At 40.1% G+C, this 236,062-nt stretch overlaps 4 protein-coding genes, 2 non-coding genes and 1 pseudogene across 22 annotated transcripts; 4 read left to right on the forward strand and 3 right to left on the reverse strand.

The window, feature by feature from the left end:
* Positions 1-17,382: 17,382 nt before the first annotated feature.
* On the reverse strand, positions 17,383-53,042 carry NDUFS1 (NADH:ubiquinone oxidoreductase core subunit S1). Of its 4 annotated transcripts, XM_067026654.1 has the most exons (20): positions 52,755-52,989; positions 48,905-48,969; positions 48,287-48,378; positions 46,117-46,224; positions 45,337-45,413; positions 44,606-44,687; positions 44,395-44,525; positions 43,755-43,940; positions 41,269-41,403; positions 40,496-40,610; positions 39,217-39,362; positions 38,712-38,840; positions 35,054-35,183; positions 31,904-32,064; positions 26,749-26,903; positions 25,200-25,375; positions 24,382-24,516; positions 24,205-24,277; positions 20,857-20,949; positions 17,383-18,423 (listed from the first exon to the last, which is right to left on the reverse strand). In XM_067026654.1, the coding sequence occupies exons 2-20, from the start codon at positions 48,963-48,965 to the stop codon at positions 18,311-18,313; spliced, it is 2,298 nt and encodes a 765-aa protein (XP_066882755.1). In that variant the 5' UTR covers positions 48,966-48,969; positions 52,755-52,989; the 3' UTR covers positions 17,383-18,310. The 4 variants fall into 4 exon arrangements, with proteins under 4 accessions (XP_066882755.1, XP_066882756.1, XP_058910032.1 ...); XM_067026655.1 differs by lacking the exon at positions 48,287-48,378 and having other exon boundaries at positions 52,755-52,987; XM_059054049.2 differs by lacking the exon at positions 17,383-18,423 and having other exon boundaries at positions 20,680-22,674; positions 52,755-53,042.
* EEF1B2 (eukaryotic translation elongation factor 1 beta 2) lies at positions 52,039-56,983 on the forward strand. Its single transcript, XM_059054053.2, has 6 exons — positions 52,039-53,496; positions 53,967-54,089; positions 55,674-55,800; positions 56,057-56,123; positions 56,543-56,668; positions 56,785-56,983. The coding sequence occupies exons 1-6, from the start codon at positions 53,417-53,419 to the stop codon at positions 56,937-56,939; spliced, it is 678 nt and encodes a 225-aa protein (XP_058910036.1). The 5' UTR covers positions 52,039-53,416; the 3' UTR covers positions 56,940-56,983.
* LOC131751701 (small nucleolar RNA SNORD51) lies at positions 55,918-55,996 on the forward strand. Its single transcript, XR_009334268.1, has one exon. It is a non-coding gene; the product is annotated as a small nucleolar RNA SNORD51 (small nucleolar RNA).
* Positions 56,279-56,411, forward strand: LOC131751707 (small nucleolar RNA SNORA41). Its single transcript, XR_009334273.1, has one exon. It is a non-coding gene; the product is annotated as a small nucleolar RNA SNORA41 (small nucleolar RNA).
* A 1,768-nt stretch (positions 56,984-58,751) lies between the features above and the next one.
* On the reverse strand, positions 58,752-143,961 carry CMKLR2 (chemerin chemokine-like receptor 2). Of its 14 annotated transcripts, XM_067026665.1 has the most exons (6): positions 115,957-116,147; positions 113,814-113,869; positions 110,288-110,439; positions 79,332-79,394; positions 71,369-71,526; positions 65,223-67,936 (listed from the first exon to the last, which is right to left on the reverse strand). In XM_067026665.1, exon 6 carries the CDS (start codon positions 67,904-67,906, stop codon positions 66,839-66,841), a length of 1,068 nt encoding a protein of 355 aa, XP_066882766.1. In that variant the 5' UTR covers positions 67,907-67,936; positions 71,369-71,526; positions 79,332-79,394; positions 110,288-110,439; positions 113,814-113,869; positions 115,957-116,147; the 3' UTR covers positions 65,223-66,838. The 14 variants fall into 14 exon arrangements, 12 of the variants coding, with proteins under 12 accessions (XP_066882766.1, XP_066882765.1, XP_066882763.1 ...); XR_010839182.1 differs by lacking the exons at positions 65,223-67,936; positions 71,369-71,526; positions 79,332-79,394; positions 113,814-113,869 and adding exons at positions 58,752-59,205; positions 137,845-138,301; positions 143,651-143,937; XM_067026664.1 differs by lacking the exons at positions 71,369-71,526; positions 110,288-110,439; positions 113,814-113,869 and adding exons at positions 137,845-138,301; positions 143,651-143,926.
* Positions 143,962-144,028: 67 nt separating this feature from the next.
* Positions 144,029-170,734, forward strand: ZDBF2 (zinc finger DBF-type containing 2). Its single transcript, XM_059054024.2, has 6 exons — positions 144,029-144,150; positions 149,430-149,483; positions 150,187-150,265; positions 151,823-151,927; positions 156,930-157,057; positions 163,507-170,734. The coding sequence occupies exons 4-6, from the start codon at positions 151,868-151,870 to the stop codon at positions 170,636-170,638; spliced, it is 7,320 nt and encodes a 2,439-aa protein (XP_058910007.1). The 5' UTR covers positions 144,029-144,150; positions 149,430-149,483; positions 150,187-150,265; positions 151,823-151,867; the 3' UTR covers positions 170,639-170,734.
* Positions 170,735-208,733: 37,999 nt separating this feature from the next.
* LOC131750430 (large ribosomal subunit protein eL6 pseudogene) lies at positions 208,734-209,430 on the reverse strand (annotated as a pseudogene).
* Positions 209,431-236,062: the final 26,632 nt, after the last annotated feature.

The following is a 236,062-nucleotide window of genomic DNA, read 5'->3' on the forward strand; positions in this document are numbered from 1 at the left end:
AATAAATCCCCATAAGGGGCAAGATATATCCTCCAAAAACCAGATGGTCACTGGAGGCAGCAGGGGCAAGACATGTCCCTGGTGCCATTTCCCTGCCTTCTCGTCACGCTGCAGGCAGAGGATGTGCCGTTGCCTTGGCCATTGCATTCTTGGGCCATTTTATTGACTCCTTGGCCTTACACTGAGGAAAACACCTCTCCAACTGAAGTCGTTTTTTAAGTAATGGTTAGTAAAAACACCCCAAAGCAGTATTAAAGATTGGATCTGGGCAGAATTATAAGTGTTAGTAAACTTTTTCTATAATTCATAATGAGAAAACTGTGTCCCAGAGGTGGTGGTTAGCTAAAACATTGTAGTAAGAAGGGAAATCCATAGAGTCCTCGGAATAATAGGCAGAGATCAACACAAAGGTGACAGTGTTCATTTCTGCTACGTTCCTGGTTAAGCAAGCTTTGTAGACCCGCTGGGAACTTAACCACTATTTCCATGGGAAAATAAATCCCAGGTTCCAAATAACTAATTCACAGTGATATTCTGGAACACAGCCCATTAATAAGTTTGGACTTCCTGTACTATAATAACTTTGCCATATATTTTTTACAGGCTGCCAGAATTCAATAGTAAGGGTGAGGAAAAGGGGGAAATCCTCTCATTCAGTTAAGGTAAGGAATAACTATTTAACACAATTTAAACAGCTTGATTTAAATTCAGGTAAGGAAGATCATCAAAGATATAATATGGTGAGGCCAGTTGTAGTACACCAGGAAGAGGAAAAGACCTCAGTCAAAAATAAAAATTGTACTGTTTACCTTAACTGTATACACTGGTGTTTCTGTTTTATACATACCTGGGTGCTGTATGGTCTTACAGTAGGTATTTGCATTTTGTTTTATTCTTAAGGAAAACCAGAAAGAGAAAGAAATGAGGGCACAGAAGTAGATAAGATTCTACTAGAAATTACCCAACCTAGCCTCCTCCTATTAGGCTAATGCTGTTTTTGCCCCACAGAGCAAGCAAGCCACGGCCATTCTTGTCCTGATGCCTCTGTTCTCAGCTCTGCCAGGTAAATCCCACTCTGCCCTGAGGACTTGTTCAAAATCTTGTTCCTAAAGCTTTCTGGTGCCAACCTTTGAGTACAGTGACCTTATTCTTACTTTAATGCCTTGAGTTGTTTTCTAGGATTTTTTTTCTTCCCCCCGCATGCGTTCCTTTTGTGCAGGAGGAGCTGTAATGGTTTTAAGAGCTTAATCTCCAGTCCAGGCCATCTGGTTTAGAAACTTGGCTCCACCATTTTCCTTGGTAGTGTGACCCTGGGCAAGCTACTTAACCTCTAAGGAATAAGAACAGTACCTACCTCATTGCATTGTTTGAAGATTACAGGGCATAGTGCATGTGAGGCACAAGGCGGGTCTTAATGCCCTGTAAAGGTCAGCTGCTCTCTCTGGTTGCTCGCCCGTAAACACCTTACAGGCAGCACAACCCAAGGTCAGGGGGTACTGCTTTGTTTGTGTTGTGTTTTGTTTTTAAACACTACCAAGACAGTGAACTTAGCAGCGCTAGTCACAAGTTGAATTAATTCAATACAGAAAAAGATAGAAGACTATGATTATGCCATACCAAATACCTACAAAAACAATCCATTTTTTTTCCCAGATATTTTTGAATACCCAGATAGTTGACAGTAGCAAAGATTTTTAAGTATAGCTGAGATTTGGGTGTCCTTCAGACTCAATCAAGGTCTTAAAGGATATAAAATGAGGACTTCCCTAGTGGCGCAGTGGTTAAGAATCCGCCTGCGAATGCAGGGGACACGGATTCGAACCCTGGTCCAGGAAGATACCACGTGCCAAGGAGCAACTAAGCCCATGTGCCCCAACTACTGAGCTTGCGCTCAAAAGCCTGCAAGGCACAACTACTGAGCCATGTGCCACAACTACAGGAGCCCACGCGCCTAGAGCCCGTGCTCTGCAACGAGAAGCCACCGCAATGAGAAGCCCACGCACTGCAACAAAGAGTAGCCCCTGCTCACAGCAACTAGAGAAAAGCCTGTGTGCAACAACGAAGACCCAACGCAGCCAAAAATAAAATGTAAATAAATAAATTTTTAAAAATATATATATATAAAATGAGATACAGGAAGAGTACATACAGAACATATAGCAAGAGAAATGTGACCAATGCCTTTTCATTAGCCGTTCTAAAGAGAGATGCACTTAAATTTCAATATGAGATATTGGAGAAGACTTCTGACAAGGCATAAAAAGGTTTATGAACTGTCTTCAAAGCAAGTCATCCTGGGACTTCTCTGGTGGTGCAGTGGTTAAGAATCCGCCTGCCAATGCAGGGGACACAGGTTCGAGCCCTGGTCCCACATGCCGTGGAGCAGCTAAGCCTATGTGCCACAACTACTGAGCCCGTGCTCTAGAGCCCGTGAACCACAACTGCTGAGCCCGTGTGCCACAACTACTGAAGCCCATACACCTAGAGCTGTGCGCCGCAACAAAGAAATGCCACCGCAAGGAGAAGCCCACACACCACAACAAAGAGTAGCCCCTGCTCACCACAACTAGAGAAAGCCCATGTGGAAGACCCAATGCAGCCATAAATAAATAAATAAAAATTTTAAGAGTCATCCCACAAAGGGAATAGTAGGTGTTTGACACATTTAATGTTTCCAATGAACTGTTTGGTAGGGCAGGTACTAGTTTATTGTTTTAAAATGCAGTGTTAAGTAGTAGACAAAGTGTGGGGTTTAGATCAGAAAACCATGTGTGAATTCTAGAGCTAATATTTATTTACTAACTGTACAAACTAAGGCAGTTTCCCTAGACCCTCAAACCTCAGTGCCCTCGTTCTCAACACAATTGCTTGAATAAGATGATTTATAGAACCATATGTAGTATACTATATGACGTATAACAGCCACTCCACAACTGTCCATTTCCATTTTTTGTTGCTGAATTCATAGAAAGTGCTTAGAATTAAGGCAGGACTTTAATTAGAAAACTATAAAAAGGGGCCATGCTCTAGAAGCAATTTCTCAAGTACTGAAGAACAAATGTCAAATTAATTAGAGCCCTATTTACATATTTACTACTTTATTGCCTGATTTGTGTGAGATTTCTCTTTTTGGTTAGTTACTAGTGCTCTTGAGAAAATGATTAATTATTTTTTAAAAATATGATCAAACTCTATATTTTCACAGTAAGAACAGGCTCAGCCAACACAAAACCACAAGCATTTATTCACTCAGCCATGTGCCAGACAGCTATGCATTTCCCTGGCGCTTGGCTCTAACAGAAAATGATTATGGGGTCTTCTTATTCAGGGTGCTGGGTGATACAGTGGTGAGAGACCTCATCTCAACTCTGTGGCATAGAGTCTTTACAAAAGGGAACTTAAATCAGTTTGGCAGCTTATGACCTACTAAAAAGAATAGAGTGATACAGAATAGAAAATATCAAAAGTCATCGCAGTCGAAGTATTATTTCACAAAAAATTTCAGTTATAGATAAATATATGTATATTTTTATGGTGGGTTAAGGACAGAAAGTTGAAGAGATACTGCTATATCTTATGAGGCTGACGTTCGCAGCGTCCTGCAGTGGTTAAGTAGTGAGCAAGAGAGGCAGTCCCTGTCCTCATTGGCTTTATAGTCTAGGTACAGGATAAGGGTCTGAATTGCCCTGGTTGAACACTATAAGGAAGGTGAGGCCTGAGAGGAACTTGGAGACCACTGTGCTTAAAAATATTTTAAGTTGGGCTTCCCTGGTGGCACAGTGGTTGAGAGTCCGCCTGCCGATGCAGGGGACACGGGTTCGTGCCCCGGTCCGGGAAGATCCCACATGCCGCGGAGCGGCTGGGCCCGTGAGCCATGGCCGCTGAGCCTGCGTATCCGGAGCCTGTGCTCTGCAACGGGAGAGGCCACAACAGTGAGAGGCCTGCGTACCGCAAAAAATATATATATATTGTTTTTTTTAAGTTTTTTTTCCCAACTCCCGGCCAAGCTGGACGTATCTGCGGTAAATCTGCTGGCTGATGAGAACATTTGACCCTGGATAGGTTATCTCATCAAAATACAGCTTGTTCGTGCAGTTTAGCTTGCTGTACCTCAGAGACACGAAGGAGTGGTTGTATGGTCAGAAGAATGAAAGAGAACCTGGAAACACTAGGTCTTCTTTGCTGGTAAAAATAAACTGAACAGGCTTGTGATTCAAGTCAATGAAGGAAGTAGATCAGCTGAACATTAAATTGTTTACCTACAAGTCAAAGATAACTTGCAGTATTTATGACTAAAAGGAAGTATTTTTTCACACAGCAGGTTCTGACCATATAATTCTTTTTTTTTTTTTTCCTTTGGCACGCAGGCCTCTCACCGTTGTGGCCTCTCCCATTGCGGAGCACAGGCTCCAGACGCGCAGGCTCAGCGGCCATGGCTCACGGGCCCAGCCGCTCCGCGGCATGTGGGATCCTCCCGGACCCGGGCACGAACCCGCGTCCCCTGCATCGGCAGGCGGACTCTCAACCACTGCGCCACCAGGAAAGCCTAGGTTCTGACCCTATAGAACTTCATTCAAAAGATAGAATTTGTTGCAAAGGTTAACCTTCTAACAGTTGAAAGTAGGACACTCAGCCCGAGTTGGTTAACCTTCTCAGTTAGCAGGGTATTTGTTGAGTGCTCAGTGGGCATAGTACTCAGTTAGGCTCTGCAAGGAAGTAAAAGAAAATATAATACACAGTTGTGCACAGGGAGTTTACGATCTACTTGCAAGGTAAATGACGTCTGGGAAGCCCATGGAGAACAATCAAGGGCTCCGTAGGGAAGAAAAGGGGCGGAGTAAGAGAAGTCTGCCTTGGGTTATTGTGGGAGATCCGGCCCTGACTCAGTAGCCGAGGGACCCCTGGCTGCTCTCAGAACTGTGAGCCTCTCCCACTCTTAAAACCAATGAGAGTACGTGAATAGATTCAAGAAGATCTGTGGACGTCTCTAGCATAGTCCTGGCACATAGGAGATACTAGATCAGTGTCTGTTGAATTTAAGTGGAGAGAATTTTTATTTACCTGGACAGAGAAAATGGCATTTGGTAAAGCAGGAGTGAGCATGTCTCAGCAGAAGGTGTGTGTGGAAAAATGGAGGAAAAGACAGCAGTAGGGTAGAGCCCAGTTAAGAGGACTTCGAGAGCCAAGCTGAAAAGTTCAAACAGATGTAACAGGCAAGATCTTCTGGACTTCCCTGGTGGTCCAGTAGTTAAGAATCCACGCTCCCAATGCAGGGGGCCCGCGTTTGATCCCTGGTCAGGGAACTAGATCCCACATGCTGCAACTAATTTCCTGCATGCCGCAACTAAAGATCCCACATGCTGCAACTAAAAAAGATCCCGTGAACCACCACTAAGACCCAGCACAGCCAAACAAACAAATAAATAAATAAATAAATGTTTTTTAAAAAAAAGATCTGCTATTTAATTATTCAAGGAGTACCTGTGAATCATTTATAGTGTGCTAGGCACTGTGGTTAGGATATTAGGGAAACAGCAGTCCCTGCCCTCAAGTGTCTTACGTTTGGCAAGAAAAGAAAGAATTATTGTTTGGGGGATGCTTTCTTTTTTTTTTTTTTTAATTTTACTTATTTATTTATTTATGGCTCTGTTGGGTCTTTGTTTCTGTGTGAGGGCTTTCTCTAGTTGTGGCAAGCGGGGGCCACTCCTCATCGCGGTGCGTTGGCCTCTCACCACCGCGGCCTCTCTTGTTGCGGAGCACAGGCTCCAGACGCGCAGGCTCAGTAAGTGTGGCTCACGGGCCCAGTTGCTCCGTGGCATGTGGGATCTTCCCAGACCAGGGCTCGAACCCGTGTCCCCTGCATCGGCAGGCAGATTCTCAACCACTGTGCCACCAGGGAAGTCCCCAATGCTTTCTTTTTATACAGATCCTACTTTTAAAAATATAAACTGTGAAGGCTAGGGGTTTTTTTGTTTTGTTTTTATTTATTTATTTGGCTGTGTGGGTCTTAGTTGTGGCAGGCGATATCTAGTCCCTTGACCAGGGATCGAACCGAGGCCCCCTGCATTGGGAGCGTGGAATCTTAACCACTGGACAGCCAGGAAAGTCCCAAGGCTAGGGGTTCTGTCATTATTTATTTATTTATTTTTTCCTCTTGAGCTATTTTGTTGACTTAGCATCTAGAAAAGTGCCTAGCACAAACTATGCACCATAAATATTTGAATTAATGAATATTTGAGATTTTGAATTTTTAAGCAGTACAATCTCTTTGAGACTATTAGATAATTAAGATATGGCTTCTGGAGAGGTTAAATGAGAAAGGTTCTAAGGAAGCAATTATGGACTTTCTGTTGTCAATCTCAATACAGGTCCAAGATGATTAGTAAACTATCTGTACAATTTTAATTATGTCAATAACCTTTGAGCATTATATTCCATCTGACCATGTTATAGTCCAGCTAAAAATATCTGGGATTGGTGTTAAGTATTCTTGGCATATTTCCATTATACATTCTTTTTTTTTTTTTTTTGACCACACTGTGCGGCTTGCGGGATCTTAGTTCCCTGACCAGGGATCGAACCCGTGCCCTTGGCAGTGAAAGCTCAGAGTCCTAACCACTGGACCACCAGGGAATTCCCCAGTTGTTGTACACTCTTCATTGGTAAAAACACTTAAAATGTATGCTCTATTTTTGTTTATGTATTTATCTTCTGTATACTCTACTTTTAAATGACTAATGTCACTTAATATTGAAACTTGACAGGTTGATAAATACAATATAAGAGAATCACCCGAAGTAAAAGGCAAACATACAAGAGGGAAAAAGTATGGCTTTCATTAAAGCCTTTTGTGTGGGCTTCCCTGGTGGCGCAGTGGTTGAGGGCCCGCCTGCCGATGCAGGGGACGCGGGTTCGTGCCCCCGTCCGGGAAGATCCCACATGCCGCGGAGCGGCTGGGCCCGTGAGCCGTGGCCGCTGAGCCTGCGCGTCCGGAGCCTGTGCTCCGCAACGGGAGAGGCCCAAGTACCGCAAAAAAAAAAAAAAAGCCTGGGGCTTCCCTGGTGGCGCAGTGGTTGAGAGTCCGCCTGCCGATGCAGGAGACACGGGTTCGTGCCCTGGTCCGGGAAGATCCCACATGCCGCGGAGCAACTAAGCCCGTGAGCCATGGCCGCTGAGCCTGTGCGTCCGGAGCCTGTGCCCCGCAACGGGAGAGGCCACAACAGTGAGAGGTCCGCATACCGCAAAAAAAAAAAAAAAAAAAAGCCTTTTGTGTGGAAACGCTCAAGCATATTTGAGCAAATGTCTTGGAGTAGTCCCTTCCCCCATTTTGTAAGACGTGATCAATTATACCATCTGCTCCTCCAGGTAACTTGGCAGCTGTTAATTAACTAACATTGTTCCCTGAGTTTTGCTGTCACCATAGATGGTTCCAGAACATAAGAACCAAAGATTTGTCAGAATAGCTTTTTTTAAAAAAATAAATTTATTTATTTATTGGCTGTGTTGGGTCTTCATTTCTGTGCGAGGGCTTTCTCTAGTTGCGGCGAGTGGGGGCCACTCTTCATCGCGGTGCGCAAGCCTCTCACTGTCACGGCCTATTGTTGCGGAGCACAGGCTCCAGACACGCAGGCTCAGTAGCTGTGGCTCACGGGCCCAGTTGCTCTGCGGCATGTGAAATCTTCCCAGACCAGGGCTCGAACCCGTGTCCCCTGCATCGGCAGGCAGATTCTCAACCACTGCGCCACCAGGGAAGTCCCCAGAATAGCTTTCATACTACAAGTTTCCTTTAAATTGTAGATGGGAAAAAAAAAATCAATATTGACCAACTGGGACGAATTAAATAAATATTTACATAGTCATAAATCATTTCAGTTTTCTCAGAGCTTATTACCATGATGTTTTATATATCTAAATGTTTTAGGTGTGCACAGCAAAAGCAGTTAAGTAATTTAATACCAGCAGAATTTATACTTCAAATGGGGAAAGAGTGGATCATCTCGGTTTGTGGTAAGATACACAGATGCTTCCTGTTGCTCCGTCCAGAATGATGTTAACATTAACCTCAGAGGAGGCCGTTAAGCCGGCCTTGAGCTAGATGGTAGCCACTATGTTTCTCTCTATGGAGGAAGGAGGGAAGAATTACGTTACCTAAAATATATGAGCAGCAAAGTCAGAATACTTCATGTAATAATCACTGATGCAGTGATAAATTATCACTCAATCTCTATAGCATGTGTCCAGTTCTCTGAAATGAAGCTAAGAAAAAGATTATAGGGAGAGGAGACACATGATACCATTCTTAGAAAACTGATGTAAATACTCCATGCAGTTCATTTGCCCTTTTTTTTCTCTCTACTGGAAGGGCATTTCTATCTTGTCTGAATCAAACTGTTCAAACGTGTTTTTTGCTTCCCTCCCTCTGTCTTGACTTGAATTCAGGAAACTTCTGAAATGTTCATTTTTTTAAGCTGTTGAAAGGATTTTGTGTATTTATAGTTTTACATGCCAACTCCTTAATTTGAAATAATAGTAAAAAAAAAGCAAACATCAAAGCAACAACCACAAAAGCCTCCACAATATACTAAGTTGTCTAATTTTTCATTTTTGGATTGCATCCATTAATAGTATTTGTTTTCATTAATCTATACTGTTGCATCAAAGCCATTACAATGTTGAAGCATACTCAGTCTTCCAAAACACAATAACTCTTCCAAAATTTAGCCATCTTAAAGGAAAATAGAAAAGACAAACAGTAAGCAATACAACTGTTACTATTTACACAAAGAATCTTAAAGCACACTACAAATGCTTTTCGTGTTACCTAATAACTGGAAAAACATTCTAGAAGTGAGTTGCTTAAGATTACATAGAGTTGCCTGATTCTACAGAGGAATAACTTTGGGTATGTTCTGTTGTAATTTTTGTTGTTGTTAACTAAATTACAGACTTTATTCTGATTTTGCAGGTCTACCACTAATGTCCTTTTTCTGCTTCAGATACTCAGTCTGTTCTTGTCTTTCATGACCTCCACCCTTTTGAAGAGTACCAGTCAGTTATTATTTTTTAAAAAACATCTTTCTTAGAGTATAACTGCTTTACAATGGTGTGGCAGTCAATTATTTTGTAGAATGTCTCTCAGTCTGGGTTTCTCTGATATTTCCTCATGATTAGATGAGGGAATGTATTTTTGGCAAGAAAATCTCAGACATCATATGTCCTTTTCAGAGCATGCTATCAGGGAGCACATGATGTTGACCTGTGTTACGACTGATTGTATAGTTTTGTGCTGCTGCTGTGACACGTCCCCACAGACCTGGCACCACAGAACAACATCCAGCTTCTTATCTCACAGTTTCTGCAGCTGAGTGTGGCTGGACTTGCCGCTCAGGGTCTCCCAAGGCCAACATTGAGGTGTCAGCTGGGCTGTGCTCTCAGCTGGAGCTTGTGGTCCTCTTCCAGCTCATTCATGTTGTTGGCAGAATTCAGGATGGACTGTTTTCTTGCGGGTTGGCAGCAGGAATCACTCTCAGTTCCTAGAAGCCATTCTTAAATTCTCACTGGTGGCTTCTCCATTTACAAGGGCAGCAGGAGAATTTCCCTCCCCTACAGTCCCTCTCATGCTTTGAATCTCTGACTTCTAGACCCAGATTTAAAAGGCTCATATGATTAGGTCAGGCCCAAACCCATACTCCCTTTTTTAAAGTCAACTCTGTCACATAATATAACCTAGTCACGGATTAAAATCCATCGCAGTGGGACTTCCCTGGTGGCGCAGTGGTTGAGAGTCCGCCTGCCGATGCAGGGGACACGGGTTCGTGCCCCGGTCCGGGAAGATCCCACATGCCGCGGAGCGGCTGGGCCCGTGAGCCATGGCCGCTGGGCCTGCGCGTCTGGAGCCTGCGCTCCGCAACGGGAGAGGCCACAACAGTGAGAGGCCCGCATACTGAAAAAAAAAACCAAAAAAAAATCCATCGTATTCACACGCCTGGATGGTTATGAAAGGCATGTCGAAGGTGGGGAGGAAAGGGAGGGAGTGGACATCTTAGAATTATGCCTACCACGCTAGTGCTATAGCCCGATTACATGGTTTGGCTAGTGTCCTCTGGTTTCTCCGCTGTAACGTTACTATTTTGCCATTTGTAATTAAAAGATACCTTGGGGGAGATACTTTGAACTATGCAAATATTTTATTTCTCCTCACACCTTCCTACACTAATTTTATCATTCATCAGTGGAAGTGTCCATTCTCCTCCATTTATTTATTTATTTATTTCACTGTGGATGTGTGGATATATATTTTATTTGGGGAATTAGAATCCAACACTATCATTATTTTATTGTTCTAACTGTTCCAGCTTTGGCCATTGGGAGCTCTTTCAGGTTAGCTCCTGTGCCCTTTCCACATGCTTTCATCCTTTTTCAGTACTTCTTTACTTTCTAACACCATAAGACACTCTAGATTCACCTTGTATTTTTTCCTGCTCCAGCCCCAGAATAAATCACTTTTCCACGGATAACTCCAATTTTAATCCAAGAGAACTAGAAGTACATTTCAGTTTGCACTGGCTACAGATTGGTGTCTCCACAGGTTAGGTGCAGATTAATGAATGTATTCGTTTCGACTTGCTGTCCTAACAAAGTACCACAAACTTAGTGGCTTAAAACAACACAGGTTTATTATCTTACAGGCCTGCAGGTCAGAAATCCGAAATGGTTTTACTGGGCTAATATCAAGGTGTCAGCAGGGCAATGTTCCTTCTGGAGGCTCTAGGGCAGAATCTGTTTCCTTGCCTTTTCCAGCTTCTAGAAGCCACCTGCTTTCGTTGACTCCTGATTCCTTCTTATGTCTTTACTTATTTATTTTTTGGCTGCATCTCGCGGCCTGTGGGATTTTAGCTCCCCGATCAGGGACTGAGCCCAGGCCCTAGGCAGCAAGAGTGTAGAGACCTAACCACTGGAGAGCCAGGGAATTCCCCTTCCTATGTCTAAAGCCAGCAACACAGTGTCTTTCAACCCTCCTCTGACTCTGTCCTGCCTTGCTCTTATTAGGATCTTTCTGCTTACATTGTGTCCACCCAGATAATCCAGAATAATCTCCCTATCTCAAGACCCTTAATTCAGTCACATCTACAAAATCCCTTTTGCGTGTAAGGCAACATTCACAGCTTAGGGGATTAGAACACGGACGTATTTGGGGGTCATTATTCTGCCAACCACATGAATATATTTGGACTAATGGGACCATCAGTCCACGTAAATCAGGCAAAAGGAAAATATCCCTTTAATAACAGGTCCCTTTTTACTTTTTCTTCTTAGCCCAGTAGGTCACTTTTTAAAAAATTGCGATATATTTGCACATTTGTCTAAATCCTTTGTAAAAGTAATGTCATTAATCCTCCACTGATAGGACATTGGGTTTGATTTGTCCTCCAGAAGCAGTGAAGAACTCCTGTTCATCCGTCTGTCTCTCCTCCTCCTTCACTGTTTGTCACCAACAGCACAGATTTTACAGGATCACACCCAGTTGTAAAAGCAATTATTATTGTTTACCATGATACATTGCTGTCCAAAGAGCTCGGTTTCTATAACCTGTGTGCACATTATTGGTTGGAAATTACATTGCCAGAGATAAATTGAAAAAAAAATTACATGTTCTCTTCATACTCCTGCCTATAACTCTGCATTTACTTTTTATTCATTTCTGACTGTTCAAGACACTAGATAGATATTAGTGATGACCAGTAAGATGTAATAAATCATGGTTCAAGATATGGGGATATTGCTTTTAGAAGCTTAACCTCAGGGAATAATTCAAATATCTAATTCTTATATACTTATTTTGTGTCTGGGAGTTCGTTTCTAAAACCAAGGTTTTCCCATTCTTACCTCTTTCAACAAACTAGAAATACAATTTTTGATGTCAAGTATTATGTGTGAAAAGTCATTTAGGGGCTTCCCTGGTGGCACAGTGGTTAAGAATCCGCCTGCCAATGCAAGGGGCACGAGTTCGAGCCCTGGCCCGGGAAGATCCCACATACCGTGGAGCAACTAAACCCATGCGCCACAACTACTGAAGCCCGCGCGCCTAGAGTCCGTGCTCCGCAACGAGAAGCCACCGCAGTGAGAAGCCCGCGCACCGCAACAAAGAGTAGTCCCCGCTCGCCGCAACTAGAGAAAGCCCGCGCAGCAACAAAGACCCAGCACAGCCAAAAATAAAAACAATTAATTTTTTAAAAACCAACAAAAAAAGGAAAGCCATTTAATAGTACTAAACTATAGATTGGTTGCATACTAAATCACAGGCTTCTAGGTATACTTTTCCATTCTTTCTTTTTAAGGGATGAAATATCAACAACTTATTAAGCACTTATTCCTGCCCAGTGCTTTACACGTAATACGTTATTTAGTCAACTCTATGAGGCAGGTGTTACTATCATCATCACCCCCATATCAATAGGTAACAGTAATGGAGATGACATGGCTGCTAAGCAGTAGAACCAAGACTTAAATCTAGGGAACCGATTCCAGAGCTTTCTCCTCTAACACACAAATCAGTGTGTACAGTATCACGTAGTGTTGCCACCCAGTTAAAAAAAAAATTTGGATATAATGATTGTTCCAAATCCTGCTTGTAACTGGATCATTTTCCCCAACTTTGGCATATAGCTGAAAAACTCTCTGTATAGAGTATATATATATTATAGAGGACTGTCATGAAGGTGCCTTCTCTACTGTTCCCAGAGCACCTTGTTCTTGTTCTGTCACAGCACTTGCACATAGATGCAATCCTCAGTGACTTGTCTGTCTTTGCCACTAATGACCAGGTCTATCTCCAGCACCTGTACAGTCCTCAACCCATAATAGTTGCTCAATTAACATACAGGAACTGGGGATGGATATTATCCCTAGTTATCACTCTTCTTGAGTTTTTTTTTTTTTTGAAGTATAGTTGATTTACAATATCGTGTTAGTTTCAGGTGTACAACACAGTGACTAGTTTCAGGTATACAACAAAGTGATTTGGTTATACATATATATTATGTATATATCTATATTCTTAATTCTTTTCCATTATAGTTTATTACAAGATATTGAATATAGTTCCCTGTGCTATACAGTAAGTCTTTGCTATTTATCTGTTGTATATATGGCAGTGTGCATCTGTTAATCTCCTACTCCCAATTTATCCGTTCCCTCCCCACTCTCCTTTGGTAACTATAAGTTTTTCTTTGTCTGTGAGTCTGTTTCTGTTTTGTAAATAAGGTCATTTGTACTATTTTTTAGATTCCACATATCAGTGATATCATATATTTGTCTTTCTCTGTCTCACTTACTTCACTTAGTATGATAATCTCTAGGTACATCCATGTTGCTGCAAATGACCAGCTAACACTTTTGATGTATTAGTTTGGTGGGTGGGTTCAGGGGAGAAAAGGGACCAGGGAAAGAATTACGGGCTCCATAGGAAACTGAGATCTGATGGTCTTTTGGGCCATTAAATGCATACATATGTTCTACTGCAACAAGAACTCTAGCAGAGACAATAATTTCGCAACCGTTTATTGTGTGGTAAGCATGCTAAGTCAGAAGTGAGTCAACCCTGCTCTCTGGGAGGGAGGTGCTTGCCAGGGAAAAGGAATGACTTCCTGGGCTGCAGGGCCAATTTAGGAAAATTCCTTGCCCAGCGCCCCAATCAGGATCTTGGTGCCTGGGAAAAATTAACTTATTCCCAGGGGTGAGCAGTTGACTTGCTCCACTCAAGCTTGAGGATTAGGCATTATAATTCGAGTTAACATCACAATGTTCAAACTTAAAAACTGAGCAGGCACAGTCCTTGCCTAGTAGCCTTAGCTGTAAAGCTATTAAAGATAATAGCAGGTTGGTGTATTAGGAGCATAGAAGCTCCGAATAATCTCTTTGGTAGTTTGCCTAGCAGAAACGTCTCTGCCCCCTTTTAGGGTGGCTTTTGTTTTCCTTCTGAAATCTGCTTTTCTTGCACAGGGACTTAATGAATTAACCCACAAAACATGAAATGGGGGCTTCCCTGGTGGCGCAGTGGTTGAGAATCTGCCTGCCGATGCAGGGGACGCAGGTTCGTGCCCTGGTCTGGGAAGATCCCACATGCCGCGGAGCGGCTGGGCCCGTGAGCCATGGCCGCTGAGCCTGCGCGTCCGGAGCCTGCGCTCCGCAATGGGAGAGGCCACAACGGTGAGAGGCCCGCATACCACAAAAAAAAACATGAAATGGAAGAACCAATTCCAATCAAAAAGATCTTAGTGGAATAAGACGTGGACTCTCAAAGAATCAAACAAGTTATTTAAAAAGATTAGGTATCTCTTTTCTGGCAATCAATAGATTTATACAGGGTACCACACTTTCCTGAAACCACTCCCTTACAAAGTATTTATCCTAATATTCCAGTTTTGGATGAGAATCGTTCTGGTTTAACCAAAGGGCAATATATTTTGTATGCTCAGTCGCAATGAAGGAAGGGTACAGATTACATGAGATGACAATGACAAATGTGAACCTGTAGAAAATGAGCCTCCTATATGACCGGGAACGACGTGATAGGAAAGTATTAGGTAAGAACATTAGAGACAAACCACCAGAGATAGAAAGAGTGAAAGGAGTGAGGAGCAAATCCCCCCTCTTATGGAACAAAAGGTTTCAAGAGAGATGGACACATGCATTTGACTAGAAAGTGAAGGGTAAACAAGGGGAGGGCACCGGTCACAGGGTAAAGACGTACACAAGTTACTGAGGAACCCACCCCAAATTCCCAAGGGAATGCTGCTGCCCCTCACTCATTCCCTCTGGGTTTGTAGATACAAAACAAGCTCCATCCCACGAAGGGGTGCAGCTGTTTAGTTCCGGCTACTAAGCAAACCATAAATTTCCGCTTTATGCTTTATGGGGATTGTAGTTTGGGGTTTGAGGAGTTATCTGAAGGCTCTATTATGATTTAACTTTATCCACATAACAACACCTCTCAGATAAAGACAGGTTACTTTCAGTCTTAAAAGAAAAAAAGCAGAAACAAGCAAAAAAAAATTTTGGCCTTTATTTTTCTTGGCAGGGGAAATTGAGATTAATGAAATTTAGTCATGCTTGACTGCTCCTTTTAGATTTCCAACATTATCCCAGGGCTTTCCAGCAGCAAAGTAGATGCTTCTGTTCTAGAACAATGGGACAAGGTCACCCTAACCTTAGGAACATAAGGAAAATCCCCAAGTCTTGGAAGAGTTTAAAGACCTCAACAGACTCAGTTCCGGTCCTAGTTGGCCCATGACTTGCCACCTTTTTTTAATTTAGAAAATAATTTACATTAATAACATACAGTACATTGTCTGGCAGGGGGCTTGCTTACCCTGCTGAAGAATATAGTAAATCCTGTTTAGTGGAAATGGAATAGAAGATACTGAAAAAGTACACTTTGGGTTCCACTACTGTACTCAAACTGTGATACTAAATATATTACTTGAGGAACATTACTCCATTTGGCCTAGTACTTACCCAATCTGTAGTAACCCAGGCTGGACAATCTGTAGGCAACCTAACAAAGGCTCATTTCCTCCTCTAAATAGCCTTAATCCCCCAAAAAGCATTTCAGTTATAGGTGCCAAGGTTCTCGAGTTATATTTAAAAGCTTAAAGAATTAGAGCCAAAGAGAAGGGCCTTAACTCTATCCTATATATGAGAGGGGACTTACCAACTCTATACTGAATACAAAAGCAGTCGAGTTGTGGTAAGTAATGAGAAAATAGCTATAGATTAATTGGTATATTATAGAAACTTCACTTTATAGCTTATTATAGTCATTTTTTTCCTGTGTATCTCCCTCTTCATTACTGCAGTATGTATCACAGGGCTGATGGCAGGAACTAATTGTCCCTCAGTATCTATTCTCCCTTTGTGGTGGTTTTAATTATTTGACCCTCCTCCCATCAATAGGTGGGATGGGGCTTCCCTGGTGGTGCAGTGGTTAAGAATCCACCTGCCAATGCAGGGGGCACGGGTTCGAGCCCTGGTCCGGGAAGATCCCACATGCCGTGGAGCAACTAAGCCCATGAGCCACAACTACTGAGCCTGCGCTCTAGAGCCCATGAGCCACAACTACTGAGCCCGTGTGCCACAGCTATTGAGGCCCTCATGCCTAGAACCCATGCTCCACAACAAAGAGTAGCTCCCGCTCGCCACAACTAGAGAAAGCCCGCGCCTAGCAACAAAGACCCAACTCAGCCAAAAATAAATAAATTTTTTTTTAAAAAAGGTAGGATGTATGCTTCCTCTCCTTGAATCTGGGTGGGCTCTGAGACTGGCTTGACCAATAAAGTACAGTGAAGTGATACTATGTAACTTCTGAAGTTGTCATAAAAAGCCTTGCAGCTTCCTCCTTGGTCTCTAGGAACTCTCTTGCTCTTGGAGCCCTGAACCACCCTGTGAGTACAACTGTCCTGAGACTGTCATGCTGAATAGGCCACAGGTAGATGCTCTGTAAGGCAATCCCACCTGAATCTGTCCTTCCACCATTCCCACCCAGGAGCCAAACATGTAAGTGAAGATGCCACCTGGGGACTGAAGGTCCTCCATCCACAGCTGCTCCAGTCCCCAGCTGTTTGTCATCCTCAAATACTCTAGTCATCCAGCTGTGACCCCACCTCCCTGTGCCCTTTCTATATTTTGGATCCACGGAATCTCATGAGCATAATAAAATGGTTGTTGTTTTACACCACTGTTTTGGGGTGGTTTGTTACATAGCAAAAGATCAACTAGAACACCTCTTAGAATTTCTGTTTTAGTTGAGTAGATGGCTGTCCAGCTGGAGGCTGCATTTCCCAGCATCCTCTCATGCAGGTGAGTGTGGCTATAAGTCTTGCCTATGGTATGTGAATGGAAGTGATGCAATTTCCAAGTCATGTCAATAAAACATCAGTGCTTGTCTTCCACTTCTTCTCCCTCACTCTTCTTGTTGGCTGAGACATAGTGATAATTGGAGCAGCTATGTAGGATCCATAGATATTCTAGATGGCTGTCACGGTTTGGATTCCCCAGGTAGCATACTCTGAGCAGCATTCAATGTGCAAAATATTTATTAAGGAGTTCCATATTTATTAAGGAGCCAACACCTGTAAGGGAGGGAAGAAGGCAGGAGCGGGGAAAAGTCGAGCTGCAATGGAGGTCCAATGACAGCCTCAGCCAGCCCCACAGGACGCTTGAGAGCTAAACAGCTTCTGAGAAGTGCCCTCCATTGGGTCTAGATAGCCAGGCCTTTATACTCCCACATGAGTCAGTCATTGGATGTGGGTACCCTGGTATATGCCTTTGCCTGGTTGTAATCATAGTGTATTATCTATTACTGCATAACAAAATAACCCAAAATTTCGTGGTTAAAAACAACAAATATTTATTAGCTCACAATTTCTGTGTATTAGGAATCCAGAAATGTATGGGGCTGCAATTAGGCTGTTGGCTGGGGCTACAGTCACCTCCACTCAATTGGCAGTCAGGATTCAGCTCACTGATAGGGTTACTGGAAGGCCTCTTCCTTACCACATTAGGCCTCTCCATAGGCTGCCTAAGTATCCTCACAACACGGCAGGCAGTGATCTGAGAGGGAGAGAATCAGAGAGCCCAAGACAGAAACCACAGATTGTTTAAAACTTCATCTCAGCAGAGACATCCCTATTCATTAGAAGTGAATCAGGAAGTCCAGCCCACACACAAGGAGCGAAGATGACAAAAGGGTGTGAATCCCAGGAGGCAGGGATCATTGGGGCCATGTTAGAGGCTGCCAACCACATGTAGTATGCATACAATTTTGCATCCTGCTATTTTTAGTTTTCATCAACTTAAATGTTTTGTTCTATTTTTCATTTAAACAATGTTTTTAAAAAATATAGAAGCAATATATATTCTTATTGTAAAAGCCTTCAAATGCTCAAATGATAGAGGCATACAATCCTTTTCTTTATGCTATTCCTCAGACTAGTTGAACTACCTAGAGGTAAACACAATTAAGTTTTTTTTTTTGCATCCGCTGAGATACTTTTCATGTATGTATTTCTCTTCGTAGTCCTAATACTTAATATTGTACTTCACACACAGCAGATACTCTGCAAATCTTTAATAAATGTTGGAGCTGAGTTTCAGGCTTTGAGATGTCACTGAACCGGGAGTCAGAAGAGCTGGTTCAAATCACAGGATTTGTCCCTCATTTACTCCTTATTCTCCTTGGCCTCCATTTCCATAATTACCAAATGTACGTGTGATACTAGATTTTTTTCTACAGTCCTTTTTAGAACCGAAATTATATGCATCTAAGAAGGAAATTAGGGACTTCCCTGGTGGTCCAGTGGTTAAGACTCCACGCTTCCACTGTAGGGGGCATGGGTTTCCATCCCTGGTCAGGGAACTGACATCCTGCAGGCCGTGCAGCATGGCCAAAAAGAAATAAGAAGGAAGTTGTTATTCATCTTATGATCTCTTTATACACCAATTCAAATTCACTATTGTAAACTAATTACTAGTCCTAGACTGTGCATTTTACCTTATTTTTCAATATCAACATATGCTTTTTAGTGTAAGTTATTTAACAAATATTAAGATGTCAATGATGTTGAATATCAATCAGTTTGAATATCAGTCATAGGTAAGTCTTTAATCTTTAAAATTTTTCAGTAATAAAAACCATGAAACACTTTAAGCAAAAGGGTATTTGCCTCTGAGATCCTTGTTCTCTTACAATCCAGATCTGAGGTCTAATCAAATTTCTCCTTAACATTCTTGTCTCTTGGGCGAAATGAAATAAGCAACATCCTGTGCAACTGTTAAGACATTTAAAAATACTGGTTATTAGAAAATTATTTGGGGATAATCAGTTTTATCTTTTTATAAAAGGTGGCCATGTATGTATACACACACACTTTTTTGGTTCCAAAATGTCTTTATCAAGGTTCATTTTTTTCACGTGTACTTGTTTCCAAAAGTTGGGTCAATCACAAACCTAAGGTCTAGCTATGCTAAGGTAGGATTAACCTTACAAAATGTCTAAAAAATTGTCATACTCACGCGTGTCATTTATTTCTGCTTGAACTATTCCCCAGCCACACTGGGCTTTTGGTAACAGGGGTTTGTAATCACTTTGCTAGCGACATTTTAACAGTGGTCATGAATGACATTGTTAACATTAAAAAAAACCACCTCTACCACTGCTTTTGTTGCTAAACTGCTTTAGCGCCTCTCCCTGTGGGAGCTTAAATCGTGGTGGTGTAATTTGTTTCGGCAACAATAAAGCTGACAGTTTATATTAGCCAAAGGTTCATGTTGGCAAAAGAATTCACCTGTCCCCTTTTGTGCACATCGATAGCTCTTACCCTCCTTCAGTACCCTATCACCAGCATATAGTTTTCCCTCTTCTGATTGCACTGCTTTTTGTTTTTGCTTTCAGAAGTAGTCTCTTTTAAGGGTTTGAATCCAACAGACTCAGTAAATCTGTGACTAGTAAAAATTCCAACAAAATATGCAGAGCTGTGCATAATAAATTAATCTTCACAACCCTGGTGGAGAGTTTGTAGTAGCAGTGTTCTGTTACTTGGGTTGACCTTGGACAAGTCTTTTAATTCTCGAGTCTTAGGAAAGAAATACATTTCTTTAGGAAAACAGAAGCTAGAGGTTATATTAGGCATGACTTTCCCTCACAATCAATGGAATTGAGTTTTTTACTCAATTCACTTAGAAGGGGGACTTCAAGGGCTCCCATGGATGGTTAGTTGCAACCTCCTGAAACATCCAGCAAAGTTCTGAACACACATTTTCCTATAATGATGGTTCTCAATCCCTAAGCACATTGAGCATTCACTATGTGTCAGGAAACAGGCCAAGAAAGTTTTAGAGGCTTTCTGACTTGCTCCTCATAACAACCCTGTAAGGTTGGAGGTAGGTACAATTATTAGAACATTTATCCTCATTTTACAGATGAATAGTTAAATTTTTCCAAGTAATATTTCCAAAGTTGAACAAGATCTGTCTGACCTGGCAAGAAACAGTGTTTAAACAACTCAGCATAAAACAATAATAAATTATTGTATACTGAGTATTGTTAATAAGGTATAATACTTTTTATTGATGTATCCATTATAATACAATTCACAATAAATTTGGAGGGCATTCTGTATGAAGTTTAGGCTTTAAAATTTTTCCTGTATATCTATTCAATTCTTATAGTGGTCCACAAGGTTTTTTGAGGCAAAATGGGACAGTAAAAAATATCTCTAATTAAACATTCTTGCCTGTAATCTTTAACTGGGTAACAATGGGCAAGTTATTTGATATTTCTTGGGTCTTAATACCGATTGTTAGCAGGGTTTTGTGAAAATTAGACTCAATGTACTTAAAGCTTTAATGGCACATATTAGAATGTCTTTTCTAAATGGTATTATTCATTATTCCAGGGTCTTTCCAGACTGCCGTCTTCACCTAAAAGGACTTGGCCTTGATCCTTTGTAGATTTCTCATTGTTGACTCCCTCCTTGCTTAGAATCAAACTTCTCATCTATATGTATTTTTCTTCTATCTGGGTCTCTTCTTCAGAAAGTCTTGCAACCATCTTCAATGTTTATGGTCACAATAACCTTAATATTTAGCATTAAGTGACTAATAGGTGCCCATGGGACAGACTTTCATGTTTACTTTATGTAAAAACCAACAAATTTTATTGAGTACTACTTAGCCCATACAAGGTATTCTTTACAGAATTCCCAGTTCAACACATGCTGCCTAGATGGCAGTCTTAGGATCCTGGACCATCTTAGTTATATATCACCTTTTCTCCATTTGAATGCAATATTCCCTCACCAAGAATCCTATGAAGTCTACACTCATTCATTGAAGAGTACTGCGCAAAACACAAAACTGAAAGTGTTTGCCCCCTTGAGGTCAGCAACAGTGCTAAGGGATAAAGAAGGTAGAGAGAGATAAGAAGTTTGTATTAAATTCAAAGACTTTCAGCAAGAATTTATACAATTTCAGGCAACTGAGAATTTTAAGCAAAGTATACAACTTCATGACTGAAGTGAATAAAATAATTCTGAAAAAACTGTTACAGGTGACAAATTTTGTACAATTTTTGAAGATAAAGTACTGGTGACATACTATAGTCTAAAATTTTCATCCTCTGTTATATCAGTAAAATCACAACCTACAGTTGGGCTAAGTCTTTGATGAAAGCAAAAAGGAATAAGGATTACAAAACAAAGGATTCTGAACATAGATTCTGAAAACAAATTAATATAGCATTAGATTATCTCCTAGATTAATTGTAAATTTTTAACTTTTTTGACAATTGAAAATTATGAGAGCTGTTAGTTTTGTCTTTTCTTACTGGAATAATTTAGTTGATTTAATACTACAGATGGTGTTAATATAATAAATATGGAACACCAATGAGGACCTAAATTATATCTCTTGAAACCTCCCTCATTCCAAGGGTGTATGTGTGTGCAATCTATTATACAAAGAAAAATATCCCATAAATCACCATGACATTATATAAACAGATTCAAGAGAAAACAGAAAAATGTGTTATCCATTAAGCTTCTCAATACTGATTCTTTTTTTTTTTTTTTTTTTTTTGCGGTACACGGGCCCTCTCACCGTTGTGGCCTCTCCCGTTGCGGAGCACAGGCTCCGGACGCACAGGCCCAGTGGCCATGGCTCACGGGCCCAGCCGCTCCGCGGCATGTGGGATCCTCCCGGACCGGGGCACGAACCCGTGTCCCCTGCATCCGCAGGCGGATTCTCAACCACTGCGCCACCAGGGAAGCCCAATACTGATTCTTAAATGTAACAACCTATGGAATCTGTACTAATGGGAGGAAATTATGTGCAGCAGTTAAGAACAATAATGGGCTTTGAAGTCAGAGAACCAGGCTTGATTTTAGGACTTTTTTGCTGTGGCCTTGGGCAAGTTACCCAATATCCCAGGGCTTTAGTTTCTTCACCTGTAAAATGAGATAATACTGTCTGACAGGGATGTAAAAGGACAAAACAAGATAATGTATGTAAAACCAGAGTGCTTAGTATGTAGAAAATCCTGAATAATCATTAGCCATCATGATTATGATTATTAGCGCTGTCCAGGATACACATCTGATGTATGATTATATTATATATATTTTCTATTTACCCAGCTTCACAGAATACTTAAAACTTTTCTTTAGCACTAGAAAAAAATAGGTCCTAATGGAAGCTATTATTTCATCCATTTTACAAACATAAGTGATCAATGAAGATAAACAAAAATTCATATTTTAAGGATTTTCTTTTTTATGTCACAAAGATTATCGGTGCTTTTACATGAAAGGGCATCTATACATGTTTATTAAACTATTTAACATTTACACACAATACATAAAAATGTTTGGAAACTTCAAAGTTCTTTGATAATTGCAATATCATCTTCAAATAAAGCATAGTAGAACCTTAAATATTACATCATTTAGATTATTTTTTAGAGAGATACACCTCTAAGAGATCATGCCAACGTAACTGTCCTTTAACTAACTGGGTGCTAGTAGATGTTTCAGCATATGGTTGGTTCCTCTACTGCATGGGCACCCTCTGTGACAGCTTTGACACATTTAGCCATTGTCTGTGAGGCTCTGCTAATTGAATCTGAAAGATATCAAGAAAATGTGCGTTTTGATAATACAACTTTAAAAGAAGCACACAGTAAAACTTTCCTGTTGCACATATTCAGGAACAACAACAACAAAAAAGACTGGAAGAGTCTATGTAACTATACATAAACACTATAAAATCAATAAGTTCAGAAGATAAGCCCCTTAATAGCTAAATGCTTTTAATAAGTACTCCTAGGAATGATTAAATAATTATATACAGCCATACAAAGGGCCAGTATGCAACCATTAAAAATATTACAGAAAAGTATTAAAGATAGGAAAAGAATGTGCAATATACCATTATTGAAAAAAGGTTATTTACAGAACAGTGTACTAAAATCCATAAATTCACTTTATGAGTGAATTTTATGTATGTGAATATTTCAATAAAGCTGTCCAAACCCTCTCTCTCAGAGTAAATAAGTAATCTCATTTTTAGTTTAAATAAATTAATATATGTGTATATCCCTGGATGACTGGCCAAAATGTTAAACAGTTATTTCTGGGGAGCGGGATCATAGTAATTTTTCCTTGCTCTTGTGGGCTTAGGTATGTATTCTACAATGAACATAACTTTTATAATACAACTGAAAAAAACGTATTAAAAATAATCTTAGGGCTTCTCTGGTGGCACAGTGGTTAAGAATCCACCTGCCAATGCAGGGCACACGGGGTCGAGCCCTGGTCCGGGAAGATCCCACATGCCGCGGAGCAACTAAGCCCGTGCGCCACAACTACTGAGCCTGTGCTCTAGAGCCCACGAGCTGCAAATACTGAGCCTGCGTGACACAACTGCTGAAGCCTGTGCACCTTTTAAAGTCCACGCTTTGCAACAAGAAAAGCCACCACAATGAGAAGCCCGCACACCTCAAAGAAGAGTAGCCCCTGCTCGCCGCAACTAGAGGAAGCCTGCATGCAGCAACAAAGACCCAATAGTCAAAAATAAATAAATAAAAATTAAAAAAATAATAATAATCTTAAATACAAACTGCACCAAGAACTTGAAAAATATACTCCTATCTGCTTTTAGACAGAAAATTATTTTAAATTATCTACTACCTCATAACCTAGACGTTATATCAAGTGTTGTAAAATCTGTAGTAAATAAGTTTGTTAGTCTGCATCCCTTAAGCACATTCTTAACAATTTACATCAGAAGCACCATTTAGCATGTTTCACATTTTAGTGTTTTGATTCTTCTACTGTAATTCTCAGAAAAACCTTCACAGATGTTTGTCACTTAGAAAATTCTCCTTAAATTGCTACACAGTAATTCTTCATAAAGTAGTAAAATTTTAAATTTAAAATCTGTTAATTTTCAAACTCTACTTAAATTTCAGAAAGAAAAGAGAGTAAAATCAGAAAATATAAAGTTACATTAGTTCTGATATTTGAAAAATCTTCTGAGATTAAAAACATCAAATACTACCACTAGCACGTTGGAATCATAATGCTAAATAAATTAGGTGATTTTACTCCTTTCTACCTTTCATGTTTGGCAGTCATGCTGACAACTGCGTACCTGTCATGTAGAAGTCTTTTATTGTTAGCTGAGGTGGAACAAGTGGATCAGCAAGAAGCTGTTGGTTCACTAGCTGCAAAAAAAGGAGTAAGAGATCAATAATAATAGTATTGAAAATTAGTACTGTTACACCAGAGGATACATTATTATGAAAATTGCATATAGGAGTGTTTTTACCTTGGAAAGCTCATTTGCTTGGTGGAAGTAATTAGCTTCTTCGACATCATCATATCGAACAAGATTAGGAGAGACTTCTTCCAATCTGTTCCTTACTTGATCCAGAGTATCATATGGAAGAGTCATACCTGTAATCTATAACATAACAGGTTCCAAAAATTGACATAAAGCATTAATACTTAAAAATTTCAAATAATACATCACTGCAACTATGGTAAAATAATGCAGTACTACTATGAAAAATATATTGGTGTCCATTTGTATGTATATTAAGCAGGTGGTTAAGTGGGGAATACTACTGTCAATAATTATTCTAATTCATAAACAGCTGTCAACACATTAGTTAATTTGTTTTTAGAAAATACATTGATTATGAAATAAAGAATGCTTTGCTAAATTTGAATGCTTTGGCTAACCTGCTATTGCTCACATATAAAGCTGATAGACAACTGTATATTATTATTTTAAATCTCATGATGCTTCTTTTTATAGTCAAAGAGTTAAAAAGACAAGTCAAAAATAAAAACACCTATTTCAAATCCCCATTTTTATTTTTTTTTGGCCACACCACGTGGCCTGTGGGATCATAGTTCCTCAACCAGGGATCAAACCCGTACCCTCAACAATGAAAGTGTGGCATCCTAACCACTGGACTGCCAGGGAATTCCCCAAATCCCCATTTTCTGAACACGTTTTTCCTACAGAGATTGTTCAAATCATCTCTGCATTTCAGACGTGCATCTTCCTTGACTTCGAAAATCACTCTGACAAGCTAACATGTCAAACATTCCATTAGCAGCATCACTAAGGACAAATACCTCAGAAAGGGCTCTTATAATTTTCCAGTCTTCTCTTGCCAAGCCAGGAGGTGTCACTGCTACTTTAGTCTGCTGAGCTCGGCCCTCAGTATTGACATAAGTAGCAGACTTCTCTGTGTAAGCAGCGCCGGGGAGAATAACATCCGCTATAGGAGCTCCAACATCACCATGATGTCCTGTGAAAAGATGGAAAACGGCAAACCACATTTTAGCACTAAGCTGATTAGGCATTATACATGAACACAGTATATATCATTTTAAAATTAATAAAATTTTTATAATTGTAAGTTTTAAAAATTAAAACAATATAGTATTGAAGTATTTGGAATAAAAATTAAAGCCCACTTTGCCCACAGTTAAACTCCCTTCCCAAAGAAAACTAATGTGAAAGCATTTGATATGTGTCTTCCCAGATTAATTTTTGCAAATACACAAATACGTATAATAGCATAAACACACATATTATGGGCAACTAGGTGTATCATTTCTCTGATCATTACAAAGTAGAAACGCTCAGATGTATGTTAGTGAAATTTGGTAAAGTAAACTGAAATGGTGGAGGAACAGAAAGTGTCAGGAGTATGACACAGGAGTATGATTAAGAGCATAAACAGAAGATTACAGAAAATAGTATGCTGAAAGACTATCACTCATTAAAAGTTTAACAGAAGTGTTAGAAGAAAAAAGAAACTAGTTAATTGAAAGAAAGTTATATTTAAAGTTTGATCTCATTTATGTACATGTTTGCATATGCATAGAAGTACATATGAACTGTGCATATCTAAACCATCATCAATGATTATCTCTGGATAGAACTAGGACAGGATTTTAGTTTATTCATTTTGGTTTAACTTGATTAAACTAAAGATACAAAATATTACATAATGCTTTTTATGTGGCATGGCAATAAAAAGCCTAGTATAAGTGTATGGTGTTTGTGTTAAATGAAGTGAAAAGTTATATAATACTTTTCTACATAAAATATCCAGGAATACTCAACTCCATTTATTCCAAAGAAGCTTGATTACATTTGCAATGAGTTGGAGTTCAAGAAAATGAGTCAAACACAAAAAACCAAAGGAGTGCTATTAAATATAATTAAGTGTCTTATGACACAGGACTCGTGATTTTCTTTTACACTGTTTATATATATATAAAAAAGCTTCCCCTTAATTATATAATAACACTAAATATTCTTTGAAAAACTGAATTTAATGTTATATAATATTTTGTAATTTACATTACTACTGGGGGCATTTAGGTTTCTTCTAATTCTTTGTTATTAAAAAACATGAGGTGATAATTCTTAATAGCAATAGCAACTATGTAACTAATAAACCTATTTTTTTATAAACCTATTTTTAATATAAAATCTAAAACATTTAAATATCTATAAAATACATATTAACAAATTTTTTTTTAAATTGGTGTGTGTGTAGGGAAATTCTCAAATGGAAAATATTCAATCCACTAAATATATTGCCATACAGTTTCTAATATACACAATGTACTATTCTCTTCTGTTTCTAGTGCCATAGATGCTACTAACCTTGATAAATAATGAAACAATCCTTTGGCAAATCCTGTCGAGTAATACAACCTCCATCTGCTCCCAGGAGAAATAGCACTTTGGGAGGGTACTTCCGAATTGCTTCCACCCCAGGTTTATAGCCAAGGTCCAAAGCAGCTACTTGGCTTGCAATCCTGTAAAACAATTACGAGTTTTTAGCATACTTGTTGTGTTTTCATTATAAAAATTTAAATGTGATTCTTGAAATGATACCTAGTCTCTTTTCTATTCAATGCTGTCAAAGATCTTCCCTCACCTTTTTTTTCTTTATTAAATTAATTAATTAATTTATTAATTTATTTATTTTTGGCTGTGTTGGGTCTTCGTTTCTGTGCAAGGGCTTTCTCTAGTTGCACCAAGTGGGGGCCACTCTTCATCGCGGTGCGCGGGCCTCTCACTGTCGCGGCCTCTCTTGTTGTGGAGAACAGGCTCCAGACGCGCAGGCTCAGTAGTTGTGGCTCATGGGCCTTGTTGCTCTATGGCATGTGGGATCTTCCCAGACCAGGGCTCGAACCCGTGTCCCCTGCACTGGCAGGCAGATTCTCAACCACTGTGCCATCAGGGAAGCCCTTCCCTCATCTTTTTTACCCATTTGCTTCAAAACCAGAAGCAGCTGTCTTTTACTGTTTTAAGAATGGCAAAAAAGTAAATAAGATGCTTAGGACACTTTCTTCATGAAATAATACTTAATGGACTAATTCTGGAAACTTTATGCCAACTGCAATTGTCTTAAGTTGGTTTTTATTCAGTACAGTAAGACTTGATAAGTCAAGCACAGTCATTAGAGAAAAATTAGATGATTTTGAAAACCAAAAGGGAAAAATGTAAACACCACTCATAAAACTAATTCAGAGAAAACTATAATTAGTACACTGGTGTATGTCCTTATGGAAGTTTTTCAATGAACATATATTACTATTACAAGCAGATAATAATCTTTTAAAGAAAAGGTTTCAAAGAACTATACTTTGAACATTTGGTTGTCTTTGGTCTAGTTTGCTATTGTTAATTTTCTTTAAAGAGACAGTAGCCATTTTGAGGACCTACTGTGAATAAAGCTAGTTGGGTTTTACCTATTTGGTAAGGGAGGAGGGCAGGTCAAACGAACTCCCACTAGATGCTGTTGCTCTGTCAAACTCTCTAATGGGACATCAAGAGAATAAAATACTTTGAAAAATTTAACAAAAGAAGTGCAAGATTTGTATAATGAAAATTACAAAACAACTCCAAAGGAAATTAAAGACCATAACAAATGGAAAGACATCCTATGTTCATGGATTGGAAGACTTAATATTGTTAAGATGGCAATACTTCCCAAATTGATCTATAGATTTAATGCAATCCCTATCAAAAAATCACAGCTGAAATCCCTTGCAAAAACTGACAAGTTGATCCTAAAATTCACGTGGAATGCAAAGGACCAAAAATAACAAAATCTTTTTATTTTGGTCACTCTGCATGGCTGGCAGGATCCTAGTTCCCTGACCAGGGATTGAACCTGGGCCCACGTCAGTGAATGTGTGAAGTCCCAACCACTGGACTGTCAGGGAGTTCCCAATCAAATCTATCTTAAAAACAAACAACGTTATAGAACTCACACTTCCCAAGTTCAATTTCAAAACTTAGCTCCCCCTGCTGCCCCACCTACACAATATTTTAATGTCTCTCATTCTAAGCCTTGATGTCTCTCAAATATCTGAGCAGAGACTCACACAACTAACTTATGACAGAGCCCATCTCATCTTGGAAAACAAACTAAGTAACCTAAGTTTGCCTCTGTGAGAATGATCAGTAAAAAAAAAAAAAAAAAGATTAAAAAGATTCTCCAAGAATTACAAAATATGCTTTACTCTGAAATAAACTTACTATAAGACATAAAGACAAGGGACTTCCCCGGTGGTCTAGTGGCTAAGACTCCGAGCTCCCAATGCAGTGGGCCTGGATTCGATCCTTGGTCAGGGAACTAGATCCCACATGTCACAACTAAGAGTTCACATGTTGCAACTAAAGATCCCACATGCCGCAACTAGAAGACCCCACATGCCACAACTAAAAGACCCTGCATGCCGCAACGAAGATACTGCGTGCTGCAACTAAGACCCAGCACAGCCAAAATAAATAAATAGACAGATAAATAAATAAATATCAAAAAAAAAGTTAAGAAAGAAAAGGTTTTAAAATATCTCTTTCATGTTCTCAACAAGCATTAAAAGGTATGTCCTCATATATACATTACCAAATGTAAAACAGATAGCTAGTGGGAAGCAGCCGCATAGCACAGGGAGATCAGCTCTGTGCTTTGTGACCACCTAGAGGGGTGGGATAGGGAGGGTAGGAGGGAGAGACACAAGAGGGAAGAGATATGGGAACATATGTATATGTATAACTGATTCACTTTGTTGTACAGCAGAAACACACCATTGTAAAACAGTTATACACCAATAAAGATGTTTAAATAAAATAAAATAAAATAAAAGGTATGTCCTAATAAACTACATTGAATTTTCATGACAAGGAAAACTTAGGTAAGAATGAAATGAAATAAAAAAACAAGGTTAATCAATTAAAAATTACAATGATGTCAGTGAGCTCCATAATGAAGACTCACAAATGAGAGTATAAGAAATTCTACCTAAACATAGAAAAAAAGTGAGAAAAGATAAGAGATAAAAGTCTGAAGGGCCAACCAATGCATAATAAATAGAAGCTTCTGCATGAGACCAAATAACAATGTAAAAGTAAGCCAACTGGCTTTTTCTGAACTTAAAAGGAAAAACCATACCAAAAATTTCAATTTGAAAATGGAGAGTTCTATGATATTCCCAGGCAAAGGTAATGTCAAATGAATGTCACTCAGTTAAATATTCTAGTAGAAAGTTTTAACATCAAAAATAAGGAATCCAGGGGCTTCCCTGGTGGCGCAGTGGTTGAGAGTCCACCTGCTGATGCAGGGGACACAGGTTCGTGCCCCGGTCTGGGAAGATCCCACATACCGCGGAACGGCTGGGCCCGTGAGCCGTGGCCGCTGAGCCTGCGCGTCCGGAGCCTGTGCTCCGCAACGGGAGAGGCTGCAACAGTGAGAGGCCCACGTGTCACATAAAAAAATAAATAAATAAGGAATCCAAAGGGTGAGTAGGTGGACAAAAACACATACATATATAAAATCAGGTTATAATCAGAGACAAAACTCAGATTAGATGAGATCGTCTCTAAAATGTGAAAGAAAGGTGAAAAAAATACTGAGTATTAAAGGAAACAACTTGTGATCTTTGTATCTAGCCAAGTGGTCATCTGTGAGAAGGAATCAGAAAGACATTGTGAGACACAGAAATTTTTCTTGAAAAGTTATTAAGTATCCATTCAGTAAAAACAAACAACAAAAAATATAAATAAAGATATGGATTCAAAAGTGAATTAAAAATAAGAAAATAACTAGTCTCTTTTCTATTCTAAAAATTCTATAATGCTAAAAATTGTGGCTAGAAAGGATCTAGAGGTGGTCAATGCAAATAAACTATTTTAAAAAAATAAAGTTTTTGGGACTTCCCTGGTGGCGCAGTGGTAAGGAGTCCGTCTGCCAATGCAGGGGACACGGGTTCAATCCCCGGTCCGGGAGGATCCCACATGCCTCAGAGCAGCTGAGCCTGTGCGCCACAACTACTGAGCCTGTGCTCTAGAGTCCACGTGCCACAACTACTGAAGCCCACACGGCTAGAGCCCGTGCTCTGCACCAAGAGAAGCTACCACGATGAGATGCCTGTGCACCTCAATGAAAGAGTAGCCTCCGCTCGTCACAACTAGAGAAAGCCCGGGCACAGCAGCAAAGAACCAACACAGCCAAAAATTAAAAAAAAAAAAAAGTTTAAAAAAATATTTACGTGGTGAACTACAATGCTAAACTAAACCAATAAGTGGGGAAATAGAACACTGAAATTAATGTTTAAGAATGCATTTGAACACTTTTAAATTTAAAAAAGTTTGCCTAGCAAACTTAAAAATGTTTAGCCTCAATCCTTAAACAAATTTGAAGATTTGAAAAATAATACTTAAGGTAGAAAGGATTATGGGAAATTGGAAATTCATTCACTAATGCAAAATGAATTACATGTTAAGAAGAAGGAAAGGCTAAAAAAATTATATATATTCATATTATATAGCCATTAATGTTTATGTTTATAAAGAATTTCTAATCATGAGGAAATTCTTGTTTGGTAATGAAAGTCAATCAAAATCAGGATACAAAATTGCATACACAGTATGACTTCAACTATATAACTAAAAAAATATTTATACACACACACAAAGAAACCCAGAACAAGTGCACAAAAATTGCAACAGTAATTATCTATAGATTGTGAACTATGGATAAGTTCCATTTTTGTATTCTTTCTTCTTTTTCCAACTTTTCTAAAATAAACCTGCACTATTAATATTGTCAGAGAAAAACCTCACTTTATTTGAATTCTCACATTAGCTTACATTAAAAAAAAATAAATAAATTATTTATTTATTTATTTTTGGCTGCATTGGGTCCCCCGGTGCTGCGCGCAGGCTCCCTCCAGCTGCAGTGAGCGGGGGCCACTCCCTGCCGTGGCGCGCAGGCCTCCCACTGCGGTGCCCCCCTCCCCACCCAGTTGCGGACCACATGCTCCAGGTGTGTAGGCTCTAGTAGCTGTGGCACGTGGGCCCAGCAGCCACAGCTCATGGGCTCCAGAGCACAGACTCAGCAGTTGTGGCGCACAGGCTCAGCTGCTGCGCAGCACATGGGATCTTCCCAGGCCAGGGCCTGAACCCCTGTCCCCTGCACTGGCAGGCAGACTCTCAACCACTGCGCCACCAAGGAAGCCCAGCTTACATATTTATCACTTAAAAGTCAGAGGACTTATTGCAATTTTTGAACCACAGTATATTAATATGATACAGATTTTTAAGATTTTCTTAGCACTTACTGCAATTTGGATATTTTTAATATTATTTATTATCTTGGCTTCTTCTCACACAAAATAAAGGTTTCTATTTTACATCTGCTACTGAGATAATGTCGCTAAATATTAAGTTGTTTGTAAATCTAAATGTGACAGTGTACACAAAATATACACAAAATTATAGATTATAAAACAACTACTCAACTTACCTATGAAGGATATTCATAACTTTCCAATCACCAGTAACACCACTACTCATCCGAATCTTTTGAGCAATGTTGGAAGCAGCTGCAAGAATTGCTGCCCCATCATTTCTTTGGAGTGCAGAACTGCCTAAAACCACCATTGGTTTTTTAGCTTCCTTTAGGACCTTTTAGAAAAAAGAACTTTCACTTAAAAAAACATTAGAAGTGGGAAGGAAATCTACAAGAGAGGGAATAAATGTATAAGTGATTCACTTTGCTGTACAGCGGAAACTAACATAACATTTTAAAGCAACTAAACTCCAATAAAAATTAATTAGAAAATAAACAAACATTAGGAGTAACTAAATCTATCCAAATTTGCATCTATAATATGCTGTCCCAAGTTTTAGTTCTGACATGAATGTCTTAATTTTCTAGTAGACATATGGCTATACATACAACCAGATTTACTCAAAAATCTCTTGCCAATGCTACTGTGAAATAGCTAAACTAGTATCAAATAAAACAGATTTTCAAAAAGGAAGCATTGGGAATGAAAACACTAGCCAAACATCCTTTGGTCAGAATGACTATGGATAGGTCCCAGAAAAAATTGAGGAATGTCCATACAGAGGTTCAGGTGATACTTTGTAACAGGAGAAACCATGCTGAAGTACCACATCTACTTTATTCCCTCTACCCTCTATGCCCCAGACAGGGAGGAGAAGGTAGGGAAAACAATGATCACTATATCACAATGCAGAATACCTTAAAGTAAAGGGCTTTGCTTTAAACCACAGTAACTACCTGAATACCAAAAACTGAGAGGAAATGCATCCCAAGTGCAAAAGAAACTACACATACAGTGGAGGATGGAAAAATTAGAAGTAAACCTGTAGACTATAACAGTTCACTCTCCTGCCCATCTTCTGTGTCATTCTTCAATAAATAGATGGACCCAATCAATGAATCAGCATGAGAATTATGCCTAGATACTACAAAAAAGAGGACATTCACAAGAGGAATTTCCCAAGGAAATATGAAGAGCTTTCAGTAGCCTCAAAAAAATAAGAAAGTTTTCAATAGCCTCAAAGAAAATGAAAAACAAAACAATTCCTCACTTAAAAAAAGAGCTCAGAGAAGTTACATCATAGAGAGTATTATGGAAGATTATCATCAAAGAATTCAAGAAAGAACTAGAAGAGAAACAAAGTAGAGATGAAAATCATTCCAGAAACAATAAAAAACAGAATTAAACATGACTGTAAATACTGGGACATGAAAGACAGTTTATATGAAATTATATAAAATAAACTGAAAAAGAACAAAAGCATAAAGAAAAAAATGACAGAAAAGATAGAAGAGGAGATCCAATATCTGCATTGTTAAGAGTTCTTAACAAAAAGAACTAATTAATGGAAAATACATTTAAATATATTAGAGAAGAAAACTTTCTTGACGAACACTCATCACCTTCTGGGGCATGGGGATGCAAACTAGAGAGAAGAGGATTCTTCTCAATACATTTAAAAAAATATTTTTGATCACAGTAACAATAATGATGTTATTCAAAACCGACAAACAAAGAAGTTGGGTTTGGCTGCTTTGTCCCCTCACACTTGACTTTCTTCTTGCCTACACCTGAAGCTGTCAGTAAAGCAACCATCTTGGAACCATGAGGAGAGGCTAACACACAAATACACGTAACTGAGTAAATGCACTGAGGATAGCAAAGCAGGAAGGTAGGCTCCTGCCTTGATGACATCCTTGGACAACTGCACCATCTGTCAAACTGCTTACCTTCAGAACCACTGTTACGTGAGAAATAGAAACCTTTTACATTTTTTTAACAATCACCATCCCACACATCTCACACACACACACACACAGACACACACACACACACACAGACACACACACACACACAGACACACACACACACTACTCCTAAAATAAAGAGAATCTTGAATCTTAAGACTGAAAGGTGCATGTCCCATTAAAAAAAAAAAGGTAGAGAACCACCATCAGTAAGACATATTCTGCTGAAGTAACTAAACTTCAAAGATAAAAAATCAAGCATGAAATATCAATAAAAAAGTATCTAGACAACAACAAAAAATAGGACAGGGTTGGAAGAGAATATGGCTGACACTGGGCTTCTTCTCCACAGTTACAAAAGGCAGTATCTATAAAGTTCAGAGGGAAAAAAAAGTATAACCCTAGATCTTTATATCCTGCCAAGGCTCTCTTCAGGAATAAAATAAACATTCTCAAGCAAGAAAGAACTCAAGGAATGGTGCACCTACATCTCCTCTTGAAAACAAAAACCAACAAACAAAACCAAACCCAAAAGCTCTAAACTCCAGATGGCAATTAAATGAATGTAAATAAAGAACTTAGTAATGAAAAAGTCATGTAAAAAAAACTGGTGAGGGACCTCCCTGGTGGCCCAGTGGTTAAGACCCCACACTTCCACTGTAAGGGGCACAGGTTTGATCCCTGGTCCAGGAATTAAGATCCCACACATGCCACGTGGTGTGGACAAAAACAAACAAACAAAAACTGGTGAAATTTCTTTTAGGAATAATAACCCTTGCTGTAAAGAAAGATTTCACTGAAGTTTAAAGTTTAATTCTTTCAGTTTTACTTAATTTTTTAATGATAACTTCGAGTAAAATTAAACTCTGATAAATGAAAATGTACAGTATGATTTCATTTTTGTTTACCTATCCATCTTGCTCTATATATGAATAGAGAAATGACTGTATGATGTTTCATCAATGCTTGTTTGGGGTAGTGGGATTTTGGATAATGTTTCCTTTCTTATATATTATTTTCTATGTTGCTATATATATGTAGTTTTGTTTTTGTTTTTTTTGTTTGCAGTACACGGGCCTCACTGTTGTGGCCTCTCCCGTTGCAGAGCACAGGCTCCGGACGCGTAGGCTCAGCGGCCATGGCTCATAGGCCCAGCCACTCCGCGGCATGCGGGATCTTCCCGGACCGGGACACGAACCTGTGTCCCCTGCATCGGCAGGCGGATTCTCAACCACTGTGCCACCAAGGAAGCCCTATATGTAGTTTTTAACAGCAATCGTATTATTCCAAAAATAATAAATTTTAAAAATAATACTTAAAAATCAACAAGAGTAGATACTTATAACTCAAGAGCACCTGGCTGAAAGGATGGCTGCCTGAAGCAATGTCTTGAAGAATTTTGGGAGAATCTCCCAGATGGTCGTAGCTGTAAGTGAGATCAACAGGGCTGCCTATAAGGGCCACTTTTAAGTCGTTATGAAGCCAGCTGAAATAAAAACAAGAGTTTTTAGAGCTAAATCACTAAGTTAGCAGTTACTGGTCTCTTCAATGCTATGTGCTACATCTATTTAAATTAGAAAATGTTAAAAGCACTAAAGCCCTCCCACAACTTTTAACTTTAACAGATATTATTGCGTACCTTTCAAAAATAAAGTATTGTAAAAATACAGGAATACCTTGGAGATATTGTGGGTTCAGTCCCAGACCACAAAATAAAGCGAGTATCACAATAAGGCAAGTCACACAAATCTTTTGGTTTCCTGGTGCATATAAAAGTTATATTTACACTACACTGCAGTCTATTAAGTGTACAAAATCACTGTCAGAAAAACAATATACACATCTTAATTAAAAAATACTTTATTGCTAAAAACATGCTAAACAGCGTATGAACCTTGAGTGAATGGAAATCTTTTTGCTGGTGGAGAATCTTGCCTCGTGCTGATGGCTGCTGACTTTGATCAGGGTGGTGGTTGCTGAAGGCTGGGCTGGCTGTGGCAGTTTCTTAGAATAAGGCAGTAATGAAGTGTGCCGCATTGATGATCTCTTCCTTTCATGAACAATTTCTCTATAGTGTGCAGTGCTGTTTGATGGCATTTTACCCACAGTAGAAATTCTTTCACAATTGGGAGTCAATCCTCTCAAATCTGGCTGCTGCTTTGTCAACTTAAATTTATGTAATATTCTAAATCCACTGTTGTCATTTCAACAATTTCTTCACAGAATTCACCAGGAATAGATCCTATATCAAGAAATAACTTTTTTTGCTCATCCATAAGAAGCAACTCTTCCTCCATTAAAGTTTCATCATGAGATTGCAGCAATGCAGTCACATCCTCAGACTCTACTTCTAATTCTAGTTCTCTATTTCCACGACATCTGCAGTTACTTCCTCAGCTGAAGTCCTGAGCCCCTCAAAGTCATCCAGGAGGTTTGGAATCAATTTCTTCCAAACTTCTTTTTAACACTGATATCTTGACCTCTTCCCACGACTCAAGAATGTTCTTAATGGCGTATAGAATGGTGAATCCTTTCTAGGTTTTCAATTTACTTTCCATCAGTAGAATGACTAGCTATGGCAGCTACAGCCTTATGAGTGTATTTCTCAATAATAAGACCCAAAAATCTTGCTCCTTGATCCATGAGCTGCAGAATGGAAGTTATGTTAGCAGGCACAAAACAACATTAATCTCATTGTATATCTCCATCAGAGCTTTTGGATGATCAGGTACAATTATCAATCAGCAGTAATATTTTGAAAGGAATCTTTTTTTCTGAGCAGTAGGTCTCAACAATGGGCTTAAAATATTCAGTAAACCATGTTGCAAACAGATGTGCTGTTATCCAGGCTTTGCTGTTCCATTTACTGCATACAGGCAGAATAGATTTAGCAAAATTCTTAAGGGCCGTAGGATTTTTGGAATGGTAAGTTGAGCACTGGCTTCAACTTCAAGTCACCAGGTCCATTAGCCCCTAACAGAGTCTGTCCTTTGAAGCTCTGAAGCCAAGCATTGACTTTTCTTCTCTAGCTATGAAAGTCCTTCTCCAGCAATGGCATCTTTTTCCAATATAAGTCTTCATCTACACTGAAAAATCTGTGGTTTAGTGCAGCCACCTTCATTAATTACCGTAGCGAGATGTCCTGGATAACTTGCTGCAGCCTCTACATCAGCACTTGCTGCTTCACCTTGCACTTTTATGTTATGGAGATAGCTTCTTTCCATAAATCTCATGAAACAACCTCTGCTAGCTTCAACTTTTCTTCTGCAGCTTCCTCACCTCTTTCAGCCTTCAGAATTGAAGAGAGTTAGGGCCTTGCTCTGGATTAGGCTTTGGCTTAAGGGAATGTCATGGCTGGTTTGCTCCTCTATCCAGACCACTCAAACTTTATCCATTATCAGCAATAAGGCTATTTTGCTTTCTTATCATCCATGTGTTCATTGGAGTAGCACTTTTAATTTCCTTCAAGAACTTTTCCTTTGCATTCACAACTTGGCTAACTGGCACAAGAGGTCTATCTTTTGGCCTGTCTTGGCTTTCAACATGCCTTCTTCAGTAAGTTTAATCATTTCTAGCTTTAGATTTAAAGCAAGAGATGTGCAACTCTTTCTTTCACTTTGACCCTTGGAAGCCATTGTAGGTTATTAAAACACACCAACACTTATTAAGTTCACCATATTATATGAGTATGGTTTGTGGTGTCCCAAAACAATTACAATACTAACATCAAAGAACACTGATCACAGATCACCATGATAAAATGTAATAATAATGAAAAAGTTAGAAATATTGTGAAAATTATCAAAATATGACACAGAGACACAAAGTGAGCAAATGCTGTTGGAAAATGGCACCAAAAGACTAACTTGAATGAAGGCTGCCATAAACTTTAAATTTGCAAAAAACACCATATCTGCAAGTACAATACAGCAAAGTGCAACAAAATGAGGTAAGCCTGTACACACCAAGGAAATTCAATGAATTAATTTGCTGTGTTAGAATGCTAACTCTAAGCTAGCTATAAACAAAGACTTTAATTTTAGAATAAATGATCTGTAGTTTTTATTTTGTCATATTTACACAGCAGAGTCAGTTACCTCCTAATTATCTGTTAAGGCCATTTAAATAAATTTCATAAAAAACAAACTTACATCATTCATATTTATTTTCTATGACAAGCAAGTATGGATCCAGCTCCTCCAAAAATAGTTATAAATGTGGTGACCATATACTCTGGTTTGTCAGAGACAGTGGTGGTTTTAATCTGTCACCCTGGAGTAAATAACAACTCCCCTTTCTACTCTCAACAGTGTCCCAGTTTAGACAATCAATTATATGGTCGATCTATTAAGTCTCTAAGATATAAAAAGATGGAGAGTCATTCTACAAAACAACTGGCCTGTACTCTTCAAAAAAAATGTCAAAAAAGGAGACTGAAGAGTCATGACACTAACTGCAATGTGTAACTCCAGACTGGATCCTGGGCAGGAAAAAAAAAAATTATGAAAGAAATTATGGAAGAGTCAGTGAAATCTGAACACAAACTACAGATTAGATAAAAATACTGTATCAAGAGTAAATTCTTGATTAAATTCTTAAATGGAGAATATCCCTTGTTCTTAGGAAATCCACACAGAACTATTCAGTGTGGGATGAAAAGGCTATCATGTCTACAGCCTACTTTCAGATGATGATATTCACACAAATATATACATGGAGAGAGAATAAAAATATATATACAACATGAACATTGACTAACCGGGTGAACATTACACAAAAATGGGTATACAAAGAACATTTCAAGTACCTTGAATTATTTCCAACTAAAAAGATAAAATCAAAAGATCAACAGGGGGAGAAGCGGGGAATGGATCTGTTAGAAACTGCCCTCCAATTATCTTTTGGAGTCTCACTCCCACTAACACTATTAAGAATCAGCTAAAATAGTCATTTTTTCATATATGAAACAAATTATCATATAAATGTCTTTAAAACCCTGAATATTATTACTAACCTCTTCCGAATTCTAGCATTAAATAGTGGTGCCTCAAAACGTGGATTTGTACCAACCAGGAGGATAACATCTGTCTCTTCCACACCGGCAATTGTAGTATTAAGAAGATAATTGGAACGTAGATCTGTGCTAGAAACACGAAATATAAAATGCAAGTTTTACTTTAAAACTAATACACACTGACAATCTGTGAAATACTCTCCTGTCATCAAACCCATGGCATTCCCAGACCAAAAAAAAAAAATCTATGAAGCATTCTTAAATTACATCAAAGGTTCAGATACTTATTAATAACTGGATTCTCTAATAGCTCCTGGTTTGACTTTGGTCTATATGTGATAATAAGCTGGTAGGTATGTTGGAGTATCCAAGCTGTCACATACAAGTCATTGATGCCATAGATGTGTTGATTTAAACACAACTTGTAACCAGGAAAAAAAAAAAAAAAAAAAAAAAGAAAAAAGAAAAGAAAAAAAAGCCTAGATTCTAGCTTCAAACTTCTCACCCAGCTCCTGTGGTAGGGAAGACCTCTTCAGTGCATAGGGTGTCAGAGTCCACTCTATTAAGTAAATCTTTGAGAGCTACTAGGGCTTCAGCATCCACCAAGCCACCTGCAATTGCTGCGACATCGTTGCCTTGAAAACTCTGCAACTAAAAATGGATGAAAAGGCTATCACCAAGAAACCTTCATTCAGCAAAAGATCACAATGAAATGTTCAGAAAACAAAACAATGTCACTTTCAAGTACAATAAAAGGAACAAACTTCTAACTAAAAAGTTCTCACACTAATTATTAATCTGAAAGTGAGAAGCAGAAGCGTATGTAGGGCCAAGGTTAATAACATCAGCCTGGAATAAAGATGTATGTACGTATGTATGTATGTATGCATTTATTTATTTATTCATTTTTTTTTAGTACGCAGGCCTCTCACTGTTGTGGCCTCTCCCGTTGCAGAGTACAGGCTCCGGATGCGCAGGCTCAGCGGCCATGGCCCACGGGCCCAGCTGCTCTGCGGCATGTAGGATCTTCCCGGACTGAGGCATGAACCCGTGTCCCCTGCATCTGCAGGCGGACTCTCAACCACTGCGCCACCAGGGAAGCCCTGCATGTATTTATTTATTTATGGCCATGCTGCGTGGCACGTGGGATCTGATTCCCTGACCAGGGATCGAACCTGTGCTCCCCGCAGTGGAGGCGTGGAGTCTTAACCACTGGACAGCCAGGGAAGTTCCTGTTTGTTTTTAAATTAGGAACAAAGGGTCTCAAAATGAGGTCTGAAAGATGAAGACTGTGGAATTATATTTAAATACAACTTCATCTAAAGGATCTGTCGTTCCTTCAAGCCCTTTATGTATGTTGCTTTTCTCTGACCAGAAGGCCATTCCCCATTTTTGCTCTGGCAAGCTTGTATTCATGCTTAGACTTTGCCTAAGGAGTAACCTTACCTATGTGACACGATACCTGGTTAGGCATCCCTCCAATGTGCTCTCTCATATATCATTTTCTGCACAATTACCCAAAGCAGCATATGATAATTGCCTAATTACACATCTTTTCCTAAGACTGTGGGAGGTTAAGAACTATGTGCTAGTGGTCTTTATATCCCTACATCTAGCATGACATGTTGTATAGTTCTCAATAAATGTTTTCTTTTTTTTCTCAATAAATGTTTGTTAAATGGAAGATAATCTTGGCAAGATGAAAGAAGTGAAGAGAAACATATCCCCTCTTCATTAGAAAGATGTGCCTTGAAAATCACAAATTCTATACTTCAATTTTTTACCATTCCAGCTACACGAGAGAGTGCGTCCTCCCAGGTGGTGCATGTTAAAAGCCCCTTTTCATTTCTGATCATCGGCTCGGTAAGTCTTTGACGTTTTAGCCCATCATAGGCAAATCTAGATAACAGAAATTATACCATTTGTGGAATCTTGCTAAAAAGGCAACTCTAATTTTCAAGTTTAAAATCCAAAAGAAATGTTATTAAAATACAGTACTGGTTAAAGGTCAAATAGAATAGTAAACACGTGGATAAAATAATTATTCCAGGTTTCTTTGGAGATGAACTAATATTCTACAAACACCATATAAAACTAAAATACCACCTAAAATGTCTGAGTCCTTATAATTTATTTTCAGTTACCTGAATAATCTTAATATTACAGTACACAAAAAATCTGGTAGCTGAAAAAGCCAAACCATTTATAAAACTTGAGTATCTTTAGATATTTCATCAAAATTATATTGTGCAAATTTAACTTATATTTAGCTTCTATTCTCCAATGAAACAGAGGCAAACTGAATTAGATTAAGTATCTTAATTTACTTCAATTTCTCTATCTGGGAGGAAAAAACATATTTCTCAATATGGAAGCCAGTGATGTACCTAGGACTATTAAAGTCAGTTTTGTCCAATTCTCTATATAAACAGTCCAGATTTCAATAGTCTATATACATTAATTTGCAAATATAAAAGACTGTTCCTTAAAATCAAAATTATTATAAAATTTCCTTTAAATCAAGTCCAAAAGTTAAAAGAAACAATATAGCACATACCTGGTTTTATCAGAGATCCACTCTTCATTGATGTCCTCATGAATCCTTGGCAAAATCCTCATTACCTCTCCAGTTCTTGTGCTGACCACAATATTACTTCCAACTGCATCCATTACATCAATGGATTCTGTCTTTCTAAGAAAATAAACACATATATTTACTAGTTGATTTTGAAAATAAGGAAAAAGTTTCTGTTACCGGGTTTACCAAAACCAAAAAATTTTACAAATTTCCTTTCTGAATTTCTAAAACTAATGGAACTCAGAGGAACTGTGATTTTAAAAATTAAATAAATAAATATAAATATACCCTCATATTTGAACAGACCATAATGCAAAAATGAAACCTTTAAAACTGTTATCTAAAACAGAAACCAACTGGAATAGCTGCAAATAGCCAAATGTGGACAATTAGGGTATCAAAATAAATAAGAAGAGGGGCAAGATTTTGGGGTATGGCTGATTAAGGAGCTTGACAAATCCTCCCCCCCAAAACAAAAATAAAGCAAGACAAAAACCGACAAAAGCAACCAATTCAGCTCTTTGGAGAGCTAACAAAAGCACACAATATCATGAGAAGCTTTCATGTGTGGGAAAAACTCCTGAACTTCAAGTAAGAACAGTGGAAATCAGTGGTGTTCTGGCTTGGGACTATTCTTATCCCCTTTCCTACCACCTTGAACTGGAGGTTCTGCCAAGATGGGGTAAGCTATGAAGACAGGAGCTTCTTTCTTTCCTACAGACAAGGCTCACTCGTTTTGGAGAAATGGCAAACACTGTCTTTGGAAGTGGTATCTTGGAGGTCACTGAGCCGAGGAAAGCTAAGAGTGCCAGCCTGAGGCTGTAGTCACAGTCAGCGCAAGCATTCCTAGTGGAGGCTGCACATATGTGCAGCTGAGACCAGAGAGAGCCCAGGCTATTCATACTCTCCTGGACAACACAGAGACCCAAAAGACCTGGTGTAAAGTACAAGCTGGGTAGACTTGAAAACAGCCTTATCTCTGAATATGCTCTTCTATCCACACACAGATCCAATGGCAGAGGATGAAAGCTTTATTGGCTCAAAGAATTTAAGCACAGTCATTATCTGACTACTAAGCTATGTAGACACAGGAGCAACTCCTAAGAAGCCTTGCTTAAAAATAAAAACAAGAATATTAAAATATGTTCAAAGAAATAAGGAAAATCATGTTTAAAGATTAAAGGGAAGTATGAAACATTGAATCAACAAAGATTCCCAGTAAGGATATAGAAATTACAAAAAAGAACGAAACAGAAATTCCGGAGTTGGAAAGTACAACTGTAATAAAACAAATCACTATAGGGGTTGAACAGGAGATTTGAGATGACAAAAGAATGAATGAATGAACTTGACAGTAGATCAAGAGAATTCATCCAATCTGAATAAAGAAAAAAAAAGTGTTAAGAAAAATGAATAGTGTCTCAAAGACCTGTGACACAACATTAAGTATAGCATTTACATGTATTATGTAGAGGAGAAAACACTCTCTATTTAAACATTTCAATTATGTACTGTCTCCTCCCTGCCCCCAACTCCCTAAACCTTTTGTATACACAAATACATGGTTTAAAGCCTGGAATTTTAAGATACTCCCATATACTCTGGTAGGAGTTTAAAATTAGAAGGCAATTTGATGATATATTTCTAGAATCTTATAAATATTCAAATTTATTGCAATGGTCTATTTCATTTCTTAATTTAATCAGAAGAACCAGAGATATATAAGAAAAGTTATAAATATGTTTATTTTAGATTTGTAGGACTTCCCTGGTGGTGCAGTGGTTAAGAATCCACCTGCCAATGAAAGGGACACAGGTTCGAGCCCTGGTCCAAGAAGATCCCACATGCTACGGAGCAACTAAGCCCATGCGCCATGACTACTGAGCCTGCATGCCACAGCTACCGAAGCCCGCACGCCTAGAGCCTGTGCTCTGCAACAAGAAAAAGCCACTGCAATGAGAAGTTCGCGCACCCCATTGAAGAGTAGACCCTGCTCGCAGCAACTGGAGAAAGCCCATGCACAGCAACGAAGACCCAACACAGCCGTAAATAAATAGATTTTTAAAAATAGATTTGTAATTATAAAGAAATAGAAATAAACTAAATGTCTAATAAGAACTAATTAAATAAAGTATAAAATGTATACATGGTTGAAAAATTTAATGTACAATGAGAGGAAACTATAAATTTTTAAAAATCAAGACAATCTTATTCCTTGGAAGAACAAGTGAATAAAATAGTTTTGTGATTAAGTACTTTGGAATTAATTTTCAAGAAAACTACAATTAATTTGCACAGGTTCATCCTATCCTTCAATTTAACAACTTATCTTCTATTAAAAGGGTTTTACTTAAAGCAAATAAATAAAAACTTGGACCAGAACAATTAGAACTCATGAAGAAAATGAATCTTAAATCTTTCTGAATAGTACTGAATTAAAGGACAAAAAATACCATGATGAATACCTTGTTTCCCAAGGCCGAGCAGTAAAGGCATAGGGTTTAGAGGTCAGGGCACCTACAGGGCAGATGTCAATGATATTCCCAGAAAGTTCAGACATGAACATCTTTTCAATGTATGTGCCAACTTGCATATCATTTCCTCTGCCTGTTGTTCCCAGATCATCTACTCCTGCAATCTCACTTGCAAACCTGCAAGATAAAAATGTACCATCAAATGGTCAAACGCAGCAAACGTACCTCCTTTCCTATTCATTATCACAAAGGTAATGATTTTCAAAACACTAAAAAGATAGATTTTCAATGGAAAATGTAGTCCCTGAATAAAAATAATAAATGTTTCCATTTAATTTGAGGTGTAACACATGTACAGAAAACTGCACAAATCATGTGCACAGCTTAGCAAGTTATCACAAAGTTAATGATTTTAGATATTGATTTTTAAATCCAAGTGAAGTTGATATTAACTAAAAGTAAAAACTTATTAATTTTACTGGCTTATGAAAAAAACACTGAGTACAACATCCCTCTTCTTTCACCAAATAAAAGTTGATATCCATTCCAGTGGTGTTATTCTACCAAATTTTGTGAATATTAAATAAGTATACAAATGATATTGCAGAAGAGAGAAGGAGAAAAAGATTACCTGATGCACCGAGTACACTGTATACATCTAGTCATAATGGTTTTTATCAATGGCCCAATGTTCTTGTCCTCCACAGCACGTTTCCCCTCTAAAAACCGGCTCCTATCACTTCCAAACATCATGGACTGGTCCTTAAGTAGATTATGAAAGAGTTAACCTAATTTTGCTAACAAAATTAAAACAAAAAGATTTAAGGCATTAGACTACATACCTGCAGATCACATTCACCTCCCTGGTCACAAATAGGACAATCCAGTGGGTGATTTGCTAGTAAGAACTCCATCACACCTTCCCTGTAAAGAAAATTGTAATATATAAAATTACATAAATTGCTGACATTCAAAATAGTTTACATATAGGCTATTTAAATAACTGTCACAGATGTATACTCCCATGTAGTTAACATGGATTTTACATTTACTATCAGAAACGCCAATGTAACTAAGCATAGTATTATATACATAATCTAAAAAATGTTTATAAGAGTCCAGAATAAAATATCATTAGAGAACCTAGAAAACTGAGTTTTAACAATACAGAAATACCAAAAGTTGCTGAATGGTCTTCAGAAAACACTGGCATTAATTCAAAAAAACATGAATGCAAAGCAAAAACAAACACAATCAGTGCCGGTACAGTACAGTACAATTATCACTGCAATAATCTCAGTTCAAAAAGCCCCAAACAAACTCACTGTTACCACAAGATGAGCAAGGTTCTAAACAAGAGATTTTAATGCTGATTCTGCTGTAGGCCCCAAACCATAAACACTTGACTTCACCTCCTCTATGTGTACTCACTTCCAACTGCTCCTAGAAGCCAAGCACGCCAACTTCTTCACAGTTTGATACTGAATTTCTCATCTATGGGAAGGTCTACATAATGAAAAGTGCAATTTTCTGCTCTAATAAAAGTCATTATGCCGAGTTAACAATAAAGTACCTGGCTTTCTTAGTTTTCTCTGAGTTTGTCAGGATATTCCAACCTTTCATTACTGGCATGGCACAAGCAGCTACAACCTGGAATTTCAACGCAAAAATCTCTAAGTATTTGTATCTATTTATAATTATAAGTTAACCCAATATATAAAAATATTAAATTATACATTTGAAAACAAGGAAAGAACAGAGTATTTTTGAAGACTGAGTTTTTTAGTTTTCATATTTATAATATGATAATCTGGCATGATACATTTCTCTTAGAAACTAGACATCTTCTTAATTTTATTCTAATAATTAATGAGGTTTTTTTATAAGAGGCTCTGAAATAGAACATCAAATAACTGTGTTTTGATTAGCAGGCAGTACTGAATTAAAATTGCACAAGCCAAAACAAAATTAAACTGAAAGTGAACCTCTTCACTGCAACCCTTTTCTCTAGTGAAAATGGCAGAGCATAAGCACTTCTAATGTGCTGCCTGGCAGCTCTACATCCTAGTTGTGTGTCACACAGCCATTTGCAAATAGTGACTGCTCTAAAAAGACCCATTTAATTTCTAAATGTCACCATTATATGCCACTTGCATTTATATAAAGCACTTTCTTCAATGTGTTTCCAGTTTTGAAATGAAGAGAATCAATCACACAAAAAATAAATTTATATATAGAAGTAAACAGGACCAGATTCTCCACTACAACAATATCGATTCTAAATAAAGTCTGCTGCAAGATTTAAAGTTTTCTACCTTCCACAGCATGGTGTGGAATTTTAGGTATCAAGTACCTTAGGAGCTTTCTCAATTTCAACAAGGCACATCCTGCAGTTTCCAGCAACAGACAACCTTTCATGATAACAGAATCGAGGGATCTGCATGCCAACCTTCTCACAAGCCTAGAAAACAAAGTAAAAAATGTTTGCACTAGAATAACCTGACCTCATCCTTGTCTTGTCTAAAACACAGTAAAAACAAACAAAAAACAAACAAAAAAACAAGAGGCCATCGCCTACCTATCTTATTACTCCTACCTACAAATATCTGTAACTTGATCCTCAAAGAGATTTCCCTCCTTTTCTTTGCTCTTGATTCCAACCCCCGTCTGCTCTGAAGCTACCTCTTTAAAGATCCTCACCGTGCCTATACCTTACGTGGAAGAAACTGGATAAAGAAGCATATTCAGACTGTGCTAAAGGCTTGACTCCCCATTTCTACTCTGAACCACTGTCTACAAAGACTCCTCCTTCAAACTCTGTCCCAGTGGTTTCATACCTGGACTTCCTCATTGACTAGCCCTCCTCCTTTAGATTAGACTCCACTTTACACCATCCAGCTGACTATAATTTGGTTCTATCTTTGGCTCCAAATACCCCACCCAGGACTCTCACTCCCTTCCCAGTTCCCATTTGCTTAGTGAAGGATATTAGTTCCCTCTACCAATTATCCCTGCTCCTTCTCTGAGCCTACAAATGTACTCAAATTTCCTCTAGTATTAGTTCTTCCATCCTTAGCCCTCACTCTAAAGCAATCTCATTGATTTTCAATATTTTAACTACTTAGCAAAAATGTATGGAGTCTTCCTGTGTGCTAGATGCAGTGGGTCAACTGTCCCAGCCTTCACACTAGCTCATTTACATATGATTACATTCAAAACTTCATCTGTAGCCCTGATGGTCTGTAGCCCTGATAGTCCTCCACTTATTTAGATGCAAGTAGGCATTCACATGTGTATACTCTATAGACAGTTAAAATTCAATCTATTTCTGTCCCCTACTATACACCGCCAAATAAGCTAACAAAGGCAGAAATCACAAAAACTCCTCTGCTCTTCATCATTCCTAAAGGCCTGTCTATCTACATCTCACTCTCCCTTGAATATACCCTCTTGTTTTCATTCCCACTGCCACTATTTTAGGCCTTTTCACTTCCTGCTCCACTAATGCAAGATATACTCTTTCCGTGTCTCATTCCAGTCTTATTATTCTCCAAACCACCATCATCTACAGTCACTGTCATACTGCTTAGTAGCCATGAATATTTTTGATGGTCCAAACTATAAGCTCTTCAACATTGCATAGATTGTCTTTAATGACCAGACCTCCTCTACCAGAATAATCTGATTTCCTATTATCTCCTCTTCTACACATACCTTATGTTCCATCAATACCAAACTATCTGAAGCTTCCTTGTCCACATATAAACACCTACTCATCCTTTAAAATCTTCTCAGAGATCACCTGAGATATTCCTGACATCTCTTTCTACCACCTCCTCCTATACATGCCAAAATACTCTCCACTGTACACTGATCATAATTTTGTTATATATTTATGTTTACATGCGTATGCCTGACAGACAGTCTAGAAATTACTGTTAAAATGAACAAAGAGCATTTAGCTCTGCAATAATTTATGACAGAATGAAGCACTTCTTCTCCATGACCAACTTTGTTAGTTCTGGAGGAATCTGGAGAAATTAAATATTTAGGGCATAAATTCGAGAACCTACTACCCTCCATTTATCTGCTTTGTAGGACACATTCCTAGAAATATTATTAAAAATAGAAAGCTTCCATAAAAGTGAAAAGCATCCAGCAGGCTCACAACAAAGGTTACCTTTTCCCCAAACTTACCTATATTAACTAATAATTTATTTTAGTAACTTAAAACTTCTAAATGGGAATTTATTTGAAGGCAGAAGTGAAACAAAAGAACTGCCACATGCCACAGTTCACTTAGAAAGTCAGAAACTGATAAATGATAGTTTACTCACTCTGAAATGCCAAGATTTCAAATCAAACTTATTTTCATATAATTTTACTATCTATATATAGTTCTTTAATAAGCATTTGTCAAGGAATCTTGAAAATTTTAGAAGTAAATGAACAATATAAAAAATTATTTTTGTTTTTTAAAATCAGAACATACACAAAAATAAAGAATTAAAATGAATGCCTACTTGGAGGATGGTAGTTCCTGGTTCCACCATGACAGACTGACCATCAACAAATACTTCAACCAAGTTGCTTGCTGCTGTGGCAGTTGTTCGAACTGACCATCAAAAATATTGAGGTGAAAATGAAATTAACAGAGTTCAAGTTATTACAGCAGAGGATAATGGATTAACTTACCTTCACATCTAAATTTTTTCCTCACTTTATACTATTCCCTTCTATTTCTCTAGATGCAAACTTCTAAATTATTGACTTAGAGGAAAGCTTTTCCAGTCCTGAATACCAAACAGAATACGGTTGTCTACTTTTAACAGCAGTTTAAGTTGTAACTTTTAATACCACTGAAAATATGCTCCTGGGAAGACCACGTCTCAAAAACAGAATGACTGCTTTTTCCATTTTGGCACTGATGGGCAATTCCTACTACTTTCTATTCCATGATGATTTCTATAAAATGTTTTAAGTGTATTTTGAAAATTATTCTATTCAACTTGGGTCACTGTTTCCATTTTTATTTAAAATATATTATGGGTCTTTCAAGAAACATTCCATAAACCTATGAATTTACAAAGACAAGAAAGTCTAGTACCCACAAATGCAAATTCAAAAAAAAAGACACTCACCACATCCTTTAGGAGCCTTAGAAAGGCTCACTAAGGCCCTTCTTACAGGTATCCTTAACATATTGCTAAGAATAAAACAAAGAAGAGTTATATTATTATAGGAAAAACAATGCCAATCACAAACTTTTTGGTAATATTTTATGGTTTTAAAGCATTTCATATACAGACATTATTTCATTGAACATTTCACAAGTCCTGATATTTTTCCTGAAATTCTAGAGATGAGAATACTCCATCTCAGATAGATTAACTGACTTGTACATCATTAAGAAGCTAAGAAGGAGCAGCTAGCATATAAATTTGAATCTTCTAATTCTATATAAACAGCAGTTTTGTTTTTAATTATAAACAAATGATCAAACTTAATATACTACTATATAGTAAAATAAATTTCAAGAATTAACAGTGAGTTTCGCATTAATTGCTATGTAAAATAAAGCCCACCTTTCTGCCTTCATTTCCTGCTAAAATGCATTCTAACATTCTACGTTCTGAGCAGTTATCTACTAAATGCTCTGAGATATTCTGAGCTGGCTCACAAGTCCAAGCCTTTAAAAACTCTGGAGTGCTATTTTCTGTGTCCAGTAGTACATTTATCTTACAGATTTGCAATTATCTGTTTATGTGCCTGTTCTACCTCCACTGTATTATGAACTTCTTTAGTCTTTCTATCCTCAGTACCTACCCCCAAGGCTGCCACACAGTAAGCTCTAAAACAGTGGTTCTCTATAAGAGTTAATTTTGCTTCCCAGGGAACATTTAGCAATGTCTGGACAAACTGTCTGTTGTCACGACTAGGGGAAAGCTATTGGCATCTAGTGGGTTGAGGTCAGCATGCTACTAAAGATCCTACAAGGCTCAGGACAATCTCCCATAATAAAGAATTATCTAAAGTGTCAACAAATCTGCAGTTGAGAAGCCCTCTCTAAAGGATTTGCTGAATTACTGAAATAAATGGAAGTGGATTATATAAATTAACACCAATTAAAGGTATACATAAGCAAACAGAGAGAAAAGTTATCTGATCTTTTAGAGTTTTTTGTCCATCCACTTGATCATATCGGCGAAGCACTGAACTTTCTGTCTACTCACTTGATTATATGGGCTAAGCATCTAATTTTTCATTTGGAACTCTTAAAAATGCAACAAATTATGTGATCAGAATGTATCACATAAAGAATTTCAAAGTTTATAGTAGAAAACAGTATATATACATAAGTTATAAGTTTCAAATAAAGAATTTCACATAAAGAATTTCAAAGTTTATAGTAGAAAACAGTATATATACATAAGTTTTAAGTATAAGTTTCACAGAAATTTCATTAATTCAGACGTCAATAACTCAAACAATTCATTAATGCAGAATTTGTGATACTGAATCTGCAGACATCTGTCACCTACTAGTGAGTGACTTTTTGGTAAATCACAGTTTCAGTTTCTTTATCTATAGAAGAAAACAATACCTCTTAGGCTATGTGTTACTAGCAGGAGCTCAATAAATATCAGTTATATCTGAATTCAATTTAGACGGTACTAGCCACTGAAAATCAGTTTTAAAGGGCTCTTCCGTTATGCTCCTTCTCTTTACTACCAGCACACACTGTGTATGTATATATATCTTTATTATTCCACCTACTAAACTATAAGTTAGCTATCAATTTCAGTATCTCTACTCTGTAAACTCCTTTACAAGGAATGGTGCACTTTGGTCATTTCCCTTTTCTGAAGACCTAGCACAGTGCCCCTAAGACAATGAACCATCAAACAGAGTTGACCCTTAAACACTATGGGTTTAAACTGCACAGGTCCACTTACAGGCGAATTTTTTTCAATAGTAAATACTACAGTACTACAAGATGTGAGATTGGTTGAATCCTCAGATGCAGAACCATGGATATAGAAGGCCAACTGTAAGTTATATACAGATTTTCGACTGCACAAAGGGTTGGAACCCTTAATCCTCTCATTGCTCAAGGGTCAATTGTAGTCTTACCACCAAGTTCCAGAATGAGTGGCATCTGTCCTATTAAAATCTATTCATAAAAAGGTAAAACTGAATTTGCTAAATTAAAGACAGATCAAAATCAACAATATTTCATGTAACAATGTAAAAACTTTAATATTACATTTGTCTCCAATACAATATGAAAGGGGTGCCCACTTTAGCTAGGAAATCTACCAGGACTAGGCTGTCTGTTGAAAACCCAGCATCAAGTGGAAGACTGCATAGCCCCAACATAAGAAATACAGATTTGCAAAAAAAAAAAAAAAAGAAATACAGATTTGCAAAACTTTGATAAGCACTTTACACTTATTTGGCTACCATGTAAGAACAGAAATAATCATCTCTAAGATGGGAAAATGCTAATGAATAATCATTTCTAAAACTAGACTGGACACTTTTTGGTGCAGGGACAATACTACTCCACATTCTCCACCAGGTGTCCCGCACCCATCCACTTCTCTCCCTCCAAGGTACTGTCCTACTCCAAGCCACCATCATCTCCTGCTGGGACTGTTACAGTAGCCCCCCAACAGGTCTCCTGGCTTCCACACTGCTCCCACAGCCTTTCCCATCTTCCCAGGGGCCGTGACCTCACACGGAAATGCTCTTCCCTCAGATCTTTCTGGCCCCTCTTCATCCTTCAAATTTTGGCTTAAAAGGCATTTCTCGGGGAGATTTTCCTTGACCAGCCTAACTAAAATATCCTAACTACTCCCCAGTCACATCACCCATTTAATTTTTCCTTGTGGACTCACTTCTAGCTTATAAAAGGCATTCAACAACTATTTGTTAAATGAATTCTATCTCTACTCTCTGGCCATCACTTCCACTTTTCTGGTATTAAAGAGTGCAGGTGCTCTGGCAGCCTTACAACACCCTGCTTCAAGATGCACACACGGTTCAGGGGAAAAACAGGACGTTCCGCAAAAAACCAACTTGATGTTTATTCATCAGAAACAGTTCACGTTACATTTTCTATACCCTCAATTCGTTTTTGAGCAGAGCTGTGTCTGATCCACGTTTTTACAGTACATGTACATGCATTAGAGTCCCAAAACTTTTTTTTTGTCTCTCACTGCTGTGGCCTCTCCCGTTGTGAAGCACAGGATCCGGACGCGCAGGCCCAGCAGCCATGGCTCACGGGCCCAGCCGCTCCGCGGCATGTGGGATCCTCCCGGACCGGGGCACGAACCCGTGTCCCCTGCATCGGCAGGCGAACTCTCAACCACTGCGCCACCAGGGAAGCCCCCCAAAACGTTTAAACAACGTAGCTTTGTTGTTTGCAGTGCGACCTTGGGCCAACTTTTTTAATGTCTTTTTTCTTCAGTTTCCCCACCAGTGAAAAGGATAAGAAGTATTAGCCAACGCAGTCTATGGACAAAACCAAAAAAACAAAACAACAGAGGCATGGACGGTTGCTAAAATAACAGCAGCCAAACAAAGATGCACTATACCAGGTATGTAGTAACTGGGGGGAAAAGCTCAGTTTTTTAGGCCTAAGTCACTTGACAGTTCCTCTCCCGGGAAACAAAACGGCCTCCTCTCCAAGGGGACTGTCCTGCATTCCCCTGCAGAGGGAAGGTCACCACCCACAAGGCTGCACTCGGGCCAGCGCTCCCCAGGGCCTCCTGATTTCCTCCTCCTCTCTGCTCCGTCAGACCAGAGACGTTGGCTAACAATCCTCACCTGCCAGCTCTCGGGGGTTCCCGAGGAGGCGGGGTGGGACGCGGCGCCTATTCAAGGACAAGAGGAGAATGAGTCGGTTGGGCCAAAGAAAACAGTCTCGTCAATAACACACTCCGGGGACCAAGGCACCTCAGCCTTCTCACGCAAACACAACCTCACCTTCTCCCTGGAGCCGCCGAGGCTGCCCTGCAGAATTGTCTACACGTCGCCGATCCCTTCAGAGGCCGGGTTTCTTATTCAATATGGCGGCCTCGGGTATCTCAGTCAGTCGGGCCTGGAAGAACGGAAAGCCGGGAGGGACGAGAACCCCAATTCGACAATTTCGCGTTTAGATTGAGCTCGGCAACTTCCGTCAGCTTGACCGAGGGCCGGGTGGAGGGCGTAGCAGCCGGGAGGAAGCGGGGGCGGGATAAGGCGCCGGCTCGGACCCTAAGTTCCGCCGGAAGTAACCTGGCGGCCGACCCCGAGCGTCTTCCGTCATTTCCGGCGCTTCAAGGGTGGTTCCGGTAGTCTTCGTAAACCTTGGAAGTAGTAATTTAAGCAATGCCCATTTAATTAATTGATTTGCGAACACGAAGAAAGCTCGGCGGATAATTTGTGAGCCATAAATTAAAAGCCCTTGATTTTTACGTTGAGAAATCTTAATGTACTTTACTTTTAACCTTTAACCTGAGGCTGGGGGCATCGGAGAGAAACGCCTCCGTCTCTATATAAGGCATTTCCGTCCTCGTTGCGGGCCTTTTTCCCTCCTGGCGCTCGGCAGCGACTGTCTGCGCTTCTCTTTTACTCCGCTGCCGCCTAGTTCCCTGTGAGTCGTCGCCATGGGTTTTGGAGACCTGAAAAGCCCCGCAGGCCTCCAGGTGCTCAACGACTACTTGGCGGACAAGAGCTACATCGAAGGGTGAGCTGACGGGCTCGGGTCTGGGCAGGGCCGGGAGCAGTGGTGCCACGTGGCGTGGCCTCGGCTGCGGCTGGAGGAAAGGAAGCCCAACCCCAGGGCTTTCCCGCGGGAGGGGACTGCGAGGGGAGAAGTGCTAAAAATATGCTTTGTTTCGGCCTACTTGACTCCACCAGGTTTTTCCGCGTCTTTGCTTAGTTAACAAATGTAAACCTGTAGGTCCACGTTAGTGATTGCAATTTCTGAGGTCTAAGTGGTAGTTGTGTCTCAGGATAGCTCGGAGAACCAAATAAATGATCCCTGCTCCTAAGGAACTTATTTTTTACAGGAAACTAAAGCTGTTTAGGTAGCCCGGTAACAAGAGGGCGAATTTCCACTAATTAATTTGACGGTCGTAGCGTTTGTCGTTCGTTGGCTGGTGTTTGTGGTTTTTCTTTTAAAGGCGTGTGTGATTACTTTTGCATCGTTGGCAGGTATGTGCCGTCACAAGCAGATGTGGCAGTATTTGAAGCAGTCTCCGGCCCACCACCTGCTGACTTGTGTCATGCCCTACGTTGGTATAATCACATCAAATCTTACGAAAAGGAAAAGGCCAGGTAAAAGTATCTTTGTGTTTATCTGAAGAGTAGAATGCTTTCTAAGCTTAAACTCAGGGTTTTCACGAGACAAATTAGGGTTCAGGCTACTTTAGTTTTGTGGGGTGTAAGCTAAATTTTTCTGTGACTTTAGAAGGCCAAGAGGCTGAAATCCTCCATTTTTTCATGTAATAGGTAGAACATGACAATTTTGAAGAAAAAATTAGTCAATCTAAGAAATAGAAAACTTTATTCAAGCAACACTGAGAATTATAATCTGTGAAAAGCCCATCAGAAACCTCTGAAAACTGTTCTGTGCATATAAGTGTTTTTTTAAAAAAATTAATTTATTTGTGGCTGTGTTGGGGTCTTTGTTGTGGTGCACAGCCTTCTCATCGTTGGGCTCTAGGCGCGTGGGCTTCAGTAGTTGTGGCCCGTGGGCTCAGTAGTTGTGGCCCATGGGCTTAGTTGCTTCGCGGCATGTGGGATCTTCCCAGACCCTGGCTCGAACCCATGTCCCCTGCATTTACAGGCAGATTCTTATCCACTGCGCCACCAGGGAAGTCTCGGTCCATATAAGTTTTTGTTTTTTGGGGGGGGGAGTTTGGGGGTTGTGTTTTTTTTGGGGGGGGTATGTTTTTTTTTAACATCTTTATTGGAGTATAATTGCTTTACAATGGTGTGTTTCTGCCGTACAACAAAGTGAATCAGTTATACATATACATATGTTCCCATATCTCTTCCCTTTTGTGTCTCTCCCTCCTACCCTCCCTATCCCACCCCTCTAGGTGGTCACAAAGCACCGAGCTGATCTCCCTGTGCTATGCAAGCTGCTTCCCACTAGCTATCTGTTTTACATTTGGTAGGGTATACATGTCCATGCCACTCTCACTTCGAATATAAGGTTTTGAGACAAGGTTGTACATTAAATAATGTATTATTGATAGTTTATACAATCCAGATCTATAGGTGCAAAAAGAGTAGTGGGTCATGGTTCATCATGGCCCAAGATTCAGAAGGAATGTTATCTCCTCAGGAGGGCTGGTTAATGCAGATGCATGATACACAGTATAGAGGAGGGAGGTGGCCCAAACAGGCAAAGAAAATTTTTATGTTTAAATTTTTCTTGTCTTGCCACAAAATATGAATTTTAGTTCATCAACAACAGCAATTCAGCTTTTCCCCACACTGGCCTGCCAGTGTGCCTGACCCTGGCCTGGGGGACCCATCTCTGGGGTGAGGGGTGGCTCGTCCTTTCAGTCCTTTGCCATTCTTCTGAAACTGCTAACAAGGATGGAAGTTTGGTCAGGTAGACTCCAGTTCACTAAGAATGGAACTGAGCATACTTAATGAAATCTCTAACAGAAATACTCATTCTGAAAGTAAATCTTTGTGCAAATTGAATATAGTGTTTCACATGCTACTAATGTTTGTTGGGTGAGGAGCTAAACATATAAAAGCATTTACCTGGGAATGTTGAAGGATAAATTCTTGGTACAAAAGGGGTCTATTGATAGGTTGTAATGAAAACAAGTTCTCATGTATTGTTTGAAAAGGGACATCATACCGACCATATAGTAGCTAGCTGATTAAATTTTTTTCAAGCCTGCCAGGAGTGAAGAAAGCTTTGGGCAAGTATGGCCCTGCTAATGTGGAGGACACCACAGAAAGTGGAGCTACAGATAGTAAAGATGATGATGACATTGATCTCTTTGGATCTGATGATGAGGAGGTATGGCATAAGTTGACATTTGTGCATATCATTGTGCTTAAGCACAGGCTCTGTAGCCAAAGTGCCTGGGTTTGAATCCTGGCTTCACTTTATTTACCTGCCTTTTAAAAATTCTCACTGGCTACATGATGAATAAAATCAAATCACCATCTTTCGCCTGAGCTCATGATGGATTTGCTTTTTTCTGATAAAGCTGGTCTGCTTTAAGCTGAAGAACAACCAGCTTTGTGAAGTATATTAAATTTTTCCTTTACAGGAAAGTGAAGAAGCCAGGAGGCTAAGAGAAGAACGCCTTGCACAGTATGAGTCAAAGAAAGCCAAAAGTAGGTCATTTTATAATTTGTGTTTAACTTAATTGTTTTCATAGTAATGTGAATAATCTTTTTCAAAGACTGATCCCCAAAGTAATTTCCTTTCCTCCCCATTCGTTGAATACGTCAGTATTTCAAAACCTTCTGTTGAAGTGGAGCTTCAAAACTTCCACAGCTACTGGTCTGCAGCTGGTTTTATGGTAGCAGCTGTGGCATTCCTCTGTGGGAAAGAAACTGTTACACAACTAAACACCTCTTTCTCAGCAAAATAGAAAGTGGGCATATGTGTGACTAACACAAGGTGTATTTTCTATAGTTTTATATGGCTAAGGAGATAATCCATTTAGAAACAAATTAAGATTTGTTAAGTGTCTTGAAGTAGGGCAAAAATAATTATTTGAATAATTTTGTTTCTTGTACCCTTTTTTTAGAACCAGCACTTGTTGCCAAGTCTTCCATCTTATTAGATGTGAAACCTTGGGATGATGAGACAGATATGGCAAAACTAGAGGAGTGCGTCAGAAGCATTCAAGCAGATGGCTTAGTCTGGGGCTCTTGTGAGTTTAGTCTTTCTTTGCCTTTTGACACTGGCATCTGGAGTTTGCATACAGTTTCAACCTTTATCAGTCAACAGGACTTTTCTAACTAAGATTTTTCTTGATGCTCTTTTCAGCTAAACTAGTTCCGGTGGGGTATGGAATTAAAAAACTTCAAATACAGTGTGTAGTTGAAGACGATAAAGTTGGAACGGATATGCTGGAGGAGCAGATCACTGCTTTTGACGAGTATGTGCAATCTATGGACGTGGCTGCATTCAACAAGATCTAAAATCCATCGTGGATCAGTGATCTTAAATAAAAGCTTGAAAGACAGACACCCTTGGCTCTTGACTCCTAAATAAGAGGATGGTATTTATATTCCTTCCATTTTGAAGGAAGAAATTTAATGGATAGATAATTCATAAATAATATAAATTTGGGTCCGCATTGTCATTCGACATTTAGCCCAAAAAAGGAGGGAACTACCTGTTATAAATACTGTAACTATGCATAGATGTAGAGTAGACTTTATAAACAAATTAACAGAAGTGGACTCAGTACAACTTCTTTACCCATTAGTGATGTGCTCAGTGTGCGATGATACAACTTTTACTGCAGTATTTCAAGTGTTTATATTCGACTTGTTTTTTAAAAGAAATCGGGGAGGTAAACTTGACTGAAAATTTTGTAGTAAGAGGTTTTTTTGTTTGTTTGTTTGTTTTTGACCACGTCACGCGGCTTGCGGGACCTTAGTTCCCTGACCAGTGATCAAACCTGGGCCCAAGGCAGTGAAAGCAGCCAGTCCTAACCACTGGACCACCAGGGAACTCCCAAGAGGTTTTTTTGTTTGTTTGTTTTTAATTAATTTATTTTTGGCTGTGTTAGGTCTTCGTTGCTGCGCGAGGGCTTTTTCCAGTTGCGGCGAGTGGGGGCCACTCTTCATCGCGGTGCGCGGGCTCCTCACTATCACGGCCTCTCTTGTTGAGGAGCACGGGCTCTGGACGCGCAGGCTCAGTAGCTGTTGCTCACGGGCTTAGTTGCTCCGCGGCATGTGGGATCTTCCCGGACCAGGGCTCGAACCCGTGCCCCCTGCATTGGCAGGCAGATTCCCAACCACTGCGCCATCAGGGAAGCCCATCCCAAGAGTTTTGATTTTAGATAATTAGTCCCATATATAATGGTTCAAGACCTTGCCCTTTGCAAGGGGTTACAAAGTTACTTAATACCTGAGCTGGCTTTTCTCCATGTGAATGTTGGGAGTACCTTAAAGAATCGTGAGAGAGAGTCAAAAACAGGAAAGTGCTCAGGTTAATACACATAGCAAATAATGTCATTTGCCAGGTCATGAAACATTTGGAGATAAAAATTAAATTCCAGGGCTTCCCTGGTGGCGCAGTGGTTGAGAATCCGCCTGCTGATGCAGGAGACACGGGTTCGTGCCCTGGTCCGGGAAGATCCCACATGCCGCGGAGCAACTAAGCCCGTGAGCCATGGCCGCTGGGCCTGCGTGTCCGGAGCCTGTGCTCCGCAACGGGAGAGGCCACAACAGTGAGAGGCCCGCATACCGCAAAAAAAAAAAAAAAAAAAAAAAAAATTAAATTCCAGGACTAATTTATAGTTAGTAACCAGTGACTTACAGTGGCTGACAAAGTAATTTGTTGTGACCTAGCATCTTCAAGTTAGGGGTTACTTGTGACTAAAACAAAAAATCACATATTTACAAATCCCACCTAAAATTAATGTTAAGTTATGAGTTGGCATGTGCGATTTACTAAAGGACACCTAACCCAGGGGAGGGGAGGATTCCCAGAGTTTGTCGAGGCAGATGTTGCAAATTTAAGGGATGCCTACTGTACTGTTCAGGGAGAAGTTGTGTTGAGCATGTGATTTTGAGTAGTGTGTCCTGGGAGGGAGGCTCTATGGGTGACTGATCCCTTGGCTGCAGTTCATAAGCCTGGCTTGGGTGTGGAGGTGGGACATCTTAACCTGGGTTTTGTAAGTCTGATTGAGCCTGTTGGGGTGTGGAGACTTCAGTACTAAGGTGGCGCTGCAGCTCAGTGTACTCAGGATGGTGTGACTGTAGTCAGGTGAGAGTCCAGTATTGGAAACCGCTGCATCTTAACAGTTAATTTGGGATGTATCGAACAATTGAGTATATATTTTTTACAGTAGTAGTGTTCACAAAAGTAGAGCTTGGGAATTGTAGACCTCTAAAAAAATCTTCATTTTGTAGTCTCTCTGTAGGCCAAGGAGATCGAATGTTTGAGGTCCAGGTTTTCCTAGCTGAACCAGACGATGCTGTTTTCTTCCCTCTCGATCTGATTTTGTTTGTATGTCGCCAACCAACTTGAATGTGGGAAATTGTTTAAATTCTAAAGAAAATGTACTCAATTGGACATATATGTACTGATGAGTAAAATCACCTTCAACATATAGTCCAACAGACCCAGTCTAAAATCACTGGGGAAATTTTCAGATCGTCAGTATCGTTAGAGCCAGCAGAGGGCAGCACTTCATTTTCTGGAGAACAGGAGAGCCCGGGGATTCTGGAAATGCTGTGGAAAAGTAGAGGTGTAGTGAATAGCCAAAAATAATTCACAATCACTGACATGAGTAACAGCTTGATTGAGTACCAAATAGCTTGGCCAAAACATTAAGTATTAAAAATTATTAATGATAAAAATAACTGATTAAAAATGTGGTTAAAAGTTAAAAAATTTAAATAGTCAACAAACCACAGCTGTCTTGTGAATCTTAAAATAATGAATGATGAAGTATGTGACTTTAAGATCTTGACTTCATGGCCTTGAATAAAAAATGTTTAATGGTATCTTTTAATGTCTTTTTTAAAAAATTTTTTATTTTATTTTATTTTTTATTTTTGGCTGTGTTGGGTCTCTGTTGCTGTGCACGGGCTTTCTCTAGTTGCGGTGAGCTGGGGCTTCTCTTCGTTGCAGTGTGCGGACTTCTCATTGTCGCAGCTTCTCTTGTTGCAGAGCACGGGCTCTAGGCACGCAGGCTTCAGTAGTTGTGGCACGTGGGCTCAGTAGTTGTGGCTTGCAGGCTCTAGAGCTCAGGCTCAGTAGTTGTGGCGCATGGGCTTAGTTGTTCTACTGCATGTGGGATCTTCCCAGGCCAGGGCTTGAACCCATGTCCCTTGCATTGGCAGGTGGATTCTTAACCACTGTGCCACCAGGGAAGCCCCTTTTAATGTCATTTTAAAAGATAGATGATATATTAACATTCAAAATTCTAGAGGTTACACAGTGACGTCTCCCTTGTCCCCCGGGTCTCCCATTCACTTCCATAAAAGCAACCAATGTCACCAGTTTTTTAGGTCTTTCCAGAGCTAGTCTAAGCATATGTATAGGCTAATTGTAGCATATGACACAAACTTCTGCATCTTAAGTTTTGTCCCTAGAAATAGACTTGGATATCTTGGAGATTATATCTTGGATATTTTGTATCGGTACATAAAAGATTTCCTCATTTTTTTAACAGTTACAGAATCCATTGTCTCATATCTTACTGAACCAGTCTAGTTATTGGATCTTTAGTTTGCTTTCAGTTTTTTGCTATTATGAGCAATGCTCACATATTCATGTGAGCCAATATACTGAATGAACTGTTTTTGAACCAGTGGGTTCAGAAGGCACAGGTATACATAAAGAGATTTTTTTTTTTTTTTCTGTTTCTGGCTTTGGGATAAGAACCCACCTTTTTTTTGCATGCTCCATAAGTGATTACATGACCCTGAAACCTTGTTTCTTTTTCACATTCAGCCAATCTGCTAGTACAAGGACTGGGCACTGTGGGAATTCAAAACTGATTCATTTAATGTCACTATGTTCGATGCTATAAAAATACAAAAGGATTAAGAAAATAACCATAAGGGAGGTGGTTCAAACATACTTAAAACTGTTAAGAATAAAATAATTTTGTGATTAAACAAGTACAGTCATCCCTCAGTATCCGAGGGGGGATTGGTTCCAGGAACCACCCCCCAACCCTCAGGTACCAAAATCCCCAGATGCTCAAGCTCCTTATATAAAATGGTGTAGTATTTGCATATAACCTACTAATATCCTCCTGCATTAAATCATCTCTAGACTACTCATAATACCTAATACAATGTAAATGCTATGTAAATAGTTGCCAGCAGGCGACAAATTCAAGTTTTGCTTTTTTGCAACTTCGTGGACTTTTTTCAGATATTTTTAATTCGTGATTGGTTGAATCTGTGGGTGTACAACCTGCAGATAAGGAGGGCTGACAATAATCCAAAAGTCCAGAGGGTCAGGGAAGGCTAGAATTAAATAAAAGGTTTTTTTTAGAGGAGTTAGGACTTGAGCTGGAGGGACCTTAATCAGTAATTCGTTTAAGAAAAAAAAAATCCAGGATGGTGTAAAAGGCAGAATGATAAAGGCAAGAATGAGAACAGAAGTTTGGGAGGCAATTAGACCAGTCAGGCTGGATTTTGCAGTGTCAGTTTGGGATTAGATAGGGCCAGGTTGTAGAGGCATCTGGATTGTAGGCTGGCTCATTCTGTGAGGACAATGGGAAGCCTGGTTTCCAAGCCAGAGGATGACAAAAGCAGAGCAGAGGTGGAGGTGGGAGTGGGTGGGAGGCGTGGAGGGTGGTGAAATAGAGGAATTAAGAGGGACAAACTTCTGGTTATAAAATAAGTCACGGGGATATAATGTACAGCATAGGGAATATTGTCAGTAAAATTGTAATAACTGTGGTGACAAGTGATTACGAGACTCAACTGTAGTGATCAATTTTAGTCTTTATAGATGTCAAACCACTATGTTGTACGCCTGAAACTAATATAATATTGTATGTCAACTATATTTCAGTAAAAAAAAAAGAAAAAGGAAGAGCTCCAATCTGGAGATGATGTGGATAGAATCAGGGAAATAAGAGGACTGTTGTAATAAACAGAAAGGGCTAAATTATGGCATATGTGAAACATTTTATAAATTTAATATATTTACTTTAGAAAGTAATGGAGACTATAGCAGCATTGAAAAATGCTTGATTTTTCATTGACTGTTAACTATGAAAAGATCAACTTATGGACAAAGACACAGATACCAAAAGAGTTGCATTAGTGTTTTGGGATGTATGTATAATTTTTTTCCAAACAAATAGATTTGGCAATGGCAGTTATTGTCCTTACAACAAAAAAGGAAAAAAATGCATGCCTCACATACATCGTCTAATATGAACCCCATTATAAACCTGTGAGATAAAGGCAAACACTGTCATCAGCACTTACAGGTGAGGAGACAACTCTGAAAGATGCTTCCCCAGTTATCCACCTAGTAAGTGAGAGAGGAGGATCTCAAAACCAGGTTTTCATGGGCCAGATAATGAATTGGCAATAACGGGGAAAGTTCTTCATCCCTGCTTTCAGAAATTTGATTTTGTTTCATGTAACCCTTTCTTCATACCCTCAGTTAGGAAAAGTAAGAACATTAAAATCACATAAGTGTAAACCTAAAATGAAAATTGAGACAGTTAAACAGATATTCTCTCAATACATGCCCTGTATATTTTTTTTTTTTTTTTTTTTTGCAGTATGCGGGCCTCTCACTGTTGTGGCCTCTCCCGTTGCGGAGCACAGGCTCCGGACGCGCAGGCCTAGCGGCCATGGCTCATGGGCTTAGTTGCTCCACAGCATGTGGGATCTTCCCGGACCAGGGCACGAACCCGTGTCTCCTGCATCGGCAGGCGGATTCTCAACCACTGCGCCACCAGGGAAGCCCCATGCCCTGTATGGATGATACTAGTTGCATTTAGAAAATGTCCCAAATGGAAGTCTGTCATTTGAAATGTCATTGGCCTGACTAGCTTTTAGTAAAGTAAAAATCAAAGGAAACTGTCTGTAGACTTCTAAGTACGCATCGCCTAAAGAACTACTGCTTATATGTGAGAATATTGAAGAACTATGAATTACTATTCAAGCCTGATTCCAACCTGGGAATCTTCTGTCCTCACTTTGTCCCTATAAAATGGCATTAGTCTCTCTTTTCTTTTTTTTTTTTATTTTTTTTATTTTTTTTATTTTTATTTTTTATTTTTTTTGCAGTACGCGGGCCTCTCACTGCTGCGGCCTCTCCCGTTGCGGAGCACAGGCTCCGGACGCGCAGGCTCAGCGGCCATGGCTCACGGGCCCAGCCGCTCCGCGGCACGTGGGATCCTCCCGGACCGGGGCACGAACCTGTGTCCCCTGCATCGGCAGGCAGACTCCCAACCACTGCGCCACCAGGGAGGCCCTAGTCTCTCTTTTCTGAGCACAGCCTGTTTTCCAGCCTCTGAACATTTGCTCTTGCTATGCCACCTACCTGAAAGAGCCTTATTTCATCACCTGCCCTTGTTAAAATTATAGTCAGTCTTCAAGATGCACTTAAGTTACCTCTTTCAAGAAGTCTTTCAGTCTACTTTTTCCTGCCCCTTGCAGCCTCTCAGCCCATATCCTTTTATAGTATTTATAAACTGTAAATTTAAAAAAAAAAAGATTTAGAAAACATTTTATATATTTATTTGGTCATACCTCACGGCTTGTGGGATCTTAGTTCCCTGACCAGGGATTGAACCCAGGCCCTAGGCAGTGAGAGCACGGAGTCTTAACCACTGGACCACCAGGGAATTCCCAATAAACTTTATGAATTTTTAAATAAAATTTATAAATTTTGAAGTTCTTTATGTAAGTTCCCTTATTCCTCCTATGAGATTTTTACATTCATTCAAGAGGAAGAAGGAATCTAACATTTACTAGGTAATTACTATGTCAGAAGGTGCCAAGAGTTTCACCGAATAAGTATAATACCAGGTGATATTATATTAATAATAGGTATTTATAGGGCTAAGCACCACTTTTAGTGCTTTACCCGTGTCAATTCATTTCATTTTCATAATAACCCTATGTGGCGGTTACTACTATTGTGATCCCATTTTGCAGATGGGGGAAACTGAGGTCTAGAAATTTAGATTAATTTAGCCAAGGTCATAGAGCTAGGATATATTGGAGCCATAATGCAAAGCCAGATATCCTGCCTCTGGAGTCCCTGAAACTTGCCCACTGTTTCGAAGAGCTTCCTTCCATTGAGAGGGAGCCAAGTCTGTCTTGTTGGGTTTATGCCCCAGTCCCTGGGAGCCCTGAGATTCTTTATCCTCCTCTCTACTAGGCATTGAGCTTCCTTGCTTCCTCCTCAGATTGCCCCAGTGCCCTCCTCTCCTCCAGCCCTTCTGTCCTTTCAGTCACTCATCCTGCTATTAGGGGTCATTAGACCCCTGGAGAGCCCCACTATCCAGATTCCAGCTGCCAGGGGAGGAAGCTGGCTGGGGCGTCTCCAATGCTGGGTCCAAGCTTGGGTCCTATGCTACACTTTAGACCTTCCCTCAAGCTGAGAATAAAAAATTAACTCCTGTTTCTGCTGGAAAGTTCCTGCCCTGGTTGCTACTTTCTACTAGTAGATTCCTGTACGTCACATCCCCACTATCAACTATTTAAAAAGCCACTAAAACTGGAGTTCTTAGCCTAGGGTACAAGGATCCCCTGAAATTTTATTTAAAAGCATTTTTCTGGGGAAAGGACACATAACTTTCAATCGATTTTCAAATGAATTCAGAGTATTTATTAATTCTGACTTTTCACGTTATTATTTATTTATTTATTGGCCATGCTGCAAGCCTTGCGGTATCTTAGTTCCCCGACCAGGGATCGAACCCAGGCCCCTGGCACGGAAAGCTCAGAGTCCTAACCACTGGACCACCAGGGGATTCCCTCAAGTTTTCTTTTTCTATTCTAGAGCCAATGATACTTTTCAGGATCTCAAATATTTTCATAGGCCTCTGGAAAGCTCACAGGCCCTAGATACTGTGCCCGTAGCCCGGAGCGTGGGAAAAACGAACAGCTCTGTACGGATTCCTAACTCACAAAGCTTAGGAAGCACCGCCCTGAAATGTAACTTCCAGACCACCACCAGCTCTGTAATGTACTTTTGCCCCTGGTTGCTTAATCCCCTTCCTTCCTGCTCCTCAGCCTTCCTCTTTCTCCCCCAGCCTTGAGAGTCAGTGTCTCCCTTTGCCCAAACTAGGGATGAACCTACAGAATTCTCTTTTCTTTCTTGGATCCTCCAGCTTTTCTCCTGATCCTGGGAGCCTGTCCATTGAGGGTTGAGGGGGACACCAGAGAGGAATATCGCAAGCCCTGGTGGTGCAGGGGCGGGGTTCAAGGGTGCACAAAGGGCTGGAAACTCACAATGAGCCTTTCTCTCCTTGTCCCTTAACCCATACTGAGTATGGCCGAATCTTGGGAATGACAGAAATTTGGGATATGCTGAGCTATGCCACACATTTTTTTTCTTGGAATAATTTCCAAACGAGATCTGATTGTTGCATGGGGCTAACAGTAAAGAACAGAGCCAATAAATGATCTGATATTAGCATTTCTAAAAACTATGAGATGAAATAAAAAAGGATACCGATTCAAGGAATAACATAGCTCCCCTCACGACTTTCAAAATCAAACCGAGAAATTATAGAAAATTAAACGTTTTAAAAATTGCAGTAAATAGCAGAGTTTATATTCATAAAAGACAGGGTACAAACAGAGACGTGGAAAAGGAGCAGGATCTTTAGGAAACCCCAATGGCAAGGACATAGATTTCCAGTGTTTCTTGACCTGCACACTGGAGGCCATCTCTTTCCTCTGAACAGTCCACATTTGTCGTGGCTCTCTTACGGCACTTACTACTGTCTACCTTGTTTTAGGATTGTTTTTATGCAAGTTTAATCTCACCCCCTATAAGTACCTTATGCATCTTGGCATCCCTCACAGTATCTGTCTACCATGGTTCTGTATAACTCTTATTCATCTATTTGCTAAAGGCATAAATGAATAGAAGTCAAAATACTATTAGTCTTAAATGTAACAGATTTGCACCATGAAGAAGTCACTGACTTAAAGGTATACTTTATTGATCTTATAAATATAGGAATAGAAGGTAGAAATATATCAATACGTCATACATGCTTTATTTTCCTGAAATCATTCTGATATTGAGCTGGCCTATCTACTATCTGGATGTCAGTGTTTCATGTTTATAGCAATCTTATTTGCATATATACATACTCAGAATTTTCCCAAAACATTAACGTTTATAATGATATCATGGGGGGTTAAAGATGGGCATATATCCCCATTGAGAGGTAGGGTGTATGTCCCCTCCCTTTGAATCTGAGCTGGCCAGTGACTGCTTTGGTCAATAGAGTACAGTGGAAGTGATACTGTGCCCGTGTCGGGCATAGCCTTTAAGAGGAGTAGAAATTTCTACCCTGGTCTCTTAGAGCCCTACATTGCCATATAAGTCTGGCTAACCCTGAGGTGCCATGCTGGAATACCTGTGTGAAGAAAGGAGAGGAGAAGATAGAGGAGAAGAAGGGAGGAGGGAAGGGGAGGAGAGAGAGGGGAAGGAGAAGGAAGGGAAGGGGATGGGGAGAAGGGAGGAGAGCTGCTCAGCCAGTCCCCAGCTGTTTTAAACCTCAGCCAGTTGGGTCATCCTGGTCCAGCAGAGGCTCTGGATATTGCGAAGCAGAGAGGTGAACCTCCCTTCTGTGCCTTGTTTAAATTGCTGACCCTCACAATTGTGAGATGTAATAATAATAATAATAATAGTAAATTGTTATTTTAAGCGACTAGATTTTGGGACAGTTTTAACCTACTATAACCAACTATTACTTTAATTCATAAATGCAATATACAGATTACATGAAATAAAGAAATTAAGTACATATGTTGTATTTGAAGACTAGGTCTAATAGGTTACTTGTGCAAAATTAAAGTGAGCTTAAGCACACATTTTTATATTTTTGAAATTAGTCATATATTTAATATTAAGATTGAGAACTTTTAAAAAGTTATTAAAATTGAAAAAATAGTGTTAATTAATCCACTATAGTATAATTAGCAAGAATAACACAGAAAATTTAAGTTGCTGAAAAAAAAACCCCGAAGATCTTTCTTATGTTTTATATCAATAGAAAAATATGATGCCAGTAAAATGATGAAAAACAATAAAAAGATGCAGTCAGCTCTATGTCTTGGACCCAAATAATCCGAACGCATCTGTCAGGGGACCCACACAAAAGCCATATACTGATTTGTGGAAGAGCAAGAATTCACTGGGCTGTTTCCAGGAGACACAGATTCTTGGTTTCAGAGTTCCCGAGCTGTTCGCTCACTGTGCCAGAACAGCTCACTTCCCACAGCGTATATTTTAGTATCTCAGCAACTGAGGCCCGAAAGCGTGCTTGGAACTTCTTACTAATTAGGACATAAAGGATGGGGTTCAAGCAACTGTTGAGGAATGCCAAGCCAGTGGAGAGGGGGATTCCGGCCTGCAGCACCTGGTGGAAATAGCTATTGTGGTGAATCGTGAGCTCCCAAATGCTAAACAGGTGATAAGGAGTCCAGCACATCAAAAAGGCAATGACCACAGCCAGGATGGTCCAGAAGTGCTTACTGGAGATCAGGATGCTTCGCTTTTTCACCTTGAAGATGAGGCACAAGTAGCAAATGCTCATTGTTAGAAGAGGGAAGAGGTACCCAACAATAACTTTCACCCAGGTCAGAATATGATGCCTCACCAATGTGAGGTCAGGATCACGCTCGTGGAAGTTGTTATAGCAAAGAGTGTGGTTATTGAGCTCCAGAGTGTCCCGGAAAAACAGGGCTGGACCACCCATTAGTGAAGCCAAAAGCCAAACAACTATAATAACAATCAGAGAGTTCCTTAGGGTCCGGTACCGATGAGATAAGACAGGGTGGATCAAGTAGATATAGCGGTCCAGGCTTATCACCGTCAGGAAGAAAACACTGGCAAACATGTTCAACTGGGCAATGAAGGAATTGGCCTTGCACAACCAGATGCCAAAGGGCCAGTGGAAATTCATGGCCACGTAGGAGATGTACAGGGGCAAGAAGAGAAGAAAAATGAAATCTGCGATGGCTAGATTGAGGAACCAGAGAGTGGTGACTGTCTTCTTCCACTTGAATCCCGTAAACCAAATGACAAGGGCATTTCCTGGAATGCCCAGAACAAATGCCAAACAGTATAACAGGAGGGAGACCCAGTGAACGACTCCTAGGTGTGCTTTCTCTTCCAAATCAGTCTCTGGGGAGTAATATTCCAGGGCATAGGAGTAGTTCTCAAAGTCTTCAAATAGTGTTTCCTCTAGATCTTCCATAACCTTGCTAAATGCAGAATGAAGAAATCTCTGGAAGCAATTTAAAAAGAAAGAAAACAATTTTTAAAAGGACACATGTTTAGTGAATGATACGGAACATAAGGATACAAATATTTTCTCTTAATAGACACTAATAACAATTTAGGACCAAAGGGGGATGTAACCACAGAAGTAGAGATTTTTTAAATGAGAGGAAGCTGTGAAAAAAATACTTATTTGAAATATTTGGCAAAATGTTTCCTAGAAAAAAGTACTCTTCCAAAATGGACACAAGCAGAACCAAAACCTGAACAGACTTACAACCATTAAAGAAATACATAGTTAAAAAAATGTTTTTCATCTTATGAACTAGAAATAGTATATTTCTTGGTAGGACTTGTGATTAACACTCCAGGTGTCCAAGTCTCAGTGGACCTAAGTTTTGCTATAGTTATTCTCAAAGCTGTGAGAGTTTATTTTTGTAAAGTATTCAGTAAGTGCTAAATTGAAATGATTGACTGTATAGGTACAATTCCTATGTTCATAATGCTTGTAGGGCTGACTAGAGAGAATCTAACATTCAACAAATATTTATTAAGTTCTTACCAGGCATTATTATTTTATGGAAGATGCAAAAGAAAACAGATGAATACTTATGTGGTGATGACTTCAAAATCCTTATTTGTACCCTGACTTCTTAAGATCTAGACAGAGTTCCAGTTGCTTCTTTGGCTCATGTCACAGGCAAAGCACTGGAGATTTTTTTTTTTTTTTTTTTTTTTTTTTTTGTGGTACGCGGGCCTCTCACTGCTGCTGCCTCTCCCGTTGCGGAGCACAGGCTCCGGACGCGCAGGCTCAGCGGCCATGGCTCACGGGCCCAGCCGCTCCGCGGCATGTGGGATCCTCCCGGACCAGGGCACGAACCCACGTGCCCTGCATCGGCAGGCGGACTCCCAACCACTGCGCCACCAGGGAAGCCCAGCACTGGAGATTTTGACCCACTGTTTTGCACCCATGGATGTTTTGATTCTAGGTTTATAAATTCAAATATGTTCATCAGAATTATATCAATATGGAAGGCTTTTCAACTACAAGATACATTTTGGAATGAACTTGACTGTGACCACTTAATTTCTATATTAATTTCCTATAGAGTGCAGTTAAGCTTTATTTAAATTTTTTATTTTCCTGAAATTTCTTTGTTTTGAATTAATTCAAAGTAATTCTTCTTTTCTACATTACAACAAAAATATGATTTATAAATCAGTTTTATTTTGTTTATTTTTATTTTTTAACATCTTTATTGGAGTATAATTGCTTTACAATGGTGTGTTAGTTGCTGCTGTATAACAAAGTGAAGCAGCTATATGTATACATATATCCCCATATCCCCTCCGTCTTGCATCTTCCCCCCACACTCCCTATCTCACCCCATTTTGTTTATTTTTATCCATACCAAATGTTATCTATTATTATTTCATGCAAAGTATGTTTTCTTTTGTGGCCTCCCCCCCCCTCCATCAAGTCCGGTTTCCTGCGTTAAGAAGACTTGAATGTCAATTTTTCAACCAAATAAGTTTACTGGGTGTAAATATAGCTTCATCAATTTATTCTGTGTTATTTCTATCTGTAGTATTCAAAATCAAGTAGAAAAAAGACTAATAGTTATGTTCATTTCATGGAGCTATAATCATTAATGGGGCAAATATGTAAGATTTGAGATTATAGTAGGGTTCGAACCAAGCGGTCAAAACATCTTGTGTTGCTCACAGCCAGCTCAGACTCAATCTGACTAACACTAAATTCATCATCCTACCTAAAATCATTTGAGAAATCTAGCAGAGCATAGTTAAAAACAAAAGCACTTGGGCTTCCCTGGTGGCGCAGTGGTTGGGAGTCCGCCTGCCGATGCAGGGGACACGGGTTCGTGCCCCGGTCCGGGAAGAGCCCACATGCCGCAGAGCGGCTGGGCCCGTGAGCCATGGCCGCTGAGCCTGCGCGTCCGGAGCCTGTGCTCCGCAACGGAAGAGGCCACAACAGTGAGAGGCCCACGTACAGGAAAAAAAAAAAAAAAAAAAGCACTTCATTAGCATCCTCCCAACCCCAGACCCAGCTAACTTCTCTTTATTTTTCAACATTCAGCTCAAATGCCACCTTTTCTTGGAAACATTTTCTGACATTACCTTCCCCCAGATAATTGTAATACATAATAACAACAATTATTACACACAATAGTCAATGCTATTGGGATTTTACTAGATATCAGGCATGTATGATCTAATTTGACCACTGAAAGAATCATATAACGTGGATAAGTACTATTATTATTTCCATCTCCAAGAAAAAATACTGAAGCTTCAAGAAGCTTAGTGACTTTCCCAGTTTCACGCAACCTATAATTGGAGAGTCAAGATCTAAATTCAAATCTGTTGAACCTAGATCCTGGGCTCTTAACCACTATGACATTCCCCTCTTCTGCCATACTTCTCTTATTGTACTTAATACACTATACTGTCATTGATGTCTCTTTAATTCCTGCCCTACCAAACTGTGAACTCCTTGAGAATGACTGTCATCTCTATAACCCACAGTGCCTAGTACAGGTCTTAACATCTCACAGGTGCTAAACATGTGCTCAGTAAATAATTGGCTCTGCTATAAAGCCTGTTCAGAACCAAATGTAATTTTTTTTTTTTTTTTTGCAATATGCGGGCCTCTCACTGTTGTGGCCTCTCCTGTTGCGGAGCACAGGCTCCGGACGCGCAGGCTCAGCGGCCATGGCTCACGGGCCCAGCTGCTCCGCGGCACGTGGGATCTTCCTGGACCGGGGCACGAACCTGTGTCCCCTGCATCGGCAGGCAGACTCTTAACCACTGCGCCACCAGGGAAGCCCCCAAATGTAATTTTATAGCCTCAGGTGAGAGTTTGTGAGTTCACCCCTAAGTCACTCTCATTGCCAGAATCTCTCTGGCCTTGACCCACAGTTCTATCCTCAAGATCTAGACTTGATCCTTGTCACTGAGTCCTTTCCTTCATGTGTCCAAGACTGGCTTCTTTCTGACTGCCCTTTTGTTTCAGGTCTGGGACCTTACTCTGCCCTCTTCACTCCTTCTGGTAGCTGAACCCCCTCTGTGTCAAATCCTTTCCAGCCTAACCTCCAACTTCCTTTCTTGGTTTTCTGCCTGTATACTAAGACATCCTTACCTTCCTGGTGCCTATGACCTATTCTTTTAGGCTATGAGCAATTCTGAAGTCAAATGGCCCTAAATCACCTTACAAAACCCTAAGCAGTGAGTGGATGGAACTTGATTCCCCAAACATAGAAAAGCCAGTGGAGGATTTCTGATTACACAAAACCACTATCCTCAGCAAGTCAGGAGCTTTTGCAAAGTCATTGCTGACTGTGCTGGGCCAGAATCGCAGGGCCTGCTGAAGGATACCAACCACCCCTCATCCCATTTCTCTTGGGGCAGGGGGAGGTACCTTGAAGATGAGTGATTTTTCCGAACAGAATCCCTTCAAACAGAGACCCTTATTCCAGAAAGCAGATGAGTAGGTTAGATGCCATGACCAGTTCAGGCTTGGAGAAAGATCTTCAAGAGGAGCTGAATACTGTGTGGAGAAAAGGGAACCCTCTTGCACTGTTGGTGGGAGTGTAAATTGATACAGTCACTATGGAGAACAGCAAGGAGGTTCCTTAAAAAACTAAAAATAGAACTGGCATATGACCCAGCAATCCCACTACTGGGCATATACCCAGAGAAAACCATAATTCAAAAAGACACATGCACCCCAGTGTTCACTGCAGCACTATTTACAATAGCCAGGTCATGGAAGCAACCTAAATGCCCATCAACAGAAGAATGGATAAAGAAGATGTGGTACATATGTACAATGGAATATTACTCAGCCATAAAAAGGAACAAAGTTGGGTCATTCGTAGAGACATGGATGGACTTAGAGACTGTCATACAGAGTGAAGTAAGTCAGAAAGAGAAAAACAAATATCGTGTATTAACACATATATGTGGAATCTAGAAAAATGGTACAGATGAACTGGTTTGCAGGGCAGAAATAGAGACACAAGTAGAGAACAAACATATGGACGCCAAGGGGTCATGGGGGTGGGGGTGGTGGGATGAACTGGGAGATTGGGATTGACATGTACACACTAATGTGTATAAAATGGATAACTAATGAGAACTGGTGTCTAATAAAATAAAATAAAATTCAAAAAAAAATTACAATAAATGCAGCTTTTTACAGCATTATACAAAAAAAAAAAAAAAAAGAGCTGAATACTGCCCAGCTGAATCCTTCGCAACAGATATAAGCTAGGAATTCCCCTCGAACTTGAGTAGATGTTTTTGTGTGCTGGTGATGGGGAGGGGAGGGGTGGGATGGAGAAAAGTGAGAAGTAAGGCAGAATTCAGCAACTATCCTACCAAGTCCTTGGCTAGACACAGTTAACCCTTGAGGGCATATTCTTGCTTAATTATTGTACCCTGTTTGTATATTGTTTTATAGTTTATAGGCACCTCCATATAGAATTTCCAAACCTTACTTAGACCTACCCGAATATCTAGAGACTAACTAACTGTATTAGTTTCCCAGCACTACTGTAACAAAGTACTCTAAACTGGATAGCTTAAAATAACAAAGTTATTGTTTCAAAGTCTGGAGAAAACTGAAATCAGAGTGTAGGCAGGGTTGTTTCCTTCTGAGGGCTATCAGTGAGAATTTGTTCCATGCTTCTTGTCTAGATTCCAGTGGTTTGTTGGCCAACTTTGGCAGTTCTTGGCTTGTACATGCAACAAGATGTTTTGACCTCTTCGTTCTATGCCAGAGTCTCAGGCCTTCCCCTACCCTCTTTCTCTTCTTCTCATTGGCTGAATGAGGATGCAGTGATGACCCATCATGTAGCAGGTGGATAAGGAAAACATGATTGTTCACAAGCTAGAAGCTTGGGTCCCTGGATGACCTCATGGAGCAGAGCTGTCCTACTTCTCTGAACCACCTCCCTCTGGATTACTAAGTGAGAAAATATTTCCCCCACTATTCTTTTAAAGCAGCTGAACCTGTATCCTAACTAATAGAGCTTCTCTAGGCCTTGACTTTAAGCACTGTGGTAGAGACTTGTCAGTGCTCACCTCCTGTGAAAGATGTTATAAGAAACCCTTGAGGTGGGAACTATTCCTAACAATTGTCATGGCTTCTGGAAGAAAGAGAGGGGAGCTTCCCTTAGGGAGAGCAGAAAGAGGAAAAAGCTGGCTTTGTAAGGAGGATCTCTTTTACCCCAGCAATGGTCAGGGAGCCATTTAACGATCATCCTTTTTAGCCATCAAAAGAGAATGTGAGAGAGTTTTTGCAATTGATTCAATTGATTATGGTGGGCTGGTAAGACTCCTGCTTTGTAAGGAAATGAGGGACAGATCTAGAGTTGTAATAGACCTATGTTATTTGGGCAGAGTTAAACAACCTCTGCCCTTTATTTCATAATTTAAATGTCCCAAGGGCGGGTAACTTTAATGGATGCAACAGTCCAAGTTGGGGAGACAATGGGATTTGGGTAAACCAAAGAGCAGTGGACTTGCTTTCAGTGGAGAGCAGCTACTCAGTTCCAGCCAACTGCTTCCATGTGGGAAATGAGGGCTTAGTGTTGCCAGAGTTTTTTTTTGTTTGTTTGTTTGTTTGTTTGTTTTTTCAGAGTTTTTGACAAATGGTTGAATATCTGTATTTTTAATGTGAAAAGTTTCCAACTCCTAAACTACTGTTTTAAAACAAAATAGTTGTGGGCTGCATCCAGCCCAGCTATAAATTTGTGACCTCTGGGGAAGGCAAACTCTTTGAAGACTCTGAGCTTTTCAAAGGTATAGGAGGAGGCTATACATTAAATAAGACAGGAACAAAAGGACAAACGTGTGATTGTTCTTGTATGCATAACTATTCGGGTTCATAGAGACAAAAAGTAGAATGGTTGTTGCTAGGGACTAGAGGAAGAATGGAAATGGGGATTTATTGGTTTTTTTTTTTTATTTTTTGCGGTACGCGGGCCTCATTGTTGTGGCCTCTCCCGTTGTGGAGCACAGGCTCCGGACGCGCAGGCTCAGCGGCCATGGCTCACGGGCCCAGCCGTTCCGCGGCATGTGGGATCTTCCCAGACCGGGCACGAACCCATGTCCCCTGCATCGGCAGGCGGACTCCCAACCACTGCGCCACCAGGGAAGCCCCGGGATTTATTGTTTAATGGGTACAGAGTTTCAGTTGGAGAAGGTGAAAAAGTTCTGGAGATGGATAATGGTGATGGTTGTACAATGATGTGAACGTATTTAATGCTACAGAAGTGTACACTTAAAATGGTTAACATGTAAATTTTGTGTTACATATATTTTCCCACAGTAAAAAAAGAAAAGAAAAAAAGAAGAAATTCAGAGAAGGCTTTCTGGAAGAAGTGATCTCTGTCTTGTCTTATAATTAAAGAACTGGATAAACAACACACACATATATTAGTTTTTATCTTCTGTGTATCAACATAGTAAATGTTCATTGTAGAGAAGTTAGAAAAGTATAAAGTATAGAAGGAGAAAATAAAAATTGACTTCCATAATCTCAAAAAACAAATAAATAAATAAAAATAAAAATAAAGTGGAAATAGAAACTCTTGAGTTGGCCTCTGAGAATGACTTGCCTCTTTGTCCCAGCAAGGCAACCATAAGATTTAATGCTACTCGGGGCCTCTCCGTAGATCCTCATTTTAACCTTCTCCAAATTGATATAAGAGATTGACTATAAGAGTTGAGGCAACCCTTTTTTTCTCCAGGAAAAAAAGATGCTATGTACAAGTTCCTAACCTTACTGGGTTTCTGTTAGAGTTACTAAGGAGGACCATGGTAAGAAAGGCAAAGAAATGGATCAGAACCTAGAACCAGAGCTATTCCTTGGAGCTGTAACAAAGCTGGTTCTCGAGAGCAATGGTGAGTAAACTCCCTGATAAATGATCCTCATCCTGTTTTCTGCCACCTCTCGTTAGATCCCTATGTCCCCGCCTCATCATTGCTCTAAGTCCCACAACTTGAGCCTTTCAACTCCTACCTGTAAGCTCTGCTGTGCCCCAAACTTGAACTCAAATATGTTCCTTGTTCAAAGTGTAACTTGGCAGTCATCCTGATCCATGGTTCTCTTTCTACTTCATTCTCTGATTTGGGTGACTGGGTTATTGCCTTGTTCCTAGTCCTTGCTCCCAGGTTCCAGTTTTGGATTGCTATACCTTAGGTCCTCTGGAGAACACTGACCTCTGTTACCACATTTCCGCGACTCTGCTCCTTTGCTGTCTGGGAGGATCCATGCTTCTCTTCTACATTGGTTAGACTACTGACTTACCGCCCCGGGGAGGCCTTGCTCTGCCACTAATTCTCATCCCTTATTACCACCAACATCTGTACCAGCGGTACTCAACCAGGGACAATTTTGTCTGCCAGGGGATATTTGACAATGTCTAGAGACATTGTTGATTGTCACAGCAGGGGATGGAGGATGAGGGGGGAAATGCTACTGGTATCTAGTGAGTAGGGGCCAGGGATGCTGCTAAGCACCCTGTAATAGACGGCTCCCCACAACAAAGAATTATCTTGCCCCAAAAGGCAAGGACGCCAAAGTTAAGAAACCCTGATCTACACACACTGAGCTCACTCTGAACTCCTTTCTTCTATCTCTTGCTGCTGAATCTGCTCTTTTCACGTGGGCACCTTCATCTTGGAGTCCTGGCTTGGCCTGGTCTGCTCTATCCCACTACCAACCAACTGTGTTTTATAGAGGTTGCAAACTGTTAGTGTGTGTGTCTGTGTGAAAAAGTGTTAAAGATGTTTGGTGTAGATGCTAATATTAAACATTAATAGACTTCACAAAAATATTGCAGTTTTTAGCTTCTTTTGATAATTTGTATCATCTGGTAATAATGGGCCTGTATCTTCTGTAGCAGCATTTGCATTCCTCTCCAGACAAGGTATGTACTCTGACTCGTCATGGTCACCACCACTTCCAAATCACTCATTTATGACACTTTCCAGGAGACTGTCAGTACTTGAATTTGAAGTCTTTGCTAACACTCTACCTTGTATATAGTAAGAAATAAAATTATTGGGCTTCCCTGGTGGCGCAGTGGTTAAGAATCCACCTGCCAATGCAGGGGACGCGGGTTCAAGCCCTGGTCTGGGAAGATCCCACGTGCTGCGGAGTAACTAAGCCCATGCGCCACAACTACTGAGCCTGTGCTCTAGAGCCCACAAGCCACAACTACTGAAGCCCGCATGCCTAGAGCCTGTGCTCTGCAACAAGAGAAGCCACTGCAATGAGAGGCCTGCACACTGCAAAGAAGAGTAGCCCCCGCTCGCCACAACTAGAGAAAGCCCACGCAGCAATGAAGACCCAACGCAGCCAAAAATAAATAAAATAAATAAATTTATTTTAAAAAGAAATAAAATTATTGAAAACTATACACATATGAGGGTGCAAATGAAGTGTGTGATAATGCAATCTCAAGATAATATCTGCAATCTCAAAGTAAAAATGTGGTCTGCAAAGAAAGGTTACTGCCTTGGGCATTTCTGCCAATTTAAATTTAAGGGCCTACATTTAAGAACATGTATTTTTAAACTTTTAAAAACTGATGTTCTGCTGTATCATCCATCATGATGTGTTACACTGATCTGTTTATTCTTAATGAGATAAGAGAGAAAGAGCAAAAAGAGGTGCAGAAAGAAAATATGGGGAAATTTGCCCTCAGTTTCACCATGTGGCTATATATATACATACACAGGTACATACATATGCATATATGTACATATATATATATATATATATATATATATATATACTCTACTTTTTTCATATTTTATTTTTTGATTTGTTTTTTTATACAGCAGGTTCTTATTAGTTATCCATTTTATACATATTAGTATATAAATGTCAATCCCAATCTCCCAGAGACGCAGAGGTGAAACTAGAGGGATGTCTGGGCGATAGAAAAAAGCCTTGCTAGGCAGTAACCAGACATGAAGACAGGTAGCAGGCGGACTTAGGTCTTTAAATCCAGGTTTAAAGGAAACACTGTCATGTATTAAATAGGAAGAGTCAAACTGTCTTGGCTGGCAGTGACTTTCCATTGAGATGTCATATATTTTTCTCAGTTTAGAAGAGCACAGTAGCAATGCCAGGATGAGGCTTTAGACTTGACTGAAAAGAGGAAATAGCTACTGTATTTGTCTTAAACCATATGTGTTGCTGAAAGGCAAATAAATACTTCTGACTGAAATAAAGACTAATAAAGATCTACATGATCTTAAATCTTTTGAGTAGCCACTGAAGTGAGTGCCAAGCTGCATTGTGGACATGAATATAAACAGGTCCACCCAAGCCCATTAGAAATCTGTGAAAAATGCTTGGTGTGGAGCAAAGTTCAGAGAAGCATCCCTCAAGTTTGTGGTTTGGTTTCCACAGAATTTGAAGAGGCATATTTACTACAGGGATTCAGCTACTGTGAGGAACCACGTTATCACATTCCTGGGTTACATTTACTTCGATACTCAAGTGACAAATATCTAGTTCTGGAGCACAGAACTGTTTATTGAATTAAACAAACTGGTTTCTTATCTATGCAGATTTAATAGATGGTAAAGCTGAAACTCTTTTCTGAATAAATAGATTTCACTACAAAGAGTTCTGGCAGAAAGAATAGTGATAAACAGTCTATAAAATCCAGATGATTTGGGGAAAGGACGTCTGGTAGAAATGTGTATCATTAAACTTTTAAATGTGGTTTTAAATGAGGCTTGGCTGTACAGGGAAACATTTTGTTTATCCACCTTGACAAAACACAAAGATTCTTTCTGGCAGAACATTTGGTGAATGCAGAGGGGTTCAATTTACTTCCATATCGTTGAGTTAGATGGGTTTTCATGGACCATTGCAGAAATGTATACCTAACAGAACCTTAAGAAAATTTAGGCTCTAATCTGCTTTGATCAGAGAGAAGGATTTGATGTTGCTGACAATTGTCTACATGGATTGCCTTTGTAGAGTTCCCCATACACCCTGATAAAAAAGAACTCAAGAATGTATCTCCTGTAAAATGCATCTCCCGTGAAAAGAAAAGGGGCGCTTGAGGGAACCTGTACTCTGCTTCTGATTGAATGACAGGAATGAGTAGAAAGAATCGATGGACATGAGAGAGAAACTCTTTGGTGAAAACCGAAGATCCGTTACCGGGCAAACATACATGGTCAGCAAACTTTATTTTTCAAGAGCCATCTACTTAGGGAAGAGAGATTTTGTTGAAAAGCGTGTGTGTGTGAGTGTGTGTGTGTGTGAGGGTGGGGGGAGTTATTTGAGGTCATTGCTCAATATTTTCCACTAACTATCAAATATAAACTGTATACCACACCCCAGTTTGTGCTCAAGATGTTTGGCACCAGCAGAATATTTTGCTGCCCTTTGGAAAAACGATCTCTGCCTGGAAGGTGTTGGGGCACAGTAGTATTTTATAAAGATTCCCTGTTTATTCATCCAAGAGAAACAAGGGAGTTTTAAATGGAAATTGAAGGTTGAGTGTGATATTGATGGTTCCTGGGGTTGTGAGGTGGTAGAAAGGTAATTGTTGGATTGTACCTTTCCACCCCAAGGCCTGCCATAGCCTAACCTTGAATAAGAGAAGCATCTTGCCTATCTGTAGCTCCCATGTCATTTATTGCTTAATGCCGTACTTTAAGACAAATGACAATATTCTTTGGCATACTAGGATAAATGTCAGTGTTTTGGTTTGGCTGGAAAAGACACAACAAAAAAAGGGAGTGTTTTGGTAATGAAGGCCTTTGAAAGTCATACTTAAGCATTTGGGTTTTATTCCATTGTCAGCTGGGAGCAAATAAAAATGTTTGTAGCAGGGAGTGGTATCGCTGAATTTTTGTTTTTGTAAAGATCATCTGGTAGCAGTTTGGGAGTTATTGCCACAACTGAAGTCAAAGATGGAAGGGCCTTAGGCAGTGAGAGTTAGAATGGAGATGAGGCAGACTTATTTGAAAGACATTCATTTAGGAGATTAATAGAAGCTTTCAGGAAGCTTAGCTAAGCTAGGATAACCTTCTCAATAACTTTTTTTATTGAGTTGTCATTGAAAATCAACCCTGGATAGAAAAACTATAGCTAATTTCAGGCATACAGATGTTTCATTCCATTTTAAAGGCAATGGGGTGGGGGAAGAGAAAATTTTTTCTTTATGAAAAAAATACCGTTGAATCAAGTGCACATGAAATGATACCTATTTTCACTCTGCTGGGATCAAGGTCTTTTCATAAAAGGCACTTGCAGGCTGATTTGCATGTCCTACCCTCAGGCTTCACTAGGACAGTTTAAGAGAACACAGCACATATTTGAAAGGTCAACGCCTACTTACATAACAGTTGACTTAATGCTCCACCCAGAAGTTTGTGTCCCGATTTGTACAATCTGTATGGCTCTGTTGATTGTGGGGAGGAAAACAGAGTGAATGATTAACCTTGGGTCAGGGAGAAGCTCTCAGGCTTAGTTTCTTTGCAAGACTTTAAGATAATGAACACATGGGTAAAATTTAAATATCAGGCCATAAAGTGGTCTATTGCCTCTGGAATCAGAATGCCTGCCTTCAAATCCCAGTCTATTTCTTCCTGGCTGTGGAATCTTAGCCAAATCACCTACTACCTTGAAGCCACAGTTTCCTCATTTCTAAAATGAGAGTAGTAATAGTTCTAACTCATAGGGTTGCTAATGATGACCACAAAAGGAAATCCTCAGAAAGTGGCTAGGTCAGTGCCGGACTCGGAAAGCATGCTCAATAATTATAGCTATTGATTACTACCAGTTTAAGACTAAAAGCAGTACACAATGGAGGGGGGTAGAGGGAAAGTAGAAAGATAATGAGATTTCTTTGTATCACTTCAGGAGAAAAATGAGAAGATTTAAGTACAGATTTTAAAACTTGTGTGTTTTATATTTTGAAAAATATTGATCTGTATTGAGATCACACCTTGTTAGATGCCTGCCTTCTGAAGGCAGTTGGGGGACCCCTATGTCGAGCCCCCAAAGGCCACTATTATCCCCATATCTGACCAAGAGTGGTGAGAAAATAGATACTGTAAAGCATTATATTTCTCTTACTTTTTAAAAAGCTGTTTTCATCTTTTGTTAAAGGTCTAGGTCTTTACCTCACTTTTCTCCAAATATTATCTAGAGTCTGGGAAAGAATCACCACCATTAGCAATGTAATGTTTCAAAGCCTTGGTCAGAGCAGAAATCCCTAAATTTCCTTAAAAAGTGATTTCTCTGTATGCAAATAATTTTTTAGCAAGAAGAAGTAGGCACTTAATTTGGAAACCTTGATGCCATAGGACTTCTGTAACTATTTTTGTAGGGCGTATGACTAGATAGCTACTGGAGATCTGAATTGTTCAATTTATGTTGTGGATATTTTCATCCACATAAGCAGTCAAAACTAGAGCTTTAATCCTTTTTAGGGTCTTCTGGGCAATGTTATGTCTACTGAAGAACTGATCTTGGAAGCAGCAGCCACAACAGAATACTTACCAGATTATTAAACTGCTCAAAAATAGATACCACCCATGGTTTAGACAGTAAAAAAAAAGGTTGTATGTGACTATGTTGGTCTGCGTCTAAAATCGTTAACCATGACCTGAAATCTCTGCAGACAAAGATATGCTTCAGAAAACTCAGGGACACCGAGTGGAAGTTTGTGCTGCTACCGTAGTATACCTCTGTTTTCTGTTTCATCATTACTTGGCACTAAAAATGTTTTGGCCTTAATCACATATTGTCAATAACATTGACAGAAATCTAGAAAGAATACCCAGTTTAGGATAGAAACTGAATTAGCAGCTATTATATGCTTATTTCAATTTGTATCCAGATATTTCTAAAAAAAAAGAAGGAACAACACTCAAGTAATTTGCAAAATGTATTGAAGTTGCAGACACTTCACAAAACTATTCATCATCCAGAGAGGTACTTATTGAACTTGGTAAAGCGGGTGGAAGGGAAACTTGTTTTGGTAGCAACGGTAATGTTTTTTCAAGACAGAAGCACAAAAGTGGGGGGAGGTGAGAGGGGCAACAATTCTAAAACTTCCTCCCAGTCGTACAAGATTACGCCTGAAAAATTTCTGCCGTTTTTCACTTAGAAGGAGATATAGGAGGGAGTATAGGATCAAATGTAGTAGTGGAAGATAAAATAAAGCAACAGTTGAAAGATTTGCCCATTGACAGTAAACAGTTGAGTTCCAGAATCATTATTGCGATGGTTTAGAGACATCCTTCATGAACACTTAATTATTTGACAGTAGTGAAAGTAAAGCTAGCAGGCTCAGCATTCAACTTTATCGTGGTCAATCTATCTATATTAGGTGCAGTTTGTTGAGGTCTGCAAAGACAGATGTTGAAGAGACCATTGGGAAAAGAAGCAGTGCAGAAGAAAGGACTCCAGAGACTGAATTATATCTGTTGGAATGGTTGAAGCAATCAGTGAGAAAGGAAGACTAAAGGAGTCTGAGATTGCAGCGCTGTTTATAGTAGCCAAGACATGGAAGCAACTTAAATGTCCATTGACACATGAATGGATAAAAAAAAGATGTGGTACATATATGCAATGGAATAGTACTCAGCCATTAAAAAGAATGAAATAATGCCATTTGTAGTAACATGGATGGACCTGGAGATTATCATACTAAGTGAAGTACGTCAGACAGAGAAAGACAAATATATGATATCACTTATATGCTGAATCTTTTAAAAAATGATAAAATGAACTTATTTACAAAACAGAAACAGACTCAAAGACTTAGAGGATGAAATTATGGTTATGGCGGGGGAAGGGTGGGGGAGGAGGGATAGATTGGGAGTTTGGGATTGACATGTACACACTGCTATATTTAAAATGGGTAACCAGCAAGGACCTACTGTATAGCACAGGGAATACTGCTCAATATTCTGCAATAACCTAAATGGGAAAAGAATTTGAAAAAGAATAGATACATGTATATGTATAATTGAATCACTTTACTGTACACCTCAAACACAACATTGTTAATCAACTATGTTCCAATATAAAATAAAATAAAAATAAATAAATAAACGAATTAATTAGAAAATAAAGGAGTCTGAGAGCTGTTTTCAGATACTTGAAGATGAAGAAAAAGTAAGACATTTATGCTGTCTTAAGGTCATAAATAGTAAGACATTTATGTTGATTCCAAAGTTGGAGCTAGGGCAAAAAATTAGTTGGCATAATAGCTAGGAAAAGTTTGGCTTAATGGATGGGATTTCCCTGGTGGTCCAGTGGTAAAGAATCTGCCTTCCAATGCAGGGGACACAGGTTCGATCCCTGGTCAGGGAACTAAGATCCCACGTGCCACGGGGCAACTAAGCCCACGCGCCACAACTACTGAGCTCGCGCGCCTCAACGAGAAAGCCTGCGTGCCACAAACTACAGAACCCACGCACTCTGGAGCCCATGCACCACAACTAGAGAGAGAAAACCTGCATGCCACAACTAGAGAGAAGCCTGCGTGCCGCAAAAGAGCCTGCGCTGAAGCGAAAGATCCCGCCTGCCTCAACGAAGATCCCAAGTGCTACAGCTAAGACCCAACGCAGCCAAAAAAAAAAAAAGAAAAGAAATAAATAAAATAAATATTTTTTAAAAGTTTGGCTTAGTGGAACCAAGAACTTATAGCTGTTCAAAACCTACCAACTGGAATTCCCTGGATGTCCAGTGGTTAGGGCTCCATGCTTCCACTGCAGGGGGCCTGGGTTTGATCTCTGATCAGGGAACTAAGATCCCGCATGCCGCGAGACAAGGTCAAAAAAAAAGAGAAAACCAACCAACAAACCAAACAAAGAAATATTTATACATTGCACTTGAATGGCTGCTGGTGGGGACACTGTAGAATGCATTGACACCTGCACTCAGGGGTTCTTTAACATCATCCATTAAGGACAAGAGTCTATGATAACAGACATTACTTTTGAGCCCTTATTCTCTATTTACTGCTTAGGAAACTGAAGGTGAGGAAACTTAAGGAAATTGCAAAAACCATTCAGTTGGCAAGTTGGCATGGTTAGATTCTTATCGAAATGTGTTAAGTGCCCAAGTTCTTACCCTCTGGGCACCCAAGGTACAAGAATCCTTTCTCAAGGGTGTTTAAGGAAATAGTTTCTGAGAATGACGCGGAGTTTAGAGAATAATTCTACTTTCCTTTTCTAGAACTGTACCTGTGGCTGAATAAAAAAGCAAAACAAAAATAAACCACTCTTCCCTGCAAATGAGGAAGACTATGTAGGAGGAAGCTCAGAATGATATAAGATAAAGAAAGCCTCTTTGTTTTTTAATTAGACCCTTTCTCACCACTCCTCACTCCCCTCCCCCAAGGCCCAGTGGATCCAGCTTGTGAGAACGTGTTTTTTTTTTTGTTTTGTTTTTTTTTTTTGTGAGAACGGTTTTTATCTTTGAGCTTCTGTTGTGGCTAGACAGCAGTGCTGTGCCAGAGGCCCATATTTACCCAGAATCTGTTCTATACCTGGGCCTGGTTCTAACTCTGCTGTTAAAGTTACTGCAAATGTGGAAAAGTGAAGAACCAAATTACCAGACCAGGAACCAAATTACCAGACCATGGCTGGACTCCTACCAGCCATGGCAGCTGGATTCTGAGGACATTAGGCAAACGCATATTCTTTACTGCTCCATAGCAGGTTAAGTCTCAAGTCCCCTCGTGGTCTCTCGTGGTGACCTGGGCCATACGTGGACTGCATTTGCCCAAGAGCCTCTTCTTTCTGCTGGGACCCCACTGTGATTTCTTCTTGTCCTACAAAGGGCAAGGGTACTTTCAAATGGTGCATATCCACGTCTTGGCTTAACACTTCAGGCACAAGACATAGGTGAGAGAGAAGAAAATCAGAAAGAGGAAGAAAATTTAACCCAGTTTCTAGTTTTTTTTAAATTAATTTATTCTTTCTTTATTTTTTTATTTGTGGCTGCATTGGGTCTTCGTTGCTGCGCACGGGCTTTCTCTAGTTGCAGAGAGCGGGGGCTACTCTTCGTTGTGGTGCGCGGGCTTCTCATTGCAGTGGCTTCGCTTGCTGCAGAGCAAGGGCTCTAGGTGCACGGGCTTCAGTAGTTGTGGCTTGCAGGCTCTAGAGCACAGGCTCAGTAGTTGCGGCGCATGGACTTAGGGGCTCCGCGGCATGTGGGATCTTCCCGGACCAGAGCTCGAACCCGTGTCCCTGCATTGGCAGGCGGATTCTTAACCACTGTGCCACCAGGGAAGCCCCCCAGTTTCTAGTTCCAATCAAAGCCCTCCAACCAAACCCCACTGTGAGGCTCTGAGGACTCCATTTTGTCCTCACCTATCAGAGCCCTCAACGGGAACCAGGTTCTTCATGGGATCAGTGCCCCCTAGAGGTTAGCATGACCCATCGTCACATCTCGAGATTTTCCTCTTATCTTAGATATGTTTCTTATTAAAGCAAACGAGAGCTATTTTATCTCAGTACACTACTGTGGATCACTTGTGACCCATCTCTGAACATCTGGACATCTTACTCTATCTATTCCAGGATTCCTTCACAATTATCCCTGGTGTCCCAGCTCCAGAATAGTTTCTTGTTGGTTTTCCCCATTGGTCCACCCACAAATTCAGATTGCATGACATAGGGCCAAGATTAGGGTGAGGCACGTGAGGTTGGGTCATGCAAGTACAGAGCCAGATCCTGACTTCACTTAAAATTTTGATATTTTGTTCAGCATGGATCTTTTGCATTCATTTTGTTTACTGAGATTTTTGGTGCCTGTTAAATTTTGCCTTAATTACCTCACCCTAGTTCCAGCCCTGCCATGACACCTGAGCCCATTGACATTCACGGTACTAGGTAGCCTATCATGTTGAAAGAGCACTGGAACTCAGGAGAGATGGTTCTAAAGTTTTGTTCTACATGTCATTAGCTGCATGACTTTGGATGAGTCACCTTCCCACTTAGGATCCCAGGGGCCAAATCTGAAAAATACAGGTGACATTTAGTTTAAACTTGTATGAGAAGGTCAGAGATGGCAGGACAATGTATTCTAGCTCTTCTACTGTCTATGCCTCCAAGTAGAAGCAAATCCAGTGCTTTGCACAGAATGGGTATTCAAAAAATGTCTTCTAGGGACTTCCCTAGCGGTCCAGTGATTAGGGCTCCGTGCTTCCACTGCAGGGGGCTACAGCTGAATGGTTGTAAGTGTACTGGTTTTTTACCCTCGTGATCACGAGGCTGCCTGTGAGTTGTGTCTGCTGCTGCTTCCCAGCATCAGGAGACAGTGTATCGCTATAGCATATACTGCATATTGCTAGCTGGGAAAAGGTCAAAATCCAAAATTCCAAGTACAGTTTCTACTGAATGTGCTTTGCTTTTGCACAATCATAAAGTCAAAAAATAAGTTGAATCATCATAAGTCGGGGACGGTCTGTACTTTGGATAATTCAAAAGCCAAGTATTTCTCCAAGTACTCAAGCCTAAGAAAGCAGTCAGAAAATATCCTGGCACCTATACAAGTAACACACTATATCGTCACTAAAACATAATGCAAGCAGTTTATTTCCTGACAAGGAACTTGGAAGCAACTGAGTAGCAAATCACTTGATACAATAAAATTTCTTTTTAAAAATTCTACTTTTAGAACACTTTCCTCTATCTTTTCTGTCCATCACAGATTTTCTCTAATAAGACAAAGTCAGACAAACCACTTCAAGCCTAAAGTCTGATTCCCTGAAACTATGTTTAATAACTCATGTGACTAGTTATTAAAAGAAAAATCTTGGCAATTCTAAGCTCAACTTTAAAGCCACCTAAGAATAGTCATGTTAATAGTAACCATAGATACCTTGAGTCAAAAACACTTCAGTTTTGCTTGCATTCAGATAAAGTTTTGAAGGTTCTGGAAAGAGATATTCAGAATGGTCATTCTATTACTTCTAAAAAAGTCTAATTCCACCATACTGACCTGGAAAATTGACTGAAAGGCAGTGTCCAGAATGTTCTTTAGAATTTACCTGTTTTTCACTTCGGAACTAGCTTGTTAAGCAACACCTGCGTTGAACTTTATGCCAGTTACAGTGCAAAGCAAATCATCTTCTCAAGCAGGTTTTTCCAGCTGTAATGTGCTTAGGCAGCAGTTACAGGCCCTGAATTATTACCCTAAAATGGATTTGGTAAGCCTACATTAAAGAGATAGATAATATGAACTAATGGTTTATTCAGTGCCTTTTCAACAACCATGAGAAGGGAGTCGATGTGATGTACCCAGAAGGTATCCCAATCAACCACTTTCACCTGCATTTCCACGGGATGGGCACCGTTCACCCAGGTACTGAGATTGGTGCCCTTTGATGACCTCTTTTGACCTTTGGGCATGCTAAATTTCTGCTCAGCACAAGCTTTCTCCTTGACCATGAGCTCAAGTGAGTCAAGAAAGGGATGTGGCAGCCTAAAATAAAAAGAGGGGGAGTGAATTTGCCCTTGGCTGTTTTAATAGAATTGTGGGAGTATTTGTCCAACTCTGCTTGAGCTGGTCAGAATGCACCCGGGGGTACTGTGTTCTTTCCTTGGAATTAAATTTATGAAGAACAAGGATAAACTGGAGCATGCCCAGAAGAGAGGGGACAGGTTGAAGAGAAAGCTTAAAATGACATCAGGGGAGGAGTGTTGAATGAACTGGTGGAAGCTATTTATCCTGGAAGAGAAAGAGCAGGATAACTTTTTTCATGCAGAGAAGGGAATTGTTTTATCTGGCCAGAGAGTAAAGCTAAGAATATGAGGGAAAGAGAAATTTTAGCTCAATATAAAGCAAAACTTTCTAGAGATTATAGTTGTTAAAAATTGGCATTTATTCATTTAATACATATTTCCTGAGCATCTCCTATGTGTTCTGGGCCCCAGTGAAACAGAGGTGAATAGCAATGAACTGAAGCCATGGAGCTTTCAGCCTAGCACAAAGCTTTGTCAGATGATGGCACATTTCTCATACTTAGAGATGTTTAATGAGACAACCATAAATTGAAGGTTTTTCTGGCATCGAATGTGACTGGACTTAATGTCTAAAGTTCTGCCAACCCTGAAACTCTCTGTTTTGGTTACTCTAATGTTACACTTGATGCAGTTTGATGGCTCTCCCTGCCATGAGTCAGGATGTACAGTTCTGATTCTGTGGCTTAGCCATGGTCTTCTATCAGTCAATGCATATATGCAGTGCTGCCTCTGCTAAGTGTAGTTTCATTTCATTTTATTTTATTTTATTTTATTTATTTTCTGCTAAGAGGGATGGGGTGGCATGGAGAGAAAACACTATAAAAGATCTTTCATTTGTGATATACAGTGAAGGGAAATAATTTTCTTATGTCCCATATTCACCCCCAAAGATCTGGTTGTCATTTCTATTACTTTTATTCTTTTTCAACTTGCCATTATTGCTTGGGGAATGGGAGCTCTTCCTTTACAGACCAGTTTCAATTCTTTAATCTCTTTGAAGGAGGATGAAGTCAGGTGGCTAAAAACCACAGAATCATAGTCCTTAAAGTAAGATGAGATAGTAGAGATAATCTACTCTAGTCCTTTCATTTTATACACAAGAAAACAGAAATTTAGCAGAACACTTTAAAAGACCTGAATAGAAAGACAGAAGCACCAATAACCACTAGAATTTTAGGAAGAATATTGACTTTGGGCAAAGAAAGTTTTATGAAGAATCAAATAGAGGGACTTCCCTGGTGGTCCAGTGGTTAAGACTCTGCCCTCCCACTGGAGGGGGCACGGGTTCAATCCCTGGCTGGTGAACTAAGATCCTACATACCGCATGGCATGGCCAAAAAAGAATCAAATAGAACTTCTAGAAATTACAAAGTTAATCTTGAAATTTAATGTATGCATAAAATTGTAGCTTAGACCCAGCTGAAGGGAGAATGTAAACTAGAAGACATATCTGAAGAAGTTATCCAAAATGTAACACAGAGAGACAATGATATGAAAGGTATGAAAGGAAGGCTAAAAAATGAGGAGCAAAGAGTAAGAAGATCTAACATATATCAACTCAGAGTTTCAGAAGGGGATAAAGCCTTGTGTTAACCAGGTGGTTAAAAGTGGATGCACAGGGACTTCCCTGGTGGGCCAGTGGGTAAGACTCCGTGCTCCCCACGGAGGGGCCCTGGGTTCAATCCCTGGTCGGGGAACTAGATCCCACATGCATGCTGCAACTAAGATTCCGCATCCGCAAGGAAGATCTCACGTGCTGCAACTAAGGCATGGCGCAACCTAAATCAATAAATAAAAAAGAAAGAAAGTAAAAGCCAAGGATCCTTAAAAAAATAAAGACAAAAGAAAAAGTGTATCCACAATCAGAATCTAGTTTATATTCAGATGTTTTGATCATTTAATAATAAAGGATTATAAAATAATGTCCATAATAGTCCTAATCAGGACACAGGATGACTGATTTGGGTACCACTCAATCTGGTGGTTCTCAGGGGTGCCAGATATTCTCTGGAGAGGAGAGGGTCCCCCACTGTCTTGATAGCATCCACAAACCCTTACATCTGTGGTTTAGGAGGAAGGGTTCCTGTGGTCTTCATCTAACTATAGAACAACTCTTTAAGAGAATAAAATTGGAAGACAAAAATCATCCTAAAAGGAAATCAGAACCATGATTTGTAAAATTATGAAATGCCTGTAAATTTCTCATATTGATCATGTTTTTGCTATTTAATTATTCTCCTCTAGTGAGTAATAGTAAAGTCCTTATGACAAATATAAATTTTTGCGGAGCAAAGAATATGGAAGTTGGAGAGATTTGTGACAAGAGAAGCAGGTAGAGTCAGCTACTGAGAGAGAGGGAAGTGCTGAGTTTCTGGGGCCCCTCAAGGATAAGAAGAGAAAACCGGCAGCTGGTTCAAGCCTGGCTCTGAGGTTAAACAGTAGAAAAAGACAAGCAGGATTCCCCAACAATGCATCACTGCAGTCAACATAATAACTTTTTCCTCCTTACTATAGTCAGATAAGAAATGACAGTGTAGGTAGAACCTGCCTAAGGACAACAATAATATCTCAAAATCTAGGTAGAGTTGTGTTTCTGGCAATACGGCATTATAGATATTCTTTTAAATCTTTTCACTACAAAATCTCTAAAAGCCACTGTACTAAGTGTAAAAATCATCTTTTTAAATGTATGGCTGAGCTGGCAAGAAAGTAAGGAAAATCCTTAGTGGCCTGAACTGAAATGGGAACAGGAATCTAGAGAGACATCAAAGTTTTTGGCTGTCTTATCGCCCATGTGATCTTTCCTTTGTTCTTACCTCCATGCAAAGCTCAGAAGGTATAAGGCAGGATCTGGAAATTTCCTTAAATGCCTAGAACCAATAAGTAATCCAGTTTTTGGTGAGAGGCTCTGTGTGCATATTGGGGTGCATTTTCAACTCTCCCTTAGCTTCCACTTCCCTTGCACGGAATCTCAAGGTCATCTAGAGGTGAGAGCTTAGGGCCTTTTCAGGTCTTTCTTGTCAATGCACAGAGCCCTAGGCATGAGCACAACCCTATACATGCGTGTGGCCTTCTTGATTCAGCTTCCCAAAACCCCTCTGTATGTCTCATTCTGTTTTAAATTTTTTGTTAGTCTAATGTTTTCCCCCAACTGGTATCCATCACCTCAGGCAGCTGCAAAGTTAAGTAATTGCCTGTAATTGTTTTCGACAAATGTTTATGGGGAAAAAGTTTTTCACACTTAATGAGCTCTGAGTTAAGTCAAATAGACGGTCCTGCAAGTGGGATTTTCCAGGGAACAAACAGGTCATATAATAAGTCTCTGGGGATGAAGTTTTGAAGGAGCTCCAGCCCCTTTCTGTTCCTTCCAGTGGCTGTCAGGCTGCTGGTCTTCACCATGAATGCAGGCTGTTGGTTTTCAAGAATATCACAAAGCAGGAGAGTCTGAGCTGGGACTAGGGCAAGTTAAAAATGCCACAAAGCTCATTTCTTTTACTGAGATTGAACAGTTTTTTCCCCTCCTTCTCCTCCTCCTTCTTCTTCTTCTTTTTTTTTTTTTCTCCTTCTTCTTCTTAAACACTCCCCAGATTGTTGTAAGCCTTTGGGAAATTTCCAGAGTTCTGAAACATTTGATTCTGACCATTTGCCGTTTCTTATTGCTTCTGTGGAAGAGAGAATTTTCTGAGGTCCTTACTCCACTATTTTTGCTGATGTCACCTGGATAGGGAGTTTGAACTGGCATACTCTGTGTGTCTGGAAACCACCTGGCCCAAATAGCATGGTGTTCTTTTAAAAATTAGGCTTATGAAATCTAGGAGGAATGTAGACTACTTAATAGTTAAATTCCTGTGGAAAAATGTATAGTTTCCCACCATTTCCTTCTCCTTCCTAAGCTTGATTTAGCCCTAGAGACTATAAAAGTGAGTGAATAAATAAATGAATTAATCAGTTAAATTCGTGACTCATCAAAGGGTCCAGTACAGGGACTTAAACATAACGGACACTCAAGGAATAGTGCTGAGCCAAAACAGATTGGCTCAAAATAGGCAAAATTGACCTGTTCTCTATTATATCTTATCCTATTCATAACATTAAATATTTGGTTTTATATTTATCCCACATAAAATTGTATACTTTTTATATTGAAGATTTCCCACTTCCTTTAGTTTTTACGGGATATATCTTAGTTTGGGTAAAAAATAAGTCCTATAATATAGTTTTAACAGTAAATTCTTTCCATTAAAAAAAAGGAGAAAGGAGGAAGGAGACAGGAAGATATTCTTGTCAGTCATCAAGGTGGTGGCCACTGACAAATTTTGCAAGTATTTTGACAAACACCTAGCAGAAATAGGCTTATTTTCCATCAGAAAACTCATAACTAACTCAATTGAAGGATATTAGGTAAAGAAGCCTGTTTGGAAATAATCTGAAAAGATTCTTGTGTCTCATGTCTTTCTTAATTTGTTATAATGAATGAGTCATAATATTTTAAGAGGATTAGAGCTGCTTATAATGAGAGTGCTACATTTAAAGGACTAACAATATAATATAATATGATTATGATATAACATAATATGATGGGATAAGATAATATGATTCTTTCATTTCCTGTTCTTACTAACACATTACAAAAAAAACTAAGTGGCTTTTTATTTTGCTTTATTTTGTTAGAGAAGATGTGAATGTTAAGTAGAATCTGGCTATGTTTTCACACACAAACACATACGTGCACAAATAATGACAACTCAATTTTACAAAAATGTAATGAAAATGGTATAAAAACAATTTTACAAAAAAAAAAGCTTTATCTCTTTACTTTTCTTTGACTCTCCTTAATTAATAATGGATATAAAAGCAGGCCTGTAATTATTATTCTAACAAAGATAGTCCACATCTTTAAAAATTATTTCATCTGTATTAATACTTATAATCATCTAAGAAAAAGCAAATGGTATTTTCCTCAGTTCTTGTGACATTATGTCTTATGACTTTCAAATTTGAAGCTTCTTCAAGACAACCAGTCTCCTTAGAAAGTCTTTGATATGGAAAAACAGAGGGATTGTTCCAGTTTAAAAGAGAAAAGACCAAAAAAAAAAAAGGAATTTAACATGACCATTGATTAGATACTGATTTAAAACTCTATAAAAGATATTTTGAGGATAATAGGGAGAATTTGAATATGAATTGAATATCATTAAGATATTTTTTCATTTTCTTAGGTATGTTAATGATATTGTTTTGTAGGAGAATCTTCTTTATTTTAGGTGCATGCTGAAGTTTTTAGGGCTGAAGTCTACAACTTAACTTTCAAAAGATTCAGAAAGATATATATATATATATATATATATATATATATATATATATATATATAGTCCTGGGATAAACCATAATGGAAAATAATGTAAAAAAAAGAATGTATATATATGTACAATTGAGTCTCTTTGCTGTACAGCAGAAATTAACACAGCATTGTAAATCAACATTGTAAATCAAAAGACAAGACAAGAAATATATATATGTACACACACATAGTAGTTGCCCAGCTGGGAATGTAAAATCTGATTTCATCATGAAATGTGGTAAATGGAAGTGCATTGTCCAGATCCCCCTTCAAGGACAAACTAACTCCTGGGAGAGCTGTCAAAAGGGCACATCCAACTAATAGCCCTTCAGGGACTGCTGCTACTACACAGAGCCCCTTTGCCCAAGGTCATGCCCTGCTAGGATAGCCAACTGTCAGCGATGATTGAGGTGGAAGTAGAAAGGCCTGGTCACTTTGGACCAATGGGGGATAATCCTGATGTGTCCTTTGTAGCTTCAGAGGTCCATTTGGAGTCGGCTCTGGCTGTCAGTCCCATCTTACAGCTCAACTTCTCCCTCTGTCCGGTTGTGCTGTTCCCCCAACGCCCCCACCCCCCATTCCACATGCAGGTATCGATCCTAAGGGCACAACCTAGTAAATATCTGACCCTTCAATTCTGTCTCAAAGTCTTCTAGGAGAACTGAATCTGCGACACAAGATGGATATCAGACAACCTCTCAATGAAGAACCTCTAAAAGAACATTTTTTTTTTTAAGTTCTGTTTTCTTAAAAAATGCCAGTGTCATCAAAAACAAAGAAAAGCTGTGGAAATGTTCTGAATTAAAAGAGGCTAGAGGGCTTCCCTGGTGACGCAGTGGTTAGGAATCCGCCTGCCGGTCGCGGGGGACAGGGGTGCGATCCCTAGTCCGGGAGCATCCCACATGCTGCGGAGCAGCTAAGTCCGTGCACCAACAACTACTGTGCCTGTGCTCTAGAGCCCTCGAACCACAACTACTGAAGCCCATGCGCTTAGAGCCCGTGCTCTGCGACAAGAGAAGCCACCGCAATGAGAAGCCCGCGCACCGCAACGAAGAGCAGCCCCCGCTCACGCCAACCAGAGAAAGCCCAAGCCCGCGCGCAGCAATGAAGACCCAATGCAGCCAAAAATAAATAAATATATAAAATAAAATAAAAGGGACTAGGGAAACGCGTGACAACTAACTGAGATATGTGACGTTGGACTGCATCCTGTACTAGAGGAAAATAAAAGGCCAAAAAGAACACTGCTGGATCAATTGACAAACTAGAATGAGATTTTAAAAAGTATTGCATCAAAACTATTACATATAGAATGGATAAACAGCAAGTTCCTACTGTAGAGCACAGGGAACTATATTCAATATCCTGTGATAAACCATGGAAAAGAATATTTTTAAAAAAGAATGTATAGGGACTTCCCTGGTGGCACAGTGGTTATTAAGACTCTATGCTCCCAATGCAGGGGGCCTGGTTTCGATCCCTGGCCAGGGAACTAGATCCCACATGTATGCCGCAACTAAGAGTTCACATGCCACAACTAAGGAGCCTGCCTGCCTCAACTAAGACCCAGCACAACCAAATAAATAAATAAATATTTTTTAAAATGTGTATATATGTATAACTGAATCACTTTGCTATACAGCAGAAATTAACACAACCTTGTAAATCAACTATACTTCAATTAAGAAAAAGTACAGCGTCAATTTAAAATTTCCTGTAATTGGTAAATATACAGTGGTTATGTAGGAAAATGTCCTTGTTCTTAGGAAATAGACACTGAAAAATATAGGGGAAAGGGGGCACATTGTATGCAACTTCCTCTCGAATGGTTCAGAAAATGTACATACACACATACATAGAATATAGTAAAAGAAAATGGGGCAGGGAATTCCCTGGTGGTCCAGTGATTAGGACTCTGCACTCTCACTGCTGAGGGCCCGGGTTCAGTTGCAGGTTGGCCAAAAAAAAAAAAAAAAAGCAAATGGGGCAAGAGTTTAAAAATTGGTGAATCTAGGTAAAGGGGATGTGAGAGGATTCTTCTTATTTTTCTTGCAACTTTTCTGTAGGCCTGAAATTATTTTCAAATAAAAAATTAAATATATGTACATATATATGTATATATAAATATAAATAATTACAGATCAACCAGCTGTAGCAAAATGTTAACAATTGATTTATGTTATAAGTATATAGTTGTTCAGTGTCCTATTCTTTGAACTTCTCTAAATGTTAAAAATTTTTCATAATGAAAATTGGGAAAGAAAATACAGGCCAGGATGTTTGCTGTGGCTTACCTCTTTAAGGCTTGCAAGATTATGCCTTTAGGGCTTCCCTGGTGCAGTGGTTAAGAATCCGCCTGCCAATGCAGGGGACAGGGATTCAAGCCCTTGTCCGTGAAGATCCCACATGTCGCGCGGAGCAACTAAGCCTGTGCACCACAACTACTGAGCCTGCGCTCTGCAACTACTGAAGCCCAAGTGCCTAGAGCCCGTGCTCTGCAACAAAAGAAGCCACCGCAGTGAGAAGCCCGTGCACCGCAACAAAGAGTAGCCCCCGCTCGACGCAACTAGAGAAAGCCTGTGGGCAACAACGAAACCCAACACAGCCAAAAATTAAAAAAAAAAAAAAAAAAAAAAAAAAAAAAGATTATGCCTTTATTTCAGGTTGCTGCCACAAGTTTTTGGTCACTCTATTTGTGATTAACTTAGAGAACACAGATTAGCGTACCAATTAGACTCTTAAAATTTCCCCCTCTATAAAGTAGAACTCTGTAAATCATTAATTATTTACCTCCTCACTCTAAGAAACCCTGTTAGATATACAGTATAAACTCTGAGTACCAAAACTTTGTCTTTTTAAATTCTCTACTATGTCCTTAGTTGCTAGATAAATTCCTAGAACATGGAATATGCTCTGTAAATACCTGTTAAAGGAACAAGTGAGGAAGATCTAATATAACTATGATTTTGGTATAGATGAATAATTTTACCTACCAAACTCCTATCAAATCAACTCTTTTACCTACCAGATCAACTCCTATCATTATGGCCAAAATTAAATTTGGTTTTACTGTTTTTGCTTACTTTCTCTTTCTTACTACAAGTTGGGAGAATCAGAATTTTGTAATTATTTCAGCAAACAAGTAGTTAATCAGGCTGAAGCTGAGCCGGGAAGTAGTTTGAAGTAGTGCTTCTGGATTCCTGGAGGGGGCAGCAGAGAGCCTTTTGAATGCAAACCCATTAGGGTGCTCAGGTGCAGGGTGACCTTGAGGAAAGAGGTGCAGTGGTAGCTAAGGGCTTAGGAGGGGAGGACCCACCACACAGGATTGAGCTGACTTGAAACAGGAGAACCAATGCTCCACTACATGTGGAGGAATTAAGTCAAGAGGCTCTATGAAGCCACACGTCAGAGAATATAGCTCATTTATTAGCAAATTGTCAATACTCACTCAGTGAGACTGGAAATGAATAAAGCTGCAGGAGACAGAGTAGCCAGGAATCAGAAAGCAGAAATTAGGACTGGAGCAGGAACCAAGAGGAAACTAAACAGATGTGGAAATAGGGCACAGCAGCTGGAGGCATCAGTTTTGTCCTGTTTGGATGTTTCCCCACATGGGCCTGGGCAGAAGCGTTAACCATGAAATAAGAGCCTTCCCATGATCATGACCTCCTGACAAACCACTGGGGCTGATGGTACTTGTGGCTTAACTGGGGCTAAAGTGTCCCTCTGAGGCACACGCTGCTGTTGTTTCAGGGCACCCTTTATATTCTGCTTTCCTATCCTTACTGTTTCTACTTCCAGCTCAGAATCAGAGAAAGTAGAGCAAAGTATCACCAAGAGCTTGCCATTTTTCATCTTTATCCTCCCATCCAGAGCCCACCTTCTCATTTGCAAATCTAGAAAGCTGTTTTCTCCCTAGGCAACTTTTATTCAAAATAGTTTGTCTAAATTTATAACTATTTTGCATTGAATAATTTAAAATTAGCTTTTAAACTAACAGATCAGCAAATTATCTGAAATGTTTTCAGAGTGACGTCTTATCATACTGCTTAAAAAGGACCACACTCCTCCATTTCTTTTTTTTTTTTTTTTTTTTTTTGCGGTATGCGGGCCTCTCACTGTTGTGGCCTCTCCCATTGCGGAGCACAGGCTCCGGACACGCAGGCCCAGCGGCCATGGCTCACGGGCCCAGTTGCCCCGCGGCATGTGGGATCTTCCCGGACCAGGACACGAACCCGTGTCTCCTGCATCGGCAGGCGGATTCTCAACCACTGCGCCACCAGGGAAGCCCACTCCTCCATTTCTTGACACATTGAGGTGGAACATTGGAATTAAAATCAGTACAGTGGTCTTAATACAGAGGTGCACTGTCAGACATGACTTATGATATTTAGGCATCCTGAAAAATATGATTTATGGCTGGGTTTTATTTCAGGTTCTCTCTGCTTGTCATTGTCTTCGTCTATTTTACAATCGTGCAATAATCTCATCCAGAGAAATAGAAATGAACTGTGTCTAATGGAATGCAATCAGTTATTGCCCTGTAAATATTGACCAGTTTTGCCAGTTTTGTAACTGTTTATAAATCCATTTCAACATTCCTGATGGTCTACACATTTGTGAGACTGTGAACTCTCCTTTTTACCCATTGTGACATCTTAACTGATTCTATCAGTAATAGAGTTAAATAAAACCTTTGAAACAGGTTAACTTTATATTTGTATGTGAGTCATGATTTACCTGTTTTTTAAAAAATGGTCTTTTAATAGGCCTTTAGTCCAAAAGTATTGGTCTGACCTTGGGGGGACAAATAAGAGTAGGGAGAGGTGGCTAGGGATGTGGTAAGGTTTTTTATTTTTTTTTTTTATTTTTTTTGCGGTACGCGGGCGTCTCACTGTTGTGGCCTCTCCCGTTGCGGAGCACAGGCTCCGGACGCGCAGGCTCGGCGGCCATGGCTCATGGGCCCAGCCGCTCCGCGGCATGTGGGATCTTCCTGAACCGGGGCACGAACCCGTATCCCCTGCATCAGCAGGCGGACTCTCAACCGCTGCGCCACCAGGGAAGCCCATAAGGTTTTTTAAAAAGTGTACATGAAGTTTCTTTCTGGCCCACTCAATTTCCAAAACCTAAATTTACCTTCCACTCCTAGGATGATGATGGAACTGAGCATCAGGACAGGGGGAAGCACTCATTTAGGGGAAAGGGGTGGGGAAGGGCTGGGGGCTTGGTTTAAGTGCAATACCAGGCAAGCAGGGAAGGGCTGAAGGGGAGAGAATTCTGATACCACCACACATTTGTATTGCTGAAGCAAATTCTTTCTTTAGGGATCCCAGCCTCTTTTCCCTGCAAACTTCATTCCTATCTGCTCTCTTTAAGGACAGTATGTGAAAGCCAGGCCCTTGATATGACTGCTGGAAGATTAATACCATTGTTCCACACAGCCAGGATATTAGCACAGCATTCAAATATGTGCAGCTTTCCTTTTATCTCTCTCTCTTATTTTTTTTGCGGTCAGACTGAGGCTTCTTAATCCCTTCAGCTGCTACTCAGAGGAAGGGAATCAAGCCAGTGTTCTAGCCACACCAAACTCCAAAATAATTGGTTAGATATGGCACTTTGCCTGATCAGCGCTGTAGCTGGAGAACACAGAGTGCCCTCCTCGACCTGAGGATGGATACACTGTCTGCCTCACCGAAGAGGGATGAAGAGAAGTCCCGGTACTATCTGATCGGCTCCTGCCCTTGCCTCAGCTCTCCCTTGGGATAACTAAACCCATCGGGGTGTGTATGCAGAGTGGACTTTTATTTCTACATTCCCTTCTCCAGCCCTCCCGGTCTGTCTTCTTTCTCTTCTGTTCCCTTGGTTAAACTTCCCTTTTCCCTACCAGTCCCCTCCTCACCACGTGCTTCGATGTAATCCAGAAACAATTACCGTCCTTTCTGGGCAATATTTTATGGTGGTTAAGAATGAGAGCCCTGGGCTTCCCTGGTGGCGCAGTGGTTGAGAGTCTGCCTGCCAATGCAGGGGGTACGGGTTCGTGCCCCGGTCCGGGAAGATCCCACATGCTGCGGAGCGGCTGGGCCCCTGAGCCATGGCCGCTGAGCCTGCGTGTCCGGAGCCTGTGCTCCGCAACGGGAGAGGCCACGACAGTAAGAGGCCCGTGTACCGAAAAAAAAAAAAAAAGAATGAGAGCCCTGGGGTCAGACAGGCCTTGGTTTCTAACTGCAGTGACACTTATCACCTACCTGTGTGGCCTTGGGAAGTCAGTCAAAAGCTCTAACCATCAGTTTTTCCATCTGTAAAAATGATACAGGGACAATAACATCTACTTTATCGGGCAGCTGTGAAAAGGAAATGAGGCGATGGAGTGAAGCTCAGTGTCGGACACAATCATCTACTATGACTGTAACCTTCTTCTCAGTTTCCAGTCTCCTATTTCCTATTTTCCCTCTGTTTCTAGTGTACTTCTATTTCCTATTTTCTTATTTGTAGGTACTACTTCACATTTTTCCTCTCAGTCCAACATACATACTGATGAGGTTCAAGACATGCTAGCCTCAAATATGACACCTTGGCATATGGAATCGTTTTTTAAAAAAAATTATTTATTTTATTTTATTTATTTTTGGCTGCACTGTGTTTTCGTTGCTGTGCGTGCTCTAGTTGTGGCGAGCGGGGGCTACTCTTCTTTGCGGCGCGTGGGCCTCTCATTGTGGTGACTTCTCTTGTTGCGGAGCACGGGCTCTAGGTGTGTGGGCTTCAGTAGTTGTGGCTCGTGGGCTCAGTAGTTGTGGCGCACAGGCTTAGTTGCACTGAGGCATGTGGGATCTTCCAGGACAAGGGCTCGAACCCGTGACCCCTGTATTGACAGGCGAATTCTTAAACACTGTGCCACCAGGGAAGCCCTGGAATAGTTTAAACTGAAGAAATATGAGAAACAACAGGTACAGGAAGGATTTCTGACCTTCCCCTGAGTCAGGACATGAGATCCTCATGTGACAGGTGCCCTCTTCATACCCTTAGGAAAGGAGCATCTTTATCTCCAAAGAAGGAGCGATGCTGAGAGGAATCTGAATGAACAGGCCTTGCTAAGTTTCCCCCGATTTACCACCCTTAGCACATACCCCTTTTGTCCTATCACATTTCTCGATGATTCTCCACTTTTTTTTTTTTTTTTTTTTTTTTGCGGTATGCGGGCCTCTCACTGTTGTGGCCTCTCCCGTTGCGGAGCACAGGCTCCGGACGCGCAGGCTCAGCGGCCATGGCTCATGGGCCCAGCCGCTCCACGGCATGTGGGATCTTCCCGGACCGGGGCACGAACCCGTGTCTCCTGCATCGGCAGGCGGATTCTCAACCACTGCGCCACCAGGGAAGCCCGATTCTCCACTTTTCATGCAACCTAGTACACATAAAAATACTCAGGTTTAACTATTTCCTCGGGTCTTCATTTTCTTATGAAAGCTCCCATGTCATGTAAAACTTTTATTTAAAAATGTGTATGCCTTCCCCCTGTTAACCTGTCTTTTGTTATAAGTGCCCCAGCTGAGACTTTAGAAGAGCAAGAAATGATATTTTTTTCCTCCCCTACATTAGCAAATCAATGACAGTGGTCACATGTACCATATTTTTTGATTACAAGCAATTTCAGTTTCTTCATCTGTGATCTGGGGAGAAACACCATCAGTAAACCATTGTAAGGCTGTTGTAAGAATTAAACAAGATAATGTATATAAGTGCCTAGCACAGTGCCTGGCTCCTAGTAAAAGCTCAGGAATTGGGCTTCCCTGGTGGCGCAGTGGTTGGGAGTACGCCTGCCGATGCAGGGGACACGGGTTTGTGCCCCGGTCCGGGAAGATCCCACATGCCGCGGAGCGGCTGGGCCCGTGAGCCATGGCCGCTGGGCCTGCGCGTCCGGAGCCTGTGCTCCGCAACGGGAGAGGCCACAGCAGTGAGAGGCCCGCATACTACCAAAAAAAAAAAAAAAAAAGCTCAGGAATTGTGTTATATCTTACTTTATTAATCTTTTCATTAGGGTGTATTATGAAATAATTCACATAACTAACATATCCCTTTGTTGAAAAGTAGGGAATTATTGGGCTTCCAGCTAGTTTAATGATCACTGGCTCTAATCAGAGAGCTCGTTTGATGATATTATTTGTAATTAGTTTAGATATCATTTTGGACTTATGTTTCATCCTTAAAGAAAACATTAGCTGAAAGATACCACTGTGAGCAACAAAATAATGGTTTCCTACTGTTACAGAAAAGCTACATTATGCTCATTCCTTCCTTTCCAAAGGGGGACGTTTTGACCCTGTGATAATGTTTTACTTAAAGGAGTTTATTTTATTTTACATCAAATGATTCATGTAGATGAGTTCATTTCTTGTGATGAAGATGGAAACGAAGTAGCTGAGCTTCTTGCTGTAACCTCACTGACTTGCTGTTATCCAACTGGCTAGAAAATACAATTGTCTGGCTCAGAAAAAAAATAAACAAAAAACACAAAAAACAAAAAAAGAGCTTTGCCAAAGAAATTCTGTTTGGGCATTCTCTTAAGTTTGATGAATGAGTTGTTTACTGAGCTTGAGAAAAGTGTAAAAAGGAAGAAATGGCCATTTAAAAAAAATTTTATTTACTTATTCATTTTTGGCTGCTTTGGGTCTTCATTGCTGCACGTGGGCTTTTTCTAGCTGCGGTGAGCGGGGGTTACTCTTTGTTGTGGTGCACAGGTTTCTCATTGCAGTGGCTTCTCTTGTTCTGGAGCACGGGCTCTAGGCACGCGGGCTTCAGTAGTTGTGGCTTGCAGGCTCTAGAGTGCAGGCTCAGTAGTTGTGGCACATGGGCTTAGCTGCTCTGCAGCATGTGGGATCTTCCTGGACCACGGCTTGAACCTATGTCCCCTGCACTGGCAGGTGGATTCTTAACCACTGTGCCACCAGGGAAGTCCTGAGATGGTCATTTTCAAGAAAATTATTATTTATTTATTAATTATTATTATTATTTTTTTGTGGTACACGGGCCTCTCACTGTTGTGGCCTCTCCCATTGTGGAGCACAGGCTCCGGACGCGCAGGCTTAGTGGCCACGGCTCACGGGCCCAGCTGCTCTGCGGCACGTGGGATCCTCCTGGACCGGGGCACGAACCCGTGTCCCCTGCATTGGCAGGCGGACTCTCAACCACTGCGCCACCAGGGAAGCCCCAAGAAAATTACTGAAGTGCACTCAGTGAATTTGAGCAGATTGCATTTGACATGGCTTGAAAATAGATGTAGTTTTTTAACAAATCAAGCTTTTGTTTAATTAAGACTGAAATAAAATGAGTGAATATTCTTATAAATAATCTAATACAAGTTTAAAATGAAGAGACACTCTCCACAATCATCTCCACGCCTGCCCGTGTTCTGGGGGATAGAATACATTTCTGAGGAAATCTGAGAATACCACTTTTATATCATATTTGATACATTATAATTCCTCTTAAGAGATAAACAGTTTCAGGTGTGTGCTGAAGTTCCCCCTTCCTTATTCAATCTCTCAAAAACCAAAAAGCAAACCAAGGAGAAACGCTATGCTTATCCATGAAATATCATTCCAGAGCAAGGCATCTCTCCCAGACAAGGAAGGAAGAATTTAGTCATTTTACTATCTTCTAAGTTTTTCCATCTTCTTGGTTGGTGCATGTAAAGAACTGAATTAAATGCATTGTGTGTGTGAGTGTGTTGATAATGATAAAATCACCCCAGAGGTGAACAGTTTTATTTTGAATAGAGTTAATGAAATGAAAGCCCATATGGGGCAGAACGACAAACAGAAGAGTCATGTTTAGTCTTATCTATACAGTTGGGTAATAGAATAAACAATTTATATAAACTTAGTACTTCCCATAAAGTAACCAAACAATTGATTTGACTAAGCTCTTATTTCCTGAACTTGCTGATGGTTTGGTATTAAGGAGAAAACCACCATTTCTTCTAAAGGGTAAACTGTGTTTTTAGATACTACTTTCCTAAATGAATTCTTGCCTGATCTCTACAAGCCTATCCCCCAACTTATTTCAGTGTCTCTGCTCTACACTCTTCACCCAGAATTTTTTTTTGCGATACGCGGGCCTCTGACTGTTGTGGCCTCTCCCGTTGCGGAGCACAGGCTCCGGACGCGCAGGCTCAGCGGCCATGGCTCACGGGCTTAGTTGCTCCGCGGCATGTGGGATCTTCCCGGACCGGGGCACGAACCCGTGTCCCCTGCATTGACAGGTGGACTCTCAACCACTGCGCCACCAGGGAAGCCCAGAATTTTTAGTTATATATTTGAATGCTTATTTGATCAATGTCTCTCCTCCACCAGAATGTAGTTTTGCTTACCTTATACTCCCAGAACCTAGCACAGTGCCAGGCAGAGAATAGAGCTCAATAATATTTATTGACTAGAAGAACAGCTATTCAGTGGGTTTTGATAAAAGGCATTCATGCTCACGGGCATCGCAGCAACTAACATTTATTTATATTTGTCTGAGAAGGCAGAGGTGAGTTTGAGAAGGAAATTTAAGCTCTTAATTACCATCAAATCCATTAGGTCTTGTTCTCAGTTCCTCATCTTATTAAAGGTGTTAAAAGAATGTTGAATCTCACTCCTTAGAGATGTATTAAATCTGTCTGGGCACTTAATTAGACCAGGACTTTTGAATGACAACAGGTCCCACTTACAGGGAAAGATGATGAGGTTTTTCTCTAAACTATTATCAGGAACAAATTACTCCACTATAAACCAGTTGTCTAATAATGCATTGCTTATAATTAAGACCAGTTTACCTAATAGATTCAAAATGAGGAAGCAAATACCAAGCACACCTAAGTATATAATACCTTTTAACACATTACAGTAATATGGTAACATCTCCTGAGTACTTGTGAAGTATGCTACAATGCTAAGCAACTTTACATGCATTTTCACATTTCATTTTCACAACAACCCTGTGAGGTACTATTATTATTTCTATAAGACTAAGAGAGGTTGGGCAATTAGCAAAAGTGGTAAAGCCCAGGCAAGACTTCTGGGTCTGTCTGACTTCAGGGACTTCCTTCTTAATCCTTGTACACAACGTCTCTGTAGTAATCATCTGTTAATGTGTTCATCTCCCTTGCTTAACAGTGAGAGCCTCAAGGGCAAGGTCTAAGTTTTACTCATCCTTGTATCTCAAGTACAGAACAGAGTGCAGGAAACATAATAGGTGCTCAATAAAAGTTTAGTGAATGAAAGAGGAAGTACTTTCTCATCCTCAAAACTATAGTATGTTTAGTATAGTTTCAGTGTTAAACATAGTTAACTATATAATGTGCATAAAGAAAATATACAAATCAAACAAATACTTATGTAATAAAACAAATAATATATGAATATATCTTACTGTTTTTATTAAATTAGTAACCCATATTTTATGTTGAAGCATACAACATTGTCAAGGTCAAATAACAGCACTTTTATATGGTATAACTTCATTAAAAAAAAAATCTATGTCAACTCTTAGCTACATAATTAAGCAGAATGCCCCATTACCAGATGTTTTCCACTGAAACAGAGGTTTATCATTATAAACTGCCAAAGAGAAAGTTTTATGAAAAATTAAGGTTGTCATATCTATAAGCACTTTCTTCTAGGTCTAATGATCTAATTTCATATAGAAATTATTTTTCATGCCCTTAGGTCCTAACGAAAATTAACCCAGCACATATTATTACACTTGGCTTTGATTCTCTCTTTTCTAAGCTGCCAGGTTGCATACCTCCTTGTAAAAGTCCTTCTTCATGAAGTTCTCCCTTTTTAGTATTAACTCTGCCTTTATCCCAAGCCCTGATGCACCCCCTAGTGTTCCTCAAACACTTCTATAATTATTATATCTGTTTATAATGATCACTTTTTGTTGAATGCTGGGGTCTGTTATATGCGATTGTGTAAAGCATTTATAATGGAGGAACTATACTGAAAGGGAGCAGAATATGCCACCCCCAAATATTAATATTTTGAATTAAAATTACTTGAGAAACAGTTGGTACAGGAAGGACACTCTGACCCTCCTCTGTCCCCCTGAAAGCAGAAAATAAATCTCCTATGTGAAAGGTACCCTCCCTGTATCAGGAGGGTAGAAGATATCCTTATCACCAGAAATAGGGAATTTTGGGCCAAGAAAACTGTATAAACAAAACTTTCTTCACTAATATACTACCCCAAACCCAAACTTCTTTGTACTGTCAATTCTTCACAAATTTATTGTTTCTTTGTCTAAAAGGTATAAAATCTGCCTGCCTTGGTTACTTCTTTGAATCTCTTATTATATGGACTCCCTGTACACATGACATTAAATTTTTCTCCTGTTAATCAGTTTTATGCTAATTTAATTATTACACCAGCCAAAGAACTTAGAAGGGAAGAAGGGACAATTTTCCACCCCTACCATACCCAACTGATTTGGTTATTATACTAAGTGACTGGCTGGTTGACCATGGACTGTTCTTAAATAACTTTTTTGTTTCTTGCATAAAAAGAAACACAAAATTAGAACTTCAGAGAGTAACCCTTGAGGGCTTCCAAAGCACCCAGAATAAGCTTTGCTTCTGCATGATTCCTGAGTGAAGACTATGACCTCTCCTTATTGAATTCTTTACATGCTAAATTTTATGAAATAAATTACTTTCTTGGTTTCACCATGCTTTGAACTTTGCCATCTAGTGATTGCATTTTTGTCAGCAGTACCAACAAGGTCTCATGTTTTTGATGTTCTAACTTAGTCCATCTAACCCCCTGGTGGACCTGAATTCTTTTTCTACTCTACTTCAGTCTTCAATTTAAAAGCTACACCCTGGGATTTACCTGGCGGCACAGTGGTTAAGAATCCACCTGACAATGTAGGGGACACTGGTTCGAGCCCTGGTTTGGGAAGATCCCACATGCCATGGAGCAACTAAGCCCGTGCACCACAACTACGGAGACTGTGCTCTAGAGCCTGCGAGCCACAACTGCTGAGCCCGTGTGCCACAACTACTGAAGCCTGTGCACCTAGAGCCTGTGCTCCGCAGCAAGAGGAGCCACCACAATGAGAAGCCTGCACACCACAATGAAGAGTAGCCCCGGCTCGCCGCAACTAGAGAAAGCCCGTGCGCAGCAACAAAGACCCAACGCAGCCAAAGATAAATAAATTTTAAAAATAAAAAATAAAATAAAAAATAATAAAAGACTCCGAGCTCCGAATGTGGGGCCCCCAGTGAGGGGGGCCCAGGTTCAATCCCTGGTCAGGGAACTAGATCCCGCATGCTTCAACAAAGATCCCGTGTGCCGCAACAAAAGACCTGGCGCAGCCAAATAAATAAATATTTTTTTAAATTGAAAAACACAATTAAAAAAATAAAAACTACACCCCAAGCAAAGTCCACTTGAGAATTTCTTGGTCCTAGTTGGGTTAGCCTGGCTTTGAGTGCACCTATATTATCTGGCTTGGTTAAATTCTGAAATACTGTATGTATATCAACAACATTGGTATTACAGGTTTTCAGGACATAATGAGAACCTTCAATGCAGAATTTAATTAGGCATGGATTTCCTAGAGAACAGAAATAGCACAGTGCGGGCCTCTCACTGTTGTGGCCTCTCAGGTTGTGGAGCACAGGCTCCGGAAGCGCAGGCTCAGCGGCCATGGCTCACGGGCCTAGCTGCTCCATGGCATGTGGGATCTTCCCGGACCGGGGCATGAACCTGTGTCCCCTGCATCGGCAGGTGGACTCTCAACCACTGCGCCACCAGGGAAACCCTGTAAATATATTTTTATTGTAACCTGAAAATTTCCCCAGTTGACAGTGGGCACAAATGGGGTAGTATTTAGAATTTTAATTCAGGATTTATTAAGGTGTCCCCATTGGCTGATGTAATATCCACTATGTTTGCCCAATAAAGAGATCATACTTGAGAAGAGTTCACTGAAAAGTATTTCCAGGGCCTCCAGAAGATGCATTACATGTGTCTGCAGACACGTTTGCTCCTCTTGGGTACCACGACTCCATCAGGTGTGCTAGCAGAGTGCTGGCTACTCGCCTTGTCAAAGCTGGCTAGAGACTGGGGATGAAGTGAGGTCAGTGGGCTCAATTCGCTTCCATTATATAGATCTTTTTTTTTGTTAGAGGAGACCCAAAATAGGCCTGCTTGTGCCCTGATGTTTTAGTGGAAACAACTCTGCATTTTTAATTGCATGCTGCTCTTACACCGCCTCTCCTCTCAGAGGTCAAAGGCTGTTCTGGGCTCCCCCTCCTAGCAAGTTCTTCCACAAGCCTCCTCAGGCCAAGAAGGACTTCTGGTGGGTACACTCCATCAGTTGCTCAGTCAATACCAAATCTTGTCATCTCACTTTGACTCATGATGGGACACCAGTACCCACCTCTCTCACTGTGTCACCTCTTCCATAAACTGTTAACTTGCCTACTCGCATCCACCTCCATCCCTCCCTTTTCTAAACTCCATATCCTGTAAGTATTACATAGTTTTAAAACTTTTTAGTTTAATAACTTAATTATGTCTCCCAGGCAGCACAAATCTAAGCTTACTGAGGACAAGAACTTTCCATTAAAATCCTTGTGTCCTCTCCTAGCAAATCAGCTGATGGTTCAATATTTGCTTGACTGAATGTGATATGTAAGATGGCTTCTCTTAGTTAATGATAAACAAACAACCTCCTTCACCACCCCCAAAATGGAAAATAGCAAACTTCCAAATAAGTAACCAAACTTTCCAACTCCCATCTTCCTTTGCTTGAAACTGAGAGTAAAACAAAACAAAACAAAATTTAAATCATTCAGAAAGCCCTAACATACCTTCCTTATTTGATGTGATAAATTCCTTTATCACAAGCCAAGTCTTTATTTGCACTCATCCTGCAAAGACTTGCTGTATGCAGTGTTTCACACACTCGAGTTCACATGGGCTGGTTGACTGTGTTTGCTGAACAAGGGGCCAATGAGACTAAGGTTGGATGGTTGGCTCTTGCCTGGGTCACTATGCTTCACACAGAGAGAAACTCTTCCACAGGCAAAGCCAGGGCCTATTTAACCCCTGCCCTTCTACTTTCTAATTAATCATCTTGCGGGGTGACAGACAAAAGCAAAATAGCAAATATAAAGATATTGTGGAACCACAGATTTGGGGCATGTTTGGAAATTGTCCAATTTAAGGTAACGCTGTGTTATTAACCTTCATTTAGCTAGTTATGTTTTTTCTATCTTTAAAATTTTTATACTATCAGTTTTTATTGTGGTCTTGGCTTTTACTACTTTCATTAGAAGTTTGAGGCAGTGGGGGTGGGGGAGGGATGGATTGGGAGTTTGGGATTAGCAGATGCAAACTATTACATGTAGGATGGATAAACAACAAGGTCCCACTGTAGAGCACAGGGAACTATATTCAATAGCTTGTGATAAACCGTAATGGAAAAGAATATATACATGTATAACTGAGTCACTTTGCTGTACAGTAGAAATTAAACACGAGGGGACTTCCCTGGTGGTGCAGTGGTTGAGAATCTGCCTGCCAATGCAGGGGACATGGGTTCGATCCCTTGTCTGGGAAGATCCCACATGCCGTGGAGCAGCTAAGCCTGTGAACCACCGACTACTGAGCCTGCACTCTAGAGCCCGCGAGCCACAACTACTGAGCCCGCATGCCTCAACTACTGAAGCCTGTGCACCTAGAGCACGTGCTCTGCAACAAGAGAAGCCACTGCAATGAGAAGCCCACGCACCATAACAAAGAGTAGCCCCTGCTCGCCACAACTAGAGAAAGCCCGCATGCAGCAACGCAGCCAAAAATAAATAAATGAATTTTTTAAAAAATTAAAAAAAAATAAACACAACATTGTAAGACGGCTATACTTCAATAATTTTTTTTTTTTAAATAGAAGTTTTATGAGGCAGGAACCTTTACTAAAGTTAATGCCACCAAAGAAACCAGGTGAATTAGAACTGAAGACCCCCCATCAGATTGAGGGTTTAACTTTTTGTGGTTTATATGAAAATTGAGACCTGAAGAAAAAAAGAGATGGGACTTTTCAAAATTTTAAAGTTTAAAAATTATACAAGTAATGGACTATTAGAGAAAATTTGGGGAAAAAAGAAGAGCTATATCATCTGAAGGGGTCCAGCACATGCTACTGTGGCATAAAAATTATTTTAAGCACAAGGCATTTGAGGTCCCCAAAGGACTCAATTGTCATAAATCCCCTCCCCAGGAGCAACAAGGAAAGGTTGACTCCCCATAGACAAGAAGTCTCCACATCAGATCTAAACAGACAATGGCACAAAAACTATCGCATCGCCTATCTATTATCTTAAAGCCCATTTATATTTCTAAACAGTCATTTGCTTTCCCATAAGTCCCCTTTCTCCCCCTCCCCTTCCCTTATTAAGAAGTCACTTGTCTTCCTGTAAGCATCCTTCTCTCTCTTCACTTCTTCCTCTTAAGATGGTATATAAGCTCCAAATTCTAGTCTTCCCTTTGTGTCACATTTTTCTGTGAACTCTCCTATGTATGTTAATAAAAATGCATGATTAAATTTTGTGTTATCTCTTGCTAATCTGTCATTCGTTAGTTTAATTCACAGGCCTTCAGAAACAGAACTTAAGAGGACAGAGGAAAAGTTTTTCCACTCTGATATACCATCAGTTCACTATCAGCTTAACACAACCATTTTGAATTTTGCACATTTTTCTTCAATTTTTTCAACTCCATTTACTTTTTAACATAATTATAATTATTGTTAGTATTATGAGTACTCATCCATGATGCTACATATCCCTCCAAATTATGATAACTTAATGACTACTAAATATTTCCATTGAGATAATATAGAAGATGTTTCTTAACTAGCTTTCTAGTGCAACCATAGATTTGGGTTGCACTAGAAAGCTATTTGTTGCATACTTGTTGGATATTTAGATTGCTTCTGACTTTTTAAAATTATAAGCAATTTGGAAAAAAGTCTTTTAGCATAAAACTTTTTCTTCTTTTGAAATTACTTCCGGGCTTCCCTGGTGGCGCAGTGGTTGAGAGTCCGCCTGCCGATGCAGGGGATACGGGTTCGTGCCCCGGTCCGGGAAGATCCCACATGTCGCGGAGCGGCTGGGCCCGTGAGCCATGGCCGCTGAGCCTGTGCGTCCGGAGCCTGTGCTCTGCAACGGGAGAGGCCACAACAGTGAGAGGCCCAAGTACCACAAAAAAAAAAAAAAAAATTACTTCCATGAGTTAGCTTCAACTGCTGTAGCCTTTGAAAGGGGAATGTTGGGTTAAATAGCTATCTCTCAGGGAGATGACAGTGGTAGAGTAACACAGAAAATGTATGACATTCTTTTATAAACTAAAGGGACTTAAGTCTTGGGTAAAATCATAAATAAACGCCGTGAAAAAACTTAAAAATCATTTAGTCTTTGGAAGAAGTGCAAACATGATCAGAATTATTTAGAAAGAGGAATTACTTGAACTAGGTAATTTGAGATTCAAGAGCAGTCCCTTGACTTTTTCACGAGACAAAACAAAACATACTAGTGGATTACTTTAGCAACAAGTTTGTGGAAGCTTGGGCAAACGAGTTTTTTTTTAAGTGAGAAGGGCCAATTTAAGAGAATAATTGCTGGTGAAAGTTCTGTTATCAAATTTTCATTTGGTTTCACTAGCTTTCATTTGGAGGGAAGGATAAACTATCAGACAAAAAACAATCGGTACTCACAGTTATCTGACTACCAAAAGAACAGTCAAGTTAGCTGAACCTTTTCTTCCAAGTACTTGCCTTCAATTAGCCATTTGTCCTTCATTAGATGAGCCCAGATACCAACTATTCTAACAGGTAATTGATTATGAGATTTCAAAAAACGCAGCAACAACAAAGAAATGTTTGTTTTGAAGGGCCACAAGCTATTCATTTTAAAAAGAGAGGAGAAAAGCAAGCCACATTACAACTCAATTTAGAACTTTTTTCCTGCCTTGTAATTGAAGAAGGGCAAAGTCAATTTTCATCCTGAGTACCATTTCCTCCTACTCGATTTCACTACAGTGGGCTTTCCATTAATGATGTTTGACATTTCTGAGTCAAGACTACATTTCTGAGCTGTAATTTGCTAGGTAAAAGCTGAGGAAATGACTGAAAGTTCATTGTGCCCTCCCAATCCCTACGCTAGCAACCTCCTCCTGTTCTCTTAGTGTTTTAGATTTAATCACAGCTGTTGTAAACCATGTTACACTCTTCCTAAACACTTTTGACAGGACCAAAAATATGAATCTGCACAGAGAGATTTTCATAAACTATCAGGAGTCTTTTTCCTTTTTTTGCCAGCTGGTAGTTAGTCCAAATACTGCGTTATAAATAAATCATCTGCAGGCATCCTCATCAGGTCAGTTCCAAACAGCGGCAGTTCAAGGAAAACAAGAAAGCACTTACCAGTTAATTTTCTGTGAGGAGAGAAGCTTTTGTGATGTGTGGTGTAACCTCCCTGCTCCAGAATGAAATGGACGGTGGTTTTCAGAACAGCTACTTTGGACACTCTTCTCCCAGCCTCCTCATTTGGCTTTTATCTGGCTTTTGAAATGATACTGCAGAGGGGAATGATGTTGGGTTTCACTTGAATGTGGTTCTTCCCTTCCTATCGTACCCTCCATAAAAATTCATCATGTATTCCGGGAGAAAAGTAAGCAATGAACACACTGCACAAATTCTTTTACTCAGCGTGTACACGTGTGTAACTGAGGTTTGTTTTCTGAATGGAAATCATTACTGTTGGCTGCAGTGCCGCAGGCTGAAAACCAGTGATGGGGGAGGCACCGATCCCTCCTTTGTTTGGGTGGGCTTTTGCTTATGAAAAGTCAATTTAAATTTCATTCCAGACTTCCCTGGTGGCAGAGTGGTTATGAATCTGCCTGCCAATGCAGAGGACACAGGTTCAAGCCCTGGTCTGGGAAGATCCCACATGCTGCGGAGCAACTAAGCCCGTGCACCACAACTACTGAGCCTGCGTTCCAGAGCCCAAGAGCCACAACTACTGAGCCCATGTGCCACAACTACTGAAGCCCATGCGCCTAGAGCCCGTGCTCCGCAACAAGAGAAGCCACCGCAATGAGAAGCCCGCGCACCGCAAAGAAGGGTAGCCCCCGCTCGCCGCAACTAGAGGAAGCCCGTGTGCAGCAACGAAGACCCAATGCAGCCAAAAATAAATAAATTAATTTATTTTAAAAAATTTCATTCCAACGATGGGATGAAAAGAACCTTAGAATGTCAAAGGAGAGCTCTTCAAATGTGCCAGGGCTCACTAGGAGAGATATTTTATTTCCTGGGTTTCAGTGTATTTCTGATGGGGAAGAATCAGAATCACACCTTAGTTAGGTATGTATTTATTTTTGAATTTTTATTTTATTTTTTTATACAGCAGGTTCTTATTAGTTATCTATTTTACACATATTAGTGTATATATGTTAATCCCAATCACCCAATTCATCGCGGTTAAATATGTATTTTTATTTTTATTTCTTTTTCTTCTTTTAAAAAGATTTATTTATTTATTTTGGCTGCATTGGGTCTTTGTTGCCGCGCATGGGCTTTCTCTAGTTGCGGTGAGCGGGGGCTACTCTTCGTTGTGGTGCGCTGGCTTCTCGTTGCGGTGGCTTCTCTTGCTGTGGAGCACGGGCTCTAGGCGCACGGGCTTCAGTAGTTGCGGCATGTGGGCTCAGTAGTTGTGGCTCGTGGGCTCTAGAGCGCAGGCTCAGTAGTTGTGGCTCACGGGCTTAGTTGCTCTGCGGCATGTGGGATCTTCCCGGACCAGGACTTGAACCCGTGTCCCCTGTGTTGGCAGGCGGATTCTTAACCACCGCGCCACCAGGGAAGCCCCTAATTTTTATTTCTTTTCTTAGGTGGGTTGAGAATTTTCCAGGCTTTGAGGAAATTAAAGGTCTGGTTCTTATCTCTCATCTTATCTGTGTCCCTGGCAGATGAGGGCATGTCTGTGTATCTGAAGCAGGACTCAGAATTCAGAAATTCACGGGGTGAGATGTGTGGAGGCTGACAGGAAGCCAGCCTTGATGCGGCTGACTTGTCCGTCTGCAGAGCTAATGTGATTTTCATAACGTTTAACATCAGCTTGAGAAACTGAACATTATTAGGTCATAAAACGTTGTTAGGCAAGCTAATTGAACACTGTTAGCTGAGCAGCCAGAAGAACGTACAATTGGTATGTGACTGCTGTGAATGCTGAGGACTTAGCAGAATGTGCCACTGCAAAATATGCCTCTTCGGAGAGTAAGAATTATTTTGAGCTGTTTATTTTAGAGAACTGCAGGCACAGAAGAAGCTCTGAAAACAGAGTATAAGTTACCCATTTGTAAGGGCAATCTTACATTTGTAAAGAAAATTTACATGAGAAAAGGGGTCTGTATCAGGAAGACAGCTATTACACTTCTTCATCTGAGAGACTTATCTGCTTGACCCAGCCGCCTTTGTTTACCAAACATTTCCTCTTTTCACCTTCCGGTGAGTTGCCTTCCCCGGCCTTTAAGCCCCAGACCCCATCCCTTTCCTTAGCTCAGGATGGAATATAATCCTCAATCTTCTGGCCACCTTTTAAGTGGGGCTCCTGTACGTACATAATTAAAAAATTTTTTCCTCTAGGGCTTTCCTGGTGGCTCAGTGGTTAGGAGTCCACCTGCCAACGCAGGGGACACGGGTTCCAGCCCTGGTCTGGGAAGATCCCACATGCTGCGGAGCAACTAAGCCCGTGTGCCACAACTACTGAGCCTGCGCTCTAGAGCCCGTGAGCCACAACTACTGAGCCACGTGCCACAATTACTGAAGCCCACGCACCACAACTACTGAAGCCCACATGCCACAGCTACTGAAGCCTGCATGCCTAGAGCCCGTGCTCCGCAACAAGAGAAGCCACTGCAATGAGAAGCCTGTGCAACAAAACGAAGAGTAGCCCTCACTCGCCACAACTAGAGAAAGCCCCCGTGCAGCAACGAAGACCCAACACAGCCAGAAATAAATTAATTAATTAAAAAAAATTTTTTTTTCCTCTATTAATCTGTCTTTTTTACGGGGTGGTGGTGGGGTACTTAACGAGGAACAATGAAAGATAGAAGGAACATTATTTTTCCTCCTCTAAAAGACAAAGTCTAGAAAATCGAAAGCAGCAATCCCCACTGAGGGTGGGGTGGGAGCAGATCGGAATAACCCTGGCGGAGGGAGTGGGTACGCTTTTTCAAACTACAAATTTCCCTCGGCACCATAAGGATGTACATTTCTCCCACATTTGCCCCATGTCCCTTGATTCCACAGAAATAATCACTATTAATGAACAGGGCATATTTCTTGTCAGTGTTATCTGAGTTGGTGAAGGAGGTCACAGTAAACCATCTGCTGGAGGTGATAGCCAGTCCTCAGTTCCCAGCCCTTGGCATCAGCCACATGAGTATGTACTAAGAGTTATATGCTGTCTTCTGTAATCACACAAAAGCACAATTTCATCCATAAAAGACATTTTTGAGGAGAATGTCAGGAAGTTTTGGTTACTTTATATGGTTTGGGGTTTATTTTCTGGTAGTGGAGTGCGAAGCATTGAGTAGCAAAGGACAGAGAAAGAAGACAAAAGAAATGACATTTCACAGGCATTTACTGTGTGCCAAGCATAGTTTAAGCACAGCCCACACTGAAACCCAGGAAACTATGTCAGCCTTTTTATTTTTACGTTTTAGCTACCACCTAAAACAACAGAGTTGTAACAGAAGTTTACTTAGCTTTGAAATTGGTCCCCCCAAATCAAGGACATTAAATAAAATCTCTCTCCTAATCAGCCCTATAGTCTATACTCTGCTATGTGTCTGAGGACTTCTCTCTGACCTCCTAAGGCCTGCTTTACAGTTGATCCTTTATTCAAAAGTAGTTAAAGCTGAAGTGCTCAGGTGTGCTAGACATAACTTACTTTCATTGGTTAAGCTGGTGAGTCCGTTCCTTGGAGGTCTGTTAAGAGAACCTCTCCTGTAAATTGCAGAGTTGGAGTTCAGTCCTAAGCATTCTGACTCCAAACACCATGCTCTTAAGACACTTAACTATTAGACTATCCAGCCCTCTATGAGAGGGAATGTTTCCAGAATTGAGAGACTAGGAGGAGGGGGCAGGAATGACTTCTGCCAAGTGAAAGGCTTTCAGGATGGTTCCAGCACATTCTAAATCACTGCAAGTTCTCTGAAGCCTTGTGTGGTCAGGGTTTCAAGGGGTCTTTCCAGAGGGGCGCATGTGTATAAGAAGGTCTATAGGGCCAGCTGGGCTCAGAGTGGAAGATACACAGTGCCTCTATCATAGTGTTTTGGGGAATGGGATCTTTCTCTAAAAATAGCTTTTCTCCACCAATGCTAGAAATTTCACTGTTAGAAAATTGTTCTTTTGAAGAAATTCCATTTTATTTTATTTTATGTTATTATTCATTTAATTTTTGGCTGAGTTGAGTCTTTGTTGCTGCATGCAGGCTTTCTCTAGTTGTGGCAAGCGGGGGCTACTCTTTGCTGCGGTGCATGGGATTCTCATGGCGGTGGCTTCTCTTGTTGCAGAGAACAGGCTCCAGGCGCGCAGGCTTCAGTAATTGTGGCTCGCAGGCTTAGTTTCTCTGCAGCATGTGGGATCTTCCCGGACCAGGGATCAAACCCACGTCCCCTGCATTGGCAGGTGGATTCTTAACCACTGCACCACCAGGGAAGTCTCGAGATTCCATTTTAAAAGACAAGCTTTCTATTAATCAAGTGAAGCTCTAGTAGTTAGAATGGATCGGGTAATTTAAAGATGATCATCCCCTCTCCCTACCGCAACCCCTCCAGAAAAAATTGGGGTCAGCAACTTGGCCTCCTATCTTTTGATATGATCAAGCATATCTTTATTCTTTTCTTTTCTTGTTTGATGTTAAAATAGCACACTTGCCCCAAACACTTGAAATACTGTGATGATAGAAATTTCAGAAACAGACATTTGGGAGAATATAATCAGGTCATATTGGTTTTTGTTAATGGTCATTTCTAATCTTTTTGTTGTTGTTTGCAAAAAAAAGAAAATAAGGAAAAAAAATTGACCCAGAACATAACCACTAGAAAAGAGATAATATGATACAGATGGACATTTTCTTTTAAAAGAAACTAATTTGTGAAAAAGGGAAAGACTTCACTTCTTTTGAGTTTTTTTCCTCTTATACATGACTGTCTTCATGTGTAAATGCGCTTCTTAGGCCTGTTTATTTTTTTTTTAATTTTTTAATTTTTTATTTTTTAACATCTTTATTTGAGTATAACTGTTTTACAACAGTGTGTTAGTTTCTCCTTTACAACAAAGTGAATCAGTTATACATATACATATGTTCCCATAACTCCTCCCTCTTGCGTCACCCTCCCTCCCACCCTCCCTATCCCACCCCTCTAGGTGGTCACAAAGCACAGAGGTGAACTCCCTGTGCTATGCTGCAGCTTCCCACTAGCTATCCAATTTACATTTGGTAGTGTATATATGTCCCTGCCACTCTCTCACATCGTCACAGCTTACCCTTCCCCCTCCCCTTTTGTGGTAGACAGAGTCAGAGATTAGACCTTGGGGTCTTTACTGGGTTAACAGTAAGGCTTGGGACCATGAAAAGCTTTTCCCTGGGACTCTCACAGTTGCAGACTCCGTGTCTCTGGGAGGTCACATAGAGGAGCCATGCCCACCTGGCCATACAGGGCAGCTTCCATGCAATTTAAACCAGAGAATTCTTAATGGGCACAGAGGACAAAGCCTTCTTCAAATTCTTGCTTTAAATTCTGCTTGGCCCCTGCGGGAACCCAACCTTGAGGATACTTAGAAATTCTGTTAAAGGATTTAGCAAATAGCTTTATAATTAAGATACACAAAGCTTTAATTCCCTGTGGAAATGCGGGGCGGGGAACAGCTTCTATTGTGTCTTTTATTTGAAAAAAACCTTCTCTTTTAATATGCCAAATGCCAAATCAAATGAAATCTACATACAGGGATTTAGAATGATGTTCTTAACTATCAATCACAGATTCTGCTCAGGGCCTGAAATTTTTGGAGGCTAATAAAACACTCACCTCTCAGACGGTGCCCATGCAGTGCAGCAGCAGGGAGGCTGGTGGGCAAAGGCTTCCCGGCTCTGTGCTCTGAATCTTTGTGGTAAAATAATTTCTCCAGGAGAACTGGCCGCACAGCTACCCTGAGTCTTGGAAGAAGTATTTCCTCTTTTTGTAACCAAGGGAGGTAAATAATCCTTTAACTTATTGCCCTAGGGAAAAAAAAAAATGCAATTTGCCAGTGGTTAAATAAATCTGGTGTATGTCACTTAGTTAACAGGCATCTGGGTGACACCATCCTTGGCTCTGACTCAAGAGAAAGGAGGGCTCTGGGCGTTCAGGCCACTCCCAACTATTTACTCTAATTATGCTGCTTTTCTTGTTAAACTGCAGATTATGGATATGATGTAAGTGTATCTGGATTTTTCCGAAATGTCACATTTGGGGAAAGGAAAAGGATCGAAGAATAAAGCATGTTTTTTTGGCTTCTGTAACTGGTTCAATCACTGCTTGCATTTTTCATTAGGAAACTGGTAGCCTGCGGGCGTACTGCAGCTGCAGATGTGTTTTGTTTGTAGTGCACAGTGTTTTCTAGAGTTTGAATTAATTTCCATCATTTAAAAATCAAGGGATCTTACACAGACATCAGATTGTTGGCTCCTCATGAAAAAATTGCCAGATCAGGGTAACCATGGGCCTGCATCCCACAAGGATACATTTGGATGAGGCTGAGTAGGGGCAGCGCCTCACGCCACTTGGCCACTTCCCGCAGGGCATTTCTTTCCATTTCGACACTTTTCTCCCCTGCCTCACTCAGTCACTCATGGACCACATTCATCGGGATCTTCTGGGAGTTTGCACTTGCAACCCTCCTGTCCCTTTCTGATTCTTTTCCTCTTGAGTTTCTTCAGTTTAGGACAATTGCATACACAGAAAGGCCATCATTTTTATTGCATAAGGAATTTTAGGTTTGGTCATTTAAAAAATATGAATTCCCAGTGCTTCCCTTCTAAAACCTGAGTGCATTATAAAATATGATTAAATCAACAAAACTGGCGTTAACTAGTTTAACTATGGAACAGTGGTGGGTGAAAAGGAAGAGCAGTGGAAGAGATCTGCCCTGTGCAGACAATAATTGAGAGCTCTGTCTTTAGTGAATTTTAAACCAGTAATAAAACCAACGAAAGCCCTTCTGCTTTTTGTGATCACTGTGTGCCAGCAATTCTAAACAAGTGAAAAAAAAAATCTTTAAGTTCTTTAAAATCTTTAAGTTCTAAAAAATATTACTGTGATTACGTTAGGGGAACCACTGACTGAAACTGCCTGCCGTGGCCAGGTGTGATAGTAACCACCTGAATGAGTTATCTTACAACAGGAGTGCCTGGTAAGGAACGAGGAACTAGCAAGCTACCACCCACCAGAAGAATTCGGGAAAGGTCAAAAGGAGAGAGGAGATGCCAGTCCGTATGTCCTACCAACCTCCTAGAATCCTTCTTGCTGGAATGCATCCTGGCTGAGCAATGCATGTGCCATCACGATGGACCCTGAGTCAGAATGACTGGCCAGAGACAACCTGGAAACTAACCCCATTACCATACAACTTGAGACTGCAGCCCACGCGGCAGAGCAGTTTTCCTGGGTTCCCTTACCCTCCTGCTCTCCGCCCGGGTGCCCCTTCCCAATAAAGTCTCTTGCTTTGTCACCAAGTGTGTTTCCTTGTACAATCTATTTCCAAGTGTTAGACAAGAGCCCAATCTCAGGCCCTGGAATTGGTCCCCCTTCCTGCAACAATTATTCTGATTTTTTAATTACATATACATAATTAAGTAAATTTTATTTTTGGGGACTTCCCTGGTGGCACAGCGATTAAGAATCTGACTGCCAAGGCAGGGGACACAGGTTCGAGCCCTGGTCTGGGAAGATCCCACATGCTGTGGAAGCAACTAAGCCCGTGTGCCACAACTACTGAGCCTGCGCTCTAGAGCCCACAAGCCACAACTACTGAAGCCCGTGTGCCACAGCTACTGAAGCCTGCGCACCTAGAGCCCGTGCTCCGCAACGAGAAGCCACCGTGATGAGAAGCCCGTGCACCACAACGAAGAGTAGTCCCCGCTTGCCGTAACTAGAGAAAACCCACGCACAGCAACGAAGACCCAGTGCAGCCAAAAATAAATAAATAAATATATTTTTTTTAAAAAAGGAATATCTCTACATACTGATGTAGTGTTCAGCAAGATAATTTCAGTAAAAAAAAAAAAAAAGATGGGTCCAGAACCATATTACAGTATGCTACTTTTTGAGTAAGTATTGGGCTATACCCTTGCAGGCCTACAAGGCCTGCACTTGCTCAGCTTCAAGACCAAAGAAAGAGCCTGGAGTCAGCAACAGAGACATCAATGGTTTAATGAATGGGGGATCTTACACGTCTGAAGCAAGGTCCTGGAGTGACATCCCACTGTGTGCTGCAGACTGTGGGTAGCACATGGTGGAGGTCTTCACACCCAGGGGAAGGGAAGATGGCCAGTTATGGGGGGAATTGACATTAGGTTGGTTTATCAGTTACCAGGGAAACCAGCAGAGGGGCATGCCCCTCACTGCCCCTTTGGTAAGAACAGTCTCTATGTAAAACAACTGCACCCCAATTAAAACAACAAAAACAACAATCTCTAGCTGGGGCCTGGGGCAAGTGCACAGGAATGTCAGTCATGTGAGTAAGGTATAGATGAAGCAGACACTGGTAGGGCAGAGGATGTACAGAGAGCAAGAGAATGGCCATCTTGAGTGGTCTGACCATACAGTAAGATAGGGTGTATGTGTATGTATGTATCTACATGTGTGTATGTGTGTATCTATATATATTGACAAAGATTCTTTGCTTGACCAAACTTTACTCCATCTCCCCTGAACCCTCTCTTCCACAAGGATTCTTTCTTGCAAAATCTAGTTTTAGCAAGAATCCGGCTAAGTCAGTTTAGGGGAACTCCCCACAGCATGCCTGATACATATGCTAAATTAGCAGCCTCTTTCTCAACCACCCCCCAAATTTAAGTAGTTTCCAAGCTTCTGGAATATGTCCCTAGGTCTCATTTTGAGGCTCTAGACCTTTGGTGGGATTTTTGCCCTCCCCTGAGGAAGAAAACTTCTTTCACATTTTTTTAAAATTGAAGTATAGTTGACTAACAATGTTGTGTTAATCTCTGCTATACAGCAAAGTGATTCAGTTATACATATATATACATCCTTTTTTAAAATACTTTTTTCCATTATGGTTTATCATAGGATACTGATATAGTTCTTTGTGCTATACAATAGGACATTTTTGTTTATCAGTTCCATATATAATAGCTTACATCTGCTAACCCCAACTTCCCACTCCATCCCTCCCCCAGCCCCCTCCCCCTTGGCAACCACAAGTTTGTTCTCTATGTCCTTGAGTCTATTTCTCTTTCGTAGATAGGTTCATTTGTGTCATATTTTAGATTCCACATATAAGTGATATCATATGGTATTTGTCTCTTTCTGACTTACTTCACTTAGTATGATAATCTCTAGTTGCATCCATGTTGCTTCAAATGGCATTATTTTATCCTTTTTTATGGCTGAGTAGTATTCCATTGTATATATGTACCACATGAGGAAGAGTATTTCTTTAGGATGACTCCTAAGGAAATCATAAAAGAGAGCTACATGGCTCAAAAAGCAACTTCAGACTCAGAAAGAACTGGATGGGAGATAGCTGGATGTTTGATCCACTTAGATGGACTTCGGAAACACCAAGATGGTTGTTTGGTTGCTCCTAAGTCTATCTCTTGACTCACTGTATATGGTTTACATACACATGACTCAACGTGGAAAGGACAAATTGTGGGATGTATTAGACAAACACATTTTTTCTGTGTTTACAGAGAAAGTTTTTACATATCTTGTCACAGGAATGGAAGCAATTGAAGGATGAGACATTCCAAACTTTAGGAAATGTATAGAGGACTTGGTAAGCATTCAAAGAACATGTTTAAGGGAATTCCCTGGAGGTCCAGTGGTTAGGACTCTGCACTTCCACTGCAGGGGGCATAAGTTTGATCCCTGGTTGGGGAACTAAGATCCTGCATCCCGCATGCCATGTGGTGCGGCCAAAAAATAAATTAATTAATTTGAAAAACAAAAACAAGAAACAAAGAACATTTTAAAATATATTATTTATTTATGTTTTTGGCTGCGTCTGGTCTTTAGTTGTGGTATGCAAGATCTTCATTGCTGTGCACGGGCTCAGCAGTTGCAGTCTGCAGGCTTAGTAGCCCCAAGGCAGGTGGGATCTTAGTTCCCTGACCAGGGATTGAACCCGCATCCCCTGCATTGGAAGGCAGATTCTTAACCACTGGACCACCAGGGAAGTCCCAAAGAACATGTTTAAGGCAAATAAAATGGTTGGGAAATTTGACGCAGTCCAGGCCTGGGAACTCTGAACCAATCATAATGGAATATTAGGAATTCCTTCCCCATCTTCATACAGGATCTGGAATTTGTTATCTGACGTAATCTTGATGTCATAATTCAGGAACTGCGGTGGTAAAGTACTGGCTCTCCCAGTTTTCCCTCTGCGGAGCCCCACTGTGCAAGAATGCCATTAATTTGCCCATGGCATAAAATCCTAGCTAATGCTTCAGAGGACCAGGCTTTGTCTTAGAAATATTTTCCAGTGGATAGAAAAACAGCTCTTCCTGTTTTATAGCTCACTGCAGGCTCTGTCCCTGAGAGTGTCCCTGGAACTGCTGATGCAGAGGTTTATTTCAGTGAGGTGGTATTAGGCAGCTGCTATGAGGGTGAGATGACTCCCCCTGTTGAGTCTATGACTAATCACTTTATCCAAAACTTTGTTCCCTTTCTTGTCCCACCCATGTATTCCCCTCAGGATTGAGGAGTATCAAAGAAATGGCGGGGGGGGGGGGGGTGTTTTAAAACCAAGCAGAACTGTGCGGGGCCTTCTCAGGTACAAAAGGCCCTCCACATCTCCCATGTCTTGTTTATAGAAAAAAGGCGTTAGTCTCTTAGGCCTTTCCCCAGTTCCAAAAAGCAGACTCAAGCAGTTACTAATTTGAGAAATGAGGGAATGCAGAAACAAAGGAAAAGCAGTTAAACAAGAAAAGTAATGACAGTTGAAACAATGTTCAGCGATAAAACAGAGTGCTAGTTCCTCAAGGGATTTACATAACAATCTGATGTATATCTTTGAGTCATTCTGCAGGAACTAAGACCCCCACCGAGGTGCAGGATGGTGACTACATGCTGACCACAGCATGTAGAACCCAGACTGGTTGGAACCTGATGATTAAAATTCCCTAAACATCACCCTGTTACCTCACCACCAACCAATCAGAAGAAATTCCACGAGCTGAAACCCTCACCCCAAATGATGCCCTGAAAGCTATTGAGGAATTTGGGTCTTTTGAGAAAGAGCTGCCCTTTCTCCTTGTTTGGCCTTACAATGAACCTGTATTTTCCCTTGCCGCAGTCTGGTGTAGGTAGGTTGGCTTTGCTGAGCGGCACGCAAGAGGACCCAAGTTCAGTTCCAAAAAAATTTTGGTGGTTACTAAGGGACAGCTATCCTGAGTGAGTATCTTACCCTTGGCACATAGGCTCCTGGCTGGTGGTGTCACTCGGATCCTCTCCAGCACTGCTGCAACAACTTTGCCTCACAGATAGTCCTCAGCACTTGCTGCACACCACCATTGTGCTTGCCGCAGACCATCACTGGCCCCGTGGCACTTTGGATTCCATGATGAAGGAAACATTTCTAATGCGTGGTGGAAGCTCATGTGGGATGACACCAACTTATTTTTCCCTACTGGGTGGCCTTGATTGGATTTTCCTTTTTGGGGGGTGGGAGGGTGGGAAGAAAGGCAAAAGACTTGGTCATCTGATTTTGAGTGGAGTGCCGCTGTTGCAGGAAGGGGGGACCAAGAGTGGGCTCTTGCCTAACGCTTGGAAATAAATTGTCCGAGGAGACACACATGGTGACAAAGCAAGAGACTCGATTAAGAAGGGGCACCTGGGCAGAGGGCAGGAAGGTAAGGGAACTCAGGAGAACTGCTCTGCCACGTGGCTTGCAGTCTTGAGTTGTATGGTAATGGGGTTAGTTTCCAGGTGGTCTCTGGCTAATCACTCTGACTCAGGGTCCTTCCTGGTGGCATGTACATCTCTCAGCCAAGATGGATTCCAGCGAGAAGGATTCTGAGAGGTTGGTAGGACATACGGACTGGCATCTCCTCTCTCCTTTTGACTTTTCCCCAATTCTTCCGGTTGGTGGTTGCTTGTTAGTTCCTCGTTCCTTACCAAGACCTCCTGTTTTAAGATAACTCATGCAAGTGGTTACTGTTGTGCCTGGCCAGGCAAGTAGTAACAGTCAGCGGCTCCCCTAACAATTCCCCCCTGAGAGACTTCATTCTCAAGATACTTGTTGGGAATTGGGGCGGAGGTCTCTTTCTTCTGTTACTTCTGAAACAGGAGGGAAGTGGGCAGGGCACAATCTTTAAAAGAATGACATAGCCCAAGAACATGACATAAACTGATTAGAACCATATAGGTCCAAGATGGCGGACCAGTCGACTTCCACTAGACCTTGAGCCTCAGTATACGCTCATTGCAACACATCAGCAAGCTAAATGACACACCCACAGGTGCCATGACAGTTCCAAGGCCAACCATAAGGGTCAAAAAGTGGGCAGGGGCCCAGTTCCTGGAAATCTCCACCCCTTCCCCAAAGTAGCTGGAATACCCCTCCCACTCATTAGCCTAGGAAATTACCCACCCCTATTGAAAAATGACAACCCCACAACCTGGGGCCACCCTCGCCTTCTGAGATGGTCCACACTCTGTCTGTGGAGTGTGTTTCTCTCTAAATAAATCCACTTCTTACCTATCACTTCGTTTCTCACTGAATCCTTACTGTGAGAAGACATCAAGAACCTGAGCTTCATTAAGTCCTGAGACCAGGTGTGTCATCTCAGTTAAAAGACCGTGGGTTCAACTCCCAGTCTGAGTTGCATGGTTTCACCACTTTAACTGGATTTTCCCTTCCGGGTTGAGTAGGCCATTGGCCATCTGGCACCACTTGAGTGGTAACTGGGAAACTCCCTGTTAGACCAAGGCTTATTTGCACTTCTGTCTGGAATGGCAGGTAGGAAACTTTCCATTCCGGTGCTAGGAAACTTGCCACCCTGAGAAGCTGCTGGGTACGGATCTGCCAGTTTTTCTGCCTCTAGTAGTATCGGCCATGAATCGAAACAATTGTTCTATTCCATCCTGTAGTCCCCTAGCATGTATTTTGCAAAGCTGGGAGATCTTCAGTTATGTTCCCATGAAATAAAAAAAATGGGATTTTATCATAACACTGCTTAGCTTCAGTACTCCTTGGGATGTGGAGAACAACAGGCCCTAATGGCTCTCTAAATTATAACAGCATCTTTCAACTAGAACTGTCTTGTAAAAGGGAAAGAAAATGGGACGAGATTCCTTATGCCTAGGATTTTTATGCTATAATATCAAAGTGAGCCTTTTGGAATTGGTTTGGCTTTTACCTTGGGTGTGTGTGTGAGTATCTCTGTACATGAGTCTGAATCCTGTTTTCTCTTCCTGGTTTTGACCCTCATTAGGGGGTCCTGGTTTGGGGGGAGAACCCACTGGTGAGAGAGAAAAGAACTGAAAGGATTAATCACTCTCAGAGACACTCCTAGTACTGACCCTCATTAGAGGGCCATGGTGTTGACCTTCATTAAAGGATCCTGATAACTTTCATCAGGCTGTTGAATGTTCTCCTAGGCTCATCTGTGCACTTCTTTGGAAAGTCCAGTTTTAGCAAGAATCCTGCTAAGTAATTTCACCAAATCCTCCCGCCCTCCATATTTGACCACCCTGGATATCTGATCAGAACCCTCATTCTGAATTCACCCTCAGGTGATTCATCACCCTGGCCTGTCTTCAGCAAATCGTGTTAGGTGGGCTTTGCCATAACCTTCCTTATTCCTGATGTTTCTTCTTAGTAATTTTTCCTTCACTGTCCCCGCTCCTGCTCCATAGCTGTAAATGTCCCCTTGGCCATGCTGTGTTGAGAGTTAAGTGCAGTCTCTCCTTCACTGTGAAGTCCCAGCTGGAGAGGTTCTCATACCTTTGCTACGGCCCTGAATAATGCTTGTCTTCCCATTTTAACAAGCTGTCAATGACAAATTAATCAGTCACTCTAAGAAAGAAGTGGTAAATTTTTTTTTTTTTTTTTTTTTTTTTTGCGTTACGTGGGCCTCTCACTGTCGTGGCCTCTCCCGTTGCGGAGCACAGGCTCCGGACGCGCAGGCTCAGCGGCTGCTCCGCGGCATGTGGGATCTTCCCGGACCGGGGCACGAACCCGTGTCCCCTGCATTGGCAGGTGGACTCTCAACCACTGCGCCACCAGGGAAGCCCAGAAGTGGTAAATTTTATTAAAGCCAAATTTGAGGATTATAACCCGGGAAGAGCATATCAAAAAGCTCTGAGAACTATTCCGTCCATTAGAAGTCAAGGCACAGTTACATACGTTTTTGAGACAGAGGGCTGTACGTCAAATGATGTTTATCGACAGTTTATATGATCCAGATCTAAGCGTCATCAATGGTGGGTCATGTGACCCCTTACAAGATCAAGGAGAAATGTTATCTTTGGAGGAGTTGTCTTGATGCTAGGAGAAGGTTGCTCTTTTTGTTTGAGCAGGTTTGGTCGATGCATGATGTCTATACAGTGGACAGTGCGGAGAGAGGAGACCAAAGGGCAAAGAATAATAATTTTTTTTTTTTTTTTTTTTTTTTTTGCCACTCCCCGCAACATGCGGGATCTCAGTTCCCTGACCTGAGGGATTGAACCCGGGCTCACGGCAGTGAAAGCACTGAGTCCTAACCCCTGGACCACCAGGGAACTCCCAAGAATTCTTTTGTTTAAATTTTTCTGGTCTTGCCATAAAATATGAATTTTATTTCACAAAGCATCACTGAATATTCTTCTTCACGGCAGCACCGTAAGGGACACCGCGACACCTTGCGGCCAAACTGCAGTGTCGCACGGACCTCAGCACCTTGAGCGAGTGCAGATCTCGGAGTCTCATGGAACTCCTCACCTTGGCTCCCTAAGTGGTACTTCCTATCGCTTCTCCCTGCTGAATGCTTCCTCCCTACTGGATCGTCCTGTACCTCCGCTCGGTACAAGGCGCCTTCCCCAGGCACTCTTTGGTGAGTCTTTGCTTTGCCTTATTTTAGTCGGATCCCTGAAACTTCTCGACTCATCTGTGCAATTCCCCTAGGATCCTGTTCTGGCAAGAACCCTGCTAATCAGTTTCACTAGAACTTTCCACCCTCCATAACTGATCACATTAGATATCTGATCAGGTTTGTCATTCTCCAGCCCCCAGGATGAGTTTGACCAGCCTGTTGAGTGTTTAGAAGAATTCGGTTGGATTGGTTTAGTCGGAACACGCCTTTTCATGATGTTTCCTGCTCATAATTTTACATCCACTGCCCCCGACCCTGCTCTTGGCTGGCAGTTCCCACTTGCCCATGCTGTATCTGGAGCTGACTGCACTGTACTCCCAATCGCAGAGGTCCCTATCCCTAGGGCTACAGTCCTGAATGAAGCCGGTTTTACCGCCTTAACAACTGTCATTGAACTCTTTTTTTTTAGAGGGACACTGTATTCCACACGGTAAACTGCATTGCTGGCAACAGGCATCTGTGGCATCGCACGTGTCTCATACTTGGCCCGTCCGTAGGTACCGCAAGCCGCTCCTTTCGTGGCACTGTGCACGGCTCTCTCTGGAAGAGCGAGAGGATGGAGCTCAACTTTCCTTTCGAGCTCCCTAAATTTTTTTGGGGGGGGGTAAAAACAATGTTTTCCTTTTTACGGACACCTTTTCCTCTCTTGGCTGCTACTTTGGTAATAATTAGGTCCCCACCTCTCAAGAACACTGCATCTGAACAGGCTGAATATTGCATGTAAACACTGCATGTGAACACAGTCTCCAAACCAGGGCTTTCGGAATAACGAGAACAACAAAACTAGGAATAAATAACAAGAACAGCAAAACCAGCCTTTCTCTTAACTTACAAAGGAGTCACTCAGAGGGGCTTCCCTGGTGGTGCAGTGGTTAAGAATCCACCTGCCAATGCAGGGGACACAGGTTCGAGCCCTGGTCCGGGAAGATCCCACATGCTGTGGAGCAACTAAGCCCGTGCTCTTGCAACAAGAGGAGCCACCGCAATGAGAAGTCCACGCACCGCAGCGAAGGGTAGCCCTCGCTCGCCACAACTAGAGAAAGTCCGTGCGCAGCAATGAAGGCCCAATGCAGCCAAAAAAAAATAAATAAATTTATTTTTTTTAAAAGGAGTCACTCAGAGGGTCCAAAGCTCTGCTTTCCAAACGTAGAAAATCTGGAGCTCAATGTAAAACTGGAAACCAAAATGTATCAGAAATGAAGCATAGTACAATACTTCCTCAAACACTCAAGGTCTGATCATCCTGCCTCTTCTACAAGGAATGGCCCCACTCCAGCATTGTTAAAGGAAATGCTATTTCTCTTTCTATTTCGTTTTCTAGCTGGGTATAAGATCTACTAAAAATGATACAATGAATCAGAAGAAATCAGCTCAGTCACAAGAGATCCTCCCACATAATGATTTTTGGTTGCTGAGATTATTCAGCACATTATTTCAAAGTGGCAAAATTCAGGACAAAGAGAGAATTCAAAAGTGGCAGCTATACCCGCTGATAGGTTCACGCGAGACACAGGTACATACAACCCCATTTTACAGTGTATATGTCAAGGGGTCCAGACCCCTGATCAGCACCACAAGTTATTTTGTACGTTACAGTGCACGGGATAACAGAGGGAAAGACACCTTCTTGGAGAGGTTCTTATCACTCTAAAGGCGGCTAGAGTCCAGCGCCCCGGGTGGTAAGACGAAATACCAATAGTTCAAAAACCTACCCTGGACTTATTTTGAGCCGAGATAGAAAGACACACAGATATGAAAATGATTGCCATGAAGGAAGAATATATTTATGACACCATAGTCTCCCACAGCTGGTCATGCAGGGCCACCTGGGGAGGTAGCAGGCACGGTCAGCAGGCAGGGACGGGGTGCAGAGGCAGGGGGACATTGAGCTGGTCGGAGCCTTTATGGAGGTTTTCTTGGGAAAAAATGGGCAAAGCAAGGTGTGAAGCTTCGACCCGCAGTCCCGCAATACTTGCAACTTCCCAGTCTTGAGATCGATTTATCTGACAGGGAATCTTACAAGTCAGAGGCAAAGGTCCTGGAGGGACGCTCCACCGAGTTCGGCAGGTAGGAAAGTGCAGCAGGCTTTGCTACACATGGGAGGAGGAGGTGATCACTTACGGGGGGCATGACATCAGAGGGGCTCCTCGGTTGCGAGGGGACTGATGGAACGCATTCCCCCCACAGCATTTTGGGTTAGCAACTGTTGAGAGGGCCGCTGTTTCCTGTTGGTGACCGAACAGACCGGAGCCATTCTGGTCTGAGGGCTAGAATGATCGTTAGCTGGGGATTGGGCCAATCACGTAGGCAGTTATTGACGAAATTTTCAGCTTAGCTAACACAACATTGTAAATCAGTTACACTTCAATTAAAAAAATTTAACACAGTAAAACAAACAAACAAACTCCCCACAGATAATGCAAAGGAACAAATTCAGTTAGTCCTTGTTACCGACTGAATTGAATCCTCCAAATTCATATGTTGAAGTCCCTGACCCCATTACGTCAGAACGTGACTGCATTTGGAGACAGGACCTTTAAAGGGGTAATTAGGTTAAAACGAAGGCATAATGGGTGGGCCTTAACCCAATATGATTGGTGTCCTTATAAAAAGAGGAAACAGGGAAACAGTCAACATAAACAGAGCGAAGACCACGTGAGGACACGGTGAGAAGGCTTCTGTCTCCGAACCAAGGAAAGAGGACTCAGAAGAAACAACACTCTCAGTACCTTCATTTGGGACTTCTAGCCTCCAGAACTGTGAGGGTATAAAGTTCTGCTGATTAAGGCAAAAAAACCCAAACAACCTTTTAGCTTAGAGAGGTGCCTGGAGGCTGTGAAGCGCACCTACAGGGTGTCCCTTGAGGAGAGGGAGGGAGGGTGTGCGGAGTCCACAGCCTGGGGCACTTTAGCTCCTTACCTGGAGGCACCTAATGTCCCAGCAGAGCCAGACAAGCATCCTACTCAGAACCCCTTCGCACACCCAGCACACCCAGAACTGCCGGTCGCCTCCATTGTTTGACCATAACAAGGGCTGGATTCTCACCCAGATCTGCAAATCAAGAGACACATCTCTCTGGAAGATAAGAGATCCATCCTCAAGATTAAAAAAAGAGACTGGAGGAATACCTGTGTAGGGAATCCTCACAAGGAAGGACTGCCGTACCTGGACCCAAGGAACTTGCTTCCTGTGGGGGGGACTCCTGTCTGATGTGCAACAGACAGAATGTCATAGGTACTCAGCAAGGGGGGGGCTCCAGGGGACCGAGACCATCATGCAGTATCTCACCCTCTGCTACACCGTGTAGCAGTCTTTTTACAAGTGAGAAGTACGACATTATTCTGCAAGAGGAAAATTCTAGAGGCTTAATAACGCAAAGGTTTGCACCTTGGGAGTCCCTTGGAATGCTGACAGCTCAGGATCTAAAAGAAAGTTCTTTTAGAACTTTGTTAATGTTAATGCATTACACAGTTCACGTGGAAGGAAATGTCAGTTTATAATCAATAATAATACTAGCGGTCCAGTGGGTAGGACTCCCCGCTTCCACTGCAGGGGGCATGGGTTCGATCCCTGGTCAGGAACTAATATTCCGAAAGCCGCGCAGTGCGGCCAAAAATAATAGTAATAATAAGAATAAGAATACTAAGAATAGGAATAATACTGAGTGAGGTTATAACGAAAACCTCAAAGTATAAAGGAGATGTAAAAGGAGCATATAACTTAGTGGGTGAGCCATGAAACTAGAGATGGGATTTGGGGGTAAATTCGCTACTATCTGAATTTTAATCCAGACATCTCTGTTAACAAGCCATCGGGAAGTCATTTCCCACACATTTCCTCCTTTTCACAAAGAGGGGGCTGGCTCAGTTATTTGATAAAGCCCCATTCGGGCCTGAATTCGTTGACTAAGATTTACTGTAGTGTCTTAATGCTTTTTCATGCCACAGTAGTGTGGAACATTAGAGGAAAATCTAGACTTTTAGTTGATAGAGAGCCAGTTGGAATATCAATGATAGGATTTTAGTTTTAGGAAAAATTCGTTTGATTTCTAGCTTGATTACTTTAGCTTTAATATTATTAGGTAAGCTTGAGCAAATCATTTAATCTTTGAGCCTCGTTTTCTCACTTACAAAATGAGGCTAATAGGCTAAATGATTTTCGAGTTTCCAGCTAGTCCTAGAGTTCTATTTCCACATAGTTGAATTATTTTATCATGCTGTTGCTTAACTATCATGCTGTGACTAACACTTTTGAAGCTACTAATTTTACGTCAAGCTTTAAAGTCTATAGTTTTTTTAAGGAAATAAATTTATTTATTTATTTTTGGCTGTGTTGGGTCTTCACTGCCATGCGGAGGCTTTCTCCAGTTGCAGCAAGCAGGGGTTACTCTTCCCTGCGGTGCGCGGGCTTCTCATTGTCGTGGCTTCTCTTGTTGCAGGGCATGGGCTCTAGGTGCCCAGGTTTCAGTAGTTGTGGATCGCAGGCTCTAGAGTGCAGGCTCAGCAGTTGTGGCACACTGGCTTAGCTGCTCCGCGGCATGTGGGATCTTCCCGGGCCAGGGCTTGAATCCGTGGCCCGCTGCACTGGCAGGCAGATTCTTAACCACTGCGCCACCAGGGAAGCCCCTAAAGTCTATAGTTTTTATTTTCGGAAAATATTATTTGATCTTCAGTATGTCCAAATCAATTTAATAAAATCACCTTAAAACAGGGGAAAAAAAACTTTCAGCTTAGGATGGGGAGGCAATCATACACCTAGGTAAGGGTGAGGCAGGGCCAGGTCCAGCAGGGGATGTACAGAGAGCAAGAGAGCAGCCATCTTATGAGGCCTGATCATACACAATGTAAGCAAGGGTAACATGTTGCAAAAAAAAAAAAAACAAAAAAACCCCCAAAAACCCAATAAAAGCTGGGACCTAAACTCCCCCTGCGCTCCTGTCTTCTATTTTCTGATGAGGTCAGCGATTTTCCACATGGCCCCGTGCGTCGCGCCGGCTGGCTGTGCCTCCGGTCTTTAGGACCTGGAAAGATTCACTGAATAAAGTGTATATATATTTTATATATATTCTACTGTAATCCTTGGTGTCAGAGGACGGCAACATCAAACTGAGCATTGAAAACACCAATTTCAGAAGTAAAGAAAAGATACACTGGAAAATGTAAAAACAAATGGAGACGATATTAGTCAAACTAAAGTGAATGACTGGAGGATGACAGCTCTCTTACAAAAACGGCAACAACAACAAACAACCTATCACTGGAGAGTCTGAATATCTCTTTAGCTTTAGGGTTGTTTCCCAGCTGTGTAAAACCTGATCGTGGAGGGTCTGAGGATCTTAGTACCTCCTGAACCTTAGGATGCGGGCCGCGCCGGCTTCTCCCAGGCAGTGAGCCGTAGCTCGGAGACCATGTTAGAGACCCCTTGACATTAGTCGCTCTTATTACTTTCTTTTACTTTAAAAAATTTTTTATTGGGGACCTCCCTGGTGGTCCAGTGGTAAAGAATCCGCCTTCCAATGCAGGGGATCGGGTTTGCTCCCTGGTCGGGGAACTAAGATCCCACATGCCGCGGGGCAACTAAGCCTATGCGCCACAACTAGAGAGAAGCCCGCGCGCCGCAAGGAAGATCCCACATGCGGCAAGGAAAGATCTCACGTGACAAAGATCCTGCGTGCCCCAACGAAGATCCCGTGTGACAGAAATCCCGCGTGCTGCAACTAAGACCTGACACAGCCAAATAAATAAATAAATAAAATTAAAAAAATTTTTTTTATTGGACTATAACTGATTTACAATGTTGTGTTACTTTCTGCTGTACAGCAAAGTGAATGTTATACATATACATATATCCACTATTTTTTAGATTCTTTTCCCATATAGGTCATTACAGAGTATTGAGTAGAGTTGCTATACAGTAGGTCCTTATTAGTTATCTGTTTTATATATAGTAGTGTGTAAATATCAATCCCAGTCTCCCAATTTATCCCTCCCTTCCTTTCCCCTCTGGTAACCATAAGATTGTTTTCTGCATCTATTTCTGTTTTGTAAATAAGTTCGTTTGTACCATTTTTTTTTAGATTCCACATATAAGCGATATCCTTATTCTTATCCTTCTCTGTCTGACTTACTTCACTCAGTATGACAATCTCTAGGTCCATCCATGTTGCTGCAAATGGCATTTGCCACCCCCTTATTTTGTCTTTGATATAAAATCCTTAATGATAGTTTGAATTCTCTCTAATCTAGTAAAGTTCCTCGGTCTCTAACCCCTCCTCTTCCCCAACATTTTCCTCCACTGGGTGTTCACCACGCACACCGTCAGTGAGTCTCTTTGCCTGCTCTGAGCAGCAGCCTTGCAGGGACTGAACCTGGGTCATGGTAGTGAAAGCCCAGAATCCTAACCACTAGGTCACCAGGGGACTCCCCTAGGAGCATCAGTTTTATCTTTCCAGTTCGTTTGCATGCTAAATAAATGGCAGCACTGGCAATTCCCTGGCGGTGCAGTGACTAGGTCTCAGCGCTTTCACTGCTGTGGGCCGGGTTCGATCTCTGGTCGGGGAACGGAGATCCTGCAAGCCTCGCAGCACAGCCAAATAAAGAAAGAAAGAAAAAAAAGCGTCAGCACTTGCTAGCCCACATACATTGATTAGGCGCTGTGTAATCTCTCTCTCTTTTTTTTTTGGTTCATAACAGATTAGTTTTGACAGAAGGTCAATTGATGACTGCAAAGAACGTGAACTGATAGAGTGTAATATTCAATTTTATGCACATATTTTTCTTTTTGCCAAAAAGTGGTATCCTGTTTCTCTTGAATACCATGTATCACCTCAGTATTTAACATTTGGTTCAACTGAATACAGATGGTTACTGTTTAATGGTATTTAAAAAAATTGAAGTAGAGTGGAGTTACAATATTATTGTATGTTAGTTTCATGTGTATCCAATAGTGATTTAGTATTTTTACAGATTATACTCCTTTTTTTCATGTAATCTTTTATGAATTGGTCCACCTCTTGGGGACTTTTAGGGATAACTGGAACCAATTGCTCCTTCCTCCCTTTTCATTAACCATTGAGCTGTTGGTCTCCAATGATGTGAGCCCTAAATCCCACTGGTTTGGGGGACAAATCACGATAGTAGCAAGGCAGACAACAGTGGCGATCTACTCTATTCTATTCTATTCTATTCTATTCTATTCTATTCTATTCTATTCTATTCTATTCTTCTGTTGGCCAAGTCTTGCGGCACATGGGATCTTAGGTCCCCGACCAGGGATCGAACCCATGCCCCCTGCAGTGGAAGCGTGGAAACCTAGCCACTGGACCTTCAGGGAATTCCCACAGTGGTGATGTTTTAGACCTGAACAGCCATGTTCAGTGGGCCATGATTTCCTGAGAAGGAGACCAACACCTGGACCCCAGGAATGGTCTGAGACCCTTGAGATGGCGTCTGGTGGTGCACTCTCCCCGTACTCCGTGAAACAGGCCGGATGTGGACACAGCAAAGCACAGAGAAAAATGGGACATGGTTTACTGGGTGCCCCAGAAGCACAGAACGTTCTGGACACAGGCACTTTCATCTAAATGACTCAGATGGCCCCACTGCCTATCAGACTCAACTCTCACTAGGACGGTAGTCACTCCTCATCCCCTCAGACGACTTTTTCCAGAAACTGATGAGTTCAATTCCCTATATACCCCCAGGTGCTCTATCCTGAACCCTGGGTGCTCGCCAAACAGGACACATATGTAGAGTTCCCCCGGGCAATGAGTCCCAGACACTTACCCCTGACCCCAGCTTTCTACAGTTATCACTGACAAATAGAAATTGAGTATGCTTAAAGTGTACAGCTCTATAATTTGATATACACATACATTGTGAAGTAATTACCCATCCAAGCTAATTAACACAATTATTCCCTCGCATAGTTACTTGTGTTTGTGTATGTGTGCTGACAACACAATCTACTCTTTTAGTAAATTTCAAGAACAAACTACAGGGACTTCCCTGGTGGCACAGTGGTTAAGAATCCACCTGCCAATGCAGGGGACACGGTTCAATCCCTGGTCTGGGAAGATCCCACATGCCACGGAGCAAAAAAGCCCGTGAGGGGCTTCCCTGGTGGCGCAGTGGTTGAGAATCCGCCTGCCGATGCAGGGGACACGGGTTCATGCCCCGGTCCGGGAAGATCCCACACGCCGCGGAGCGGCTGGGCCCGTGAGCCATGGCCGCTGAGCCTGCGCATCCGGAGCCTGTGCTCCGCAACGGGAGAGGCCACAACAGTGAGAGGCCCGTGTACCATTAAAAAAAAAAAAAAAAAAAAAAAAGCCCGTGCGCCACAACTACGAGCCCGCGTACCACAACTACACGCACCTAGAGTCTGTGCTCCACAACAAGAGAAGCCACCGCAATGAGAAGCCTGTGCACCGCAACGAAGAGCAGCCCCCATTCGCCGCAACTAGAGAAAGCCTGCACGCAGCAACGAAGACCCAATGCAGCCAAAAATAAACAAATAAAATAAATAAAATTTTAAAAAGAACAAAATACAGTATTAACTATAGTCACCATGTTGTACTTTAGACCCTCAGAACATACTAATATATATATCTTTTTTGACCTGACAATGGTTCATTGCAGGGTGAAGCAAAGAGACAGGCAGCTCGTGATCAAAAGACCCGAACTCTCCAATGGTTTTCAGGGAAGAGTTTTTAAGGGCAAAATTTGGGGTGATGGCTGCAGGGTGCATGACTGACTGGTTGGTGGTGAGGTAACAGGAATCTCAATCACCAGCCTTCTGGTTCCAACCAGTCTGGGGTCTCAGCATACAGTAACCATCCTCCACCTGGGTGGGGGGCTTAGTTCATGCAGAACAACTCAAAGATAAGTGTCAGATTGTTATGTCTATCCCTTGAGGAGGAATTAGGACTCTGTTTTATTGCTAGACTTGTTTCTTGACTGCTTTTCCTTTGTTTTTGCATTCCTTCACTTCCCTAATTAGTAACTTCTTGAATCTACACTTTGAAAATCACGGAGAGTCTAGGAGACTATAGCCTTGTTCTACAAACGGGGAACGGGGGACATTGAAAGGCTTTTGTACTCTGGAGGGCCTACAGGGTCCTGCTCAGTTTCAGAATGCCTTAGTGTCACTCCAAAAGTCTGTGGCTCCCACCGTGTGGGTCCTCATCAGAGAGGTAGTAGAATGAACACCTGTGTGCCTGCATGCGCGCGCGCACCCCCCCACCCCCCCCCCCCGCTGCCCTCCACTGCTCCCAGGCTGAACTCGGTGTTTCAAACTTAAACTGCCCTTTAAGCCTGGCTGGAGATCTTCTGCCCCTTTAAGAGAAGACCCACGGGGTAGGAAAAGACCAAAGAGCCGAAAGAATTACCATATTCCCTTTTTACGGTACTGCCCTCCTGCTACTTCGTAATGGCTCTGTCTACCAGAGGCCAGAGCACTGGCGTGGGTGGACATAGCACCCCAAAGAATGGGAATGGACTCACTCCTTGGTCAAAGAGAGCACAACTCTCCTTTTTTCAGCCCTGGAGGCTACAGAATTAAGCTTTGGGATTCCTGATAAAGTTGGGCCCCTGCAGGGTTCCCCCAAGATTGCCAAGAGCCCTGAGCCCAAGTACAGGATTGGGCTGCTGGTGGCTAGGAAGTGAAGAGGAATTTTATGCTGCTGGCTCTAAACAGGGATTGCAAAATTTGCTGGACTGTGAGAGGTAACTTCCTTTGGGCGGTGGTTCGCCAGTAGCCCGCGGTCAGGCAGCACCCAGCACCTCAATCTTGCTCAGATGCTGATGTTATCTGAAGTTCCTCTGGCCTCCCTGCCCTACCCCTGCCAGACCATGATATGTGATCGCATTTCACCATGATTTCCCAGGTTTCACAGCATTTGCTCAGATCTCTGATGCTTGAAGTGGCGTGTGACTACTCTCCGGGTCTCAGGGATCTAAAGGTCTGGATACGCTCTTCATTTCCCACATGGAGCAAAGGGGCAAGAGTAGTAACAACTGCAAAGCCTCTCCAAGATGGCCTTGGTAAATTTCATCCCTAGGGCAGCTCCTTAAAGCCTGTTGGGGACACCGTGTTTCTTTAAGAAGAAAAAAACTCAAAAGCCAACTGAATTCCAAAGGAGGCTCAAATGCCCCTTACTGTTTTGCAAATGGCTCTCTTAGCCTGAGGTGGATCTGCCTGTGAGACTGGCTGCATCCTTCTTCTCTTTGAGTCCTGGGGGTCTAAGAAATTGAGTTTGGGGTCTCTGTGTGTGTGGGGGTCTGGCACCTGCAGATTCACCCAAAAATCATCAGCTACCCCTTTGGGCAAAAAGAGCACAGCCTGCTGTTGAACTATGGTGTGCCAGTTGCCCGAGTACTGCTAATTCCCCATGGTTCGCCAGGCGCCCGCGGTCCGCCAGGTGCCCGCGGTCCGCCAGGTGCCCGCGGTCCGCCAGGTGTCTGCGATCCACCAGATGCCCATGGTTCATGAGGTGCTCTGCCCACGGTCCACCAATTGCTTAAGGTCTGCTGAACTGTCATCCTTCAGCGTTGTAACTGCCGCACTGAATCTGCCCTCATCCCCTTAGCTTCCCAGCCCTTCTTTGCTTCTCTACACACACCTCCCCGTGACTATTAGTGAAAGTTCGTGTGACGGATGCACAGTGAGGCCAAACAAACCAAAATGTCAGAGTTTGGAGCAGAGAAAGGTTTATTCCAGGGCCATGCAAGGAGACAGAGCTGTACCCTTTGACCAACATCTCCCTATTTCTCCCACCCTCAGTCTCTGGCAACCACTGTTCTGTTCTCTGCTCCTATGAACTAGACTTTTTAGATTCCACGGAAAAGTAAGATCACACAGTGTTTGTCTTTCTGTGTCTGGCTTATTTCCGTAGCATAATGTCCTTCAGGTTCATCCACGTTGTAGCAAATAACAGTACTTACTTTTTTTTTTTTTTTTTTTTTTGCGGTACGCGGGCCTCTCACTGCTGTGGCCTCTCCCGTTGCGGAGCACAGGCTCCGGACGCGCAGGCTCAGCGGCCATGGCTCACGGGCCCAGCCGCTTCGCGGCATGTGGGATCCTCCCAGACCGGGGCACGAACCCGTGTCCCCTGCATTGGCAGGCGGACTCTCAACCACTGCGCCACCTGGAAAGCCCCTGGTACTTACTTTTAAAAAAACCCTGAATAATATTCTATTGTATATATCTATATACCACGTTTTGCTTATCCATTCATCCATCGATGGACACTTAAGTTGTTTCCATATCTTGGGTACTGTAAATAATGCTGCCATGAACACTGGAGTGCAGATCTGACTTTGTGAGATACCATTTCCTCTGGATATACACCCAGAAGTGGGATTGCTGGATCATATGGTAGTTCTGTTTTTTATTTTTTATGGAAACTCCATTGGGTTTTCTAGAATGGTTGTACCTACTCACACTCAATTATTTTTGATGGGTTTAAGGACTTCTCCACTTCCCACTAGAGAAGTCCCCGTACTACTGCTATGTTCCTGAATAAGACACGTCTTGCCACTTAAACAATTTTAGGCTGAGAAATCACACTACTAACACCCGACAGAAAACAACGCAATGCAGAAGCCATCAAGCAGCAAGCTAGCCAGGCACCAGCGGTGCCCTTTAGGCAGTGTGGTTGCTGCCGTTGGGTCCCACGGATGCGCCAAGCAGTCCAAGGACCTACCACCTCCGTTTGGTGAAACCACTCTGCCATGCAGTGCCAGTTGTTCTAAAAACCTACCCTGGATTTGTTTTGAGCATAAATAGTAAGACACACACGCAGCGAAAATAATTGTGATGAGGAAGAAGTCCTGTACTAATTTCACAGTCCCCTAGAAACAGGAGGGCCACCAGGGGAGACAGTCTGCAGGATCAGCAGGAAGAGAGAGGTGAACTGGGGGCAGGGTCCTTTCTGGAGGTTTTCTCCAGAGGGAATGGGCAAGATAAACAAGAGCAGGAAGTATGATTGGAGAGTTTGAACAGTTACTAGGAACCCTGGACCATAAGGCTGGTCTCCAGTAGTCTCACACCTGGCCCTGCAGTGATTAGGGCAGGGGATAGAGTCCTGGATTGCAGAGGTCTGATAAAAGGATCCGCCTGGGTAGGGGGTATGGACTCTGAATTGGTTTGCTTGCATATCAAAGTTTTGCTGGCAGGCAAGTTGCTTGTTATCTCTTGGATGTAGTTAATCCTGGAGAGTGGGTTCCCAGTGTCCACAGGCTCCAAATGCCAGAGAATTAGGAGTACATTAAATGAGATAGTACAGTTAATACAACTGACCCTGTGGCACTCGAGCATTTCTTAGAGGCTTTGGTGGTAAGGATGATACCTTAGTCATAGTAGATACGAAAAATGAACAAGTTCTAGAAACCTGCTGTGCAACACTGTGCGTACAGATAAAAATGCAGTATTGTATACCTGACTATCGGTTAAGAGGGTAGATCTCATTAAATGTTCTTACCACAATAAAATGAAGTATAATAAAATAAATATAACAGTAGGGAACTGCATTATTACAGTATTTTACGAGGCAAACGAGCAGGAAATGGATCACTAACACACCTATTAGTAAAATTAGCAAAAGTTTGAAAGGTTTGTTACTTACAGTTTACCAGGCAGGGTAGAATATAGCAGGATCCCGGGGGAAGAAAGCTGCTAGCTCTGGAAGGCAGACACCCCGTGGGTGATATTGCTGTAAATGATCCCGGAGACGTTTAGGGGAGGAGTAGGGGAGGCTGCTGTAAGTGTGGAGCGACACAGCTGGGTTGGGTTCCAAGGGGGTCATTCTGCATAAGAGCTTGAGGAGGAGGCTAAGTCCTCTTCAGCAGTGAACGCGTGGGCTGGGGTGATGCTATCTGCGGCAAGGTCCTTTCCAACAGTGAGCCAAAATCCTTTTTGAAAGGTGGTAAATCCTCTGTAGCCTGGTTCATCTATTTTGATGCTGGAAAGCCGCACGCAGGGCTGCCAGGCAGCAGATATTCTCTCTGCTCTCAGGTCCCTGGTGGTCTGGACAAGTTGTTCTGGCAGGCTCAGGTTCAGGTGGGGAAGCAGCCCCTCAGTTTCTGAAAAACAACAGCAATGACAACAATGACCACCACCACCAACAACAACAACAAAATGACTCCCGTTTGTTATTCACTGTATGGTCATGTACAAGAGATTCTGAGGTCCATTTAGGAGCAAATACCCATAAATGGTGTTTCCAAGGATGCCAAAGTTTTCAACCTTACAGCCTCTTCTCCAAAAGCCTCTTGAGTCAGGCTCCTGCTCCAGAGTCCATCATCAGAACTCTACTTCTCTAATTTTCTCTACTGTCTAATTTATTTTAGATTAAATTTTAATTTAGCTAATACTTTAAATAGAAAAAAATGCAGATAACTCATAAACCATAACATAATAAGCACCAGTGAAAAATTTCACTCTCTTTACCATCATCTTTCCCATTTCTCACAACCTCAGCTCTGCCATAAATGATTTTATTAATTTCCTGAGTTTCATTTGAGTTTCTTTGTGAAAATACAATTACTATATATATTTATATTCCTAGTTCTCCTTCTCTAACACAAAATTATTATACTTTGCTTTTTTCTCTTAATATATTCTGGAGCTCTTTGCAAAATAATATTCAAATGTCACCAGTGAACTTTTAAAAAGGGGTCTATGGAATTCACATCAGCCTCTAAATTCTTCCTTATAGCAACTTCTAATATTGTTGCAAGTCAACCAGTGAAAACATCTGGGAGCTTAAATAGAGGAAAAGGCTCAAGAATATAGTTCTCATATTGATGACTTCATCATACAGAAAGGCAATAGGAATTATTGTTTTTTCTTAAGTTAAAACTCCAGAGAACATAAGTTTTGCAATGATGTTTGAGTTAAAGAAAGGAACAAGGGGACTTCCCTGATGGTGCAGTAGTTAAGAATCTGCCTGGCAGTGCAGGGGACACGAGTTTGAACCCTGGTCTGGGAAGATCCCACACGCCACGGAGCAGCTAAGCCCATGCGTCACAACTATTAAGCCCGCGTTCTACAGCCGTCGAGCCACAACTACTGAGCCCAAGTGCCACAACTACTGAAGCCCGCATGCCTAGAACCGGTGTTCCGCAACAAGAGAGGCCACCGCAAAGAGAAGCCCATGCACCACAGCAAAGAGTAGCCCCCGCGTGCCACAACTAGAGAAAGCCCTCATGCAGCAATGAATACCCAGCACAGCCAAAATAAATAAATAAATAAATAAATAAATAAATAAATTTTTTTTTAAAAAGAAAGGAACAAATGTTAGGTTAATAACATTTTTGGTCCTGATCATTACCAGAAGTTGAAAGCACTGTTTTTGAAGGCTACAACCTACGTTTCTGCTAGCAAGAAAAAAGGAAGAAGGAAAAGAAAAAATGTGCAAGTGGAAGCAAACGATGGGAAGGAGAGAAAGAAAAAAGAGAAAGGGGTAGAATATGGTAAAAACTGGTCAAGAATTATTGCGAACTATGCCAAACATGTCCCAGCTTTGTCTTTGTATGAAGGTGTATTACAGGTGTTTCCACAGACTATAAAAGTGGAATAGAGTTGATCTGATTAGACTGAAGGAAGAATAGGGTGAGAAGACTAGAACAGAGATGTTAAGTCTCACTGTGCATAATTTTAAATTGATCTGGGGGAAAATGTTATGATATTAGAAGTGTGGCTGCTTGCCCTGGTGCCATGCCTTTGCCTACATCCACTCCTGACAAAAGCAGAAGCAACCAGTAAAAATGTTTTTGATCTTTAGTTCTGGTGGATCGTCTGTACTTTTAGTTAGAAATAGGCTTATATTGCTATTTAGTGATTTGCCAACTTTTCTTTTTCTTTTTTCTTTTTTTTTTGCGGTACGCGGGCCTCTCACTGTTGTGGCCTCTCCCGTTGCGGAGCACAGGCTCCGGACGCGCAGGCTCAGCGGCCATGGCTCACCGGCCTAGCCACTCCCCGGCATGTGGGATCTTCGCGGACCGGGGCACGAATCCGTGTCCCCTGCATCGGAAAGCGGACTCTCAACCACTGTGCCACCAGGGAAGCCCGATTTGCCAACTTTAGACGTTATGCAGTTGACTCGAACAAGGCTAGGGTGGGGGCACTGTCTCCCCCTGCGCTCTCCTCCCCGTATTTACACGGCCATTCGCCTAGGTCCGCCATATACCTCTAAAACTTTAAGCTATAAACTTTAACTTTCATTCCCTTTCACGAACCTCTTGTTCCAACAACCAGAAAGATGAAGACATTAGCACTACTATCCTTTCCTCATCCTTCCTTCTTTTAGATGAAATTTTTGTCAAGGATGAGAAATATCTTACAGGAAAGAATCAAGAACAAGATAAAATGAATGGAGGTATTTTGTGACCATACTCATTAATTTTTAAATTGTGACCATTCTCATTAATTTTTAAATTGTGACTTGAGGGCTTCCCTGGTGGTGCAGTGGTTGAGAATCTGCCTGCCGATGCAGGGGACACGGGTTCGTGCCCCGGTCCGGGAAGATCCCACATGGGCCCGTGAGCCATGGCCACTGAGACTGTGCGTCCGGAGCCTGCGCTCCGCAATGGGAGAGGCCACAACAGTGAGAGGCCCGCGTCCCACAAAAAAAAAAAAAAAAAAAATTGTGACTTGAATGGGGCATGTGAGTGAATTCTTTTCCCTTAAAGATGACATTATACCCTTTAAAGAGGTAAAATGCCAAGCTAATGGATAAAAGCTTCATAATGATCTGACTTGTGAATAGGTAGATAGGCACAATAACAGAACTTGGGGGAAATATAATCCAAACTCTAAACCTATGGAATCTAAATTCTTTTATGACTCAGGAATGAGATCTAGGTTTTCCCTATAGCTTTCCCCCTTAAGACATTAGCCTAATGTTAGCTTACACAGCTCACAAAATACAGGTATTATTGGAATGATTTCTGGACATAAAAGAGAAGCTTTTATTCTTCCTTTGAAGAAAGAAGAATATGAAATAACATATACATAGGATCATTTTTCTCCCTGAGGAGGGAATGGGATACATATAATCCCAACCTTATTCCTAGGGTCCTTTAAATAAATATTTGCTGAATGTATGGGTTTAGATCTGTAGTGGATTAATAAAGGATTGGGGGGAAATTACAACTTTTAGTGCTTCATCGTAAAGATAATTAAACTCTGTCTAAAATGCACCCATTGCCACTTGACAGAAATCTGGTCTGGAAGGACTGCTAATCTGATGCAGGATGGCACTTCCTCTAATTTTACATGATAGTATCATGTTGGAAAAAAATGCAGCCAACCAAACTAAAATGCAATGGTTTCCTGTAACTTAGTATTTCATACTTAGTGAAAGAACACTTTCAGACTCAGATACAGACGATTATGTATCAATCTTGTGCATGCATAAAAAAGGGAAATATAAGTAAAATTGGTTATGGTGTTTTCCAAACTTCTTCACTTTCCAACTTTTCTAAAACACTTTTTGAATCAGTTGTTGATGGCTGTGATTTTCCATACAGTACTGTCTTTTGTGCCACCAAAAGTGTTGGTGGTGCACCAAGCCTTCAAAAAGTGCTCCACTATCAAATCCAGGATTTTTTCCAAGCTGCAGATCCTATTCCTCAAGTTTTGATCCCAGCACTTTCTTGATCTATCCTGAAGAGTTCAATGGACGGTTTTCAGGTAACATCCAGGACTCATTTTCCTTCTTCAATGATTTTTTTGGACTAAAACTTAAGAGCAGTTGTAACTGACTAACCGTACCATCAAGAATAATAACTAAGTAATTTCACTTTTTTTGGGGGGGGGATGTTAGGCTTACTATTTAACTGTTCAGGTATAGGTTTCCAAAGTGCATTAAGAACTAATGTACTTGGTGAGTAATTCAGGGCTGCCACGGTTTAATAGCTTGTAGCCAGTGCCATATCTCTCTTTTGTAAGTGCTGGAGAAATCTCTTTTTGGTCTTGGGAAAATCTTCCCTCTTTTTCTAAGAAAAACTCCCTTTAAGTCTGAGAGACTCCTATGTCTCTCCCTCCTCTTAATTCCTCCTCCTGTTAATTCCCTCCTCTGAGGGTTGTGGGCTTTATTATATTAAAAAATGCACTTAACTCAGTTGAAATAAGGACAATGTGAACAGCTACATTCAAGTTTCTATGTGTGGAGGGAAGGACAACTAGGTTAATATAATAGCCAACTGGCCAATAATATTGAGACCAGTTTGTAAAATGCACCCCGATTTCAGAGATGTTAAAGAGTGAAAAATGTGTGTCTTAGCATCTGTGAAATACATCATGTCATGGTGGCTGGGTTAACGGGTGATGGGTTTTCTTTGATCCGTTCCAAGGCTGGGATTTGGAAAGGGCTTGCCTTAAAAGAAATTAGTACTTTTTGGTGTGTCTAAAAAATCTAAAGGGGTTGACGAACGAACAGTTGCAATAGCCCTCGTTTAAAGCGGGGGAGAAAGTTGTAACAGGGGAAAAGATGTAGTGGGGGAGGCAGGAGCTGAGAATTACGTAAAGAATGGAAACTACGGATGCCAAAGCAATGGATAGGTTTAAAAAAGGGGAGGGGGACAATGTCACAAGCTCACCAAAAAAACATAATTATAGTTACGGCAAGAGCGGAAGAGCAAAGTAGCTCATGTTGAGATTATTTTTACGTAAGGCATAAGCTCTCCAACTGGAGGCCCTTTCCATTTTAGGTATGATAATTTTCCTTATCACAGATTATTATGATCTGTTCAGTACTGTGATTGATTTAGGTTTATATCCATTATACACAAAACTGTTTTTGCACACCACTATACTTGTAGAGAGTGGTACAGAATATAGTTAAATGACTGAGTAGATTCTGGTCAATATTCGGAACCCTTTCATATGCAATGCAGGTCTCTGAATACCTAATTTCTTTAAACATCACTTTTCTCATTTGTCCAAGGGGGGTCATAATAGCATTCGTCCTAAGATCCTATAAAGGGTTGCCCTGAGTATGAATTGCAAGAATACACACGTAAACTTTAAACACAGTGCCTAGCACAAAGTAAGCGCTCATTAAATGGCAGCTTTTGTTAGGTTCACCTCATGCGGGAAACACACGAAAACAGCGCGAACGACCAGCTCTCTTAGCTCCATTTTCTACAGTTCCTATGTGGCCTTTAATTGGCAAGCAATTTCTATTTGGTCCCTCAAATGCTAAAACCTTGATGTCTATCCTGCGCTATGAGCCTAGTCATTTGGGTTGGAAGACGTTTGATTTCACAAGCTCCGGACTGGGGCCCTGACCCTGGAGGAAGTGTTCCCTTTCAAGATGTGGGGAGGGGACAGCGCGGCGGGAGGAAGGGTACTCCAACCACCAGGGGCGGGGGTGGGCAGGGGGCGGTCCCGTGGCTCCTGCGTCAGAGGGGCCCCTGTTTTCGCACCTTTGTTGACGTCAAACCTTAATGAGGGCTGCAACGCTACATTCCCCGTGGATGTCTACGTGGGCTGAGTCGTGACTCGGGACCCGGGTCCTGCGAGTGACGCTCTCGCTCTGCTTATCCTCCCGCACTGGCGGGAGAGACGGTGGCTCCAATTTCTGGCTTCGCGGACGGCGGGCGGCGGGCGGCTCTCTGGACAGCCCGGGGGTCTGGGCGTCGTGGTGGATCCGGAATAGGAAGGGAGCGTACTCCCTGGGTCCTTGGCCTCCACCCAGGCCGGGAAGGAATCAGGGCGGCCTCCACCGAGGTGAGAACGGCCGCAGGGCGGAGTGGGGGCGGGGCGAGCGCGGGAGGGGCGGGGCCGGGCGGCGCGCAGCAGTGAGACGACCGCGGGCTCCGAGCGCGCGGCCGGGGGTGGGGCCTGCTCGCCTAGTTCGCGGGGTGACTTCTTCCTCCAGACGGACGCGTAGACCGTTCGCCCGGCTCCAGCGGCCGCCTCGCAGGTCCTTGGCTTCCCCTCACCCTGAGTCCCTTTCTGCCCCTCCTGCGTGAGCGGGGCTGGCGTCTCCGGGCCGGGATCGAGGTGGCTGGGGCGTGGGTGGAGGTGGCGCGCAGGCTGCCGTTCTCCCCTGTCGGGGGCCCCAGGTCGGAGGGGCTTGCGGACTAGGCCTTGGGCTGGGGCTGGGGAGGAGGCGGCCTGCGGAGGTCGGATTTAGGGCTTTGTACCCGCGGGAAGTGCAGGGGCACCTATGGGGCCGAGATCCGGAGCCACCTGTCCACAAATCCCTTTCCCCCAGTGCCCTGCGTTGTGTCCAGCTGTCCCCCAAATCTAGCCTTTACCGGCCTCTGGCGATCAGAATTTATTTTGGAAACGTTAGATTTTTGTGTTAACAATCATTTTACTATTGTCGTGCAACAGTTGTGTAAATCTGGTCAGATTACGCCGTTGTTATCACGTGCTCCTAAGGCCCTTTCCAGTTCCTAACATTTTCCGGCGCGATGAATCTGGCAGCGCGTGGAAGAGATACCGACTCTCACGGAACTAAAACGTTTTTTACCCCTCCAAATTGAATTTTGTTTACCTTTGTTTTTGTTTTTTACAGCAATTATGTATTATCGGGGGGGGGGAAATCGCTGAAAAAGCTATAGCAATCTCATCCTCAAGAGAGAGTCACTATTAGCAATTTGGGATACATAAACAGATATTCGTGTTACATAAATGGGGTGTTAATGTGATCTACTGTTTAATACATGAAGGACTTTTTCTATCAATTTATAAACATCTTTCCACTGCCTTCTCAACTTGCACTGATTTGGACCCAAAACCTGTAAAGCAAGAATTTTCTTCTCCCTGAACCTTGACCAGTGGCCAACATTAGCAAAGAAACTCATAAAAGATTTAATAAAATATCACTGCAGTGGCCAAGATGTTGGATAGAAATAAGCTGAATTCAGGGTAACAATCATTTTCTATGAAGTATTGTTTGCTCTGCTTAATAATTTGAGGCAATGTTTTTTTTTAAATTGCAGTTTTCAAACGATTAGTGAATTGTGAAATTAATGTAGTGGATCATAACGACTAGTTTCATAAGCCGAAATAAGATAACATAGAAAATACCAGAATGCATTACCTGTGATGAAAATATTGTTTTGTGAAACTTTTAAAGTGTGCATGTGTGTGTGGTGTGTGCATTGTGTGTCTACATATGCTGGGTTGTGATATAAAATGTACTGCTTCCCGTGTGCCATGCTAATCAAATTTGAAAGTCACTAACCCAAGGTACTGTCAGCACTCATCTCAGAAAGGGAGGGAAAAAAAAAGAATGGGAGCGATGATGCAATTAAGTTTAACAATAGCTCTACTTTTTTCTTTGGAATATGTGACAGTGTTTATTGTAGCGAATTAGATCTTAATTATTTGTTTTCACCTAATGTTAAAACAATCAATTAGCATTCCTGAAAATACAGAGAGAAAGCCTTTTAAAGAAGTTCAGAGGTTAAGAGCATAAACTGCTCAGATAGACCTAGGGTCAAATCCTAGCTACACTGGTTATTTGTGTGTGACCTGGAACAAGATAGTGTTTCTCTCTGAACTTCAGTTTCCTGATTTGTAAAGTGGGAGTTACCGGAACATCAACCTTATAAGGCTGTTTGATATTCAGATGAGATAATGCCTGTGAAACTGTTGATTTAGTGCCTGCACAGATTAAGTACTCACTACAAGTTAGCTATTAAGACTGAATGGAGGTATCCAGGATAATTCTTGTTGCCAGAGGTAAACCCATAGAAGGTGGATAATCCAAAAGAGTGGGAAATTGAAAATTAGTTAATAATGTTATAAGGAAAGGGACACTGAATTAAGATGGTCTTTTTATATCATTTAGCCATTGTTTTGTGACTGCTCCCCAATTGTTTTTCTATTGCTAGAAAAGTAATTTAGATTATCTTATTCGGTAGACCAAATGCCCTTCTATTGTCTTTACTTATTTATTATTGAGCTGATGTCTCTGTTGTCAAGCAATTGAAAAATATTTCCCACAGGGATTCTGGGTTTTGTTAGCTCTTATTTAATACCACTGTCAGCTTGAGAAACTCACACACTTATAATTCAAGGCACTTCAAAAATGTGTTTATTTATCTATGCTGTAGGTACAGATCTCAGGTATGCAAGAAATAGTCCTAAAAAAAAAGCACTTTATTTCTATTTTGAGACAGTTCTGCTGAAGTTATCTCAGGAATTTCAAAGATCTCTCTTCACTGCCCCAGATTGGTTTTGCAGTTTTAAATGTTACATAAACCAATGAAATAAGAGTGTAAGCATTGTCATTTTTTATAGCACTTTATTTTTATGAAAAATAAATCAAATGCTTTGGCCTCAAAAAAAGGCTGTTGCAAAAGCACTTAACTGGGTATCACAACTGTAAAAGGTTGGGGGAAATCTTAAACATTAATTGTAATACTTCTCTCAGTTTTGAAAATGTCTTTAAGTTCTTATTCTGTTTTAGAGGAACCAAAATGGAAATGTTACCGAACCGAACTTGGGTCTGCTCGCCCGCTGCACAGCAAAGCCAATCTACTGACACCGGGTTGTGGTGAAGGAAAGTACAGCGTTTATTTGCAGGGTGCCAAGCAAGGAAAACAGGCAGCTCGTGTTCAAAAGACCCGAACTCCCCGATGGCTTTCAGGGAAGGGTTTTTTAAGGCCAACATTTGGGGCGAGGGTTGCAGCTCGTGGACTTTCTTCTGATTGGTTGGTGGTGAGGTAACAGGGTGATTTTTTGGGATTCTTAATCATTAACCTTCTGGTTCCAACCAGTCTGGGGTCTGCCTTCTTGTTAGCATGTAGTCACCATCCTCCACTGGGTGGGGGGGTGTCTTAGTTTCTGCAGAAAAACTCAAAGGTATGCTTCAGATTGTTATGTATACCCCTTAAGGAGAAACTAGGACTCTGTTTTACCGCTGAAATATTGTTTAAGCTATCATTACTTTTCTTGCCTAACTGCTTTTCCTTTGTTTCTGCATTCCCTCACTTCCCTAATTCGTAACTGTTTGAGTCTGCTGTTTGGAACCAGGGAAGGCCTAGGAGACTAAAGCCTTTTTCTACAAACAAGAAATGGGGGACATGGAGGGGCTTTTGTACCTGGGAGGGCCCCACGGGGTCCTGCTTGGTCTCAATCCCCCCTTTTCTTTGATACTTCTGAATCCTAAAGGGAGCAGGGGTGGGACCAGAAAGGGAATAAAGTTTTGGATAGAGAGGTTAATCATAAACTCGTCAGGGGAACTTGGTCTTAGGGGGACTTGGTTTCAGAAACTCCTTGAAGGTAAATCATGATGTGTTTATGAAAATATGAAAAAAATGAGACTTGGAACTCTAGCTGTCCTATCCACAAAAAGCCCTCAATGAAACAAAAAAGTCTATCTTGACCTTAAATCAAACATGTATTCATTTGTATGTTTTAAGTTAGATAAAATATTAAGGTTATGTGTGTATGTATTTTAAAAATCATCGTATTGACCAATTTTTAAAAAGTTAACTCACCAACTACTGGGTCTTATCAGATAAGAGGGCTTTTATCTTACACTGATCAAATGAAATAGTATGCAATCTTTAAACATTCTGTTTGGAATTATATATAATCTCATATAGAGGTGCTCATCATATATGGTTAAATGAGAGAGGAGACTATAGAATAGAATGGGTAGTACCATTCCATTTTTGTAAAAACATGTTTAGAACAAAGAAGAATATATGGCAAATGTAAACGGTGGGTAGTGGAATTACGGCTGGTTTTATGCTCTTTATTTCTTAATTTTTATAATTGTACTATAATTTTGTTTTACTTTCATAATAAAAATTAATAAATTAATAAATATCATAATAAAATTAATAAAAGTCATTTCTTAAAGAAAAAATTAATGTGTGTTTTCCTAATTTATAAGTATAAATGAGACTAAGTCTTTGCTCTAAGGGATACTGACTCTTTGAACTTGGATGTTTTGGGTATTAACTAATTCTCCAATATTCTAGGAAATAGTGCTGAATAGTTTAACAGTTATATTCTTTATCCTGTGAAAAGCATCTTTGAATAGGAAAGAACTGTTGTTCCAGAATTTTCTTAAAGCACTCCTTGAGTACATTGCTTTCCAAAAAATTTATCCACTGCCTGAAGATATGGTCTAAATCTTTAGTCTGCTTTAAAATGCTATCATGTCAAAACTCAGTCTACTTTTCTTGCTTTGGTGCCCCTTAAATTCTTAAATGAAAACTTAGCTCCAGATGAATTTGTCAACTCACTATCTCCAAAAGTATCTTGTGCTTTCTTGCTTTTATACTTTGCTTCTTTGTTACTTGGAATAGCTTCTCCTGACAGTTGTGTAAACAAATTCTACCCAGTTTCCAATGTCCAGTTAAAAAAAACCATATCCACTGTGACACCCCTGGTTCCTCCAGCTAAAACTGAATTTTGCAGCTAAACCTATTTGCACTTATTATTTGTGCCTAGGCATTTCTCAGATACCACCTGATATTTTTGCATTTATTTCCCAATTCCATCTAAACTTCTTGAGAGCAAGAAAGCTTGTCTTATATTTCTCTCTATCCCTTGACGCTCCTAGCTTAGAACCCTGCACAGGGTAGGTGCTAAATGTTTATTCCTTGATCATACAGTGGTGTCAAGTGTTGAGTCCAAGTGCTGGAATTTCTTGTTAACCAGTGATCCTGGGTAGGGGGGTTAACACTTTGCCCACAACAATGTGGAGGAATAAAAAATGGATAATTTGGCTTAATTGTCAATTGATATAGATAGGTGATAAAGGAATTGACAGTATTTTTTATTAAAACTAACACTAAAGCTAAGAGTTGTGTAGTTAGTTCAGGACCCAAACTTAAGTTTCACATAAATATTTCTTTGAAAAGTTTCTCATGAAGCTCATTTTGGGTTTGATGGCCTCTTTGTTCTTAACCCTACCAGAGGCACAGCTGTGCCTTGCGTTCTTACAGCTACTGTTCCCAGAACCCAGAGATCTGAAGTATTTGACGGTGGGTTATATGCACCATCAGAGTTACTCAGTTCCAGAACATCTTAAGAGGTCATGTGGGATTCAGTGTGTCATAGTATGTAAAGTGCTTTGTGTTCAAAAGTTAGTAGTTTTTCTCCTATTACTGGAAACATAATCGTGTCAGTCTTCAAACTTAAATTGTGACGAGGGTATTTAATTTGGTTAATGGTAGACACTCATAGGGCTTATCATTTTTTGTTAAACAGTTTTATTTTAATTTATAGATGTTTGCCAGGACTAAATATAGCTGATGAAATATCTGACCTTTTCTTCTCAAGGTAAATGATTTGTTACTTTATAAAAATACCAGGTACCAATAGAATTCAGAGTTTGTATAAAAAGACTCATTTGGTCATGTAAAGTAATGTAATCCCGGGCCCCAAAGAAATGATCCCGTTAAGAATTTTGTTAGTACATGAAAAATGACGTATTATTGGTTCAACCTATATCAGAATCACCTTGGAACATTTTAAATATGTGTAATATGCATGTGCCTGGCTTCCCACCAGGGGATTTTGATTCCATAAGTTTCTGGGGTTTTAGCATGTGAATTTTTCCAATGCCAACTGGTGCTTTTGGTTTATTGTAGCTCTGTTTCATTGTGGCATGGCACTAGAGATGATGAAATGGCAGGTAATAATGCCATGGGAGTTAAATTCCATAAGTGTTAAAGATCAAAAAATATTTAAAGTATTTAAATTTTGTGTGTGTGTGTGTGTGATGTTAGACTCATACTTTTATTTTGCCTTTTATTCAATGAATGTTTTAATTATATTTTAAATAAAGCGCTAAAAAGTTTATTTAATGATTTTCAGAGTTCAGGTTTAAACTCTAGATTTCTCTCAGCCTGAAAATTGCCACATCTATGAATACAACTTAAACCTTCTTTCATTTTGTTGCTTCAGGTTAATAAGTGACGTAAATTAATGGAAAAAAGACCAAATTTTAAGTAAATAATTTCTTATATATTCTTTATTTCAGAAGCTGGTTTAATTGATTTATTTTCCCTATAAGTGAGAAGTCAGAAACTATCAAAGTTTCCCATAATAAAAAGTAATGGGTAAGTGAATGTTATGATAGCATTTTGATTTCATGAAGCTTTTCTATTCTTATTGGTTTCAAGGCTGTGGTTTCAATTTTTGAACGTTGATTTTAATGAATAAACTTTCTGTTGCAGGATAATCTTATCAGAAACACTCATAACATTATAGGATCATTCTCTTTATTTTTTTTTGACAGATAAGTGTTTTTAAAATAATTAGAATTAAAACCTTGATGAAATTATCTCTTAAAATCCTATTTTCACTTTCACAAAACAGCAAAAAAACTCATTGTATTTAATTTATTACTTAAATTTGTTATATTTTGTTGTAAGTAAATAAATTGTGTGTGCATCATAATTACTCGGGAAATTTAAAAAATTCTGAATTCTAGGCTCTATTCTCAGATTTACTAAATCAGAATTTTGGGGTATGATTTTTATATTCAGCTTGGTTTGGAAACCAGCATGTAACACAGTATGTAAAGATTAAGGGTTATAGTTTGGGGGAGGAGGGTAGAAACTTGGAAACTATTCTTTATTTGTAGAGAAATCTTATTGCACTAGTTGGAAAAAATTCTTCATATTCGTTTGGTTTATGTAATTGTCAGAAGAGAAATGTCTTTTGTTTCAGAGGCTATATTAGTTGCTATTTTGTTTTTTAGCAACTTTTTTGGATAAATTACTTTAAAATCTGCCTCTGTGGATTAAGCAGAAAATAAATGTAGTATCTTTACTCTCATGCTAGAGAATAAGATGTTATATATGACACTGCGAGTTCACATAATCTGGGATTTTGTGTAGAAACATAATGGGAAAATTAATAAGCTTTGTTAAAGTATAGTAAATACACTATAGTAACAACTTAGAAATAGTAATTTGTCTTTATAAATTGATTACTGTATTCAATACTGAATCACTTTCTGATAACTCTGAACAACTTAGAAAATCAATAAAAAATGTAGTCGTCTAGGCTTCAAATACTGGCAACACACTACTCTTTTAGAAGATGCATAGGTCTCAGAGAAAGACAAATACTGTGTGATATCATATGTATCCACGTATATGTGGAATCTAAATAATAAACTAGTGAATATAACAAAAGAGAAACAGACTCATAGATAAAGAGAACAAACTAGTGGTTACCAGGGGGGAGAGGGAAGAGAAGAGGGGCAAGATAAGGGTAGGGAATTAAGAGGTACAAACTACTATGTATAAAATAGATAAGCTACATGGATATATGGTACAACACAGGGAATATGGCCAATATTTTATAATAACTATAAATGGAATATACCCTTTAAAAATTGTGAATTGTACTATGTTGTACACCTGAAACTTACATTGTGCCTCAACTATTCCTCAATTAAAAAAGAAAAGAAGATTCAGAGGTCTCATTTTATTCCAGGCTCATTGATTGGTTCAGTAGCTCATGGTAGCCTTGTCTGTTTTCACAATTATTAGAACTATGAGTAGGTAGGACCCAAGAATGAATTTCTGGTCTCTGATATTATCATAGCTATTTTCCTCATGGTAGTAAGGAATTACTGTGCTTTTGCCATTTTTGTTTTTTTCCAGTTTGAGTATTCAAGGACAATAGCCATCTGACTTTGGTTATTCAATATGCAGAACAGACAAGGATATTGCAGCTATTGCTGTGTGCACTATAATAACCTGGAACAGGTGAGAAGATCCTATTACTATGGTTATACCACAAAGGACCTAGTCATAACCTTCCCTTCTTTTACGTTTGATTAAATTCATTTATTCCTTCATTGAACAGACCATATTGAGAATCTACTAATGGGCAGATGCTGTTTAAGTTTCTAGGGATATGGCCATGAACAAGATCAGTTTCCTTTATTCATGAAGCTTATACTTTAGTGCAGTAAGAAAGAAAGAAAGTAGTCATGTAAATTTAGTACATGGTATGTCAGATTGTGATAAGTGTTATGAGGAAAATAAAATAGGGAAGAGTGTGCGATTTTAGGTAGAGTGGCCAGGTAAGGTTAAGGAAGTGACATTTGACTTGAGATTTGAATGAAATGCGGGCGGCCAGACTTGCTTATATCTGGGGGAAGAATTTCTGGGTAGAGGGACAGGAGAGCAAGGATAGAGACCCTGAGGCAGAAGAGTGGTTAGCATGCTAACTAAAAGCCAGGAGGCCAATGTGGCTGCAGTGGAGGTCAGGTGGGGGGTGGATGTTAAGTGACAGGTGAAGAATTCAGAGCATTAGATTTTGTAAGTCATTGTAAGACAAGGTAAGGACTTTGAATTTTATGCTTTGATGCACAAAAGTTTAAAATTTTGCTATAGTTGAATTTGTCTTATCTTCTTTTGTTACTTGTGTTTTTGGTGTCATAAAAATTGCCTAATCCAAGTTCATGAAGATTGATGCCTGTGTTTTCCTCTAAGAGTTTTATAGTTTAGCTCTTACTTTTAAGTCTTTGATTCACTTTGAGTTAATATTTTTGTGTGGTATGATTTAATCATATCCTAAAAGCCCTGTCTTTTAAAAATACAACCACATTAGTGGTTAGAACTTCAACATAAGAATTTGGCGGAGGTGGGAGGGGTGGACGCAGTTCAGTCTATAGCATTTACACTGATTGAGTTTTGGATGTTAAACCAATTTTTCATTCCTGGGATAAATTCCACTTGGTCATGGTGTATAATTCTTTTTATATGTTGCTGTATTTGGCTTGCTAGTATTTTGTTGCAGATTTTTGCATATATATTGTCTGTAGCTTTTTTTTTTTTGGCTGTTTTGGGTCTTCATTGCTGCGCGTGGGCTTTCTCTAGTTGCGGCGAGCGGGAGCTACTCTTCATTATGGTGCGCGGGCTTCTTATTGTGGTGGCTTCTCTTGTTGCAGAGCACGGGCTCTAGGTGCTTGGGCTTCAGTAGTTGTGACATGCGGGCTCAGTAGTTGTGGCACACGGGCTCAGTAGCTATGGCGTGAGGGCTTAGTTCCTCTGCAGCATGTGGGATCTTCCTGGACCAGGGATTGAACCCGTGCCACCTGCATTGGCAGGTGTATTCTTAACCACTGTGCTGCCAGGGAAGTCCTCATCTGTAGCTTTTTTTCCTTGTGATGTGTTTGGTTTTGGTATCAGGGTAGTACTGGCTTCATAGAATGAGTTGAGTAGTGTTCCTTTCTCTTCTTTTTGTTGGAAGAGTTTGTGAAACATCAAGTATGGAGATTTTGAAATAAGTATTCATGGTAAGAGTAGCTGCAGCTTTCTGACCAGGATTGTTAACTTAGAAGATTCTCAGGTTTTTCTTCAGCTGTGGAATTGTCTCATAGGTGAATCAATCATATAATGAAGCTTCTGCTAATGCTAAACTGTTTGATCTTTGATGATATCTAAGACAAGTTTATAATATATAAGAATTCTGCTATTTAGTAGCATTTGTTTTGTTTAATGATCTAATAGTAAACACTTAAATTCATACTAGGAAGAGTTTTTATTATTGTGATTTCTACATCTCTGCCTTTTTAAAAAAGAAATAATTTTTAATGCTGGTTATAAACATGAGGAGGCAGATAATAAATCTCAAGTTCTCTTACTATTTCTCATGATTGAGAAATTATATCATCACTTGAATGGAAGATTATTTGTTGAACTTTTGATAGTGATAAAACATGTTTATGATTTAACTACAAGTTCTAGTCAATAAGCATTCAGTATAATTTTTTTGCTTAAGGTTTAGAATGATAATTTTTAGACATTTGGATACTCCTGTACTAAATTGACATTTAAAAAGATTCTGTTGATGATAGCTGAGGTAATTTGTACTAACTATAAAAGCTTGAAAAAATTATACACACACACATATATATATGTATATATATGATTCAGAGCTTTGGTGAACTACTAAGGCAGTGAAGACATATGGGGCCCAGATCTAGCTGAATATTGAACAGAATATTCAACAGAAATACTGGAAGCCAAAGGAAAGAAAACAACTGCCAACTTAGAATTCTATACTCAGTAAATAAGGTGAAATAAAATATTTTCAAGAAACAAAAATTAAGGGAATTTATCACCAGCAGACACTTACTAAAGGAAATACTAAAAAGAGTTTTTCAGGTAGAGGGAAAATGATTCCAGTTGGAAGCTCAGAGATACAGGAAGGAATGAAGAGCAATGGAAAGGTAAATAGGTGGGCAATGTAAATGAATAATATCTTGTGAGATTAACAACAGTGGCATATAGATTGGAAGGGGAGTAAATTGAGCTAATACCTAAGGACCTTGCATTGTTCAAGAAGAGAGTGGGGACTTGCCTGGTGGTCCAGTGGTTAAGACTCGGCCCTTCCAGTGCTTCCAAGGCAGGGAGTGCGGGTTTGATCCCTGGTCAGTAGAACAAAGATCCAAGATCCCACATGCCGTGCGGCATGGCCAAATTAAAAAAAGAGAGAGAGAGAGAGTAAAAGTAACAAGTACTTTTGATCAGTCAGGGTTGCATGTTATAATCTGTTACCACTAATAGACTAGGGAAAAGTCTATATAAAATTAGAATAATAAGTTGTCCACAAGAAAATAAGAAAGAGAAATAGGGACACTGTGTAGGCAAGAATAGAATAATAAAACAGATTTTTAAATAAAAACAAGAATTAACTACAAATATATCAGTAATAAATTAAGTGAAAATAGACTTGATGCTTGAATTAAACTATATTCAATGTTTTATCAGAGGTCCTAGTCAGGGAAATAAAGAAAGAAAAAGAAAATGATAAAGATTAGAGAAGAAGAAATAAAACTGTTACTGTTTGTATACAGTGTGATTGTGCACAAAGAAAATCCTAAGGATATTTAGATGAACTATTAGAATTGATAAGTGATTTTTAAAAATGTTTGGGCCAACATAAAAATAAATTGTCTTTTTCGAGTAAATATATATATGTATAACAATCACTTTGCTGTACACATAAAACTGACATAACATTGTAAGTTAACTATACTTCAATAAAAAATAGTTAGAAAAAAAGAATTAAAAAATTGTCTTTCTATATATAAACACCACATAGAAGATGAGATTTGAAGAAGATATTTACAACAGCCTCAAAAATCATCAACTTTTAAGAAATACATATAAAAAATACGTATAAGATTTTTATACAGAAAACTATAAACATTGAGAGAAATTTAAGAAAAATTTAAAAATTAAATAATTGGTATGATATACCATGTTCATGGATTGGAAAAATCAATGTTCTGAACATGTCAGTTCTTCCCAAACCCATATATTGAGTCAATGAAATTCTATTAAAAATTTCCAGCAGTTTTTTTTTTAAATAAAAAGTAAACCAATTCTAAAAATATATATGGACATGCAAAAGACCAAGAAGAATCAGGGTAATCTTAAAGAAGAACAAAGTCAGAGGGCTTACTGTCCCCGATATAAAAACTTATTATTATGTCATAATCATTAAGACAATGGTGCAAAGTTAGAAACACCATGGAAATAAACCAGAAAGTCCAGAAACAGATGTATATGTGGATATTTGATTTGTGACAAAGATGGCACTAAAGAGCAGTGAGGACTAGGCTTTCTTCAATAAATGATACTGGATCAATTGTTTATCCATAGGGCAAAAAAAAAAGTGCAATTTTATTGCTAATTCATCCTGGATACAAAAATCAATTCCACATAGATTGTAGATGTGAGTATTGTAGGTAAAACAATAAAGTTTCTAGAAACAGATATGAGAAAATCTTCATGACTTCGAGGTGAGGAGAGATTTCTTAAACTGGTCACCAAAAGTACTGACAAAGAAAAAAATTTGTAAATTGGACTGCTATGAAGTTAATAAACAATAGAAAATGATTAAGAAAATGAAAAGGTACCCTGGGAAAGATGCCGGCTTTACTTTGTGTGTGTGTGTGTGTGGGGGGGGCACCAATAAGACTTTATTTATGAGTGAACACACACACACACGTACACACACATACATGAAAGAAAGTGAAGAGGCAAGCCACAGAGAGGAAGATGATACAGATCTTCCTCAACTTATGATGGGATTACATCCTGATTGTAATTTGAAAATATCTTAGGTTGAAAATGTATTTAACACACCTAACCTATTGAATATCATAGCTTACCTAGCCTACCCTAAAAGTACTCAGAACACTTCATCAGCCTACAATTGGGCAAAATCATTTATGCAAAGCCTATTTTATAATAATTGAGTAGCTCATGTTATTTATTGAATACTGTACAGAAAGTGGAAAACAGAATGGTTTTAAGTGTATGGGTTGTTTACCCTCCTGATAGTGTGACTGATCTTCCTCTTCCTCTGAGTCCCCTCCCATGGGCACAGGTCCAACCTAATCGCTTGCTTTTCTTCCCTTCCTACCCATCCTATGTGTGTATCTTTCTTCCAGCCTTGGTTGTACAGGAGTCCTTTTACCCATTTCCAGTTAGTTTTCAGTGAGAATTGTTCCACATGTAGGTGTATTTTTGATATGTTTATGAGGAGAAGTGAGCTCCACATCCTCTAATATTCTGCATTGATTTGGGCTCCCCTTATGGTTTTCAGATGCATATTTTAGAATTGCTTTATAGAAAGGGTATATTAATTTATACTTCTACTAGGTGTATAATGAATTTATATTGTGACACTCTCACTACTAATGAGTATTACCCATTTTAAAATATTCATTTTCTTTTTACTTTATAGCATATATCCAGTGATCAGCACAGATACTTGACCACACAGAGTAGACAATGGATGGGTACAACTAGTTTGATGGAACGTTTCTTGCAGGATGTACTGAGGCACCACCCATATCATTATCAAGAAAGCAGGTAAAGTAACTGAGTGGAATAATATTAGCACAAAGTTAGTTATATGTTACAGTAAATATTTGTGTTAATTGTTCTAATACTTCCTAAAGTGAACCTTTGAATCAAGGAATGTAACGTGAAATTTTATCTAGTAACTTACCTTTGCAATTATTTAAAAATTTTTCCTAGCTTAGGTAAGAAATTTCACTCTAAAAGTTATGGACTACACTATGCTTTTTCTAAAGGAAAGTCTTAGGCCAATAAATAATTATATATCATTAAGGTGTTTTGTAAGGATGTCACAGAACTAAACAGGGTAAAAAGGTGGGAGCAAACAACTTTTACAAGATTAGTAACCAAAACGTTGGTGACAGTAGCCAAGTAAGGGTGGTTAAGGTAAAAACTAAGTTAATTCCACATTAATGGAACTATTTGCTATTTTGTCAAATAGAATTGGTTCTTTTTATAATTTGTCAGTATCTTGATAGCTTACTCTTGTATTAATTTATATTGGTTTTAATAAAAATAAATACTTTGATAACATTTTAAAAAGTTAATGTCTATGTTAAAGAAGAACTTTGGTAGAAAATCACATTATGTACTGCGGTGAGTTTGCAGCTACAGCTATATAAGATAAGCCAAAATAGATCATTAGCACATCTGTGCAGAATTAGTTGAGTTCAGTACTAGCAGCAGAAAAAAGGATAAACTTCTTGAACGCTTTGCAAGTCACCAACCTAGAACTTAGTAAATGGCGAAAAAGTTTTAATGGGGAAAAGTCAGGAAAAAAATATGTGGTTTTCGTAGAGAATGAACTTGAGGACATGGGGAGGGGGAAGGGTAAGCTGGGACGAAGTGAGAGAGTGGCATAGACATATATACACTACCAACTGTAAACTAGATAGCTAGTGGGAAGCAGCCACATGGCACAGGGAGATCAGCTCAGTGCTTTGTGACCACCTAGAGGGGTGGGATAAGGAGAGTGGGAGGGAGACCCAAGAGGGAAGGGATATGGGGATATATGTATACATATAGCTGATTCACTTCATTATACAGCAGAAACTAACACAACATTGTAAAGCAATTATACTCCAATAAAGATGTTAAAAAAATTATGTGGTTTCTTAGCTGGTGGAAAGATGGAATTAGCTTATCTTGGGATCAGTATAAATTACCAGTTTATAGTGTATATAAACAATCCTTTAACAAACATATTTGTACATGCAACTTTTTCTGTGGAGTAGATTCCTAGAATTTGAACTTTTGGGCTAAAGTTTATGGACATTAAAAAATATTTTTTATTTTTTAATTTTTCATTTTGGAATAATTTCAGGCTTACAAAAATTTAGCTGCAAAACTGGTACAAGGAATTCTTGTGTAACTTTTACCTAGCTTCCCCAGATGTTAAATCTAAAATAACCACAGTACAGTGATCAAATCCATGAAATTACATTGATACCATACTATTTACAGACCTGATTCAGATTTTGTCAGTAGTGTTACTAATGTCCTTTTTTTGGACCAAGATTCTGTCCAGGACCACACAGTGCATTGAGTTGTCACATTTCCTTACTTTCCCTTAATCTCGAGTAGTTCCTCAGTCTGTCTTTTGCTTTCAAGACCTTGACACTTTTTAAAAGAGTACTGGCCAGTTATTTTGTAGGATATTCCTAAATTTGGGTATGCCTGATGCCTTTTCGTTTTGTTGATGGTCTCCTTTCTTGTTCAAAAGCTTTTAAGTTTAATTAGGTCCCATTTGTTAATTTTTGCTTTTGCTTCTATTGCTCTAGGAGATGGATCCAAAAAAATATTGCTGAGGTTTATGTCAAAGAGTGTTCTACCTATGTTTTCCTCTAGGAGTTTTATATTATCTGGTCTTACATTTAGGTTTTTAATCCATTTTGAGTTTATCTTTGTATATGGTTTTAGAGAGTGTTCTAAGTTCATTCTTTTACCTGTAGCTGTTCAGTTTTCCCAGCACCACTTACTGAAGAGACTATCTTTTCTCCATATTATATTCTTTCCTCCTTTGTCATAGATTAATTGACCATTAATGCGTGGGTTTATTTCTTTTTATTTATTTATTTATTTGGCTGTGACGGGTTGTAGTTTCAGCACGTGGGATCTTTCGTTGTAGTGCATGGGCTTCTCTCTTGTTGTGGCACGTGGGCTCCAGAGCACACGGGCTCAGTAGTTGTGGTGTGTAGGCTTAGTTGCCCCATGGCACGTGGGATCTTAGTTCCCCAACCAGGGATCAAACCCACGTCCCTTTCATTGGAAGGCAGGTTCTTAACCACTGGACCACAAGGGAAGTCTGTGTGGGTTTATTTCTGATCCCTCTGAACTGTTCCATTGATCTATGTGTCTGTTTTTGTGCCAGTATCATCCTGCTTTGATTACTGTAGCTTGGCAGTATAGTCTGAAGTCAGGGAGTGTGATTCCTCTAGCTCTGTTCTTCTTTCTCAAGATTATTTTGGCTATTCAGGGTCTTTTCCGTTTCCCTACAACTTTTTTTTTTTTTTTTTTTTTTTTCAGTATGCAGGCCTCTCACTGTTGTGGCCTCTCCCATTGCGGAGCACAGGCTCCGGACGTGCAGGCCTAGCGGCCATGGCTCACAGGCTTAGTTGCTCCGCGGCATGTGGGATCTTCCCGGACCAGGGCACGAACCCGTGTCTCCTGCATTGGCAGGCGGATTCTCAACCACTGCGCCACCAGGGAAGCCCCGTTTCCCTACAACTTTTAAAATTATTTGTTTTGGTTCTATGAAGAATGCCATTGGTATTTAGATAGGGATTGCAGTGAATCTGTAGATTGTCTTGGGTAGTATGGTCATTTTAACAATATTGATTCCTCCAGGAACACTGTATCTTTCCATCTGTTTGTGCCATCTTCAGTTTCTTTCATCAGTGTCTTATAGTTCTCTGAGTACAGGTCTTTTGCCTTCTTAGGTAGGTGTATTCCTCGGTATTTCATTCTTTTTGATGTGATAGTAAATGGGATTGTTTCCTTAATTTCTCTTTCTGATAGTTCATTGTTAGTGTATAGAAATGCAACAGATTTCTGTATATTAAGTTTGTATCCTGAAACTTTATCAAATTCTTTGATGAGCTTTTGTAGTTTTTTTTTGGTGGCATCTTTAGTATTTTCTATGAATAGTATCATGTCATCTGCAAACAGTGACAGTTTGACTTCTTCCTTTCCATTTTGGATTTCTTTTATTTCTTTTTCTTCTCTTGTTGCTGTGGCCAAGACTTCTAAAACTATGTTGAATAAAAATGGTGACAGTGGGCATCCCTGTCTTGTTCCTGATCTTGGAGGAAATGCTTTCAACTTTTCCCTGTTAAGCATGTTGTTAGCTTTGGTTTGTCACATATAGCCTTTATTAAGTTGAGGTATGTTCCCTTTATGCCCACTTTCTGGAGAGATTTTATCATAAATGGATGTTGACTTTTGTCAAAAGCTTTTTCTGCATCTATTGAGATGATCATATGGTTTTTATTCTTCAATTTGTTAATATGGTGTATAACATTGATTTATTTGAGTATATTGAAGAATCCTTGCATCCCTGGGATAAATCCCACTTGTCCATGGTGTATGATCGTTTTAATGTGTTGCTGGATTCTGTTTGCTGGTATTTTGTTGAGGATTTTTGCATCTATATTCATCAGTGATATTGGTCTGTAATTTTCTTTTTTTGTAGTATCTTTGTCTGGTTTTGGTATCAGGGTGATGGTGGCCTCATAGATTAATTCAGAAATTTTCCATCCTAACCTTACACCTAAAGGAACTAGAAAAATAAGAAGAAGCAAAACCCAAAATTAGTAGAAGGAAAGAAATTATACAGATCAGAGCAGAAATAAATGAAATAGGGACTTCCCTGGTGGCGCAGTGGTTAATAATCTGCCTGCCAGTACAGGGGACATGGGTTTGATCCCTGGTCCGGGAAGATCCCACGTGCCGTAGAGCAACTAAGCCCGTGTGCCACAACTACTGAGTGCACACACCACAACTATTGAAGCCCTGTGCCATAGAGCCTGCGTGCTGCATCTACTGAGCCCACGCACTGCAATTACTGAAGCCCGCATGCTCTAGGGCCTGTGTGCCACAACTACTGAGCCCGCGTGCTGCAACTACTGAAGCCCGTGCACCTAGAGCCTGTGCTCTGCAACAAGAGAAGCCACCGCAATGAGAAGCCCGTGCACTGCAGCGAAGAGTAACCTCCACTTGCCGTAACTAGTGAAAGCCCGTGTGCAGCAATGAAGACCCAATGCAGCCCCCCCAAAAAAAATTAAGAAAATGATATAATTAAAAAAACTAAATAGAGACTTAGAAAAAAAAGAAAAGATCAATGAAACTAAAACTGGTTCTTTGAAAAGATAAATGAAATTGATAAGCCTTTAGCCAGACTCATCAAGAAAAAAAGGGAAAGGGCCCAAATCAATAAAATCAGAAATGAAAAAGGAGAAGTTACAACTAACACTACAGAAATACAAAGGATCATAAGAGACTACTGTGAACAGCTATATGCCTATAAAATGGACAACCTAGAAGAAATGGTCAAATTCTAGAAATGTATCAATACAACCTCCCAAGGCTAAACCAGGAAGAAATAGAAAATATGAACAGACCAATTACCAGTAATGAAATTGAATCAGTCATTTAAAAACTCTCAACAGACAAAAGTCCAGGACCAGACAGCTTCACAGGTGAATTCTACCAAACATTTAGAGAAAAAAATTTTAATTCTTGATAGACATTTCCTGGAAGACTATACCAATTTATATATGATTTATTGCATAAATTGTATATATATGTATATACACCAGTAGTATATGACAGTGCTCATTTCCTGTCACTCTTGCCAACATTGCGATCATCAACCTCTTTCTTTCTCCCTAAAATAATAGGCCAAAAAGCGTCTCTTAATTAACCTTTATTTATTTATGAGTAAAGTAGAATTTCTCTTGCTATATAGTTATTAGAAATATATTTATCCTATGGATTGTTTTTTCATATACTTGGCTTATTTTTCCATTGAATTGTTTGTATATTTTGGGTTTGTATGCAATATTTATGAATAATAGTTCTTTGTATTTTAACTGTTATTTGTATTTTAAATATCAGAATCTGTCATGTGTTTATCAACTGTGTTATCATGTGTTTATCAACTATATGTTATTTTTTACCATATAGAAAGAAACATTTTGACACAATCTAAGGAGAATTTTTGTTTATGGCTTCTTTCATGTCTTTTTCTTAATTCTTCTTCATTTTTCTCTACTTTTAAATATTTTTAATCTTCTTGGAATTTATTTTTATAAGTGGTATGTAGCAGTACTTGTTTTTTAAATAAATATATACTAATTATCTCCACTGATATAAAACATCACCTGTAACATAAAATTCCTGTATTTGTGTGTGTGTATTTACATCTACTTCTATATCTATATATTGGATTTTGAATACCATTTTCTTTCCTTGAATGTTTTTAATCCCATGTCAATACCACATTATTAAATTATGTTTATAAGCTTTCTAAATTATACAGTTCATCTTTAAAAATTTTCATCTCTCTTCCCCCACTTGTCTAGACATTGTTGGTTTTTCTATTATTTTAAACTTCTTGAAAATCAGGTTTTGCTTTATTTTTGTTTCCTATTTATTGGTCTTTCTGTTTCTTAATTTATATCTTCAAGTTTCCTGAGGTAGGGGGATTTGGTTATTTTTCTGTCTTTTTGAATTAGGTGCTCATTTAGTTAATTTCTGTTTAATTCTTATTTTAATGGGAAATTTAAAAGTGTGAAGTTTTCATTTTTATCACATCTCATAGATTTAATATATAGTTATTTAATTTGTTTGTAGATAGTTTAAAATTTTTTCCTTTTAGCATAAGAGTTACATAAAAGAGTGGTTTTTAACCTTTAATGGTCACATTTTTGGAGGGCTTTTTTGTTGTAAAATTAGTTTAAAATGAGTAGAAATATGGATTGTGATTAAGTTGTTAATTTTATTTATTTATTTATTTATTTATTTTTTGTGATACGCGGGCCTCTCACTGTTGTGGCCTCTCCCGTTGCGGAGCACAGGCTCCGGACGCGCAGGCTCAGCGGCCATGGCTCACGGGACTAGCTGCTCCGCGGAATGTGGGATCTTCCCAGACCAGGGCACGAACCCGTGTCCCCTGCATCGGCAGGCGGATTCTCAACCACTGCGCCACCAGGGAAGCCCAAGTTGTTAATTTTAAACACACATAAATACAGATGAAAATTTTGGGGGATTTCCAACTTGTTTGATTTTATGATTCTGCTTTCCTTTCTTAGCCAAATGTTACAAAATTAATTTTATTTTGAGACTCTGTTTCTAGGAATCTTGCCCAGGGTAGGAAGAAAATAACATTTATTATGCATTTAATAAAAATCTTAAACAAATGTTAGAGTATTTTTATGGATTTTTTTCCCCTTGCTTTTTAGATCAGTGCAAAATGAGAGACTTCATATGACTACTGTGTCACCTTCTGGAGTGGTTCCGAATGACGATTTTGTTCCTGAAGTAATGACTGAGGATGCTACTGGAGTCAGAGAAGAGATGTCTTCCAAGGCTTTTGAACCTATTGAAGAGCTGTATTCTAGACCTAGTAAATCTCAGGAATATATACAGAGTGTTTCAATTCGACCATCAGTTATTCAAAAACTGGAGAAAGGACAGCAGCAGCCCTTGGAGTTCATTAATAAAATTGGGAGCCGTATGAAAGAATTTAATCCAGTTGGTATTGGTCATGCTACAAATAATAGACAAAACGTAATATATTCATCAGTGGTTTCTAATGCTCCTGTTAGTTGTTTACCTGAAAGTTCTCATGAAAGACCAGTTACAACTAATGCTACTACTGGGTTACCACTAGCATCCCATTTGGATTCAGTTAACAAGTGTGACCCAAACAAAGTTGACAAATACTTTAAACAGCTAGACAGGGGCTCTAGAAACCCTATGCTACCACCCCATCCAGAAACTTCTTCAGTAACTTATCAGAAACCTAAAGAATCAAACAACAAATCTTTAAGTATAGATTCAGATAAATTGGTTATACAGGAAGGTGTAAAATCTCAGGGTAAAACTTTGTCAACTGGCTCTAAAGTCCATGAATTTGTGGGTGCTGAAGGCTCCTTAAAATTGGAATCTCTTTCCAGATTTACAGTAAACCCAGCAGTCAACCTGAATAAAACTGACATGCCTTCTAATAAAGGAATCTTTGAAGATGGCATTCCAAAGCACCCTGAGAAATTCTTTCCTAATATGGATCATACCCAAGAAGGAAAGCATTTGGTCTTTAACAAGTCAGCCTCTTTGGAACAGAAGATCTCAGTGAGTTCTGAAATGAAGTTTGCTGGTGGCTATCTTCAGTCAGCATCTGATCACCATGAAGAGGCTGTGCCAGACCTTTGGAAGGAGGAGCAAATTGACCAAGAAGATAAGAACTGTGAATCAAGAGGTTCTGAAATGAGTTTTGATGGCAGTTCCTCTTTTTATTCACTGACGGACCAATCTAAAGTGACTGCCAAAGAAATAAACCTCTTAAAGGAAGTACATGCTGATTTGCAGTATAAGAACAATAAATCTTGTGTTTCTGAAATAAGCTCTGATTGTGATGGCTCCCTTCAGTTGACTTCCAACCAAACTCAAGTAATTGTTAAAGATGTAAGTGTTCAGAAGGCAATGCATATTAGGCTGGTTGATGAAAGCTATGAATCTAGTGATTCTGAGATGAATTTTGATTGTGATGCCTCACTTCAGTCAACTGATAACTACCCCCAACAGCCTGAAAAAGAAGTAAACCTTCCCAAGGGGGGACACGTTGGCTTGGTTGATATGAACTATGGATCTAGTAGCTCTGAAATAAGTGCTGATTCTGTTTTCTCACTTCAGTCAGTGGTTGGCCAATTCCCAGTGGCTGTCACAGAAACAAAACTTTGGAAGAAGGTTCACATTAGCTTGGTTGATAAGAACTATGGATCGAGTTGTTCTGAAACAAGTTTCGATTGTGATGTTTCTCTTCAGTCAGTAGTTGACCACCCTCAACTGGCTGTCAAAGAAAGAAACCTGGAGGATAGGCTTGTCTATCTGAAAGATAAGAATTGTAAGCCTAGTAGTGCTAAAGCACATCTTGATTGTGATGTCTCTCTTCAGACCATGACTGATGAACCTCAGAGGGCTGTTGAAGAAATCTATCTTCTGAAAGAGAAGAATGACGTTGTGGATATGAACTGTGGGTCTCATGGTCCTGAGATGAATTTTCATCTGATGAAAACAGATGCTAAGTTAGTGCCTGACCAATCCCAAGTGGCAGTTAAAGAAGTAAACGCTCAGGAAGTAGCTCTTGACCCGGAGAATAAGAGTGTTAAATCTAGCATTTCTGATCTAAGTTTTGATTCTCATGCTTCTCTTTATCGATCAGCTAATGATCAACCTCAAGGGGCTTGTGGTGAAATAAATCTGAAAGCGTTAAATGTTGATATGGAAGTTAAGAGCTATGGGTGCTCCAGTTCTGAGTTGAGTTTTGATTCCGATCCTCCTCTTATGTCAGTTACTGAGTATACTGAGCTGGATGTTGAAGAAATAAGAAAGAAGCACATTAACCTGGAAGATGAGAGCTTTGAGTCAATTAGCTCCAAAATAACTTTTGATTCTGATATTCCTCTTCACTCAGTAGCTGACCAATCTCAAATAGCCATTTATGAGGAAGAGTCTATTGATCTGGGAAATAAGAGTAATGAATCTTGTGTTTCTGAAATAACTTTTGATTCTGATATACCTCTTCATTCAGGGATTTATCAACCTGAAGTAGCTGCTAAAGAAACATTCATTCAGAAAGAAGAGTATATACACTTAGGAGGGAAGGATGATGAACCCACCAGTTCTGAAATAAGTTTGGATTCTTATATCCCTTTTCACTCAGTGGTTAACCATCCAGAAGAAGCTGTTAAAAAGCTAAATCCTCAAAAAGAAGAGTGGGCACCCTTAGAAAATAAGGAAAATGAACCTTGTGGTTCTGAATTAAGTTTTGATTATGATGTTTTTCGTTCAATGACTGGATGTTCTGAAGATGCCATTAAAGAAAGAAACCTTCTGAAAGAGGAGATTATATACTTAGAAAGTAAGGGTAATGTACCTGTTGTTTCTGAAAGCAGTATGAAGTCTGATATTTCTTTTCATTTAGTGACTGATCATCCTGACATAGCTATTAAAGAAATAAACCAAAAAGAAGAACATGTAAATTTAGCAGATAAGCGTAATGAGTTAAGTGCTTTTGAAACAAGTTTGGATTCCGATATCCCTCTTCAGTCAGTGATTCACAAACCTGAAGTAGTTGTTAAAGAACTATGGCTTCAAAAAGAAAAGCATGCTAAGTTAAAAGGTAAAAGTGCTAAATTTAGTGGTTCTGAAATAAATTTAGATTCTGATTATTCAATGACTGAACCTCAAATAGCTGTTAGAGAAATAGATGTTCAGAAAGAAGAACATGTTGTTCTAGAGAACAGGAGTAATAAATATAGTGGTTCTGAAATAATTTTGGACTCTGATGTCCCTCTTCAGTCAATGAATGAAAAACCTCAAATAAGCATTTTAAAGGAGGACAATGTTGACCCAGAAGATGAAAGTACTGGACCTAGAGGTTTTGAAAAAAATTTGGGTACTGATACCCCTCTTCATTCAGTCATTGACCAACCTCGACTAGCCCTTTTGAAGGAAAAACATGTGGAACTGGAAGATACAAACAATGAATCTAGTGATGGTAAAATAGCTTTTCATTCTGATGACCCTCTTCAGCCATTGACTGAACAATTTCAGGAAGTGGTTGAAAAAACGAACCTGTGGAAAGAAGAGGATATGGGCCAGAAGAATAAGGTTGATGAACCTAATGCTTCTAAATTAATACATAATTCTGATGTTTCTCTTCTGTCTGTGTCTGATCAACCTGAAGTAGCTATTAAACAAATAAACCTCAAGAATGAAGGTCATGTGTACTTGGAAGATATGAACAGCCAATATAGTGGTTCTGAAATGAGTTTGAATTCTGATCTCTTGGTTCAGTCAATAGTTGATCATCCTCAGATAACTATTTTGGAGCAGGAGCATACTGAGCTAGAGGATAAGCACAATCAATCTTGTGGTTCTGAAATAAGTTTTGATTCTGCTGAACCCCTTCAGTCAGTGGCCAACCAGCTTAGAGAAACTGTTAAAGAAGTAAGCCTTTGGAAGGATGAAGTTGACATGGAAGATAAGAGAGATGAATCTAAGTGTTTTGAAATTGTGTATGATTCTGATGTCCTTTTTCAGCCAGTGGCTGGCCAAACTAAAGCTGTTAAGGAGATCAACCTTTGGGAAGAGGATGTTGACTTGGAAGATAAGGTTGTCAAACCTAGTGATTCAAAAATAAATTTTGTTTCTGATGAACCTCTTCAGTCTGTGGCTAATGAAATTCAAGAGGATATTACAGAAATAAATCTTCTGAGGGAGGGACATGTTTGTCTGGGTACTAAGAGCTATGAACCCAATGATTCTGAAGTCATTTATGTTTCAAATGCCCATCTCCAATCAGTGGTTGAGCAACCACACATATTGGAAGAGCAACAAGCCAGTTTGGAAGATAAGAGCAGTGATCCTTGTGGTCCTGAAATAAGTTTTGTTTCTGATGATCCCCTTCAGTTAGTGACTGGACAGCTTCAGAAAGCTGTTGAAGAAATAGGTATTTGGGAGGAAGACCATGTTTACCTGGAAGATAAGAGATATAAACTAGGTGATTTTGAAGTAAGTTATGATTCTGATGTTGACTTCATAGCTGGGCATTCTCCTGTGGCTGTCAAAGAAATAAACTTGCAAGAGAAGGATCATGACCTTCATGAGAACTGTGAACTTAGTGTTTCTGAAATAAAATGTGATTCTGGTGTTCATCTTCACTTAGCAGTTGACCAACCTCAAGTGGTTTGCAAAGAAGTAAACCTTCAGATGGAAAAGCATCTTGGCATGGAAGAAAGAGTCAGTGAACCTAGTGATTCTGAAATAATGTGTGATTCTGATGTTCCTCTTCAAATAGTGATAAACGAACTTCAAGTGTCAGACAAAGAAACAAATCTTCAGAAGATGCTATTTGTGGACCTGATGACAAGTGATAATGATTGTGAAATGGTTTCAGATTCTGATGTCCCTTTTCAGCCAGTGATTGACTCACCTCAGATGACTGTCAATGAAATCAGCTGTATAAATGCAGAAAGTTTTGTTCCAGAGGATGAGAACTGTGACTCTTGTGATTCTGAACTAGGATATGTTTGTGAAGCCTCTCCTGAATCAGTGACAAACCATTCCAAAAAGACCTTTAAAGTAGTAAACCAGAAGCAAGACTATATTATTCTGGAAGAGACAAGCTGTGAGCCTTATATTTCTGAACTAAATATTCAAATTGATGCCTCTCATCAGTCCATGACTTCCCAGTCACAAGAGCCTGGGAAAAAAAAAGCCAAATATGTTGACCATGAAGATAAGAGCTGTCAATCTAATCATCCTAAAATAAATTTTGAACAGGAGGCAACTTCTCAGCCAGTGACTCAGCAACGCCAGAAGGCTAACAAAGGAGTCAACCTTTGGAAAGATGTAGAAAATATTGGCCTAAAAGATAACTGTGAATCTAGTGTTTCTGCAATTTATTGTAATGAGTCTCCTGAGTTGGTGATTCATCAAATGACTGATAAAGAAAACCTTTTGAAGTTAAAACATACCGATCTAGAAAGTATGAGCTGTGAACCTTGTGGTTCTGGGATGAATTTTCAATGTGATCCCTCTTTTCAGTCTGACAATGACCAGCCTCAAGAAGCTGTTAATAAAATAGACCTATTTGAGAAGATGTCTTTTGACCTGAAAGAAACAAACCATAATTCCCATTCAGGCTCTGTTCCCATGGTTGATTCTATACGGAACCTGGAAAAAGCAAAGGAAGTCATAGAAGATGATCCTGATGAACCTGTTCTTGAAGGCTTGCCTCATGTTCCTCCTTCATTTGTGGGGAAAACATGGTCTCAGATAATGAGAGGAGGTGATGTGAAAATTAATGCTCTAGTGAAGGAATTTAAGAAAGGTCATTTCCACTGTTACTTTGATGATGACTGTGAGACCAGGAAAATTAAAAAAAAAAAATCGAATGAAGGAAAAAAGATTACCTGGACTGACCTCAATCAGGACACTACATCAATTCAAGTTCTTTCGGATTGTGATGATAATGCAGGTGGTATTTCAGATATTGATGACTTTTCAGTGGCCTTAGATAAACCTAGCCATTATCCTTCAGCAAAGAAGCATTTTGAACAAACATGCCAAGTGGCTTCTCCATGCCAGGCTATAAAAGTCAGCCATGGAACTCAAACCAATCTCGCAAGTCACCCAGGGACAAAAAGAAGAACTGGACAAGAGAAAGACTCTCCAGTAAGGAAACGTTTACTTTTACAGAATGACAGAAAAACAAGAAAGAAAGTAAAAATTGGAAAAGTTGAATTTCCTGAATCATGTATTACAGTTTTGAAGCCTTTGCAACCAAATGCCTTAATTTATGTTCTTTCTTCAAATATTAAGCTGAAGAAAGGTGAATCCAACAACTTCTCTAAAAGGAGGCACAGTAGTAGAAATAATTGGGATCTTAGCATACAGTACAAATTTAACCAGAGTTCCTTTAATTGTTATGACCCACTGAATAAGCAGCTTGTAACTGATCCTTCTTTGAACGTAGAAGTACCAGGGCCTGACAGGAATAACTGTGTGGAAATTCATTTTAGCCACCTAAATTCTAATGCAGGAGATGATGATACTTATGTACAAAGCTCTGCTTCAGCACCTTTTATGACAGTGTCAGTAGGACATGAATTAATGTCACATCAGGAGGCCAGTGAATCTGTGTTTCTGGAAAAATCCAAGATTTTGAATTCTAGTGAAGTTTCAAAAGAAAGTAATTTCCAGTCAACTCTTTTAAATCATGATGTTGCCAAAATTTCTCTGAAATCAATTAGAAATAGGTTTTTGGAAAGTAAAAGGAAAATTCAGAGACGGAAGGTGACAACTAATAATAAGCCAGGTTTTCCCAAAGAAGGTTGTAGACCAGTTATTCCCCAACAAAAAACCAGAATTGCTTCAGAAAAACGGTCGATTTGGATTCAGACCAAACTAAGTGATATAATTAAAAAGTATATTCCAAAATACTCTGTTTTTTTGCGTCACAAATATCGGTCCAGGAGCACTTTTGTTAGGATGCGTCTTATGAAGAAAAAATCTGATGTCAGTAGGTTAAAGCAGGCAAAGAGACCAGCTAAAATTCTTTCAAATGCCTCGTTTCCATCAGCTGGAGCTGAAGAGCAGTCAAGAGCTATAGCAAGCTCTTCTCCCAAGCAACCTGTGCGGGGCTCTTCTGCCATTGCAGGAAGTAAAAAGAATGGTAATAAAAAACGCCCTAGAAGACAACGAAGAAAGCCTTCTAGACCTGTTAGAACATATGCTTTGAGAAGTTCGTATTCTGGTATACCATATTCTGATAGAATGAGGACTCGGCTCTCTAACAAATTGTGAGGTAATGAGGTAAACTAGAGGTGTTTCTATTAAGGGCTAGTTGAGGATTCAGTACTTCAATTGAAAATATATTTGGTACCTAGTGTACATAGCTTTCCTAACTTTGGTGAAAAAAATGCACCTTCAACTATTTTGCTATAGACTTATTTTTCAGAACTTTTATATTAATTTAAAGTTAGCGTTTAGTGTCCTTTTTTTTAAAATTAAAAAACTTCCTTTGTCCATTTGCTGTGGAAGAGCTTCATCTAAATTTATATCACAAAATTTAGTGCAGTATATACAACTTTCTCCCTCAAATCATTTCCCTCTTATTTACTTTTTATGATTGTGTCTCTCATGTCAGCAGGTTATATTATTGCAAGAATGGATGTGGCAAACATAAAATGCTTTTACTTTTAAAAAATTGGAACAAGTGAATAGTAGTTATTTTCTGTGTGTTTCAGAGTGGCATTGTCAATATCGTATTCTAACTGGATAATTAAAAAGAAGAAACTCTAATAGATTATCTCAGCTTTTGAGTGGGATTAACCTAAATAATCACACACAAAATATAATTTATCTTTCTTTTAAAAGCATTCCAGAGAATGAGATTTCATAAACTTTAATCCAGTTTAAAAAACTGGTGATTTTACATAAATAACACAAACTCTTCCTTCTTCATTTAAACTGGATCTGCAGGTATCTAACTTTCCTCATTTGTACACATGCGTACATGCAATCTCTGTAGGTTTTTCTTTAGCATTATTAGACCTTAAGGGGAAAATGATCTTGCCAGTGTGATTATGCTTTTCTACCACCTTTTTTCCCCTCCACCTGAAGGGTCGGTGGTTTAATGTGAAAATCCAGTTATCTTATGGCCTTATTTCTTAAAAATATTTTAGATATTTCCATATCCTTTTAAAAAATTATTATTATTATTTTTAAATGTATCACATTTAAAAATTTTATTTATTTATTTATTTATTTTTGGCTGTGTTGGGTCTTCGTTTCTGCGTGAGGGCTTTCTCTAGTTGTGGCAAGCGGGGGCCACTCTTCATCTCCGTGCGCGGGCCTCTCACTGTCGCGGCCTCTCTTGTTGCGGAGCACAGGCTCCAGACGCGCAGGCTTAGTAGTTGTGGCTCTCGCGCCTGGTTGCTCCGTGGCATGTGGGATCCTCCCAGACCAGGGCTCGAACCCGTGTCCCCTGCATTGGCAGGCAGATTCTCAACCACTGCACCACCAGGGAAGCCCCCATATCCTTTTTTAATAGCTTGAACTGAAATGACTGGTTTGGTAATTTGGGCAGACCATTAATTGTTGTTATTAATAAGTTATAATCTTAATAATTCAAAAGATCTAATAAAACTGATAAGTGGTGGCCCATTTTGCAAGTGAAAAACTGTATTTGTGCATTGGTTTGGCTTTCCTTCAATTTGCTAACTGATTTTGGTAGTTCACATAAAAATGTCAAGATACGCAGTTTAGGTCTGAGGTACTCAGAAAATCTTTAGATCCTTTATTCAGGGATACTGGTTGAGCTGGTACAGATAATTATCCTGTTAAGCCAAGGATCCTGGATCCTTTTCTCTCACTGATGTTAAAGGGAAACATGAATTTCAACTACTACATTGTATAAACCATATTTTATTGAAACTAGATCAGTGTACCATGATTTCAGAGATAAAAATTTGTTATCTTAGAATTAAGTATAGTGTAACAGTTGGTTTCTAAATGTAGTTTTATTTCAGGGGCCATTATTTAACCTGTGGGTATGTTATGGTGTTATGTTGTAATTTCTTTACTTCTAAATTTAAAACAGTAATTATATTGAAAAAAATGGATAAATGTTTATATTTTTAGTTGCAAAGCAACTTCAACTTTGCCTCATATACAAATATTTTAATTTCCTTTCTTAAAATATCTGTAAACCACTAGTTTAAAATAATCCTCCAATTTGAATTTAGAAAGAAAACTGTCCTACTGATTAGGAAGTAAACAAGCAGCTAATTCATAAAAATATTCTATTTGTGGGTATTGGTGTCTTTTTTCCTTGTGAAGTAGACACATAATTCCCTTGAGTATTGTTGGTAGGCATTCTGCCATCGTTTAGTGTCAGTTTAAAAGCAAGAGATCATACGGAAAAAATGTACCATGTAATTATGATGTATCATATCTATTGTGATTACATCGTGCACAGAGAATAGTTCTTATAATTCAAGTGATAAAAACTTGAAGTTGAAAAAAATTACTACCATTTTCACATTGGAAACTTCTAAGAACCATTGTTTTTAGAGGAAAAGGTCTATATCTGAATTATATTAAAGTATAAAATAGTCCTGATGATTTTTTAAAAACGTTTTGGAAATGTTTACTAAGTTCCTATAATCATTATTATTTTAGACAGGCTTGAAAACTTGAAATTGTAAAAGTTATAATTGAAATTAAATAAATAGTGAATAACTTTCAAAATTTGGTAGGATACAAGAGTGCCCCTTTGTCAAAATTTGTTTTGGCTTAATTTGCATATTAGGTAAAAATTAGATGTTTTTTGTGTATTCAAGTATGCATTAAATTATTTTAATAGTAAAAAATCGAATTATAACCATAGTGAATATTTTGATTAATCTTGTCCTTGTTCAGTGTCTTGCATAGATGTTTACTATAATTGTTCCAAATTGTGCAGTATGTAGATGACGTTGTGTGAAGTGTGTTTTGGATTTGTGCATTTAACTTTTTTGTGTAACTAGGGCTCTGAGTGACAATTTTTTTGCAAAAGAGAAACTATATTTAAATATTCAAATAATTATATATTTCCATGTAAAACTAATGTGAAGAGTAATGTATTTTTTATAATGCAATTTAAAGAGTAAGTTTGTTTTCAAATTTATCAAATAATTGAAATTTGCCTCTACTTTCTCTTCATGTTAGGAACTTTATCTGGGAATACTTAAGGAATCATAGATTAATGAAAACAGAAGTTCATTTTATAAATGGCCCTAGAGATAATAAATAGGGGAATATAAATGTTGATGCCGGTGAGAAAATAGTTTAACCAAAGATATGCAGGTTGTGTTCAATGAAGTAGTTCTTTCAAAGGATTAAAATTAAACAACTGTTTCTTTGGTGGAGTGGTGGTTAGCAACTTTTCACTTTGTATACCTGTATTGGAAGAGTCAGTGAACAGGACCGAGTTCAGGAGGCAGTATCTATATCATTATTTGACACCTACTGGAAGAGAGAACTTTGGCGCCTCCAATACCATAGCGTATGTTTTAAAGAACGAGAAAACATGGAAGAGTGTATCTATGTCAGTGAGGTCAGTCCTTTGGCCTCAGCAGTATTGACTTCTAGAGTTTTTGGTCCAGGATTATATTGTTAAGATAAACAACAGACTTCTCTTTATATAAAAAAGGTAATAGAGTAAAAATGTAAGATGGAAGCTCATTTTCAATAAAGGACTTTTATGTATAGAAAAAAAAAAGTGGAAAAATGTGAAAAATCATGTAATTAGGAAATTACACATCAAAATGTCAATGTAAGAAGATTACAGGCTGAGGAAGAGTCTCAACATTTCCTTATACCTCATTGAGACCATAAATATTAGGGAAATAACAGTATATTTAATGTTTCCTTTGTTCTTCTTATACTTGATTGTACAATACATATTTTAAAAGTTCTCCCAAAGTATTTTATTTTATTATTTATTTTTTTATTTATTTTTGAGGTACGCGGGCCTCCCACTGTTGTGGTCTCTCGCGTTGCGGAGCACAGGCTCCGAACGCGCAGGCTCAGTGGCCATGGCTCACGGGCCCAGCCACTCCGCGGCATGTGGGATCTTCCCGGACCAGGGCGTGAACCCGTGTCCCCTGCATCGTCAGGCGGACTCTCAACCACTGCGCCACCAGGGAAGCCCCCAGGGAAGCCCCCAAAGTATTTTAAATTATTTACCTTGACTAAGGAGTTGTCTAGGGTGAACTATAGTTTGTTGCTGAATCCTTGAAGTATGAACTTTTACTTTTCTCTATGTTTATAATTTATTGCATGCATGTTGCTTTTTTCATGCATTTTATTTTCTGAATTTTTAAGCTGGACATGTATGTGTACATGTTGAGCCCTCACTAAATACCAGGCATTGTTCTAGACTTTTAACCTGTATTATCCCATTTGATTTTCAAAGAGCCCTTTTGAGTTAGGTACTGTAGTTGTGACTAAATAGCAGATGAGAAAATTAAGGCATAGAGCCTCAATTTGAGGATTACAAATGAATGTTGACTGTAATCAAATGGAGATTACAGATAATCCCCATTCCTGTCCCCAGTCCCAGGCCACCCCTAATCTACTGTCTGTCTTTATAGTTTAGCTTTTTCTGGACATTTCATATAAATCGCATCATACAATATGTTGTCTTTTGTGTCTGACTTTTTTCATTTCCCAAAATGTTTTAGAGGGTCATTCATGTAGCATGTATCAGTATTTTGTTCTTTTTAAAATTGCTGAATAGTACTTATAATTAGTTTTTAATGAAGCTGGTAACAGGACACTGGTCTCCTGATGACAAATATGATAAAAACTGTTAGGTTTGAGGCTAGATGTTCCTTTATGCCTCTCATACCTGTTATCCTCGATTACTACCCCACATCCAAGACCAACTGGATATCTGCCTTTGTGAGTGCTCTTATTGCATACTTGAATGCTTTATGCTTCTTCTCTCTTTGACTCATTTCCTTTACTGACCATCTTGGCATTCTTTTCACTGTGCTTTGTGAATTCTTGTTTTCAGTGTCAACACATTACTCTGTGTTCCTAATCCTTTCATTATGAATTGCTTGCAAGTGACCAAACTGAGATTCATATTCAATTTGCCCATTATTCTAACCTACATGAGCCGTAAAGCCAGGAATTGTTGATGATGTACAGGTCATAGTGAAAGTTCAGGTTTAAAATTACTGTACTACATAACCATCATCAAAATCAGGAAATCGATATTGATATAATATAACGCTCTACTCCACAGACTTTGTTTGGATTTTACAAATTGTTCCAAAATATTCTCTATAGGTCCAGGATTAAATTCAGGATCACATACTGTGCATTTCCTTCAGTATGGAGCAGTTCCTCAGCCTTTATTTTTTATAACTTGACATTTTGAAGTGTACAAACAAGTTTCTTGTGTAATGTCCCTCAGTTTGAGTTTGTGTGATGTTTCTTCATAATGCTTTTCTTTGCGGGGGCAGGGCAGAAATTCTGTGGACTTCTCATTGTATCATAACAGAAGCCATGTGATGTCAATTTGAATAAATGTGGTGATTGAAGATATCCAGTTTTTGTTCATACTTTAGAGTAAAAGCTTTTAATAATTTGAAATGGGGGCTCTTATAGAGGGTAAGATGAGTTATCAACAAACAGTTACATTTTTTCACAACTGAGCTTTGAGGCAATTGTATCTGAATATTTTATCTGTTATGTTTATCATCTAACTGATCATAGATAAGACAGTTACTTATTCATACATTTAACAAATATTACTTAGACCCCTACTATGTGCCTTGCCCTGTGGTGGGTGCCAAGTGTCCAAACATCAATCAAACAGGTCTCTAGTTGCTAACTTTCATTACTGATATGAGTGAAAGACAATTTCAATAGTGGTAAGTCTGGGATTACAACATAATTCTTAGGCTTTCAAAAGATCATTAAAAAACCTGTATAGATAACACAAGGTACTGCTGTTTGGCATTGAAAAATTCCTCAGCTTTCTACATTGAAGCCCATTGCAAGGCATTTCTCATGATTATCTGGAAAGATTGTTTTCCTGTGTTTGCATTATTAGGAACAGTCTGTCCTGTGTTGGTTTGATGCGCCAGGATGAAGTGTTATATAGACTTAGTTACCCATCTTAATCAGCACAAAAATGACTTCCTAAGGAAAAGTTGATATCTTCATCAGATGTTTATTTTTAAAAGTTTTTTAAAAGTTAATTGAAGTATAGCTGGTTTATAATATTATGTTAGTATACAGTATAGTGATTCAGTATTTTTGCAGATTACATTCCATTATAGGTCATACAAGATAATGAGTATAATTCCCTGTGTTATATAGTACATCACTGTGGCCTGTCTATTTTATATATAGCAGTTTGTATTTGTTAATCCCATACCCCTAATTTATCCCTCCCCACTTCCCTCTCCCCTTTGGTAACCACAAGCTTGTTTTTTATATCTGTGAGTCTGTTTCTGTTTGGATACATATATCTGTATTATTTTTTAGATTCCACATATGTGATATCATACAGTATTTGTCTTTGTCTGACTTATTTCACTAAACATAATGTTCTCGAGGTTCATCTGTGTTGCTGCAAATGACAGTATTTCATTCTTTTTAATGGTTGAGTAATATTCCATTGTATATATATACCATTAAAAAAAACCTTTTTGGCTGCATTGGGTCTTCATTGCTGCGCATGGTCTTTCTCTAGTTGTGGCAAGTGGGGGCTACTCTTCGTTGCAGTATGCAGTACTCTTCTCATTGTGGTGGCTTCTCTTGTTGCGGAGCATGGGCTCTAGGTGCGCGGGCTCAAGAGTTGTGGTGCATGGGCTTAGTTGCTCCATGGTGTGTGGGATCTTCCCAGACCAGGGCTGGAACCCATGGCCCCTGCATTGGCAGGTGGATTCTTAACTGCTGTGCCACCAGGGAAGCCCTATACCACATCTTATTTATCCATTCATCTGTTGATGGACGTTTAGGTTGCTTCTCTGTCTTGGCTGTTGTAAATAGTGCTTCTATGAAGATTGAGGTGCACATACCTCTTCGAATTAGTGTTTTCATTTTCTTCAGATATATACCCAGGATTGGAATTGCTATATCATATGATAATTCTGTTTTTAGTTTTCTGAGGGACCTCTGTACTGTTTTCGATAGTGGCTGCACCAATTTATATTCCCACCAACAGTATACAAGGGTTCCCTTTTCTCCACATCTTCTCCAACATTTATTACCTGTAGATGTTTTGCTGATAGCCATTTTGACAGGTGTGAGGTAATTCTCATTGTGGTTTTGATTTGCACATCTCTAATAATTAGTGATGTTGAGCATCTTTTCATGTGCATTATATGTCTTCTTTGGAGAAATATCTATTCATGCCATCTGCCCATTTTCTGATTGAGTTGCTTGCTTTTTTGATATTAGTTGTATGAGCTATTTATATATTTTGGGTATCAACCCCTTATTGGTCACATTTACAAATATTTTCTCCCATTCAGGAGGTTGTCTTTTCATTTTGTTAATGGTTTCCTTTGCTGTGCAAAAGCTATTTTTTAAAAATGTATTCATTTATTTATTTTTTGCCTGCATTGGGTCTTTGTTGCTGCACATGGGCTTTCTCTAGTTGTGGAGAGTGGGGGCTACTCTTCGTTGCGGTGCGCAGGCTTCTCATTATGGTGGCTTCTCTTGTTGCGGACCATGGGCTCTAGGTGCGCGGGTTTCAGTAGCTGTGGCACGTGGGCTTAGTAGTTGTGGTGCATGGGCTTAGTTGCTCCACAGCAAGTGGGATCTTCCCAGACCAGGGATCGAACCCGTGTCCCCTACATTGGCAGGTGGATTCCTAATCACTGAGCCACCAGGGAAGTCCCAACTTTTAAGTTTAATTAGGTCCCATTTGTTTAATTTTGCTTTTTTTTTTTTTTTTTTTTTTTGCCTTAGGAGACAGAATCAAGAAAATATTGCTACGATTTATGTCACAGAGTGTCCTGCCTGTGTTCTCTTCTAGGAATTTTATGTTTTCAAGTCATATATTTAGGTCTTTAAACCATTTTGAGTTTATTTTTATATATGGTGTGAGAGAGTGTTCTAATCTCACTGTTTTACATGTGGCTGCCCAGTTTTCCCAGCACCACTTGTTGAAGAGACCCTCTTTTCTCCATTGTGTATTCTTGCTTCCTTTGTTGTAGATTGATTGGCCATAGGTACGTGGGGTTATTTCTGGCTCCCTATTCTGTTTCATTCATCTACTGCATCTGTTTTTGTGCCAATACCATGCTTTTTTTTTTTTTTTTTTTTTTTTTTTTTTTTTTTTTTTTTTTTTTTTTTTGTGGTATGCGGGCCTCACTGTTGTGGCCTCTCCCGTTGTGGAGCACAGGCTCCGGACGCTCAGGCTCAGCGGCCATGGCTCACGGGCCCAGCCGCTCCGCGGCATGTGGCATCTTCCCGGACCGGGGCACGAACCCGTGTCCCCTGCATCGGCAGGCGGATTCTCAACCACTGCGCCACCAGGGAAGCCCTACCATGCTGTTTTGATTACTGTAGCTTTGTAGAATAGTGAAATCTGGGAAGGTTATACCTCCAGCTCTGTTCTTCTTTCTCAAGATTGTTCTGGCTATTTGGGGTCTTTTGTGTTTCTATACAAATGTTATTTGTTCTAGTTCTGTGAGAATGCCATTGGTATTTGGATATGGATTGCATTGAATATGTAGATTGCCTTGGGTGTTATGATCATTTTTATAACATTATCTCTTCCAATCCAAGAACACAGTATATTTTTCCATCTGTTTTTTTTCAGAATAGAGGTCTTTTACGTCCTTTGGTAGGTTTATTCCTAGGTATTTTATTCTTTTCGATGCAGTTGTAAATGGGGTTGTTTCCTTAATTTCTCTTTCTGATAGTTTGTTGTTAGTGTATAGAACTGCAACAGATTTCTGTATGTTAATCTTGTATCCTGCAACTTTACTAAATTCATAGATGAGCTTCAGTAGTTTTTTGATTGCATCTTTAGAATTTTCTTTGTATAGTATCATGTCATCTGCAAACAGTGACAGTTTTACTTTTTCCTTTCCATTTTGGATTCCTTTTATTTCTTTTTCTTCTCTGATTGCTGTGGCTAGGACTTTCTCTACTATGTTGAATAAAAGTGGTGAGAGTTGGCATCCTTATCTGTTCCTAATCTTAGAGGAAATGCTTTCAGCTTTTCACCATTTAGTATGATATTAGCTGTGGGCTTGTCACATATGGCCTTTAATATGTTGAGGTATATTCTTGCTATACCCATGTTGTGGAGAGTGTTTATCATAAATGAATGTTGAATTTTGTCAAAAGCTTTTTCTGCATCTATTGAGATGATCATATGGTTTTTATTCTTCAGTTTGTTAATGTGGTGTATCACACTGATTGATTTGAGAATATTGAAGCATCCTTGCATCCCTGGGATAAACCCACTTTATCATGGTGTATGATCCTTTTAATGTATTGTTGGATTCGATTTGCTAATATTTTGTTGAGGATTTTTGTGTCTATGTTCATCAGTGATATTGGCCTGTCATTTTCTTTTTTTTGGTAATATCTTTGTTTGGCTTTGGTATTGGGGTGATACTGGTCTCATAGAATGTGTTTGGAAATATTCCTTCCTCTGCAATTTTTTGGAGTAGTGTGAGAAGGATAGGTGTTAACTGTTCTCTAAATGTTTGGTAGAATTTACCAGTGAAGCTGTCTAGTTTGGACTTTTGTTTCTTGGGAGTTTTAAAATTACTGATTCAATTTCATTACTGGTAATTGGTCTATTCATATTTTCTATTTCTTTCTGGTTCAGTCTTGGGAGATTGTACATTTCTAGGAATTTGTCCATTTCTTCTTGGTTGTCAATTTTATGGGCATATAGTTGTTTGTAGTAATCTCTTATGATCTTTTGTATTTATGTGGTGTCAGTTGTAACTTCTCTTTTTATTATTTCTGATTTTATTTTATTTATTTATTTGCGGTACGTGGGCCTCTCACTGTTGTGGCCTCTTCCGTTGAGGAGCACAGACTCCGGACACGCAGGCCCAGCGGTCATGGCTCACGGGCCCAGCCGCTCTGTGGCATGTGGGATCTTCCTGGACTGGAGCACGAACCCGTGTCCCCTGCATCAGCAGGTGGACTCTCAACCACCGTGCCACCAGGGAAGCCCTATTTCTGATTTTATTGATTTGGGCCTTCTCTCTTCTCTCTCTTTCTTGATGAGGCTGGCTAAAGGTTTATCAATTTTGTTTATCTTTTTTGTTTGTTTGTTTGTTTGTTTGTTTTCTGTACGTGGGCCTCTCACTGTTGTGGCCTCTCCCATTGTGGGGCACAGGCTCCGGACGCGCAGGCTCAGCAGCCATGGCCGCTGCATGTGGGATCTTCCCGGACCGGGGCACGAACCCATATCCCCTGCATCGGCAGGCGGACTCTCAACCACTGCACCACCAGGGAAGCCCCTTGTTTATCTTTTCAAAGAACTAACTCTTAGTTTCATTGATCTTTTCTAATGTTGTTTTAGGCTCTATTTCACTTATTTCTCCTCTGATATTTATGATTTCTTTCCTTCTACTAACTTTGAGTTTTGTTTGTTCTTCTTTTTCTAGTTCTTTTAGGTGTAAATGTAAGTTGTTTATTTGAGATTCTTCTTGTTTCCTGAGGTAGGATTTATTGCTCTAAACCTCCCTCTTAGAACTACTTGTTTTTGTTATTTTTTTTGTCCTGACTTTGAGTTTAATCTGTGGAAAAGCCCCATACTCAGGGCATTTGTCAAAAACAACCAGTACAATTGTGTAACATCACAAAGCTATGGTACCAGTTGGGGGCTAACAAGAGCCTGGTCAAAACTTAAAAGGCAGATCTGGGAAATGAGGTGTCCACAGGGGTTTTGAAAAACTCTGATATATTCTTGGGGATCTAAAAGTCTCTACAAATGTGAAAGGCTGTGTGCATGCCTGGGAAAGACTCAAGAGGCCCCCAGTCTCTCACCTCTGGCTGATTAGAGACCCTGTGCAAGCAGGAAGTGACAGCTAAGACAGAGATGTAAACTGCCTGTGTGTCAAGGGCATGTACCAACATACCTACACACAGAGCTTCTCAGCAAAGGCTGGAATGCTTATTGGTTCAAGGCATTTAAGGACATATATGACCAATCTTTAGCTGACCACTAAGCTAACCAATCAGAGAACTCAGTGGCTACACAACTATAGAGAATACAGAATTTATAAAATTAGTCCAGGAAGGCCACTAAACTAACAAACAGTTGCAGCAATAACAATAAAAGAGCAATAACAACAGACCCTTGGGGGTGGGGGAAATCTGATTTCCAGAGTTGTCACAGTATATTATCTAAAATGTCCAGTTTTCAAATTGAGAGGTTAGTATAAATGGGCTGAATTGTGTTCCCCCAATATCCATATGTTAAAACCCTACCCCCCAATGTGACTTTGTTTGGAGATAGGGCTGTTAAGGATATAATTAAGGCTACATAAGGTCATAACAGTGTAGCCCTAATCCAATAAGATGGATGTTGTTATCAAAAGCAGAAGAGAGACCTGGAATGTGTTCTCACAAAGGAAGGTCATGGGAGGACACAGAAAGCAGGTGTCTGCGAGCCAGGGAGAGTGATCTCACCAGAAGCCATTCCTGCCAGCACCTTCGTCTTGTCTCTCCAGCCTCCAGATCCATGAGAAAATAAATTTCTATGGCTTAAGTAATAAGAAAAAATGTTCAGTTTTCAATAAAATAAAAACAAAAAATTTTTTTAAACAGGAAAGTATGACCCATACCCAGGAAAAAAAAAGTGTATAGAAACTGTCCCTGAGAGGACCCAAACGTTGCACTTACTAGAGACTTTAAGTCAATCATTATATATAATATAGATATGCAATATATAATATAAGTATAGAAATTAGTATTTATAAATACATAAATATAAAGAACCAAAGAAAACCATGTCTAAAGGATTAAAGTATGAAAACAATGTTTTACCAGATAGACAATATTAATAAAGAGAAATTGGAAAAAAGAACCAAAGAGAAATTCTGGAGTTGAAAAGTTTTTCACACATTTTTCTTTAAAAGCTTATTGATCTTGTCCTCCTTAGTAGGTTATGTAGGCTCCTTAAGGATGTAATAGTTATATAAATTACATTTTTGTGTCTTTCAATGTATCTAGTGTAATACATAGTTTTCCTGTTTAACACATAGCATACATAATTTGTGAATGTATATTTATTGTGTGCCTGTCTTCCTCACTAGCTTGGAGACTTCAAGAGAATTGAGTCTTGTCTACTTTATTCAGCAATATCTATCTAGCATCTGACTTAATATCTGGCTGATAGTAACTTTTTAAAAAGTATATGTTGAATGAATAAATTATGAACAAATTAATGAATGAAAGGAACAATCATTTGATGAGCATCTGCTCTATATCATGCACTGTACTATATTTATATATATTATCTTAATTAGTCTAGGATGCCTATCATTACCCCTATAATCCAGTCACTAATTTCCTTATCTTTGAGGTAGGAAAGACCATTAGAAAAATTAGTTTGGTTAGGATACTATGCAGGTTAACAATCAGATGATCTCTAGCCCAGGAAATTCTGGGCCTCCCTGGTTCACCCTACTGAGTATGGTTGGTTAAGTGATTGGTTTCTTCCTGTCTTATACAAATGAGTATTCACAGAGCTCCAAAAGTTTATTTGAGTCTTTACATAAAATTCACCATGATAGAACTTATGTGGAGATTGTAGGGGAACAACTCCACATGACATCCTAGCAACCTTACACGTATCTACATAGGTCATGCAGGCAAAGACCTGAACCACAGCTAATCTGAGTCTTGGCTGAACACCTTATTATTCTCCCAGAACACGAGTGGAAGGAAGGTCTGTGATGAGCTGGTCCAAGGCCATCACTCTTTTGAGTTTTTCATTGCCTCGGGGTACTAACGATGTATAAAGTGTTCTGCCTTGCCACTTCGGAATAGAGCTGCAGACTCTAAAACCACTCAGCTGCAGTTTATTTTATCATCTATCTATCTATCTCTCATCTATCTATTTATCTATCTATCTATCTATCTATCTATCTATCTATCTATCTATCTGTCTATCTATCTACAGCCGCCCCGTGTGGCATGCGGGATCTTAGTTCTCTGACCAGGGAATGAATCTGCACCCCCTGCAGTGGAAGTGCAGAGTCTTAACCACTGGACCACCAGAGAATTCCCTCAGCTGCAGTTCAGAATTGGGTCCGCACCAATGGAATGTCTCACAGCTTGTGTCACAATCTTCTGGCCTCTGTTTTTGTAGTGGGTCATCCTTTTTGTTGTGTGGAACAAGGATGACAAGGAGCTGGAGTTTTGGCTACTCTTTTGCTTCCAGTGTACACAATAAACTGTCTAAATCTAAAAAGAGCTAATGTCTTTAGCAGTTGAATCTGGTAGCCAGCGTTGGCCTTTCTTGCTGCTGTGTCCTTTAGAGGGCCCTGATCCCAGAGTGGGAGTCCTCTCAACCCAAATGTGTGACGTGCTTCTCCCTCACGAGGCCATGCCTCCCCTCCTCTGCAGGACTCAGCCCATATGCTTTGAAGTCCAGATCTTGGTTATTTCTTGTAGATACCTTTTAATTTTTGAAACTTTGGTGTGGTGTATGAATTTTTTTTTTATTTCCAATTTTGAAAGTTGAGGAGAAGATCCTGAGGATGGAGAGGGGAAAATTCACTGAGGGGTGTGCACTTGGAGTGGCAGCACACTTTTTTTTCTTTATGATTGGCCTTGGAAAAAATTATACATATAAAAAATATGTAAATTATATATTAAAATTCAAACATTGGGATTCTGGAAGAGTTAATCTCTTGTCGATTGCCATGCAATTTTTGACTTGTTATTATGCAGAAGAGGGTTTTTTTCTTCCTTCCTTGAATTTCATTACAAAGTCCTTTCTAATGACTTGCTATTGCAGGATCCTGTATGTTTGTGTGTGCATGTGTATGTGTTCGCATGTGTGTTTTTTCTTAACTAGGAGAGGTAAGGGAGAGGGAAAGACCTCTTATATGGGAGAAAATTGTGACATAGAGAGGTTAGACCTATTATAACCAATCAGTGATCAATAAATGTTGAAGGAGCATTGTATTCCTCAGCAGCTAACTGAGTGCTTGTTCTGCATCCTTATCAGAGACTTGGGGACACTGGTGTTTGGGTAGTAGTTTTCCTTTAGGCTAGTTACTAGGGGGCACAGGACACTTTCACCCCTTCCCGCCAGAATGCTATGAGGGAAAGAGCTGTGGCCATCAAAATATTTACCTCTGGAATATCAACTAACTATCTGGAAGTCATGTGACAAATTTACTTATTGATGTTCATGTCAGAGATGTTGAGTGACTTTTCTTTACCAAAAACAAAAATGAAAGCACAACTTTAATAAATTTAAGGTAGCAGATAAAATAAATTTCCCTGTTTGTTGTAGAAAAATTTGAAGCTATGGACAAGCAAACTGAAAAAATTAAAATTATCCATAATCTCATCATCCAGAAATAACACAGTTTTGGTATTTTTGTTTATATTCTTCCAGATTCATTTTAATGGGATGACCCTGTAAATAGTGTATGGAGTATTATTTTGTGACTAGTTTTCCCTCCATTAAATATATTGTGATCATCTTTTCTTGCCATATTTTTGAATAACATACTTTTTAATGGCCGTGCACTATCCCGTTGCATGGATGGCCAAATGTTTATTTAAATAATTCTAGATTGTCATATACTAGATGGTTTTCAGTTTATTTTTTGCAAGTATAAAAACTCTGCAACTACTATTCCTGTGGATAAAGCTTTTTGAATATTCATGATTATTTTCTTGGGATAAATTCCTAGAAATAAAATTGTTGCAACACAGCCTATATGCATTTATAATAAGTGCTTTTTCTAATGTAGACTAAACTGGTTTTATAATTAGTTGCTCTACCAAAAAAGTACAGCAGAGATTTAACATATGGCTCTTTCTTAAATTGGTCCATAATATAAAGCTGAGGCTAATTTTTGTGCTGTCATATTGTGAAAGGAAATTCCATTGAGGAAAATAAGCAATATAATACAGATAGGCATACTTCTGGTAGTCTGTCTTTTGTATTGTTTCTCTGCCCCCATAGAATGTAAGTTCCATGAGGAGAAGGACTTTTTTCTGGTTTGTTTAACACTGTATTTCCAATGCCATGGAGTAGGTACTCAATACATAATTTTTGAATAAATAAATTAATGACTCTGGACTTTTTATAGGTGCTGTAGCTAACAATACATATTGAAGTCATTAACAAATGCTTGAATTGCATGGTGTTAAGTAGAGGCCCATTGGTAGGGTAGTGGTGAGGCAGGAAATGGAAGTTAATTTAGCTTTATTGATTGATAAGACAAATTTAATTATTGCATGTGTTCCAGGAAGAAACACTGGGATAGAGTTAGAAATGTGACTAGAGACTTGTTGTGAAACATGCTTGTCAAATAGAAATGTCTGTGAAATATAAAGAGGGAGGGAGCAAGAGTAGGCAGAGAAAGTCTTCAAATGTAGTGTATGTCTGACACCTAGGAAAGGAGCGTGAGAAAGAAAGAGGGTTTGGTGGGAAGAGGCACTGTGGTACAGTCTGATAAAGTCTTAGCCAGTCCAAAATGGAGGTCCAAGGTAAAGATGACCCAGAGAAGAGTTCCACATTGGGTAGCAATGGCTCAATCATTGGCTGAGGGCTGTCCAGGAGGCTTATGGGCTCGGCTCAAACACTCAGTGGATCCTGAAGATGCTGCAGCTAGAGGCTGTCAGTTAACTGCATTCCTGGTTGCTGACCAGTGAGTTCCCCTTAAATGGAGATCTGAGAGGTGCATCTCCATGGTTACCATAGTCCTCACCTTGAGCCGTGCAAATCCTCCACTCCAATCACATTTGGAGGAACAGCTTCATCAGGGTTTATTACAGAGTACTGCCTTTAAACTTATACTTTAACAAGCCATGTCACTGCTCTTTCAGACTGGTTGCTCTTCAGATGGTATTGTGTGAAATATGACCAGTGAATCCCATGGTCATGAGCTCATTACTGTACCTCCTTTGCTGTGAGGTAGGTTGGATGCTAATGCTGTGATTTTTTTAAAATATATTTATTTATTTTTGTTTTATTTATTTTTGGTTGCGTTGGGTCTTCGTGGCTGCGCGGGCTTTCTCTAGTTGCGGCAAGCGGGGGCTACTCTGTTGCGGTGCGCAGGCTTCTCATTGCGGTGGCTTCTCGTTGCGAAGCACAGGTTGTAGGCACGCAGGCTTCAGTATTGCAGTGCGTGGGCTCAGTAGTTGTGGCTTGTGGGCTCTAGAGCACAAGCTCATTAGTTGTGGCACACAGGCTTAGTTGCCCCACGGCATGTGGGATCTTCCCGGACCAGGGATTGAATCCGTGTCCTCTGCATTGGCAGGCGAATTCTTAACCACTGTGCCACCAGCGAAGTCCCTGTATGTGATATTATGGTTGCAGACTGGTCACTCTAAGCCCCCAGATCATGGATGTTGGCAGGAAAGGTGGAGGCAGAAAAGATATACCCTTTACTTGAAATAAGTATTCTTGAGAGAATGAATCACTGGCTTTTCTAGAACACAAGGGGTCCAAAGTAGTCAACTTGCCACCAAGTGGCTAGTTGGTTTCCTCAAGAAATAGTGCCAAATCATGGGTTCAACATTGGTCTCTGTTGTTGGTGGGTTAGACATTCAGGGATAGCAGTACCTCGATGGACCTCAGTAAGTAAAAGTCCATGCTGTTGGGCCCATGTGCAGCCTCCATCTCTGACATGGTGATTACTCTATTTGCATGTCCATCTTTCCAGTTCTCAAGTGATTGATGATGAAGGCTGGCTAATGTCAACTGGCTGAACCATATTATCTACTCGGTTGTTTATTGATTGATGATGAAGGCTGGCTAATGTCAACTGGCTGAACCATATTATCTACTTGGTTGTTTATTGATTGATGATGAAGGCTGGCTAATGTCAACTGGCTGAACCATTTAATCTACTCGGTTGTTTATTGCTTCCACTGTGGTGGATGTTTTCTGGTAGAGGTTAGCATTTGATATAAAAATTTTAATACTTTGTACCCATTCCCGTCTGCCCATCCACTTGCCTCTACTCTAGAACTCTTTTCTCCAGTCACTCAGAATTTTCCTCCTCACCTCTTGACCAGCCTATCAGGCCATTCTTTACTGTCCATGATTTTGTATATATTTTCACCTTGGACCATTTCTCCTTCCACACAGGTGAATGATCAGGTGTGCCAGGTGAGGCTCCTGCCATTGTAAAGATTTTCTCTCACCACTGTCTTTCAGAGTCAACCCTGAATGGGACTGTAATGAAGTCTCCATCTATTTTCAGCTTTCCCACACATTCAGAGCCAATCCATTTGTGAACCAAGCTCAGGTTTTTTCCTCTTGGTTCAGCTGTTCATGTGGGACCCTCCATATGACCATGAGGTGTCAGCTAAAGGAGGAACATTGGTGCAACCAAGGAAGGCAAATAGGAGTCTGAACTACTTCCCCATGCAACTTACACATGCTCTCTTGTCTTGCATGAGCTTGATCCCAGGCGTATCTTTTCCATCTTATAAGGGGCTTCTGCTCGGCAGTTATGTGCCTGATCTCTACTATTTCAGGGACCCATTATCACAATTGCTATTTCTGAGCCACTCTCTGTGACTGCCTCTCCAACGATCAGCCCTAATCTGCAGAGGAGGACCACACTGAATTTCTTAGTGACATGGGTGCCCCTCTCCCCACTGCATTTCTAATGGCCTTTGTGAATGGTGTGTCCTCTAGGTTTTCCTGTGGAATATTATTTTCTGATTGATCTTCTGGTCCCACATATATCTATGCATCCCAACCTATCCAGTTCCCTGAGGCTTTAAATGATTTTTTCCACTGCCTGCCAGGGCAACTCATACATTTCAAATTCACTTAGCATGGGTCATTGCTTTCTCCAGGTTTTGAAAGCCACCCTACCAGTGAGTTTCTCTCATCCCTTTGGGTCCTTGCCAGGGTGTTAAATCGTGTATTCTGATATAGTGTCCCTAAGTCAGTAAACCCTTGTACAGGAGTTGATCAAGCACTCTCAAAAATCCAGTCCTTTGGCTTCTACTAGTATATCCTAGCTAATCCTTGCAGGTCCTTTAGGGTATGATCTCTTCTTCCCTTATTATTTCCAACATGTGTCCAGTTGTAATAGGTTGGGATTTCACCCTAGTTATTGATCAGCCAAGTGAGGAGATGGGGACAGATTCTGAGGTGGAGCACTGGTCGGCTTGCAGGGGAGAGGTCTCTGCAGTGTCTTTCTCATAGGGGAAGTGCTAACTCAGAATAGAGCCTCATGCAGGAAATGCTAAGTCTTCATAGGGAGGAGTAGGTAGCCTCTGCAGTCTCTGAGGGTTCAGGGCAGTCAACAGAGCCAAAGTCTTTTGGGGAAATCCATTCTTATCCCATATTTTAGTGTCCTGTATTTTCTAGCCAGAGCCCTGGTCTTAGCACAACAGACTTGCCTTGGCTGTGTGTTCAATAGTCTTTGAAATTTGGCTGTGCTGAATTTGCTCCATAGCTGTGTCTGTTCTCTAACTGCAGGAGATAACATCTCTTTATAAGCTGTCAAAGATGTCCTTTGATTCATACACTTAGTTTTTAAGTGTTAATTGCCTTCAGTTTCTCATTATCCCTTTTGTATCCCTTTTGTATCCCTTAATAACCAGCCAATTCCATTGTCCCTGTATGCATTGTTCACTCTCAAACACTTGAATTACTGCACTGGCCAGAGAAGTCTTCTCCATCAGAACACTCTCCTGTGTCAGCACTGGTAAAATTTTAGTGAATAAGCTGTCACTTTATGCCAGGGACTATCCATGCCACTGGGGCATGGGGGTCTTCATTTGCAGCCGGGCAATGAGTAACCTAGTCCTGAAAGTCCATTTTGCTATCTGCTGTCATGGATGGACCACTCTCAGGATCAACTGACTGAGTTTGGATCCTCCGGGGAGAAGATGTCAAGTCCAAGTTGGCAATGAAAGAGATTCTTGAGAGTGACTCTGTGAATTATAAAGGGAGAGGCAACAGGAAGAGGCAGATAAAAAGAGGGAGAAGAGAGATGAATTAAATAGGAAGGGCTAAATCTCACTCAGCTCAATGGAAGTCTCTGGCATAAGGACTGCTGGTAGAGGGGTCCCATGCTGGGAGATGACCAGCCCCTTGCACACATGCCATGCTCAGTCATTGGCTTGGAGCTACCAAGCAGCGTGTGGCAAATCCTGAAGATGTTGTAGCTGGAGGCTGTCCGCTAACTTCACTCCTTGTGCTGATTGGCAGATCCAAGTGGCACACCTCTACGGCTACCATACTACTACACCAGTTAGTTATATATAAACTAAGGTGTGGTAGGTTGATAATGTCTTGCAATGATATGTCGACCTCCTAATCCCAGGAACTTGTGAATATTTCCTGATTTGGAAAAAAAAGAGTCTGCAGATATGGTTAAGTTAAGGATCTTGAGATGAGATTATCCAGGTGGATCCTAAATGCCATCACAAGTGTCCTTGTTAGAGATAGGAATATCACACACACACACACACACACACACACACACACACACACACACGGGAAGGTGATGTGAAGACAGGCAGAGATTGGAGTAATGTGGCCAAGGAATGCCAGCAGCCATCAAAGCTGGAAGAGACAAGGAAAGAATTCTCCCCCAGAACTCCCAGAGGGACTACAACACTACAGACACCTTGACCTTGATTTCAGACTTTGGGGCCCTAGAATTGTGAGAGAATAAATTTCTGATGTTTTAAGCCACAAGTTTGTGGTTGTCTGTTACAGCAGCCTCAGGAAACTAATGCATCAGGTTTATAATTTTTTTAATGTAATTTTTTATTGAGATATAATTCACATACCATAAAATTTCCCCTTTAGAAATGTATAATTGAGTGATTTATAGTATAGTCACAAAGTTGTACAACTTTTACCACTATCTAATTTCAGAACATTTTCATCACCCCCAAAAGAAACCCATACCTGTTAGCAGCAACTCCCCAGTTCCCTTAACCCCAGTCCTTAGCAATCACTTATCTACTTTATGTCTCTTAATAGTTTGCCTGCTCTGAACCCTTCATATAAATTGAATCTTACAACGTGTGGCCTTTAGATCTGGCTTCTTTCACTTAGCATAATGTTTTCAAGGTTCATCCCTGTTGTAGCAAGCATCAGTACTTCATTTCTTTTTATGGCCAAATAACATTCCACTGTATGGATATACCACATTTTGCTTATCCATTCACCAGTGATGGGCATTTGGGTACAAATTCTTGAAACCAAATTTCTATAGGAGAAAATTTTCTATTAGAAACTTACATGAGCTGATGTCAGTTTGAATCATCCTTCCTCTCAGTATTTTGAATAAATTTGAAATATATATTGAGGATAATATTTGAAATAAATATTGAGGATACTCAGACAATTCCAAGTCCAAGTATCCTCAATATTTCTCCAGATCCTTAAGTAGGGGGTGTGAAGAAGGCTTGAATTTTCAGTCATCTGCCTCCTATATTCTACATTGGATGAATTTTTGTTCTTTGTTCTAAATATTGAAGCTGATTCTTTATCTCTGCATTGATGTGATGCCAAACTTGAAACTTAACTTCTTTCCTTTTCCTCTATATCAATTCTGACTTTAGTTGCAAATGACAAAAAAACTGAACTCAAAGGACTGGGTTTTACATTTTGTAACATTAAAATCCATTGGTCTATTTTGCATTTTGAATGAATCTTTTACCCATGCTTGATTTTGTAACATACCATGCATTGGTCATTTGGAAAATGCCATTTCACTGAGATATGCAGATATTTCAAATGTTGACATGTTTCATTATATAATATCAAAAAATTATTCATGTTACTACCAATTTCATCAGAAAGGTCTTTAAGTATTGGTAAACTTTAAAGTTCACAGTGTTGGATACAGTTTTCTAAAATCCTAATTTTCACTTGAAAGCTTTTGTTTTATTATTGGCAACAATATTGTCAGCTGTTTTCCTTGAAGTTGAAGGTTCATTTTGTTTATTCTCAGTAAAACGTCTGCCAAATATCCAAATCTGAATAAGCATACCTTGCCCATTTGTTGTTTTTTCAAATAAAATGGGGTTACAGGAAAAAGTCCAGTTTGCAAATCAACTACACAAATGCTCTTCCTGGTGACTATTTTACTTGAGTACACAGTAGTTCTCTTTTACTTAATTTAATTTTTTTTTTAATTGAGGTATAGTTGATTTACAGTATTACAGAGTTTTAGGTGTAATATACAGGAGTTCTTTGTGTACTTACCATTTCATCTTACAGAATATTTAAAAGACTTGTACCTAACTGCCCAGATATAATAAAGTTAATAATTTTTACTGATTCATCTAGGGCATTCTTAAATGGAACTGTTTTTTTTTTTTTCTCAATAAGTACATTTTGGTAAAGAATATAATGACCACTAGCACAGCTCGATGCCACAATCTTGATATGTACTTAGGTGCCAGCACTTTCAGTCACTATTGTTTTGTGCTATCAACAGAAACGTTAACATGGTGGGGCAAAAACCTCAAATGATGTCTTAGTAATATTATACAATTAAATTTTTATCTCATGACCCCCTGAAAGGGTGTCCCAGATCTCCAATGGTCCTTGGGTCATGCTGTGGGAACTGCTGCCTTAGAGCATCTTTTTCTGAATACAATACTGCTAGGAGCTTTAAGCCCCCATCATCTCAGCTTAAGGAGACTTGATAATGGAGGTAGGGGGCTGCAAACTTCACAATTTTGCAATGAAGTTAGGTGTGAGACAAAGAAGGCTTGACTTGTTTAATCTACCAATTATCTGTTTATCATCTGGCTTATTTGCTTATTTATTTATATCACTTGGTTCACATTGTTTACATTATAAGCTACAGCAGTGAATTTTAAATCAATAAAATTTTATAAATATTTTTATGGTATGATATAGATTGATGAGATAGAATAATCTTTCAGCTTGACAAATGAAGCTGTTCAGCTTCTACAGAGCTCTAAGTGGTCCAAAGATAAAAGTCACTTATAAGAGCCAAGAACAGGGGCAGAAATAAATTCTAGTATCTCATGTTGGCAAAATCCATATTCATGTTCCAAAATTAATTGCACCAGAATCTAAGAAGATGGCGTTTTCAATATGAATTTTGTTTCTATGAATTGTTGTTCAAAATGAATAACATTTATTGATTAATAACTTCACAGAACACAGAAGTTTCTATATTTTTTTAAACGTAGGTTCAATTCAGGCCAGTTTCAGGTTAAGCATCAATAAGGTCAAAAAGCTGTTATGTGGGTGGGGAGTTATACTATAAAATGTTTATTATGGTCATGAAGCTATACAAAAGGGGAATTTTGGTGTGTCTTCCAGTGCTCTGAAAGGGCTTGCTTTATTCTAGTAGTAGCCAGTTAGAAGAAACTAGAATTCTACAGATATTACTGCTTTCAGGGAACCAAGATGTGATATGTAGTTGCCTTAAGAGAGAAATTAGAAGGTTTGACCAAATATCTGCCAAGGTTTCTTCTAGATAAAGTGCTTAAAATCTCCTTGTCAGGGAATTTATTTGAAACAGTAATCCTCAGAGTGGTGATACAGTTCATTCATTAAGACAAAACTTATTTTTTTTTAAATTGAGGGCCTACTATATTCTGGGTACAGTGTACTTGATCTGATAGAAAATTATGAATATATGTCAAATCTGAGTGTTGGAATTAACCAAATGTTTGCCAATAGTTCAGTAATATAGTGATATGATACAGGAAAGTGGAAACATGGTACAAGGTTGAATGCCCACACAGTCTTCCACTCCCTATTTATCTATTTTCACTCTTAGTAACCTGCACTTTATCCTCTTTTAGTCTTTCACCCTCTGAGTGGGTCCCAGGCATTACACATCTCCTTCCTTCCCACTTCATTAATTTATCCAATAAATAGTTATTAGTCATTGCTTGTGTGTCAGGTTCTCTGCTAAGCACTAAGGATGCAACCATGAACAAGGCACATGGGTCCATTTGGAACTTACAGTCTAGTTGAGGAGACAAAAATTCGACAAATAGTTGCATAACTAAAAAGTACAGTTGTGATAAGTCTTACAAAGGAAAAACAGAGAGGGCCATGAATGTGTACAGCAGGAGATCTGACCTAGTTTTGTGGGTTGGGACTTATAGTCTGTCTTGTGTATAGTCAGGCAGCCAGAGTTACCAAGATGACCAATTGTGCAAATCCAAGGAGCAGGGGATATATGGAGCCATGTTATGGTGACCAGGTTTACCTGGGACTGAGAGCCTTTCTGGTACAAGAGTCTGTTAGTGTAAACCCAGGTAAACCCTGATCACCCTCAGCTACCCCCATTCCAGTATATTTTCTATCAATGGAAAGCCAAAGTCTTCTTTGGAATTGATGGACCTTAAAGATAGTGTGCCTGGTAGTGATACAGAATTTCCCCTCCTTGCTATTTAAAGGGGGTGGGATGCAAAGGGATAGATTGGAAAATGTATGAACTTGGTCACAGCAGGTGAGTCCCGAGGTCAGGTCTCTGCCAGTGCTGAACATTGTTCGATGTGGCATTGGAAATTTCCAGTGGTTCCAAGCTCAGTACGTCTTCTTCAATTACAGAGGGAGGTGTGATTAAGTGATTTTACTATGGTTACAGAGCTAGTTGAGAAAATTGTTGATGCAAGTCTGGTTTCCATGGAAACAGACTCTGAGATGACGATGCTGTTGCCAATGATTTATTAGAGATTGCTCTTGGGACTGAGGAAAGCAGGACTGGGGAGAGAGAGGCTGAATTATGATGCAGCTGTTATCATAGGCGAGCTTTAGCCAGGAAACTCTAAAGCGGGGATGGACATTCAGAGATGTGTGGATTGAGGCAAGAGGTCTGGGTCCATGTGTCATTGTGTGTAGGTTGACCCTGGGAGGAAGCATAACCTTTTGACTGAGGGTATTTTCTTTCATTCAGCTGAGGCAGTGAGTACTTAGCTCTGAACACGGGACCTGGGTGGCACAGAGTCTAGACACCAGGTCTTTGGTTACAGTTCAATATTTCCACGATACCATGTGTCACCACTTATCAAGAATTGCTTGTAGACATCTTTTGGCCGTTGACTTATCATGTAATGAAAGAAAATTTCCTGGCTCCAGAAAGATGCTGATCTATACGTAAAATCATAAAGTTGTTAATAATGAATGAGTCTGTAGATGCAAATGGGATATAATTACTGTGTCGTGCTTTCACTGAAAAGACACTGATTATTTCAGGTGGAAGCTGACTTTTAAAATATAAACTGTGATGTACCCATGAGCAAATAATCAAACATTTTTATAATGCCAGCATCTACCAAGACAAATGTCATGTGAGATGACATTTTTCTGTTAGCTTAGAAAGTATTCTGTGGACATCTAAGAAATTTCAACACAAAGTTAACAGAAGGAATTGGGAAAATGTGTCTAAAAACTTAATTTTAAAAGATTCATATGAGTTCTTTTTATTAAGTAATAAAAATCTAAGTCAAGTTTTCAGACTTCAATTTTTTGCTATATATCAATATAACATTATGTAAAAAATAAACAACTATCACCAATATCACCATGTTTTATTATATGAAATTAGTCCTTTTAGAGTTGAGTCAGTTACAAATAAAAGATAGATAATTGCTTTTTTTTTTTTTTTTTTTTAAGATAATTGCTTTTTTGCCTCTAAATCTGATACGGTGAAATTGCAGAATAGCAGCCTTTCAACATGGCTACATATTAGAATCACCAGGGGAACATAAAAAAAATGCTCAGGCCCCACCCCAGACATCATGAATTAGAATCTTGATGTTTGCCTTATGTATAGCTTATATTTTGGCCAAGCTCTGAAAGGAATTCCTATGTAGTTAACCGGGCATGGTCCAGTGCCCTGCATTACTTTTAGGAAGTACTGACTGAGAGTACAGCTTCAGTTGTGGGCTGTGTTTTGCTGTAGCTGACTTTTTTTTTTTTGTGGTAAAATACATATAACATAAAATTTACCACTTGAGCCAATTTTAAGTGTACAGTTCAGAAGCATTAAGTAAAGTCACATGGTTGTGCAAACACCACCATCCATCTGCAGAAATTTTTCATCTTCCCCAACTGAAACATTGTACCCATTAAACAATAACTCTCATTCTCTCCTATCCCCAACTCCTGGCAACCACAACTCTATTTCCTGTCTCTGTGAATCTGACTATTTCAGGAACCTCATACAGCTGGAATCATACAGTATTTGTCCTTTTGTGACTGGTGTATTTCACTCAGCATAATGTCTTCAAGGTTCATCCATTGGTCATTTGTATATTTTTGGTCATTTGTATATTTTTCTTGGACAAATATCTATTAAAGTCCATTGCCCATGTTTTCCCCTAGCTTTATTGAAGTATGATCGACATATTAAAAATGTATATACAGCACGATATTTTGAAACACATATACATTGTGAAATGATTACCACAATCAGGCTGATTAACATATCCATCACTTCACATAGTTCTCATTTTTTTGTGTGTGTGTGTGTGTGGTGAGAACACTTGAGTTTTACTCTTGTGTTAACTCAAGTACAGATTTCAAGTACAGATCTTCCTCGACTTACAGTGAGGTTAAGTCTGGATTGTAAGTTGAATGTCAGTATATGCAGTATATATAGCATATGTCAGTATCTCCTAAAGAGCCACATATTCAATAATGTGCATACTCTTCTTGGGTTAGTCACTTGTCAGAATCCACAGGCCTAGTCACAGAATTAGCCCAGGCAATTTTGGAAAACCCCAGTCACTATCAAAAAAAAAGATATCTAGGCAGGAGTGTAACAAAATGGTCTGGCAGTCGGGACTAGGCATAAGTCCAAATATTTGCATTTTCCCAGAGACCTTCCAGAGAATGATGTAAATTAATGGAAGGGTTATAATAGTGAGGATTTCGGGTCCTATGTCGAGCTGGAAGTGCAAAAATGTAGGGGCAAATGTATCTCTCAAATCATACCATATAGGTAGGTGACTGCTAGTTTTGACTTTATGAACATTGGTTCCAAATCTGAACACGCAGTGTCTTACTGGGAGTTAGACTACTTCTTCCTTTATGAGGTACTTCGAATGGAGCCTGTGTTGAAGAGTGCATTGTGCTGAAGTAAAGCCAGTGAATTGGCGGAATTCTGCTTCACATCCAAGACCCATTTTCTCTGACTAATCTCCTCCCCACCCTCCCCTTTCTCTCCACCCCCTTTCCCCCTTGCTCTCAGGTCTGCTGGAACTATTTCCAGAATTCATTGTTCAGGCCAACTTGTTTTGGCATAACTGGCAGGTTGACTCATGTGAACAGTTAAATTAATCATGGGCTAAAAGCCTGTCATTATGGTACTGCATTAGAGCTATCATAACTCCAATGTTGTCTTTTGCACTAATTTTCCTCCCCTGTCCTCAGCTTAACATCTTATTTTCAGTTTAAATGAGAGGGCTCTGAAACTGTCTTTTCTGTCTTGCTCACTATTCTGGCTTAATTCACTATCTTCATCACTGAGCTAATTGGAGTTGGAATATTATTTCCTCCATTTTAGAAGAGATAGAAAGTGGCTAGACTATGAGTCAGAATTGAATAAGATAGTTTCTGCAGGGTGTACCTATTTTACAGGAAACACAATTATCGTAAACATCTTTTGGGCACATAAACTGTTCTGATCCTGGTTGCATCACAGGTCTTCAGAGCTCATAGGAGATCAGTTTTGATTTAGTTGAGACCAAACTATTTTAGAACACAGTAATTTGTTTTAGAACACAGAGATGTTTAGTAGTTATTTAGTAGCTATCCCCTTCTATGGAAATAAAATAAACTGAAAATCTGATGGATATATAAGATGAGATATATAAGATGGATATATAAGTGGGACTTATGTTTATTCATCTTTGAATGCCTAGTAGGTAAGTATTCACTAAATATATAGCTGATTTAAAGGTGCTTCCCTTAGTTAGATCAGTCACCTACATATAAGGTGTGATTTAAGAGTTACCAAAAGGTCCATTTGATCCCCAATTTTTGCCATGCCAGTTTGACATGGTCCTGAAAATCCTCATTGTGATAACCATCCCATTAAATCGTAATTCTCTGGAAGGTTTATGAGAATATGCAAATATTAGTATTTTCTCGTGATACTTTCTGCCATTTATTGCCCTAGTAAAATTGCTCACCTTTCTTCCTTCCTTCCTTCCTTCCTTCCTTCCTTCCTTCTTTCCTTCCTTTTGTTGAGGTGGGCCTTAGTTGAGCCACATGGGATCTTCGTTGCCACACGCGGGATCTTTAGTTGTGACATGAGGGCTCTTAACTGCAGCATGTGGGATCTAGTTCCTTGACCAGGGATGGAACCTGGGCCCCCTGCATTGGGAGCGTGGAGTGTTAACTGCTGGACCACCAGGGAAGTCCCTGACCACTATTCTTGCTGCTCTCTCTTTACCCATTCAAACCTTTCATATCTCCTTCCAAAGAACTTCTATAGCATATTGTCTATTTAACCAGATGGTGGCTGTCTCTACGTCTGGTATGATCCCCGTCAACCTTGAAGTAGGATTTAGTTATTTTTCACATTTCCCCAAAGAAAAAGAAAATCAGTGGCTTATTTTAAGGAGTCTTCCAAGATTCAGTTTTTTTTGAGGTGCTTTTCTAATAGACCCACTTGATACTTCTGCTTGTACCTCATTGATTAGAACTTAGTTACAGGCCATACCTATCTGCAAGGAAGGCTGGGAAATGTGGTCTTTATTTCAGGCAGCAATGTGCTTGAGTAAATGTTGGCGTCTCTGCCAAAGAAAAGGGTGGGAATAGCTATTTGAATGCAACGAGCTGTCTCTGCCCTGTGCCTCTGTACCGTCTTTTGGGTATTCCCTCTCACGTGGTCTGCCTGGGAAATTTACTACTTGGGATGGCTTGCTGAGCAGAAAACCGTATAACACGTAAATCTTCAGATGCCACATGGAAACAAGGAACCAGCTGGAGTCCCAGTCTTTCAATATGCTCTGCCTCCATGGGGAATTTTCCTGTCCCGTTCTTTCCTGCTTGCCATGTTGAGGCCCCTGCCATCACCTCATATGCCTGTGATGCTTGATTTCTTTCTGTTTCCCTGCCTTATACTCTGCTTCTTGCTCTTCAAAGACATGTTTTGTTTTCCCACCATTGGCTTGTCCTCAGCTCTCTCTGTCTTATATCCCCCACAGTTACTTTGAAATTAGCACCTCCAAAATAATTTTAGTCTTGGTGATGAGGGGCGAGGATAGGAGAGAGTAGGCAGGGATGTATGTGGGGATATTTTTAGGACTTCTCCCAGAGTTACCTCCTCCACCATATCTGTTTTTGTTTTTCTGTAAGAATCTCCCTTTAGTCACAGAACTTGACTTGAACTCTGCCTAACAGCAGAGCCAGGCATTACCCATAATTATAATTAGTTACAGTTCAATGAATGAATGAACCCCCTTTTACTTTCTTTTTTTAAAAAAATTAATTAATTAATTTTTGGCTGCGTTGGGTCTTCGTTGCTGTGCGTGGGCTTTCTCTAGTTGTGGCGAGCGGGGGCTGCTTTTCCTTGTGCTGTGCGGGCTCCTCATCGTGGTGGCTTCTCTTGTTGCAGAGCACGGGCTCTAGGCGCACGGGCTTCAGGAGTTGTGGCACTCGGGCTCAGTAACTGTGGCTCACAGGCTCAGTTGTTGTGACTCGCGGGCTTAGTTGCTCCTCCGCATGTGGGATCTTCCCAGACCAGGGATCAAACCCGTGTCCCCAGCACTGGCAGGCGGATTCTAAACCACTGTGCCACCAGGGAAGTCCCCCCTTTTACTTTCTAGCATAAATAATTTCAGGCTAGTTGGTGTTTTTTACTTTCCCTTCCCTTTCATTTTCCATGAGCAATCCCACTAGCTTATGGAATCTTTCCTACTTTTGTCATCTTTTCTCTTCCTACTTTCCAACCAATCTGTGTCCATTCTTTCAATCAAATTCTTACCCGATTCATGAACTGTAGCTCAGTACCAACTGAACACTCCATGCTGTCTTCCCTATTTTTCCACTTTGATCTCTTTCATATGAGAATACTTTTAACATTGGCAGTTTGTTTCACACACTCAAACACTTGACTCCATACCATCTTGTATCATTTTTCTAGTTATCTCATGAGCATAACTAGCTCCCCAATTGCATTGTAAGATTTTAGAGAGTAGGGACTATGAGATTAAAAAAAATCTATCTACCTACCTACCTATCTTTTATCTATCTTCTATCCATCTATCTGTCTGAATTCTGCTCAATATCTAAGGTAGTACTGGAAAGATAGTTGGCATTATATAAATATTGGTCACCTTGACAAAAGAACAGAGTGCATAAGACTGATTTGTGAATCAAAGCAGGGAGCAGGGAAACATTTATATTTTTTTAGGGAAACACTTTTGCTGCAGTCCATGATAGGCCTGCTGACATTCCCAAAGAGATGGAAAAAGTTCACATGGAATCTTTTTTTTTTTTTTTTTTTTTGGTAGGAGGGCCTCTCACTGTCGCGGTCTCTCCCTCTACGGAGCACAGGCTCCGGACGCGCAGGCTCAGCGGCCACGGCTCACGGGCCCAGCCGCTCCGCGGCACGTGGGATCCTCCCGGACCGGGACACGAACCCGTATCCCCTGCATCGGCAGGCGGACTCCCAACCACTGCGCCACCAGGGAAGCCCTCACATGGAATCTTGTTTGTCATTAGCAGACCTAAGTGAACTTTCCTCACAATTCTAGGAAGAGGAAAATGTAACTATATTTCAAATAGTGTTTTCTATTCAACAGCCAGACTAATTTTTTACCTGTGTTTTTTTGGAATCAAATGTATCCTTGAGAATTCAAAGAGAGACTCACAGGCTTTGAGAAGAAGACTCCCATTGGCTTCTAATGTCTGGCCAGAGAGGTAGAAATTGTGAGGCATGCTTTCTCATAAAATATCCAATATTGTGAGACTATGATTTTCATGAGATAATTTAAATGGGCTCTAAGATGTAAAACTGTGAAATAGTCTACATTTAAATGAAAGTATTGTTCTAGTCCCTCTCCACATCCACATCAAGGTTGCCTCTATCATGTTTCTGAACGCTCCTGAAGTCCCATTATTTGAAAAAAAAAAAATCAGTCTCACTTTCCCATAACAGAATGCTTATAGAGAGTTCAAAATGTTTCAGTAGGAGTGCACAAATGAGGAATTGCCTAGCAAGAGGGACAGTCAAAGAAGTTTGATTACAATCACAAGATTTTGAGTACGGCTCTATCCTAAAGATTTTTATCTACTGTTGACTTCTCAGAATGCTCCTGGATTATTAAATATGATGTGTCACTTCTCTTGGTTTTACATTTCTTTTACATTTGTCATCACAAACCTGTTATTCTTAAAAATGCCAACATGGACCTCAGCTGCATATCTCAAACGTATTCTTTCATTTGTCACACAATATGACTTTGTCCTTGTTCATACTTTAAGATAACCATTGAGTGTTCGTCTCGGTCATCTTTGGCACTTTGACTTGGAACGGGTTGTGACAGCTCATCATCAGTCACTGTAATCACTGTTGTGAATGCAGTGAAGATATTCCTGAGGGTAAAGGGGGGAAATCTGATCTGCATAATGGTAGAAGAGATGTCGTTGTCCATAAAAAGCCACCAGCACTTCTGTTCTCAGGAAGACTCATTAAGGGTTTGGGGATTAATTGTTAAGATTTGGGGTTTGTGACGAGGGAGGCACTGCGCGATGTCATATAAAGTCTTCTGATCCAACCTTAAGGACACGTGCCTCTATTTGCTTGAGAAAATAACCTGGAAGAGTCAGATTACACTTTAATGAGCCATATAGAAGTGGTCCATATAGAAGGACCATAATCCTGGTGATGAGATCACCTCATGGTGCTGTCTGCTATCTGCCATCGTGATATACACAGCAAAGGCAATATCGGCAGCAGTGGATGAGAGTGGCATCTGTTGTGGAAATTGCACCTGCTATTCATCTCTGCACTGTGGTAGAGTGGGGAGGCCACGGTGCTGGTGCTACAGAAGCAGCAAGAAGCTGTCATGGCCTCTCGTGAGAAAACACAAGCCACCAGAGACTCTGCCTGGCCAGTGGAGAAGATCAGAAGCCCTTAAGGACCCTGTACATTGATTTGTCATGAGACACTCTGGGGTCTTCTTCATTGGCTCAGAATTTCCAAAATGTTCCAGAGTATTGAGAAGGAATAAGCCTGATTCACCATTTCCTAATGTCAGTGATAATAATCCTGATGATTAGAGTCCTTACAGTGTGCCAGGAGCTGTTCTAAGGGCTTCATATATATATTAACTCATCCCTATGCCACCGCCTCCCCATTAACCCCCCAAAGGCACCTACTGGCCACTGCCAGTCTCTCGAGAGTGGGAGGGGCTGAGGACCATGTGGAGATCAGAGATCTGTCTTGGAGAACAAGCATGTAGATCAGATCTTTCTTCCTCTGAACCTACTCCTGCTAAATTTTGAAAATTGCTAAGAAAACTATATTTGGTTCAGTTCTTCTCTCTTTACCCTAAATTAGGAAGTAATTTTCATTTGGAAATGCATTTCTGGGTCCCAGCGGAGAGCAGATAGGATAACAGAGTAGTGCTGGGCAGTTAAGGCTTATATGACACGTGGTTTATGCATCAGTGGCTTCCAGAAGAGTGACAGGTTTAGACAAGGACCATAAAAGGAAGCGACAGATTATGCTTCTGGGACTATATGCAGAGTTTTCAATAGTAGCTGACCATTTCTGCTTCTTTTCCTGTCTTAGAAAAAAGCTTTTTTTAAGTGAAGGTTTCCCCACAGGCTACTGGGCAATTTATCCATTGCTATCTGGTCAAGTGTGACCCTTAGTATACTTTGGCGAGCAAAGCAATTTTTGTATTTCACTATTTTGGCACAATATAGAGCATTATCTCCCTGGTATTTGACAGTCAAAAGAATAGTCAAAAACCTTATTCTTCAATGTAATTAAAACCAGAGTTGGTATTAGAGGAAAGCCAATTAACAGTCTGCAGAAAATTATCTGAAGACATTGATTATATTCTTAAAGGTGCCGAACACTCCATGGCTTTTGGTGTATCCTTAAATGAGACTGAAAATTCTAAGTGTGTGGAACAGATTCTCTTGTAAAAATAACCATTTCCGATTTTAATGAAAAGCATCACATATGCAAGAACCAATTGAGACAGATACCTAAGAGATGGATAGATAGAGTAACTGCTAAGATTTATCCTAAAAAAATGTTTTTTCATGTTGCCCCCATGAAAAGCTTTGATTTTTTTTTTTATCTTTAGAAAAATTTCCATAGATATAAAGTAAACAAAATTAGGTAAAACTACATGAAATAAATATTCTTCACCTTTTTTGATGATTATTATCATTTTGATGATTTTTTGATGATGATGATCTTTTTTGGTTAAAATTGTTGCTGTCTTACTTAGAGTTAATATATCCGAGACTTGAGGTTTAGATCAATATACTTTGTGTACTGGAATTTAAAATGCAAGTTTTACTGTCTTTAAAATAGAAATTTAAGTTCTAGTTATTTGTAAATGAACAATTTAAAACGATTTATAAAAATTATCTTTCTTAGTGAAGTAAAAGGGAACTCTAGTGCTATAGTGACTATTTTTAGGTTCTAAAGTAATCTTGAGGGAAATTTATTCTGAAGACATTAAAGCTCTCTAGAACATGGGAGAATCAGCATGAAAATTAGAAGTAGGAGAGTGAGCATGGCTTATTTTTGCAATTAGAAATAAAGAAAGGAAAGTGTTTTGATTGTTTTTAAAAAACAAAAGCTTGATTATGAAAAATATCTTATTATTTGTATGCTTCTTGATACTCTGATATCCACGTAGATGGCATTTCTGCACAATGTAATTTTATGTGGATAGAAAACATCCTCAAAGGTCCTCAGATGCTGCAGTAATTTCCAACCGAATCTAGCAGACACTACGTGATGTCACAATTGTGGTAGAGAGGGGAATACTGCTCTAGGCTCCCTTCAACTTTGTGATATATTCATGGTGATTTTAAGGCCAATATGGACCTTGCTTCTACCCTGGTTGTCTGGTGATGTCTGGTGACTAAGTCTACTTAGTAAAACCTTCCCTCTAGTTTTTAACCAGGCCCCTACCAGCTACACCTGGACTACCAAAACCCCACCTAACCAGGCCTAGACATGAAGCCGGACAGTTTTCTAAAATGCAGATCTGATCATGTCATTTCTCTTTTAAAAACCATTCCCATCCAGTCTCCTGGGGAAGATGCAATTTCGTGCATGTCTTTTGGAAAAGTGTTGCCAATATTTCTCAAGACTTTAACAAACATGTCTGTCTTGTGACTCGGCAGTTCTATTTCGCAGTGTCCATCCTCAGCAGGTAGTCCTAAGCAAGGTGCTTTGAATACAGAGATGTTTAATGCGGCATTATTTAAGATAATAAAAATTGGAAACAATGTACATATACATAGTTAAGTAGCCCATGGTATATATATACCCAGTCAATGAAACATTTTTCAGCAACTAAAAATACCTAATTACACTATTTTATAGCATAGGAAAGTGCTTCTGCAACAAAGTTTAGTAAACATGTTAAAATACAAAACTGTATCAAAATCTACAAACATGAAATACAGAAAAAGAGTTAAACCTTCCCTTTCTTCCTCCCATCTCCACCCCAACCCCTGCCCCGGGTGCGGTAGGGAAGGCTAATAAACCTTATATTGTGTTCTACTACTGACAAAAGCTAGTCTTGGAGATGCCCTGCCTAAGAAAATGATTTGATAGAATAGAAAAGCAAGAAGCGTTTTCAATACTTTCCTATTTCTTTGTGGAGCCAGATGTGGCCAGCAGAAATAGGTGGCTCTGATGCTTAAAAAAATGCAGAAAATTACAGACCTGGGAATGGTTTGTGGGCGGGAGACTAGGAGAGAGTTGTGGGGCGGTGAGGTTCACATTGTCGCGTATAATAAGGTAAAACATTATCATCGATGTATGTGGAGGCCTTGTTAACTAACGTTTAGGAAGCTGTTTCTCTAAACGCTTGGTCTGAACTGAGACTGAGCTCTGAGAATTTTCTTTGTCTCTGTGTGTGTGTGTGCATTTGATTCAATGGTTATCTGCTGAATCTGTCAGGAAGCAAGATGCATATCTTTAGCTTATAATGGTAGAGACCCCTTTCCGCCTTTCCTGGAATATTAATGTAGTCTGAGAAACTCAGAACTTTGGGAGATGCTCCACTGCGGGTGTGTTGTGTGGACTGCTTAAGAGGAAGAAGGGAACGGCAGGTATCTGGGTCTGCACACAGACAGGTTTGGTGGTGACGGCTCTTCTACCCTGGACTATTAGAACAGTCACCTCTGGCGCCTGGTTTGCATTTTGCTTTGCTCTGCGATTCCCTTCCATTACCTCCAGTCTTCCAGAAAGCCTGTTACTCTTTCAGCCTTGTGTGGTACTGTTGAAGGAAGATTAAGGAGCAGGTCAGTAAAAGCACCACGTGTCCCTTGCCACCTCACCCCTCCAACGAGCTCAGTGGCACAAATAGTAACATTTTCCTGGGAAGGACACTAGATGTGAGTTCCAGGCACTGACGGGTAGAGGAATGGGCCATGGCCAGAGCAGGGCTGGGGGTGGGGTAGTACTATTCCTTAGGGATAGGGGGCTGCCAAAGGGGTGCCTCCAAAGTGTACTGAGACCATTAACTTCTTTGCCAAAGAAACTAAACAGAGGTTCTGCTCCAGGTTGCTCTGGAACCACCTGGGAGCTCTCAAAGCCTACTGATTCCTGGGCCTCACCTCATAATAATTGAATCGGAAACTCTGGAGTTGGGGTCTGGGCATCAGTATTTTGTAAGAGCTCCCCAGGTGATTCTGATGTGCGGCCAGGTTGAAACCACTGCCTTGGAGATGGTGATCAGGAAAGGGAGAGGCTCACCTGGGTAAGAAATATACAAAGCTCGACAGCAATATTGCAAAAACCTGAAGCATATTAAAAAGTCCGGGAGAAAATACAGTCAATTTTCAAAACGGTAGTTATATTCCGTAAAGTCTGGAAACACTGAATTAGCAAATACTGAATCATTGCTCCTAGGGGAACTATATTCACGTATATATGTCTCTCACATAGATTATAATCTTAAATACTAAAAACAAGTCATCATGGTAGAAAACCATGAGGTTCAGGGGTGTTAAGTGACTTGCCTGAGACCATCTCATCAGTCACAGGAACTAGAGCTGAGATTCAAGCCCTGTCTAGGTGATCCCGGAGCCGGAGCTTCTTTCGCTACACCACACTGCCCCCTACCGGCTCCATCTTATGGCCACTTCTGCACGAGAGCTGAGCCGGAAGGCAGCGTGTGCCTTTCCTCACCTGGAACCAGTGCAGGTCCAACAGGCCACTCAAAATTTTCAGCGCTGTGTGCATGTCCACAGGTATTGATTTTGGAGTTCCAAATAAATTTTAGGGAGTAGGTGCGTTTGCAAATTTGGAATCTGCTAATAATGAACATCAGTTGTAAATACTATTACCAGCAATTATATTTGGATATAATTAAATGACTTTTTCTTTCTCATTTTTCTAAAATGCCTTTATTTATTTAATTTTTGCGGTACGCGGCCCTCTCACTGTGGTGGCCTCTCCCGTTGCGGAGCACAGGCTCAGGACATGCAGGCTCGGTGGCCATGGCTCACGGGCCTAGCCGCTCTTCAGCATGTGGGATCTTCCCGGACCGGGGCACGAACTCGTGTCCCCTTCATCAGCAGGCAGACTCTCAACCACTGTGCCACCAGGCTTCCCTAGTGGGAAGCCCTGAAATCCCTTTAATGTGTATGTATAAATTTTATAAGGAAAAAATGTAAAAAACAAACTAAAAATCTTTTCCATGGCACCCCTCTGTCTATAGACCTATTTCTTCCCAAAGTGTGGCCTTGACCTATTTACATCAGAATCACTTTGAGTGGTAATTGAAAAGATTTAATCCTATCCCATCCCTTCCCAAACTACTAAACTAGAATCTCTAAGGACCCCAAGAATCTGCATTTGACAAATTCCCTCAGATCACTCTTATTACACTAAGTGAAAACCATTTGCTCTTGCAACCTCTAAAGAGTGAGGATAAAATAAGGGTATTTCAGATAAAGAGACTGAAAGAATTTACTTCTCACAAACCATTGCTGAAAGAACTACTTGAAAGACTTACTTCACTCTAAGAAAAGATTGAAACCTAGAAGGAAGGATTGGGATGCAAGAGGCAATGGTGAGCAAAACGATTGGTAAGCATGTGGTAAACCTGAATAATTGCCTATAGCAGACAAAATAAAACTAATGAAAGGGGAGGAAAATTAAAATGAGGTGAAATTAAGTTAAAAGACAACCGTAACACAGAAAAAGAGGTTGTGTAATTGGTATTAAAGCATGCCGAAACGTCGTAGAGTTTGGAAGAGGAAAGGAGATACTGGTTAAACATTTTTTGGAGGTACAGGGACATGACCTAAGGATAATAAAAGAATAAAAATATAAAGTATAATTTTGAAATTAGTAGGAAAAAAGGAATTTAAAAACTGTAATAACCAAAAAAAAAAAAAAAAGAAAGAAAGAAGAAGAAACAAAGAAGCAAAGGCAGGAGGAAAGAATGTTTCAAGAGGATGTGTGAGCAATGGCATAGGAGTGGAGAAGAGGTTCCACTGTCAGGTAAATTTGATTTTACTCTACTTACATGCTAATAACTTAACCTAGTATGGTTTTTAAAAAATAAACTTATTTATTTATTTTTATTATTTTTTTTTGCGGTACGCGGGCCTCCCACTGCTATGGCCTCTCCCGTTGTGGAGCACAGGCTCAGGACGCGCAGGCTCAGTGGCCATGGCTCACGGGCCTAGCCTCTCTGCGGCATGTGGGATCTTCCCGGACCGGGGCATGAACCCGTGTCCCCTGAATTGCCAGGCGGACTCTCAACCACTGCGCCACCAGGGAAGCCCTAAAATAAATTTATTTATTTATTATTTATTTTTGGCTGTGTTGGGTCTTTGTTGCTGTGCGCAGGCTTTCTCTAGTTGCGGCGACCCGGGGCTACTCTTTTGTTGTGGTGTGCAGGCTTCTCATTGTGGTGGCTTCTCTTGTTGCAGAGCATTGGCTCTAGGTGCGCGGGCTCAGTAGTTGTGGCTTGAGGGCTCTAGAGCGCAGGCTCAGTAGTTGTGGCACGTGGGCTTAGTTGCTCCGCGGCATGTGGGATGTTCCCGGACCAGGGCTGGAACCCATGGCCCCTGCATTGGCAGGCGGATTCTTAACCACTGTGCTACCAGAGAAGTCCTATTATGGCTTCATGGGTGTTGCCAGAAGACACAAGATTCCTGGGTAAGATACAAAGGACAATATTACTCACAGCCTGGCTAGTAGCGTAAGAATCAATCAGCATATTTGTGTCAGTTTCCTTATTTCCTAAGCCCCATAACAGTGACACAGAGTGTCCAGGTGGATGTTTGCACATGTAGTGGGTTGTATTACAAGAGAGAAACACTGAGCTTGGGAATCTGTTGTTTTATAGCAAGCAGTAAGCAAGTCTGCTCTTTGTCCCAGAGGAAGACATTGCCTCATCTACAAAGGTTATATATAATCCTGAGAAATGGTCCTGGTAAAGATCATTTAGGGCTTTGCATTCTTGGCACACGCAGTAAGACATGTAGGAACACGAGAGACCCATGGAGGAGTATCTCCCAGCATACAGAAGTGAGAATCATATCTCCTCCCTCTTGCATCTCTCTCCCTCCCACCCTCCCTATCCTACCCCTCTAGGTGGTCACAAAGCACCGAGCTGATCTCCCTGTGCTGTGTGGCTGCTTCCCACTAGCTATCTATTTTACATTTGGTAGTGTATATATGTCCATGCCACTCTCTCACTTCGTCCCAGCTTACCCTTCCCCCTTCCCGTGTCCTCAAGTCCATTCTCTACGTCTGTGTCGTTATTCCTGTCCTGCCCCTAGGTTCATCAGAACCCTTTCTTTTTCTTTTTTTAGATTCCATATATATGTGTTAGCATACAGTATTTGTTTTTCTCTCTCTAACTTACTTCACTCTGTATGACAGACTCTAGGTCCATCCACCTCGCTACAAATAACTCAATTTCATTTCTTTTTACGGCTGGGTAATATTCCATTGTATATATGTGCCACATCTTCTTTATCCATTCATCTGTTGATGGACACTTAAGTTGCTTCCATGTCCTGGCTATTGTAAATAGAGCTATGCAGCTTCTTTTTGAAGTAAGCATCAGTGAGATGTTCTGGGATGTTCACACCACTGATATCAATTTTCGTGGAGGTGGCAATGACAAATTTCTGGCATGTTCCATGCTGAGGAACTCAATTGAGGGACAGAGACCCAGTCACAAGTAGCAAGCCACTGCTCAGCTGCTTCAGGAAAATGACCCTCTTGCCTCTGTGGCGCCCAGGGAGGATAGGATGATCAGAACGGTCCCAGGAGTGATGGCAGCACACAGTTTTCTCACACGCGTACTGAAGGGTTTTTTGCTGACTCAACAATTTTCGAGGGCACATCTTCAGTAGGATAATACCTAGGCATTTTGCAAAATTTAATCCCTCGGGTACCACCATTCTTGACACCACCAGCTGGTTTTGTGACAGTAGCAAGAACCGCCACCTTCTTTCTCTTTTTCTTTTCAACCTTGGCTTTAGCTGCTGAATACTTCCTCTTGCACAAGACCTTTCTGGAATACATAGCCGATCGGGAATGTCTGCCAATTCCTCTGACCAGGACAGGGTTTTGGCGGGGCTTCCCCTTCTTAACCTTCTTCACCCTTTTAACCTTGCCACCAGCATCAGACTTCTTGGCTTCAGGTTTTTTCTCCTTAGTATCTGGCTTCTCAGCGTTTTCACCCACCATCTTGCAAGATGGGAAAGAGCTCCTTGTAGCTCATTTGTTTTATATAGTAGTTGTACCTCTGAATCTCCTACCTCTTTCTTGCCCCTCCCCCCTTCCCACTGAGTTGCCCTTTGTTTGTTGAATTGTTTGTGGCCTTGGAGAAATGTTTAATTTCTTCTTCTTTTTAAAAATGTAGTCAAATGTGTTTAGTAGCTATTCGGTAGGTACTTATACCTGGAGAAGCAAGAAGAAGGTGGGAGCCTCAGCCTCCACTTCCTTGAATAACAGATTAGGAGCCAGGAGAGGGGACCTTAGGGTTTGAGATGTGGGAGTTGGGTTGGGGGAAAGACCAGCCAAAGGGAGGTGAGTTAGGAAACTTGTAGGGTAACCATGTGTTTGGGTCACATGGGAAATATGACTAAGGGCTCTGGAATCAGCCTTTGTGGGTTCAAATCCCAGGACTAATATTTCAGAATGACTTTGGCGGGGGGCAGGTAATGAACCTCCTGTGCCTTAGTTTCTTCAGGTAGAAATTATTAATATTTTATCTGAGGCTTAAATGAGATAAGGTCTGGCACAGTGCTTGGCAGACAGTGAGTGCTTTCTAAAAAAGAAATAGAGAACTTGGGTTAGCTCGTAGGAGGAATGGAAATGAATAGACATATGGAGAAGCTCGTAGATTGTAGGTGAGTGAGTCTGAGAGGGATGAATGATCAACCCCCTTTCTGTGGTTAAAATCATGACCATATTACGAAAACAACAATCGAATGCTGTGGCTTGGAGGTTCAACCTAGAGACTCGAGAACTAGAAAGCTTGTTCCAATTCCAGCCCTACCCCGTACTGGTTGTGACATTGGGCAAATCACTTAATGTCTCTCTGCCTTGGTTTCTTCAACTAAAAGTGTGGAAAAATAATTATACCTATCTTAGAGAAGAAGAAATGAAAAGTGAGCTAAAATATGTAAAGCACCTAGAAAACTATCTGACGCAGCATATGTACCTAAAAAATAGTTATTATATTACTATTAATCATTTTTTCACAGTATCAGGTGCATTTTTACTATCACCTCATTTGAGTTTTCTGAGATAATTGTTCCTTTCAATACGCATCCACCTCTTGCCAAGATACTGTTCCTGATTTTACTAAGTCCTAAATTTTGGGGTTGACTTAAGTCTGCCCTTCCATCCTCTGGATCTTTCATATTCTCTGCTAAACTAATAATATTCTATGTTATTAATAGGTATTGATAACTTCATGTTATCTCTCTCAAATGACATTTGCATTTTAACAAGAATTTTCAAGGCCTTGGCTCAAAGCGGTGAGTAATGTGGTTATTTTAGGGATCCTGGCAGAGGGAAACAGTCCTTGGGCTGGGAGAGCTTTCCTAAATTCTAAATTTATATCAAGCCAGCAGCTGCCTACCCTGCTCACTCAGAATATGGAGTGGGGTTGTATTGGTGATCAGGGAGTGATTTAAATCAATTAACCAATACTTTTGTCACTAGTTATATGCCAGCAACTGTCTTAGGTAACGTGGGGAAGAATATAAAGATGAATAATCCTTGTTTCAAGGAATTTATAATCTAATCGAAGACATCAAGATGTAGAAAAATAAAAAAAGATACTTATTCTCATTGCCAAGGTCAGAACAGACCTGAGAATGTTGCCTACTGATCAATATACTAGTGTGAAGTCTTGGGGGCCGGGTCAAACCAGGAAGAAGCTTATCCAAAGAGGAGCTACTCATAAGATCGTTTTACTGCAGAGCCATAGCAAGAGTAACTGTTTAGAAATGGAGCCGACTCTGAAGTCAGACCACTAAAAGGGGAGATACGGCATTGAGTTATGCACTGGAGGGAGAGTCTGGATGAAGCATTAACAGAGATTGAGAGCCTGGAACCGGATGGGAGTGAGGGGCAAGTGAAGGTGGAGGATCCATGTAACTTAGTGGGGACGTCTTCCATATGAGTTCTGGCATGACTTGTGAGGTGAGGATGGCATTTTAAAGGAACAAAACTGGGATGAACAAATAATATCTTTCCTCATTTGTCAAATAAGGAAGATTGAAACACATGAGTACTAAGGAATTGCCCAGCTCTAGTAGTCCATAAGTCAATCATTCTAGGACCAAACAAAAAGCAACAATAGGCAGTATTCAAATCAGCCGTATAGACCCATGTTTCCAAATCATAGCCCATCAGAATTCTTTTGTTCATTTGCTGTGAAATCTTTTAATTTTCTTACACTGTCTCTTGAATGTGTTAAGAAAATGTAGATTCTTAGTTCTCCAAAACTGAAGTGGTCTTCTTTACAAGACAGGAGAAAGAAGAAAAACAAACTTAGCCCAATTCAATGATTTAAACCTAAAGTTAAGCAGACTGAGACAAAATGATAGCGTCCGTTCTCCATTTTTTCCATTGAGCACCAGATCAGCTTTGATGTTCAGCATATTTTTCCATTATCCTTCTCTATTTTTAAGAGATTAACAGCAAATCAGTTGCTTATTGTACAATTCTCTAACAAGGCCAAAAATAAGCATTACTGAAAAGAAAAAGAAAAGAACTAATGAATATTAAAAAAAACAAAAACCAATTTTAACTAGTCTTTTTGGTCTGTGGTCTTTTAGTTTTTACCCCTCTTCTTCCCCCTTGCTTCACTCCAAGATGGTGTCTTGGTATATTTGCTTATATAACCTTATGGTATTGAGTGGAGGGCGTCGTGTTCATAAACCTGTGTCTTCTGGCTCCTTAGTAATATCGGTCGTCCACCTGGTTGGTGCCAGGCCTGAATGCATTCCAGGGCGAAGCCGTTGCTTAGTGTAATTTGTGTTCTGGCCTCTCTGGTTTGATCAGGGCCAGTGGTTTCCCTGGCTGACCAGGTTCACCCCAGTCCTGACTAGTACTAGGGAAACCCCTTGAAGTCTGGTTATAACTCCCATTTGGCCCTGGGGCAACAACACACTTCCCTCCCAGTACACATTCCACTTCTACCCTGACTAGTACTTTTTCTTCCAAACCCCCTTACCAGCTTTCAGCGATAACTGAATCCCATCTAGATCACGCCTCCCAAACCATGCTCACCACCTGATTTACTTTCAGGAGTTTGGGTCTCTGGTGGGTGGTATGGGGAATTGATAAGGTGATTGCATTCCAGATGTTCAACAGGAAGCAGAGCAAAAGTCTTCTGTCTGGGAAGGTCCCCAACTCATCTGGGTGTTTATCTAAATCCCCTTAGCTTCTTCACCCATTCAATCAATATATATTAAGAACCTACTCTATGTTAGGCCGTCTGTTGGGTAATGGTGATATAACGGTGAACAAGATAGGGTCCCTGTCCTCTTGGCGCTTATAGAGTAATGGCAGAGGGGAGTACACATGATAAAGAACTCAGCAAACACATACATAAATGCAATTTTTTAAAGCGCTATTAAAGAAACAAATAGGATTCTGTGTTCCAAATAATAAAGGAGACATTAAAAAACCCATTTTAGGGCTTCCCTGGTGGCGCAGTGGTTGAGAATCCGCCTGCCGATGCAGGAGACACGGGTTCGTGCCCTGGTCCGGGAAGATCCCACATGCCGCGGAGCAACTAAGCCCGTGAGCCATGGCCGCTAGGCCTGCGCGTCCGGAGCCTGTGCTCCGCAACGGGAGAGGCCACAACAGTGAGAGGCCCGCATACCGGAAAAAAAAAAAAAAAAAAATTCCTTTAAAAAAAAAAAAAAAAAAAAAAAACCCATTTTAGAAGGGGTTTGGTGAAGATTTCTCTGATAAGACACTTAATCTATTAAGGATGAGAGACAGCCAACCATGTGAAGATGGGAAGAGAATGCAGGGCAAGGCACAGCAAATGCAAAAGCCCTAGATGGTAAAGAGCCTCCAGATGGGTTGGGAAGTAATCCGCAGATATAAGATTTTCCTTCCATTATTACAGAAAAGTGACATAATTTTCAGGGTATGATTAAGACTACAAACTAGAAACTTGCTGAGTTTTAAGCAAGGCTCAGACTAAGGTAAGCAAGTGAGGTACTCACCTCAGGTTCAAAATTTAAGGAAGCACTAAAAAACTAAATGGTCAAGATAAGCATATTTTAAAACATCAAAATTAATGTAAAAAGTCCATGATGAACAAAATATCAAATTTTAAATTAGATACAGAATCAGTATTACTGAATTTTCCTTTTGTCATAAGCTCCAATATGGCTTAGCACAGCTCTGGTATTACTATCATCTCCCAACAGAGATCATTTTACTTTTTTCTTTCCAGTTTGGATGCCTTTTATTTATTTTTCTTGCCTAATTGTTCTGGCTAGAACTTCCAGTACTATGCTGAATAGAAGCAGTGAAAGTAGGTATCCTCTAACCTCTTAAAATTTAGAATTCATAAAAGGAGATGATTGGAATGTCCATAAAGTTTGGAAGGACTGATCTTTATGAATGCGTCATCAGTTTTGGCTTGAGTTGGTTAATGGTGTTCCATTGTTATACACATATTCATTAACTTAATAAATATTTATTAACATATATGAAAAATTACCGCTAGGTTTTCCCTTTGTTAGATTTTTTTCTTGTATTATCATCTTTTTTTTTTTTTTTTTTTTTGGTACGCGGGCCTCTCACTGTCGTGGCCTCTCCCGTTGCAGAGCACAGGCTCCGGACGCGCAGGCTCAGCGGCCATGGCTCACGGGCCCAGCCGCTCCGCGGCATGTGGGATCTTCCCGGACCCGGGCACGAACCCGTGTTCCCTGCATCGGCAGGCGGATTCTCAACCACTGCGCCACCAGGGAAGCCCCTTGTATTATCATCTTGATTATTCTTCTCAAATTCTTTTTCCACTGGAAATTAGGAATGAATAAGATAAAAGAGCTGCCATAAAAAATGTTTGAGAAGTGCCAATATAGCCCATAAATCAATGGCTGAATTGTTTTGGAAAGGCTTTATGATAATTTAGGGTAGAAAGATGGTATCAAGATTTAAGATGCTATTTGGTTCACTTGCCACTTCGGGGAGGGATGATCTGGTCAGGGCTGTGGCCAGTATGACTGAGACATGGAGTAGGGACTCCCAACCTAATTCTGTGATGAATCTGAAGTTAGGAATGTAAATAAAGCTGAAAACTGTTGTGCAGGAATTCCAAGATTCAAGGGGTCATAAGGCAAGCTCTGGGGGTAGCCATGGCTGAAGGGAACTGGAAGCAGCTAGGACAGCCATGTTTGAAACAGGAGTCATGACTTCTGTGATCTCACACCCCCTGGGTATCAGTTGGAAGCTTTGACTAGGCAGGGTGCTGTAAGTATATTAAGGGTAGAACCAGACAGTATCACCCACTTAGTTATTCTCCTTCAAATCCATCTCAGTTATCACCTTCCCTTGCTCCGTCTTCACTCAATTGTAGTTAGAAAGTCAAGTTATTGCAATCAGGCTATCTGCAGAGAGGGCGGGTAGACCTCCTGGTACATTCTTCATCGACTTCACCACCAGAAATCAGTTTGCTGCTAACTCCTCATCTTCTGGATTGTTGAACTACCTCCCCTGGGTAATCAGAAATCCTGAGGTATTCCCACAGAGTAAGACTTTGGATATCGGTTGGTCAACTTCCAGGAGAAGCAAGATTCAAGACACATCACTCTCTTGATCTCGCCTGTCCATATTATAGCTATAATTAGCCTAGAAAGCCAGGGACTTTGCTGTTTTCTCCTGGAAACACAGCTGCATTTGCTGCACCCTTGATTTTGAATGTTGTGCTGAGACTGAGGCCACCTGTCCCTATGTCTGTATTTTTTTCTCAAAGAGCTGAGTGATTGCCTTGAACAGCTGTGGGTATTTGCGTTTTATTTTTATAAGCCCTAAGCAACTGAGTGAAAAGCAAAGCCAATTATGTCATTGAGTCCTTTAATATGTATGAACAGAATAGCAGAAAACTGAGTTAGCCATGGCAAATACAAGGTTTACATAGAAGAAGAAACACTGAATTTTACTGGGAAATCAGTGAACAAAGAGGCAAAATGTTTGCCTTTTTGGGGAAAGACTATTTTTATTTTGTTTATGTTCATTTAGATAAACTATCTTTACACAAAATCTCTTTAAATCCTACAAACACTGAATTTATCAATACAAGATGGCAGAGGAAGCATAGTTAGAGGACATGCTGCACGTAAGTCTAGCAAAGAGAATTAGGTTTTCATATTCAGTAACCCCTACATATTTGTTTGATCTTGGGACTGTTTAAAATAACGTTCCTTTTTTCTTTGAATTTTATGGAGTTTAAATGTTACTGCAAAGTTCAATATCCCATCTGAAAACCTATTTGTAACATCATCGCAGTAAGTCAAGAATTTGGAGAGCTGGAGCCCGATTTCTGGCATTCATTTTAAATGCCAGCAGGCTTTTGGCCACTGACTATCATTGGAGAGTCTTCAGGTTAGTGTAAGGGAGAAGGCAGTTTTACCTAGTATTGTGTAGCGTCTTATTTGGAATTTTAAGTCTCTTGGATCTTTGGTGGCTACATTTTTAGCAGCAGTGATGGTGGTGAGTGGTGATGTTCTGGGAAGTTAAATAAGTGGACTTTCTGGGGACTTCCCTCATGGCGCAGAGGTTAAGAATCCGCCTGCTAATGCAGGGGACACAGGTTCGAGCCCTGGTCCGGGAAGATCACACATGCCGCAGATCAATTAAACCCGTGTGCCACAATTACTGAGCCTGCGCTCTAGAGGCTGAAGGCCACAGCTACCGAGCCCACGTTCCACAACTACTGAAACTGGTGCGCCTAGAGCCTGTGCTTGGCAACAAGAGAAGCCACCACAATGAGAACCCCGGGCACTGCAATGAAGAGTAGCCCCTGCTCGTTGCGACTAGAGGAAGACTGCGTGCAGCAACGAAGACCCAATGCAGCCAAAAATAAATAAATAAATAAGTGGACTTTCTTATCTTGATATGGAAACTCATAGAAGCCTTTTGCCTAAAATAATTGATACAGAATTTGAGACATTTTGATCTTTTTCTCCTTATTTTCCGTCTTATTTTAAGGTGAATCCAGTTCATCTCAGTTATAGTTTTTTTCTTCTTTATTATGAAAATTATACTTATTGTTGCTAAAATGATAGAAAATACAGAAAAACAGAAAATACAGAAAAACTAAAAATAAGAAAAATTTTATTCCAAAGGGCAAGTGTTTTAAGCATCTTCAATTTTGTGTGTGTGTGTGTGTGTGTGTGTGTGTGTGTGTGTGTTTTCATAATTGAGACCATATTGTGTATGTACACTTTTGTATTCTTTAAAATATTGTGTCATAAGCTTTCTCCAGTATTACTAAAAATTTTATAAGCAATTTTACCACCTCCTCTTTTATTTCTCCTTCCCTACCCTTCCATTCTCTTTCTTAAAAAGTATTTGTTTTCTTACTTTTTATTCTTTCTCCCTTCTCTCTTCATCAGAATGCCGTTAAGGAAATGTTTGCTTTTGGACAAGATAGACTAAGGACTGGATTCTCCTTGGAGCCTATGAGGTGTTGGTAGTGTGAGTCCAGGGAAGCCACGCATGGCAGTTGGAGTTCATGGGGCAAAGTACCAAAGAGATGACTCTTTAGAGCAATAAAGCTCTAAAGATCTGAAGAGCATATCCCTTTTGAGTTCTTTTTAAAAAATTTTTAATTAATTAATTAATTAATTTTTGGCTGCATTGGGTCTTCATTTCTGCACGCGGGCTTTCTCTAGTTGCAGTGTGCGGGCTTTTCATTGCGGTGGCTTCTCTTGTTGCGGAGCATGGGTTCTAGGTGTGTGGGCTTCAGTAGTTGTGGCATGCAGGCTCAGTAGTTGTGGCTCATGAGCTCTAGAGCGCAGGCTCATTAGTTGCGGCACACGGGCTTAATTGCTCTGCGGCATGTGGGATCTTCCCGGACCAGGGCTTGAACCCTTGTCCCCTGCATTGGAAGGCAGATTCCTAACCACTGCACCACCAGGGAAGCACCCCCCCACCCCGCCCCTTTGAGTTTTCACCTGAGTACTGAGAAGCATATTTGTGTGAGGAAACTACTCAAGTTTGGGGAAAGAACTGCCTAAAAGGACTAGAAGGAAAAATCACTGGGATTCACATAGGGCTTGGAAGAGTTTGTATTCCCACCAGCCAGGATGGATAGACCTTGTAAGTTATGGAAGTCAGAGAGTGTACTCAGAAGGATAATGCTGTGCAGTGGTGGGACAAAATTAGCCCTAGATTAAAAGCTGTTCTGGTCTCACATAAAGAAGTATAAAAGCAAGCCTTAGAAAAGTAAAACTGTTTCTAAATATCTTTACTCCAGGAACAAAGCCCAAGAATATTTGTAGAAATATGGAAAAAAAATCCAGTACCCAACAGGGTAAAATTAAGTGTTTGTGATCCAATAAAAAAAATTACCAGATATACAAAGAAGTAGGAAAACGTGGACCACAATGGAAAAAATCAATCAATAAAAATAGACTCAGAAACAGCATAGGTTATAGAATTAATAGACAAGGACATAAAAATGGATATTGTATTTATATTTCATATATTCAGAAAAGTAGATTAAAATTAAATACAGTAAGTAGAGTCATGAAATATTTTTTAAAACTCAAAACAAACTTCCAAAGATTAAAAATATGTCTGAAATAAAAAAATATATTGGATGGAATTAATAGATTAGTTACTGCAGAAGGAAAGATTAGTGAATTAAAAAACATAGCAATAGGGCTTCCCTGGTGGTGCAGTGGTTGAGAGTCCGCCTGCTGATGCAGGGGACACGGGTTCGTGCCCCGGTCCGGGAAGATCCCACATGCTACGGAGCGGCTGGGCCCGTGAGCCATGGCTGCTGAGCCTGCACGTCCGGAGCCTGTGCTCCGCAACGGGAGAGGCCACAACAGTGAGAGGCCCGCATACCAAAGAAAACAAAAAAACCAAACCAAACCAAAACAAAAACATAGCAATAAAAACTATATAAAATGAAATGCAGAATGAAAAAAGACGGAAGAAAGTGAACCCAGCTTCAGTGAACTTGGGACAAGTTCAAATAGCCTACTACACATATAACAGGAGATCCTAAAGGAGATAAGTGGGAACAGAAAAAAAATTCAAATTCAAATAATGTCTAAGAGGTTTCCAAATTTGATGAAAACTCTAAATCCACAGATATGAGAAGAACTCCAAGAATAAGATACATGAAGAAAACTATACGAAGTCACATCATAATCAAATTGCTTAATATCAGTGACAAAGAAAAATCATAAAAGCAAGCAGAGAAAAAAGACACATGGAAAGAAGAAAGATAAGAATAACCACAGACTTCTCAATGAAAACAATGCAATTAAAAGAGACTTAACTAAATAAAGAGATACTATGTTCATGAATTAAAATACTAGATACTATTAAGATGCCAATTCTCCCTAAATTACAGTCTAGTATGAGACCCCAAAGTTTTTTTTTTTTTTTTGGTTGCAATTGACAATCTCATTTTCCAATTTATATGGAAATACAAAGGGCCTGGAATAACCAAACAACTTTGAAAAAGAAAAAAGAAAGTTTGGGAGCTTATAATGCTTCATTTCAAAACTTATTATAAAGGTACTATAGTCAAGGCAGTGTGGTATCAGTGGTATCAGCATAGCATTGGAAAAATAGTAAAAATCTGCAAACAAAAGTGCCTCTTTTGGGAGTTTTGGGTACCAGGTAGGAGATTGTGAAACCCTGGTTCAGGTCAAGACCAAGGAGAGCTGTTTTGGCAAGACAAGCTCACAACCACGTGGCTGACTTGCTGTGGTCCCATCTACAGAAACAGAAAGCAATAGTAATTAAAACAGTATGATACTGGCATGAAAATAGACATGTGGAACAATAGAACAGAATAGAGAGCCCAGAAATAAACCCACACATTTACAGTCAACTAATATTTGACAAGGGAGTCAAGAATACTCAATGGGGAAAGGATAAGCTCTTCAGTAAACAATGTTGGGAAAACTAGATATTCATATGCAGAAGAATGAAATTTGATGCCTGTCTTACACCACTCATAAAACTTAACTTGAAATTGGTTAAAGACTTAAGTGTAAGACCTGAAACTGTGAAACTCCTGGAAGAAAATATAGGTGGAAAGCTCCTTCATATTGGTCTTGGTAACAACTTTTTGGATATGACACCAAAAACACAAGCAACAAAAGCAAAAATAAACAAGTAGGTCTACATCAAACTAAAAAACTTCTGCACAGCAAAAGTGTCAACAAAATGAAAATATTACCGACAAGATGGAAGAAAGTATTTGCAAACCATGTATCTGATAAGATGTTCATATCCAAAATATATAAGCAGCTCATACAACTCAATAGGAAAAAACAAATAATCTGATTTTAAAATGGGTAGACATTTAAAAATGGGTAGACATTTTCCCAAAGAAGGTATATAAAAGGCCAACAGGTACATGAAAAGATGCTTGACATCACTAACTTCCAGGGAAATATAAATTAATAACAGAATCAGACATCACCTCATACCTGTTAGAATAGTTATTATCCAAAAAATAAAAGATAACAAGTAAGTATAGATGAGGTTGTGGAGAAATTAGAACTCTTGTACATTGTTGGTGAGAACACAAATTAATACAGTATGGAGTTTCCTAAAAAATTAAAATTAGAATTACTACATGATCCAGCAATCTTACTTCTGGGTATAGATATGAAAGAAATGAAATCAGTATCTTGAAGAGATATCTGCACCCCCATGTTCATTGCAGAATTATTCACAATAGCCAAGACATAGAAACAACGTTAAGTATTCATCTACATGTGAATGGATAAAGACAATGTGGAATATATACACACAATGGAATATTATTCAGCCATAAAAAGGAAATCCTGCCATTCACAACAATATGAATGGAACTTGAGGACATTATCCTAAGTGAAGTAAGTCAGAGAAAGACAAATACTGTATGATCTCACCTATATGTGGAATCTAAAAAAGCCAAACTCATAGAAACAGAGAGTAATGTGGTGGTTGCTTGGGGGTAGGGGGTGGAGGAAATAGAGATATTGGTCAAAGTGTAAAAACTTCCAGTTATAAGATAAATAAGTGGGAATCTAATGTACAGCATGGTAGCTATATTTAACAATACTGTGTTTTATACTTGAAAGTTGCTAAGTAGATCTTAAATGTTCTCAACGCACACACACACACACACACACACACACACACACACACGACTGTAATTATGGGAGGTGTTGGAGGTGTTAACTAACCTTACTGTAGTAATCACTTCACAATATGTACACGTATCAAATCATCACTTTGTACACCCCAAGCTTTTACAATGTTATGTGTCAATTATATGAGATATGTCAACTGTATCTCAGGAAAGTTGGATAAATAAATAGGAAGGCTAGAGAAGTCTTCCTTTGAGTAGAAAGCCAATTACTAAATGTAGAAGAATTGAAGATATTAGAAAATCTCCATTTGAAAAATTAGAGTAATAATTAACATTAATGGGTGTCAAAACTAGTAAGGGAAAGTGATGTAAAGAATCAGATTTTACATAGTTATCTCTCCACAAAATATTTATCTATTGCAAAAGGGGAAAAACACAGCTTTACTCTCTTCAGGATCTGGCAAATACTGTTTTAATCATGTGACATTAACACCTCAACTATTAGCAGGGCTTTTGTAGAAGTGAGATGGACCTCCTACCCAAAGTTGGTTCAGATGTCGAGACTGGTGATCTCACACATACACACACACACACACACACACACACACACACCTCAAGAGGATAGAAAGAGGTTTATTACTCACATTTTGAGGTTTTTTGAAAGGAGTAGGGTAGTCTCCCAAGCATGTCTGAAAATGGCTTGCGAGAGCAAGAAGGGTGACTGGCTTTGGCTTTTATTGGGTTAAGGGGTGGGGCTACCAGTGAGGGTTCCCAGGCACAGGCAAGGGCTTGTATAGTTGGAACTTCTTATCTGAATCAAAGGAGGGAGCATCGACACTTTCTTACCAGCTTGCCCAGGTGGGACAGCAGAAGGGAGAGGAATAAGACTTAAAAGCAATCAGCTTTTCTTTTTTCTTTTTAATTAATTTTTATTGGAGTATAGTTGATTTACAATGTGTTAGTTTCTGCTGCACCGCAAAGTGAATCAGGTATACATATTAATATACCCACCCTTTTTTATATTTATTTATTTATATTTTTTTGGCCACACCGAGTGGCTTGCGGGATTTTAGTTCCCCGGCCAGGGATCGAACTTGTGCCCCTTGCAGTGGAAGTTCAGAGTCCTAACCACTAGACTGCCAGGGAAGTCCCTCCACTTTGTTTTAGATTCTTTCCCCATGTAGGCTCTCTTCAGCCACTTGAGGAGAGCTCCCTGTGCTATACATTAGGTCCTTATTAGTTATTAGTTACACATTAGGTCCTTATTAGCTATACATTTAGGTCCTCATTAGTCCTTATATAGTAGTCTGTATATGTCAGTCCCAATCTCCCAATTTGTCCCCTCCCCCTTGGTAACCATAAGTCTGTTTTCTACATCTGTGACTATTTCTGTTTTGTAAATAAGTTCATCTATACCATTGTTTAGATTCCATATATAAGTGATATTATATGATATTTATTTTTCTCTATCTGACTTACCTCACTCAGTATGACAATCTCTAGGTCCATCCATGTCGCTGCAAATGGCATTATTTCATTCTTTTTTATGACTAATATTCCATTGTATATATGTACCACATCTTCTTTATCCATTCATCCATGGATGGACATTTAATTTGCTTTAATGTCCTGGCTATTGTAAATAGTGCTGCAATGAACATTGGGGTGCATGTATCTCTTCGAATTATGGTTTTCTCCAAATATATGCTCAGGAGTGGGATTGCTGGATCATATGGCAACTCTATTTTTAGTTTTTTAAGGAGCCTCCGTACTGTTTTCCATAGTGGCTCTACCAATTTACTTTGCCACCAACAGTGTAGGAGGGGTTATCAGCTTGCTTTCAAAAATAAGTTGTCCAACGTCTATTTTACTGTATGTAAATGCATCATTTTAGCATTTTAAACACCTTTGTTAATATGATAGGCAAAAATGTTACCTTGTTTAATTTTTATTTCTTTGATCTCTTTAGAGGGTGAAGTATTTGCAAATTTTGTTGCTCATTAGTGTTTCCTCTTTTGGAAATAATATTTATATCTTTTTATTGTCTGAGGTAATATTCTTTCTCTGAGAGTCTCATATAAGTGCTTTATCATAGCAATTGCAGTATTTCCCCAGTTTGCGGTTTACCTTTTAATTTTGGTTATCTTACTCTTTAGGAGAAAGAACTTTTTTTTTTAAAATGAGAAAATATGCTGCTGCAGCAAGAATTGCCAAATTCAAGACTTGTTCTATATGTGGAAGGAGTTCCTAAGACAGAGCAGACAGGAAGTACTGCAAGCTTTGGCTAAGGGGCTCTGCGTTTTGTGTTCTTGAGGTATTTGGGCGTGAGGAATGTGTATCAAACTTAATATGTTTTATTTTATTCTTAATCATAGAACTAGATGCCTTGTTTTGAGGACTGCATGAGAGTAAATCACACACAGGCGTTATTTCTCTCCTTGGTCATAGAACATTTGGAAAATCTGAGACTAAGTTAATTGTAATGCAGCCCTGAAAACAAAAACTTGCTCAAAGAAATGAATTCACATAAGTAGTGCCGTGTGGGCTGGCAAAAAGAGAAAGGAAGGAATAGCAGATTGTACTATCTATTACTGAGAAAAATTCTGGGCTAACCCCAGTCATAAACACTGCAGTATTCAATGTTTCAGGATAAGAACTCGTCACAAAATGATGTTATTTCAGAAAACGCTATAAAAAACACATCAAAAGAGGAAAGATGGATTGCACACAGAGCCGAGAAATCCATGATACCGCAAAAGCCTATTCCGCCCGTCCAGGTTAGCAGAAGGCTTCAGCCACTAGGGGGAGCTCAAATCTCACTTCCCTCAGTTATTACTCCTCCCGCAAAGAGGTTGGATTGGTAAATCCAAGAACACAGTTTAGGGCACCGTGCTAGGGCCTGGAACTTTCTCTATGGTGAAGTAGAGGGTAAATGCGGTTCCTGGTGGTAAATTTCTTCTTGGGTAAAAAGGAAAAGAAAGAAAACCCTCATATTGTAGGGTTTTCTTTGGTTGGCTTTTTAGGAAAACTGGTTTCCCCATACAGCTGGGGTGATTAAAGAGGGCTCTTCCTCTTTAATCAGAGACAGATGTGCTCTGTTGCCCCCTGGAAGGTCTTGGGGAACAATGGATGATTTAAGAACTAAGAAAAACTTTTCTTTCTTTCCTTTCTTTAATTGCAATTTGACTGGAATTGTCTTTTCTCTCCATCAGAGCCAAACAATGGGGATAACTGCAGGCCAGGTAACATCTCTGGGTAATGAGACAGAGCTGATTGTCCTGTGTTGGGAACTAGTTTCAAGGGCAAAGGAGGGCTCATCTCAGAAAAGAAAGAGCTTCTCTGTAGAGAATTTTGGGCTGGTAGTGCCAGCATTTGTGGACAGGAGAGTGTATTCACAATCCAAGGGTTTTATTTTCCTTTTTATTTCCTTTTTCTCCATCTGGACTGAGATAAATCCTAATAATGGCATGGATTGTGGATCACTAGAAGTGTCTGATAAACCAGAGCTATGAAATTCATCACTCAACAGATAAAGAGGGGTGAAAGTCCTCTCTCCTTCTTGTTACCTCTCTCCCTCCCTTCATTCATTCCTTCAAGCTAGAAAGTACGAGGGAGAAGACTTCCTTCCTCCCTCCCTCCCTTCCTTCCTTCGTTCCTTTCTCCCTTCCCTTTGTTCATTCATTCTTCTTTTCCTTTTTGATGTGGTTCCATCTAAGATGTATCAATAATTATTTTCCTCTTTAAAATTGATTTTTAGCTACATAAGTGGTTCCTGAATGCATTCTCCTTTCAAAAACCTAGAAAGCTAAAGCTGCTGTGAAGTCCTCTTGGATTGCTACCCCACTACCCCAATGTCATATCCCAAGCATTGTTATTAAAGGAGGCCTATAGCCGGATTGCCTTGGCTTAAGTTTAACTCTACCAATTAACTGGCTGTGCAACTTTAGGCAAGTTGCTCAACCTGTCTGTGCCTAAGTTTCCTTATCTGGAGAATGGAAATGTTATTAATTTCCATTCTCCAGATAACCTACCTCACAGGATGGTTTTAAGGGTAAAATGTAATAATTTATGTAAAACACTTAAACACCATATCATATTTAATAAGCTCTTAAAAATGTCTCTTATTATTACCCTGCTTTCCACTTGCGATGTGTACTTTTCCCCAGTTCCTGGAGGTAACCACTATTATGAGTTTTCAGAATACTGTTTTAGTATCGTGTGTGTGTGTGTGTGTGTGTGTGTGTGTGTGTGTGTGTGTGTGTGTTTAACATATTATACATGGTGTCATATTATACATATTATACATATGGTGTCATATTATACATATTATTCGTAGTTTGCCTTTTTTTTTTTTTCCTCTTGTAGTACGCGGGCCTCTCACTGTTGTGGCCTCTCCCGTTGCGGAGCACAGGCTCCGGACGCACAGGCTCACGGGCCCAGCCGCTCCGCGGCATGTGGGATCTTCCCAGACTGGGGCACGAACCCGCGTCCCCTGCATCGGCAGGCGGACTCTCAACCACTGCGCCACCAGGGAAGCCCTGTAGTTTGTCTTTTTAAATTAGCAAGTATGTTTTGTGATTTATCCATGTTGATTCAAATAGATCTAGTATACTCCTTTTAACTGCTATGTAATATACTATTGTGAATCTAATTTATTTAGCTATTTCCTGTTTGATGGACAGTTAAAATGTTACTAAGTTTTATCTATTACAGACAGTGCTGCACTGAACCTTCATATAGATGTCTGTGCCATATTGTGATAGAAATCTATGTGTGGAACTTATGAGTTGTAAGGAATGTACAAACTGGTTGAACCAATTTATGTTCCCACTAGTAATATCTGAAAGTACTCAATTCCTCAAAACCTTGCAAAAGCTCAATAAGAAAATCAACCATTTTTGGCAATCTAATGGAGAGAAATATTGACATTATTGTTTTAATTTGTATTTCCATGGTTACTAGTGAGATTGAGCATCTTTTCATATGTTTATTGGCCATTTGTATTCTCTCTTCTGTGAATTGTCTGTTCATAACCTCGGTTTACATTTCTATTATATCTTTAGTCTTTTTCTTATTAATCTGTAAGATAATCTTTTAAGTATGTGGCAAATACTTTCTCCTAATCAGGTTTGCTTGTCTTTTAGCTTTGTTCATGGAGTCTTCGATCATATGGGCCTAAATTTGTTTGCAGTAATATGTAATTGCACAATTATTCTTGCGATTACAATTTTCATGTATTTAGGCTATAGGAGGAAATTGAAGCTCCATAAGAAAAAACAAATTGTGTAGGAAGAACACATAGAGTGAGAAAGGCAGAAAGGTGAGAATCAAGGATTGCTCTAAAGAGCACCTTCCTGTACAAGTGGTAAGTCTGGAGCATGGAATGGAGCAGGACTAGCTTTAAAAATACATTTTTGGGACTTCCTGGTGGCGCAGTGGTTGAGAATCCGCCTGCCAATGCAGGGGACAGGGGTTCGAGCTCTGGTCTGGGAAGATCCCACATGCCATGGAGCAACTAAGCCCGTGCGCCACAACTACTGAGCCTGCACTCTAGAGCCCGTGAGCCATAACTACTGAGCCCTCCTACCACAACTACTGAAGCCTGTGCACCTAGAGCCTGTGCTCCGCAACCAAAGAAGCCACTGCAATGAGAAGCCTGCACACCTCAACGAAGAGTAGCCCTCGCTCGCTGCAACTAGAGAAAGCCAGTGCGCAGCATCAAAGACCCAATGCTGCCAAAATAACAAAAAAATACATTTTTGTCTTGCAGTCCAATGGTAAGACAACATAATGGAAACGATGTCATCAGACAAACAGTGTAATCCTACATGTTATAGAGGAGGAATGAGACTAACCGGCACAGGTAGAAGTTTGGGGAAACCCCCCCCCCCAAATCTGACTCTAACTGAAAGAAATAGGGAATCCTTAGGAGGAAATGGAAATGGAACACAAGAGTAAGGAATTAGGTTGTGCTGCTGCAGAAAAAGAGGTAGAGAAAGCAGTATTTTTGTTGGCCTGAAAGAAAGCTAGAAAACCCATGGGACAAGACATATTGCTTTTTCCTACACCACTAAAGCCTTGAGAAATGTTACCAGTCGTAACTCCAGCTCAGAAATACATTGATGGAAGGATTCTCCAGCTGGTACAAATGTGGTAGCAGAAGGAAACATTAACCTAGGAAGTAGGATTGTTAGGACTAAAAAACTTTAGACTCCAGAGTCTAAAACAGCAGCATCTTCGGCATAGATGACATCATAGGACCTGAAACAAACAAACGTATGGCATCTGGTGGGAGACAGAGAAACAGACATGAGCAGGAAATTGGAACTATGCGAAAAATACACTGGGTGCTTGGAGATGTCTCTTGTAAATGGGCAAGAACTGTTATAAGAGAGAAGAACCTGTACTCTTAGATGGGGTTCAAACTCATTCCAGCATTTGGGCACCAGGAATAAGGGAATAAATATGAAAGCAACTTAAGAAATTTTCAATATGCAGAAGGAACACCAATAAGAAGAGAATCCTAGAAAGCACTGGGGATTGGTGGGACCCTCAGTGCAAATTTCTGAGTCATGCAATAAAAAGGACAGTTTACAGAAGTGATGGATTTTTCAGTAAAATTTGGAATTTAATATGACAATTAATCTCTTGATTGCATTTCTTCTGGGTTTAAGGTCATGGGGGGGTGATGGAATGGACTCTGAAAAATTGCATGGATTATCCTGTCAATGACTTTTTCTCTTTTCCCTTTTCCTCTTTAGAATGTATCTGTGTTAGTCTTACAGTAAATATGCATTTGAGCATTATTCATTCCTCAGCTGACATGCCTGCTGCCTTTGATTAGCTTATTTCCATGTCTTTGGAAGCAGGGCCTTCCTTAAGGAAACTGTGATATTCTTCAACTTCTGACTCCTGACCTACAGATTTATCTATAGCCACACCCTACTTTTTCTTTCCAGATTTCCCCATCAAGTGGTACTGTGAGTGTTTCCTTAAAAATTTCCCCTCTGCTCCAAACCTAAAAGACATAGCAATGGGGAAAAAATCCAAACAATAACTAAACGTTTTCATGAGCCAGAAATGGAAACACTCGGCAGTAAGCCGGGACTGCAGCATAGGCCTGCTGGGCTATAGTTCCAGAAATAGACAGAGTTAGGAGGGTGACTACTGCAGTGGAATGAAAACCAAAGTGGTCCACATGTGGTAGGGCACCAGGGCCAGCATCACTGTGTAAAAGCCAAGGCTAGGTGGGCCTACCATGACCATGAAAGGAGGTGGAAACAGCTCTGATCACTGCTTGAAGCTGTGGCTTTATAAAGCTGAGCTCCTGCGGGGGGCAGGAGGAAGTAGAGCAAGCCCAGCAGCAGGACTTGTTTAGCTCAGTAACTAGATCTAAAATAGCCCCATCATTCTGCACTTGGAGCTGTCCCTCCAGAGTAAGACCTGGTTCTGGACTTGGGTGGTGGGTCTCCCTGTGGGCTGAGTGGAGGCAACCACATAATTTATACATAGAGAGGCGTGGTCACAGAGAGAACATAAGACAAAACAATAACAAACCCAGTCCCACCCAAGATTAGCCTACCAACCCAAATATAAATTCACCATTATGAAAACTACCACTAAAAAAGTGTGTCAGCAAAATAATCAGATGGATTGACTCCTAGTGAAATGCAAACGTATTGAATGATTTAAAAATATTAGGTTCCAGATCTTCAAAGAGATAAAGAACAAGAAATTACAAAACAGGAATAGTCAGATCTGAGTAAAGAACTGATAGAGTACAAACAAAAAACAATTAGAAATTGTGAGAATGAAAATAAATTTAATGAAATAAAAAGTTTAATAGGGCAAACACTAAACTAGACACAGTAAAAGAACATTCTAGTGAACGGAATTAAATAATATTATAAATATTACATTTCCCCTCTTCCTCTGATAGTCTTGTACATGAAGTTGCTCTTTATTTTTTTTTAATTAAAAATTTTTTTAAAATAAATTTATTTATTTATTTTTGGCTGTGCTGTGTCTTCGTTGCTGCGCGTGGGCTTTCTCTAGTTGCAGCAAGAGGTGACTACTCTTCGTTGCAGTGAGCAGGCTTCTCATTGTGGTGGCTTCTCTTGTTGCAGAGCACTGGCTCTAGGCGTGTGGGCTTCAGTAGTTGTGGTACACGGGCTCAGTAGTTGTAGCTCTCAGGCTGTAGAGCACAGGCTCAGTAGTTGTGGCGCACAGGCTTAGTTGCTCTGCAGCATGTGGTACCTTCCCGGACCAGGGCTCAAAGCTGTGCGCCCTGCATTGGCAGGCGGATTCTTAACCACTGCACCACCAGGGAAGTCTGAAGGTGCTCTTTAGAGCGATTTTTTGATTCTCACTGTTCTCCTTTCTCACCCTATGTGTTCTTCCCACACAACCTGTTTTCTCCTATGGCTTCAATTTCCTCCTATAGCCTAAAGGTATGAAAATGGTAGTCGCAAGAATAATTGTGCAATTATGTATAACTGCAAATGTGGCCGATGGTACTTGGATCACTGTAGCCTTTATTACTGGATAGTTTGCTAGAATAGTAAAGCTGTTTTTCAGCCAATATAAAATATCTCACTTTCCACAGATCGGCTTCCAAAGTTTCTCCTAACTTCTCTGCCACAGGCACTATGATGAATAAGCTGCAGAGGCTCCAAGTATTCAGATGACATATAAGTTATAGAATTATTCTGACAGCTCACCTTCTCTTTACCAGTGTGTTCCCTTCATAAATTGATTTTGAATTTTAAAAATTGCCTGTAAGACTCTATTCTTAACTGACAGGAAGGTCTTAATATGCAGCTACTTGACTGAATTGCAGTTTGGGGGACTTCTAGGCTATAACCAATAGTCTGATGACTAGGATGAGGAAGGTGTGGGAGATGCTTCTGGTTTCCTTCCCAATCTTCCTCCTCCCTCCTTCTTGGCTAACAGACCCCTAATTTTATTCAGGGTGGCAATGTGCTCAGTCTTAAGCAAGAAGAATTCCCAAGTAGAACCCACGGTCCAAGAAGCCAGTTGTGACATTCCTGCTCTCTGCTTTGCCAGCCTCCCTCACCCTTCGTTGGGGATGACCATATGACCCAGTTCTAATAAATAAGATGTAAAAGGAAGTCTACTAAGAAGAGGAGCCATGTGGTTAGTGCTGCTCCTACCTCTTTCCTCCTGCCTTGAAATTAATGTTTGAAAAATGTGACGGCCATCTTGCAAATGAGGGCCAGCCCAAGAGAATCATAGAAATACCAGCCCTGTCGCATTGAGCTGGGCAAGTGCCAGCAATACCTACCATTGGACATTTTGTCATATAAGGAAAATTAGCTTTTGTCATCGTACTTTAAGCCATGTGCATTTCTAATTGATACAGTGTGGAAATAAAATAGTTGGCTCCTTTAATTTATATTTTGAAAGACTAAAGTGACTAGGTCAATTCTAGGCTAAAGTAAAAGAAATACATGTTAACTGACCTGCACTAGATAAGAACATAGACTTAAAGGAGAGAGAATAGGAAATATTTCCTTCACAACTCTTGTTAGAAGAGTTTTTCAATGAATATGCCAATTTAAATATTTGAACCCCTATGATATCTAGTTGAATTAAGTGAGTTTCTTAGCTGTTCAAACCACTGTATTTTACAGAAATGGGAGTAGCATATATAAGGACAAGAGAATCGAATGTGAACTGAGGGGGAATGTGTTGGCCATCTTTCTAGCCACTTATTACTGTCATCTATTGCCTTGCTTATTATTTTTATTTTGAAATAATTTCAAGTTTACAGAAATGTTGCAAGATTAGTACAAGGAACTTCCATATGCCCTTTACTCAGTTTCACTAATTGTTAACATTTTCCCACATTTGCTTTATCATTCAGTTTATTTTTTTATTTTTTGGATGCAAATGTATTTTATTATTATTTTTTTTAATGGAAAGGCATTTTATTTTAAATATAGCAGTGTGTACATGTCAATCCCAAATTCCCAGTCTATCCCTCCCCTCCACCCTTCCCCACTGGTAACCATAAATTCGTTCTCTAAGTCTGTGAGCATCCTCTCTGTTTAGAAAGGTAGATATAGATGTAAATATTTTTTTCTGAGCTATTTGAGAATAAACTGTAGAACAGATGTTCCTTTACTCCTAAATTGTTCAGTGTATATTTCTAAAAATGATGGAAATTCTGTTACATAGCCATGGTACAATTATCAAAATCAGGAAATAACATTGATAGAATATTATTATCTAATAATAATATGGACCTTATTCTAATTTTGACAATTATTCCAATAATGAGATAGATAGATAGAGAGATAGAGAGATAGATAAATAGATCGATCTGTCTTTTGGTCCAGGATCAATTCAGGATTGCATATTGTTTTTAGTTGTCATGAACCTGCTAATTTTATAATTAAAAACATGCATGTGTCTATTTTCTTAGATGACTGTATATAACAATCATAAAATAAGAAATGCCATACTGAGTCATACCCACTCTCAGTCAAGCTCATTATGTTGGTGGGAATGGATGGAGATGATTTGCAAGAGTATGGTTATTGTCCTTAGTTTAAGTTTTAAATTTGCGCTGAAGGACTTCCCTGGTGGCTCAGTGGTTAAGAATTTGCCTGCCAATGCAGGGGACACGGGCTCGATCCCTGGTCCGGGAAGATCCCACATGCTGTGGAGCAAGTAAACCAGTGTGCCACAACTACTGAACCTGTGCTCTAGAGCCTGTGAGCCACAACTACTGAGCCCGCGTGCTACAACCACTGAAGCCTGCACGCCTAGAGCCCATGCTCCACAACAAGAGAAGCCACCACAACGAGAAGCCCGTGCACCACAACAGAGAGTAGCCCCCACTCGCCACAACTAGAGAAAGCCCATGTGCAGCAACGAAGACCCAATGCAGCCAAAAAAAGAAAAAATTTGCACTGCAGTTTTAAACATATGTAGTTAAAGAGTCAAATAATTCCAGGGACTTGCCTGGCGATCCAGTGGTTAAGACTTTGACTTCCAATACAGGGGTTACAGGTTCTATCCCTGGTTGGGGAGCTAAAATCCCACATGCCTCATGGCCAAAAAACCAAAACAGAAAACAAAAGCAATTTTGTAACAAATTCAATAAAGACTTAAATAAAATGGTCCACGTTAAAAAAAAAAAACCACAACGTAAAAAAAAAGAGTCAAATAATTCCAAGATGTTTCTTATGAGAAAAAAAATAGCAGCCTCTACCTTGACTTTTTTATCTTCTCCATTTCTCGTTTCTCAGAAGCAAGTATGTTAAAATATCTTAGCTGATTCTTTTGATATTTACCTTCATGTACCTAAACAACACGCTTATATTACTATATATTTTTAGGGGAGCTTATACAAAATCTATTGATTTCCTGCTGTGGAAGATGCTATGACAGATAAGAACATACCCTTCCCATATATCTGACCTCCTAATACAGTCATATCATAATTTTGTTTAGATTAATATTTGAAGTTAATGTTTTTATTGCTATAAAGTGCTACTGGTAGCTGATATTATATGACAACTTTTCCTTTTTTGCCCAAATTTGCTTTCCTTGGACTTAATAATTATCTTACTTTTTATGTTTGCTTATTTTTCTGTGTATATATCACTAATTCAAGGCCAAATTCCTCTAGCTGTCTAAATCTCTTTTTATTATATTCAGGTGTATTATGTCTTTTAACAATTTATCTTCTTGATGAAACCTCTCCCACAGCACTCTGACCTTCTTCAATGTGAACCAGTTGCCCCTCTTTATCTGGGGACCATTGTCATCAGGCATCTCTCTTTACTGTCATTCTGAGGATTCTCATACCCTTTCTCCTTTGTTGCATCCCCATTTCCTCTATTCCATGTCTTTCTCTTTCTTTTTCCTCTCTGTTTTCTGGCACTGTCAGTTTTTGAGATTTTTGACAATTTTAATGTGTAAATTGAATCATGTCTTTGTCGTCTCCACTGCTGGCTTTAGATTCAGCTTTTCTTGTAATTTTCAAAGACTCGAGATACAACACATGCTACAACATGGATGAACCTTGAGGACATTATTCTAATGAAATAAGCCAGTCACAGGAGAACAAATATCCTGTGATTCCACTTATATAAAATACCTAGAGTAGTCAAATTCATTCATATATTATGGAAAGTAAAATGGTGGTTGCCTTGAGCTGGGGAGAGGGGAGAATGGTAAATTATTGTTTAATAGATATATATAGAGTTTCAGTTTCATAAGAAGAAAAGAGTTCTGTGGATTGATGGCAGTGAAGTTAGCATAACAACATGAATTTTTAAAAAAATTCTTTTTGGTCATGCTGGCATGCAGGATCTTAGTTCCCTGACTATGTGGGATCGAACCTGTGCCCCCTGCAGTAGAAGTGCAGAGCCCTAACCACTGGACTGCCAGTGTATTCCCCCAAAATGTGAATGTTTTTAATGCCACTGAAGTGTACATTTAAAAATGTTTAAGATAGAGCAAGATGGGGTATAGGAAGACTTCTGTCATTCTCTCCCTCATGGACACACCAATTCAACAACACTACCTGGACCAATTCCGTTTGTGAGAGATCCAGAAATCAATTCAGAGGATTCTACTACCAAGGCAAGACCAAAACCAGCCGTACTGAAGCTGGTAGGAGAATTTGAGGCTCCATTTTGCCATAATCCCTCCCTTTGGTACAGTGCTACGTGACTGGGAGTAAACCCCCAGTTCCCAGCTTCTCCCTGGAGAAGGAAAGAAAGGATTAGACTGAACGTCCAACATTCTGACCATGTACTGGTTTCTTCCTTGCCTGAATCTGAGTGCTGGTATGGAAGGACCCTATGTTGGGGGCTATTAAAAGCAAAGGCAGCTCTTTGGATTAACATGCAAGCACTCACCACAGCCCTTCCTCCAGGCTCAGTACCGAGTTAGAGGATGAAAAAAATCTGAAATCTCAGCTTCTCCCTGGGGAGAGAAGGTGGTGGGCCATACATCCAAGATTCCAACATTTTTGTAGTGCTGTGTGAGAGACTGATATCTGTCTCACCCACCTCAGAGCACTGGTGGGACTGGCATAATCTAGACTCCTGAAGGTCATTGAGAACAAAGGCAAAGGCTTGGATTAGTACACAGTCACCCACCAGAGCTCCTCAAAGCAGAGTGAACAGAAGAAAAGTCCCAAATACCAGCTTTTCCCTGGGCAGGGAAAGGATTAACAAAATGGCAATATCAAGTCCTAATCTATTGATAATTACTTTAAATGTAAATGAATTAAATTCTCCAATCAAAAGACAGAGAGTGGCTGAATAGGTAAAAAGACAATATCTAACTATATGCTGTGTACAAGAGACACACTTTAGATTTAAAGATACACGTGGACTGAAAGTGAAGAGTAGACAAAGATATTCCATGCAAATGGTAACCAAAAGAGAGCAGGAGTGGTCAGACTTACATCAGACAAAATATACTTTGTCAAAACTGTCACGAGAGACTAAGAAGGACATTACATGATGCAAGGGTCAATTCATGAAGAAGATGCAACAATATAAATATGTATATATCCAACATTACAGCACCTAAATATATAAAGCAAACATTGACAGAACTGAAGGGAGAAATAGACAGCAATACAATAACAGTAGGAGATTTTAATACAACACTTTCAATAATAGATAGAACATCCTGACAGAAACCAATAAGGAAACACTGGACTTGGACTATACTTTAGACCAAATGGCCCTAACAGACATATATAGAAAGTTAACCCAACAGCCACAGGATATACATTCTTCTCAAGCACACACAGAACATTCTCCAGGACTGATCATATGTTGGATCACAAAGCAAAGATACCCCTTCTATATTCCAAGTGACAGGTGGCAGTTTTGCTAATTGGTCTGCACATAATTCAGGCCACTTTTTTTTTTTTAACATCTTTATTGGAATATAATTGTTTTACAATAGTGTGTTAGTTTTCCCTCTACAACAAACTAAATCAGTTATACATACACACATGCTCCCACATCTCCTCCCTCTTGCATCACCCTCTCTCCCACCCTCCCTATCCCACCCCCCCAGGCGTCAGGCCACTTTTTGTCAGCTTCCAATAACAAGTTCTTCAGTGTTCTTCAAGCCTTCACAAATTATCCCCTTGAAATCCTTCCATATTTTGCCTGCCACTGAATCCCAAAGCCAATGCCATATATTTTAGGTTTTTATTAGGGCAACATCCTACTTCTATGTACCAAATTCTAGTTTGGTCACCTATGTAACAAACTACCTCAAAACTTAGTGGCTTAAAATGACAACTATTTTATTATCTCTCATTGCTCTGTGTGTTGATTGGGAACACCTGGGCAGTTCTTCTACTAGCATTTTTTGTGGTCTTTCTCGTGGATGCAGTCAGATGGTAACTGGAATCCTTGGGCAGCTGGGGCTCCCTCTCTGTGTAGTCTCAGACTCTTTTCTTCATGTGACCTCTCTACATCTTTCTAGTAGGGTAGCTGGATTCCTTCCTTTTTTTTTTCTTTCTTTCTTTTTTTCCTTTCTTCCTCCCTCCCTCCCTCCCTTTCTTTCTTTCTTTCTTCTGCTCTGGGTCTTTGTTGTGGTGTGTGGGCTTAGTTGAGATATGTGGGATCTTAGTTCCCCAACTGGGAATCGAACTGGGACCCCTGCATTGGGAGCATGGAGTCTTAACCACTGGACTGCCAGGGAAGTCCCTGGACTTCTTCTATTGGGTTTCTTGACTTCCCAAACTGAATGTTCCAAGAGAGAGAGAAAAGAGAAGCAGCCAATCCTCCTAAAGGCTAGAATTTGTATTGTGTCACTTCTGGCACATTTTATTGGAAATCTGGAGTTAGTGTAGGAGGGGACTATAAGGAGGGCACGGATACCATAGGCATGCACTTTGGCAGGTGTCTTTGAACACTAGCTACCGCATAGTGTTGTGCTGAGATATTTACTCTTTGAAAGCAGCAAGAATGGGGTACTGTTCCTTAATGAAAAACATGATTGTATTATGTTTTGCTCTAGTTCAGCTAGGAACCTTCCTACATATGTTTAAGTATGTGTGTGTGTAGATAGATATTTGAAAATACATGCAGTCTCTGCTTTATGACAGATAATTTAGAGAACATTAATATTTTGTTAGGTGAAATGATATGGGGGAGAATGTGACATAATAAACACTTGACTGGAAGCCAAGGAATTCCTCATCTAAACTAAGAATTACGACAATACAGTAGTGTGACCTTGGACAAGCTCAAACTTTTCTGGATCTTAGTCTCATCTGTAAGAACGCTTTCATGTTGGAAAGAGACTTTTCACTGATCTATATTGACATTAGACTAATGTTTTAGGACTATTTTAGGACTAATCATCTGTTGTACTCTTACATCTCTCAAGATTGAGCTGAAGTATTACATCCTCCTCAGCCTTCACCCAAATCTAAATCACAACCTTTGTAGAGTGATGTGAAGTTCTCAGATTTATGGCAGCCAAGTTATGCAAAAA

This window comes from Kogia breviceps, chromosome 2 (assembly GCF_026419965.1).
Source record: "Kogia breviceps isolate mKogBre1 chromosome 2, mKogBre1 haplotype 1, whole genome shotgun sequence".
In the NCBI taxonomy this organism is placed as follows: Eukaryota; Metazoa; Chordata; class Mammalia; order Artiodactyla; family Physeteridae; genus Kogia; species Kogia breviceps.

What these genes read in the sequence shown, in the direction of transcription:
- EEF1B2 (XM_059054053.2), top strand. Translation starts at nt 53,417, where the DNA reads ATGGGTTTTGGAGACCTGAAAAGCCCCGCAGGCCTCCAGGTGCTCAAC. An exon ending in TACGAAAAGGAAAAGGCCAG is followed by an intron (nt 54,090 to 55,673) that starts GTAAAAGTATCT and finishes ATTTTTTTCAAG; the next exon opens with CCTGCCAGGAGTGAAGAAAG. An exon ending in TGGCTTAGTCTGGGGCTCTT is followed by an intron (nt 56,669 to 56,784) that starts GTGAGTTTAGTC and finishes TGCTCTTTTCAG; the next exon opens with CTAAACTAGTTCCGGTGGGG.
- NDUFS1 (XM_067026654.1), bottom strand. Translation starts at nt 48,965, where the DNA reads ATGTTAAGGATACCTGTAAGAAGGGCCTTAGTGAGCCTTTCTAAGGCT. An exon ending in GAGAAAACTAAGAAAGCCAG is followed by an intron (nt 44,688 to 45,336) that starts GTACTTTATTGT and finishes TTTTCTTTACAG; the next exon opens with GGAAGGTGTGATGGAGTTCT. An exon ending in AATGCTAGAATTCGGAAGAG is followed by an intron (nt 35,184 to 38,711) that starts GTTAGTAATAAT and finishes TTTTTATTTCAG; the next exon opens with CTGGCTTCATAACGACTTAA.
- ZDBF2 (XM_059054024.2), top strand. Translation starts at nt 151,868, where the DNA reads ATGCAGAACAGACAAGGATATTGCAGCTATTGCTGTGTGCACTATAAT. An exon ending in ACTATAATAACCTGGAACAG is followed by an intron (nt 151,928 to 156,929) that starts GTGAGAAGATCC and finishes TTTACTTTATAG; the next exon opens with CATATATCCAGTGATCAGCA. An exon ending in TATCATTATCAAGAAAGCAG is followed by an intron (nt 157,058 to 163,506) that starts GTAAAGTAACTG and finishes CTTGCTTTTTAG; the next exon opens with ATCAGTGCAAAATGAGAGAC.